General features: G+C 41.1%; 4 protein-coding genes across 12 annotated transcripts; 2 read left to right on the top strand and 2 right to left on the bottom strand.

Annotated features, from left to right (window-relative positions):
• Positions 1-23,761: 23,761 nt before the first annotated feature.
• STK11IP (serine/threonine kinase 11 interacting protein) lies at positions 23,762-57,363 on the bottom strand. Of its 8 annotated transcripts, none has more exons than XM_083379904.1 (25): positions 56,844-57,363; positions 56,630-56,693; positions 54,123-54,325; positions 49,264-49,338; positions 48,438-48,533; positions 46,981-47,088; positions 46,448-46,519; positions 42,933-43,062; positions 42,708-42,811; positions 42,185-42,274; positions 40,143-40,184; positions 39,647-39,817; positions 39,135-39,216; positions 38,700-39,038; positions 34,941-35,134; positions 33,362-33,472; positions 32,696-32,867; positions 30,711-31,136; positions 29,628-29,740; positions 29,444-29,541; positions 26,460-26,689; positions 25,565-25,649; positions 25,303-25,388; positions 24,947-25,176; positions 23,762-24,636 (listed from the first exon to the last, which is right to left on the bottom strand). In XM_083379904.1, the coding sequence occupies exons 2-25, from the start codon at positions 56,691-56,693 to the stop codon at positions 24,496-24,498; spliced, it is 3,462 nt and encodes a 1,153-aa protein (XP_083236030.1). In that variant the 5' UTR covers positions 56,844-57,363; the 3' UTR covers positions 23,762-24,495. The 8 variants fall into 8 exon arrangements, 5 of the variants coding, with proteins under 5 accessions (XP_083236030.1, XP_083236029.1, XP_083236032.1 ...); XM_083379903.1 differs by having other exon boundaries at positions 57,144-57,363; XM_083379906.1 differs by having other exon boundaries at positions 26,460-26,638; positions 56,630-57,363.
• A 5,198-nt stretch (positions 57,364-62,561) lies between these two features.
• On the top strand, positions 62,562-112,458 carry SLC4A3 (solute carrier family 4 member 3). The gene is made up of 23 exons (XM_083349756.1): positions 62,562-62,640; positions 67,830-67,982; positions 71,013-71,169; positions 82,491-82,816; positions 83,604-83,761; positions 86,432-86,643; positions 93,276-93,427; positions 94,908-95,088; positions 95,605-95,740; positions 96,330-96,510; positions 97,370-97,469; positions 98,442-98,626; positions 100,118-100,334; positions 100,622-100,849; positions 105,054-105,202; positions 106,172-106,366; positions 106,586-106,792; positions 107,383-107,472; positions 108,967-109,133; positions 109,534-109,787; positions 110,452-110,621; positions 111,088-111,261; positions 111,448-112,458. Exons 2-23 carry the CDS (start codon positions 67,929-67,931, stop codon positions 111,523-111,525), a joined length of 3,771 nt encoding a protein of 1,256 aa, XP_083205882.1. The 5' UTR covers positions 62,562-62,640; positions 67,830-67,928; the 3' UTR covers positions 111,526-112,458.
• Positions 112,459-150,956: 38,498 nt separating this feature from the next.
• LOC310631852 (unconventional myosin-X-like) lies at positions 150,957-267,192 on the top strand. Its single transcript, XM_083348599.1, has 42 exons — positions 150,957-151,129; positions 186,889-186,987; positions 189,205-189,363; positions 201,252-201,439; positions 201,583-201,717; positions 202,593-202,717; positions 203,084-203,097; positions 204,240-204,324; positions 208,903-209,006; positions 210,637-210,766; positions 211,404-211,522; positions 214,600-214,746; positions 215,470-215,570; positions 215,890-215,956; positions 219,800-219,892; positions 221,782-221,850; positions 222,832-222,914; positions 223,530-223,638; positions 224,153-224,233; positions 224,721-224,845; positions 225,391-225,505; positions 233,529-233,635; positions 237,467-237,763; positions 240,222-240,261; positions 241,563-242,348; positions 243,632-243,758; positions 245,551-245,794; positions 247,079-247,174; positions 248,638-248,731; positions 250,022-250,077; positions 252,683-252,825; positions 254,697-254,891; positions 256,813-256,970; positions 257,500-257,623; positions 258,486-258,783; positions 259,231-259,438; positions 260,058-260,194; positions 260,746-260,869; positions 261,801-262,250; positions 263,829-264,020; positions 265,159-265,268; positions 266,403-267,192. The coding sequence occupies exons 1-42, from the start codon at positions 151,109-151,111 to the stop codon at positions 266,413-266,415; spliced, it is 6,168 nt and encodes a 2,055-aa protein (XP_083204725.1). The 5' UTR covers positions 150,957-151,108; the 3' UTR covers positions 266,416-267,192.
• Positions 267,193-268,357: 1,165 nt separating this feature from the next.
• On the bottom strand, positions 268,358-280,913 carry AIP (AHR interacting HSP90 co-chaperone). Of its 2 annotated transcripts, none has more exons than XM_083348600.1 (6): positions 280,646-280,913; positions 276,707-276,886; positions 274,775-274,963; positions 273,949-274,125; positions 271,912-272,053; positions 268,358-271,733 (listed from the first exon to the last, which is right to left on the bottom strand). In XM_083348600.1, exons 1-6 carry the CDS (start codon positions 280,742-280,744, stop codon positions 271,528-271,530), a joined length of 993 nt encoding a protein of 330 aa, XP_083204726.1. In that variant the 5' UTR covers positions 280,745-280,913; the 3' UTR covers positions 268,358-271,527. The 2 variants fall into 2 exon arrangements, with proteins under 2 accessions (XP_083204726.1, XP_083204727.1); XM_083348601.1 differs by lacking the exon at positions 280,646-280,913 and adding an exon at positions 277,681-277,979.
• Positions 280,914-288,358: the final 7,445 nt, after the last annotated feature.

The following is a 288,358-nucleotide window of genomic DNA, read 5'->3' as shown; positions in this document are numbered from 1 at the left end:
ATAACATGCTCAAGACCGCTTGATTCCTCCATGCCAGACTCTGCCCAGTCAGATTCCAAATCGGTCCGGATCTGAGCGATTTTGTCCACCAGATGATGACTAAACTCCTCAGCCCGTCCCTGTGAGGGATCCTCCCTCGTCTCCTGATTAAGGAGAGAGTGAGTCACCCTAAACAGGGCAGCTGGGCGATTATCTGCGGACGCGATGAGGGCAGCGAAGTAATTAGACTTCGCCGTCCTCATCGCAGCGAGATAAGACCTTGTAAAGGATCTTAGTCGCAATCAGTCAGATTCAGACCGGGTGGACCTCCAACCACTCTCTAGACCCCGTCTCCGACGCTTCATCTCCCGGAGCTCCACAGAAAACCATGGGGCCCAACGGGATCTGTGCCGGGTCTGGGGTCGCAAGGGTACAACACGGTCGAGTGCCTCGGTGGCACCCTTCTTCTTTGAGGCAGCCCCTTGGATACTGGAAGACTGCTACCATGTCACCTCTATTCCTTCTTTTCATTAAAGTAAAGGTTAAGGTTCCCCCGCACATGCGTGCTAGTCGTTTCCAACTCTAGGGGCCAGTGCTCATCTCCATTTCAAAGCCGAAGAGCCAGCGCTTGTCCAAGGACGTCTCCGTGGTCATGTGGCCGACATGACTAGATGCCAAAGGCACATGGAACGCTGTTACCTTCCCACTGTAGTGGTCCCTATTTTTCTACTTGCATTTTTACGTGCTTTCGAACTGCTAGGTTGGCAGAAGCTGGGACGAGTAACAGGCGCTCAGGCGGCACTCGGGATTCGACCCGCCAAACTGCCGACCTTCTGATCGACAAGCTCAGCGTCCTAACCCACTGAGCCACCGCGTCCCTTTTCATTAAAGTAGACATATGCAATTCCTGCAACCGTTCATATGTTTTAGCCTCCAGTCCCCTAATTATCCTTGTTGCTGAAGAGAAAAGGCCCCAGCAAAATGAATGAACTCAATTGCAATGGTGATAAGTGCACTATTGGAACATGAGAAAGACCTCACCTTTTCTAGATCATAGAAGGCAGCCAACATTTATAACCACCTATCTATAAAACAGTAAAACCCAGAAGAGCTGCTGAAGTCATTAATAAACCAACTCACAAGGCTGAAGAGGAAGGTTTTGACTCCCTTCCTGAAAGGAAGAGGGAGTGGGGCATGGCAAGGGGAGATTAGGACAATCCCTGAGAGAGGACATTCCATAAAATATTTATTTAATTGTATTTCTGAAAGTAGTAGCTCTGAAAGAGAACAGTTATACGGAGACATTACCCTGGGGATAGGGTAGCCTTAGCCTAAGAGCTGGTTTGCAAAAGCTGATCATGATTTCTGATGGAGAAACAGGCATAATTTTAATGTTATAGATCATAGATTAATTTGTTTAAGGAAAGGGAAAGATGGTATTTTATAAATTAATATTTGCATGTCTGTGCACTACGTGAAGAAATCCTAAAAGTATTTAAAAAAACCTATTTTTAAATTCAGTCATAATTTTTAGACTTATTTGTGTTTAACTCATCTGCAGCCTTGATCAATCAACAGCAACTAAGAAAATTTCAGCAATTGTTTTTCAGTTTATAGTAAGGTACCATCTCTCTCAGTTATCTGAGGTGGAAGTTATATCACCCAAAGAGAGAGAGAGAGCAAGAAAGAGCACTTTATTTCAAAACGTAATTAAAATATTAATTGCACACACTATCCTAGGCTTGTCAGGGCAGGTTATAATCCATAACAATTAAAACGAAATAAAAATAAACAGCACTAAAAGTTTATATTATAGTCATAATATAAAAAATAAGGAGGCCCCGAATCTAGCTAGCACAGGCCTCCTATTTTGCTCCAGGATATTTTTACCCATTAAGATAACATTTGAGAGATCTTGAGCAGTCATTTGAGCAATCAGTCATTTTAATTGTCATGAGGGGCCATTCTGCCAGAAATCATTGGCTCAACAACTATCAGGGCCAAGAGGTGATATAAGTTGTGGTAAAAAATATCTGGAGGAATGTAACTGCTGTACTGTGTCATTTCAGTTATAAAGAGGAGTAGATGTTCTGCAATCTATCTCTATTATTCATGTCATGATAAGTAAACACAGCCTTCTACACAGTCAGTGCAGAGCCCTCCCAGTTGTATCTCTTCCAGATGGTAAAATGAGGACCCAGGTTGTAGGGGGCAATATGCTGTAAAGCACTATGAAGCGATGTAATAATGCTATTGCTATATGCCTGCATTTTCTAAATGTACTGGAAGATGAAAGCAATATCTGGGTGGGTGGGGAGTGTCATTTGGACAAGATGACTCAGTTTCACTTCCGTCTTGTAAGGCCACCCATTGTATTGTTGGACTGCATGACCTATCATAACCTATTGCAGGCAAACTCACTGCCAGGAGTTTGATCCTGATCAACTCAAGGTTGACTCAAGCTTCCATCCTTCTGAGGTCAGTAAAATGAGAACCAAGGGTGGTGGGGGCAATATGTTGACCCTATAAACCATTTAGAAAGGGCAATATAGCAGGGCTTTTCAACTGGTGGTACGCGTACCACTGGTGGTACGCGAGCACGTGGATGGTGGTACGCAGCATCGTCTTCCTCCCCCCGCCTCCCCCCTGCTCCTTCCTTGCTTACTTGCTGCTGGAAAACATGCTGCTGCAGGAACCTACCAGGCCACACGAAGAGCTCAGGTGCAGAGTGAGGTCCTGCCATCCCCTGGGACTCATTGTGCAGCAACCATGTTGTCCTTCCCCCAAAAGCAAGCGCGAGCCTGAAGGGGACAGAGCCATCCACTCCCTCGGCAGGTAGGTGTTTGCGTCCACTCGCGTCCATCTTCTTTTCCTCCTCCCCCCTCCGCGAGCTTGTGATTCCCCTCATGGCCCTCACATTGCCTCCCTCCCAGGGCTCGAGAGATTTCCCCCTCTCCTCTTCCCGATGCAAAGTGGAAAGCAAAGTGGCCAGACAGTGCGCACCCTCCCTGAGGATTCATCTTGCTGCAGCAGGTGGGAATCGCCCATGTTTGTTTTCCTGATGCGCGCCATGGCAGGCAAAGCCATCAGAATGCAGGTGTAGAGGGAAAAAAGCACCCGACTCCCTCCCCCCCACTGTTGGCAACTCTGTACAGCTGACCCTGACCTCCGCCGACTGGAGCTCATTGGCGGAGGTCGGGGCTGGCCGTACGAAATTGCCAGCTGATCCGTATGGCCAGCCCCGACCTCCGCAAGTGGAAAGCGAGGGAGATTGCCAGGAACGCGAATTGGCCGATCTCGCGCTGCTGCAACCTCCCTCGCTCCGTTTAAGCTTGCCTTGCTGTAAGAGAAAGCAAGCTGAAACGGAGCGAGGAAGATTGCCAGGAACGCGAATCGGCCAATCTTGCTCTGCTGCAATCTCCCTCGCTGAAACCGAGCGAGGGAGATTGCAGCAGTGTGAGATTGGCCGATTCGCGTTCCTGGCAATCTCCCTCGCTCCGTTTCAGCTTGCTTTCTGTAAGAGAAAACCAGGCCGCAGGGCCACCTCCGCGGGTGCTGCTCTAGCGCGGAGAGGGAGAGGCCAGTCCCCATTCAGCCCGCCAGCCCTGGGAGAGCCCTGCGCCAGCGCGTCGCCAGCCGCCAAACCCTGCTTTTGAGCAGGAGCGGCCTTGCCCTATTTGCTGGGAGCAGCCACCCGCCCCACTTTTCGCAAGCCCTGCTATGCCGCCGCCACGTTTCCAACAGCAGGAGGCTCTGGGACGAGGGTCTGTTGAGGGTGAAGGAGTTGGGGCTGCTCCGGCAGGCCGCTTCTGTGGCAGTGGGGCATGCTGGTGCCCTGCGCTGTGCTCCGCTGCGGGGGCTGCCCTGGGAAAGAGCAGCTGGTTGTGAGTTGCAGCGTGCACTTCCCTGAATGCCAGCTCTCCCCCCACCCGGGACTCCGGCCGCGTCTGCAGAAGGCGAGCGGCGCGAAGGGCGCTTTGGTGTGTCTTCCATCCCTCCCGTGTGAAGGGTGCCTTCCTGCCCCACGGTCCACAGCAGCATTGTTGATGTGTGTGGATTGACTGTGAGCGAATACGAGGTGTTTCTGTTGCTGGAATAAAGCTTATTAAATGAGCTAGCAACCTCCAAGTATCATTGATAATCTTCCCCAACTTTCCTCCGGTGCTTCATAAAGAGTTAAGTGGGTGTCAGGTTTCTTGGTAAAAATGGATTTGGAAGGAAGGAAGGAAAGAAATGACAATGGGAGGGAGGGAAGGAGGAAAGGAAAAAGAGGGAGGGAAGGAAGAAAGGAAGGAAGGAAAGAAGGAAGGGACAATCGGAGAGGGAGGGAGAGAGAGAAATAGAGAGAGGGAGAGAAAGAGAGAAATAGAGAGAGGGAGAGAAAGAGAGAGAAAGAGGGAGAGAGAAGGAGAAAGAAATAGGGAGGGAGAAAGGGAGGGAGAGAAATAAAGAGGGAGAGAGAAAGAGAAAGGGAGAGAGAAGGAGAAAGAAATAGGGAGGGAGAAAAAGAGGGAGAGAGAGAAATAAAGAGGGAGAGAAAGAGGGAGAGAGAAATAAAGAGGGAGAGAGAGAGAAGGAGAAAGAAAGGGAGGGAAATAGAGGGAGAGAGAGAAAGAGGGAGAAATAGAGAGAGGGAAAGAGAAAAATAGAGAGGGAGAGAAAGGGAGAGAGAGAGAGAAAGGGAGAGAGGAGAGAGAAAGAAAGAGGGAGGGGGAGAGAGAGGGAGAGAAAGAGAGGGAGAGAAATTAAATTGGTAATATGATTGTTAAGTGAATCTGGTTTCCCCACTAACTTTGCTTGTCAGAAGGTTGCAAAAGGCGATCACATGACCCTGGAACAATGTGACCATCATAAATATGAATCGATTGCCAAGCATCCAAATATAAATCACATGACTCTGGGGATGCTGCAACAGTCATAAGTGTGAAAAATGGTCATAAGTCACTTTTTTCAGTGCCGTCGTACCTTTGAACAGTCACTAAGTGAATTGTAAATCGAGGACTACCTGTACTTTATCATTTTTTTTCCTTTTTTTTTTGGTCAAGTTTTTGACACCTTGCTGGGCGACTGGTGGTACTCGGACATTGCCTTGTCCTAAAAGTGGTACAATGGATGAAAATGTTGAAAACCCCTGCAATATAGCACTATGAAGTGTTATATGAACCCAAGTGCTACTGCTATTCTCTATACCAGGGCTTTTCAACCAGTGGTACACTTATCACTGCTGGCACATTGGCACCTGGCAGGTGGTACACGACCCTGCCCAGCCTAGCCAAGTGTAGTGAGGGAGGGAACGAGCCAAAGTTGCGCAGCGCAGGACTTGCCATGAGGGTCCTCAGGGGCTGCAGAGCTGCTGGGGCAAGACAAAGGCCCCAGGATCGGCACTTCCGGCTCACCCAGAAGAGAAAGGAGGAGGAGGGGGCCGAGACAGGAGAATATACAAAAGGAGGCAGTTTTGGTCCGATAGGAAGAGAAAAAAAAAGATGCAGACTTGGGAGGAGGAAGAGTCAGCTGGAGCTGTACCGAAGGGAAAAGGAGGAGGAGGAGGGGAGAGAGGAGATAAGATAAAACAGGCTGGCCGGGAGCCGATCTACAACTTCTGTGGCAGCCATCCGTGCCAGACACGCGCACAGGTGGCAGCGACAAACAGGCAAGAAACGTAGCAGGGGAGGGGTCCCCCTCCACGAGGAGTGAAGAAAAGCACCATCCCCTGAAGGAGACCAGCAAATAGCCCTTGCTCACTTGACACACCCCGGGGGAGGGGACACCATGAGCGGATGAGTCCATGTTACTTGCGCTAGGCCACCCAGACCCCAGCCTGCCCGGTTTCGGCAGGCAGTGGCACGCTCTACTCACCACACAGAGAGGCTGGGCCAGGCCAGGCGAAGCTGGTAAGAAGCCAAACCTACCTGGATGCGTGCAGAGGAGGCGGTGAGCACCTGGCGCCTCAGGTGACTATTTTGCCCCACAGGCTGACCGCATTCCGAGCACTTCCCTTTTACCCGGGACACCAGGCCCCATGCGGTCTCCGCCTCCTCTGCACACGCCCAGGTGGGTTCGGCTTCTCATCAGCTTCATATAACTATGAATCAGGTGCCAAGCATCCGAATGTAAATCACATGACCCTGGGGATGCAGCAATGGTCATAAGTGTGAAAAATGGTCATAAGTCACTTATGTCAGTGTTGTTGTAACTTTCAACAGTCACTAAGTGAACCGTTGTAAGTTGAGGACTACCTCTATCACTTTTTTCCTTTTTTTTGTCATCAAGTTTTTGACACCTTGCTAGGCGACCGGTGGTACTCAAATATTGCCATATCCTAAAAGTGGTACAATCGGTGAAAAGGTTGAAAAGCCCTGCTGTATACATTCCCAGCCCATCGTCTAAATGTGGACTGTTCCGAGTCAGAATCTGAGGAATTCAAGATGAAAAAGATGGCAGTATAACAACAGTGTCACTAAACCTCTTAATGTTAGCCTAAATAAACTATACATTAAAGGCATAAGGAGGAAACAATAGGGAAGCAAGCCCCCCCCCTCAGCCCTACACACACACAGAAGTATAATCTGCCAGAATTTTCCAATAAAGTTAACTCATAACTCTCTATCCCATTTTATGCTGCTCAGTTTATTACATTGTTTATCTCATTCCTTCTTCAAACAAGAATTGACGGGAGCACCGCATTGTGGTTTAGTTGGGACATGCATCTTTTGATTATCTAGTAGTTGATCTAAGCTATGGAAAGTTACCAGCTCAGACTTGCTAGTTAAAAAGTCAAAATTCAATATTTCTCTATACCCTAAATCTTAAAGACGAAAAAGCATCGAGATCAAAAATTACAAAGGCGTATCTCTAAGAGATAAATAAGACATAGTTTTAATATTTTTATATCCCTTTATTACTTTTCTAAATAGCTCAAGGCAGCAAACATACCTAATAACTCCATCCTCCTCCTATTAAACCCTCTTTAAGTGGGTTGGGCTGAGAGTCACTGGCCCACTTTCATCCCTAAGGTAAGACTAGAATTCACAGTAGAAACTCCTGGTTTCTAGCTTGGTGGCTTTAACCACTAGACCAAACTGTCTAATGTTATCACTGTTCATGTTAGTGATTTGCATATTGTGCTAAACTCTAACATAGTTTGGTATTGACTTGGAGAATTGTGAACTCAGCCATTCTTGTTTGTATATTATAGTTTTTGACTTCGTATTCAGTGTGATCCTATTCTTGAAGGGTGCCCAGCTGTTGTCATTCCCAGCCACCATGGTCAATATTTTTGAGTTTAGAACAGGGGTCCTCAACCCCCGGTCCGTGGACCAGCACCAGACCGCAGCATGGCAGAAACCGGTCCGCACAAACAAGCAAAGCCACACCGGTGGGATGCAGGCAATACATGAAACCACGCCCCCTCCGGTCCATGGAAAAACCTCTCTCCACGGAACCGGTCCCTGGTGCCCAAAAGGTTGGGAACCTCTGGTTTAGAAGGATATCTTGAGGGAGTGAATGCAGCCCAGTAGCTCTAACTACACTAGGAACTGTTGCTTTGTCTCCACTTGCTAATCTAGCAGTCAAACGTCCGTCTACAGGGAGGGTTGATATGGAACCATCTTCTATTGGCTAATCTAGCTTAACACTGACAGTTCTTCAAAGTTTCACAAAGGACTCCGAGTACCACCTCAGCTATAGATGAACAGCCCATCGCACGTAGCTCTTTCCCCAAGGGAAAAATTCTGGATGATCACTAGTTCTAAAGGAGTATCAATAGTTTAATAAAGGTTATCTCTGTAAAGCTTTTATTTATTTATAGTTTATTTGCCATCTATCTCACCATAGGGCTACTCTTAATGGTATTATTGAGTATTATTGGTTCAAGAGCTACTTCAAGAAGACCAAGTGCAGCTTTGCAGAGGGAAGATAGGAGCTTGTCCCTAAAGCATTGGGTATTTCCCACAAGTCTAGTAGATTGCAAAAGACCAGCTGCTGTGGGGCAGGCCTATGCAATATCCTTATAGAATCTAAAAAAAAATCAACTCTTGTAGTTTTACTTCAGCTTTTTGTGAGCCGTGGCTGCAGATCAAGGCAGGCTTTGTTTCTCTAGAATGCAGAAAGTCAGCAAACTGGTCATCTAGCATACTGTGATGTCAATGCTCAGGTCACTTGTGAAGGAACAGATCACACTTTTGCCAGGACTCTTTCTAAGCAGATACGGGGGTGGGGAAATAGTCTTTATTTTCATCTCATTCTGAGGGGATTTAGCTTGAGGAGAAAAAGAGGAACAAAAGAAAGGGATGAAATGTAGGGAGGTGATTGCATCATTCAATATAATCCCAAGTTTGAATAACACAAGTCTATCAATGCCTGTCACATAGTTCGGTTGCAATGCTTTTTTAAAAAAAAAATCCTTGCAAGCAACAAGAATTAAAGTCTCAACAGTTTAACAGTCATAGAATCATAAAAGATAAAAGATAAAAAGCAGTTTGGGGATCACCTGATGAAATCCCTTGAGATTTAGAGACCCCTTTAAGATGCATTGTTGCAGCATGCCCATGATATAGACATCCACATGCACCAAAGAAAAATCCACTGTCTGGAAACAATCTACAGTATTGCATTGTTGTTGTTTTTTATTAAAAAGTTTTACAATACAGTTTTCCTTTAAAGAAACCCCCCTTCCCCCACCCTCCTCCCCCCCTACCTCCCCCCTACCTCCCCCCTACCTCCCCCCCTCCCCCCCTCCCTCCTCGCCCCCCTACCTCCCCCCCTCCCCCCCTCCCCCCCCCCGACTTCCCAGAGCTAAATACAAGGTATATATATATAAAAAAGCAATCATAAACAACCATATACTAGCAATTACAAGTTCTAAAATCCATTACTCTCTAGCTTGTATAGGATAAAACAAGCCTTAGCAATATTAAATATATATAAGAAACTAAAATAGAAAAAAGAAAAAACAAAGCGAAGGAAGACTTATTCGAATGCTACGTAAAACTTCTTAACCCTATACTTGTTCTGGATAAACTCAATCCATTTTCTCCATTCCATAATATAATGTTCTTGCGAATGATCTTTCAAATAGGCCGAAATCTTCGCCATCTCTGCCAGGTCGGAAACCTTTAAAATCCACTCTTGTATAGTCGGCAGTTCCTCTTTCTTCCAATATTGACCTATCAAAAGTCTTGCTGCGGTAACTAAGTTCAACATCAACTTGGAGTCCACAACTGTGGCGTCGACAATTATTCCCAACAAAAAAAATTGTGGGCAAAACTTTATCCTCCGTTTAAAAACCTTCTGCATATTCCACCAGACTTTTATCCAAAAAGCCTTAACCTTTTTACAAGTCCACCATATGTGAAAATATGTTGCATCTTCATCACCGCACCTCCAACATTTAGGCTGATAATTCGGATACATACTTGCAAGCTTTTTAGGATCTAAATGCCATCTATAAAACATTTTGTAAAAATTCTCTCTTAAATTTTGAGCTTGTGTAAATTTTACATTCCTCACCCAAATCTTTTCCCAGGTGTCCATTGTAATAACTTCCTGAATATTTTGGGCCCATTTTATCATGCAATCCTTAACCAGCTCTGTTTCTGAATCGATCTCTATCAATGCAAGATATATCCGTTTAATATGTGCTGGTCCCTGATTTCTAATTTGCTTTATCAAATTTTCATCAGTCATTACAAATCCATTTTTCTGGTCTTCTTTCCACCTGGCCCATAACTGAATATATTGAAACCAAGTTTGAACAACCTTCTCTTCTCGCAAGAAATTATATGATTTCAGGCACCAAACATTCCTTTCCAAGCTTAAAATTTCCTTGTAAGTAGTCTCATCGTGTTTGAAACCAGCATGTATATTTTCTATTGCATGTTTTGGAATTGCCCACAATGGTATCTTGCTGCTTAACTTGTATCTGTACTTCTTCCAAACTCTCAGCAGTGCCTGTCTTAAAATATGCATCCTAAACACAGAATCTACCTTCTTATCATACAACAAATATGCATGCCAGCCAAACAACAAATCATGGCCCTCAAGATTTAATAACCTCGGTTGCGTCAAATTAATCCAATCGCTTATTCCTACTAATGCAGCAGCTTCATAATATAATTTAAGATTAGGCAATTTAAGGCCACCTCTCTCACGAGTATCCTGCATAATCTTAAGTTTAACTCGTGGCTTTTTCCCTGCCCACACAAATTTATTGATACCACGCTGCCATTCCTCCAAATTAGAATCTTTCTTAAGAATTGGTATCATTTGAAATAAGAATAAAAATTTGGGCAGGACATTCATTTTCACTGCTGCAATCCGTCCCAACAAAGACAATTGCAATTTTTCCCAACTCTCCAATTCTTTTTGAATTTTCCCCCATAGTTTTTCATAATTATTTTTATATAGCTTTGTATTAGAGGGCGACAAAGTCACCCCCAAATATTTAACCCTTTTAACAATCTCAAATCCAGTTAATCCTTCTAAGAGAGCCTTCTGTGAAACTGTCATATTTCTAGCCAAAATTTTAGTTTTCTGTATGTTTACTTTAAATCCAGAAACCTTCCCATATTGTGTTATTATCTCCATCAGGTCCACAACAGAGTTCTCTGGCTGGGTCACTGTAACAACCAGATCATCTGCAAATGCTCTCAATCTATAGTCCTGATCTCCGACTTGTATCCCCTTAATTTTATCCGAATTCCGAATCTTAACCAATAATATCTCTAATGTTAACACAAATAACAAGGGCGATAGCGGACACCCTTGCCTTGTGCCCTTCTCAATATTACATGCTGTTGTCAGACTATTGTTAACTATAATTCGGGCAGTTTGTTTTTGATATAATGCCCTAATCCACAGGTCGGCAACCTGCGGCTCCGGAGCCGCATGCGGCTCTTTGAGCCATCTCTTGCGGCTCCCAGCCGCCCGGTGCGCGCGCACCTCTTCCAACGGGCAGTGGTGCGCGCGCACCTCTCCAAATGGAGAGTGGCACCGCCCGTTTGGAGAGGTGCACGCGCACCTCCCCGAATGGGCGGAGGTGCGCGCGCACCTCCCCAAACCTTTGGAGAGGTGCGCGCGTACCTCCGCGCGAATGGGCAGCGGTGCCGCTCTTTGAGGAAGCTGCCGCGGCCCGTCTGTGAAGCTGCCGAAAGCGGCAGCTTAGCAGACGGGCCGCGGCAGCTTCCTGAAAGAGCGGCGCCCCTGCCCATTCCGAGAGGTGCGCGCGCACCTCTCCGAACGACCGGAGGTGCGCGCGTACCTCCGCGCGAATGGGCAGCGGTGCCGCTCTTTCAGGAAGCCCGCCGCGGCCCGTCTGTGAAGCTGCCGAAAGCGGCAGCTTAGCAGACGGGCCGCGGCAGCTTCCGCAAAGAGCGGCGCCCCTGCCCATTCCGAGAGGTGCGCGCGCACCTCTCCGAACGACCGGAGGTGCGCGCGCACCTCCCCAAACCTTTGGGGAGGTGCGCGCGTACCTCCGTGCGAAGGGGCAGCGGCGCCGCTCTTTCAGGAAGCTGCCGCGGGGTGAAGCGGGCTGTCGGGAAAGACATTGCCGCCTCCTCCTCCTCCAGCGGCGACACCTCCGGTCGGGTCCTGGTGGCGGAGGAGGCAGTGGCAGAGGCGGCCGAAGCACCGGCAGCCTTCCTAGCAGCGGCAGAGACAGAGGCGGCGGAGGAGGAGGAGGCGGCGGCTGCAGAGGCAGCTTCCTGGCGGTCTTCTTCCTCTTGGCTTCCTGCCTCTCCGCCCGCGGTGCAAGCTCGGATGTTACGGGGCTGGCCGGCCAGGACTGGGTCGGGCGAGTCGATCACCTCCTCCTCCTCCTTCTCCCGCTCCCTCTCCTCTCCAGGATGACCCTCCTGAATGTCTTTCCCGACAGCCCGCTTCACCCCGCTTGGTTTTGCAACTTGAAAAAGGACGCCTCGCTTGGGGGAGGGAAGGAGGCAAAGGCTCCGGCCGGGCGGCACAGAAACGCTTCCTGAGCCGTGCCGGAGACCGCCGAGAAGGCTTGAAAGCTTGCTGGAATCCCATCGCCCTCTCCCGGGGAATCACCCCGAATCCGAGGCGGGGAGAGGGAAAACGCGGGAGCGGGGAAGGCGAGGCGGAGGGAAGGAAGGCAGGAAGGAGGGCAGGCGGGGGGGGCAGGGCAGGTGAGAGAAGCAGAAAGCAACCAGCCGAGAGAGCAGGTGGCGGCGGCCGTAGGAGTGGTGGCGGCGGCGGCAGCAGCCAAGCGGGAGGAGTCCTGATCCCTCGCTTCTGCCTCCCCCCCAGCCCGGACCCCCTACTCTCCCAGCCTTTTCCCCGGCGTGCACCTCCCCAAACCTCCCCAAACGTCGGCAGGTCTCCCGTTCGCCCGCCGCCCCGCTTTCCTTCCTGAATTTTGCGCTTCCTTACCCAACTCCAAACTCCGCCGGCAGAGGCTCGATCTGCCGTTCTGCAAGCCTCCGCCGCCGGTTAATACCCTGTATTCAGCTCTGGGAAGTGGGAGGGAGGGGGAGTTTGGGGGGAGGGGGAGCTCCACGGTGCAAAAATAAAGCCCTGCCGCTCTTCGCTCTTCGCGTTGCTTGCCCGACTGGCTGTCACGGGACCAGCCCTGCCCCCATCCACCTCCAGTATGGATGGCTCTGCCAAAAGAAAAGCAGCCGAAGCAAGTCTCCCATTGAGAGAATGGGGCGGCGGCGGCTTGCAAAACGGCGGATCCAGCCTCTGCCGGCGGCAGAGGCTCGATCCGCCATTCTGCAAGCTGCAAGCGTGTCTGCCGGCAGAGGCTGGATCCGCCTTTTGCAAGCCTCCGCCGCCCCATTCTCTCAATGGGAGGCTTGCTTCGGCTGCTTTTCTTTTGGCAGAGCCATCCATACTGGAGGTGGATGGGGGCAGGGCTGGTGCACGTTTTGCCTTGTTTTGCGCATGCGCGTGCGTGCATGCACGCGCGTGCACATTTTGCGGCTCCCACTTTTTTGTGTTTGTGACGGAACCGGTTCTGAGTGGCTCTTTGCCTTTTTCCGGTTGCCGACCCCTGCCCTAATCGGTTGTAGAAATTTTTCCCCAAAATCCATTTTGTCTAAAACTTTCAACAAAAATTGCCAATTCAATTGATCAAAAGCCTTTTCAGCATCTAAAAAGATTAGCGCTGCAGAGATCTGGTTGTGCCTTTCCAAAAACTCTAACACATCAACTATATGTCTCACGTTATTTTTCATTTGTCTACCACTAATAAACCCCGTTTGATCCCCGTTTGATCCCCGTATTGCATTGTTGAATGATTCAGCCTGGAATTACGGTTGTAAATTGTGCTAAATGTTAAGTGGGACATCACATGACTACATTCTTTTTACAAAGCAAACACCATGGTCATTAAGTGAACACTACAGTCATTAAATGAATTAAGGTAATTAAGCAAACCTACTGTATCCCATAGGCATTCTTTGCCAGAAACTGGAACTGAACACCAGTTGCTGGTTAAAAAAAAGAAATTGTGGTCATGTGGGATGGTGTCAGAACTTTAGTAGTCTTGGGGAGGTCTGTCAAAACTTTGAATGGTCACTAAGCGACTGATCATAAGTCAAGGACTTGTGTAGCTCTTATAATTAGGAAATTCTTTCTGATCTCTTGATCAAAATCTGCTTCTTTGTGATTTAATGCAATTTTTTTGTCTTTGGGGAACAAGTTTACCTTCTTTCTACATGACAGTCCTTCAGATACCTGAAGACAACCATCATGTCTTCCTGTTCTCTTTTCTAGGCTAAATGTACTTATGCCTCCAACTATTCCTCATAAATATTTCTTTTCAGGCTTTACTTGGTCCCTCTCCACCGGTCATGCTATTTTTTTAAACTTCTTTCCTAAAGTGCATTGGCTAGAATTGAGTACAGTATTCTAGGTATGTTCCAATCAGTGCCCAGGATCAATCGTTTCTTCTGATTCTGGCTATACTTCTGTTGATGCAACCTAGTATGTCTTATAGTCCAGTCCGCATTTTTTCAACTTCTACACTGGAATCTCACAAGAGACTTTGTCTGACTTTTCCCCAAAGTCAAATTATACCACGTCTACCACATTCCCATGATGAACTAAAGTCTAACGTAAGTCTAACAAAAAATGAAAAGGAGATTAAGTGGATTTGATACCGTGTATGATCTGAAAACCCCATGCTGGCTCCTGCCCAGCAATAATTTTTCTTTTTCAAAAACCTTCATAAGCCAATTGCTGGATAATCTGTTTCAAAGTATTGGCTGGTATCAATTTCAAGTTGATTGGTCTATAATTACCCTTTTTTGCTTTGTTTTGGTGCCTTTGAGTCAGTTCCTTAGTACTGCCTGGACTTGTCCCTGCTGTTCCTTGGAAAGATTTTTTAAGTGATTTTCCCTTGCCTCTTTCCTATGGCTATGAGAATGACTGCCCCCAAATCATCCAGCTTGCATTCTGCCTAAGGCCAGGTTAGAATTCATGGTCTCTTGCTTTCTAGCCCAATGTTCTTAGCACTATGCTCTTTTTTTCCTTTAATGTTCAAACATTTGTCTTTTTCTATTCTCTTTCTCTAAAGATGTTGAGAGTTTGGAAAAAAAATAAGAGAAGAGCAACTAAAATGATCAAAGGCCTGGAGACTAAAACATATGAAGAACGGCTGCAGGACTTGGGTTTGGCTAGTCTAAAGAAAAAAAGAAATAGGGGAGACATGATAGCAGTATTCCAGTATCTGAGGGGCTGCCTTAAAGAAGAGGGGGTAAGGTTGTTCACCAGAGCACCAGAGGGAAGGACAAGGAACAATGGTTGGAAACTGATCAAAGAGAGAAGCAACGTGGAATTAAGGAGAAACTTCCTGACAGTGAAAACAATTAACCAGTGGAATAGCTTGCCCCCAGAAATCGTTGGCGCTCCATCACTGGAGATTTTTAAAAAGTGGTTAGACAGTCACTTGTCTGAGATCGTATAGGTTCTCCTGCTTGAGCAGGGGGCTGGACTAGAAGATCTCCAAGGTCCCTTCCAGCTCTATTCTATTCTATTCTATTCTATTCTATTCTATTCTATTCTATTCTATTCTATTCTATTCTATTCTATTCTATTCTATTCTATTCTATTCCTTTAAGACTATGCCCATCCCCCACAATTTTTTTAAAAAAAATCACAGAAAAGGGCTCCAGAATCTCAGCTGTAACCTTCTTCAAAACACTCAGGTATAATTGGTGTGGTCCTGAAGGCTTAAACTCACTCGTACTGTAGTAACTGGCGCTCCCTAATTTTGTTGGCTTTTTTTTTTAATCGTTCTTCTTTATCTCTTATTCTGTTTACATCCAGTTCATAGAAGATAGAAATAAACTTGAACTGAGGAGCATCTCCCCATCTCCCTTCCACCTAATACCATCCTATCATCTTCCCCAAGAGTCCAGTCCTTTTTTTCCTTCTCTGGCTAATAATATTATGCAGTTTTAAATTACTTTTGAACTAAATTTCTTTTTGTGCTTTTTCTTTCTACAAACATTTACTACAAAATGGCATATTTACTTGGTGATTTCAGCCATCTTTCATTTTTCTTATATGTCCCTCTCGTTTATTTTTATTTATATGCCACCTTTATTATTTTTTAAAATAAGACAGCAAACATATCTAACACAAACTCTTAGCTCAGCTGAGAAGCCCCCAATGCATCCACTACTATTTTGGTTTTTTAACTTCACATTATGAAATTGTACTTCCAGGATCTTATGTTCTTTTCTGTAGTCTCTTCAAACCCAAGTTGATGTGGTCATTTTTTTTCAAGGTTCCCAAACTAGGTCTTCCCTATTGGAGAGGATCAGATCTAGAAGAGTTGATTTTGTTGTCTCTACTTCAATCTTCTGGAAATTGAAGCAGTGAAAAGGGCCACTAAGAAATGTTTGAAACCGGCTTCCGGTTTGCCGAGCCAGCCAGCATGGACGTTTGGAGGATGGCTCTCATCTTCCACGTCCAGTTTCGCATTGCTGGGGGGTCCCAAAAGGGCCGAAGAGTCGCCCTGGAGGGGTGACCAGAAATAAGAGGCTTTTGCAGAAACACGGGGGAGCTGCAACCCCCCCGTTAGTGCCTGCATTCCCTTTGTACCGGCGGACGGAAGACTGGCCATAGTAATATATCCCGTTACTAGGCTGCAGACAGCCGAAGTCAAATTTACTATCAGGCAACATTAAAGCAGTGTGGAAGAGATGGGGTAAGATTCCTCTCTTATACCTTAATCTTCTTCTTTTCACCTAAATAAGCTGCTAAGTACCTTCCCCCCCTGTGGAGAGGGAGGGGGGAATCTAACCCTCCCTTCAAACAAGCAGCGAGCAAGCTCAGGGGTGTTTTTTTAAAAAAACATTGAAAAAAGAAAAGAACTTTCAAAGCACTTGGGGGACACCCAGTGGCTAAACCTGAAATTGCAATCTGATTTTCTTTTTTTAAAAAAAATTGAGAAAACATTTAAGAAAAATAAGATAAGATTAACCTTGAACACCAGATGTAAAACTCCACCATGGAAGAACAAATCTATGCTATGTGGGAAATATCCTACCAAACGTATCAGTTCCTTTCTGAAGCTGACGATGAAATAAGAGCTTTTGGAAAACAATTAGAAAGTATCTCGAAGAAACAAACTCAAATTGTGACTACAACCAATATTTTATCGGGACAGAACTTAACATAAGAATCAAATACATTGGCAGAAGAATTAACTACTCAACAAACACAGATTTTCGAAGACAAAAATGAGAAACAGATCGAACAAAATTTATTCAGCCCAGCACAATTATATCAAGAGGCAAAAATAATGAGAAGATTTGGTGTTGTTAACAGACCCCTCAATCCTTCAAAAACAGAGACGAGAGGGCTACTTAAATATGTTACAACAGTACAAGAATGCTTTGATGACCCTGAGGCAAAGAAGCGAAAAATGACATGGCAAAGGAAAAAAGCAAGAATAAGATTGAAGAAATATGGACATACTTAAGAGGCCTGAAATAGATAACTCCAAAATAGATAGTACTTGTACTTGTACTATGAGAGATTGCTTTGATGAGTAGATAAAAATATTGACCAATTAAAAAAACAAAAAACAAAATACAGATGTATGAATACTAACATTGAAATACTGAACTCTTTAAATGAAATGGATTAAGATGTATATATGTTAAGAATGATACAATGTAACTAATATACTTGGATGTACTAACATGAAAGAACGAAGGGCGGTTTATAAAAACAAATAAATAAATAAATAAATAAATGTTGAAACGGAGAAATTTTGGTTAATTTTCAATATGTGGAAATTATAAATGAGAAACAAGACTATTATATTGTCCTCTTCCTCTTCCTCCTCCCTGCAATTGGTATTCTAATGACTACCATTCTCATATTGTACTACTAACTTGTCGATAAGAAAATGAGATAAATAAAAAGTGTATTTACATTACTAGGTATTGGAGAAAATTGTGTAAAGGGAAAGGATGTTTTTTACAAATATGAAAATGAGAAACTTTAAATGTTTAATCTTAATATTAATGTAAAATTAAAGCTGGAAAAATATATAAGGTGTTTTGATATCTTAAAAATGGAATGTTAAAATGTAAAATATACTAAGATATTGATAAATATAAGAAAACTATTAAATGACTGATGGATAGCAATGAGAAGTATGTTAATTTAGATAAGAGATAAAATGTATTAAAGGAAATAAGAGAGAGGGAATATTAGTTACAACTTGGAGATCTGTAATAATATGTATTTGTCTGAAATGGAACTATTGCAACCCAGACACCACGTTGCTTTTTAAAGATATTATTGTAATAGTGTAAAATTAATTAAAAAAATTAAAAAAGAAAAAGAAATGTTTGAAACCATGCAGTTTTAGATGATCTGATTTTTCTAACCAATGAGAAGTCTCTCGTTATTATGTAATCTCTTCCATGAAAGTCCTGAAATCTGTCCCAGAGCAGCGTTATCAAAATCTTCTGCCTGTTTTAGCATTGTACAGCAGGGGTCCCCAACCCCTGGGCCACAGCCCACTACCAGGCTGTGGACTATTCGGAACCAGGCCGCATGAGTGATGGGCCCGTGTGCGCATGTGCAGCTCATTTTGCACGAGCAGTAGACTAGGGTGCACTCCAAGTTGTGCAGGTCAAGCTGTGTGTGTGCCGGCCCACCACTTGCATGGCCCAATTACTCCCCCCCACCCCCAGCAGCTGGGTTGCCAAGCCACAAAGGTTGGGAACCACTGTTGTAAAGTACATGGCAATACCACTCTTGGTTCTGCTCCTCTGTACTCTAATCCAAATGCTCTCAACTGAAGTCTTATATCAGACATGTCAAACACAAGGCCCGAGGGCCAGATCCGGCCCGCGAAGTGGTTTCATGTGGCCCGTGAAGCCATCCTGGAAACAGTGAGGGAACAGACCCCACTGCCTTGGCCCTGGCCCAGAGACCCTCCTTCTGTCAGAGACCCTCAGATCTGTCCCACTCCTGCCCAGGCCCCCATAGGCACCCTTGATGCAAACGATGTAGAGCTGGCCATGCCCACCCAGTAGGCCATACACACTCTAGCCATGCCCACCCAGTAGTCCACGCCCACCCTGGCCATACCCACCCAGCCCCCTGAGGACAACCGCAATGCTGACGCGGCCTTCAATGAAATAGAGCTTGACAACCATGTCTTACATTAAATTCCTGGATCTCCATTCTCTACATCTAGGTGGTTTTTTCATATAAAGCTATTTCTTTCCTTTTGTTGGGCTTATCCTTTAGAATAAATTATATCCTTGCATTCCACTTTGGTTTTAGCAAAGCCTAAAGTTCTGCAAATACAAGTTTTATAAACAAGTATTTAAAGATTGTCAATCTTGCTGCAATATCCTCCACATAGTTTATTTTTATTTATTTATTTTAATTCCATTTATATCCCGCCCTTCTCCGAAGACTCAGGGTGGCTTAAAAACTTAGCAGTAGCCTTCATTCTATGTATATGCCTGCTTATTAGGGCTTTCACACACACACCCAAGCGGCATTATTACAAAGTCAGCTTAATTGCCCCCAACAATCTGGGTCCTCATTTCCCTATAATGCAAAAGCAATTAGCACTTAGACTTATATACCACTTCACAGTGCTATACAGCCTTAAGTGGTTTACAAAGTTCAGCATATTGCCCCCAACCATCTGGGTCTTCATTTTACCAACCTCAGAAAGATGGAAGGCTGAGTCAATCTTGAGCTGGTCAGGATTGTACTGCTGAACTGCAGGCAGTCGACAGAATTAGCCTGCAATTCTGCATTCTAACCACTGTGCCCCACTTCATGGATTACTGCCTTGTCGTGGCGAAGGGGCTTGCATAATTCAATGAAGCTATGAGCTATGCCATGCAGGGCCACCCAAGACGGACAGGTCATAGCAGAGAGTTCTGACAAAACGTGATCCACTAGAGAAGGAAATGGCAACCCACTCCAGTATCTTTGCCATGAAAACCCCATGGAAAGTATCAAAAGGCAAAAAGATATGATGCTGGAAGATGAGCCCCTCAGGTCGGAAAGCGTCCAATATGCTACTGGGAAAGAGCAGAGGGCTAGTACTAGTAGCGCCAGAAAGAATGAAGCAACTGGGCCAAAGCCAAAAGTATGCTGAGCTGTGGATGTATCTGGTGGTGAAAGGAAAGTCCGATGCTGTAAAAAAATTTTCTCCATAGGAACCTGGAATGTAAGATCCATGAATCAAGGCAAGCTGAACGTGGTCAAACAAGAGATGACAAGACTGAACATCGACATCTTAGGAATCAGCGAACTAAAATGGACAGGAATGGGTGAATTTAATTCAGATGACCATCAGGTATATTACTGCAGGCAAGAATCCCTCAGAAGAAATAGAGTACCCTTTATAGTCAATAAAAGAGTAGGAAAAGCAATACCGGGATACAATTCCCAAAATAACAGAATGATCTCCGTTCGAATCCATTCAATATCACAGTAGTCCAAGTCTATGCCCCAACAACCGGTGCTGAAGAGGATGAAATTGACTGGTTCTATGAAGCCCTACAGCACCTTATAGAACTAACACCCAAAAATGATCTCCTTATCATCATGGGGCATTGGACTGCTAAAGTAGGAAGCCAAAAGATAACCGGAATAACAAGCAAGTTTGGCCTTGGAGTACAAAATGAAGCAGGGCACAGGCTGATAGAATTTTGTCAAGAGAATTCCAACAACCCAAGAGACAGCTCTATACATGGACATCACCAGACGGATAACACAGAAATCAGATTGACTGTGTGCTCTGCAGCCAAAGATGGAGAAGCTCTATACAGTCAGTAAAAACAAGACCAGAAGCTGACTGTGGCTTAGACCACGAGCTTCTCGTTGCAAAATTTAGGCTTAAACTGAAGAAAGTAGGGAAAAGCACTAGGCCACTCAGGTATGAATTAAATCATATCCCTGTTGAATATACAGCATATATTCAAATAGATTTAAGGAATTAGATCTGATAGACAGAGTGCCTGAGGAACTATGGACGGAGGTTCACAACATTGTACAAGAAGTAGCAACTAAAACCATCCCAAAGAAAAAGAAATGCAAGAAAGCAAAATGGCTGTCTGAAGAAGCTTTGCAAATAGCTGAGGACAGGAGGGAAGCGAAAGGCAAGGGAGAAAAAGATACACCCAATTGAATGCAGAATTCGAGAGAATAGCTAGAAGAGATAAGAATGCCTTCTTAAATGAACAGTGCAAAGAAATAGAAGAAAACAATAGAATAGGAAGGACTAGAGATTTCTTCAAGAAAATTGGACAGATGAAGGGAACATTTCATGCAAAAATGGGCATGATAAAGGACCAAAATGGCAGGGACCTAACAGAGGCAGAAGAGATTAAGAAGAGGTGGCAAAATTACACAGAACTATACAAGAACGAGCTTAACGTCCCTGATAACCACAATGAGGTGGTCACTGACCTCGAGCCAGACATCCTGGAATGTGAAGTGAACTGGGCCTTAGAAAAGCTGAGCAACAACAAAGCTAGTGGAGGCGACAGTATTCCAGCTGAGCTATTCAAAATCTTAAAAGACGATGCAGTAAAAGTGCTACACTCAATTTGCCAGCAAATTTGGAAAATTCAACAGTGGCCACAGGATTGGAAAAGATCAGTTTACATTCCAATTCCAAAGAAAGGCAGTGCCAAAGAATGTTCAAACTATCGCACCATTGCACTCATTTCACATGCTAGTAAAGTTATGCTTAAAATTCTACAAGCTAGACTCCAGCAGTATGTGGATTGAGAACTACCAGAAGTACAGGCAGGATTTCGAAGAGGCAGAGGAACTAGAGATCAAATTGCCAACATATGCTGGATCATGGAGAAAGCTAGAGAGTTCCAGAAAAACATCTACTTCTGCTTCATTGACTATGCTAAAGCATTTTATTGTGTGGATCACAACAAACTGTGGCAAGTTCTTAAAGAGATGGGAGTACCAGACCATCTTATTTATCTCTTGAGAAACCTATATGCAGGTCAAGAAGCAACAGTGAGAACTGGACACGGAACCACTGATTGGTTCAAAATTGGGAAAGGAGTCTGGCAAGGCTGTATACTGTCACCCTGCCTGTTTAACTTATATGCAGAACACATCATGAGAAAGCCAGGGCTAGATGAATCAAAAGTTGGAATTAAGATTGCAGGAAGAAATATCAAAAACCTAAGATATGCAGATGATACCACTCTAATGGCAGAAAGTGAAGAGTAACTAAACAGCCTCTTGTTACTGGTAAAGAAGGAGAGTGCAAAAGTTGGCTTGAAACTTAACATTAGGAAAACCAAGATCATGGCATCCGGCTCTCTCAATTCCTGGCAAATAGATGGGGAAGAAATGGAGGTAGTGACAGATTTTATTTTCCTGGGCTCCAAGATCACTGCAGATGGGGACTGTAGCCAAGAAATTAAAAGACGCTTGATCCTGGGGAGGAAAGCCATGGCAAATCTAGACAGCACACTAAAAAGCAGAGACATCACCCTGCCAACAAAAGTGTGTATAGTCAAGTCTACGGTCTTCCCAGTTGCAATGTATGGCTGTAAAAGTTGGACCATAAGAAAGGCTGAGCACCATAGGCCTTTGAACTATGGTGCTGGAGAAGACTCCTGCAAGTCCCTTGGACTGCAAGGCGGTTAGTCCTACAGGAGATCAACCCTGGCTGCTCTTTAGAAAGCCAGATCCTGAAATTGAAACTCAAATACTTTGGCCCCCTAATGAGAAGGAAGGACTCACTGGAGAAGAGCCTAATGCTGGGAAAGATTGAGGGCAATAGAAGAAGGGGAGGACAGAGAATGAGGTGGCTGGATGGAGTCACTGAAGCAGTAGGCATGAGCCTAAATGGACTCCAGAAGATGGTAGAGGACAGGAAGGCCTGGAGGAACGTTGTCCATTGGGTCGTGATGGGTCGGACACGACTTCGCAACTAACAACAACCACTGTGCCACCACAGTTGGTGTTCTGATTACTACCGAGTTTCCCTGAAATTAAGGCCTACACCAACAATAAGCCCTAGTTTGATTTTTGGGGTGGGCCTAAGATAAGCCCTATCCCAAAAATAAGCCCTACTTTTGGGGCAAGGCACACATCTAAAAATCAAGCTAGGGTAGAGGTGTGGAGCTGCCCCACTCACCCTGCACCCACTTACCTGGCAGCCAGGCCTCTCCTTGCCAGCCCACTTCTTCTTTTGAGACATCGTCTGCAGCCAGGCCTGTATTTCTCAATCACAGGGCTTTCCAGAAGGCCTGTGCAGCCAAGAACCAAGCTAAGGATTCAATCCATAGCTTGGTTCTGCAAGACCTCAGCAGCCAAGCGCCAAGCTATGGATTGCATCTATAACTCGGTACTCAGCTTCTTAAGCCTTCTGGAAAGGCCTGACTGCAAAATGCAGGCCCGAATGCAGCTGTAGAACTTCGCCCCCATGCGGAGTGGGTCTATCGGTGCCAGAGATGAGGTAAGGCCTACCCCAAAAATAAGATCTGGTGCCTCTTTTGGAGACAAAAAATAAGACCCGATATTATTTTGGGGGAAACTTTTACCAAGACTTAAGAGAGAATAGTACATGTGTTTAGAATCTTACATAATCATTAGAAGAAAAGTAGTAGCATTGTTTCTAAAATGTAAAGCTGGCTATTTCCACATATCTGTGAAAAGCACTGCCGGTAGCCCAGGTTTTTATAAATGCAGGCAGCCTTCAGTTAACAATTCCTCATTTAATAATGGTTAGCAGTTACAGTGGTGATGAAGAAAGAAACTATGCCACCAGATTTTCACAGGACTGTAAAGCAAAAGAAAGCAGAAATAAAATCATATGCAATCATGGTTTCACTTAATGACCAGTTCACTTAATAACCAAGTTTTCAGTCTTAGTTTTGGTTGCTAAACGAGGACTACCTGTTGTAATAGTGCTCTCTCTATATAAACAATCGATTTTATAAAATTATCAAACACTAGATAATATAAACCTTTGTCAGGTACTCCCAGCTAAGATCTTCCAACTTCACAAAGTTCATGAAAAAATAAAGAGTTGTAAGTCTTTTAAAACCTTGGAAATCAGCTCACCTTTGTGGCCCTTTTATTTATGATAATTACTGAAAAATCCTACCCACCACTAACTGGAACATGTAAGTTTACTTACATATGTCTGACAACTAATGTTTTTACTCTTGTCCTTCTCCCCCAGTTTTCTACTTGCTGGCCATTTTTATGGCATCAGTGTCTTCTCAAAATTCAGATATGGCTATTAGCTCCAAAATGTTCATCCAAATCATCTCAGGACAACACAAACAGTTCATAAAAGTACTTTTATTTAACACCACATATAAAAATTTATGTTTAAAATTTATCTTTGTCCTGTCCAGGGAAGGCAATGGCTTCCAGTGACTTTTCCCCTGAGTGAACGAATATCTTTGCATTCCCAGAGACAAAAATATGCAAAAATTCTCAGACCCCCATTCCAATAACCAAGACAACCCAGGAAACAATTCTTCCAGCACAGGGACATGGATTGCAGTCTAAATTCTAGACCAGTTCTGCATAATGAGGCCAAAATAGTCAGATGTGCAGTGAGGGTTCCCAGGCTCATATTTCTGATCCATCACAATCCAGTTCTATGCACAATCCCGAACAATCCAGTTCCTTTGTGTAACTTCCACCATAATCTCCAGCAGCTGCTATCCAACCAAAAGTGACAAGTGCAAGATTAGTCTTGAAGTAACTCTAGAATCTCCTTCAGTACAATAGAAGATATTCTGCCAGATTGGCCTGACTCACCGCTTAGCTCACAAGATAAGACTCATGCACAGTCCACTGAAGACATTTTGTATACATCCAAGGATCTTTGATATGAAGAAAGAGGATGGATGCCTAATACCCAACAGCAGTTTCCAAATATTGTTAAAACTTCCAATGGCAGCAAAAATTTAAAATTGTTATGGGCAACAAAGACTGGAAGGTGACCCAAGAACTATCCTTTTGATCCAAGAGGAACAGTAAAGTTGTAGCTGAGAGTCCTTCAATTCACTCCAGCACTTCTAGTACTGTCTTACGGAAAGCAATTGTAAACATCTCTTCCCAGGGCACACGTAGCCATTCTACCAATTCAGCCAGCAAGTCAGGACATTCTGTGCGCAAATGCCAAGTGCTTTCCACTTTTAAGACCTGCAAAATGAAAAGTGGTGTTCAATTTACTAGGAACGGCCTCCACACTGACCGCAGTTAACAGGTCTCAGTTGGGAGGAAAGATATATTTCTAGATACAAGTTCCATTCCTAACTCAAATGGAGCTAAATTTCCCCAAGACCAGAGGCATAATTTGTCTAGAGCACAGTAAAAGATATGTAGAATTAGAGATAAATTAACCATGCAACAATGCTCATGTTATCTTGACAGCCCTTTTTAATGGTACCCACACCTATAAATTTTTTAATATCCTAGAAGGAAACCTCACACATCAGGTTTTTTTTTTTACCTCATCATAAAGTTGCAGTTTTACATCACAAGGAGAGAAACGGTAAAGTACTACACCACTGAGGCTGCTGATTGGCTCATTTGCTTTCAGCAGGATGCAGTCCTTGGGCTGTTTCTCATCATCACTGCCTGAGCCTGAGGAAGGCCGGATTTGTTGCCACTGATGATCTTCTTCCACCAGGAACATATTACTACGAGTACTCAGCAAAGTCACCGGAAATGCAGAAGATCCTGGAAAAAGAGTTGCTTGGGCCATTTATAAAAGTCCAGTGTACAAGATAGTGCTATATTCTTGTTACAGTTGAAAAAACAATGGAAGGAAGACAGACACACAGATACACACTGCAGTCTTCATACCTTGGATGAGGTATGTCAGTAAGTAGAAGAATGGTCTGGTTGAACCACTCGCAGCTTCTCTTGCAAGATCCTTATCAATTAATGGCCTATGGCACAGGCACAAATCATTATTAATACATCTAATATGTAGTCACCTTCACTTACCATTCCTTGCCTTGATTTGCCTCTTGTATCGACTGAACCACCCACTACATCTCCAAGGCATGCCACATCAATTCTAAGCTTACCTACTTACACATTATAAAAGCAACAAGCTTCTTACCATAATAGGTGCTGTGAGTTCATTTCTACCATGGTGATGTCTGGGACTTTTCTCCTGCTTTTTGTTGGCAATTCTTCCATGAGGTCTGCATGAAGACATTAAAAGAAGCCTTGTTAACCTAAGGTGAATCTTCCAGCAAAAAGGTGGTTGCCTCTGAATTTTAACACTCTATAGATGTCTACTGATGCTAGCACTTAGCAGTAGAGGCTGGGACTGGATTCATGATCACTGAGAAGAAAAGCATTCATTAAATGAAACACCCACATGACTGATTTGCTCAACTACTGCAGTCCTGGCACTCCCGGTTGCAGCCATAAAATGATCTCCTGAGTCATTAAGCAGCTGGAGGGAAAGAACTGACTGCCAAGTTCAGCTCGCCTTCATGTGCAACAGAGGACTGCTTCAGCAGATTGAAGGAACAGAGGTCAGATCTTCAGGACCTGAGCTCTGTTTCTCCACTCCACAAAAGGAGCTTGATTCTTCTCCTCCATGCACAGAAGGGAACTGCTCTGGCAGGCTGCAAGTATGGAACTGTGATCTTCACATTCTGAGCTCTGTTTCTGCACACTGGTGTAGTTCAACTTTCCTTGGTAGGAAGCTCTTTCATTCAGCCCCCAGAGATGAGAGGGAGTCCTTTCAGCAGACAGCACAGCTTGCAAGCTTCCCTGCTTGCTTGCCCATTGATTTCTGGGGAAGCTTGCGGATGACAATCACATGATCACACCTGCTTGGCAACGGGTTGTAAGTGTAGTAAAGCACCCTTTCTGAGGCCATTGTGACTTCAAACAGTTGTTAAACAACCATTCATACAAGCAATCTTCGGACTGATATTTCTGTCTGATAGCAACCAGACAAAAAGCTTAGAGTGTGAACGTAGCCCAGTATCGTTTCTTACATGTCAAACATTGGAGAAATCTTTTGCAGCGGCTCTGGTTGCGAAGCAGCAGTGTATAGGAGACAGAGGGATTCACAAACTCCACATGCAAGCTTTGATGACATAATCCCACCTCTAAGCAAGAGAGGTCAGACAGGAAGTGACAGTCTCCTTTCTTCAGCCAATCTGATGGTTGACCCCTGGCAGATGAACCAAATAACATGTCACCATATAGCAATGTAATGTCCACTCTACCAGGAAAAAAAATAAGAGGATACTTTTTTCGACAGATGATACCAATGAAAAAGATTCACTGCATTTTTATCCGTTTGGGAGGAGAACATATACTTCTGCAACAAACCTTGCGGCCTCTGACCCGGCGCAGATCCCAGCGAGCCCCATGGTTCACCGCGGAGCTCCGGGAGATGAAGCGTCGGAGACGGGGCCTAGAGAGCCGTTGGAGATCCAGTCGATCCGAATCCGACCAATTGCGATTAAGAATCCTCACCAGGTCTTATCTCGCTGCGATAAGGGTGGCAAAATCCAACCACTTTTCCACCCTCATCGCGTCCGCAGATAATCGCCCGGCTGCCTTGTTCAGGGTGACTCGCTCCCTACTGAACCAAGAGGTGAGGGAGGAACCCTTGCAGGGTCGAGCCGAGGAATTCGGTCAATATCTGCTGGATAAAATTGCTCGGATTCGAACCGGCCTGGACTCCAACTGGGCTGAGCTGGAAGAACAAGACATGGACAGTCTTGTCGACGTCATCTGGGAGGAATTTGATCCTGTGACTCCTAAGGAAGTGGACAGGATTATGAGGAGGTTGAGCTCCTCCACATGCTTACTGGACCCGTGCCCTTCCTGGCTGGCTTATGCAGCTCGAGAGGGGACACGAGGCTGGTTCCTGGCGGTCATCTCTGCTTCTCTGAGTGAGGGTCACTTCCCCACCGCCTTGAAGGAGGCGGTGGTGAGACCTCTCCTCAAGAAGCCCACCTTGGACCCATCCTCTTTGAATAACTTTCGTCCAGTCTCCAATCTTCGCTTCCTTGCGAAGGTTGTTGAGAGCGTGGTGGCGCACCAACTTCCTCAGATCCTGGATGAAGCGGTTTATCTAGACCCGTACCAATCGGGCTTCAGGCCGGGCTACAGCACGGAGACGGCATTGGTCGCTCTGATGAATGATCTCTGGAGAGCCCGGGACAGGGGCCATTCCTCTGTCCTAGTCTTATTAGACCTCTCGGCAGCTTTCGATACCATCGACCATGGTATCTTGCTGCGATGCCTCAGTGGACTGGGAGTGGGAGGCACGGTTCTGCGTTGGTTCTCCTCCTTTCTCCAGGGTCGCTCGCAGTCGGTGCTGGCAGGGGGACAGAGGTCGACCCCGAGGCCTCTCGCTTGCGGAGTCCCTCAGGGGTCGGTCCTCTCGCCTCTCCTGTTCAACATCTACATTAAACCGCTGGGTGAGATCATTCGCAGCTTTGGAGTAGGGTACCATCAGTATGCTGATGACACCCAGCTTTTCATCTCAACTCCAAACAACATCAGTGATGCCCTCGACGTGATGTCCCGCTGCCTGAAAGCGGTCCGGGAATGGATGGGGAGGAACAGGCTTCAACTGAACCCGGACAAGACTGAATGGCTGTACGTACCGGCAAGCCAGGATACTCAGAACATCCCATCCCTTAACATCGGGGACAAGTTACTACCCCCTGTTGATAGGGCCCGCAACCTGGGTGTCCTCCTAGACTCGCAGCTCTCCCTGGAAGATCACATAGGAGCTGTGACCAAGGGGGCCTTCTCCCGGGTTCGACTAGTTCGCCAACTACGGCCTTATCTGGACCTGGATGCCTTACGTACAGTCACCCATGCCCTTGTGACCTCTCGCCTAGACTACTGTAACGCTCTCTACATGGGGCTACCCTTGAGATCCACTCGGAAGCTTCAACTGGTGCAAAGTGCAGCGGCACGGACACTCTTGGGAGCCTCCCGATACTCCCATATCACACCTCTCCTCCGTGCGCTGCACTGGCTTCCGGTTGCCTTCCGTGTGAAGTTCAAGGTGCTAACAATGACATACAAAGCCCTACATGGCATGGGTCCGGACTACCTACGGGAGCACCTTCTGCCAATGTCAGCACCCCACCGTCCTGTGCGCTCCCACAGAGAGGGCCTCCTCAGGGTGCCACCGTTCAAGGAATGTCGGCTGGTGGCCCCCAGGGGGAGGGCATTCTCAGTGGGTGCGCCAGCCCTCTGGAACTGCTTGCCAACCGAAATCCGGATGGCCCCCGACCTCCGCACCTTCCGGCGCGACTTAAAAACTTACCTGTTCTAGCAGTCCGGCCTGGCCTGATAGCTCTAATTGGGGTCCCAGTTTGTTTTTACTATTGTTTTCACTATTGTTCAATCTATATACCTACCTTACTCTGTACACCGCCCCGAGTCCCTCGGGAGAAGGGCGGTTTATAAAAACAAATAAATAAATAAATAAATAAATATAACTGAGCTCCTTGTTCTCCCTTCCAAGGTATGTTAAGTGGTGATCAAACTCATAATTTTCTTAGTATGCAGTTTCCTCCGCAGAAAGGCTCATCTGGCATACTTAACATTAAATCTTCAATGCCAATTTTTTTTTGGACAGGCTTTTTGCTATATTTAAACATTAAGATGTTGGGTTTACCTGATTGGAATTTTATCTTGTTTTGAAGACTGCTCTAGTTGTTCTTAAGAATGGAACAGAAAGTAAAAGGGAGAGGAGAGAGAGCTTAGTGATATGGTAACTGTTTGCTATGAATACAAATCCCAGTTCAGCTGCTAGCATCTCCTGCTGAAAGATCTCGGAAACCAAGAGATGGAAAAGTTCTCTTCCCCACAATTACAGTGTCCGATTCCTTATAACAGAGATACAGACAGACTGACTAGTTTTAAGACTGGTAGCTACAGAACTGTCAACCCCCTTCAAAACAAACTTCTCATGCAGATATAGCCCTAAAACAGCACTACTCACCTTATCTCTCCAGTTATCTCCAACACATGAAGTCGGACATCTGAAGCCACCAAGAGGGCCAGGAACTCCCCAGGCCGTCCATTTTTCACAACCGCTACCTAGAAAGAGCATGCTAAAATAATTATACCACAGTAATTCCAGGTATACTCCCAATAGCAGCTTTATGGAGAATTGCTTTTCTTACCTTGAGAAAACATTTGAACTCTTCTGCCTTCTCAAAGATTTCCATATCTAAATGAAGTTTTAGCCTATGGTCCACAGAGAATAAGTCTCGCATGCCTAACATACTGTTGGTAGCTAAGAAAGGAAAACGTTAAGAATTAATGAATTGGATTCAACGGGCTGAGTGATGAATAGTATCATTTAAGCTGACATAGGGCTTTTACGCAACTCCAGAAGTGGAATTTCCCAAGCAGCCACACTGAATTGTGGTCACTTGGAAAATGGCAGCTGCTTTCAGCCACATGACAAAACAACCAATGCTGCTTCTCTAACGCAGTAGGCTCAGACCACGTTAGGAATACAAAACAGGCTGCTTTGTTGCATGGTGCGGCCATCGTTTTCCACACACAAGGCAGATGAATTTGGTTTAAAATTCAAACATGCACTTCTCATTCACGCTTTTTTAAAAATGTAAACTTTTTTTTAAAAAAGTATGAAAACTCCAACAGATTGCAAAAATAAAAATAAAAAATAAAAGCCCAACCTTCATTTTCGTTTGCAGCAATCTGAGAATGATGCAGGCTTTCAGTCAGACGATAGATGTTTAAACAAAACCACACACATGTCCATAGGTGGAAATAGGCCAGAAAATGTTGGTCTTTCAGAATTTTAAGGGGCTGCAGGCATACCTAATTTTCTTTTCTTTTTTTGCTGTTTTATCCCTTCGTTTATCACTATCAATGTATATACAGCTATGATTAAAACTTTAGCAATCCTTTATACCCTATATTGAGCAGCTCTTGGGTGCATATAAGTACAGTAACAACTTACAATCATTAAAGGCATTAAAGGCTTTTAAAATAATAGGCATACAGTGCCTTAACTGCCAGCAGATGGTGCTCTTGTCTTACTGCTGGTGCAAAATAACCATGTATTCACACAGGAATAAAATACTGAGGTTTGCTTGGAGGGAAGTAATTTAACATGTGGATTAAACTGGATCTGAGTAGAGGATCTTGCTTATATCTCTATAATTTCCCATGGCCTTTGGTCTCCCATGACTCCACAGACTTATATCACACATTAGATGTTAGTAGCTACTCACGGGGACTAAGGTTCCACTGCTCCTCATGCTCTGAGCTCAGGGACAGCTGGGAAGAGGAAGGTCCATAATGGTAGCTTCCCATCAAGCTTCCTCCGTTGGTATCTGTGTGGCTGAGGGAGGAATATCGACTCTTGGAGCTCAAATCCCTCCTGGAAGCTTCTGCTCCTTCAGAACTGCGAGAACTGGAATGGGCTGCGCTGCCCTGATCATTACTAAGTTCTTGAATCTGGGTGCTGGAACTGGTTCCTGTTTCGGAATGATTGTCATCACCAATGTAAAATTTTCCAGACTCTGCCTCTTGCTGGCTTTCATTGAAGCAATCCTGAGAAAACACTGGACCACTCGAATGCTTCTCGCATGGTATGATTACCACATGATCACTAGAGCAACCAGGGCAGATCATGGTCTCACCGGAAGCAGCGATATCTGAAGAGACAGGAAAATCATTCTTTTGCATCACCAACTTAGTCCAATAAATCAAACACCAGGTTCTTTCCCAAATCCTCATTCCCCAACCAACCTCAAGAACCAGTTACCCAGCACATTCTGAACTCTGTTTCTAATCTCAAGCTAATTATCTCAAGTGTTTCATAGAGTTTTCACTTTAGCTTTTTACATATAATCCTGAACAAAGAACATTTTTCTCAGTAATCGAACAGAATGTTGGAGTATTTTCCTTCTAAAAGGAATCCATTCAAATATTGCTGAAAGTGAGTATATCAAATAATGCAATTTTACCTCAGAGGGGTTAATAAGCATAAAACAAAACAAAAATCATATTCTTAAATTTTGCTACATTTATTCCATTTATTTTGGATTCCTTCCTTCCTTCCCCCCTTCAAAGTAAAATGACTTAGAATGACTGGCTCAGAGTCATCCAGTGGAATTAATGTAGCTGAGTATGGACCTGGGACCTGAGCTCGGTCACCCCAATCCTGATCTAACACCTCAGATGTTGAAATTTCACTAAGAGTTGACGTATTCATAACATGATACAGAAACAATGCACTAAAAAGCTAAAATTTGGCCTAATATAAGATTTGAAATAGGTCAAAACTTCCAGATCTCTAGGGGATCTAAAAAATGCAGTAGCAAACAAATGTTAATGAGAAATCAGCCCAGCAACTAATTTCAGATCCAAATTAAGATTTGTACGTATCTCTTATTATCTGTCAGACCTCCCATCTCACAAGATAATTTATATTAAAAGATTAACTTTGATTGTAAATAAATGAAAAGATGGCATGCTGCACAGCAAAGCACCAGTTAATTTTATTTCCAAGAATTAATCTGGGGTCAAATGGCCTCATATACTTTCTTAGAAAATAATTATCTAAATAATTATCTCTGTTGTTTGTTTACAGTATGTCTATTTCCCCAGACCTTTGTATACAGAAGACTAATTATTTCCTAATATCTCATTCTTCATATGTAAAGTTAAAGCAGATGACTGTTGAGAATACCATGGACAACCAAGAAAATAAACAAATGAATTACTGAACAAATCAACCCAGAGATTTCACTTGAAACATAAATGACCAAGCTTATTATTTATCCCACTTTTATGAGAAGACCAAGCTCTCTGGAGAAGGCTCTAATGCTAGGAAAAGTGGAGGGAAAGAGAAGAAGAGGACAAGCAGCAGCAAAGTAGATAAGACTCTACTGTTATGGTGGCAATGGGTGTACCACTGGAAGATCCAAAATACCATGTGACAGATCATCATGGAGAAAACCTGTCTGGTTGCTAAGGGCTGACAATGACTTGATGACACAATCAATTTCCCCAGAAAAGTGATAAAGCAGGGATATGGGTGATACAGTATTTTGTTTTATAGTTCACAACACATGTTCAAAATTCTAAGAGAGCTCTCTAGGCTTAAATGCTCGGTGACTGTTGCCATCAGTCACTGACCCCTCACTCCGTTATTCTAACAGCACAGAGAGGAATCATGTTGTAAGATAAAAGATATTAGCCTACACCACACCTTGCTCAGACAAGGCTATGCTCTCTTTTGTAGAGACCTGTCCTTGTAGCTGAAGCATCTGGAACCCAAGGAATTCTTGTTTGCATTTTAGACACTGGAGCTTTGGACCTTCTGCCAAATCTCTGTTCTTCCTATTTTTCTCCAGGGTTGGTGCCAGCACTCTGAGTAAATCCTAGAAAGAGCAGTAAGAACTTGAATAAATGAGAGAAAATAAGTATAATGTTTCATATATGATAACATTTCATAACAGTTGTGAAATAAAGAATGCATACTATTGGAATAGAGGGTAAAGGAAACAAGTATAATACTGCATTAATCACAAAATAAATTCTGGACAGAAAAAAAAGCCTTGTTTACAGAATTGGTTCAATAAAGTGTGAATGGCCATAATTGCCACTGATGGTTTCAAAAAGGATTAGAGATATTCACAGAAGAGACATTCATCAGTCATGACATCGCAGGATGCACAAGGTACGGAAGATGGGAAACTAACTATTAAGAGAAGACTTTTGTCTTCGTTTCCTGTTGTGGACCTCCCATTTGCCCACTCAGAAGAGTTACTGGACTGAAGCAATTACACTTCAATGAAATTCATTAACATTCAAACTGCCCCTTCCTTCCAAACAAATAGGACAACTTTCCATTCTAGAGTGGTTTTGTATTCACCTGCATACGCAACTCTGGATCATCATCCAATACTACATAGCAACGTTTCTGACGCTCCTTGCAGATATAGTTGAAATAGAGGGTAAGAACAGGAAACTCACGCTCCAGGTCCTAGTTCCAAAAAAGAAATAACTTTCCAGTCAGAAGAAAATACAGACTCTAGATCTTTTTTTAAAACTTCACTAAGTATTAGTACGGATATAAGCTACACGAAGTTCAGGGAGCAGTAAAGGGATCAGTGTCACAGCTGCTCACTTTTCCTATATGCCTGACTGCCAGGCAATAACTTATGACTATTATAAATTAAAAGATTTTTGAATTTATAATATACATTTTGCTTCTGCCTGCTTTAATAACGGGTAGCAACTTTAACTCTGCAAGATGATTTTTTTTTTCACAAAATGATTTTGGCCCAGCAAGTTGTATGTATGTGGCCATAGTGGTTGGTAAACTGTGGCTTATGGTTTTTACTTTGTATGTATCAAGTTTTGTTGGTTAGTTAGTTGTGGCTACAAGTGATTTGAGAACCTAGACACTCTATAGAAGAGTCAGTGGTACCACAGTTTCCAAGTAGTACTTACATATTGCCTTTCTGTGATTTAAACAGTGTTTATTATGCCTCGAAGAATGTCCACTTTAAGACACTCAGACAATGCAACCAGCTTATACACAAAGGTATCATCCAAACAACTTACAAGTAATTATCATGGAGACCTCACTGAGATCCTACTACAATGCTGCTTATGGATGATGTTAATTCTGGGCAGACTAAGCTGTACTTGGGCAGATTGCTCCAGCAGAGTAGAAGAATTGTACCGTATGCATTCTAATCATACTCACAATGAATATGTGGGCAACAGAGCAGATCTAACCTATTGCAAATCCAAACACAATCATTTTATGGATGATAAATTGCCGGGGATCAAAGATGTGGCAAGAAGCAACACTAAAAAGAAGGTGGGCAGAGCCCAAACATAAAGGCTTTCTCTACAGATTCCAAATTTCTATAGCCACGTATGCAGAAACTGCCAGATTTAGCTGTGAATTTTCTAGTTTTAGCTTTTTATTTCCTAGTTCTAATGCAATCAATGAAAGGGAGGGAACAAAGCCTTCAAAGCTTTTCTTCAAGGAGACAGCTTTCCTGTCTCCAAATATATTTGGATTCAGTCCTATAGTATATAAGTTACAATGCAAGAGTGAGAAATAAAACAAGACAGCAAATATATACCATTAGCTGAGCACCACTGACTGTAATCTAGAGTGTCTCGGTTCTCAAATCACTTGTAGCCACAACTAACTAAACAACAAAACTTGATTCATAAAAGTTTTGAATAAAAAGCCATAAGCCACAGTTTACCAACCACCATGGACAGATACACACAATTTGCTGGGCCAAAAATCAAACCAAACATAGTACAGGTTAGCTTAGCACATAAACCAGATCTCCAGGTATCCCCAGAATTGAAAATTTATTTATTGAAAATGCATATACAGATCCAGTTAACCATTGAGTAATGACAGACTGGTCTGCATGATAGTCTGCTTATTATAAATCGTGCATGGAAACAGCTGAAATCACCTTTCTTCTCCAGTGCATTTCCGATATCTCTGCTTTCTGAAGACTTTGTAGTTCCAGCCTACGTAAAACCTTGGCTGCTCTCAGCTCCACTTCCATAACATGTTGGGCAGTGACTCGCAGGAAGATCCAATCTGGCTCTGGGTCGCCATCACCTTCTATCTGGCTTACTAGCACAGGCTGGCAAAGATCCACTGCTAAGATAGATATAATTATTAGCTTCCCCAGTTTCCTATTCAGTTTTAGCAGATAAGAATGCCTGAAATCCCAGATTTTTAAAGACTTACCAAAGAAACCACAGCAAAAGCCCTAATAAGCAGGCATATACATAGAATGAAGGCTATTGCTAAGCACATTGATTTGTGCTTAGAGTGTAAGCCGCCCTGAGTCTTCGGAGAAGGGCGGGATATAAATGGGATTAAAATAAATAAAATAAATAAATAAATAAAAACCACAGGGTTCCAAAGACCATGGAAAATGAGACAGCTTTGAAATTTAACAATGATAAAGGATGTCAACAGAGATACTTTTGTGGCAAAAATTCACAATATGATTTTGCTTGTGCTAGAATGCTGGGTTTGGGGTATCAACAAACTAGTTGGAAATTGCATGTCAGAAGAAACTAGACTCCCCGCAACTAATTTCTAGCATAGTTTTAATATCCTCATTTAGTATGACTGAACAAGAGAATTCTTTATAAACAGCAAAGGAGAAATGCAGCTTCACTCATTCTGTAAGCAATATCTCAAACACAAATAAGGTCAAAGGCACAATTTGAGATCTCCTTTTTCAAAAGTGGCATGTAGACACTATCAAAGTACAAAGTTTAACTAGCATTAAGTTTTGCATTTCTCAGTAAGTGTGAATTGCTTGTGGGGGGTGCGGTTGTCCTTCAAAATCCATCAGCAGAGTGATTTGTTGAATGTAGATTTTTTTGATAAGCTCACCGGATTTGACATCCCATGTTCTCTGGCTGTGCAAATTATTTTTAGTTTGTTTGGCATCATTGGAGATGTTGCCAACACAGATGAGGAAAGCAATAAAAGCTCACTTGAAGAACATTCTATTAATAACAGTGGCAGATTCCAGAAATTGAGAGGAACATATTTACACTCTGTAAAGGAACAAAGGACAGAAACCCTCACCTGGTCACAAACTAGCTCCATGATGGTTGTTCAATACTATTTATTTCAATGGGATTGAAACATACTAGACTTCACTAAAATGTGTTTTGTGTCAAATGTTGGATAGTTACAAATTTTACTCTGGCAATCTCAATATTGAATTTTAGCTCTCCTTATTTTTACAGATTAGTTCCTGAATTTTTCATGAAATGACTACATATGTTATTCTGGTAAATGGCTACAAATTCCCAGGCTTACAAGTGAACTATTTTTTTACCCTAAAGGGTCACAGAACTAATTTCTCCAGGAGGATGTGCATAATAAGAACAAGGATATTTTTCAAATGGAGGGCCAAGAATTGGAGAAAGTACCTACTGTATATGTTTTTACAATTCAGCGTGACTACAAATAAAGATGCTAAGAAGCCTAAAAGCCTCTGAAGTTTAGTTTCAGTTGGGGCTGCTTGCCTGCTTAACTTCAATGCTGAATTTTAATTGCTGTGCTTAAGTCTCTCTTCTCTTCCTTTCCCTATTCAGTATCTCTTAATCTACCACAGACATGTCAAACACAAGGCCCGGGGGCCGGATCCGGCCCGTGAAGTGGTTTCATGCGGCCCGCGAAGCCATCCTGGAAACAGTGAGGGAATGGCCCCCACTGCCTTGGCCCTGGCCCAGAGACCCTCCTTCCGCCAGAGACCCTCAGATCTGTCCCACTCCTGCCCAGGCCCCCCTAGGCACCCTTCATGCGAACGATGTAGACCTGGCCACGCCCACCCAGTAGGCCACGCCCACCCTGGCCACACCCACCCGGCCCCCTGAGGGCAACCGCAATGCTGATGCGGCCCTCAATGAAATTGAGCTTGACACCCCTGATCTACCACATTCAGTTTTGCTCCCACTCCCTCTTTTCTTCCCAGTGCAGCAATTTCTTCCCTTCATCCATCACCAGCAGAATATGTGTTACCTGTATGGTTTTGTGCTATGTGTATGTAAGAGAATGGTTGATATACAGAGATAGGAATCAAATAATGTTATTTATAGGCAACTGATTCAGCAGCTATTTACTTAATCGATATCTATTTGTTGCCTTTTTGCTGCTCTTTTCCCTTTTATACACATCAATACAGGCTTTTAAATTTTTTTAGAAGTAACAGTATTATTTCCATTTTGGTTCATGGTTTCTATTTCAAAACTTTTCCTTTCATTTTAAAATAGGAATTATTTAGAAGCAGCCAGTTCTTTTGATATCTAAAATCAAATTTTAATTTCTTTCCCAATAGGACCCAAATATATTAAGCTGCCATGTGCTAGAAACATCAATAGATTCCTAGTTAGAATCAAGAAGTTTCCAAGACTTCCATGTTAACAAATAATAATATTTACAATGAGGAAGTTGAACCAACACAGTTTCATCCCCGTTCCAAATTATTATTGGTTAAGAAAAAAAACCCTATTTATATGCTTTGAAATCAGGAAATCTGATGCTAGGTATTTGTTCTATGAAAATTAGTCATTAACTAAAGCTTGGAAAAATATTTAAGAGGAGTAATATATGCATTGCTTTCAAAATATTTCTCAGTCTAGAAGTCATATTTGGTTTCACTGCATTTACCTGTCCCTATAAACTCAGGGTTTTATAATTTATTTTTAAAAAACTGAATGGGAATATATTCAGTTAAAATGATTGCTGTGCTCTTTGTATCATCCTGAATTTTTAACAAACTCTGAAACTTAGAACCCAGATAATTTTTATCTGTATTAGAGAAACTTTTTACAAAGGCTAATACAACAATTTAGATCCAAAAACGAAGACATTGGCTATATGTGGATAATATACAAATAAACTGGAATACAAAACTGAAATATCATACAAATCAATGGCTTGTATGTTAAGAAATGTTATAATGTTTATTGTTTAAAAACTGATTTAATTCAGTGGGGAAAAAAACATTTTCTGACATATTGGACTCCTCAGCAGTTGGTTAAAAAAGGATGGCTGTCATCTATTTAGGATTTGATTTTGATCTGAGGAAAGTATAATTAGTTTTGTGGAACGTTATTATTACTTATTAAATTTATTGGCTGCCCATTTTACCTCAGGGTAACTCTGGGTGTCTTACAATATTACTTTATTTACTTTGACGATATCCATTAGATATAATCCATAAGGATTAATAATCATCCTTATTAATTAAAGATTTATATTATAGGGAACCAGGTAAATTTAGTTCAATTAAATGTATCAACTCTCAGCCTTTGAGATGACTTTGTAGTGGCAGAGAGGCAAGATCAGAAATATGATTTCCATAGAGTCTAGATTCTATTCACTGTTTTGTTTCCAAGTTACATAATCTTTGTGATAATAACTGAAATGAAATTGAATGGTTTTGTTTGCAATTGTCATTATGTACTGGTTTACAAATTAAATGTTTTTTTAAAACATTTCTCACATACTCACGAGTATGATACAAACACATGCTCATATGAATATATATATTCATACTAATGTAAGTTACTGATATAAGTATGTCGTATGCAGATACACGGGGGTGAGAAAATCCCTATGTGGAAATGTAAACATCTGAAGAGTCTCACTTACCCACAGAAGTGGATAGAGGCCCAGGAGCAGCACTATTTACCTTCCAGTATTTCTTCCTGATCTTTATCTTCTTTAGCTATTGATCTATCCTTTTCTGCTGTCGCTTTGGGACTTTCCACTCCAATTTCACAATCAAGCAGTTCCGGGTCTTTTGCTTCTGCAGCATCAGGAAGATTCTGCTCCTGCGTGGTGCTCTTGTTCTGCTCAGCTGCCCCACCTGAGCTTTCTAGAGAGTTTTCTGTGGGACTGCTAGAGTGGACAGTAGACTTTGTGGGCCCATCTGCTTCCAGGTGTCGTCTATACTGAAGCCAATTTGCTCCAAACCGATCCCGAACGTTGTCCATGCGCTCTATCTCTGCCTGATGTTGTTGAACTATATCTGTGAGAAGATATATGCAACCACTCCAAAATTTGAAAACAGTTTTTGGTGCACATTCTGTCTTACATAAGAGGTCCATAATGATTTCAATCTCACCTTCCGAGAGAGGTTGAGTTCTGTAGTCATGTTCTGTATCGCTGGGCTCAGAAATACTGGCCCTACGAACTTTAATTCTCCCCTGTAACAAAACCAAGTTATAAATAGAACAAATAGAATTGACCCTCTCCTGCTTTTTACTTAACTATTAAATTATACTAATCTCATCGTTATTTATGTCACACCTCTGAAAAGAAAGTAAGGTTTTTAAAAAGCATTTGGCATTCCAGTCCACTATAGGGCTTTCAGCACAAACAGTCACACTTTTATTGATTGGCTTGGCAACATTTCCACAACTTCTAACTTTTTTAAATAATTAAGGATATTGTCGTAATGTTGCATTAGTTACCATGTTAATGTTAGGGTTTATTCAAACAGAGTTGCTCCACCCTTACAACCACGAAACACACAGTAGAAAAGCTCCCAGTGGAGGACAAAGACCTCTTCTATCTTCCTCACCACCACCAATCCTGCCAATTCCAAACGTTGGATATGTAAAATGGCAGAATCACCTTCGTTCTCTTCCGAGATGAGGGCATGGCAGATGTGCTGTCTTTAGGGGACTGGCTATCACTTTGGTCGGCAGCATAGGAACTTTCCAGGGCATTCCGGTTTATCATGATTCTCTCTGAGCCTGAAGGGCAGAGTGGTTGAGCAATGGGACGATTCAGGTTTGAGTGGTGCTGGAAAAAAAAGAAGCACAACAAGCTATAAATGGGTAAGAAGATCTTATCCGAGGCTTCGCCTCCTTTTCTTATTACTAATATTACTTTAGGACAAAATGCCACCTTAACAATTCATAGGAACTACTTTATATTACCACTAAAGTGAGAATCATCTGTCAAAAGGTTTTGCTTGAATAGACAAAAGTATTATTGGTTTCTGCATATTCTGCCATGCTGCAATGAAAACTAAGAATGAAATTACTTCAGATGAAAGGAGATTTTGAATCCAAATTTGCATTGTAATACAAATATGAAAAATAAACATTTATCTATGTCTTCCTACCTGTAAATTGGAGGCAGACAAGGGTTCTTCATCAAGGAGGAACTGATATTACAAAAAATATGTATCAGGAAAAAAAATTACACACATATTTCTTTGTCAAATTTAAACCTATCAGAAAGTTGTATTCTACTTTCCACTTAAAGAATGGTTAAAAATAGGAAATAAAATAGCAAATAAAAATATTTGTCAACACCAATATGTGGAAACTGTATGGTAATCACATAAAAATAAAACACAGGAAGAGAAGTAACATCTTACATTTCTTCTCCTCTACATAGTGCCATATGGGGTTTTAATTACTGTTTTAATTAATTTATTGTACTCGGGCACAATTGTTTAATTTGTTTTTAACTTTTGTATTTTGTATTTTTGGTATTTATTGCCCTGTACACCGCCCTGAGTCCTTCAGGAGAAGGGCGGTATACAAATTAAATTAAATAAATAAATCAAATAAATATAAATCCTATTTTGTCAGCAAGCCCAACTCCTGAATATGCAAAGCAGAATTTGTGCTGTGTTGAGAAGTTACAGTTAACTTCTGAGTTACAGTTCTCAGTTAAATAATATACATTTGATAACCACTCATTCAGTGACCAAAGTTATGACAGTACCGAATGAGGAGGTCCTTATAATTGTGGCCTCGGAACCCCGCAGTCACAGAATTGTGACTCAGGCACTTAGCAGTCAGCTCGCAACTATGGTGCTGCAGCATCCCACAGACCTGTGATCACCATTAGGGACCTTCACTGCCTGCTTCTGATAAGCAAAGTCAGTAGGGAAGGCAGCAAGAGGTTGCAAATGGCAAACATGTGACTGCGGGATACTGCAACCATATGGGATTTACCTAACAAAAGCAACTGGGACTGACAGAACTGCTATTGAAAGTTGGCACCATCATTTATGCTTTATGGCTATGTTACTTAATGACAGAGGTCCCACTTTCAATTATTATTCATAAGGGAGGACTACCTGTAGTAATACAATGATGCGAAATGGTGCTGGTACGGCAATTTTCAGCCTTTTCTTTCTAATGGAAGATTTGGGGTACGCTACCACAATCACTTTGTGGTACCGCAATCACATTGACTTTTGATAGTGTGATCCTGCGGGACTCTGGTCGCAAACAGGCTTCCAATGCCTGCTGCAATTTATCACAAAAACATCTAACCGCTAACAAAGAAATTGTTTACAGAGGAAAATGTAACATCCATTTAAAAGAATTGTAATATATTTTACTTATGAACTATTTCATAATAAACTGCTTTCAGAATAGACATAAATTTTGCTGTCTTATTTTAATCTGCACAAGTTTGTTTTTTCCCATTATCCTGGTCCTTTTTTTTTTTTTTTGGGGTGCCTTCAAGTCAGTGTTGACTCTTGGCGATTGTCTAAATAAGTCCCTGAAATTTTCTTGGCAAGATTCCAAAAGTGCTTCGCCCTGCCCTCCTTCCTAAGAGAGAGTGCTAAGAGAGACTGGTCATCCAGTTGGTTTCATGCCCTAAGGTGGGACTAGAATTTGCAGTCTCCCGGTTTCTCACCTGATCCCTTAACCCAGGGGTCTTCAAACTTGGCCCTTTTGTGACTTGTGGACTTCAACTCCCAGAATTCCTCAGCCAGCATGGCTGGCTGAGGAATTCTGGGACTTGAAGTCCACAAGTCACAAAAGGGCCAAGTTTGAAGACCCCTGCCTTAACCACTACACCAAACTGGCTCTCATCCTGGTCGTAACCTCACTTAATACTTACGTATTTTGCTGTCCTCTGCTGACTATTCACTTTAGTTCACTCTTTTAATTATTCATAAAAAGGCGATTACATTTCTGAATGAACACCTTATGCGTCTAGCTGATACAATTTCATCTTGTGCACTTATTAGCTGCTTTACTCAGCCATACAGCTATGCTGCTTTACTGTAGTACAAATATATAAACCAATTGCTATCTAAACACAGAACTATTAGCAACTGTTTTAAACAGATGAAGCTACTGTGTTTTTTTTTCATACTGTAATTATGGAAACTGACAACACAGGCTGGATACTCACATTGCAGGAAATAGCCCTAGGAGACAAATGCACTAGAGTAGCAAGGCGATGATTTGGATGAAACCATAAAGGATTTCCTTCCAGATGCAACTGAGAGAAGAAAAAAAGAACACTTATATTCACTGCCAGAAACTTGCCCCTCTCACGGCATTTTCCTGGGATTTAAACAATGGTGTGTTTTCATAAAATTGCCGGTTATCTTTCCCCGTATTTCTCAAGGTAGCACGCATAAATATCCTCCCTACCCACATACGGGTTAGGCTAAGAGATGACCACATGCCGCATTTCATGGCAAAACTGAAATCTGAAGCAACATTCTGGGCCCCAATATCTCACTACTACATGCAGTCCCTTTGCTTGCTCACCCAAGAGCGAATTCACCCAACACTGAAATATTACCACCAATTAGTGCTCTGCAATTATTACCGACTAGCCATATTCTCCAGATTCTGTACAGTTTTAAACAGCATTTACTCTAAACCACTGTTACCCCTAATATTCCAGAATAACGGCAAATACTCACTCTTCTCAAGTTATGCAACCAAGCCAATGGTGCTAAGGCAGAGTGTTCCAGCAACAAGTTATAGGCAATGTCTAGGTGCTGAAGATTTGACAGTTGTTCCACACCTGTAGCAATCAGAATAAGTACCATCAGACAAGAAGCCAACTTTTTTTCAGACTGTGCTTCATGTCTCCAAGCTAGCCCAGTATTTTATGAAAGCTTTTAGCCCTTTCACTATATCCTTACCACTAATGTTGGCTAGGTGGTTATACCGGAGAATTAGGGTCATCAGTTTAACCCGACTATGTAGCCCGAGTTCAGGCACCTTAGGCAGGAAATTATATGCCACATTTAAATATTCCAGCTCCATCAGCACCTACAGATAGAAAATGATAAATCTCAGCATTATTCGGTCATATTCTTCTCCATTCTCTTTTTCAAACAAAGTAAATTCTCCTTGAATCAAGCTCAGTTCTTGGCAACCTCGTAACCATGTCATTCTCACAACAATAATAATTTTCCATTGCCTTCTTCTGGCATTTTTTTCTACTTTCCAGTTTAGCCCACTGGTATTTCCTTCTCGGTATAGCCCTGCTGGTATTTCCAATCCAAATGTAAACCCGGGCCCAACCTTGCATAGTATTTGTGAGATCAGTCAAAGGTAGCTACATGCTGCCACCTATCTGGGGCCTCATAAAAACGCATCAAAAGTGTCTCCCATCAGCTAGTCATATCTGATCAAAAGTGTTCGTGAAAGCATAAAAGATTAAAGTCCTTGGCAGGGCGCTTTTTATCTTAAAATAATTAGATACTCTGCCAATGCTGCATATGACCTAACTCTGTTCTTAGCCAACTAGCGCATGACAGCCACATGAGGCTCTTGGAAATAAGAAGGGCAGTAACTACACAGCAAGAAGATGCCGGTAGCCAAGGAAGACTGGCAGTTCTCCCATCTGAAAAGCATTTAGTGCAATTGCTGATTTGTTTGATTATAATCTGCCATTTCTTTATGAGGAGAGATTTTAAACATAGCAATTTAGTGTTTAGGGCAGACCCGCTCATCTGCTGTAACTCTTACAAATAGGAAAGATTGTTTTGCATGAACTGCCCTCAACCCCTAAGATTATTTAGATCATCTTCCCCAATCTGCGCTTTCTTCTGAATGTATTGGACCTCCTTTCCCACGACTGCCAGCCACATGTTATAGCTCATGAGGGGTGGGGTGGAAGAAATGATGCATAGGACAAGAGATGCCTGTCAAGAAAAAATCAGATTAATTCATTAGCAGAAGGCAAAGCATTTTGAATCCCCTCGCTCTTGCAAACAACTTTTATTTATCTAGATCAGGGGTGTCAAACGTGACATGACGTGTCACAACATATCGCGACTTTTTTTCCCATTGCCGGCAATGGGGTGGGCACGGTTTCAACATGACGCAACCGGCCCATGGTCTGGCAGTTTGACACCCCTGATCTAGATGTATAATTGCAACTCCAACTAGGAAAGGTATTTCCATCCTGCCCCTTAAGCCTAGAGATTGCTCGTGTACTTCACCAGATTTCAAAACACTCAACTAACTGGGAATACAGACCAAAAGCAGCTTTCACCAAGAAATGATATGCAAAAAGTAAGTTCAGAATAGCAAGGAGAATGGCAGGAGGCAATTTGACTGCCCCGTTAATCCCCTCAGTCTTTACAGAATCCCAGTGCTAGAGTAACCTGCTAAGTCTCTTGTAGGGAATGCTCTTAAAATTTACCCAGTGGCCTTTTGTTAAGGACAGTTGGATAGTACACAGAACAGAAGGCTAAAGAAACCTGCCTGTTCACTATCTTACCCCATTGTTTTTCTTCAATATAAGAAAGAGAGCATTAGATAAAGACGTAGAGGTAGACCCCACTGACTTACAACCAAACTAGGACTGGAACTTCCACTGCTAAGCAAGGCACTCATTAAAATGAATTGTAACTGATTTCATGATTATTTCTGCAGTGGTCATTAAGCAAATCCCTGCAATTGTTAATGAATCACGTAGTCATTAAGCAAACAGAGGTTCCCCCATTGATTTTCTTTGTCAGAAGCCAGCTGAGAAGGTTGCCAATGGCAATCACATGACCCTGGGATGCTATAACTCTCATAAATACATGCCAGTTGCTAAGGACCCAAATTCTGATTCTGACTGGAGGGATGCTGCAATAGTCATAAGTGCAAGAACCAGCTGAAAGTCACTTTTTTCAGCACCACTGTAACTTCAAACAGCTGCTAAACAAATAGTCATATGTCAAGGACTACCTATAGAATGATGTGCCATTAAGTGCATTGATAATAACGAACTGTTTTCATTCTCAAGAAATCCAGGAATGACAATCCCACTTCATCTTGAATCTAATCAAAATAAATTCAAACCAGGAATTCAGAAACAGTCTTGATCCAAACTTTCCTACAACAGATAAGCTACTAGCCATGCCAGTCTACTTACTTTTTTTAAGGGGCACCTGACTTGCTAATCACTGCTGGAACACTCTGTTGGTCAAGATGCAGCTGTGGCCTTATTTATCAAGGCTTATGGAATTTTCCTGTCTCCAAATACTAACAGCAACATATCTAATTCTGTCAACTGGATTCCATCACCACTTACAAATTCATTCCTCTTCCCCCAGTATCTCCATAGTTCTACATTCAACTGTGATTTAAAGTCTTTGTATAATATTACATTGGAATGGTAGCTTTGACTTTTTTTATTTTCCCTAAAGTATTTATTGTTTCTCCATTTTCTTGCTATAATTAAAAATATTACTTATTACTTGAGCTTAAAATATTGGAAATGACAGTGTAACTACCCACCCCCACTAGAAAGGTGTAAAAAAGTTACTACAAAATTCATAAACAGCTACCTGGTTATTAGCATTCAGGATAATAATTTTAATCTATATAGTTCTAAACATGATCTAGTACAAAAAATTCCCAAGGCATACAATTATCCACTCATAAGTCACAAAAGGTACTAATAATATTAAGGAAAGGCACAGCAAGAAAGCCAATTGTTCCCTGAAATTTGTCTCGTTTCTTGTATTACATTAAATTTGAACATACTTTTAAGTTCCTATTCTTATGGATAACATAAATATTTAACCACTAGATGATGTATCATTATGGAAAAATTAAAAGAGTATCATGGCACAAAGATTTCAAGATGTTATTTACTTGTTCAATATTTTTTAAATGTTATAAACTTGAAATTAAAACTACTATTAAAATGCCTTTTAATTTAAGCAAATGAAAAATAATTAGATTACTAGGATGGCATACCTATAATTAAGTAAAAAATTTAAAATAACCTCCCACCAAAAAAAATTAACTTTAAAAGACAGAAGACAAGAAAGAAGCAAAATGAAAAGGAAATTATTGTGACAGTATATTTTTAGGATGCCAGAATAACTCTGCCTTTGGTATATATTTTACCTATTCAGAACTGTTACAGGAAGGGATATATTATTCCTTATATATTATTGAACTTAATAAGTTGAAAAGATACAAGAAACTTCAAGAACTTCAAAGAGCAGAAACACAGAAAATGGAGCATTAAGTGGAAATAAAATGTCACTGAACATTTCAAGGAAATTTGATGCTTCTTTTGATAGACACAGGTTTTTTTGCCTAAATGGTGAAAAACATCATTCTTAACAGACTGTTGTCATCAGAGTTGTTAATTGTCATAGTTAACTTTAGAAAGGTATCACTGAGCACACTGCCAGATACTTACAGTCAGGTAGTGCTGACAGTCCTGGATGAGATTATGACTAAGATCCAAAGCCTTCAATACATTTAATAATTGCTTAATAGAGAGAAGAAAGAATAAGAGTTTAAAGATTACAAACAGATCAAATCCATAGAACAAGTAGTCCAACAGGCAAGTGGCAAGTTATAGTACAATCATTCAAAAATCTTTCCAATTCCATTGTCTGTGATTGTCAATAGATAAAAAATTGTTAGTGAGACTGCCAGCAGATTGTGGGCTTATTTCTATTACAGTATTCCATTTAAAAAGAACCTGGTGATTTCACCACTTGCTGCACCTTACTTGCACAACAGTTGGTCTAGAAACAAGAAGAGTGTGAGTTCTAGTCCTAATTTAGCCATGAAAAACTGGCTGGGTGACTTTGGGCCAGTCACTCTTTCTCAGCCCAACTCACTCACCAGGTTGTTGTGTGGGAAATAGGAGAAGGAATATTATATGATTGCTGCCTTCAGCTATATATGAAAAAAGGCAGGATTAAAAAAACAACAACCTCATACCAGTGAATCATCCAAGGTTGCAATAGAATTGTAGCTGAAGTTGGCTGTGTGCAATTCCAGCCAAGGAAGTGCAGAACTAAGATCTCCACCACATGCAGAAAGGATCTCCTGTAAATAAAGAAGATGGAAAACATGGTGATAAAATTAGAGTAGCCTAATTTGGTGCCTCTCAGCAACCTGCTTTTAACTTTTTGCTTCAAAACAAAAAAGATATTTCACACTAGGAAGCACTTTAAACATCCATTTCCTTGGTGGGGGGGGGAATGTTGCAACGCTTGAATGTACTAGGTATAATTATAGGCTCCTTACTGTCCATTGGCTTTGACATTCATAAAGAGGGCAGATTGTAAGTAAAAGGATTCCTGATTAAAACAGGGATAGGTAACTATTAATATATTTATATATTATTAATATAAAAACCTTTTTCTAGTCCCAATAATTACATTGCTGAATTTTGATGGCAAACTGCCAAGAAATCACACTGCAATTTGTCATGAGATTTTTGACAGAGGAAAGGCACTTTAATTCATTAACATATCAGAATTCATATGCTCCATAGCAGTATCTTCATGTTATACAATGTATAACATTGTATCTTCATGTTATATAGCTCTCAACAATTGCCACAATTTTGTTTTTACAAAATGTGCTCATGAATCCAGAGTCTTGTAAAACAGCAACCTACCCTCCACAGAATATGTAACGGCACCTTATTAAACTATACACAATATTCATTACAATTACCTTTCCCAAAAGGTATTTAAAAACAAGAATAGGACCCGATCAAGTATAAAAAAGGTAAAGGTTCCCCCGCACATGTGTGCTAGTCGTTTCCAACTCTAGGGGCCAGTGCTCATCTCCGTTTCAAGCGCTTGTCCGAGGACGTCTCCGTGGTCATGTGGCCGGCATGACTAGATGCCAAAGGCGCATGGAACGCTGTTACCTTCCCACCGTAGTGGTCCCCATTTTTCTACTTGCATTTTTTACATGCTTTCGAACTGCTAGGTTGGCAGAAGCTGGGACGAGTAACAGGCGCTCACTCTGTTACGCAGCACTCGGGATTCGACCCGCCAAACTGCCGACCATTTGATCAACAAGCTCAGCGTCCTAACCCACTGAGCCACCGCGTCCCTCCGATCAAGTATAGGAATATACAATTTGTGAGGAAGGTCACTGAGAAAGAAGGAAATGAGAAAGACTTAAGTCAATTTTTTTTTTACTAAAAACTTCTTGTGGGCAAAAAGCTGCCAGGAAGAAGCAATATTATTAAGGCCAAAAAAAAATCTCCCTCTCCTTTCTTCTATGTGAACTTCTGCTTAAAATCATAGTGTTCCATAAAACTCATCAGGAAAATATTAATGCACCTCCTTGTGAGATTCTGTGCAAATGCATGTATTTTGCCAGCCATTCTTTTCCTGATGGTAGAAAAAAGTCCAATATGGAATATCACTACTCACTCCCAGAGAATTCACACATCTGGAACAGGTCAACGCCTCTAGCTGGGAATAAACAAACCTCAGTCCCTGAAGATAGTGCAGAGGAACACATTTCAGCTAAAGGAAACAAAAAGAGAAGAATGAATATAAAAGAATATCCGTTACAGGTTCAATAATCCTATCCCATACATATACATTTGCATAGGGATAAGTATTCTAGACCAGGGATAAGTATTCTAGACCAGCAACCGGTCCACACAAAGCCCCATCTGCAGGAAGCAGACAGCACACAAAACCACACACCGTCCAGTCCATGGAAAAACCTCCTCCATGGAACCAGTCCCTGGTGCCCAAAAGGTTGGGGACCTCTGTTCTAGACAATAGTAAAGAAACTTTCTCTCCAGATGTTACTGAACAACTGCCAACATCCCTCATCCATGCCCCCGATAGATATCAAAAGAGTTTCAGCTTTGTCAATCTCTGGCATAGTAGGATCCTGTTTATTTCATATGTATTTTTCCATCTTGCAAAAATAGAGCTACGGTATGACTACACAATTTTGTGAGCAATTTTGAGCCCTATCTTCCATACTATTGTGTAATTGTTATATCAAATTTAGCAAGACTCTTTTTAGATCATGCAGCAAACTAAAATTAGTTTCAATATTTTGAAGAAACAAAATTCAAATATTTTGAAAAAAAGTCTTAGGTATGAAATATCCCACTATCCAGGTATCTATATATGTTTGGGAGAAGTATTGCTTTACCCAATAGTGCTCCAAGAGATAATACTAAACCAAAACTTACTCTATACTTGAAAGGACTCTGTAGTAGTACTTGAAACTCACCTCTAAACGTCGCAATGATTTAAAGGGAGAAATCTTCACAGCTGCTAGTGGAGAAGAATCAGGAACAAATATCAGCTGAAAGCAAGATAAAGAGTGACACCAGCTATTAGCCAATGTATCCAATAATGCACTTATGTTATCCTCAAGTATGCAGTTCTGCCTCTCATAAAGTTTCATGTGTTCATCCTTACTTCAGCAATTCTGAAAAACCCAGCACATGAAATGATAATTACTAGAAATAACCATGTACTCTATGTAAATATAATGTTACACCCCGAGTAGGTAGTTGCTAGAGTTCCAGTGTTCCAATCTTACATGCTAACCAATAAATACAAAGAGTCCTAAAGCATACACTTTAATTGGGGATTGTTCTGCATCTTGGAGAAGCAACAGTAGCTGATGTGGGAATCTGGGGAAATGGGTTCATTTTCCTCATTTTATTTTCTAATTTTCCACACTAAACCAAATTCAGGAAGACAAAGTTCAGAGTAAAAAGGGATGGAAATGGGATAGCTGTAGATTTTACTTATGATTTATTAATTACTCCTAGAGTTCCAACAAGCAAAACAATGCATTTAAAGTGGTCTTTTATGTAATATTAAACTACTTTATTGTGCCATTCCTCAGTGTTTTTGTCACGAACTCTGACCTCACAATTCATCAGAATAATTTTTACAATTTCTCTTGCATAGGCCAAAACATATATCTTAATTCTACATTCTGTTATGTGAAAGCCAAGCGAGGTCTAACATCTACTATGGATAGCAGGCATATGATACAACCTAGAAGGCCCCCACACCCAATCTACAGGCAAAACAATTGCTATGACAAAGCAAGCTCTGTGAAGAACAAAATGGAGCAAAGATGATTGTTCAAATAGAGATTTCATCTGTAATCTTCTCATGATAAAAGTGATTATAAAGATATAAAGGCTGACTATACACTAATTATTTAGCTAATTTTTTGTCAGAAGAATAGAAGCTTGGAAGAGGGCGGAGGCATGCATCAGGAGCTGTTATCATCACATCAAATGGTATATAGTAATAAATAGACATGAGGGCTTTAGATAATCATCAAAGTATCGATTCCATGACAGAAGGCTAAGATACCATGTTCCCTTCTGCTTTGTTCAGGAGGTTTCATTTTTTCAAATAAGTGAACTCTCTGTAACAATTCAAGCACACATTTACTCAAATGTTCACTATGCAAGCTTGGTGTGTTCTCATAGAGTCATAGACCATTTGTTGTAATGAATAGTTTCAAGATTTTATCTCATTTCTCATTTAAAGGTTAAACTTCAATTCAGATTCTTTAAATAGTAATACAGATAGTCCTCGATTTACAATAGCTCATTTAGTGTCTGTTCAAAGATACAATGGCACTGAAAAAAGTGACTTATGACTGTTTTTCATATGACTGTTGCAGCATCTGCTTGGTCACATGATCAAAATTCAAAATCCAGAGGTTTGGCAACTGTTCATGTTTTTGACATTGGCAGTGTCCCAGAGTCATGTAATCCCCTTTTACGACCTTCTGACAAGCAAAGTCAATGGGGAAGCCAGATTCATTTAACAGCTGTGTTACTAACTTAACAGCTGTGTTACTAACTTAACAAGCTTATGTAATTAAATCTATTTTAATTTATTCTATTTTTATATCATATTTTATGTTGCCCTGTAAACCACCCTGAGTCCTTAGGGAAAAGGGCAGTATAAAAATTTAATTAAATAAAATAAATAAATAAAATAAAATAACTGCAATGATTCACTTAACAACTGTGGCAAGAAAGGGCAAAAAGTGGGGCAAAGCTGTCTTAACAAATGTTTCACTTAGCAACATAAATTTTTGGGCTCAGTTGCGGCCATAGGTTGAGAACTACCTGTACAGTTTTTCAATTAATTTCATACACTAAATTATACAGTGTCGCAGCATAAATATCTCAAAACAGGAAGCATATTTCAATCCATTCCTGTATATAATCCCTGTTCTTGCTAAATGTTTCATGACTATCGAAGCATGAATTTACTAAAAAGATTACAGGTCATTTGCCTACTGGTGCCACAAAGCTTATTTCAATAGAAATAAGATTCTCTTTGACAGGAAACAAAGGCAGAGACTCGTTAGCTTGATTTAGTGACATAGATTTAACCTCCTCACATCCTTAACTTTACTACCCAATAGTTGTGAATTTGCTATCAAGTTAATTGATATACATACTTAGCAATTATATGCATAGTTAGCAATTATAGAGGGGGGGGGAAGTATAACACAGAAGCCCCAAATTTCAAAAGAATAAAATATGGTACCTGCCCAATTTTGATTGGTTGCTTCAGACCTGCTGCCGCTAATGAAGCCTTATATAATCTACGGTACATTCCGATGATGAAGTTTCTTTCCAACTTTGTCTCTCTTCAACACTGTAATAGATTTTACCCCATCCTCCTCCGTCTCTAACTTGAAAATGATTGGGATGGTTTTATACACTTCCTTAGGCAGAATCTCTAACTTTGAAATACCCAAGACCAGGAGATATAACGAACATGGCAAAAAAAAAGGCTAGACTTCAAAATAATATAGTTTCTGTTTTTATTTAGATCTTAAAAATAAAACCTATCACTTTTTATGATTTTTTAAAAAAATCCTCTTTCACACAAGTTATTCCTGATAAAAATTTTTAAAAAAGGAGTCGCATACAAGTCTTGTATTTAATGAATATTAATTCCCCCCCCCCAAGGACTTGTCATTTCCCCTGCTGAAAACAACTGCAGAAAGACGACACATTCCAGATTATACTTAAATATATCTGCAATTTCAGTAAACTGTATACACTCTTCAGTTTAAATCTATGCAGACAGCTGAGATTTATGGAGCAGAGTTGTAATATTTTACTGCTGATGAAGACCTCCACCTTCAATCAGATAACTTGTATTCATTCAGCTTTGTTATATACTATTACATGTCTCTTCGTCTCTTCAGTTATCTTGGGGCTAAATTGCTAAACATTCATGAATACTGATTCCAGCACATCCCAGATCTCCAATCTGCTTTTTGTCTGCTTGAACAGATGGCATGGATATACACTTGCAGCCAAGAGGAAGCTAGTTCCTTTACCAATCGCTCACCACCTCCTCAGTCTTATGCCAACTAGGCCTGGCAGAAACTGCTGTTGCCCACACAATAGTTTCTAGACAACAGAACAGAGAACACTCTAGACATATTGTAATTTCATCAGGAACATCATCAACTTTCATATTTTTGTGTGAAATAAAGCTATTTTTAAAGCAATTACATTATTTTCTGATTAGAGTTACATTGAGCACTATAAAATTCATTTACTTAAGCACTATATACAGTGGAGGATATTCTACATCTATGCTGTTACTAAACAAAACTGCAGAACTATGCATCCAGGAGAATCCTTGTTAGTATAGCTATTTTATATTTGTGTATCAGTTTTTTAAAAAGCAATGCTTGTTTTGCAATAATTTTATTAAAGATTGTGTTATAAAGATAAAACTAATATAACTACATGTATAGAAATACATTTAAAAATTAAAAAGTGCAGAAAAAGAAAAAACGGGTGGAAAAAATAGAAAAATAAATTTCTCCCCCTCATCCTTGACAAGTATAATCCACATTAACAATTTATCACTATAAATACAATCAAACACTTCTACATTCCATACTTTACCCCATTCTCTATAAGACCATCTCTAAAACCTCATCTCTCCATATTAATCAGCAAAAGTCCAGTAAGGGTTATCAGAAATAACCACATAAATATTAAATTATATCTATTACAACTAATTTGAATCATTCCTTTCCATGTAAACAGAGTCTCCCTCATTTCTACTCTTCAAATAATCAAAGTCTAGTAAAAAAACGCCAATTAATCATTAACACAACCACCATCATCCAGTCGCAATAAAATTTAATCGCTTAAAATTGTAACCTATTATTTTGATCTTAATCAGAAAAACCAATTCTGTATACTTTCTTTCTTCTCACAATCTCTGAAATCCTCAAAGTTCTATCATCCATCTTCTCAAACTTTCTTCATTTCTCCTCTCAAAATTCATGTCATCATCATTGTCAAGCCCTATTTGTAATTCCAGTGTGGCAATTCCAGCAAATTTTTAAAACATGTTCCTTAAAAGATCCTATGCAGCATGGTTTTTTTGTAGATCTCTCAAAGCTAGGGCCAGTCAGTAGACTAAATGGACTAATAACCTAATTCACATTAGAAGATTTCATAGATTAATAACTAATTTCTCCCAGCTTTGAATATCCAAGATTAAAGTACAGCCATGAAGATCTTTATACTGCCTGGTTCAATTTACTCTTTACTAACTTGCATTAGGGATCCTTCCCTTTTCCCACAATTTTATTTAGATTTGCAATTTGTAATCCTTCTCAATGCTGGAAGGTGGTATAGAGGTTGTTAAGATTTCATAGTATTTGAAACAAATATCTAATGTAAAAGCATTTTTAAGATGGAACTTCAACAGCACTGATCTAAATTTCTGAGCTGAGAAACATATGGTCCTCTAAATGTGGATGGAGAAAATCTATCAATGTGGTTGCTAGGAGTTGAAAACAATTTGATCGCGCATAATCCATCAATCAAAGATGTTGGTTAACTATAACTTTCAGTTCCCCTCAGCATTGGCAATGTAGGCTAGAGTTGTTGAAAGTTGCAGTTCGGCAACATTTAAAGATCACAGATTCCCCATAATTATGCAGCACATTGGTAACATTCAGTTGTATTAGTGCAACCCAAATATCCCCTCTGCAAGAGGGGATAAGCTTTTCCCCAATGCAGGTATCTAGTGCACAGAATTTCACATTTCAGGACACACCTTCAATGAGAGAGTTTTTTGCAAGACATCAAAGAGAAACTGGGCTTGAAGAATAGCAGATGTTTCAGCAGGGTGTGATGAGAGTGCAATGAAGCCATGATTCTGGTTTCGTGGCAACAGGTACTGCTCAAAAATCTGATTAAGAATCTGAAGTGTGGAAGTGAACAAGGTCAAGGTGCTAGTACCATCCAGAATCAAGTCCCCTGAAGAAAAAGAAGAAATATTAGCATTAACAGATCAATGTATATTCACTGCACGGTATAACTGCATGAAGGAAAGGTCAATGCTATAATATAAAAGTGTCATAATTGCCGCCCTTAATGTAAGGGATGAAGCTAGCAAGGGGGAAACCAGTGGTTGTCAGGCTGGACAGAATTATTATGTAAACACTAATTCTCTAATCTCAGCACTGGGAAGACAGGGATACGTCATCATTGTCTTGAAAAGACAAGAATGATTAAACCCTGGACATACAAAGAAACAGAGAAAGACCACACTTGATTTCTGTGTTTATGTCTTCTACCTCACAAACCATGTTTTATCTTAAGGCTTTTGCTGTAAGCAAATTTCTGGATACTGGGTTATGTCTGCAAAGCAAGATCTACTGCTACACCTGGCCTAAAGTCTTCTATTTAAAGGCACGGGATGCAAACTACTGTAAATCTTACTCTATATACCCCAGAGTGATATATTACATGAAGCATATTCCACTCTCCTGAACTACAATCTCCTTTTATGTTTAAAACATTAAATTCACTACAATGATATGAGGACCTCTCCCAGATTACATAACTAGATAACTGGAAAAGCTGCAATTACGTTTAGTATACATGAGAACAAAATTAACAGAAATGCTTTGCAAAGATGAAACATTTATTCTTCTTTGAGGAATGACACTTGGGGAAGTCTGGAGCCTATACTTCAAAATGTTTTAGAAAACATAAAGGTAAGTACAGTTATACTAAGTTAACTGAAACTGTTTATTGATCGAATCCAGTTTTCAGGATTGGTATCATGCCAAGAATTATAAGCTAACCATAGAAAGTAGTTGGGCATTTTGTGTTTCATTGTGTTGCCCAAACAATACTAACAGAAACAATCTCAATGAAGAATGAACAGAGATGAATAACACATCTCTGAAGAAACTTATTTAACAGAATGCAGGTAGTCCTTGACTTACAACTATTTGTTTAATGATGGCCTGGAATTACAACAGCCTCAGAAAGGGTGCTTTACAGCAAAATGTTGAATCACCATTCCTATGGTCACATGATCACGATCTGGATGCTTGGCAACCTGTGCAAATTTACAATTGGTTACCAAGCACCCCACGATCACATAATTGTCATTTGCAATCTTCTCTGTTAGCTTCCACAGAAAGCCAAGGGAGAAGCCAGCAGGGAAGGTTGCAAGCTGCCGCTGCCTTATCTCAGAGGGCTGGCTGAAAGAGCTGCCTACCAGAGGAGCAGAACTCCTTCAGCACCATGCAGAAATAGACCTCAAATTCTGAAGATTTGAGATTAGCTCTTGCATCCCGCCAGAAGTTCCCTCCTTTGCACGAAGGGGAGCTGAACTCCTTCAGTTAGATGCAGTAATGGCATCCGCTGAAGGATTCTTCCAATGGTGCATGGAAGGGGAACTGAACACTTTCGGCCAGTCCTTAAAACAAGAGGAAACCAAACTCCAAGCAGAAAGTAGTGTGTGGAAGGTAAGGAGCACAGGGTACCTAAGGTGGGCGGCCTGGGAGATCCAGCACAGGCCACACACAAGTATCTCTTCACAGTGGCTGAAAAATCTTGGATTTTGGCAGGATGGATTTTCAGCTTCTAAGAGGCAGTACAGTAAGGAAAATAATACAGAATGCTTCAGCTGGATGGGGAGGCCCCAGGAGGCCTGGCATAGGCCGCCCACACGTGCCTCTCTGCTCAGGAGTTGAAAATCCTGCTTGGATTTAATTAGAGAGGATTTTCAGGTCCTGAGCAGATCCTTCCAGATCTCTCCCACCATCCCTGAGACACCCTACACTCCTTACATGGAACTCTGTCCGCCAACAACCTGCAAGATTTCTTAATGACCACAACCAGGGGTGCTGGATTTGCAGTCATTGAGCAGAGCAATCACATACCTCACTTTGCTCAGTAACCAAGATTCTAGTCCCAACTGAGATTGTAACTCGAGGACAGCCTCTATATGGATAAAACCTAATATATACATTATAGAGTTTGGATTAACTTTGATATCTATTACAAGTACCTGCTGTGAGAAAAACATCACAGAATTTTGGTTAATATACTAGCCATGGCAATTCAATTAATGTTTTCTCCTATATAAAAACTCTGCTGTGCCTGAACCCAGAGCCTCAATATGAAACCATTATTATTATAAGCAGTCAATTCGTAGACACAAGGCAAACCCAAGGATAACCAGATTTACTTCCATTCAGAGTAGAGCTAAGACCATTTTCCAAATATCTCAATGAAAAGTTCTCCACATCATTAGAACCTCACCTGAATCTTGCAGTAACTGTGCTAGACTCTGAAGCATTATTTTTTTGGGCGCAGAGGGTGCCATCTGCAAAGACAGGGGAAAAAAAAGAATTATAATAATTTCTTGGGAACCAAAGTTCAAGCCACATTTAGGTATCTCAAGACATGCTAATTCAAAAGAACTACTTAACCAACACAATGGTGAAAGCAGAGACTGGAGAACCACAATCCCTACCTGAGAAAAGAGTCAATCTCCAGTGAAGAAGCGACTGAAGTAAACCTCTCTGTTCAAAGTCCTAGAACCACCAGGCACAATCTGAAGCTTAAACCCAGGTAGGCTCCAAGGACAAACCCATGCAGTTCTCTAAACCAAATGTTGCAATCCTCACGTGCAGGCGCGTGACAGCGACCACAGTTATCCAACCTCCCTCTCTTTTTGAAGCAAGGGGCAGTACCCTTCTTCCGTTTGACCCTGTCTAATAAACCCTCGGCGGCAGAAGGCCAGAGGAATTTTTTTTTCTTTTTTTTTACCTACCCTAAACAGGCCGCCGAGTACTGTACTGTTCAGAATTACCAGGTTTCCTCCCGCTCTGTGACAGGAAAGGGAAGCCTGGCGCAGGAAAGACAAAGCAACAAGCACATGATACAGGCAACGCCAACCGGCCCGGAGGTAACCATGGTAACGTTCGCGTAGCCTCTCCACCACCAGCTGCAAAAAACCTTAAACTCGCCTTTTGGAAACCGACGCAACCCCACCGTCCATAGAAAACAAGGTAGAGTCCTTCCTGGCTTCCGCATTACCATAGAGCACGGACAAAATTGTAGAGTGTCCTCCGGCTCCGCCTTGCCTTCACACAGTCGCCCAGAGCCTCTCGCCTTAGTTCCTGCTAACGGCGACCTCGGGGCTTTCTGCTTACTTTCCCAATCCACCTTGTAAATTTTCTTAAAGCCATCAGATTGCCTTCCTTTCCGCCGCCCCCCACGCCTTCTGCACCAAAGCTCATAATACTTCAAGGACAAAAATTGCCCTTAAAAATGCCTTCTAATCTCCCCGCCCCCCGGGCATCTGAATAGCAAGCGATGCCCCACTTTGCTGAAACCAGCTTAGTTTCTGGGTGTCTGTATACTTAAGCCTGGGACTGATTTTCACGGTTTAGCCCCCAAATACCTGGCATAAATATATTTTGACAGGTGCAGAGAAGCTGGGAAGAACCAATAAAAGTGAATATATGTAGCTCAGGGTTGAACTGTGGAATCCTTGGCAATGCTTGCAAATAAATGATCAAGTTCAGAGAGCACCAAGGGCTATACAACTTTGGAAGGGGATTTTTAGGGCTTTCTAGAACAGTTAAGTAGGGACTCTTGCATTTCAGACGTCTTGCTTTGCTACATAAATCCAGCGATGATATGGCTGCAACAAAGTCTCAGGTTTCCCTTTTTGAAAATACTGATTTATAACAGCCAATCAAAACTATATTTTGATTTATATTATAAAAATTATCATTTTTATTTATATACATTGTAAACCACAATACTATAATTTTAATATTCATGACCATATTCATCTGTTCCTGTGTACTTCCCATTTTAATTTTGCTATTGTCTTCTGGATGTACAGTATAGATCTGGGTAACCTGTAACTTTTTAGATGATGCAAAACTAGTTTTCATTCACAAACATTGAACATACTGGCCCTCAACATATAGAGAGGGCTACTGGTTCCTTAGCACCATTTGAAAATGGTTGGTATTTAAACAGTTGGAATGTTCAATTGCTTACTTAGAAATTGCTCACTACATATATCAATGCTGTATGAAAACAATTACGTATATTTATTATTCCACTACAAACAGTTTCTATTTAAAACCACTAAATCTATTCACGGTCCATATTATCGAAAATTACAATCACAACATGCAGAGAATAATAAGAGCTGGAGTCCCATATAAATGAGCATAATATAAAGCATTTAGCAAGCTTCAGGAAAAGGGATTAAAAAATGGGAAGAAGAAATAAACCCATTAGCGGATGGAAAATGGATAATTTCTTGGTCCCTGAAGCATTTGGGTGCTCCATGTGATTCTGCACTTAATCTGGAAGCACACTTAGACGTCTGTATTCTCATGATGCCAACAATGCTGAAGAGCTGAGCTAATTTATTCCGAGTCAGTTGGTTTAGTTAGTTGAAACCCACTGGGAAACTAGTGGCTTTCTCTCCTCATTCCTGTCTCCTAAGCTTCAGTTCTCTAAAATAAATTCTAGCTTCACAGCTTTATAAGTTGTCCTTTGCAGCTCAGATAAAAGGAGCAAGGTGAAATTGAGATGCATTTTATCAGAAACAAATGACAGATTTCTGTTCTGCTATGCACTAGCAGTCATGCAAAGCACCAGGCTGTTTTTATTTCTATTTTTTTCTGGTCAGGGTTCCTACAGAACGTGCAGGAGCTCAGGACAAGAAGTTATTTTCATTCCTTGTTGCTAGCATCTCAAGTCAATGACAGTCAGAGATCTCTTCAAATTACTTCTGGGGGCATTATCTCAGACTTCATTTCCACTCTCTATTCTCTCCAAAGTAGTTTGAAAATAACCTGCCAATGATCACTCTCCTGACCTTGAGATGCTGGGATCATAACCAGTGATCCCTCTGCACATGACCAATACCAGTAAAAAAATTATCATTCCATTAGAGCCTCATGCAAAGTAAACTTCTAGAGCAACAATAACAAAATCTCATTCCATTCTAAAAGGAAATGGAGTTAATTTGTCAATCACCAAGAATCAACATTGACTTGAGACAAAAAAAATGCTTTCACAGTGTTTCAAACTATGGTTTCAGACTGTAGTAGTGGAGAAAAAAGAAACAATAAATTCCAAATCATACTTTTTAGGTCAAAGGCAGTGGTGGGATTCAGCCGGTTCACACCAGTTTGGCAGAACTGCTAGCTAATTTTTTGTTGCCCAGGCCCAGAATGGACTTCCAGAAGCGGCATCCACACAGAGAACCGGTTGTTCACATATTTGAATCCCACCCCTGGCCAAAGGAAATTATAGAAAAGGCACTGGACTATCCCACATCTCTTTACTGAATGCAAAGGGAAAGTTTAAAAAAAAAACTCAGGCAGCTGAATGCTCTCCATGTCTTCACATCTCCAGTCAAAAAGAAACAGAAGGCAGACAAGTCCATCTCAATTAGCATATCTGTTAAAGTGGCTGTGATAAGGTTAAAACTCAGGAGGAGTAAAGCATAGTTCCTCCTATGATGAAATGGTATTCTGCAGAGTTTAATAACTATATTAAAAAAAACCTCTGGGATTTACAAAAGTCTTGAATTGCCTTGTGCAGAGATGCCCTCCCAAGAATAATAATAATAATAATAATAATAATAATAATAATAATAATAATAATAATAATAATAATAATAATAATAATAATAATAATAATTTAATTTTTATACCGCCCTTCTCCCAAAGGACTCAGGGCGGTGTACAGGGCAATACAATAAAATACAATATATAAAAATTAAAAGAAATATTAAATACAGTAGCCCAATTAAATAAATTAATACAAAATGTTAAAATACCCCTAAACCCATCAGACCAGGCCGGCTTGTTCAAATAAATATGTTTTTAGGTCACGTCGGAAGGAGCGAAGGTCGGGAGCCATCCGGAGCTCCACCGGTAAACGGTTCCAAAGGTCTGGCACGCCCACAGAGAACGCCCTCCCCCTGGGGGCCACCAGTCGACACTCTTTGACCGACGGCACCCTAAGGAGGCCCTCTCTGTGGGAGCGCACTGGACGAAGGGAAGTTGATGCCGGCAGCAGATGCTCCCGTAAGTAACCCGGACCCATGCCATTTAGGGCTTTATAGGTCGTAACCAGCACCTTGAATCTTACCCGGAGGACAACCGGAAGCCAATGCAGCTCACAGAGTAGAGGTGTTACATGGGAGTATCGGGAAGCCCCCACCACCACTCGCTCCTCCCCATCCAGACCCGGACCGCCTCCAGGCAACGGGACATCACAGAGAGGGCATCACTGGGGTGGTTTGGGGTGGAGATAAAAAGCTGGGTATCATCAGCATATTGATGATACCCAACCCCAAAACCACGAATGATCTCACCCAGCGGCTTCATATAGATGTTGAACAGGAGAGGCGAGAGGACCGACCCCTGAGGCAGTCCACAAACAAGAGGCCTCGAGGCCGACCTCTGCCCTCCTGCCAACACCGACTGCGAACTTCCCAGGAGGTAGGAGGAGAACCACCGTAAAACGGTGCCTCTCACTCCCAACCCCCGAAGACGCCGCATTAAGATACCATGGTCGATGGTATCAAAAGCCGCTGAGAGGTCTAATAGGACTAGGACAGAGGAACAACCCCTGTCCCGAGCCCGCCAGAGATCATTCACCAGTGCGACCAATGCCGTCTCCGTGCTGTACCCGGGCCTGAAGCCCGATTGGTACGGGTCTAGATAATCAGCTTCCTTCAGGAACAGAGGGATCTGCTGCGCCACCACACTCTCAACAACCTTCTCAAGAAAGCGAATGAGAGTGAGTTTGGTGTAGGGGTAAGGTGCTGACCAGGAAACCTCAAGACTGAGTTCTAACCCCTCCTTAGGTGTGAAAGTTGCCTGGGTTACTTTGGGTCAGTCACTCTTTCAGTCCAGCTCGCCTCACAGGACAGTTGTTGTGGGGAAAGAGGAGGAGGAAGGAGTGTGATGTATGTCTGCTGCCTTGAATTACTTATAAAGCAATAAAGGTGGAATATAAACCTAATATATTAATTAAGGAATAAATATAAAAGCAATGACAGAAGTGCCCTTAGAATTTTAATACGTGATTTGCCTCATCTGCTCCTAGAGAGAAATTCTGAGTCTTTGTGTGAAGACTTTTCTTGTTAGATGGTTTATTATGAGGCACCAGCAGTTGCTCCTGTCATTCCTGTTTATATCCTTTTGAGAAAATAGCTGAGAGTCAAATAACCGGCTCTAATTGCCAAGGGGGTAAAACTGCATTAATAATTAGATTTTAGCAAGAAAGACAAAACAAGTCTGCAAGAACGAAGGGTTGATTTGTTATTACAATTGATAATCAAAATACCTCCCTTCCGTAACTTCTAAACTGGCTTCAGTATCGAGTTAAAAGTAGAAGCTGCTTTAAAATGCACACCTATGCAAGGAAATGTTTTTACAATCTATCAACAATATTTTTCTATTGTTTACAGTTACATGTCAGTATAATTCTTTTATTGGTTCTTTTATTTGTAGTATAAATAAAACTGTTGTACATATTTAAATGCCATACATGCATTGTCCAGTAATCATTATTACAACAATCCTGAAAGTACTTTTATCCTTCATGGTACATGGGGGGAGGGGGCAGATTGAGATGTGCAATTAAAGAATTCTTAAGAGAAAGCAACAGTGACTTTGAAAACAGCTTAGCAAGCAGACCACAATGGCTCTCACATATATAAATGCTGTACAGTGAAATACAATGCACACATAGCTATGTGAAACTGCAAGAAGGCATGTAAGTATAAATGAGTGTACATTGTGTTACCCACCCGTAAAGTGCATCGGGTCAGCCCAGCACTATGCTAATTAGGCACAGTGATGCCAATGTCACTGTATCAGAAAAGCTACTTGTGACCCTCCCTCCAACTTCCCTCGCTAGAATAGCCACTTGCTCAGCTGCTGTCTGCTTCTGCAAAAAAAACAGCTAGTGACTCATAGCCTTGCAGCTCACTACCACACAGAATTTCAAATAAAGGAGAGGAGCAGCCAATGTGCAGCTCGTCTCTAAGCAGAGCCAGTAGCAGTGGATGGCTGCCTGCAGTAGAAAGGGAAAGCTGCTGCACTGAAGAGGAGGAGGTGTCTTAGCACAGCCTGCCACCCTACCTGAGCAGGGAAATGGACACATGTTGAGCGATCTTCACCAGGAGGAAGGAGGGCAAGAAAAAGGCAGTTGCAGCAGTGGGCATTTTGTGGATCCCTGGCTGGAGGCAAGCCGCTCTCCTTCTCAGCAGCTGCAAGGTACTGTATATCACCTCTTTTCCTCCCCACCCCCATTCCTGCCTCCCTCCCATTCTAATCCAGCATCTCCATTACCCTGATACTACCAGGTGCAAGGCAGAGATTTCCCCCACAGAACAGAGCCCAGGTTTCCATGATAGGATCCATTTAGAAGTCCTTTTCCTTTCGTCCCTGCCTTGTTGTACAAGAGTTTTTGGCCTCCAATCATCAGAGCGTCAAATTCTTTTGGGCAAGAAAAGATATTTCAAGCATCGGCCAGGCTAGTAGATAGCAGGATTTAAGTATGCCGTGCAATTGTTTAGGATATGCAAGAGAGAGAAAAGGGGGGATGAGGCACACATGTGTGCGAGAGCAAGTGTATGTACACTCCCACCTCTCGGCAGCATATGATCCAGTACATTTGGCATGCCAAAGGAAGTGCAAGTAACATCCTGCTCGTTAAGTCTGCAGTCCCCTCAGGAGAACCGGTACAAACGTTAGAGACAAGCAATCACCATCTCGTTATTGCTCATAAGGATTTTATCTGAGGTAAGACTCAGCTCTGGAAACCATTTTCAATGGCAGGGCTCAGTGACAGAAAATGTAGTAACAAAGAATAGACTGTCTTTGAAGAGGTACATTTGTATCTTCCATTCTGCTTATTCAGATTTAGTGGCCAGTGCTTCCATTTCAAAGGGTGTGGCTGTGAGGTGGGTGTGAGCTCTGGTACTGCTCACAGAAGGCAATTCCTATTACTGTAGTAAACCACACATAAAAAATATCTCTCTCTTGTGTCTGTGAATGCTGTACGTCTTCATCTATTTCACATTGGGGTCAGTTCTCAACTTCAGATATACACAATGTGAGATTTTGAGCAATTTTGTCATGTTGCACATTCAGTCCCTCTCCTTTCTTTCCTTTTGGCACCAACAACCTATAATTTGCAAGTGACGTCTGTCTCTAATCAAATCTGTCCTCTTCCTTCTATTGCTTTTCCTTGCTCATTGCAATTGGTCGGAAAAGCCAAAATTATGAACAGTGTTCCTATTACGTTGAGCAGTGGATAAGTACAAAATAAAAATATGTCCAAAATGGTCTGATAAAAAAAATAAAAAATAATAATCTGAATATCAATAAAAAGTATCAATTCATATGAGAGAATGGCAAGACTAATAATGCCTTAAGAATCAGTAGTTATTCTATATTCGTATTCTATAAATGTCTGTAAGTTGCAATAATGGCCCATCAGTAACAGCAATCTAAAAGTGTCTGAATACGTTACATAATGATAATTAACTAGCACATTTATTAATTGTCAAATCAATTATGTAGTAGAAGTACACACATCAGAAACTCCTCAGTGTTTCTTAAGACTGTACCTTAAATTCCTGGCATCTCCTGGTTGGGCTAGAAAAACCCGTGCCTGAAACCGTGCAGGACTGTATTGGTCAATGTTGATAGTATTAACTGCCTCCCCCTTTCCCCAATAGGATAGCCCCTAAATTTCTAAGGATCATTTCCTCAGTTTCTGCTTATCAAGACACAGGAGTTCTTCCAGGTAAAAGAGGTGAAATCCTATTTTAAAAAGAAGTCCCCAGTCACCATCTAAAAATCTTTATTTTGTTAATAAAAACACATCTATGATGCCTGCTTGTCACAGAACCCTTTTGCCTCCTGATCTCACAGCTGTCCGTCTCCTGATTTTTATGCTCTAGGGCTAGGCTGTTATCTCAAGACCATTGAATCTAGGATGGAATTTCCAGAGATCTGTGTACTATTGTTAGTGATACTCTTCTTAGGCTCTTTCAATCTATCCTCTGAATACCTGCAGTTCCACATATCCATCATGGAGGAAATTCCAATGATTAAATTGCTGCCATTTAGAACAGTTACTATATGAACCTTAGACTGTAAGCATGATGAATAATATACTGTTCACGGATCTTTGCCTCCTAATCTTATTGTCACCCATCTTCATCACATTTCCACAAAGTCCAATTCTCTTTAATGTGCTCCATCAGACTTGACTATTCTTGTCTTTGCTTTTTTTGAGCTTGAATTTTTTTGAGCTTCAAATATGTCTCCTTTTTCAAATGTGTGCTTCGCAAAAAATGTTTTAGGATGGCTTGTGGATGCCAATGAAGAAGTCTGAGAATGATTTGAGGCCTGTGTACTCAAGTAGGATAAATCTATGTTATTAGTCATTTAATAAATATAGTTTAGCATGTCTCCAAATGTATGCAATAAAAGCTTCCAAAAATAAAAGAGAGGACATTTTATTTTTATTTTCTACCATTATAAGGTTTTTCCTTTCTCTGCTATGCAGTTGTAAAAGCCTTAGGTTTTAGCATTGCTTGCTGCACTTTAGGGAGCAGCGAATGTGGACATTGAAATGGAAAGGAAACAGGGATAGTTCTTGCATAGTATCTTCAGAATTTTAAGCAAAGGAAGATTTGCCTGAGTTTTTAGAGACCTATTGTCATTCAGAATCGACAGTAACAAACTTTATAAAACTAAATTTGCATAATAGCAAAACTTCATATTTTAAAATATTAGAACTTTTGCAGTGCCTGCACAATACAGTACATGATTTCCTAATCTTATGAGGAACGTTGATGTTAAACTGACGGAGATCTCTAATTTGACCTGTCAGAATACATCATTTGAATTTCAAGATTTGCTGTCTCAGCACATGAGAGATAACATTATCAGCAGGAAATTAGATTATAAGCAGATGTTGGGGATGTGTTTATTTTTGACTAGATGAGTGGTACTACTCTATGTAAAAAAAAGTTCTAGAGTTGTACTTTGAACATTATTATTCAAAATAATATAAGTGGATAGAAGACCAATATTTATTCTTTCAGGGTGCATTGACAAATTAGAATTGGCTGGACAAATTGATTCTTGCTGGAAAAAACAGTTGGTAACTTCTCACATTTGGGAAGTTGGCAGGCTTGAAGATGCTGCTTTTCTGTAGCCACGTCAGTTCTCTAGAATGGCCTTCCGCTAAAGCTTAGACTAATCTAAAACTAATCTTAGAATAATCTGACATTAGGTACCTTGCAGAAACAGCTGAAAACAGCACGTCCAGAGGACATTTGCGACACCTGTTTTTTGGGGGGGAGGGGAGTTTATTTTATATTTTTAAACTTTCTTTTTTAAAACGGAACATGAACGTTGTAGTTGTTTGTGTATTCCTGTAAAAGCACTGAAAGTCCTGTTGGAATATTCTGGTAGAAATGTAATAAATAAATAAATAAATTATGTATGTATGTATGTATGTATGTATGTATGTATGTACGTATGTATGTCTTTAGCTTGGTTCTAAACTGCCCTCCCTTGGATGGCTACTAATATATTCTTCTAAAATGCCAGATTGTAGCGCTTGAAAGATTGTAATATCTGAATGACTTGGATCCCTTGGAGGAGGATATTTCAGAACTGGGGTGCTAACCATTAGTAGTATTATTATTAGATATGCAGGGTCTATAAATGAGATCCCTGTAGCAATCTCTCTAAAGTTTACAAAGCTTCTTTTAGTACTATTTAGTTGGAAATATTTATCACCAGCAGGCTACACTTATTACAAACCTTATTTGGAAGTTTTATAAGTGAATAAAACTAAAAATAGAATGCATTTTTAAACATTAAAGTTAGCTATTGTAATCGCATACAGAAAACTGCCTAGAAAGCTGCATGGTTGTGTTTGTGTGATCATCAGGAACTGAGCTCCACTCAAGAATTTTTACCCTTTAGAGCATTATAATAAATAGTATTGGTCTTCTTGACAATATTTATTACTGCTCAAGGGCAATTTTTCTTGCCCAGGAAAGCTGTTACTGTCTTAATTTAAGCATTTCATAAGATTCTTCATGCAATCCAGGACTTGCATATGTATGTTTTTTAACATTTGCTATATAATAAAGTGTTGCTTTTAAATAAGCTGATTGCATGGCCTTTTTCAGCAATTTAAAATTCAAAACGTATATATACTCAAAACGTATATATACTCCCCCTTGAGCTCCAGATGGCCCCGGATCTCCGGTCCTTTCGCCGCGGCCTTAAAACTTTCCTTTTTCATCAGGCTGACCTGGACCGACGACAGGGTTTTTTAAAACATTTTTTTATTTTTAATTGTTTAGTTTAACTTATTTATTGGGGCTGTTTATTTAATTTCTTTTAACTTTTGTATTGTTGTTTTTATTGTTGTTAGCCGCCCTGAGTTCTTCGGGAGATAGGGCAGCATATAAGTCCCAAAAATAAATAAATAAATAAATAATATGATTAAATTTATTTAACACTGTGATTTGTTTATTTGGAAAATCTTTACAATCAGTTTAATGTCCCCATTTGCAACAAACAATTCCATTGCTGTGGTCCAGTTGCAATTTGTTCTAAAGAAACTAATAGATTCTGGTTCTTCTAGAGAAAACTCTCTGAAGTTATTAATTGGCCTTATCCAATCAACCTTTGGAGATATAAAATAAACATTGATCAGCAACTGCTCTTGAAACAGATCATTTAAAAATTAAATCTAACCCATCAGGAAAGGAAAAAAAATACTTTCACAAGTCCTTTTTAAATCAAAGATAAAGAGAGCAGTTCTATATACTGTCCAACTATTTTAAAGAATGATCGGAAAATCCCAAGATGGTATTCAGAAACTCTGTGAGACCCAATGGCTACATAAGGATTACACAAATAGAGAGATTGCTCAACTGTGCCTCTGATTAGCTATAAATGGCTGCCATTTAACTCTTGTATTATTTGTTCTTTGTTTATTCTTTGCCAACATCTGTTGTGGGATCTCACTTTGTTTCACTCCTCAGTCTATTCAGTTAACTCTCAGGATCTTTCAATGGACATTCACTCCCATTCCCCTCATTACTTCATGAAACTGGTGACTATGATGGCACATGACTTTCTGAATTATTAAATTATTGTTGTGCTATTCATTCCTTGTATATCATACTATTTAACCTGTATGCAATCTGAACCAAGTAAGTTGCTGAACTGTGGAGCAATATCCAGGTTTCTTTTCTGAGTGCTTATAATTAATTTAGAACTTGGTGTCATGCATAAGGATGTCACATGATTTTGAATAGTGGCTCTTATTTTCCACTGGCTCTTAATCCTCACAGTTGTAGCTACAGTTTCCTGCCATTTCTCTGATCCCCTTGCCAAGGCTTTATGTCCTCTCTCCACAGGTTATGCCACGCCTCAGACTTATTGGATGCCTGTTAATGAAAGAGAAGGGTTGATACTTGCCCAAACATTGCATGACGGCCCATAGATTGTAAACCAAGATGGCAGCTGAGGATACCGCTTCTTTGGGAGGCATCTTCACTAATGTACAGCAGGTAATTAAAAAAAATGCCTTAATGGTTGATTTTCAAGGATTGCAAAAATGGAAAGAAATGGAAACTGGAAATTAAGAAAAGTTGTTGAAATGCAAGCTAGAATCATTCATATTCTTCCCAGTCCAAGTACTACATTATACTAGTTCATTGCTCCCATAATTAAAAAATACCACTCAGTGTTTTTTCTGTCTTATGGCACTTTAAAGATTTGGAAGTCTTGGGAAATTATTGTGGCATTTTAAAGCCTAAACAGATTTCTTGAGCCATTAGCTTAGTTGCAGAGTTTTTTGAGTCTTTAAAGTGCCATAAGACCTTAAATTGATTTTTCTTGCAACAGATTAACAGTTTACTCTCTGGAAGTCAGTACCAACATTTTGTTTTTTTTCATATTCAGAAGACAGATATTGGCAGTAAACAGCAAAAGGGTGTAATCATCTTCATATCCTGCAATCATCTGCATTCCCCAAAAGTCTTCCTTAAAGAGTGGAGGACTCCCTTAAACAGTGTGATGAGGAGGTTTAAGGGAGAGAAATGTGCAATAGTTAAGGTGCAGTTAAGGTAGTGGAAATCTAGATTCACAATAAAAAAAAGTTCACTAGATAACTTTGGGCCAGTTGCTGTCTCTCAGCCCAATTTATATGGTAGAGTTACAGAAAGGATAAAATTGGGGAGAGAGTGATAGGTATTCCGCTTTGAGTATATTAAGAAATTATGAAATATAAATCTAATAGTAGTCCAATAGAGTGGACATCAGTCTGACTTTGGGTCATTCTTCTCATTCTACGTTGTTTAGGAAATACACTTGACCTCAGGCTTTCAGACACTACAGATAGCTGCAGGAAAGAGAAGGACACTTGCTTTTTCTAAATTTACATTCGTGTACTTTTTGTGGCATTTCATAAACTGGAAAGGTTTATTTCTGTGAACAAACAATTTCATATAATTAGCTGCATTGTATAAAATTCTACACTCTGTCTCCTTACTACTGTTTTATAGTAAAATAGTGGCATTGTGTACAAAGAAGTTGGGAGAAAATGGTTATCATGCTATATAATATTGATCTGTTACTAATATGGCAATAATCTACAATTTAATTCAAGTCAATAACAGCAAACTACTTGGAAGGGTAGGTCAATCTGCAATTATGTTATCCTCTTGTTATGCTTACAAAATTCCCCCAAGTGAACAGGTAATGGAATGTATTTTGTGATACATAGTTCAAGAATGGATCTTACATATTTTTGACATAGAAATTTTGAATTTAAAAAACATACTTCTGGAAGAAATAACTGACCTTTGTTTCACTTTTAGTCCCCATGTGAAATCCTCTAAATGAAACATTAAGATATAATTTATGACATTTGGAATCTCTAGCTCTATGGGCTTTCTGTAATTTTCCATAAAAAAGAAATTTGATGCTGTATCAGCCCTGCGCCGTACACCAAAAGCAAATTGACTATTTACTGATAGGCTGCTTCAAAAGCCATCAGATATACTATTACAGAGCAGTGTTGAATGTCTAAAATAATGGGTTGAGGGGTTGAAATCTGTATGTCCTTACCTACAATCATGTTATTTCTAGGGTATACCTACTCAGTTTGCTCTAAAATATCCTTAATATCCTATCATCATTTATACATAATAGAAATTAGTTTTGTCACTAGAAATGTATTCCAGGCTGAACCTAGAATTTAATTTAAATTAACAGAGAATTCCTGGTATAGTAAACATAAACAAATCTATAACAGCATCTAATAAGCTTTCACAAATAACGCTCCAGTTCATTAAATGTCACCAAAAAATTATGCCATAATACAAGTGTTACTCTTTGAAATGTTACAGAATTCTATGTTTACTTTTATGGCAAGAAATTAATCCAGCTTCATCCATGGAAATTATCTCTAATTAAAACTTGCTGCAATTGCCTTGCCTTTGTGGCAATGATGCAGAAACTCACCTGTCCGGGCAACAGGAGGGCTGTGAAGGTCTTTCTCTAAAGCTAAATATTTCTAGCTAAGACCTGTTTTGCTTTCTCTGATTCAGCAAAGATCTGCCATCACTGGGCCTACTGTGTTTCCATAGTAACCGAAGAGTCCACAACAGCTTGGCACCAGCATTTCAGGCTAAATTGACAGGAATGTTTTTTTACCAGTGGCTGGAGCTAAAGATCTGAAAGAGCCCAAACTGAGAGAGCTCCCAGGATTAAACTTTCATGATTGTTACTTCCTGTCCTCTTTTCAGTTTATACCCTTGGGGCCGGGGGTGTGAGGAAATTATAGAAACAACTACAAAGAGGGAGAATTTGGGGTAGAGCAGAAGATAAGCTTTAACCTCTGGGCCCACTGCCAAAGACTTGGAAAGGAATCAGAGAAGATGGAGAAAAACACCTCGGGCCTTAGAAGGACTTGTAGGCAGCCACTGGGATGCCCCCAATTAATGTAATGTGGAGTACAGTAAACTACATTGTATATATTCTGCTTCTAGTTGTATATTCCAGGGTCAAACCACATGTCCTTGACCTGTGCTATCCCAGCCTGCTTCCCTGATGAGGTGGAAGATCCCAGGCTCTCCCTCTTTCTGGAATGGGAGGGGGATGGGAAGGAACTTGACAGTTTAAATATCAGATTTACATCTATTCATCCTGAAGAGACTGGAGAATGAGTATGTGGAAGGAAGGTCTGGAACTGATAAACCCAGGCACAGTCTACTTGCTTTTACAATATTTGGATATTTGGACAGACATCCTAGCATCCAGCTGTGCTAGATTCCTAATCTGGGGATGAAGGAAAACCAGGTTAGAACACTCAAATTAAGGGTTCAAGTTTGAAATTGGGGTTGGGATCAACAATCCCTCACTGTCCTCCCAGTTCTACTGTTTTGAGGCTGTACAATGGGGACATATGATTGAGGGCTCTCTTTGGGAAAAGCAGGCAAAGAGAAGTGATCTGTGCTTTCGATGCCTCCCTGGAATAAGGGATTGTATTGAGACATTTCTTTGTTTTGCTGATGATATTGTTGACTAATGTGCAGGATGGTGGGGATGGTGCGGCAGCCTTTCCTGGCACGGAGGATGAGGAGGAGTTGGACAAGACCTTGGGTGTTGAACGGTTTGGAGACCTGATCAGCAAGTCTGCATTACGAGACCAGGAAAAGCAAGGCCGCAGCTACTCTGAGACCGACTTTGAATGTAGGTAAATCTTGTAAGCTGGTCCTACCTTAAGTCTTCAGGTAGGAACAGTATTTAGTAATGTGAAGGCCTTTGCCCAAATGCATCTTATATGCTATAATTAATAAATAATAATTAGGTCACCCCACCACAGATTGCTATATTCTTCTAAATAATGTATAATGGAATGTAGCATACAGTGTACCCAACCTGATTAAGCTAAAACATTTAACATTTAAACAAATGTTAAACTTTGAAAATAGAAGAAACTGGTGTTAAGAATCTGAGAATGTAGAACTCTGATGCTGAAACAGATGTCTACACGTTTTAGTTATGTGACAAATCCTAAATATTGGCAATGAAATCTGATTACAAGAAAAGAAGGGTTTTAGAATATAAATTTCATTTGTCATTTAAAATACTATTATTATTTTATTAAACAATAATGGTACAAAACATTTTTTTTGTGGTCTGGTCTGCATTTTAGACCTTCCTATCTCACAATTGGCTTTTTTTTTTTTTGAGACAGACAAGCGTACCTATAATTATATTTATAGGAGACATGACCTTGGAACAACTAGAGTGCCCATAAAAGCTGAAAAATACTATGAGTTTGAGGGGATTTTTTTACATTATGTTTAGTTTTATCCTGATCCCAAGGTTGATTTTAAATTAGTTTAAAATAATCAATTATGTAAAAAAAATCAATTTGGAACACATTTGATTCTAGAAATGTTAGTGCTAGAAAAAAGGAAGATCTGTTTTCATTTCCATCCTGTTTATCTTATTGCCACAGACATATGCGTAGGCTGCTAATGCATACAGAACTCCGGATCTATTGAAGGCTAGCATTTAGTTGTGTAATCTCCATCAACCTGAATCGCACAGTTTGATTAGAATAAACCTTGCAACTATTTAAACTATTTAACACAAAGCTCTTTTTTCCTCCCCTAAATCTTGCAACATGGATATATTGGAATGAAACTATTGATTTCTACTTTTGCTTCTCTAAAGCTGAACCAGAATTTCTTCCTTACTACAGTGTTCCCATGGACTTACCATGGATCATCAGAATTAGAAAATAGTCACTTTGGTTTAATTTTTACAGTATTAAAGTAGTAATGGCAGAATTAAAAAAATTGTCAAGAAAAAAAAAACCTGCAAAGAGGAAGTGAAAGCATCCATATGTGTAAATATCTGAAAATAAAGAAAAAGATCAATAGTGAGGGAACAATTCCTAAAAGGAAAAGGTAGGAAGTGGGAAATGCCATGTTTAGGCAGAGGCCAGTCAACAAATCTTGTCTTCCCTGCATGGATATTAAGGCTGGAAGGAAAAAAAATGATCAGTCAGGATATGCAATGGCTATCATTTGGACTGAGTGCTAATGTGGTTTCATTGCCAAGCCACTTCAGTTCAGAATGGTCAACTTAGCAACAGCAGGTTAAGCTGCCATGCAGGAACAGTTTAACTTGCCATCTGGAATTAACCTTAATTCCAAGCACAAATGATTGCTAATATATATACAGAAAAATTAAGCAAACCAAGATCATGGCATCCGGCCCTCTCAATTCCTGGCAGATGGGGAAGAAATGGAGGTAGTGACAGATTTTATTTTCCTGGGCTCCAAAATCACCGCAGACGGGGACTGCAGCCAAGAAATTAAAAGACACTTGCTCCTGGGGAGGAAAGCCATGGCAAATCTAGACAGCACGCTAAAAAGCAGAGACATCACCCTGCCAACAAAAGTGTGTATAGTCAAGGCTACGGTCTTCCTAGTTGCAATGGATGGCTGTGAAAGTTGGACCATAAGAAAGGCTGAGCGCCAAAGAATTGAGGCCTTTGAACTCTGGTGCTGGAGAAGACTCCTGCGAGTCCCTTGGACTGCAAGGCGATCAAACCGGTCAGTCCTAGAGGAGATCAACCCTGACTGCTCTTTAGAAGGCCAGATCCTGAAGTTGAAACTTAAATACTTTGGCCACCTAATGAGAAGGAAGAACTCACTGGAGAAGAGCCTAATGCTGGGAAAGGTTGAGGGCAAGAGAAGAAGGGGACGACAGAGAATGAGGTGGCTGGATGGAGTCACTGAAGCAGTAGGCGTGAGCTTAAATGGACTCCAGAAGATGGTAGAGGACAGGAAGGCCTGGAGGAACATTGTCCATGGGGTCGTGATGGGTTGGACACGACTTCGCAAATAACAACAACTACTGCTAAGCTTGTAAGCCGCCCTGAGTCTTCGGAGAAGGGCGGGATATAAATGGAATTAAAATAAATAAAATAAATAAACATGAGGAAAAGTGGTTTTAAAAACATATATTCATGAGAGATTGGCATGTATTTATCCTATCAAAATCCTCCCTACCTAATTAACCAAATCGTTCTTTGTGATGTAGCCAACTTACTTTAATTTGGTGCTGTTCAGATTGCTTATCCTGCAAAGGATTATGCTAATGGGATGACTGGAAAGTCTGGAAGCATCAGATAGGGAAACAATACATAGTTCTGTACTTTGTCACATTGTTGCACTTACTGTGCTTTTATCTTCCTTCCAGTTAAATTTTATTAATATTATAAGGCTGATTATTGCATGTCAAAATTCTATGTCTCCAAATAAAAAAATTATCTATGACTTTTATTTATTAAAAAAAAAAATAGCCCTTATCCATGCTATCATTGTCAGGTTCTAGAGCTGATGGGATACTTTCACTGTTACTAAGCTGCAAAGTGTGTCCTTGAAATCTGATGAGCAAGTTTTTATGATTTCTGAATCATCTGATCCTTTTCCTAAAGGAATTAGAAGGAATAGCCATTACTGAAAAGTGACGGACTTCTTTTGCATTCATTTTTGACTGACTTTTTAAATCTCTTCAAGATGATTGTGATATATTAGGAATGGCAATAATTTCAAGACTTGAATCCCTAAAGAGACTTCTTTTAAATATACATGTATTCTGCCTTTCCCCCAGAAGCTCCTCAAAGAGTGTGCATAATTCTTCCTCTTCCAGGCAGTCTCCAGAAATAATTTCAGTAGTCTGCCACTAATCAAATTGAATCTTCTGACACATATGAATCAGCTCAAATGGGAATTTTTTTAGCTTTCTGCCAGGAGCTTTTTTTAAGTCGAACTCCAGAAATAATAGAAGAGAAGGTACTTGGATCTTCCTAATCAAAGCCCAGAAATACAATACTTAACCTTGGGAAGATCCTGTGAACTCAAGTTATAGATATGTAGTTCTGTAGTCTTACACACAAGGAAACTTTTAATAAGAATTTTCATTTAGAACCAGATAACCAAATCTGGATTTTAAAAAAGAAATGTGTTTGGGAAAGGACAAAACAGGAATCTCCCATGCGGAATTCCAAATAACTGAATATTTTAAGTCTAACTAAAGCTTGTCATATTTCACCTGTCTGAGCAAAATCTACTTGGATATTGTTTATCCTGTCCTTATGATTTTCTTCTGCTTTAGAGCAATATTTTTATAGTTTCTTCTTTTTATTTTTGAGGTAATAATATTTTGATTTTTATCTCACCTTTTTGCACAGAAATCACTTTATTACTTTTTCTATTATCATTTCATCCTTTCTTTTATCCTTCTCATGTTCCTTGACAATTCAACAACCTTATATTTTAAAATAAATACCTACAAGATATTTACATCCTCAGTAAGCAGAAAAGAGTGAAGAATAGTAAATGGAAGACTATAGTTATCATAAAATATGTCTTTATTTTTCCTTTGGAACTTAGAAATTGAGAGCACATATTTTTCCATTGTCTTTGGAAAAAATTAGTAGAGGACTGGTGAAAAATCGGCATACAAATCGTAACTCCTGAAGGCTGATTTAAATTAACACTTTACATTTTACAATCTTTATAAAGCTATCATGTTTGTGTATCACTTTTAAACTAAAAATTTCACTACCAACTTTTTTAGACATAAAAAATTGCCACAGTGATACTGCAATCATCACTCATATCCACTTACCCCTCAACTTCTTTTATAAGGCAGGTTGTGGAAGAGTCACGCCCACATATGGTGTGTGTAATGTTTCCAAGAATGCAGCCACGTTTTTGGATATACAAATTGAAACTACTGTATATTGTTTAATTTTAAGAGATCCACTGAATATGTATCTACAAAACATCTAAGTTCATATAATCACATATATACTATCATGTTTTTCCTTTTAACATGAGCAATTTATTTATTTATTTATTTATTTATTTATTTATTTTATTTGTATACCACCCTTCTCCCGAAGGACTCAGGGCGGTGAACAGGGCAATACATATTAAAAAACAAGATACAAAAATTAAAAACGATTAAACAAAATGCCCATGAATAAGTTAAAACACATTAAAAATAGGTTAAAACAGATTAATAAAACCCAACCCCATCCCATCAGGCCAGGCCAGCTTGTTCGAAAAGGTAGGTTTTGAGATCACGCCAGAAGGAGCGGACGTCAGGCGCCATCTGGAGCTCGACCGGAAGTTGGTTCCATAAATCCGGCGCGCCCACAGAGAACGCCCTTCCCCTGGGGGTCACCAGTCGACATTCTTTGACCGGTGGCACCCTGAGGAGGCCCTCTCTGTGGGAGCGTACTGGGCGGAGGGAACTTGACGCCGGCCACAGGTGCTCCCCAAGGTATTCCGGACCCATGCCATGTAGGGCTTTGTAGGTCATTACCAACACCTTGAATCTCACCCGAAAGACAACTGGAAGCCAATGCAGCTCGCGGAGCAGTTTCCCGACACATGGGAGTGTCGGGAAACTCTGTACACCGCCCCGAGTCCCTCGGGAGAAGGGCGGTTTATAAAAACTAATAAATAAATAAATAATAAATAAACACAACTCTCGCGGCTGCATTCTGTACCAGCTGGAGCCTCTGAGTGGTCTTCAAGGGTAGCCCCATGTAGAGAGCGTTGCAGTAGTCCAGACGAGAGGTCACGAGGGCGTGAGTGACCGTACGTAAGGCATCCCGGTCTAGATAGGGCCGCAACTGGTGCACCAGGCGGACCTGGGCGAAGGCCCCCCCTAGTCACAGCTACTATATGGTCTTCTAAAGAAAGCTGTGAATCTAGGAGGACTCCCAAGTTGCGAGCCCTATCTACGGGGGGTAATAACTCACCCCCCCATAGAGAGAGATGGGATATCATTGTATAGACTCCAGAAGAGGAATAAGAAATATTAAGACAAAGCAATTAAAGCCATGAAATAAGAAAATGAGTTTACCAGAATACAATTCACTATATTCTCCATATCTCATTAATAGTTTTTATTAGAACTTGAATATTAGCATTTTTTAGAAAAAAGGTTAATGATACAATCTCAGCAAGTTCCCTGCTTTCAAATGAGACTCATATAATAATTAGAACAACAAGTCACTTGTTAGCTTCCTTCTGATTTTCCTATGAACAAAAGTAGAAACTGCTCTTTTTTGTGAAACTTGGTCACCTACATCTGTTCCCTGTTTTGATAGCAATCATTCCAGGCAGCAGAAGAAGAAACTCCTACATGTTGCTTTATATATTGCATTTAAACTTCTCTCCATTTTTGAGGATTCAATCAACTCCCTCCAACCACAATTTTCATCATCTTTATGCCCCTTTCAACTCATTGACTTTGCCTGCATATATTTGTTTTGCAATTTGATCCTCATTCATTTTCTAAGTCCAAACCACCTCAACATACTTATGTAGAAATTACTCATTCATAGTATTCAATCCACATTCATCACTCATTTATTCTTGACAATCTCTTCTAGTTTTGCTGCACTTCCTTTTTAAAATATTCCCACTGTTTTGCTTAATCTGATGTTTCAACTAACCATTCAACTTTCACTTCCAATCAAAAGAAAAATAGAAGTTTGTCTGAGCAAAATGAACAAAATCTTGCTATTACACAAAGCCATTTTTGCTTCTTTTAACATTCAATTATCACAGCAGACCAGATACTATCTAATACCTTTTCATTTGCATGTCTTATCATTTCATTGTGAATTTCCATATTTAATAAGCATTTTATGAAATATTCTTTCTCGGGGATGCGGTGGCTCAGTGGGTAAGACGCTGAGCTTGTCAGCTGGAAGCACCATGGCCTGGATGATTAAGAATCTCCATAGACATCAACTACAAATGACCACATAAATTCATATACACAATTAAACCATCATATGCATTCCTTGTAAATTTATCTATAAATACATTAAAATCAAGGGACCTATGCATCCTTTCCATTCTCCTTGCTTATTTATTGTGCCATTCTCTCTAAGCATTCCATTTTGAGAAAGCTGATTCCTGTAATAAGGACACTAGCAGCTGTCTCCAGAATTGTTTCTAGGTGCAGCCTCGTCTCTTTCTCAAAAACTTCACAAAAAACAAACTGACTACTTTGAATTTCCTATATAGAGTTTTCTGTTTAGAACTAACTGCTTTCAATTGCCTATTTAGAATTTTAATGGAACCTCACTGGAATTCTTGTGTTTTACTTTATCATTCTTCCTAATAGACTTCGCTGATCAAATCTTAGAATGATATGTGAGTTGGATGAACATTTTCCAATCCAGTATATACTTTCTGTAAATCAACAACATGCTTAAACATTCTTCCTTATATTAATATATTTCTCAGAGTCTTACTGAAGTTCAAATATCTGGTCTTTATTCCTTGTCCCTAGCATAAAGTCACATTTCTCAAATTTTGCTCATTAACACTCTTTCATACCTTTCAGTAAGAATTCCATCTAACACCTTCCCAGGCCCACATAACAAATGAATTCCTTATATCTTTTTATGTATATAGATGAACAATAATGTCATTCTTCCATCCAAAGACACAAATGCAATCTTCATACACATTTAATAGTCATCCAACTATTCTATAAGCAAAGCACATCCACATTTAATATTTCTCCAGTTATACGATCTGCACATTTAACATGTTTCAACCTTGCTACAGCTTTCTTAGGGTGAAACATTGAAAGACTGTAACATTTATGGCATCTGTTTCAGTCCCAATCCTTGACGTATTATTAGCATTCCAATGCAGATCTCTAAAATACTTGTTCTAGCACAGACATGTCAAACACAAGGCCTGGGGGCCAGATCCGGCCCGTGAAGTGGTTTCATGCGGCCTGCGAAGCCATCCTGGAAACAGTGAGGGAACGGTCCCCACTGCCTTGGCTCTGGCCCAGAGACCCTCCTTCTGCCAGAGATCCTCAGATCTGTCCCACTCCTGCCCAGGCCCCCATAGGCACCCTTGATGTGAACGATGTAGAGCTGGCCATGCCCACCCAGTAAGCCATACGCACTCTAGCCATGCCCACCCAGTAGGCCATGCCCACGCAGGCCATACCCACCCGGCCCCCTGAGGGCAACTGCAATGCTGATGCGGCCCTCAATGAAATTGAGTTTGACACCCCTGTGATAAAGGGATGTTCAATTGGACTAGCTTTATTTTTTTTAAAGCAATGCTCCTCTTATCATTGTGTTTCACACTCCCTTGAAAACCAAGGGCACAGACAATGGTATCTAGCACATAGGAAGAGATGCTGCCTAGGGAATAATCAGAGAAGGACAGCATAGCAGGCCGCAAGACAGGACAAGAGGCTCAGAAGGAAACCTCCTTAATTTCTCAGGCAGTAAAGGAGATGGCAGCAGGACAGTACTATCAGACTTGCAAGTTTCTGTTAATGCAGCTTTACCATAAAGTAGAATAAGCACATCTGGCTGTGATTCCCGTCGGGTCTACTTGGGTAAAGCTGACATCAATCTTGCAAGAAAAGGGTTTCTTCATTTCAAGTACACTGTTAAACATAAACATATAAACATTTTTATATATTGCAAAGGAATGTATACATAAAGAAAACCATAGCCAATGTGATTATGAGGGCAGACTGAGAGAATTTGTGAGGGATACGAAGAAGGTAAAAGTGAATGTGGAGTTGACCATTTTTGGTAGTGTTAAGAGTGGAATTTGGGGAAAAATGGAAATGAAAAAAAAAAGAAAAGACGTGAAAGAAGCTACAGTAAAAATAAAATGACTGCTGGTAGAAAAAGTCTGATTCTAATGTGGAAAAATACTGAATGGTAGTTCAATATCCCAACAGAATTAATGAATATAAGGAAAGAGGATAGGAAAGCTGCTTGGAGCAAAAGCAAGGTAAAAATCCTATGTCAGATCACTGAAATATTATGCTAATGAGAAGTGTACAAAAAGACAGTTGGTATAAGATGAAGTAAAAAAAAGCTGTAGATGAGTAAACATGTTAAATAATATGATTGCTGCAAAAAATGTAGAGGGAAATTTTGATTTAGCAGATCTTAATATAACAACTTTGGAGGCAAATGATGAAATGTCTGTGATGATTAATTATTATACACATAAAGACATTATGCAAATAACATAAACTGCCACCATGAGTAATTGCATATTTAATGGACATTTGTAGATAACGGAGACATTGCCAATCAATAAACATGTAAAAAGGAGGTTTTATTGCACAGTGGTACCTTGGTACTCAGTTGCTTTGAAATTCATCAAATTTGGTACTCAATGCACTTTGATGTGAAAATTTTGTCCTGGTACTCAATGAACAAGCTAGAAGTTATCAGTATTAGCTGCCTTGTGATTCACTGTATTATTCCTTCGGGGAAAAATCAGTTTGGTATTCATCATTTTTGGTACTCATCCTGCCTCCCAGACTCAATTAATGATGAGTACCAAGGTATCACTATATTTGCAAGGAATGTACTCAAAAGCACCATCAAACAATTAAAATTAAATAAGACAGAGAAAGTGTACAGTGATTTTTGATGAAAATTATAAAAATATTTTGGTAGTATATGTAGAGAACTACAATGAATAGAATCAAAAATAAAAATGATCTAATTATTTGGGAGGAAACTGAAATGCTAGAACAGGGGTGTCAAACTCAATTTCATTGAGGGCCGCATTAGCATTGGGTGGGCATGGCCAGCTCTACATCGTTGGCATCAAGGGTGCCTATGGGGCCCTGGGCAGGAGCGTGACAGATCTGAGGGTCTCTGGCAGAAGGAGGGTCTCTGGGCCAGGGCCAAGGCAGTGGGGGCCGTTCCCTCACTGTTTCCAGGATGGCTTCGTGGGCCACATGAAACCACTTCGCGGGCCGGATCTGGCCCCCGGGCCTTGTGTTTGACATGTCTGCTTTATCAGGATAAGCAAGATTATTCAGTTCCTCATGCCTGCAGATAGTTGTCAAGTATTGATGTGTCCACAATAGCAAACCAGTAGAAAATTTCTTTTCAAACCACCACCATTTACATGGAATTTCCTCAGAATAAGCTGTGAGAACCCTTGCCTTTCTTATTATTAGTTTACCTAGCTTAGGAAGGGAGACCTTTGGGTAGTGGGATGAAACTACGTGAGAATCCGTACCCAAACCACTTCACCTCCTCTGTATTTTAATAGTTACATTAGCTGCTACTCGTAGAATTAAGATGTCCAATGAGATGTTCTCTATAATTTTTTTGTATGCCAAGCAACTTCCAAATTCTTGTCCCATTCATGGAATTCTTCAGAGATTTCAGATAACACTTTCACCTACACTAGCTCCTTCTCTGTTTACCCACTGCTGCTTTTTAATACAAGGTTCACAATTATGTGCTAAGAAGAAAAAGATGGAAAAGCTGCACAGTAACTTTTTAAATAGTAGCAAAATAATTCTGTCTGAAAACTCGTATTACTGTTCCTGGATTTATTTATTCCCCCCCCCCACTCAAATTTTATCTGTTTCTTTATATAATATTGTTCCATGTTTTTTACATACAGTATTCATCTTTGCTTTAGCAAAAGTGTAGACTGCCATCTAGAGTCATATGTTGGTAAGGCTGTCCATGTTTTCTGTCCCAAACTCTTGACTTATCATAGAGTTCTAATCATAGGGCTGGAAAGGACCTTGGAGGTCTTCTATTTAATTCAATCCCTTGTCTAAAGCAGGAGTCTTTATAACCATGTCAGACAAATAGTTGTTCCAATCTTTTCTTGAAAACCTCCAACGATGGAGCACCCACAACTCTAAGCAGCAAGCTGTTTCATTGATTAATTATTCTCACTATCAGCAAATTCTTCCTTATTTCCAGATTGAATCTCCCTTTGATAAGCTTCATCCACTACTTCTTTTCTTGCCCTCAGGGGTTATGGAGAATAAATCAACACCCTCTTCCATATGACAGTCTTCCAATTGCTATCATGTCTCCCCTGAGCCTTCTCTTCATTAGGCTAAACCTACCTAGCTCCCTTAGCTGTTCATCATATCATTTAACCTCCAGACCCCTTATCATCTATTTTTTTTCTTCTCTTTCTAGGGCTTCAACATCTTTTTTGTATCATAGTGACCAGAAGGCCTCACTAGTAAAGTACAGAGTGGTGCTATCACTTCCCATGATTTTGATACTATTTCTCTATTGATGCAGCCTAGAACTGTGTTGGCTTTTTTGAGTGACATGGCTTAAATCTTAAAATGAAAAATAGATTTAGGAATATTTAATGATTGACATATGTGAGAGACACAACAAGCTTCCTAGTGCAATAGGAATTATAGATTATAGAACTATATTATTTTCAGCTAATAGGTTACCTTAATAAGATTGTCAGTTCTATATATTTACATGTAAGACTTATTGGCTTGGGAAAGGCTAAACTCCAAGAGTTATTTGATTCAAATACCAAATCAAAACAAAAATTTAACATTTGATTTCATGTTCAAATTGCTTTCCATCAAATATATATTATATTGCCCATGTGGATACACTGCCAAATAGCACATTGACTTGTAAGATCCATTTTCCCAATCATTATATTAAAGAGAAATATGGACATTTTTATCTTTCAATATCTTCCAGATGAATTTTGGATTTTAGGCAAATATCCAATACAATGTGCAGCTTTGTGATTTATGATCTGGTAAGCTTATTTCAGAAAGCTTAAAACCAGGTTGATTTGTTGGTACATTCATATTGCAAGAGAATATATTTTTATACAAATCTGAGAACAGCAAATGTATTTTTATTACTGATCAATCAGTCAATCAATCAATCAATCAATCCATAAACAATTCTTCGAGTCTTACTGGCTGAAAAATACAATAAAAATAAATACATATTATTCTAGCATATTGTAAACAATACATATTTTTCTAGTGGTACTATTAAAATTCCAGGAGGGACAAGAAGAACATAAATTCAAACTAGATGGATATATTTCCTATGTCTTTTTTTCTATTTTTCTCTTCGTTTTTTAAGCTTTGTAGAAAGCTTTTTCTTCTCTCTCCAGAATACAATCCCTTCCACTGTTTCTCTTCCACAGTCCATCGCCAAACATCCCACCACATCCATCACCCCTTGTCAACCCACCTGCCTCCACCCCCGAAGACCCAGAAGAGACGTCTTCATTCCAATAGGAAAAAGAAAAAAAAGAAAAAGGCAAGGAAAATGTCCATGCCTCCCTCCAATGTCACTCCAACCATCCAGGAGGAAGAAGAGGAGGAGGAGGAGGAAGAAGAAGAAGAAGCAGAATCTGAAGGGGAAGAGGTTCTGGAGAAGGAAATCTCAGCTGGGTCTGACCTTGAATCCTCTCCGAAAGAGAGGTCTTTGGGCACTTTAACAGCAGGACTGACTGAAAGAAGTGTTGAGGTGAGAGACTTCCATGAGCCATAGCAATAAGCACTTAAACTTATATGCCGCTTTCCCAGTGCCTTCCAGCACTCTGTAAGTGGTTTACAGAGTCAGCATATTCCTCCCAGCAATCTGGATCCTCATTTTACTGACCTCAGAAGGATGGAAGGCTGAATCAACCTTTAGCTGGTGAGAATTGAACTGCAGGCAATCCATACTGCAAGTGGAGTTTGGGGCTTGGAGGTTCATGCACAAGAATTAGGTATAGTGGAAAGAAGGTTTAAAGAGTTCCCATATCCCACGTACCGTACAAGAGGGATTGGGTATTTTGTGTTTGGTATGTGTGTGTGTGTGTGTGTCATATGTCAAAGATAGGGGTCTCTATAGCACAATGTCCCAGATATGCTTTTCAAAAGGCAACTGGGCTTCCTTGATTTTTTTTTCTTTAAAAACATTTCCCTTCTCCTCCAAGAAGCTTCTTCAGTTCAGAAAAACATCTTGGATGAGAAGCAAAATGCTTTCAAAGAAAAAAAACCCCAAGAAAGTCCAATTGCTTTTGAAAAGTACCTTTGGAACAACCATGACCCGGATGATTGAGAATCTCCATAGACATTTATAGCACAATGTTAGTATGAAACTGTTGACTGATAAAAAGCAAAAAATAAAAATGGGATCATCTCTGTTTCCCCCCCCCCAGTGTTAAAAGTTCATTGTTCCTTATTTTTTCTCAGTTTTAACCAAAGCAAGAGGAAAGTTAATTTTCTGAATGTTGTGTCATTTTAACCCTTTGCACTGCTTCTTTCAGTTTACCATTGGACCGGAGGAGCCTGAGGAAGAAGAGGAGGAACCTCATGGCACCCAACGCACTTTGTCATTTCACGTGGCTGAGAAACACAGTCATCTCTCCCCAATCCCATGTTTCTCTAGCCTGCTGCCGGAAAAAGGCCCCACTTTTTCTAATAGGTGAGAGGGGGTGATATTTTCTGTTTTGGAATTCACATAGATTGGAAACATACAGGACAAAGTAGTAACATGCCTTTCCAATTCAGGTTCAGGAATTCACTGTGAGAGTGTAAATGGGATAAACTTAATTTCAGAAAAAGCTCATGCGGGTTTAATTTTAATATGTGTCTTCCATTCTAGAATGTGTAAAGAAGAATGCATATTTTTTTCATTATTAAGGAAATAGTGTAATGTAGGCAGCATAGAACAGTGTGAACCTCTTTTCCTCCCTGCACCAGGATGATAGAAAGAGGGCCAAAAGAAGGAAAATGTCATCCTCCTTCCATTTGCAAAATGCAAAGGTACCTTAAGTTCTGGTACCTCAGTAGTTCATCTGCAAAAGTCTCTTCCTTCCAAGGCATGCTATCAGATTCCAGATCTCCATGACATAAACTAATACTAGTATATTTCTTTTAAAAAATATTTATAGTATATTAAGACACACAGCTTACAAGTATGTATTACGGTATTAGGCTTCAAAAAAAGAAGTAGGAGTCAAAAAACCAGATGCAAATAAAGAAACAACGGGTAGGTCCATCCAAAAGAAAATGAAGCCTTTTGGGGGAAAAACTAGGCAACTTGCTTTGAGCACATGCAAAACAAAATCAATCCTAATATAAATCTGATTACTTCTACCTCTAGAAACATGGGTTATGTTATATTGTATCTGGAGTCCTGGAAGATGCAATTGTACAACCTGAAATGTGTTTAAATTCCATTCTTTCCTTCCCAATACTTAGTTGCTTCTCCTGGGGAGATTATAAAACAAGCCTCCAGCAAACTCCTCAATGGCTATTTAACTTCAAGGAAACTTGTGTTTTCCTCAGGGATTTAAGCACTTAGCTCTTTAGGCTTTCTTATTATAGGTAGAAGAGATTGTTTTAAGGCAACTTTTGTGTGTAGAGAACCACTTTGGTGTAATGGTTCAGATATTAGGCTAGAAACAAAGCAATCGTGAGGTATAGTCCAGTCTTAGGCACAAAACTAGCTGAGTGTCATGGGCCAGTCACTGTCTCTTGGCCTAGGAAACAGGCAGCGGCAAACCACTTCTGAAATCTTGCCAAGAGAACCGCAGGGATTTGTCCAGGTAGTCACCAGTTGCAAAAAAAAAAAAGTAATTGCATTCTGGTGTAGGAGAAATCTCTAGAAGCTTGCATTGCTAGAGATGGCCTTTACATTTATACACAGGGAGTCTTGGGTTCAAATATTTACTTGCAAACGTAAACAATGAGGAATATAGGTAGTCCTTGTATTACAATAGCAATGACATCATGTGACTACATCCCTTAGCAGTGACAATCCTGACAATACAGGAGGTTGTCATAACCCCAGGACTATATGGATCATTAAGCGGGAAGAGGCAAGAAAGCTAGCAGGTGAGAGCTGTGGATGAGAACTTCACGACTTGCAATCTTTTGCTGGTTTTCTCATTGACTTTGTTGGAAGCTGAGAGGGATCATTGGAAATCGTGATCATGTGATTGGGGCTCACTTTGATGTCATAAGCATGAGCCAGGCACCAAACACTATCGCAGATCGCGATCACCTAGCTGTGGGGTCACTGCAGCAGCCAGAACTCCTAGGATTGATTATGAAGTCCCCCTCATTTAAGGGACTGTCACTAAATGCATGGTTGGAAACTAAGACTACCTGTACAATTTCTAGAAGAGAACATTATGTCAACCCACAAAACCTACTGCCTTTAGGACCACTGTAATGCCTCTTGCTTGCCTACAGTATGGGAGTGGGAAGTGGGGAGATTTGGGGAACCACAGGTGCTCCTTATCAACTTGAGAGCCGAAGCCCTTGAAGAGTTATTTTGGCCAACTGAAGTTTCTTCTTGCAACAGTTATTGGAAAATATATTAGACAATGTGACCTGAACTGTCAAGAGAGAGTTTAATTATCTGCTTCCCACCATTTTCTCAGAGCTAGCTTCTCTTTTATCTTACTAAGTAAGATAAAGTTTACATTAGAGAATGCAATGTCTCTGGTGTTTTGCATTGTTGGGTTTTTTTGCCGGAACTTGATACATTAAAGATGTCACAGCCATCAAAGCTGTCATAGCAAGATCTATCCACTGAAGAAAAAGCTTTTGAAGATTCAACTTTTCAGTTAGGAAATATTGTACTTCAGATAAAAGCATTAAGAAACCTGAGAGTTGTCCCTTAGTTGAGAAATTCTCTAGGACAGAGCTTAGATTATTCACAACCTAAGATTTTTACAGTTCTCAACCTGATTTCAAACACTTTCTGCAGACATTTAGTTTACACCTATGGACTGAACTAATCTATGGTTTTCCTCGCAGTCTGCTACTTCAGAAAGAGAAAAAAGAGGATGTTGAAAAGAGAAAGTGGGCGGGAAAGAGAAAAAGGTTGTCAGAAAGAGAAAGTGGGTTGGACCACCCAATTTGGTTTCTGGCACCACTTACTACCTGCTTTGTTTTAAGTGGAATTGGCATGGTGCCTTCCGAGTGCAACTTAAGAGAGTACAGGTTAAAAGAAAATCCAAAGCAACTCTTTAATCTTGTTCAAATTTCCTAACTCTGGAATTACATTCTGTCTTCTAGGAACAAGTTCTCACTTTCAATTATTATTTCTCTGCCATCATTGTTCTCTTTCTTGCCTCCACAGCTTTCCTGAATACAGAGATAATGTATGTCGGGGATGGGATAAACGCAGACCATGGAGTCAGGTGCCAAGTGGGCAGCGGTCAAACTATGATCTGAAGGAGAGGGTGTGCATTGGCAGCATGACTGCAATAGAGAATGCCACGTATCAGCGAATCCCCACTGATGAAGCTGAAGCTCAGATGTTGGCTTCTGCTGACCTTGATGACATGAAAAGTGAGATTCAACTTTGACCCTTGATTCTGTCCCTAATAATGGTGATGGTTGCAGCGCCTATATGCTGGGATTTACCTTGAGTGCAGCACTGGGTGAATATGGGAAGCCCATAAAAACATCAGTGTAACTATTCTTCTGCATTAAAAATAAGCAACTGGATTGTGTAATATTTCTAATAATGACAGAATAATGTATATAGATGTTTAATGCTCAGGATATTCATTTGCTATACTTTGGTATATTTGTAGTCTGAAAGAGATTACGGTTTTGAATATAACACCATATAATAGCCATTATATTAATGGCCATGCAACGTAATATAATCCTGGTTTGCTTTTGTTCTGTATTTAGGTAAATTGCGTTCCAATTCTATTTACCTTATTTATTAATATTCTTCTAGATTCAGGATATTTAATATTTAACTTCTAAGAAAATATACAGGAAAGGAACGTAGATAGAGAATAATTGTTACTTAGTTTCTCTTTCTACATAAGTTATGATTTTGTAAAGTTCTACTTGTATTTTGTCTGATCTTCCTTTTTATTAAGATAAAAAAATTCTAAGCAGTTCCTTACATTCTAGCATTTACTTTGCTCCCTGAAGTTAATTTATATAATTCTGACTTCCATACATTCATCCAAAAACATAGCGAGCAATATATTTCTTTCAAAAGTTACCACTATGCTTTCAGTTCCAAGAAATAATGTTACCGGTATTTTAGTACTAAGCTAGCTATAATGTACATGAGTCTACAATGAGATGTAAATACATGATTTTTAACTCATAAGATATTTTGACTTGAGAAGCTTTAATTAGTTATGCCTAAAAACAGCTTTTCAGGAATATGCAGGAGATTTTTCTTGTTATGTTACCAATCTCACATGTGATGTAGGAAGAAAGGGAGGGAGGGAGGGACAGCAAAACTGGTGAAATATTTTTTTTTATTATTTAAGCACTGAGGATACTCCAAAATCTTATAAATCCTACAAGATGTTATAAATCATTCTACTTAAAGATGATTCCCTAGGCTTTTCTTTTGTTGTTGTTGTTGTTGTTAGTTGCGAAGTCGTGTCCGACCCATCGCGACCCTATGGACAATGTTCCTCCAGGCTTTCCTGTCCTCTACCATCTTCTGGAGTCCATTTAAGCTCACGCCTACTGCTTCAGTGACTCCATCCAGCCACCTCATTCTCTGTCGTCCCCTTCTTCTATTGCCCTCGATCTTTCCCAGCATTAGGCTCTTCTCCAGTGAGTCCTTCCTTCTCATCAGGTGGCCAAAGTATTTGAGTTTTAGCTGCAGGATCTGGCCTTCTAAAGAGCAGTCAGGGTTGATCTCCTCTAGGACTGACCGGTTTGATCGCCTTGCAGTCCAAGGGACTCGCAGGAGTCTTCTCCAGCACCAGAGTTCAAAGGCCTCAATTCTTTTGCGCTCAGCCTTTCTTATGGTCCAACTTTCACTGCCATACATTGCAACTGGGAAGACCATAGCCTTGACTATACGCACTTTTGTTGACAGGGTGATGTCTCTGCTTTTTAGTGTGCTGTCTAGATTTGCCATGGCTTTCCTCCCGAGGAGCAAGCGTCTTTTAATTTCTTGACTACAGTCCCCATCTGCAGTGATCTTGGAGCCCAGGAAAATAAAATCTGTCACTACCTCCATTTCTTCCCCATCTATTTGCCAGGAATTGAGAGGGCCAGATGCCATGATCTTGGTTTTCTTAATGTTTAGTTTCAACCCAACTTTTGCACTCTCCTTCTTCACTCGCAACAAGAGACTCTTCAGTTCCTCTTCACTTTCTGCCATTAGAGTGGTATCATCTGCATATCTTAGGTTGTTGATATTTTTTCTTTACTGGACAGAAAATCCTCAAGTACTATACATATCTTGCTTTCCAAATTTGACCAGACTAACTGCAATCCAATAATTTTATTCTCGATATCCTGTGCTACTACTCATCCATAGTTTACTGGATGGTATTCAGTTCTCATATGCTAAGGCTAACCTAGAATCTTCCGTGCTGAACCTTTAAGATTTTGCTTTCTCCTTTTTAACCTAAAGTTATATTCACCGTTTTGCTCTTGGAGAATTATGTTTTTCCATTTCTGGAGGGAGTAGCCAAATCTGAGTAGGAATCTGTATCAAATGCAATATCTGTCATGGTCTCGAATCCTACAACGTTTCAGAGTGTCTAGAACTGAAATGTCATCTATTTACTGCTATGATCTGCACCTTCCCTGCCCCTCCCGAAAGCTGAGTTCTCTCATTCTCTCAGTGCAAAAACATAGAAGGGACGTCATGGAAATGCAGTTTGGGGCCTCAGGACATAAAGATGTCAATAGGCTAGTTTCCAAGCTTCGGTAGAAAGAGACAATAAAAGCATGTGAAAGGGTGCCACAAAGGAAAACAGCATAGCAGCAAATCATATTCTGGATTTCCTTGCTGGCTTTGGTAGTATGCAAAGATATATTTCCACTTGGATTCTAAACAAGTAGCCAGAATTTTGGTGCTAGTCGTTTCACTAGATGGTCAGTAGTAGTATTCTTAATCAAATTCTATCCAAAAAGTCCTGGACACTGGATGTTGTGCTACCTGAAAAATTTCAGAGAAGAGGAACTCATCTCCTACCTAAATCCTACTTTTTGTGATTTTTCATCTTCTAAAGAATGTAACAATGGCCATTCCAAACGGAAAGGAGACAATAAAGGACACTGGAATAGGAGACAGACCAGAAATAGAGATAGCTGTATGTGCCTATAATTCAGTAGATTATGATGACTTTGAGGAGTTTGCTCTCAACTTCGAAGACTATGATTTATGGGAGGCTATTCAGAACCACTTGGGTTGTCCTGGTCTGGAGCCAATTCGTAAGTACTGCATTTGTGCTAGGATTCACGTGTACAGGTATACTACGTATGTGCATCCTTCCACATATTTACTCTCAACTTCAAGTAGACTTATTTTTTTCCATTAGATAATCAGATTTAAAATATAACAAACTTCATTTATTTTGAACATATTTTATCACTGTATGCAGTATATCTTATCACTGTCTGACAATTGTATATTTCAAAATTCTTTTTTCTATTACTAGAAATTATTTTAATTATTCTTTTCCCATTTAAAGTTATTTTTTATTTTCTTAACTTTATCTTATCCCAAAAGTTTATTTCTCTGTTGTTCTAGAGGCTACTTGTTCAAATATTTTGGAAATGAGAAGCTGAAGGCATTTAACTATAACCTGTATTTCCTCATTCATGTGTCAGACATACACATGCATGAACAATTGCAACTCTTTATTCCTCAGTTTGATACCTGTAATTTATTTTCCCAACAACATCCACCATCCACTCATCCACCCACTCCACACACAGATATTGTACATTCTGAGCTGTGACATGCTTTTCTTATTGAAGTTAGATAAACTACTCATAAACATACATTCATATGTTGAAAGACCATCAGAAGTTGCTACCAGCATTGAGCATGTTAACTGGTTAAATATGCTGACAATGGGAATGGAGAGTGCTTAGATTTGTCAAAAAAACCAATAACACCTCCTTTAGGAACTAAAATATTTCATTTTGATCTCTCTGTCTCTCTGTCTCTGTCTCTGTCTCTCTCTCTCTATATATATATATATATATATATGTATATATGTATATGTATGTATATATATGTATATATATATGTGTATATATATGTGTGTATATATATATATAAAACAAAGTATCTGAGGCATGTTATACACAGCCACAGAGTACTAGTTAATCTGGGGCAGGATTTAATCCAGTGTCTCAAAAGCAACTATTAGCCCAACTGAAAAATATAAGCAATATACAACAACCTGTATCTTTCCTGTTAAAAATCTCTGCACTAAAACAAATTGCACTGGTGTAGATATGTGAAACTGATAAAAAAAATTAGCATTATGACACAAGATGATTATATCCTCTTCCTGAAATATGGGTTCCACAACAGTTTTGACTACTAAAACGTTAGATTTATTTTAGATTACATTTTTGTAATCTAATCTAATGAGTACTACCCATCTTCTTAAGGAGGTACTATGACTTGAAAAGGTCACAAAATAGGTGAAACGCATGTATCAATTGGATACAACTGATGTATTCTAAAAGTAGATAAAGTAGATAATAGGACTTGCATCCACAGAAATTACCTCACATATGCAGCACCCATTCATTCATTCATTCATTCGTTTCTTCATTCTACCAGTCAACTATGAAATCTCCAATTAAAATGATGAGCGTCATGTATAATTGTACATAACACATTGTAGCACTTGCTCTAATTAGCTTCAGTGCTTTATCACTGATGAATAGTTTTTGTTTTTTATCATATGTAACAGAAAATGAGAAAGACTGGGATTTAACTTGCAACAAGCTCAAATTGGTGGTTCAGTAGGCTGCAAGCCATCTGAGATTTCTAATGTTTCAAGGAGAAAAATAGAACTCCCAAGAATTGTCTTTGCCTGTACCACCCATTTAATTCATCTTTATCAGTAGTCATTATTCTCACTTTATGCTGGAGGTAACAACTCTCCTACACTTTGTTCATTGCAGCATTTATAGCCAGTGCTTTTGTACTCAAAGGTTGCTTTTGCCATTATGAAACACATTAACTTTTAATGAGGTACCAAACAAAAGACTAGCCCTTGTAAGATTATGCCTTTGGCAGCTTATATTCATAAATGGAAATGGTGCAAAGAAGAAGGGACCTAAAATTACTTGCTTATTTAGATTCTAAAGAGCCCTATATTTAAAAGGCAATCCGTTCATCAATTTAGATGACTCTGGCTCTTCAAAGATTTTTCTCCATTTCCCTGTAAGTAATGTTCAATAAAGAAATTACATTGGATTAACAATCAGCATTGGTTGAAGTGTTTGCTGTGAGGAGAACTACAGCACTGTTATGCAATGTAACATAATTAAGAATGTTACACTAAGACTACAGAAAACAAAAGAGGGATAAAGTGGAAAATTGATGAATATAATAAAGTGTGTGGAGTACAGTGAGTTCCCTTTATATTGTGAATAACTTGAAGGTACACTCTCCAGATGTCTACTTTATTAGAAATTTCTTATTTAAAGAACCAGAGGTTCACCTGAAAAAGATCTTCCCCAAAGGGCCCACTCATATCTGTGTTACATAGTCATCTGCAAAAAAAAGTTCTTATTTACCCAGACATTTTAATTTTACAGGATTTTTATCCATGCTTTAATATTATTGATTTAACATATAACTAGTTATATGCCATAACAATATTGTTATAGAACAGAACAGAATAGAATAACAGAGTTGGAAAGGAATTGGGAGGTCTTATAATCCAACCCCCTCTTCAGGCTGGAAACCTTATACCATTTCAGACAAATGGTTGTCCAATCTCTTCTTAAAAACTTTCAGGCAAGTTGTTCCACTGGTTAATTGTTCTAACTGTCAGGAGGTTTTTCCTTAGTTCTAGGTTGCTTCTCTTCTTGTTTAGTTTCCATCCATTGCTTCTTGTCCTGCTTTCAGGTGCTTTGGAGAATAGCTTGATTCCCTCTTCTTTGTGGCAACCCTTCAGATATTGGAACACGGCTTTTCTTCATTAAACCAGACATACCCAACTCCAGCAACCGTTCCTTATATGTTTTAGCCTCCAGTCCCCTGATCATCTTTGTTGCTCTTCTTTGCACTCTTTCTAGAGTCTCAACATCTTTTTTACATTGTGGTGACCAAAACTGGATGCAGTATTCCATGTGTGGCCTCATCAAGGCATTATAAAGTGGTATTAGCACTTTACGTGATCGTATTAGCACTTCACATGATCGTGATTATGATGATACATATATTATAAAAACTCTTTTCCTCAGTCCCATAGATGAGGCTCCAAGGTTTACGCAAGATAATGCTCTAGCCTTAGATTTTCCTGTTGTCTTTGTAGCACCCAGCAAAACAGCAAAGGAATAGAGGTTCTGCTATGCTTCAGGGAACACATGGCAATTCTTATACATAGCACTTTTTAAATAGTGTTTTGCCAAACACTTGTAATTGCACCTCTTTGTATTGGGAAATAATTTTGAAAAATGAGCTTTTGTTGGATTCCTGTATTGCAATATCAATTTCTTTAAATGAACATCAAATGCTCATCATAATGTTTTGCATATCGAAAATCTCCAAATTCAGCTCTCAACAATGTTAGTCTGGGTGGGAAGATTCTACTGAGCATATTGCTAAACAGTGTAGGAGGGTACTGGGTAAAATGAACTGATGGATTTTTTTCAGATTTAGCTCTAAAAAAAGTAATATTTTGTGACTCATAAAAATAAGTAATATATCTTTATATATTTTTATAATTTAGTCTGCATTCAATAGTTACCCGGTGCCAGTGCTAGGAAACAGATTTCTTTTGAGTTTTTATTATGCATTACAAAAGCTACATATTTCTATATCAATGCATTCCTGGGAAATGGAGCATTTAAAATGGAAACTGCATTTTGTGAGCCCTGAGTTTTATACTCATTAACAAAGATTTGTGTTTCTGTGGAGCACTTATGGCATTCATGTAGCTTTCATCATAGAAGGACATTTGTGTTTTATGTACCCATAAAATACTAAACTGCTGTTATTCCAGGCCACCGTTTTGAAGATAATCCAGGAGTTAGGAGACATCTAGTTAAGAAGCCATCCCGGAGCCAAATCAACAGGTCCAGCAAAACATCTTTGTCCTCACAATCTTTCAAGAAAAAGAAGAAAAAAAAGAAACTTGACCGAAAACCACATGAGGTACCATAATGGTGTTTCCTTTTGAATGTATAGCACCAGTACCTTCATGCATTGTTCAGTTCATTGCTTGCTGGTAAATAATTTTTGAATAAGAGCAGGGATAATAGAGATGATAAGATTGGTCTCTAGGAATTAGTGTAAGCCTAGTAACCAAGGTTATTGCTTTAGGATATAGACAGGTAGTCCCAGTCTAATTTTTGCTATTTGGTTCTTCAGTAATAAAAGAAGACCATGTTCAGGAAGGGAAAATGGCCTGGGAAATTACAGTTATAAATTGGAAATGTACAACCTGGAGTCGAAGAGCCAAGAATGACTCCAGAAAGTATCCCTCAAAGTGATTTGAAAATTACAATATTATATGTGAAGAGAGAATTATTAAATGCATACTTAGAGGATTGTAATACAGTATCAGCTTTATTTAATTTTAATTAGCAATAGATATAACTGTTGTAGAATCAAATTTAGTTTTTTATTCTAGCCTCATCCTCTAATTTTTGGAATGCAACTCTCCAACACACTATTGGAAGAGATTATATATTCCTTTTACAGACTATTTAGGATTTGAATCTAGCCTACCTTATGCATATTCTCAGTACATATTACTTATTTATATATTTAACACATTTATAAGGCCACCTATCTCACACATGATTCTGGATGGCGATGGCTTAACATTTAAAACAGAATAAAAACAAAGCCAATAATTAAAAACAAGTACTATAAAATAGCAAAGACGAACTATCACAGCATCCCACAGTCAAGAAACTGGCTCACCCAGACTATTGGGGCCTCAGGTTTGACAGCAAGTTTTTAATGCCTTAGGAATGGCCAGAAGAATCAGGGCAAGCCTATTCTTGGGAGGAAGATGTTCCAAAGGACAAGTGCCATGGCAGAAAAAATCCTCTTCCTGGCTTCCGCCAGATGGCACTGTCTTGTGGTTGGGACTTGGAGATGCCTCTCCTGCCAGATCTAATAGGATGGGTAGACTCCACTGGGGACAGTAGCTCTTATAATTAACCTAGCTTCAAACCATGAAGGGTTTTAAAGCTACCTGCCAGCACACTGAATTGCACCCAGGAGCATCCTGGTAGTCAGTGCAACTTGCAAAGCAGAGATGTCCCATAAATGCCCACACTGGCACATTTTAAGGCAGCTGAAGCTTCCAAATACTCTTCAAAGGTAGCCTGGCCCCATATAGAGTGCATTGCAGTTATCCATTCAGGAGGTGGCTAAGATCTGAGTGACTGAACTGGCATGAGGACATAGGCAATAACTCTCATTTCCTCTTGAATTATACTTTGGATGCTGTTAAGCATGTGTCATTTACAGAATTTCTGGTATTATCAGGGCAGAGCTAAAGGGCACTCACTACCTCTTCCCTGCAGCATCCTTATAATGGCAGTTAGGGATGCCATTCTTATAAACTAATAGCAGAAAACAGGGTAGTGTCCTGGAGTTTAACTGTCTTGCTTTTCCTTAGGTTTTTGTGGAGCTGAATGAATTAGTAGTGGACAAAAACCAGGACATGCACTGGAAGGAGACGGCACGTTGGATCAAATTCGAGGAGGATGTAGAAGAGGATACGGCACGCTGGGGAAAACCTCACGTTGCCTCACTCTCTTTTCGCAGCCTTTTAGAGCTCAGGAAGACTATTGCCCATGGTGAGTAACTCTGATGAAGTTAGGATTTGGCTTGAAACATGTATTGTTGCCTCTTAGGCAGGAATACACTAAAGGAAGATATTTTACTTAAGCCGAAGGAGAGAATTTTTAGGATTGAAATAAACTTATTCATAAAAAGGAGAAAATAATCAGTGGTTGTAGTCATTATCAACCTAGTCCTATGGCAGAATGTAACATAAAGTATAATTATGGAACAAGAAAAGGACACTAAATCATTAAATGTATTAATGATAGATTAAACCATTAAATGTTGGCTTTGCTTTTATTTTTATTTTTCGCAAGATATATACATTTGTATGAGTGGATAATACTTCTCAAAGCCTTTAACTGCATATTTTGCAGATCTGCTGCTAACTTAGTAAGAATTTGGTATTTTTGCCTGAAGGAAAAAAAATAGAATAAAAGGAGACAATCTGCTTGAGAAAATTTTTCACTGTGAAATAATTCCCATGCCCTTCCATTATTGGTTTTGTGTTTTGCTTTTTGTTATCTCAGGAGCTGTTTTGTTGGACCTGGAGCAAACAACATTACCAGGCATTGCTCATCTGGTGGTTGAAACTATGATAATCTCAGATCAGATCAAGGCTGAAGACAGAGCCAATGTCCTGAGGGCCCTGCTGCTCAAGCATAGGTAGGTGGTCTGATGTAAAATGGTGAATCTAAACATACAGTTAATTGGAATTGTGGATAAAGATATAATATTTATTTTTATTTATTTTATTTTTATTACATTTATATCCCGCCCTTCTCCGAAGACTCAGGGCGGCTTACAAACTTAGCAGTAATAGAGGAGGAAGAACTACTAAAGTATAAGTAACTGTGACACAGTACAAAAATTTAGATCCTAAAGATTAAGCAAGGTCTTGGGGATGATAAGACACAGTCGAAGACAAGAAGATAACTTTTTGGTGATTCCTTAAAGAAGTTATTGAAGAGAGGATGTACAGATGTGCTGGCTAGCCTGAAACTGGAAAAATATCACACGTAAGAAGTTCTAGCAAATCTACATACATGCAGGAAAACCAGAAATTTATAATACATTGGGGAGCTGGAAGGTAGATGAGCAGAGATTTGCTTCTTATGGATACAGCAAGAGTGAACAATGGTTTTTCTTCACTTCAGTCAGGTTTTAGGACAGCTATTTGAAGAGCAACTGTTTAGCCAGAGAAATTAGGCCACATTTTTTTTTAGCTTCTTTGATATCCGTATTATTTCCTCAGCCACCCCAATGATGAGAAGGAGGCGTTCTTCCCCCGGAACCATTCCAATTCCAGCCTGAATTCTGTAGTGGGAAATCATCATCTCAATCACAATCACACAATTGACACTTGCGTGCCATTGATGGGAGAAGAGAGGATTGAGATGACAGAACCACACATCCATGACCCTGAGTACAGAGAGGTGAGTTTAAAAAAGGATATGTCAACCCTTCAAGTTAGACCAGGCTAAGTTACCTAAGTCATAGAGGCTAATACTATTTTTATTACAAGTAGTAAATTCATTACAAAGATTGTCTGAATGTGTTTCCCCTGTTCATCCCTTTATCCTATTGAGAACTAAGAGGGGTCTTGTATGAGATATTTTCTCAGCTTAATGTTTCAGACTCGCACTCAGATTTCTTTTATTTGACCGTATCTTGGTAGTGGCTCTTCCTCCTGTTTCTCAAGGTTACTCTTTCTGCCCATTACAGGATCAGATTGAATTGATCTGTAATTTACTAATTTAAATTAAAACTAATTTACAGTGGCGTGTAAGTTCAAGAAAAGTAAGTATATGAATTATGAACTGGTATGTGTGCACTGAAAACAAACAAACAAAACAGTTTTTAAAAAGCTTGTATCAAATAAAACCTGGATTTTACCACTAGTGTGAAATTGTGCATATTTCAGGGCCTTCCATAATTTATTCTGCTTCTGCTAGTCATGGAGACGGAATAAGAAGATGTTGGAGAAATGACTTAATCAAGAATATGAGTATATGGAGAAAGTAGGTCATTAAATTAAAGAAAGTAATTAGTATAATATAATGGTCCTGAGAATAAATTAAATTGATATATTAATTAATTAACAAATCCATGAATGTGTAAGGGGGATATAATGGAACAGTCTTTAACTTACCTTAAATAAACATGTAGAAAAGTAAGGGGTTAAAGTCTGTACCTTGTAGGGCCTTAGTAACTAGATTGTAGCTTATACATTTCACAAAGTCAAGGGCTACTCTAGCCACCACCAGCTAATTTGGATATTTCCTGTTGGGACAGAAAAACATGCACCTTCACAGCACTGAGGGACATCGTGGCAAATACATCAAATTGATGGAGAAGATTCCTGATGATGCTGAGGCCACCGTAGTGCTTGTTGGTAAGGAATCCTACATCAAAGTGCAGTACAAAGATTTTGAGAAAGGCTCATGGAATTAGGGGAGCTGTAGCATTTCCAATTATGTATATGCTGTTATATTTTGGTTTTATTCTATTCTGGGATGTGTATAACCTGTTCAGAGCCAGGCAATATTGGCGCAGTACATAAATATACACCAATAAAATAAAATAGAACAGTCTTGTACATTACCAGTACAGAGGCCAATAAGTAGCACTTTGTTCATATTAAAGTAACTAAACAAAAGGAGGGAAAGACAGTACATAAAAGAAACCACAATCATTTACTGACAGTAGTAGCAGCATTACCACTGGCTTACTGCATAAGATATAGAAACAGGACCCCTGCTAGGAAGCTAAGCATAGTCCCACCATTTCCATGCCTGACCAAAAGCATCATGGTTAGAGCCAGAATACAAGCATTATCGATCTCTCTATGTGTGTGTTTTCTTAACTGCTGTGGCTCAGCTTGTGTTCCATTGATATAGTAAGACTTTGGCTAGTTATCTATTAACTATGAGATCATTCTGAAATCTTAGCTTCTCAACCTGAAATTCTTAACTGAGAAAAACTAAGATTGACATAGGTTCTGTTCCTTCTTGGTTACCTTTATTTATGGAGTGGGGGGGGCAATGAAATTTCTGAATTGGCTTCATTACATTTGTTTTTGGATGAAAATAGATTTGCACACTGATGAAGATTATTATTTTTAAATTCAATCTTGATATATCTTTCACAAAAAAAATAGGACACAGTAACTTCCAGCTCTGAACTTGAGCTGCTTCTATTAGTCACAAATGTTGTATTAACAGCAATTGAAGCAGTAAGGTATCACTAAATGTAACATGAATCTGTCTATGCTGAACGCTTTCTGCCTAGACTTCCCTATCTGGGACATACTTGTAAATTCTACACTGATCTAATATCTCTGGTTTTATTCTTCATCTCCTCATAGGTTGTGTTGAATTTCTTGAACAACCATCAATGGCTTTTGTCCGTTTAAATGAAGCTGTGTTCCTGGAATCAGTTCTGGAAGTTCCGATTCCTGTTCGTTTCATCTTTGTTTTGCTCGGGCCAAGTCAGTCTAATGTGGATTACCATGAGATTGGACGTTCAATCTCTACTCTCATGTCAGACAAGGTAAAGAACTGGCTTTTCGTTCAGGCTCAAGCTCAAGCATAAATGGAGATGTTGGTCACATGAAAGGGTGTATGGAGTGACATAAACTACATGTCAAGGGCAAAAGTGAAGAGAATGGAAGAACAAAAAATGTCCTACATGTTAGATTTCAGAAAACAACAACGATACATTCTATATTAACCTCCCTACCTTTTCCAAGTTAAACTTACCTGGAGATTTTGATGGCCTTGATTTTGGACAGAGATTTTGATAGCATTAATTTTTGATGAAATTTATTTTCCAAAAAAAAGCTGGCTTAGAGCTGCAGCTATATTTTAGTTTCTACTTTCCTACTCAATTGTAAGTTTTGTGTGAAAATTATCCTTCCAAATATTCACAAGGTTCTAACAGGAGAAGTTGAAAAGTAAACTATAGTGACAAGAAGTATATTTCACCCCATTTCCTGTCTGGCCTGTTGAGCAATTGATCCAGCATTTTTATAGCATCTGTTGTGCATGAACTCTGTCCTCCTATTTGCCTTCAGCAATGTTTTTCATGTGGATGAATCTTTTAGTAATAATTTATCCACACTTCTGTTTAATGTAATTAAAGTGTAGTAGTGAAAAGGGAGTAATTCTTAAATCCCAGGATCACTGTCTCAGTTCTCTCCTACCAGTATTAAAATTTCTAAAAGTTTTTTTCTACCTGCTCAAAATGTTGCTCATTAATTCTGAAGTAGCCTGCTTTATTTGATGTAAAGGTACTACCAAACTGACCACAACAGTTTTACAGTTTTTCTAAATGTTTAACCTTATATAAAAATCTCACTGTATTTATGAGAGAATAGATGTTCTATCTGTTTTAAAACAAAGAAAAAATTACTGCCTCCCTCTCCCACCCCATGATTTAAAACAGAGCGCTTAAATTTTTTTAAGATAAACCAGAAAAATTAAACTACCACATAACAAGAACATGCTTAGCAACTGAATATGAACCTTATTAGGTTAATACTGTGTGAAAGGACTGTTAAAACAGAGATGAGAAATCAGTATCATCCTAGACATTGCAGAGCTGTAATTCCTAACATTCCTTGTTATTGATAAATTGACTGGGGCTGCTGGAGACTAGAGTTCAGCAACAACTGGGAGATCACGTATTTTACCTCAGCGCCAAATGATGTTTTAGTGTCAATACATGAATTGTCCACTGATTGGAATCAAGATTATATTGAATTGCTTGTGCGCTGAAGTTAAAGACTATAGAAGAACTTTAATAATATTTTAAACAAATGCATGTGTATGCATAGGCATACATGCACAAACACACATTTTCCCCAAAAGACAAAATGGGAACAAAATGTCAATTAAAGGCAACTGTACTGTTCCACTGAAAATGAACTGAGGGCTATATCTTGAGCTGGGGACTACACTACCCACTGGTAATATTAGGGTGGGCAGAAGCAGGTATAAAGATGTTATCTGTGTCTCACCATATTTTCCCATTGGTTTATAGCATTTCCATGAAGCCGCTTACCTGGCAGATGACCGCCAAGATCTGCTTAATGCCATCAATGAGTTCCTAGACTGCAGCATTGTCATTCCTCCATCAGAAGTAGAAGGGAAAGATTTGCTCAGATCAATTGCCACCTTCCAGAAAGTGCTGCTGAAGAAGAGAAGAGAGCGGGAGCAGAAGAAGTCCCTCAAAGAAACAAACTTTCAGGAATCTAAAGGTCTCTTCTGCCTTTGCCTATTGTATCTAATTCCTCTGATTCATACTGTGGCTAGAATAGAATGGGTGAGATATGACATACTCTTGACCTGTCAGTAACACTATTAAAAATTGATGCAGTAACAAAGTAGATGTTGAAGGCAGACTTTGTGGCAAATAGTAGAAATAAATAAAAGAAAATTTGATGCGAGCACCTGTCTGACTACATACAGTAGGATATTAGTGTGGAAAGGTGTCTTGCTTCAGCGCCTCTGACCAATTCCCTGCTCTTCTATTTTTGCCTTCCAGAGCTATGTGAGGTGAAAGCTGAAGAAGAAGAAGAGGGCGAGGAGGAGGAGGATGACCCTCTGAAGCGCACCGGCATTTTCTTTGGTGGTTTGGTGCGGGACATAAAGCGCAGGTACCCCAAGTATCTGAGTGACCTCAGAGATGCCCTGCACAGCCAGTGCCTCGCAGCCGTGCTATTCATCTACTTCGCTGCTCTCTCTCCTGCCATCACCTTTGGGGGACTGCTAGGTAACAAGTCCGCCCTCCTTTTTCCTCATCTCCCACTTCCCCACACATTTTCTGCTCAAGCTGGTTCCTGTATTTCTGTGCTACCCAAGATGTTGAGCAGGAGGTTAACATTTTGCTTCTATTAGCTGAGTGACTGGGATTGGTTCATGTGTCTGTGGTAGTCTAGTGGACAGGCTCCATTTGGCTCTTGCTGCATTCAGATGAGCTTGGCTTTGATCTCTTTCACCCCTGCCTGGCTCTAGGGCTTTCTAGTCTACTGCATGTCTCATCTTCTATGGCAACCACAAAAACTCTATCCCTCCTTATGTTGCTACAATGGGATTTTCATTAGCAAACAACCTAGGAGTCCAAACTGGAAAAGGATAAGGGCAGCAAACAAGAGAAGTCAATTTCAATCTCTTCTTATACACAAATGAAGGAGAATTGGAATAGTGATCAAGGTGTAGAGGCCAAGGAATACATATATGTAATCCAGTTTAATGTTACCCTGAGATAAGATGGGCAGCCAATAATTTTATAAACAAACAAACAAACAAACAAACAGATAAATAAGTAAATTTTAACAATCATAAAATTTCTGTAAACAAATTATTCCTCTGGCAAGAACATTTTTGTTGGAATGGAGAATGGGGAAGAGATTAAAAAAGGGCAACAAAATGGAAAACAGAGTTATGTGTAGCCCTTTAGAGTACTGGCTTTAACCATCTCCCCCTGCTTAAGTCCCTCCATGGACATACACTATCTACAGATTATTCCCAAAAGAATGGGGCTGTTGAAAGAAAAAAGGTTATCCACCTCTGATTAAAGAATTTAAAGGTAGGTACCACTGCACTGAGTTCACCTGGAAGTAGATAGGCAATCACCGTAGTTTGTTCACCGTATGATTTTGTCTGGCTGAATAAGTTCAAAATCTGACAGTCAAGTTGTCATATATTTAAGAACCTTTACCTTTTATATATATGTGTGTGTGTGTGTGTGTGTGTGTGTGTGTGTGTATGTATATATATATGTTAAATGTTTCTTAAGTATTTAGAATGCACTTGCTTTAGTTCCCAAACAGGGGACAAATCTTATTTCCTGTTTCAGCCTAACCCAAGGCCATCTACAGGCAGTAGCCACAGCAGTGGCAGCTCATATTTGTGTAATTTTTTTTTTGGCTTGCTATTCTTTGTTAGCAAGGCAAAAAAAATTACACACACGCACGCACACACACACACACATATATATTGATTTTTTTACAATAACAATCTTTAGTGCTTAATAAACAATGTGTTGTCTGAGTTCATAAATTTAACAACAATCAATAATAGTTAATTTCTATGATTTCATAATCAACATAACTAAAATACCTTTCCTTGATCCTCTCTTCTTCCAATAATATTCTCCTTTTATCAACATTGAACAAATATAGTTCTTAATACTTTCAATACATGCAAAGTTGAATATAAACATTTTTCTAGTATTTGTACAAATAACAGTAACATCAGTATGTAGCACCTTTTCAAATCAGCTTATTTTACAGTTGCATTTGCAAAAGGTCATCTTATATAATAGGTACTGTTTTCAGAATTTTTATTTAAGCTTAATTTCCCCTCCATATTCAAAACATTTCTTGTTAATTATAATTTTCACAAAATTGATTACATTTAAATATCTAAAATGTTTCATACATTTAAATCATCCCAATATTTTTTCTTTTCCCATATTGTAAAGAAATACTATATACTACTTATAAATCACATCTCTCTTATTGTAAAACCCATTCATATCTAAAATTTAACTATTTTTTTAACCATATTCAAACAAGTGTTTGGTCATATAGTACTCCATCTAGATGTTCAAATCATGTCTCTTGAGTCTGGCTCTCACCTATTCTTATTCAAGCTTAATTTCCCCTCAGTATTCAAAACATTACTTGTCAGTTATAATTTTTTCCAAGTCGATTACATTAGAATGTCCAAAACATTTCATTCATCTAAATCATCCCATTATTTTTACATTTCCCATATCACAAAAAAATTATACTACATATAAATCACATCTATCTTGCTATAGAACCCATTCATATCCAAAATGTAACTATTCTTTTAACCATATTCAAACAAGTGTTTAATCATGTAGTACTCCATCTGGTAGGTCAAATCATGTCTCCTGACTCTGGCTCTCGCCTTCATCTTTTGCCAAGGTTCTTCCTGTATTTTTATAAGTGTTGTTAAAGATGGGAAAGACAAATTGAGTGAAGCACTTTTGAGGTGGAATTTTGCCCATTTATAAAAGCTTCCACTTTCCTTCCCCTCAATTTCTCTTTTCATTTTTTGTCTCCCAAACTCTAGTGGTTCTCCTGACAGCTTAATAGTCCATTTTGTCAAATCTTCATCCTCAGCTTTGTTTTGAAATCCTGAAAAATAGAATGTCTTTTCGTTTCTGATATTATAGCAGAATCCTGCAGATTTTTCTTGGTCTGTGTTACTGTGATTTTCTTTGTAGCTTCCATCTTTAATTTGCTTTCCTCTGGTTTTTGTTCTGTTCTCTGATTTATTTGTTCATTCTTTGTCATCATTTTCTGAGAGTTTTTTAATTGAGCTTAGGTCAAAGATGTGCTCATTTATGTCATCAAAATTATTTTTAATCCCATCAGGATTTGAGACAATTGTCTTTCAAATTAATTGCAACATAGCATGCATTTCCGCCTGGAAAATATTTGTCTAGTCTTGAAGTACTACTCTTGCAGATATCTCATATTCCAGACTGGAGTTTTTAGAAAAGAATATTGAGTGTGGTTTCCTGCCACTACTGTGTATGCAACCTCCATTTTTATCAACCCAACCAGTCCTAAGTTCCAAACACCATAGTCTTATATAGTTCTTATCTTTATGAACAGTCCAAAATGTTCAATCACTTAAAACAATCCAATAGTTTCCCCCTAGAAAGATAGCCAAAAATTAAGGTTTTTCTTTCTATGCAGATGATTCTTAAACTCAGATATCACAGCTTAGTAAGTCTTTATAATCCAAGAAGGTCAGCCATTTTTATAACAATTGTATATCTCATTCTGTGAAAGATAGCCTAATATATTTTCTTTCCTCTGTTCCCAGCTGTTCTCTGTTTAGCTGAGAGTCACTGTGGATCAAAGGAACAAGTTGTGCTCTATTTCTGTGTTTCTTGCCAATTTCTGAGGCAGGGCAACTGCAGTTCTATCCTCTGATTCATCACTAGATGTCAGTAGCTGTTTATTTTCTAACCTCCAAAATGGAAAAAAAAATATTTTCTTATAATTTCATCAATATTCTTTCAAATGGAAAATCTTGACAATTTCCATAGTTTTCAGTTTTATCCAGATTGTAACTTTACATAATCCATTTCAATGTATTTCTGTCCCCCGTAAAAATTAAATCGCTCCTTCCTTCTATGGAAGAGTGGGGTTATAGTCCCCTTCCTTCTCACTTTCGGAGGATTTTTTGCTTCTTGGGGATCTTTTCCAGGAAATCAGTTTCAAAATAAAGAAGAGAAGATCAATGTTCCAAACACGCTGTTCACTGTTGTTCTTAGTTGGTGCTTTTGGACTTCGGATGCTGGTAGCTTGGGCTAGACACCGGAGTGTACCTAGCCTTTCTCCTGTCGGGTTGGAGGGCTTCCCCTATACTGGATTCACAGATGACCACTGTAAAATCACAGTTACTCATAAGTAACTAGTTGTTTTTAGTCCTCTTCAGAGCCAGTAGAGATCTTTCTGGGACAGATTGAATATCAGTTGTTTGGCCATGAGAATTATGCACGGATAGGTTCATATATTGCATTAAGCCATAACATTGTTTATTTGGTTTGGCTTTTATATGAGTCTAACCATTCGGGTTTGTTAGCCATTAATCATAACATAGTATAGAGACCCAGGCAACAATAGATTATTCAACAAGTTGTGCTTAAATAAATCAGACTTAGTGTGATATAAGAACCTAGCCAGAGGAGTGTGTGTTTCTCTGTGTGTGTCCATTTTCGGATGCAATTGTAGACCGTATATAATCTATTCCAGAATGCAGGTGTAATAGTAGAATAGATACGTATGGAAGGACTCATTAGCAGTGGCAACTGAGAGAAAAATATTTTTTTTCTTTAAACCCCAGATGTGGGGGGGGGGGGAAACTGTACGGATATTTATATCTGCAACATTGCAGTGTATCCTAAAGACATTGTTTTCTTTTTACAGGTGAGAAAACAGATGGTCTCATGGGTGTTTCCGAACTGATTATCTCCACATCAGTAGTGGGCATGCTCTTTTCACTTCTAAGTGCACAGCCACTCCTTGTCATTGGTTTCTCAGGGCCCCTGCTGGTCTTTGAAGAAGCTTTTTACAAGGTATGTAAAAATAATGCTGTTAAACTACTGAACAGATAAGACGTATGAGAAATGATTTGTATGAAGTGTTTCTCAAGTATGCTGAAACCATTTTTACTATCTCGTTAAAGTTAGCTACAAATGAGGATGTTTCTACTTCACAACATATAACAGTCATACTACACAAAGACCTGATCTTTTCTGCCGGCATGTTTTTATGAAGCTATTATGCTGCTCAAGTAACATCTAGATTTGGCCTGTTTAAGGCTAGTGATGGTTCATATTGTAAAAAAAAAAAGTTTACTACTCTCCACAAATGGATCCAATAGTTATCAATTGTTGTGTATTCATACTTTTAGCAAATTGTGCTCATGATAAGAGTACTGGTCTTCAATTAACTATTTAAGATAAATGCATTGCCTTAGCTAAGATGGCAGTGTGTTGCTTTATAATGGTGTATGGCAGTAGTTTATATATTTATTCAATTTTTGTAGCCACACAACTTAATCAACGATCAACCTGGCTGTTTTTGCTGCTGCTGCTGCTGCTTTGAATGTTTTCTATCTGTGCCTGCAAGAATTTTGCACTCAGAGGGTCTCTCTCTTCAGCGGGCTTAGCAATCATATGGGTAGCATTCTATATATTGTATTAAACAGGGAAGGAGGTTGGGTAATTAATCTGCAATTCTATCTCAAAGCAGCCTGGTAAGGCTTAATGGAATAAGACAGTGGATATTGGGAAATAGGTTAGTAACCCACTATGGGTTTTTTGAAACTTCCTCCATATACAAATTAGAGTTCATACTGTCTCCATTGCAATCTTATGCAGTGTTTTGATAAACTTCAATTATTGTTGTCTTCTTGAAACAATAGATACCTGCAAGATCATATTATGGGGACTTGTTGAGAATAGACTAAGAAACTATACAGGGTGAGAAGACAGATTTAGGTGATGTCTCTAAGCTCCCAATTTTTATTTATTTATTTCCAGTTTTGTCAGAGCCAGAACATCGAGTATTTGACAGGTCGGGTGTGGATTGGCTTCTGGCTCATTGTCTTCATTGTTATTATTGTGGCTGCTGAAGGCAGCTTCTTAGTGCGCTACATTACACCCTTCACCCAGGAGATTTTTGCCTTCCTCATCTCCCTCATCTTCATTTATGAAACATTCTACAAGCTGTACAAGGTAAGCTTTCTCCAAAGAGTTTGTGATTAGCTGCTTATATCAGCTGTTGTATTCAGTTTAAAATAACTGGTAGGCATGTGGTTCTTTACTAATTTTGATCTGTTTTTACTAACCCCTGTCATGCTAAACCTAAATAAAAGGTTTTAACAGCTACAGTTTCTGTGGCTGAAATGAGTGATATAATAATAAATGCCTTTCTTCCTTATGCTGTGTTCCCAGATATTTGCAGAACATCCTTTGCTGCGATTCTATCCAGCAAATCTTCAAAGAAATTTGAATTCTAGCATATTACCTGCCGATTCTACAGTCCTTGATATCCGAATGCAACCCAACACAGCCCTTCTATCCCTCATCCTCATGTTGGGGACCTTTTTCATTGCCTTTTTTATGCGCAAATTTAAGAACAGCCGTTTTTTGGGAGGAAAGGTAAACCTAAGATCTGGTTCCAAGTAAAAATGTATTGTGGCTTTTCTCCCATGCAACTCTTTCAGTGGATTTATTTGTATTTTTCATTCTAATTCCCAATGAAATTAGGATTCCCAAAAGTAATAAATGAAGTAGTCTTTCTGAGTCCTTGTGTCATTTCTTAATAGATAGCTTGGCCAAAATCATAGCCGTGGAATCAAAAGGCATTTCCTCTTCCTCCTGCAATGCTCAATTTTAATCTGTCTCTATAGAAATTTGGGTATTCAACTTCCACTATATTTTAAAAGTGAAAATGCTCCTGAGTTGTTGTAAATCTGGAGAGTGTTCAAAGTAAATAACCTTGAACCTGGCCAAGTAAGTTCTATGGAACTGGCAACGCAGAGATAAAAAGACATAAAGTATTAAAGATATATCCATTATCCTTCAGAAAGTGTATTATTGCCCCATCAATGTGCTTTTGCTTAGAATCACCCTTCTATGTCATATGGGGCATTTCTTCAGAAGTTGGGAAAATTGGGTTCAGAAGGTAGATTTGATCTCCCAACAATATCTCCAATTTGTCATTTTTATCTCCCATATTTGTTCTATAGGCCCGGCGAATCATTGGAGATTTTGGAATCCCTATTTCCATACTTGTCATGGTTCTGGTAGACTATACTATTACTGATACGTATACACAGGTTGGTGTTGCATGTCTGAAATATTCACCATCTCATGGGAACTATAATACATTGATTTTTCTAAGCATGTGGAGTTAATCTTTTTGCTTTTTAATTTTTTTATTAGTTTATAATATATAATACAACAGAGCAAAAGAAAATAGTAGGAAAATAGGGGAGGAAAAAGGGAAAGGAAAAGTGCAGGGCAAGGAGAAAAAAGAAGGAAAACGCATTGACTTCTGGCTTCCTTTGGTGCCGTAGAATAAGATAGTAACATCAAACATCAACTTTTTCTTTCACATAATAATATTATAAAGTAGCCATTTCTATAACAACAAACCTATTAATCAGTAAAACCCAAAATCAAAGTTTCATTTTTCCCCCCACAAAGTCCAGAAGCAGTTTCCAAGTAGAAACAAAAGTACGGGTAATTGTATTTTTTTTTCTTTAATCAAAGCAGTCAGTTTGGCCATCTCTGCTAACTCCATCAACTTTTGTAACCATTCATCCATTTAGAGTTAATCTTGTGTGTGCAGAACTCTGAATTTATGCCTTTTAATCAGCATTCAGTTCAGAAGGCTGCCATGCAGAAAATAAAGGGTGTCCCAGGCATATTGTGTGATGTATTGATCAGCTGACCTCTGCTTCAATGGGAGGTTTTGTTAAAATGTGGAGTCATCTAAGGACAAACAACTACTTGTTTGTCTGGGCTTCTGAATAGCACCAAATGCTATGTTATAGTATGAACCTGGAGAGTTAGGATATTTGTGATTGTAGAAGCAGGTACATCTTTAGTGCAGTTAAAAGCTAAAATTCCCATCTAGATTTCATAGTTATAGCAAAATGTATCAAGCTAGGATTAAACATACAGAACCAATTTAAGGCTAAAAACTATACATACAGAAATATTATCTATTGAGATGACTTAGGAAAACTTTGGAATTAAGCCATGTAAAATTGCTTTTCATCCCAGTTGACTTCTGTTATGAAGATAGGCAGTTAAAAGATGCACATACATGGTAACACAGGTCAGGCTAGGGTTTATTAAGAACTAAAAATCTGTCAACTTTGCAAATGAGCCTGGCTGCAGCCATTTTTTCCCCTCGTTTGAAGTTGCCACATGGAACGGAGGGAGGTGCTTCGTTAGTCCAAATAATCTTCTGTCCCATGGGAACCAAGGTCATCGGCTACTCCTGGGATTAGGGACTGGACGTTGCATTAAAAAGCCCGCCAAATTAGTATATTGAGGAACGCAGTTGATAGCATAGTTTTGTGGGTGGGACATTAAACTTTATAAATGAGAAATTGTTACTTGTGCATTCAGCCTTGGTTTTAGTTTTGACCGTGCCGATACTTTGTAACTAATAAACATGTTCCTTGAGGGATTTTCAAGCCTCAAGAGTTCTGCTTTGTCTCTTGTCAGTCAGAACCATGAGACTGTGTGTATACATATGTGCTATTATCTTATCCCAATTTTAACATTTAGTGTGCTGATATGTTATATTCTCCTTACAGAAGTTGAATGTGCCCTCAGTGCTGTCAGTTACGGCCCCAGATAAACGGGGCTGGTTCATCCATCCCTTAGGAAGCCAGCAGATCTTTCCCCTCTGGATGATGTTTGCTTCTGCCATTCCTGCACTACTGGTCTTCATCCTTATCTTTATGGAAACCCAGATCACCACGTAAGTGCCAGACCTTTATGTTATAGATTAGGTTACTCATATTTATCATCCTATGAGTCCTAAGTAAATGCCAAAGTTCACTGGAAATGGTGAGGAAGTCAGAATTAAGGCAATGAGGATTTTAAATATTCTTACTGTCCATATTGCACAAGAATGTTCCCATCTGCTTCCAATAACTACTATGTGCATGTCACACAGGAAGCTTTATCTGCACTATAGAACTTAATTGCTGGCTCTGCTTTTTCATTTATTACCAACGTGCCCCATCTCTTTCCCAACTAAAAAAAAGCTGTTGCAAAACATTTTAAACCATGACATCTTTATATTTCCCTTAGTAAAGCAAAGATGTGTTAGGATGTCCTTGAAACTCACACATGTTCTGTTGCCATCTTTTTTGTAGTCTGATTGTCAGCAAGAAGGAACGGAAACTGTTGAAGGGATCAGGCTTCCATCTTGATTTGCTGCTTATTGGGACAATGGGAGGACTTTGTGCCCTTTTGGGATTGCCTTGGCTCACAGCTGCCACTGTCCGTTCCATTACTCATGTCAATGCCCTTACTGTAATGAGCAAGGCCATAGCTCCTGGTGAGAAGCCAAAAATCAAGGAAGTGAAAGAACAACGTGTGACAGGAATGCTCATCGCTGGCCTTGTTGGTGAGGTCCTCTCAGAGGAATATGTCTTTGTGATGATTATGTTCATTTGATGAAATTAGATTAATCTGCCTGGCCAGCATCATCTGTTTAATGATTCTATTTAATACATACTTTAGTTGGGTTGGAGGTTTGAATAGATGATTTTCTCAGAATCATAGAAACAATAAAATCAGCATATCTTCTGCCTTCCAAACTATGAATATGTATACAGTGGTACTTCGGTACTCATCCTTAATTGGCTCCAGGAGACACTAAAAAGAATGAGTACCAAACTAACCATGTGACTTACCACGTGACACTTCATTTCAGCTGGGAAGGACTTTCTATCTGTCCCTTTTCCTATGTTGGCAACCTTCCCAGCATGGTCGACTTTCTGTCTGTCCTTTGCAGCTGCCCCCTACTTCCTTTTGCAGTGTGTCAAGTACTAAAACAAACGCTGAGTACCAGGACAACATTTTCACATCAAAATGCATTGAGTACCAAATTTGATGAGTTTTGAAGTAGTCAAGTACTGAGGTACCACTGTATCTGTATATCTCTGCCAGCTCCATTCTTCTGAATTCCTTGGAAAGTTACGTGTGCCATTTTAGACATTGTCTTATATTCTCACTATAGTTACACTGGTATCTTGGAAAGAAAATTGAACATTCTGTGCTATTTGCAGGTCTCTCCATTGCCATGGGAAGTATTCTTCGTCAGATTCCATTGGCTGTGCTGTTCGGCGTTTTTCTGTATATGGGTGTGACATCTTTGACTGGCATTCAGTTATATGAACGGCTCCTTCTTATCTTCATGCCATCCAAGCATCACCCTGATCACGTTTATGTTATCAAGGTAGTATCCCTTCAGGGAAATTGGGAAAGTAAAGAATGAATCATTGGATGGCAAGGTGAACAATGTTTGCAGGTGGAAGTAGTGAATGGAGATTGGGATGGCATTACAAGAACAATGGTATTTTATTAAGAATATAGTCTGTGTGTTTTAATAATAGTTACTATCTGATGTTCCTGTACTTTTCTTCCCTGAGAGTCACTGGGACTCAAGCACCCTATATTATTTATTATTATTATTATTATTATTATTATTATTATTATTATTATTATTATTATTATTGTCATCCAGATGTTCACACTAGATTTGGCATTTTTATCCATCTATCGAGTCCTTCCCAGGGATATGGAATAGGCAGATGTTGATATTTCATGATATTATTATTTCCAAGATCCATTTTTTTTTTATCAACCTTCTTTTGTTGTTGCTTTTGTGCACAAGATTTCTTTAACACCTTTTTCTCCTTCAGGTGAAGACTTGGCGAATGAATCTCTTCACATGCATCCAACTAGCCTGCATTGTATTGCTTTGGGTGGTAAAATCCACTGTGGCATCATTGGCTTTCCCATTTGTCCTGATCATGACAGTTCCTCTACGGCGATACCTGTTGCCACGTTTCTTCCATGAAAGAGAACTGAAAGCGGTAAGATGCTAAGAGAACTAATCTTTATTTGACCATTGTCCACGTTTACTTTTGTCAAATGGATAATATGCTTTATAAAGTATGCCGCACAAGTACCACTTGAAGAGGAAGAACAAGCAATTTAATGTTTGCCTTCCTCACTGCATTACAATGGATACTTATTCCTCTTTTCCCTCTCACTTGCAGCTAGACTCAGAGGATGCAGAGCCAAACTTCGATGAAGATGGGCGTGATGAATACAATGAACTTCACATGCCAGTATGAGCAGGCTGCTAGATGGCCACTGGTTCTTTCCTGGCATTGTGGGATAAGCTGTTCTCCTCGTGCTGTTCCTGGAGTGGCTTTTGAACTGATCATAGGTCTAGTCCAATTGGCAGCTGAGTCACAACCCTCCCAGAAGCCCCAGACCACAAGAGAACTTGGGCAAGCAGAGCAAGAGGAGTTGCTGCCTTCTTATGGACAGACACAGAATATAATTCCAGCCACTAGCACCCATGCTCCTTCTGAACAGACCTTGTGGTAGTGCTGTGCCATATATTGACCTGAATACATAGACACCTTAGCCAGTTGTTATTAGTCTCCTGTCTAGAGAAGATTAAACTGTTTTGCAGTTGGAAAAATATCAGCAGGTTAACAAAGGAAGAGGCAAGTAAACCTTCTCGAATGTTAAGGGCAATGCTTTTCTTTCAGAATTAAATTTTCTGGGGTGGTAGCAGGAAATGGAAGAATAGCTGGTGTTTATTTATTGAACTTTAGACATTTAGTCTCATGACTGTTTAAGAGAGCGTGCTTCATCTACTCTTCTGCATGATATCCTTGCCTGGGATTTCATGTTTATGGGAACCTTTGATCCTTTCCTTTTGAGGAATGGCAATAAGGATTGTTGGAGACCACAAATTGCAGTGTGTACCAGCAAGGTTTTCAGTACCGTGATGTGCTCAGCAAGTGGAATGTGGTATTTGTGCAATATTCATGGGCACTAGGAAGGAAGTCCATTTACACAGGGAAGGAAGAAGTGCAGGTAAAAATTTGATGGTGCAGGCTGGATACCAGGAACAAACTGACTAATGATGGAGTGAAAAATTGAATGATGGATATGGTTCTAAGTGAGATCATTCCCCCAAATTTTACACTATTCTCATGCTGTTCTTCTCCCCTCTTGCAAAGAAAGTAAAACATGCAACCAGACAACTAGGAATTTCAGAAGCTAAAGCTGAAACCTAATCTAGTTAATTATCAGATCCACCAAGCCTATTTGTTATATTCAGTCACTTCCTTTCCACTTAGTAGTCTTCCATGCTTTACCTTCATTGCTCCTCTTGCTTTGTTCTTTAGTCTCTCCATGGTCATTGCACTACTCATTTTAGTATTTCTTTAAGCAGCCCTAGCTGGGTCAACAGAGTCACTTCTCCAGAAAAGCTACTGATGGCTGGGCCCTGACAATTAATGAATAAGATATCTCTGAGGGAGAGCTAAAATATTCTGCATTTGTAGTTTTTAAGCGCTGTATTGTACAAGCTTTCTATAGGGATAAAGGATTGTCTTCATTTGCCTTTTGCTATGTCAAAGCAATAGTTTCTAGCTCCTGGATTTTACCTGACCCTAAAACCTTCTGCCTTTTTCTCAGGCCCATATCACCCTTGTATCTCCCACTGACAACTGCCTAGTTTTCTTTTAATTTAGTCCTGCTACTTTCTTCTACAGTTGCCATATAAAGATCAGATTTTGTGACAAAGCTAAACTGCATGGAAGATGCTTTGGCTTTGTTCACTAAATTTGAACTTTTAGAATCTGAAAAGCCTGCTCCCTTTTCAGTTGCATTCATTCAGTCATGTACATTGCATTTGTGCTTGATTCATAGGCCAAACATATACCCAAACACCATGCAGCACAAGTTCAGTGCAAGATTCCAGCAGTGCTATCCTACTTGGATCATTAAACAGGGAATCTAGGGAACTGTGAAGTCCTGTTCCATCAATCTGTTGTATGTAAGTGGAATAAAAGATATACACAAAAGGTCAACCCTGACTTGCCTCTAGTGAGGCAGCAAACCATATGACATAAGAATTTGGTTCATGGCACCACTCTGCTCCACTGCCTCTCTCTGTTACTAAAATGGAGGCTGTCCCTACCCACCTACCTCAGGGGTTACCTATTGAGGGCTGGATTGTCATGAGGCCATATATATATTCCTCTATTCATTCCCAGCTGGCTGCCAGCCTACCCCACCCACAGACAGTGACCTCCATTGTGCCCTGTGTAGCAAATCTGAACTGTCGGGGCAGAGACCCCAATACAACTCCTCTGAATGTAATAGGAAGGATATGGCTGCACCAATAAATCTTTCACTGGTATGTTTTGCCTGGTTCCTTTTATATGCTCCTGAAATGGAAAATCCAGCAAAAAAAGCCCCATTCAAGTAGAATCAGGGCTTTTTTGTCATAGAATGCTCAGAATAGAGTTCCGGCACCTTTTTTGGATGGAACCTTGTAGGGTAGGCAAGGCGGGTTGTATGACGTGTGAGTTCCAGCATCTTTTTCTTTTACAAAAAAAGCACTGAGTAGAATCAAACACAAGGATTCAACTAAAGTTTTCCCTTCTAACTGTCATACATTTGCGTGCATTCTGAGTTGCCTTTTCTTTAGATTATTATTAGCAAGGCTGTTCTTGCGTTCCTTAAGCCTCGGTCCAGGTTATAAATAAATGAAAGATGTTCCTGTTTCTGACACCAGATCTGAATAATCTACACTGACTGTTATTGCCTCTCAGATGTTTCAGCCAGACACCTGTCCTTGGCTTGCCAGCAGAAATCTCAGAAACACAGAATTCAAATTCTTGATTTTATGTAGGCATAGCATATGTTCTGCTTCCCTCACCAAAGAAGTTATGCCTGTCCATTAATTTCTTTCATTAAACTGTACTCAAGGTTTCATTAAAATGTACTCCAGTTTAGGATCAAAGAAAGGACAAATGCACAACTCCATAAAACAAAGTAACATTATCTATCTATCTATCTATCAATGACATAGTTGGCATTACAGAAACCTGGTGGGACGAAACCCATGAATGGAATGGACTGATGGATGAATACAAATTGTTCAAAAGAAACAGGTCTACAAAAAGAGGAGGGGGAGTTGCACTGTATGTAAAAGAACACTACATATCTACAGAAATGCACATGATCCAAGATAAAATCTCCAGAATATACAGTATATGGGTCAATATAAAAGAGAAAAAAAGTGACATTACCATAGGTGTATATTACAGGCCACCCAACCAATCAGAAAAAATAGATGAACTCTTTGCCAACCAGCTAACAAATGTATGTAGGAAGCATACCACAGTAGCAATGGGAGACTTCAACCATCCAGATGTCAACTAGGAGACAAATTCTGCAGCAAGCAGATGATCAGACAGATTCCTAACCAATCTAGCCTACAACTTTGTCATCCAAAAGGTGGAGGAGAGAACTAGATGTAAAGCCATACTGGACTTAATTCTAACTAATAGAGAAGAAGTGATAGAGTTGAAGTTGCCAGAACCTTGGGTGAAAGTGACCACATCATACTGGAATTTAATATAATGCAAACACTAGCAACAGAAAACAATCCAACCAGTGTCTTGAACTTCAAAAGAGGTGACTTTAACAAACTCAGAGAGAACCTAGGAAAGATCCCATGGATGAAAATCCTAAAGGGGAAAACAACCCAAGAAGCATGGAAAACTCTGAAAAATGAGATCATAAAAGCCCAGACCAGTACAATACCACTGAAAAGAAAAATAAGAAATTCAAGAAAAAACCAGCATGGCTGCACAAAGATCTCTCTGAAAAACTGAAAGACAAAAAGGAAAAATACAAAAAAATAGAAAGTGGGGTACATAACTAAGGCCAATTATCAACAGACAGCCAGAACATGCAAAGATGAAGTCAGGAAAGCAAAGGCTCAGAACAAGTGAAGACTTGCAACAGAAATCATGGATAATAAAAGTTTCTTCCAACTTGTTAGCAACAAGAAAAAAGTCAAGGAAACTGTAGGTCCACTAAAGAGAGAACATGGGAAGGAAATAACAGGCAACAGGGAGAAAGCAGAGCTGCTTAACTCATACTTTGCATCAGTCTTCACACAAAAAGAAACTATAGCCCAACATACCAAAAAAACCACTGCAAAAGACAAATTAGAAACAAAAATTAAAATAAGCAAAAAAATGGTAAGAGAACGCCTATCCAACTTTGACGAATATAAATCACCGGGGCCTGACAGATTACATCCCAGAGTTCTGAAGGAGCTAGCAGATGTTATCTCAGAACAATTGCACCACATCTTTCAAAATCCTGGAGTACCAGGGAAGTACCTGAGGATTGAAAAAGAGCTGATGTGGTTCCCATCTTCAAGAAAGGCGGGAAAAACAGACCCAGGAAACTACAGACCAATCAGTTTAACATCAATACCTAGAAAGGTCCTAGAAAAGGTCAAAAAAGATCAAAAAACAGATCTGTAAATAACTAGAAGCAAACAAAGTTATAACTAGTAGCCAGCACAGGTTTGTTAAAAACAGATCATGCCAAACCAATCTTATTTCATTCTTTGACAAAGGGACTAAACTAATAGACCAGCAAAATGCTGTGGATGTAGTATACAGTAAGGCATTTGATAAAGTAAACCACAACCTACTCCTTAGTACGCTAAAAAAAGGTGGAATAGACAACATTATCACCAGATGGATCTATAGCTGGCTGACAAACCGTACTCAATGAGTAGTCCTCAATGGCACTACATCCACATGGAGAGAAGTAAGCAGTGGGGTACCACAAGGCTCCGTTTTAGGCCCAGTACTCTTCAATATCTTCATAAACAACTTAGATGAGGGAACTGAAGGGGAACTCATCAAATTTGCAGATGACACTAAACTGGCAGGAGTAGCCAACACCCCAGAAGACAAACTCAGGATCCAAAAAGATCTTGACAAACCTTAACAAAAGGCCTTATCCAACAAAATGAGTTTCAATGTGGAGAAAAGCAAAGTTTTACATTTAGGTAGGAAAAGTCTAAGGTACAAGTACAGATTGGGCAAGTCCTGGCTTAAAAACAGTAACTGTGAGAGGGACCTTGGAGTCCTAATGGACAATCACTTAACCATGAACCAGCAGTGTGCAGCAGCAGCCAAAAAAGCTAATACAATCCTGGGTTGTATAAACAAAGGCATAGAATCAAGATTAAAATCAAAATCATCTAACTCATCCACTGCGATAATCAAGTTCGCAGATGATACAACTGTGGTGGGTCTTATTACAGATGGGGATGAGACAGCATATAGGGCGGAGGTACAAAAACTATCCATATGGTGTAGTAACAACAACTTGCACCTAAACATCGGCAAGACGAAAGAGATGGTGTTAGACTTCCGGAGAAAAAAGGAGGAACCTGCCCCACTTTACATCAGAGAGAACTGTGTAGAGAGAGTTTCCTCCTTTAAATTTCTGGGAGTCTACCTCTGTGAAGATCTGACCTGGAAAGTTAACACAACCCAGGTGGCTAGAAAGGCCCAACAGAGGCTTCACTTTCTCAGGGTCTTGCGGAAGAACAGGGTAGAACAACAGCTAATGACCCTCTTTTACCGGTCTACTATAGAGAGCGTCCTCTCGTATGGTATTGTGGTTTGGTATGCTGGTCTGACAGCCGCGGATAGGAAAGTATTACAGAGGGTAGTGAGCACAGCACAAGACATTGTGGGCTGTTCCCTGACACCACTGGATGACATCGCCAGGGCTCGTTGCCTTGGAAGAGTGAGGAAGATTCTCAGGGATGACTCACACCCTGGACGGTATCTCTTTACTCTCCTACCATCCGGTAGGAGATATAGGAATATAGCCAGCCGTACCAACAGGCTGAAAAATAGCTTTTATCCGTGGGCTTTTAAATGGGACATAATCTTATGCAGAATTGACTTGGGAGGCCGGTGTGTGGTGTAGTTGGTTCACATAGTGTAGTGGGATGGAGGGTTTGTTGTCACTGTGTGTTGGGGGACAGAGCACGGGGGGAGGCTCAGCTAATCTCAATGTACACATGTTGTACTTTGACAATAAAGGTTTATTATTTATTATTATTACACGAGATATTCGTACCACTTTATAAAACCCTAGTAAGATCACATCTGGAATACTGCAGCCAATTTTAGTCACCATATCATAAAAAAGATGTTGAGAGTTTGGAAAAAATTCAGAGAAGAGCAACTAAAATGACCAAATGTCTGGAAACTAAAACATATGAAGAATGGCTGCAGGACTTGGGTTTGCTAGTCTAAAGAAAAGAAGAAATAAGGGAGACATGATAGCAGTGTTCCAGTATCTGAGGGGCTGCCACAAAGAAGAGGGGCTCACATTATTCTCCAAAGCACCAGAGGGTAGGACAAGAAACAGTGGTTGGAAACTGATCAAAGAGAGAAGCAACGTGGAATTAAGGAGAAACTTCCTGACAGTGAGGACAATTAACCAGTGGAACAGCTTGGCCCCAGAAATCATTGGCATTCCATCACTGGAGATTTTTTAAAAGAGGCTAGAGGCTAGACAGTCACTTGTCTGAGATGGTATAGGTTTTCCTGCTTAAGCAGGGGGCTGGACTAGAAGACCTCTAAGGTCCCTTCCAGCTCTATTCTATCTATCTATCTAGCTATCTATCTATCTATCTATCTATCTATCTATCTATCTATCTATCATCTATCTATCTATCTATCTATCTATCTATCTATCTATCTATCTATCTATCTATCTATCTATCTATCTATCTATCTGCCTGCCTGCCTGCCTGCCTGCCTGCCTGCCTGCCTGCCTGCCTGCCTGCCTGCCTGCCTGCCTGCCTGCCTGTCTGTCTGCCTGCCTGCCTGCCTGCCTGCCTGCCTGCCTGCCTGCCTGCCTGCCTGTCTGTCTGTCTGTCTGTCTGTCTGTCTGTCTGTCTGTCTGTCTGTCTATCTATCTATCTATCTATCTATCTATCTATCTATCTATCTATCTATCTATCTATCTATCTATCTATCTATCTATCTATCTTCTCAAGATAGATATAGTATGGGTGCAAAAGCTGCCAACTGTACATACTATATGAATGCTTATAAAATAAGCAAAATTTAGAAGATTGCTCAAGATGAGGAACCAGAAAGGAAAAAAAAATCATTGGGACTTTGTGAAAAAAAACAGACTGGAAAAAAGGGTGAAGTATTGTTCCTGCATTTCAGTATTCCACGTGACCCTTCTAGAAGTGTTTGTCAGGCCCCTGTCTTAATTTTGTTACAGAAAACACTTCCACCTTAAATGAAATCATACTTCTTAATTAAATACATTTCGGCCCAAGTTTTATAGACAAGTTTATTTCAACTACAGTGTGCCCCCCACAAAGCTCCTATTTCTTTTTTTCCTTGGCAAATTTTACTGTTAGGAAAAGCAGCAAACAGTTGTGAAATAGCTTCTAAATTATTAAGAGCAGCGTCAGCTGAGTATCAGTTTTCTATTATTCATTCATTTGATTTTGATCCCGCCTTATATTACTTTTTACAAAGAACTCAAGGCGGCACACATATCTAATGCTCCTTTCTCCTCCTATTTTCTCCGCAACAATTCTGTGAGGAGGGTTGGGCTGAGAGAAGAGAGTGACTGACCAGCTTTCATGTGTAAGGTGTGACTAGAACTCCCAATCTCCTGGTTTCTAGGCCAGCACCTTAACCACTACACCAGTATTCATCCCAGGGAATCTACAGCAAGCCAATATTTCATCAGGAAAAAAAGTGCAGTCACAACACACGCTCTGCCCCTTACTTGTGTGCAACATTACAATGCAAGCATAAAAGGAGTTAATACTTTATAATGCTTTGGTAAGACCACCCTTGGAATGGAATGGGACAACTCACCACAGCCAACTCGCTGCAGCCAATTCACCAAGGGACAATTCACCAAGGGACAATTCACCATGGCCAACTTGCTGCTGGACAGCTCTCTGTGGGACAATTCAATTTAATTATTTAAAATAAATTTAATTTTTTTTAAATTTTTGACATTCACATATTATTCTGTCCCTCCTTTTACATCCTTGCTTTAATGATTCTATTCTATCATTTCTTTGATATTGGTGTAACTCTTGTCCCACAGCGAGTTGGCCATGGTGAGTTGTCCTGTGGCAAGTTGGCTGCAGCAAGATGGCCCTGGCAGGTTGGCTGTGGTAGGTTTGCTGTGATGAATTGTCCTAGGTCCCACTTGGAATACTGCATCCAGCTTTGGACACCATATTATAAATAATATGTTGAGACGCTGGAAAGAGTACAGAGAAGAGCAACAAAGATGATTAGGGGACTGGAGGCTAAAACGTATAAAGAATGGTTGCTGGAATTGGGTAAGTTTATTTTAATGAAAAGAAGGATTAGGGGTGACATGATAGCAGTATTCCAATATCTAAGGCAGGGCTTTTCAACCAGTGGTACGGGTACCACCTGTGGTACATTGGCACCTGGCAGGTGGTATGCGACCATCCTAGGAAAGTGGTAGTGGGGGAGGAGAATGAACCAGTGGTAGCACCGTATAAGCCTGAGCAAGAGATGGCTGGAGCTGCAGGGCTGTTAGGGCACAGCGGAAGCGCCAGGATCAGCGCCAGGCTCCAGCTGCTGAGCCCAGAAGAAGCGCTGATCAGCTGGAATGATGCAGCAACTCCAGGGTCTTGTGATTTACATTCAGATGCTTGGCAACTGATTCATATTTATGACGGTCACAGTGTCCCAGAGTCATGTGAAGTGACCAAAACCTGCTGCAACCACCCAGCAGAGGGGAGGGGGAATCAAAACCAAACACTCCACCACCACCCCACCCCAGCTGCCAATCCTCAACAGAAATGCTCACAACAATGAAAACCTCGGACAGGAGGAAGAGCGCCGCTGGGCGGGCAGGCAGGTGTCTTGCTCGGCTGTGGCCTGGGGGGGGCACTTTTTTCATTGCCGTTGTAACTTTGAACAGTCACTAAGCGAACTGTTGTAAGTCAAGGACTACCTGTACTTTATCACTCTTTTCCTTTTTTTGGGGGGGGGGGTCATCAAGTTTTTGACACCTTGCTAGGCGACTGGTGGTACTCAGATGTTGCCATATCCTAAAAGTGGTACAATGGGTGAAAAAGTTGAAAAGCCCTGATCTAAGGAGCTGCCACAAAGAAGAGGGGGGCAACTATTTTCAAAAGCATAGTACAAGCAGGACAAGAACCAATGAATGGAAACAAATCAAGGAGAGAAGCAACCTAGAACAAAGGAGAAATTTCCTGGCATTAGAACAACTAACCAGTGGAACAACCTGCCTCCACAAGTTGTGAATGCTCTAACATTGTAAGTTTTTAAGAAGAGATTGGACAACATTTGTCTTAAATTAGTGCAATTAGTGCAGGTTCGCATCCCACCAGGCTCAAGGTTGACTCAGCCTTCCATCCTTCCGAGGGAGGTAAAATGAGGACCCAGATTGTTGGGGGCAATTAAGCTGACTTTGTAATAATGCCGCTTGGGGTGTGTGTGTGAAAGCCCTAATAAGCAGGCATATACATAGAATGAAGGCTATTGCTAAGCTTGTAAGCTGCCCTGAGGCTTCGGAGAAGGGCGGGATATAAATGGAATTTTAAAAAATGGTATAGTTTTTCCTGCCTGAGCATGGGGTTGGACTAGAGGAGACGACTTTCAAGGTCCCTTCCAACTCTGTTATTCTATATTTATAGGAGTAGAGTTTACATTGTGATATCACAATGCATGTTTCATCATTTTCCCCCTCCTTGCCTCCCAATTGAGGCAGCATGTGTGAGTTTATAATTTCAAAGCACATCCTATTAAACTTACCTGATGAATTCAATCCTGCCAAGTTAGCCAAAATTATTATTTCCATATTATAGGCAGGAGAGCTGGTAAGACTACAACTCTATGATGGTAGTTTGCTTATACTGTTCAGATGAGATTTGAACTAAGGTGAAATCCTGCCAGTTCCACCCCACTGCACTGGATGGGAAGGAGGATTCCTGCTTAACAAGTGATACTGGATAAAGGACGAAAAGAAATTTGGAATCCACCAATCACTGCTTGAAACTTTCCTGCATTAAATCCATAAATCCTATGGGGATAACACCATTTAGGTCAACATATTTTTCTATTGACTCAAGGATGTGAAGAATGCAAACTCTGGGGTTCTACAAGACAGTATGCAACCCCTGATTTGCTCTCACCTGAGCTAGGAACTTATTGGGTCACCCTTTGTGCAAGGTGCAACAACAGCTTGCATTTATGATGAGAGTGGGGTTCGACAAATTGAAAACTGCAGCAACCTGCTCAGATAAGACAAGTGAGTATTTCTAGGCATTCCAGATGCAGGAGTAAATCCCAGAATACCCTATGCTCCAGATCCAAAAGAGGACAGACAAAGAGTTGAACTTTGTCAGCAATGGGCATCTCTTATTTCAGCTAGGTCAGGAATTTTTTGACTGCCATGACTTTAAGTCATGACTGATTTCGTCAATGCCCATGACTGCTTCTTGTTTAAGATTTGGTTACTTCCAGAACACAGTTTCTGGTTCCTGTTTTCCATTCCTTTGCTCAATCAAAACAGCCTTTTGGTGGATGAAATTCAGTCCTGGGAAAACACTTCCTTAATACCAAGGAAGTGGTCATTTCAACTAGAAAACCAAATCCACAAACTCAGCATACAGAGCGCTCCCAAACCAAGAATAAGGTTCCCCTTGATAAACTCGCTAGTGTAGAATTCCAGGAGAAAAAAAAAGACTTGTCTAACCACAGCAAACCAGTCCTAGTTGTACTCCTTTGATTTAACACAATAGGGCCTTAAAGTCATGCAACTATTCTATACCAATCCGATCAAAGAATGCCGATTGGTGGCCCCCAGGGGGAGAGCGTTCTCTGTGGGCGCGCCAGACCTATGGAACCGCTTGCCGGTTGAGCTCCGGACGGCCCCCGACCTTCGCTCCTTCCGGCGCGACTTAAAAACATATCTATTCGAGCAGTTCTGACCTGGTCTGATGGGTTAGGGTTGGGGTTTTAATATGTTTTAATACTGTTTTAAACTGGGCTAAATATTTAATCGTTTTTTAACTTTTGTATTCCGCTTTTTTATATTTATTGCCCTGTACACCGCCCTGAGTCCTTCCGGAGAAGGGCGGTATAAAAATATAATTAAATAAATAAATAAATAAAAATAAACTGTTTGTAAATTTGAATTACAGGTAGTCTCGACTTACAGCCATTTGTTTAATGACGGTTCACAGTTACAATTGTAGTGAAAAAAGTGGCTTATGACCATTTTTCACACCTGCAGCCATGGATCATCCCCATGGTCATGTGATCAAAATTCGATCACTTGGCAACTCGTTTGTATTTATGATGGATGCAGCGTCCCAGGGTCATGTGATCACTTTTTGTGACCTTCTGACAAGCAAACTCAAAGGGGAAGCCAGATTCATTTAACAACCATGTTACTAATTTAACAACTGCAGTGATTCACTTAACAACCGCGTCAAGAAAGGTTGCAAAATTGGGCAAAACTCACCTAACAACTGCCTTGCTTAACAACAGAAATTTTGGGCTCAATTGTGCTCGTAAGCTGGAACACCTACCTGTTCCAGCTGAAGTAGCTGAAACAGTAGTTCTTTCCAGAAAATGAGAAACATAGGGCCACTCTCCAATAAGCAAGACTCGATGATAAGATATTTTGGTCAGTAATAATATACACTTTGCCCTATTCCAAAGTACCAAGGATTTCAACAATGAATTAGTACAGGCACTTAAATTATTTTATTAGGGGTGAGAAACATGAGTTGTTATTGAATTATAATTCCTAGCATCTTTCACCATTAGTCTTATTGATTAGACTTTTAAAGATATGGTGTAGCAACTTTATCTACATCCCTGATAAGATAAATCTGCATCAGCTGCAGCTTCCAGACAATCATCAATGGCAGCCCTTAGTAAAACACATTACAATATAGCGTATGAAACTAGGACTGAGGTGATTATATTATGTAATATAAAGATGGGGGAAAGTGAGATGGGGAATTTCCCCTAAAATCAAGTCTACATTAAAGGTATCACTGTAAGCTAGAGCACTTTTCATTCTCAAGGACAAGAACTCAATATATTCAGGCCCACTGAGTTGCAGGAAGTGCATGAATCAATTCTATCGGCTGGCAGGAGATCATGTTGAATTTCTTCCTCGGCTTGCAAAAGCCTCTGGAAGCGTTCCTGCAACTGGAAGGCAAACAAAAATGACATGAATCATTCACATGATAGCAGAATTAAGTAATCCAGAAGAACCCCTTTTGCCTAACAGTCACACCTAACTAAAGGGATTCGTTTCCTCCATTCTTTGACAAAAGATCATTAACACAGTACATTATGAAAAGGCATCTAGCCCCCCCAAAAATATAGTACACTGCCTTTTTAATTTATTCAGGACCCAATTCCTCACAGCTATTGGAAGAACTAGAGCTGCTAGTTCTGTGACCATCCTTGATTAGCCACAACTTATTAACCTAGACTCTTACTGTATAAATTGGTCGTATAAGGATTGGCCTGACCTCCAACTCTAGTAGCCAATCTCTCTGTAAGATGTTCTTGCGGTACTTCTCCAGCCTAAGCTGCCTCTGTAAGACATTCAGCTCACAGAGATTTCTTTGGTGCTGTGTTTTAGACACATTCCAGTTGCCTTTCTTAAGTTGTTGCTCAAGGGCTTTTAGTTCATTTTTCTTGGCCTCTTGCTGCAGATGCAGATCTGAAATCCTCTGGTTTACCTCCTGAATCTCTGCTTCCAGTGTCCAAGAACGTTCCTCCCGCCACAGCAGGGACAGGAGCTCCCCATAGATCTCCTGAAGCTGATTCCTTTCCTGGATAATTGCTGTCTGATACATGTCTCTATTATTATTTTTGTTGTTGTTGGCTTTGGATGGTCGTGAGGTCTTCATACAGTCATGATGGTTTTGAGGTAGTTCAGATTGGCAAAGGGATACACCATGCCAGGGATGGGAGAGGTTGCCTTTCATCACTCTTATGTCACCACACCTCCGGATTAGGATTGGATGTGAATGTTCTGGGTGAGAGCTATGCCTGCTAGCATGGTATTTCACCCACTGCTTAGTAAGTTCAGCAGCTACTAAGCTCTTATGAAAAAGATCTGGGACTAACCTCAAGATCTTCACAAAGGGATGGATGTAAGCAAAGCCCTGCAGATCAAGCAGGCTCTGAGGGTGGAAGGCTTGCTCACAGATTGAGTCCTTTCTCAGGAGCAAGGCCCATTTCCTTCTGAGGGCAAACAACTGCCTGGCTGTACGTGCTATTGACACTGTGGCATGAGGCCTGCATCCTTTCATGAATCCCAAAGGCCACCCATCCAGCGAGTCATCATTAACATACAGGTTCTCACACAAAGGAAACACAACTTTGGCATCAAACTCTTCTTTCAAAGAACTTAGGTAGCTCACATAAGAGACAAACCAAGAAATGTAGCTGGCGATGTCAGATTTATTCCCACTAATTGTAATTCTCACAATGTCCTGTCCGTTACATTCCTTGCACTCCACAAGCTTTTGCAGCTGCTCAAGACTGTGAATCTCTACTACACCATCATCTTCACAGAGCAGTAGCAACAATACATTGTAAAGAGTGTGAATGTCAAAAGCCTGCTGACAACATTTTATGTGCTTCTCAAAGGCCTGGATCTCCTCTTGAAGACTGGTATACAGGGCTTCCACAGGTGCCATAGGCCACCTGAGAAAGGAGAAAGGGAAATTGTTGAGGGAAAAAAAGTCACTGGGCAAGGTTTAATTGCATACCCACAAAAACCCATGTTTTCTCTTGAATAATTGGGATAGCTCCCCCCACATAAAAATATCCTCCTCAAAACAAAATAACAAAGAATCTTATACATGTTTAAAAATCAGACAATGTATATACAGTATTGGATACATTTTCATAAACTAGATAGATAAAATATTATCCCAAAAAAAGGAAATATATTTTGACAAGAAGCAAAAATCCCAAAAGTGTTGTTTGTGAAATTCACTGCTAAATATTTTTCTCTATACCAACATTTTGCATCCTTCCCACTACTCTTCATACATGCACATATGAACAACTTAGTTCAATATTGCATACATCTGATGTATTTACAGGAATAACTTAACCAAATTACTTTTCTAAACATTGTAATCTAAAGGCTATCCTCTGACTCTTAAATTTACAAGAAAAGTGCACTTACTTTTCTTTTATGTTCCACCTTAATCTCTGAAGTTCAGACCTTATCACCTCAGGCTGCAGTGCCCATCTATTGAAAAGAGAAGCTGGTTACATTTTATTGAGCAGAGGGAGAGAGATAAACAATTTTTGCCATGGACACAGCATGTTGGAACTTGCTTGTAGGGCTCACTGCCAGGAGAGAAACTTAGTTGTATTATGATCCATCAACAATGGAGAACAAATTTCCAACGGACAGAAACTCAATCTCACTACCAAGAAAGAATTAGGAAGGGTAGAAATTCTAACTCTACTAGATATCAAGGAAGACAAGACTCCTTTAGTCCTCACATTTGGACAGAAAAAGGAGTTGCAACTTAACCTGAACCTGATAAAATTTCAACTGAGTTCACATAATATACTAAGTCAAACGGTCCATCTCTGAAGCATTGTTTTATTGTCCCTAATAGCATACATGACCCTGGGTGGAGAAAAGGAGACTTACTCCATCTCTTCATCATTTGATTTTGGAATACAATTATAGGAAAAAAAATATTTCTTACGTGCTGGAGTTTGGAATTGAATTAGAAAGTCTAAAGACAACTATTAGAACAGGAGATGGAACTAGAAAAGCACTGATTTCACCTGAAAGGGTTTGGGTTTTGTCTTCTCTTGACAAACTGGTTACATCAAATGATACTTGTTTGGAAAATATTTAAAAATCACTAATGAATGCAAGATAAAAATGTTGTTAAATGAGGTAAATACAAGAAAAATGCACTGCGCCCTTCTGAAAAGATAAATTCACGGGAAGCATATGGAGCCTGGATACACAACTGCTCCTAGATACCCTCAATTTACAGAGCTTAGAGGTACTCTGATGCTCTGAAACAAGAGGTTTTGAGAGTAAGGGCTACTCTGTACACATCTACTCTGTACACATCCTCTAAATAAGCTGGCTAAGATAATTTTAGCAGTGGTGTTGCAGAATCCAGAACAATGGATCCTGGGAGAAATCAACCCCCATGCTAAGTGTCAACTTCTGCAACGAACCTAGCTGATGCCATCTTTGTTGTTTGTTCTCAGTTGCCACGTAAAGAGAGGGGGGGATCAGGTTGCTTTTATTTTTCTTAGACTACACATAGAACGATCTCGAGGGAACCAAGGTCGTTCTCATCAGACCCTGAAGGCGGAGAGAAAAACTGTCAAGAAGACCATCAAATGCACTTATTGGATAATGTGATCAGTAGCATAATAAAAGGGAAGGAATTTCTACATTTAATTACTTTGAATCTCTGGCAGAAAGTTTAGAGTTGGTTTCACTTATGACAGTGCCAATATTATGTATCCAACAAATAAGTTCTTTGAGGAGTTCCCAAGCCTCAGAGTTCTACATTATTCAGTTTCATTAGTCAGAACCTTGACACTAAGATTGGATTGGATTCATGGGATCCATAACAACATGGAGAGAGCCAGTTTGGTATTTTGGGTAAGGCATCAGGCTAGGAACTGGGAGATTATAAGGTCTAGTCCTGCCTTAGGCACAAAGCCAGCTGGATGGCCATAGGCCAGTCACTTCTCTCTGCCTTAGAAAGTAGGCAATGGCAACCCACGTCTGAAAAACCTTGTTGCCCTATCTATGTTTCTGGGTAAAATGCATGGGAAAATCCTATTGGAGGAAAATTCCACTTAGGGTAAGGGTTAGGTCAACATGAACTCAGAGAGCAAAATGGACATCACCAACAAATTCAGAGTGCTTGGGTATGGTTAGGAGGGCACTGACTTTTCTAGCCTGCCCTATATGTGTTTCCTGCTAAAATACATGGGAAAATCCCATTGGAGGAAAATTTCACTTAGGGTTAGGGTTAGGTCACCATGAACTCAGAGAGCAAAATGGACATCACCAACAAATTCGGAGTGCTTGGGTATGGTTAGGAGGGCACTGACTTTTTTAGCCTGCCCTATCTATGTTTCCTGGTAAAATACATGGAAAAATCCCATTGGAGGAAAATTCCACTTAGGGTTAGGGCAGGGGTAGGCAACCTCAGCACTTTTATGACTCATGGACTTCAACTCCCAGAATTCCTGAGTCAGCATAGCTGACTCAGTGAACCTGTAGAGTAAAATGGACATTGCCAACAAATTCCGAATGCTTGAGTGTGGTTAGGAGGACACTGACTTTTCTAGGCTGCCCTATCTATTTTTCTTGGTAAATGTCAGGGCCCAGTTGAAACCTCATCCCAAGAATGTAGAACTCATGGAAGCAATTTCTTGCCAAAGGATCTTTTATTATGAGAAGTTTATAGCAGGCATACTAGACAGGTTTCCTGCTCAAATAGATAGGTAAAAGTGTCCCAAGCAAAACCCCACCCCATAGTTCATCGGGTCAGTTCAAATGGCCCAATCCCCAAGTGTTAGGTTCCTCTTGGGAAAAGGGAGATAACATCTGGACGTCTCTGGTTGTAGCTGCAATTTTTAGGTTGCTCTTTGCACTTTCTCCTGGAAGCACAGAGATAAACCAGTTGCCAAAGGTTGCATTCCATTCTTTCCCTCCCTCTGCTAGCTGACATTAAAGGATGGGAAAATTCACAGAAGAGATCTGCAGGAGCTTGTCTAGTGAGTTGCTAAGAATCGGACATGATTGAATGCAAGTAAAAAAAAAACAGTTGAGGATGTCCTGATTTGCCCTCCATCTGCACACAAAGCAAATAATATCCTTGGCTGTTGCAATGTTTTTTATTGTGATAAAAATAATCATATTTGGATGGATTTATTGTGGGAATTGGGCTCATAACATTCAACCAGTCTTTCACTTCAAGAATGGAGAATCACTTGAGAAAGTCTGCCTAGAGCCTTATGGAATCTAATGGATTCCTGGAAAAATTTTCTGCATGGTTAAAGTTGGTGATTTTGTTGAGACCACAGCTATTTACTAGAAAGGTATGATGAGATGGCTGAGGAGACAATCACTCTTAAGAATCTTCTACAGCTTTGCATATTCTGTATTGCACTCTAGTTCTCAAAGGAATTGTGGATGATTACAACTGGCTAAAGAATTAATGATGGAGAACTTATCACAAACATAACTGAATGCACATTAGGAAACACAACTATGCCTACAGCTTAGCAGCACGGGGGCTGGGGAAATGATATTTGCAAATTACAATGCATTTTAGCTCAGGGGTTGCAAACTACTCTTCCCTAATCAAAGCACTCAAGCTTTTATCAGTCTGTTATGTGACAAATTTGTTCAACATTTCAGTTATAAAATTATTTGTCTGTGAAGATCTAAAAGGTAGATTTCAAAAGAGTCTGAACTATGTGTCCAAGACACAGCCATTAATACTGATTCCTCCAAACAGTAGCATTGGGAAATACCCTACGTAGACCTTTCCATATGGTCAAATCATGAGGAAAGCTAAATGGCCGTTAGCACCACAAAAGTTTCAGCACAGAAACAATAAAGGGTAGGCAAAACATGAGCAGGAGCAGGAAGTGGTCTGAAAGGTGGAGTCTTCATATCTGTATTTCATCTAGGCCTAGCAAGCCTCAGGAGGCAACCACCCACTTAATGGCTAGAAACAACCAATAGAGCATCTAAAGCAGGGGTGTCAAACTCAATTTCATTGAGGGCCGCATCAGCATTGCGGTTGCCCTCAAGGGGCCGGGTGGGTATGGCCAGGGTGGGCGTAGCCTACTGGGTGGGCGTGGCTAGAGTGCATATGGCCTACTGGGTGGGCATGGCCAGCTCTACATCATTCGCATCAAGGGTGCCTATGGGGGACAGGAGTGGGACAGATCTGGGGGTCTCTGGCAGAAGGAGGGTCTCTGGGCCAGGGCCAAGGCAGTGGGGGCCGTTCCCTCACTGTTTCCAGGATGGCTTCGCGGGCTGCATGAAACCACTTTGCGGGCCGGATCCGGCCCCCGGGCCTTGTGTTTGACATGTCTGATCTAAAGAGTGAGCCAAAGGAGTCTGGGGACAGTGTTCTTGGAGGAGCATTCCTCCTCATTAATTTTGTATGAGTATATTCACTACCCAAAGTGACAATGCTTTGGGTAGTGAATATACTCATACAAGTAACATGATCAAAGTACTCAAAGTAAGTGAGGCGTTGTCTGCTTGTGTTTTGTGGGATCCATTTGAGTTATTGTTCAGTTGACAACAGCTTGCTGCAAAACCATCTGCCCTCTGATTGGAGATCCATCGGTACTTTCTACAGTTCTCTAAAATACTCAGCAGACAAGCTGATGGAATTCTTTGCAGACCAATAAATGTTCTCAAATATATGGTAACAAATTCATAGACTCTGGAGGGAGAGGAAGACTGCAAGATTTTTTTACTCTCCTAAATTTTGCTTTCTCTTTTTGCCTTTATGAACACACGGGAGCGGTTGAGCTGTAAACCTAACAGAAAGGGCATGCAACATGCTTGTGCAAAAAAAAAAAGCCGATTCCTAATGCTCTCAGGCAGTTGGTGCTATTCTTTGTGCCGATCTATTGGGGCTGCATTGTCAGTTCTCTCCGTGAGCCCCAGATCTGACAAAGAACGCATTTGGGAGTGAGGACGGATAAGAATAGCAAGAACAAAGGAAATAGGAGATATAAGAAATGCTAGGCACATAGGGTAGAAAGTTATTTTTGCTCTGTGATGCTGAATCTGTCCATGCTCTCCTTAAATAAACAGGATGCTTCTTCTTTTTTTTCTATGCCTGGATAATTTGAGAGAAAGTGTCTTTTTGCAGCCTGGGGCTGACTTGTATTGGGGAAGGAGAGCTGACACATTGCATTAAGCTATGGTTTGATTAAATGTGGCTTATATAGTGAGCCACAACAGACTCTATTCACCCCAGCAACTAAACATAAGCCAAAATGATGAATCACAGTGACTGAATTTGCACAACACATTGAACTGAAACTAAACAAATAATACATAATGCTTTAGTGCAATGTATGAATGCTGTTACTACTTATTGCATTTTATTGTACAAACCCAACATCCTGTGCTTCCCTCCAGAGAGCAGCAAAGAGCTAGCCAGGGCATTAAAAGCTAAGAAGGTGGCATAGCAAAAAAGAAGGAAGGGAATCAAGAGATAATTGTGTGAGACAAAATTGTGCTTCATGTGCCAAAATTGACCTGTAGTGCCCTTCCTGAGCAGGAAATGATGCAAGTGGCACAGGGAAATGAAGGGTTAAATTATGAACGAAAGGGCTGCAATTTAGGTCAGAAATAATTAGTGCAGGACTTGTAGAAATATAAAAGCTTTTTGGATTAAAATTTGGTGGAACATTCAAAAGATTTTTAAGAGAAAGATAAAGTTTTCCCCGCAATTGTTTTTATTGGGCATTGTTGTAGATTGTGATGTTAAAGAAACTAACTTGATGTTGAACATGATAACGGCAGCACGGTTACTGGTGGGACAATATTGGAAGAAGGATAGTTTGCCCACTGTAGAAGAATGGGTGTTTAAAGTTTCGAATCTTGCAGAAATGTCTAATATTTCTGCTTATCTGAAGGATCATTCACAGGAAAGATATATTTCAGTTTGGAGGAGATGGATAAATTATATTCAAAACAAATATGGAACTAAAAAGTACCATTTAGCTTATGAGTAGATTTTAGTGGGATATTGTTATTGGTACGTTGTTGGTAGTTATGTTAAAAGAGAGTTAAAGCGCATTATGAATTTGGTTAATTGTATATTATGCATAATTTTTATTTAGAATATGATTATTGTAACTATAATCCTGTATTTAGCTCTGGGAAGTGTGGGGGGAAGTGGGTGGGTTTGGGGTGGGAGGGATTTGGGGATATATTGTAAAATTTTGTTTTTGTAAAACTCTTTAATAAAAAAAAGAAATAATTAGTGCTATCTTTGTTGTTATAAGAGAGTATGATAGGATGTCTCCATAAGCTGGTTATTACTGCATATTATGATTTAGTAAATTGAATTGCCATAATAGCCAAAGCAGAAATGAATTGGGAAAAATTGTGAACATTCTAAATGAATGTGTTCCTGGGGAAAAATATGGTGCTATTAGTTAATTAGAAGGATGTCTGGTAGTTATCTGCATAGAAAAAGATATGAATATGAATGAATGAACCTTTATTGTCAAAGTACAACCATGTATACATTGAGATTGGCTGAGCCTGCCTTTGTGCCCCCCCACAACTCAGTGACAACAAACCCTCCATCTTGTTACACCATGTGAGCTAATTGCACAACACACCGGCCTCACAAGTCAGTCACACATACAATTATAAAATTATTTCCCGTTCAAGACCCTAACTGCCCATGGATAAAAGCTGTTCTTCAGCCTGTTGGTACGGCTGGCTATACTCCTGTATCTCCTACCCAATGGTAGGAGAGTAAAGAGATACCGACCAGGGTGTGAGTCGTCCCTAAGAATTTTCCTCACTCTTCCAAGGCAGCGAGCCCTGGCGATGTCATCCAGTGGTGTCAGGGGACAGCCCACATTGTCTTGTGCTGTGCTCATGGTTATTTATTTGCAATAAGCATGCCTAGTAGGGAATATTGGGGGGAAAGAAGTGGAAGAAAAGGAGAGGAATTATAAAAAAAACTAGAGTGAAAGTCAAATGACTGCATTCTGTATGGAAAAAAAAACACACCAGATGATAGATGAATTTTGCTCCCAACAGAATGAAAAGGGCCATTAAAGAAAGAGAATTACGAAACTCTTGGAATACAGCGAAAATAAATATGTGGAGTTATACCAATGTAATGGGAACAATGAAAGAGGATGCTTGAAGGAATGAGGAAAAGAGGCTATGGATGAGGAAGCAATGGATATAAGGGAATGACAGTTGCAAAAATAATAAGAGAAAGCTACTGTATAATATGCACCTAAAGAGGGACGAATAGTTGTAGAATGTTAAAAGAGACCAAGGACCAAGGACTGGTTAAAATTAAAGAGGCCTGAGAAAATGTAAAGGTCTGATGAGGATGCAGGACATGGGTTTGTTGGTGGGTATGAAGAGGGCCAAACAAGGGCCCCCTGGCAGACAGAAAGGGATTAAAAATGAATGTTATGAATTTATTTAGGATGAAATTGAAGAGTAGAACTGCTAATAGTATTTTAAAATGGCATTTATAAGTTGAAGACGGGAACCACAACCAACGTTGTGCATATTATTACTCAGGGGAGAATGATGAAAAGGAAGTCCTAATGTTATAAGAATACAGGAAAAAACAGATATGATGGAAACAAACCATATATGAGAACATATGATACATTTACTATTTATTATCATGTGCTTTAATGCTGAACAGAGATGGAACTAATGCATGGCGTTTTCTTGCTCAATTAATATATTTATAGATGAACACATAAGTAATGGTTTTAGTAACCATAATGATGTGTAGGATGGGAATGTGAAAAGATGAATTTTTTATGTAGATAGTGGCTTGTGGTTGGCAAGAACCAAAATAATGTCCAGCAAATGTTAGATATAATGTAGAGCAGAGGTCTTCAAACCTGGCCCTTTTATGACTTGTGGACTTCAACTCCCAGAATTCCTCAGCCAGGCACGCTGGCTGAGGAATTCCAGGAGTTGGTCCACAAGTCATAAAAGGGCCAAGTTTGAAGACCCCTGCTGTAGAGAGTGATACAATGTTGAATACTGGCACTGGAGAATCATGTGACAAAGATCAAGGGAGTGGTGATTGACAGAGAAGATGGAGTGAACAATGGCAAATTATATGTCCAGCAAATGGTGAAAAATTAGAGCAGGTGACTGAATTTGTTCAGAAACATTCTTGGAAGAATATTTACTAAAGATGAAAAAACAGATGGGGAATTTTGAGGTGTGCAGATGGAAAGCTGAGAGAAAGGTAGTAAATAGTAAGTAGTTTGTTGTGGAAAGGAAACAGGACTGTACATAAGACCGTGCCTCTGCTGCTTTTTTATATGGGGTGAGAGCCGGCTATATCAGAAGGCATATAAAAACAAATTGAATGCAGTGAGAACAGGGTACTTTACAAGCATAATAAAGCAAAAAGATTCAAGAATAAATGAGTGATGAACATGACCTGAACACAAAAAGAGTTTCCTCATATAGCATGAATGAGGATTGAATTGCAAAATAAATATAGGAAGGAAGGGTGAATGACTTGAGCGGAAAACTGATTGGATGGAGTTGGGAAAATGTTGAAAAAAAGAGAGGTAAGAAGTTTAAAAACAAAAAGTAATGCATGGGTCAGTTTATGGATAGGTACAATTAATAGTGTTGTGTAAACTAGACTTTGCTGTATGGTATTTCTTTTCCTTTTTTTTAATCTCATGCCTTTAATTTCTCTGTTCTTGCTATTTTTAAGCTACTTGTGTTTGGTATTTTGTCTCTCTTTTTTGCTCCTTTTTATAGTTCTGCATAAAGTTGCTTAACAAGGCAACACGAGCAACAAGCAACACAAGCAACTCACCATGGCGAAAGTGGAAAACTCAAGGAGTTTGACATCACACACCCGGAGAGATGGGCATCCTACATTTCCTGTGTCGAAAATTACCTCCGCCCCAACCAAGTCGGTAAAGACGGGCTGAAGGCCGCGACTCTCCTCTGCATGTGCGGCCCCGCCACCTTCGACATTGCCGAGAACCTGGTCACCCCGAAGCCACTCGAGTCCGTCACCTACGCGGACTTGAAAAAGAAGCTCTGAGACCATTTTGAGCCTAAATTATCTGTCATAGCGTGGAGGCACGCTTTTGAGCAGCGGGAGCAACAGCCCGGTGAGACTGCTACAGAATTCATTGCCGCTCTTCATCAAGCATCCCGACTCTGCAGTTTCATGGATTTAGAGGAGAGATTAAGAGACCACTTAGTTTGTGGCCTCTGGAATCAAGAGCTCCAACAAAAACTGTTTGCCAAACAGACTCTCTTGCTACAGGAGACCTTGAAGGAGGTCATGATGGTCAAAGCTGCCAGAGGGCCCGTTAAAGCGCCGCGGCCTTCCAAAAGCACTTCAAGCACTGAAGCCGTCCACCACAAGGTTGCTGAATGGATGGAAGACACCAACTCAGACTACGAAGTTGACAAGCTACAGAAACACCAGGAGAAGGGACTGCGGCCAACTGAGAAGGCAGTTCTGTTCCTTAGATGCATGGGCTGCGGAGGCTGCCATCAACGTGCGGAATGCCGATTCCAAACAGCCATGTGCCGAGCCTGCAGCAAACCAGGCCACATTGCCACCCTCTGCTGAGGTCACTAGAGGGATTATCCACAGGAAGACCCAGTCAGGAGAGGTACTGGGGCCCCAGGGCAATACCGAGTAGGGTTCTGCTCCAGCCAGAGGAGTGTGTTCTGCACGGGTGCCCATCGCCCCCTTAAACAGAAGCTTTGACTTCAGGTCAAGCTTCAGGGAGTTCCATGCAAAATGGAACTGGACACAGGCTCAGCCATGTCCATCATCTCCATTCAGGCACATTTGCAACCGCAGCAACAGATGGGTCAAACTTCGGCCATCTAATCTACTGCTCACAGACTTTCAAAACTCCTGAGTGGTGGTCAAGGGCGAAGCCACACTTCTGGTGAATTTCAAGGGGTTTGTAGGCCTACTAAATGTTGTAGTGGTAGAAGGCCAACACACGAGCCTCATAGGGCTCGATTGGTTTGATGCATTGGGCATTCAAGTAACCGGCATTCACCAAACACAGGCGGCAGACTTGTCTTCAGTCTTCCAAGAGTTCGCAGATGTTTTCAGTTCAAGCCTAGGGGAGTACAAGGGTTCTCCGATAGCCTTCAAGCTTGATCCCCTGGTAACACCAATACAAGTCAAGCCTTGAGTGCCTTTCTCTTTAAAACCCAAAATCGACGCAAAACTGGACAAGCTAGTCAGTCAGGGGGTACTACAGCCCATAAACAGTGGGGTGTGGGAGACCCCGATAGTAACGCCACTTAAGGCCAATGGAGAAGTACGCATATGTGCTGACTATAAGTGTACCATTAACCGGGCACTTCAACAGCACGCATACCCAGTGCCAGTTGTCAGCCATATTTTGGCGTCATTGCAAGGAGGCCGTGTTTTCGCCAAATCAGATTTGGCACAGGCTTACCAACAGCTGCCGGTGGACAAGGCCATGGCAGCCGCTCAAACCATTATCACCCATCGGGGGCCTTCAAGGTCAAGTGCCTATAGTTTGGGATGAGTATAGCCCCAGGGATTTTCCAGGGAGTCATGGAGCACACACTTAAGGGCATTCCTGGGGTCTGCCCCTACTTCTATGATGTTCTCATAGCCGGTGAATCTGTAGAGGTCATGGCTGAACGGCTTAGAGCCATCCTTCAGCGGTTCCGCACAGCAGAACCTAAATTAAAAAAAGAAAAGTGCAAGATTGGGGTAGAGTCAACTGACTTCCTTGGGTTCTGCATCGATGCCAATGGCATTCATCCAGTGGACTCAAAGCTGAAAGCGATTCATCAGGCCCCAAATTTGAAGTCCAAAGGAGAGCTTCAAGCCTTCTTGGGCCTTCTTAATTTTTATCATGCATTCCTCCCACATAAGGCCGCAGTGGCAGAGCTGTTACACCGGCTCTTAGACAAAAAGGCTCAGTGGCAGTGGACCAGTGTCCACAAAAGGAGTTTCCAGGCAGTCAAATCACTGCTGTCCTCGAACTCTGTACTCACTCATTTTAATGAGAAGCTGCCAGTCTGCATCACGTGTGATGCATCACCATATGTGGTTGGGGCTGTGTGGAGCCATTTGTCAGCTGATGGGAAACAGTCTCCCATCGCCTACTATTCTAGGACCCTGTCATCTGCAGAGTGCAATTACGCATAGATTGACAAGGAGGCCTTGGCCATTGTGGCCGGAGTTAAAAAGTTCCATGACTATTTGTATGGCCACCACTTCACAGTCTTTATGGACCACAAGCCACTTCTAAGGTTGTTCTCTACGAACAAACAGACACCTCAGATTCTGTCTCCTCGAATGCTGAGGTGGTCTATATTCCTTTCAGCCTACAGCTACAGTCTGATTCACAAAGCAGGCAAAGAAATGGGCCATGCAGACTGCCTTAGCTGCTTAGCAGATTGCCCCTGCCTCACGTGGAGCCAGATCCAGATCCAGCTGCACGCATCCTGGCTATTCAGGATTTGCCAGAGTCTCCTCTCCATGCTGGAGACATAGCTTCTGAGACAGCAGCTGACAAAATGCTTAGCCGCATGTTAAATTGGGTACACACTGGATGGTTGGACAAAAGTCCAGGGCCAAAATTTCAGAGTTTCTTCATGAGGAAAGATGAGCTTTCAGCTCATAAAGGGTGCATTCTTTGGGAAAGTAGGGTCATAGTCCCCAGCTCTTTAAGTCCCAGAGTTCTTGAGTCTCTGCATGAAGGCCATCTGGGAATAATCCAGATGAAAGCACTGGCGAGGAGCTACCCTTGGTGGCCAGGGCTAGATAAAGCTATCAAGGCCCAAGTACATGGTTGTTACATGTGCCAACAATCCAGGCCGGAGATGCCACAGGCCCCTGTCCACTGATGGGAGGACACTCACACACCATGGTCAAGAACCCACATTGATTTTGCCAGGCCCTTTCAGGGACAGCTGTTTTTAATAGTGGTCGATAGCCACTCTAAATGGTTAGAGGTTGCACCAGTGCCCACTTTGATTACTGCCAGGACCATCCAGGAACTGCGCAGAATACTTGCAACACATGGGCTTCCAGACATCTTAGTCTCAGACAATGGGGCTCAGTCCACCACTTCAGAATTCCAAGCCTTCCTCAGGGCAAATCTCATAAGGCATGCCACATCGGCTCCTTTTCACCTGGCATCGAACGGTCAACCAGAACGCATGGTTTGCACCACCAAGGAATCCCTGAAACGGATTGTCACATGGGATTGGCACCACAGACTGGCCGATTTCCTACTCTGTCAGCACACAATGCCTTGCACTGCCATGGGCAGGAGCCCAGCTGAGCTCTGATAGAATCGATGCTTGATCACTAAACTGGACAGGCTACACCCTGACAGAGTTGCCTCAGACACTGCACAGCCAAAGGCACCAAGAAGCTTACAAGTGGGTGACCGGGTTTGGACCTGGAATTACAGGCAAGGGGCTTTGTGGGTGGCAGCAGTGGTTGTTAAGATGTCAGGACCACTCTCCTACGAGGTGTCCTGGAAGATGGGCAAGTCCTTCGCTGGCACATGGACCAGCTGCGTCAGCGGCTAGGGGATCAGTTGCTGGCTCAGAACTCCCAAGAGGGCTGAACTCAGGGCCCGCAGGACAGTGGTCCAACAGAGCAGCTTGCACGCTCCGATAGAACTCTTGCTCAAGGAGACGGGGGGATGGCTGTGGAAGAGTCTCCTCTGGACACACAAACTGTATCTGCTGATCAGGACAGGCAAACTGTGCTAAGAGACAGCCCTGCAGACTTTGCTGCACAATTGGACTTTGGTTTGGGCTGACTAAATATCTGCAAGATTATGTCAAACAATTGAGAGTTTGAATTATCTAGGGGGAAGGGGTGTAATGTATTGGCCATAATTGTTTTAAATCACTTGCTTAATGTCTGATCACTTGCTTAATGTCTGACCTAGATTTCTCTGTTATGTAACAGTTGCTGTTTCTGAAAGCCAGACTTGCTGTCTCCAGGCTGATGATTAGGTTTGGGGCAGGAAACTGTTACTTTAAACCTATTGGTCGCTGACTAGACACTATCTGTATAAATAGCTGTGCAGCAGTCATTAGGGCTGCTTCTGTTCTGAGTTAATAAACTTGTTTGCTGTTTCAACACTTTGTCTCACTTAATGCCTAAAGAACCAAAGATATAACAAGCATGATGGGTATAAATATGATAGTAACAGCCAGTTTCCGAAGTGATATTTCTAAGGTGTAATTCCAAGAGGCACCAGTGAGGAACTTCAAAAGGCACTTTGTCTATTACCTGAGTGGGCATATTGATTATTACCACATTTCCCACCCACCCCCACCCTTCTGCCCTGTCAGATTCATGTGCCTTAAGAGCTTTGCAACAGAGAATTTCTATCACAGCATCATCTATGCCGGAAATCACTATATAAAGACTATCAATCGGCAAGAGTAGTCTGAAAGCCACAGAAACCTTGACAGTCCTCAATATCAAGAACCTTGATCAGGACTGTGTTTAAGGTCTGGGCACCAACTTCTGGAGGAGATCTCTCAAAAGAATATCTTCCCTGGTTTCATGAGCATTTTTAATTTAAAAATCTAATTGGGAAGCTAAATGTTATCAAGCAAAGAACTAGCCACAAACACACACACACAAACCTTTATTCCAAGAATACCTCTAGACCTTTCAGCTATAGAAGGCTGTAACCCAGGGTTTTCTTTACATGCTTTGTAACTGGACATACCCAAATGGCAGCCATTTTGTGACTGTACCCACAATATGGTCTCAAAATTGTCTGGTAAGTAATTTAAAAAGATAGGGGTTTTCTGGCACAGGATAACCAACAAGTTCCTAGACTCCAGCCATTGATGCCCCCAAAGCAGTATATGACAGGAAATTGGTGTGATAATAAGAAGACAGTAATTCCAATAACACATCCTAAACATCTAACATACCCTGAAATATCTACTGAAATCCAGAATCAATGGTTCCCTCTAAAAATTACCCTGTGGCAAGCGGTAGTTTTGCTAGCTTATGCGGCCCGGGAGGGGACACGAGGCTGGTTCCACACAGTAAGGTGCTGGTGATGACCTATAAAGCCCTAAATGGCTTGGGTCCGGGATATCTGAGGGAACACCTGCTGCCGGCATCAAGTTCCCTTCGTCCTGTGTGCTCCCACAGGGAGGGCCTTCTCAGGGTGCCACCGGTAAGAGATTGCCGGCGGGTAACACCCAGGGATAGGGCCTTCTCAGTGGGGGCGCCTGCCCTTTGGAACCAGCTGCCAGTGGAGCTGAGGACTGCCCCCGACCTCCGTTCATTCCGCCGGGGCCTGAAGACCTGGCTCTTCGAGCTCTCTGGCCCAGGCTGAGGATTAATCTTATTTTAACTGGGGTTTTATTTATGCAGGGACAAATATAATTTTTTTTAAATTTGTTTTTAACTTTTGTATCTTGGTTTTTTAATCACCCTGAGTCCTTCGGGAAAGGGTGGTATATAAATGTAATAATAATAATATTAATATTAATATTAATAATAATAATAATAATAATAATAATAATAATAATAATAATAATAATAATAATAATAATAATAATTGTCCTCACTTGTTTTCAACTTGTGGCCATATTTTTTTTTAAATCAGGATACCATCATCTGGCAGCTTTGCCTGGGATAGAAATATCCTTCCCCTCCCTCATTGTGAGAGCAGGTGTTACCTTTCCCAGTGTGATCCTGTAAAAGCTCTCCTACCCCTACATCTCATTCCTCTGGAGCAATGGCACAGCTGGTGCACGAACAGGGTCCTCCTCTCTGGGGAAGAAGATGCAATTTCTATAAAAGCAACAATGAAGAAGATAGAAGGAAGTGGTGGGAATAATTCCAGAAAAGGTCACACGGTGAGAACCACAAAAAAGAGCTGAGGGCTCTCCTCTCACATGCACTTGCCATCCTAGATCTCTGACCGAGCATGGCTGCACATGCATAGCATCACCGGAACACACACAGAAATTCCTGTGTCTGCTAAATATTGTTATGCCTCAGAACAAAACGTTCAGTACCAGCTGGATAAAAATCACAATCACTGCCAGTTTAAATACATGTTTAAAAACAGCACCCAATAGGGCATGTTATTGGTTGCTAAACGTGTGTGATAGTATGCACAAGAAATATTTTCTGGCATTAAACATGCTGCCAACTCATTAGGGCTCTGATTCCACAGTACAGTCAAGTTAATAAAATATATTTTAGTCCTAAAAGTATGGCTACTCTGTGATATTTTGATGTGTATAACCAATACTTTGCTTACAACCCTGCATGCAAAGAGCTAACTTGATTTGTCCAGTGCTCTAACATAACAACGGCAGAGCAGAACCAAAGGCATTTGTCCCACGCAGAAGAAAATATTTAATGCTGGAGAACCGCAATTCCACGCGTTGCTAGGCCTGGTAAGATCAAAACCTAAACCCAAAGGAAATGCAATCCACTCTTATGCATCATTAACATGTAGGCTAGACAATCTCCTGATTAGTTGAGGAGGAGGGAGGAAAATACATCACCAGAGGAAAAGACAAATTAGCAGGAATAGCTACTTCATTACCATTTACATTATGACATAGGGAGGTTGGTCCATGCACAATCTGATCCCGTTTAGGAGAACAGGTAATTGATTCTTATATCAAAGTATTGAAGTAGAATTCATGGATGTGAATTCTGAGGAGTTGGAAACTATGAAGAAACCATAGCATAAACAGGAAGAAATATCTCCAAAATTCACTACACTAGGCAATATCTTCACTGGATTCAAACAAAATATCACAGAACAGTGAGAGTTTATGGATTATTAATTTTTTTTAGTATTTTGCTGACAGTTTGGTCAGTCCTAATATAGATTTTATCTGGCTATGAGTTTTTAAGATTTCTTTTTCTGCCGGATCAGTATGACTCTAATTGTTTTCTATGGGAGAATCATGGTAATAAAAATTTGAAGTATGATTTCAAAACCATGCATATTGCTGGGTGTAAACTTTCCCTAATAGTTTGACCTAGCTCACAGAGGTTTTTTTTGAAGATAAAATGGGAGGGGAAATGAGATATTTGGATAAAAGACAGATATAAAAACCAACAATCCCACAAGTTAAAGTATACGACCAGTTGAATATGAAAATCAACAATATACAATGAAAAATGAAAAGAGAATCATATATTTTGCCACAATTTCTATCATTGTGTATAGTAAAGCTGAATCAACACTGTTAGGATTAGAATGCAATCTAGCTAGAAGCAAAACCTTCCAGATTTAGTACTCTAGGTAGAGTTGGAAAGATTTCTGCCTGGAATCACAGAGAATGCTCAACTAGACTACAGTAGAGAACCAAGAGGTCTGTGACTCAGTGAAAGGCACTTCCTATATTCTTATACTAATCCTTTTTATCAAAAATGATAAGGAAAAGCAAACAGAAATCTGATAATTATGTTGCACAATCAGTGCAAGACTAAGGAATGGAATAAACAATGGGCCCGAAGCAAACATTCTGGGGTTATGCCCTTCCAAATATGGAATACAAATGCACCATGAGTAACACAGAAGTCACCCACAGAAAATTGTTTCCACTTGTACTTTGAAAACTGGTATCTGACTCATGCGGTGTCTTCAACTGGAAAACCTAAATACCTGGGCAACTGGGTTAGCCTCTGTATATATACCCTGTGCTTCCTGAATCCTTTAATAGAAATTGAAAACAGCCAGAGTTGGGGGAGAGGAGAAATAGGTGCAGTCCTGTGATCAGAAAATTGTATTTGGACTGCAAAGCCCACAAACGCTTCGGAAGTGCCCCAGACTAATTCCCTTTTTCCCTTCCCCCACTTCTCTGACATCAGAAGGGGTTGCAACAGGAAGACAGGAAATAGATGCTCACAAGGCCCTTTGATGTGCTGATGGGTTTGTGTCAGTGACCAGGCATCTTCAGCCAGCTGCCAGTTCCAGGCAGACAGGATGGCTCCCTTCCAACCAAGGAAGAGTGTCCTAGATACCAATCGCCTATTTATCATTCAGAAGGCATGATAAGAAGCATTCTAGAAAAGAGAAGGATGAAGGAAGAACGCTTCCTGTTCTAACAACTTAGCTCAGGGTCCCAGCTCTACCATAAGCCCAACTTTTAACTCCTTCCAAGACTGCTTCAATATGCTCAATATCATATCTTAGGTTGAAATTCAGGTTGTCTCCCGTCAGCAGTCCTGTGGTATCTCAGAGCAACCTCTGTGTGCAAAACCTACCTTTTGAGCAAAGGTAGTCCTTGACTTACAACCATTTGTTGAGTGACTGTTTGAAGTTACATTGGCACTGAAGAAACTGACATAGGATTGTTTTTCACACCTATGAGCATTGCAGCATCCCCATGGTCCCATGATCAAAATTGAGACATTTGGCAACTGGCTTACATTTATGATGGTTGCAGTGTCCCTGAGTCATGTGATCCCCTTTTGTGACCTTCTGACAAGCAAGGTCGATGGGAAAGTCAGATTCACTTAACTTTTGTGTGATTTGACTTAACCACTGCTGTGGTTCACTTAACAACTGCGGCAAGAAAGTTTGTAAAATGGGGCAAAACTGACTTAATTGTTTTGCTTCGCTACAGAAGGTTTGGGCTCAGTTGTCATAAGTCAAGGACCATCTGTATCTCTGAGGAATAGTTTTTTGATTCCCATGCTTTCCCATCCCTGTTTTGCAATTGCATAAGATAATTATGCAACTGCAAAAATCACATAAACTTGGAAGAAAGGAAGTTTTTACTCATGAAATTCTTGCCCCCTTTCCATTCTTCCATTATTTCTCTGTGTCAAACATTAAACTATGAGCCACATGGGGCATATTGTCTGTGAAGCATTACTCAAAGGAATCATTCAATAACTATGACCATAACCTTGGCAACAATAGTAATATTTTCTGTCTTGCTTTCACAATGGAAGAATGATTAACAATGATGTTGTCGATTCCTGAACGTTTCTTTGCTACAGGGGCTGCCACAAAGAAGAGGGAGCCAAGCTATTCTCCAAAGCGCATGAAGGCAGGACAAGAAGCAACGGATGGAAACTAGTCAAGGAGAGAAGCAACCTAGAACTAAGGAGAAATTTCCTGACAGTTAGAACAATTAATCAGTGGAACAACCTGCCTCCAGAAGCTGTGAATGCTCCAACACTGGAGGTTTTTAAGAAGAGACTGGACAGCCATTTGCCTGAAATGGTATAGGGTTTCCTCCCTGAGCAGGGGGTTGGACTTGATGACCTCCAAGGTCCCTTCCAACTTTATTTATTTATTTATTTATTTATTTTATTGAGATTTCTATACCGCCCTTCTCCCTAAGGGACTCAGGGCGGTTCACAGGGCATATATAAATAGCAGTACAAAAATTAAAAGAAAATTAAACCAATGCCCAATTAAAATACAACAATGATAAAATAATAAAAACCAATAAAAAAAACCCATATACCCCTATCAGGCCAGACCAGCTAATTCAAATAAATGGGTCTTCAACCCACGACGGAAGGATCGAAGGTCCGATGCCGTCCGGAGCTCAACCGGCAGTTGGTTCCATAATGCCGGAGCACCCACAGAGAAGGCCCTCCCCCTGGGGGCCACCAGTCGACATTTATCATCATCATCAACAACAACAACAACATTTATTTTATTTTATTGTATTTTACTATTTTATTAATTTATTATATTTATTGGTGTATATGAATTAAAAGATCCCATCCTGGTCTAAAGGATGGTTTAAGAAGTGGATTAAACTAAAGAGTTTAATTATTTCAGGTCAACTTGTCATGTCCCTGACTAGAAGCTGCTGCTTGGCTATTGCAGCCAAATTGTAATCTTCACTGCTGCCTCATTTCTGTGGCTTTGTGGCTGCCTTTCAGGAAAGGAAATGGGAATTGCCTCATCAACAATACCCCAAACCTCCAATTGCATTGAAAGCCACACCTCTTCTCCACTGCTATTTTAGTGTCTCTGTCAGATTGTCTTTGGCTTACCTCTCACATGCCCTGGCTGAGGGCTGATTGGCAAAAGGAGAGAGAAGGAAATTCTATTTCTTTTTCTGGTCTGTAACATACCATGTTGTTATGACTAACCCAATGTTTCTCCACCGGGCTGGGGAATGCTGAGAGTTGAAGTCCACACAGCTTAAAATTGCCAAGATTGAGTAACCCTGAAGTAACCCATCTGCAGTCGCAACATGACTAGGTTTTGAGCAGAAGAAGCAGAAGCAAAAGAGGTTGGCTCAAAGGAAGGGAGAAAGGAAGGTGCAAGACATTTTTATTCAATACCCAAGAGACTGTATGTAGCTCAGAGTTGAAATGTGGACTCCTTGATGGTCTCTGAGTTTGATTGTTTGCTTGCAGAAATTTTTATTATCTGACCAGGTGGTATCATCAGTGCACTGATGATGATACCTAGATGATATTACCAATGAAGCATCTGCAAGCAAGCACCCAAACTCAGAGGGCACCAATGTTCCTCTAGTAACTTGGCAATCTCATTTCCCGGCTTTGGGGGGGGGGAACCCTCTCCAGAACTGCAGAGCCCACCAGAATTATTCCTGACTTATGCAACTGCACCATGGTGTTTTTTTGTTTTTTCTTTTGAAAAGGAAGATTAAATCCCAAGGCAGCATCTCTACTGTTGGTCTCAGGGTATGAGTACCGCTCTGTACTTCAAAGACCGTATCATGTTTATTTTTTATGGACCATAGCTGGAGAACTGTTTGGGACATATTGCTTCCAGAATTAGCATGCCCTTGAACCTTTCCAAAATCAAAGCAAACCTAGTCTGAGCATGGCCAAATAGTCCTGTTTCAATGAAAGAGTTGATATCCATTTATTAACTAATTATCTATCTATTTAGGATGGCCTTGCCTTTTGGAAGGCTAGCTTCTCTTCAAAAGCCTGCTTGTTCTATCTCCAATTTAAGGAAGATGCAAACCTACAAAAACCTTGGAATTAACTATGATGCAGATGAAGCAAATGCACTTAAACAAATTACAATCTTCCACGATATTAGATATTATTTAAATAAAGATATAATTATTTTAAAATTTGTTTCTACACCTATTAACTAAATATTGTCCATCAGAATTTTTTTTCCTGATATATTTTCATTCCTCCCCCCATCCGTCCACCAGCCATATAAACACAGTCATTGAGCACAACATTAAATATGCAGGTTCTTGTCCACTCCTAGAGAAAGACATTCCATTGGATCACACAGCTTGCTCAACAGAATACGGTTTCTTAAGTCTAAAGTTGGGTTTTTAAGCAAAGGGTTTTTAGATCTTCCCATTGCTGTTGACCTTGAGAACTACTGTAGTTTTATTCTGCAGTTGTTTTAATGCTTTGGGGATTTTTGCTTGCTTTATTCTTTATTCACATACATTATGATTTATACAGTATATTATGTTACCCTGATTTGGAAGTATACCAAATAATATTGGATCATTGATCTACTTTGCAGAGCATTTAAATAGCCCTGTCCTCTTATGCAACTTCTTGTTTTAATAATCTCTTGGTAATATATTTTGGTTTCTTGATAATATATGTTTGTCTTCTACATGCACTTTAGATGTTCTAGCTGATGTCTTCCTCAATCTCTTGGGGATCATAAACCCCTTTCAGACAACACAAATAGTCAAGGCTTTTTGAGAGGAAGCTGTTCTTCAGTTCTTCCTTTGTGAAAGAGTTAGTAATATCCTAAGTGCTACTTGAGCCATCCTGATAGTTTGTTAGTTCTTTTATTTATTTTTGGATGCTTATACTGTAACCCATTTCAATCAAAGCAGAGGTTTCTGTCAGTCATGAGGCAAGTTAATTTGGGGGCACTCATATATAATCTTTTTGTCTAAGATTTTATAATCTTTGCAGTTATGCTAGGATTACTCAAGGAACTACTGTAGTCATTGGCTATAAATACCTCATCAGCTTTAGCACTATGTAATTATAAAAACATTAGAGCTTTTGCATTTTACAATACAGTCTTTTACAAGAGTCTAGCTAACGTTTGTACAACATGAAGGTAAGGAAGGGGGGAGAAGTTATAGGTGAAGGAGTTGTGGTTTTAATCCTCAAAGAGAAAGAAAATTATCAAATTTCTGGTTTGATTGACGTAATATATAGAAGGGGCTTCATTTCTGTTAAATATGAGAAGATAATGTAACCAAAGAGAGAACCATATGTGCACTGTAACCACAGTGCAAAAGCTTCTCAGCTTTTATATTCATGCACACATTATATACTTATACACAATTTTTTTCATCATTAAAACATATAAAAATTAACTGGAGGGGTAGTAATTCTTGACAGTGGGCTGCAATTCAAGAAAAATTATGCTTAGATAATAAACTTATATACCAAATAAATATAAATAATATGATTATGCTTATATAAATAAATAATAGTGAAGTGCTGCATGTTTCCATGAAAATTATGCTCTGGCCCAGTTTAGTCTAGATCAGAATTCCTTCCATGATATGTATCTTTCATGTTAATTTTTTGACTAAAATAGAGATAGCTGCTGACTTTGTCCAATTCACAATTTTCAGTTTTATTGGCCTTCCCACAATAGACTTGCAAGTAAATACAGGTACAGTAGTTCACGACTCACAACCATAAGTTTAGCACAATGTTCAAAGTTACAACAGTACTGAAAAAAGTGACTTATGACCTATGACTTACAGTCCTCAAACTGTCACAGCATCCCCAGACCTGAGGTAAAGTTCATGTGTTTATGGCAATTGCAGCATCCCAGGGTCACGTGATTGCCATTTGAGACCTTCCCAGCCAGCTTCCAACAAGCAAAGTCAGTGGAGGAAACTAGATTTGCTTAACGACCATGTGGTTAACTTAATCACATGGTCGTGAATTCACTCAACAACCATGGCAAAAAAAGGATGGAAAACTGGGCACGATTCACTTAACAACCACCTTGGTTAGCAACAGAAATTCTGATCCCAATTGTGGTCATATGTCGAGGACTATTTGTACCACTAAAATAAAGAGTACTTACTTATAGTAAATATGGACAGTTCTGTGCACAAAAACATCATATGGAGGTGGATTGAAACTAGATGAGTAAGCATCAAGAAAGTCAGTTTGCTGATGTGACAAGAGTGCCGGGCTAGAAATTGGGATATCATGAGTTCAAGTTCTCCCTTAGACAACATGAAAGCTGATCAGATTTGGGGCCTGTAGCTCTTAACCTAAGCTACCTCACAGGGTTGTAACTGTAGGAAGGTTTGAAAAAGGAACATTATCTGCTTTAGTTGACCAAAAATAAAGATAATATAGAAATCTAAGGAATACATGAAATCATATTGTCAGCCTTTTTCTCTATCATATTTCTACTTGTTACCTTGTAGCTGAATAATTTTTCCAGCACCTGTACAGATATTGCAGATGTTTGACAAGTAGTCCTTGCTGCAGCTGAGTGTGTGGTTAATAATAATAATAAAGTTTGAAGGGACCTTGGAGGTCTTCTAGTCCAACTCCCTGCTCAGGCAGGAAACCCTATACTAGGGGTAGGCAACCTTGGCTCTTTTATGACTTGTGGACTTCGACTCCCAGAATTCCAATATTGGAGCATTCACAGCTTCTGGAGGCAGGTTGTTCCACTGATTAATTGTTCTAACTGTCAGGAAATTTCTCCTTAGTTCTAGGTTGCTTCTCTGTTTGGTTAGTTTCCATCCATTGCTTCTTGTCTTGCCTTCAGGTGCTTTGGAGAATAGCTTGACTCCCTCTAGACAACATCACCACCAGATGGATCTGTAGCTGGCTAACACACCATACCCAACGGGTAGTACTCAATGGCACTACATCCATATGGAGAGAAGTAAGCAGTGGGGTACCACAAGGCTCCGTTTTAGGCCAAGTACTCTTCAAAATCTTCAGACGAGGGAATTGAAGGGGAATTCATCAAATTTGCAGATGACACCAAACTGACAGGAGTAGCCAAAACCCCAGAAGACAAACTCAGGATCCAAAAAGATCTTGACAAACTTGAACAATGGGCCCTATCCAACAAAATGAGTTTCAATGTGGAGAAAAGCAAAGTCTTACATTTAGGTAGAAAAAAAATCAAAGGTACAAGTACAGATTGGGCAAGACCTGACTTAAAAACAGTAACTGTGAGAGGGACCTTGGAGTCCTAGTGGACAGTCACTTGACTATGAGCCAGCAGTGTGCAGCAGCCACCAAAAAAGCTAATACAATTGTGGGTTGTATAAACAGAGGCATTACCGCTTTATAAAACCCTAGTAAGACCACACCTGGAATACTGCAGCCAATTTTGGTCACCATATCACAAAAAAGATGTTGAGCAGGGGTGTCAAACTGTCAGCCCATGGGTCATACAGAAGCTGCGCCCTCCCCACTGCCGGGAATGGCAAAATCGTCCCGATACGTTGCGCGATGTCACGTGATGTGCAAGTTTGACATGTCTGATGTAGAGTGTTTGGAAAAAATTCAGAGAAAAATTCAGAGCAGCTAAGATGATCAAAGGCCTGGGGACTAAAACATACAAGGAACGGTTACTGGACTTGCGTTTGGCTAGTCTAAAGAAAAGAAGAAATAGGGAAGACATGATAGCAGTGTTATAGTATCTGAGGGGCTGCCACAGGGCAAAGGGGGCCAAGTTGTTCACCAAAGCACCAGAGGGAAGGACGAGAACCAATGGTTGGAAACTGATCAAAGAAAGAAGCAACCTGGAACTAAGGAAAAACTTCCTGACAGTGATCTTGAGTCTGTCCCTCTGTTAATGCAGCCTAGCATTGTGTTGGCTTTTTGGGGTTGATTTGGGTTGATTCCTTTCATACCTCTGCATGGCATTATTGTTGCAATTTGCAGTTTTGATAAATTGTCATCCTTTGTACTATTAATCCTCTAACTGTGTTATGTTCTCATTTATTTCATGTGAGGTAGTCTTTTATTTGCTAAAACAAACATTAAATTACGTGGCACAGATTTATTGTGAGATTGGCATACTTTTTCACAAACTAAAAGCCAATTTATGAGATACCTAATGATCTCCACTTAAGATATAAATGGATCACACAAAGATTCCAGGATATTTAGTTTGTAATTCTATATAGTTACCAGGAGTAAGCTCCATTACAACACTAATCAATTAGTTGCCAGTTTTAGAGAAATGCCACTTATTCACTTACCTATTGGAAGAAAATTGCTCTTATCATTGCAATGGCATAACTTGATTCTTGCTGGCATAATGCAACTTTTATCCATAAGTAATGGACACTAACTCTCATTATCTATAGCTTCAATCGATGGACGTATAAATTATTGGATGATGAAATTTGTTTTCCCATTCTTCTGCTGGATGCCAGACTAGAATAAAAAGCCTAATAGTTTCCTCATTACTGGAATTTGAGAACAGTAGGTACCTAAATGTATTTTAAATACTGTAATGATTAAAGCTGCTCTCCAGATTTTGAAACCTTTTCATTTTAATAGCAGTATTTTTAACTAGATTGCAACTGGAAGATCTAACTGAGGTTATTTCATTCTTGCTGGAGAGAAAAGGAAACGCTTGACAATGCTTTCTCTTGCCACTCCAAGTATTTTTTTTGCTTTTAATGCTTTTTCACTCTTATGAAAACTTAAGCAGATGAATAATACATTATTTAAAACTCTTTTTAAAGTATTAATTTTTAAATTGGGAGAGCATTATAATACAGGCACATATCAAACATCTATAAACGTGATGTGTTTCCACTCTCTCTAATTAATCACTGGTTCTATTTTATCCTCTTCGGGATCCCTTCTTTTATAAACGATAGTCTTGAGTTAATAACATTGTCTGTTCCTGTGGCTTTCACTACTTCCCCAAGGCGTCTAGCCACAATAGAACTCTGCAAATTTATAGTTTATTATTATTAAAGCTTGTGTGAAATACGCCAACCCTAAAACAGCATACAATCAACAGCAGACACAACAGCTGCAGGTGGGGTATTCAAACCAAAACCCAATTAGAGTATTTCCCCCGCCTCCAGTCGCGTCTGTATTTTAACCACAACAACATATTTCTTTTAAATAAAATCCTTGGAAAAGAGGCGATTTTGTATTCAAGTCAATAATACAACACGCAGCCACAGAGAAGCGCCTTTAGTGAAAGGATGGTTAGTTTAGTTAGTTTAGTGAAAGGAGATTGCGTATTTTTAATGCCAGGGCTTTTTTTCTCATTGAACGCTCAGAACGGAATTCCGGCACCTTTTTTGGATGGAACCTTGTAGGTTAGGCAAGGCGGGTTGTATGACACGTGTGAGTTCCGGCACCTTTTTCTTTTACCAAAAAAAAAAAAAAAGCCACTGGTTATTACAATTCGATTTGCACCGGCGAAACATCGAGGGATAACAAAAAAAGTTCAAAAGTTGCGAGGTCCTCAGCCTTCTGATCTCGACGCCCTGGAACGAATACAGCGCAGGGCCCGGACACAGTGCTTCTGAGCATGTACAGAGTGCTTTAGGATTAGAAAGAAGGGGCTGCTTTTTCTTCGTCCGGCTCTAAATTCTCGGAACCCCGGAGCTCGATCTTCAGCGAACCTCGGCGCGCTCCCTCGGCCGCGCCTTGAGGTGGGAAGAAGGCGAAGAAGGGACCACAGGCCGGCGTTCTCGCTGGAGAGAGAGAGAGAGAGAGAGAGAGAGAGAGAGAGAGAGAGAGAGAGAGAGAGACAGACCCCACCCAAAGGCTCTCCCGCCGTCCAATCAGACGCGGCTAAAGGCGGAGTCGGAACTGGGACCGGCCACTCGCTTGGCCCCGCTTGCGGGATGTCGGAGCTGCCTCTGAGCGCGCCCGGTCGGCTTTAGGAGGTTTTCTCGTTGTTGCTCCAGACCGGCTGAAGCCCTGCCAAGCGGACGCCCATGCGATAGAATCGCGCCTGCTTTTCGGCTCGGCGGGAAAGCCTCTCCTCCTCCTCCTCTTCCTCCCGGCAAGCGCCTCCAAAGCAGATGGACCCTCAGCTGCAGGAGGTAAGAGCGCGCCGGGGGTGGGGTGGGGGGAGTCTTGACTGCTGTCTCGCCATCTCCGAGCCGTTCAGTCTCTGGGCGCTGAGATTTTTCCTCTTCCTCGCCCTTTTTTTTTTCCGGGGAGGGGGTCTGGCGGAGAAAAGGCCCGAGTTCTCTTTTGACCCGGCCAGAGGTGGCTTTGCTAAGCCAAGGAGAGAGGGGCCGTTCTCCTGCCGGACTTTGATGCCCTCCCACCCCCGACAGCCTGCTGGATTCGATCGCACCTCAAGGGCTGAGTAAAGGTGGCCAAGGAGTCCAGGTTGGCGTCCCAGGCTGGTACGGGGGGGGGGGCTTCTTCCATTTGAGACGGAGGTCTGCCAGCTGACATTGTCAGGGGGGGGGCAGTCGACTTTGCCTATCGGAGATGGAGAATAGGCGCCTTGCTTTCACCTCCCTTCTTTGGCCGACGTGTCCCGGTTCCTTTGCACCCTAGGCAGAAGGAGACATCAGTCTGCCTTTGGGAAGAAAAAGGAAATCAGCCCAGAGCCCCGTTGCAGAAGAGGGAAGAACAACACGTAGTCAAAGAGTATAGCTGGGTTGTGCTGCCAGCCCTTAAAAGAAAGGCTAAAAGGACCTTCCCTTCCCAAGGCAATCTAAATAGCTTGGATGACAATTGCCAAACATCCCTGATAGCAGTGACCAATTGAGGCTGATAGATCAGGGGTTGGAAAAGACTGCTGCAAAAGCTGAACACTTGGATTACAAATGATGCCTGATTACATGTACATATATCAGGACTATAGCAGAAAACTGCTCGCTCTGGTTGAAGAGAGTAATGAAATTCTATGCTGGCAGGTCTAGGCCTAAAGAGTGGACTAGTATAATGTGTGAATCCTATGTGTGAATCATTTAGCCGAAGAAGTCACAGCTTCCGCCTAGGGCTTAACTCTAGGAGGGATTGAAAGGCATTTTATTGCCACAGTTAACCATCAGTATACAATTTGCTTCAGGCTAGAGCCTTTCTCCCTTCTGCCAGTATGCTTAGCCTGCTTTTAATAGGGAACATGCTTCTCTAGTTATGACAAAGATGGCTTTGAACCTTGAGTTGCTTGCTGGTACTTCCTGGCGACTTCATGGTCCTTTCCTGCATCTGTGCATGTTGGCTGATTTTACTGTGCAGATTTTTGCCTTTTGCTAGGTATGTAAAAGCTGCATCTACTTCTGTGTATGGAGGAGGCAAAAAAGAACCAGCCAGCAAGAGTAATTCCTTGATTCAAAGTGACTGTTGCACACTCATCTTTCCTTCTTCCGCAATTAGTGACTTTCAATTTTATGCCAGAGACCTTACCCATTTTAAAGATGTGTGGACTTCAAATCCCAAAATTCCCCAGCCAGCATGTGGAAGTTTATACATATTAAAATGGCCAGGGTTGGAAAACACTGTTCTCCGGCATCCTTGGAACCATGGAAGCCATGCCACAAACTGTTTTGTGCTTTTTAGACTTATTTCTGTGGCTTCTGAACTAAGATGTTTGGCCAGGCACCCTTGAGTACAGGCTAAAGTTGCCTTCCTCAGTCTGATGACTTTAGTTCTGATGGAAATGGTAACCTCAGAGTTGGGGGGCCAAGGTTTACCAGGATTGGGAAAGGCTAGATGCTTCTACTGCTGTGCAGCTTCTTAATTGGCTTCATGCTCCATGTATCCTGATGCTCATTTAACTTTTGTGGTCTGCCTGAAGCCATTTTCTCCAAAGCTTTGACTTGGTTGATTAATTCAATCTACATATTCCCAAAGCTGCAGCCAAGTGCTTAACTTATACAACAAGGTCTATCTGTAGGACTTCTTTGTGTCTCTTGATCCTAGCCCCAAAGCTGTCCACAGTAAAACAAAGAGTTGGTGGTAACCTTGTTGTGATTATGAGGCAGGATAGTGCAGTCTTTGTTTATTGGCGTTCACCTTCCACGGAACAATAGTAGGTCCCTGGGCAATATAATAAATGTATAAATGTAGTTCTTTCTTCTTCCACGAAAAGGAAGGGGCCCAGCTGCTTTATCCAAGCCAGATGACTTTCTAAGGGAAGAGCTGATGGGTTTGGAGGCCTCTTTGGTCTTTGGTTCCTCTTGATTAATCCTGAGGGGTTCCCATCTTGGTTCCTTTCTCAGCCATTAAGCTAAGTGTATGAGCTGCCTGTGCATTAGTGGAACAGGAGCAGATAATGAGTTTAAGAGGTTACTTTTTGTCCAGTCTCTCTTGGTTTACTTTATCCAAGCATCTGCTTGATTTTATGGAGTCTACCTCCCCAACCTCACCCAACAGGCTGTGTCTGTTGTTGCCTCCCCCAGATTCTCTTCCTGAAAAATGTAATTAGGAGCTGCTATATTCTTTTAACTGATTAACCTAATCTGTGCAGGTCATCTGGTGCCTGACTGTAATTGTAGGAAGACTTGATTTGCACGAGAGCATCTTCACCCTGGCTTCTTTTTCAATAGCTACCATAGCTACTTGGGAAAAGGTTGGAAATACTGATTGGTAATAGCAGGAGCAGCCCAGCCTCACAACTGGCTTCTACTGTTTTATATCCAAGATAAGTTTTTTTTAACCTTGATAGTTAATGAATACAGGTAGTCCTCAACTTACGACCACAATTGAGTCCAAAATTTATGTTGCTAGGTGAGACGTTTGTTAACTGAGTTTTGCCCCATTTTACAACCTTTCTTGCCACAGTTGTCAAGTGAATCAGTGCAGTTGTTAAGTTAGTATAACCTGGTTGTTAAGTGAATCTGGCTTCCCCATTGGCTTTCCTTGTCAGAAGGTTGCAAAAGGTGATCGCATGACCCAGGGACACTGCAACAGTCATAAATATTGCAAGTATCCTAATTTTGATCATGTGACCATGGGGATGCTGCAACGGTTGCAAGTGTGAAAAACAGTCATAAGTCATTTTTATCAGTGCAGTTGTAACTTTGAACAGTCACTAAATGAACTGTTGCAAGTTGAGGACTATCTGTATATCCTTTTCCTTCTCTCTTTGTCTATGTGGAACAGACCCTAGCTATTTTACACATTCAGTGACTGAACCAGGACTTTCTTGTAACCTACACACTTGATTTTTGTGACAGCTTCTTTCTTTGGATTAACTCCTGATTGAGAAGTGTAGGGTCCAATAGGTGGAATATCTGAAAGGAAGCAGCAGTCTAGGTCAAATCGGCAAGAGTATCTGCTGCATATCTTTTAGCCTGATGCATTTTGCTATGCCAAAGAGCAGTAGATTTCATTTCTCTACTCTGATCTTCCCTGCTCTGTGCCTCAGCTGGTCCCTGGAGTGCCAGAGTATCATATGTGAGGCTATACTGTATATCATTTTGCCATGTCTTTCATCTCATTGTAAGGCATGATGATGGCCACCAATTTATACCTTTTAAAAAGGGAGGGGCAAATGTACTGAATCCAGAATATTAATGTATGAAGTACATGATTGCTGGTTGAGTGTAGAAAGGCATCCTGGGCATTATGATTTTTATTGTTAAACCTTTATTATTTTATATTTCTTAGCTTAGTCATTTTGCTACTGTACAACATATTATCGGACTAAATCCTAGCATAAATCAAGACAGGTAACCAATGGCTTAACTTGGTACGTTTTAAATAAATGGCATTTTTATTGAATAAAAAGCCCAAATTGCCAACAGAAATACCTATAAAAAACCCCATATAAACAAAAACAATAATGGAAAATTTAAACAGAAGGAAAAACTAAGGCCAATAAGAAGCAAAGTATAAGAGACAAAGAAAATCACCGTCTAAAATCAATTGTATTTTTAAAAATTAATATGGCCAACCATTAACAAACATTCTTTAATTTGTAGAGTTTACTATGGTGCTGAAGATCAAGGGATGAAATGGCAAATCTTTCGAGGGATGGAGGTTCCAAAGTCTTTTGTGTTCAGTGGCTGAAAAGAGTCCATTCCATATCTTCCCTTGCAGCTAAGCCTCAGCTAAGATTGCAGAGAACAGATAGATTCAAAAAGGGAAGGTTGGGGTTAATAATATAAGTTCCAATGAGAACATTTATAGGGTGGTAAGATAAGCATAGGCACGCAGTGGCTCAGTGGGTTAGGACGCTGAGCTTGTCGATCAGAAGGTCAGCAGTTTGGCAGGTCGAATCCCGAGTGCCACATAACAGAGTGAGCGCCTGTTACTCGTCCCAGCTTCTGCCAACCTAGCAGTTCGAAAGCATGTAAAAATGCAAGTAGAAAAATAGGGACCACTACGGTAGGAAGGTAACAGTGTTCTGTGCGCCTTTGGCATCTAGTCATGCCGGCCACATGACCATGGAGACGTCCTCAGACAAACGCTGACTCTTCGGCTTTGAAACTGAGATGAGCACCGGCCCCTAGAGTCGGAAACGACTAGCACGCATGTGCGGGGGAACCTTTACCTTTACCTTTTTTTAAGATAAGCATGTTGTAATGAATGGGCAGAATAGAACCAACGGATGTTGCATTCTGATTAAAATTGGACTGGGAATGATAAGACCAGATTTAAGTCCCACCTGACCATAGAACTCAGTGGGTGACTTTGGGCCAGTTATGATCAATTGGGTATAGCAGAGAGTAGCATCTAGCCAACTATGGTTTAACATCAAAAGGCAAAGCAAGGTTGAATCTAGTTAGTACTTGGAGAAGAGACTGAAGGTTAGACAAGAAAGTCAAAAAAGCATCCAGGAATGGCAAGCTACTTCCATATTGTTAAAAAAAATCACTCTGAATTGAGTTTGACTTGAAATAATCTTCACATTTTACATTTATTTTCTAGCAACCCGAGTTTTCTCACAGTCATTGATATGAAAATAACATTAGAGGAGAATAACCCCCAGCCCGTGTGGGTATCCTTTAAACTCTCATAGTCAAAACAAGTATAATGGATTAATCAGAAATACACTTGGTGTAGTGGCTAAGATATTGTACCAGGCTAGAAATTGGGAGACCATGAGTTCTAATCCAGCCTTAGGAACAAAACCAAGTGGGTGACCTTGGGCCACTCATCCCTCTGGACATGGAGCTATTCTAGTTATTCCACTGTTAGTTGGCTCTTCTTTTATTGCTCAGCATTGTGGTGATGGTGGCAGTTATTGTTATTGCAGAATGCATCCTTGGCTTCAAGTAGCAGATCATTGCTGTGTTTAAAAACATTGCATAAAAACAAGCTCATTCATTTGAAAGGGCATCCCTATGGGGAGTAGTGGCACCGTGCCCATTGTGCCAGCTTCTTGATTACCTCAGCGTATGCTGCAGGCAGGCTGCCCTGCTCTCGGGGGACTCTTGCCAGCGGTCTTGGGCAATTCCAGGTTGAAATTGAGAACAAATTTTAGAAAGCTCTTCTATTTTATTTGTGTATTTTTTTTAGCTCTCTTTAGAAGCTACATAGTCTGCAGGGACCAAGGGGTGAAATTGAGCTTTGGCTTCTTGCTAGATGTGGCCAATCCCACTCAACCAGAGAGAAGTGGCGTGTGGGGAGGAAGGGAGTTTTAATTCTAGGGAAGGCAAACATTTGCTTATATTAAGAACAATAACTCCCCTAGAGAAAGAAAGTGAAAGAGAGAGAGAATGAGTGAGAGGCAAGTGGGAAAAGCGAATGGGAGGTCCAAGGGAACTGGACCAATGATTTTGCTTTGTCTCCTGTAATCAAGAAGTGAGTGAAACAGCCTCTTGGTTTTTTTATGTCGTTGTTTTTGGGAGATAAACAGAGATGTTTGAGTCAAGCTCTGAGAAATGCCTTTCTCTAGACTAGTTGCATCTGCAGCAGACTCCTAGTTTCCTTTCCAGTGGGTAACCCTAGGGCTGATGGTTGCCCTGGCAAGCATAATTTTTTCCATGTCAATCCTTTTTGTTAGGTTATAATGTAAAATACAAAATACAAAAGCAAATAATAGGAAAAATAGGGGAGGGAAAACGAAAGAGAAAAGTGTAGAGAAGAAGGGAAAAAGAAAGAAAAGGCATTGACTTGCAACTCCCTTTGGTGCGGTAGAATAAGAAGTAACATCGAACCTCAACTTTTTACTTTTACGTAATAGTGTAAAAGAGCCATTTCTATAACAACAGATCTATCTAATCCGTAAAACCCCAAACCAAAGTTTCATTTATTTATTTTTCCACCTCAAGCACAAAGTCCAGAAGCGGTTTCCAAGTAGAAACAAAAGTACTTGTGTTTTTTTCTTTTATCAAAGCAATCAATTTAGCCATCTCTGCTAACTCCCTCATCCATTGTGGGGATTGAAGCATCCTTCCATTTTTGTGCATAAAGTAATCTTCTGCAAGCATAATCTTTTCCATGGCTTCTTAACTTCAAGCAAATCTTCCTGCATAAGGATTGCATATCGTGATGCTAATATTTCTGCCTTTTCTGTGATATGCTGCATTGTCTGATAGCTTTCAGGAAACTGAGCAAGTGAGGAATAGGGCTTTGGTAATACTACATATGTATGTACAGTATATATATATATATATATATATATATATATATACATATATATATATATATATATATATATATATGGGTGGCTCAGTGGGTTAGGACACTGAGCTTGTCGATCAGAAGGTCGGCAGTTTGGCGGGTCGAATCCCGAGTGCCGTGTGGCAGAGTGAGCGCCTGTTACTCGTCCCAGCTTCTGCCAACCTAGCAGTTCGAAAGCACGTAAAAATGCAAGTAGAAAAATAGGGACCACTGCGGTGGGAAGGTAACAGCGTTCCGTGCACCTTTGGCGTCTAGTCATGCCGGCCACATGACCACAGAGTCGTCCTCGGACAAGCGCTGGCTCTTCGGCTTTGAAACGGAGATGAGCACTGGCCCCTAGAGTCGGAAACGACTAGCATGCATGTGCGAGGGAACCTTTACCTTTACCTTTACCTTTAGGGGTGGCCCTAGCAGGCGCAGAGTCTCAGTCAAACCAAATTGAAGATTGCTGTCATTTAGGGTGAAAGTTCATTCTCTGAGCGTGTGGGTTGGTTTCTGAATGTTTCATTACGAGGCTAGGTAATATCTTCAGCATTTAAACTCCAGTGAAGATATTACCCAGCCTGGCAACGAAACGTTCGGAAACCAATCCACACGCTCGGAGAATGAGCCTTCACCCTCATCCTACACCCAAGCTACAGATATTTGCCACTATTGCTGTCATTTTTAGGAACCAGGTTTATTGTGCTTGGATTTGTCTGCTCTCCCAGTGGTTTGAGCCCTGCTGAACTGACTTCCTTTATGTGCAGTCTGAAGAATGAATGGTGGCCTATTTTCAAAGATTTGGTTTTTGGGTGGAAGACAATGGAGTCTCAGGCATCCTTTCTCTTGACTCATTTAGTTCATAATGCTGCCATTCTAGGGTGATCTGTAAAGTTCCATGTAAAGAGCTGGAAGATGATGTTTACAAATGGTGGTCCATAATTGGTCAGGTAAATTACGAATTGCCCTGCCAGATATGGAAGTGGTTATGGTCTGTGTGAAAATCTATTGTTACCATAGTCTCTGGATTCTGCAGGATGTGAGTGACTTAGCTGATGAATCCAAATGATAATAAATAGGTTGTTTTTTCTAACAACTGACTCAGGTAGACTGTGATCTGCACCCATTGTCTTTGTAGTTGTATACCACTGTTTCACAATGAGACCTGGTTCTCTCATCCCATTTATTGCATTGTTTAAGATAGTCTTCATTAAGAGAAAAGAGAGTGGCCGGTCTAAGTTCTCCCAAGTAACTTTCCAAATGAGGGCAGTCTGGGCAAATCGGAAAGAATTTCAGCTACATACAAGACAGGGAAGCATTGGAATGGAGAAGCAAGATAAATTTCTGATGGAGAAAGTTGTAATCAGTATCTGATCAGACTGCATAAATATTATATTTCTAGCCCCTTCATGGATTACTGCCTTGTCGTGGCGAAAGGGCTTGCGTAATTCAATGAAGCTATGAGCTATGCCGTGCAGGGCCAACCAAGACGGACAGGTCATAGCAGAGAGTTCTGACAAAACGTGATCCACTGGAGAAGGAAATGGCAACCCACTCCAGTATCTTTGCCATGAAAACCCTATGGACAGTACCAAAAGGCAAAACGATATGACGCTGGAAGATGAGCCCCTCAGGTTGGAAGGCGTCCAATATGCTACTGGGGAAGAGCAGAGGGCTAGTACTAGTAGCGCCAGAAAGAATGAAGCGACTGGGCCAAAGCCGAAAGGACGCTCAGCTGTGGATGTGTCTGGTGGTGAAAGGAAAGTCCGATGCTGTAAAGATTTTGTCTCCATAGGAACCTGGAATGTAAGATCCATGAATCAAGGCAAGCTGGACGTGGTCAAACAAGAGATGACAAGACTGAACATTGACATCTTAGGTATCAGCGAACTAAAATGGACAGGAATAGGTGAATTTAATTCAGATGACCATCAGGTATACTACTGCGGGCAAGAATCCCTCAGAAGAAATGGAGTAGCCTTCATAGTCAATAAAAGAGTAGGAAAAGCAATACTGGGATACAATCCTCAAAATGACAGAATGATCTCAGTTCGAATCCAAGGCAAACCATTCAATATCACAGTAGTCCAAGTCTATGCCCCAACCACCAGTGCTCAAGAGGATGAAATTGACCAGTTCTATGAAGTCCTACAGCACCTTATAGAACTAACACCAAAAACTGATGTTCTTATCATCATGGGGGATTGGAATGCTAAAGTAGGAAGCCAAAAGATAACTGGAATAACAGGCAAGTTTGGCCTTGGAGTGCAAAATGAAGCAGGGCACAGGCTGATAGAATTCTGTCAAGAGAATACGATGGTCATAGCAAACACTCTTTTCCAACAACCCAAGAGACGGCTCTACACATGGACATCACCAGATGGTCAACACAGAAATCAGATTGACTATATGCTCTGCAGCCAAAGATGGAGAAGCTCTATACAGTCAGTAAAAACAAGACCAGGAGCTGACTGTGGCTCAGACCATGAGCTTCTCCTTGCAAAGTTTAGGCTTAAACTGAAGAAAGTAGGGAAAAGCACTAGGCCACTCAGGTATGAATTAAATCATATCCCTGTTGAATATACAGTAGAGGTGACAAATAGATTTAAGGAATTAGATCTGATAGACAGAGTGCCTGAAGAACTATGGACAGAGGTTCGCGACAGGTAGCAACAGGTAGCAACAGGTAGCAACAGGTTCGCGACAGGTACAACAGGTAGCAACCAAAACCATCCCAAAGAAAAAGAAATGCAAGAAAGCAAAATGGCTGTCTGAGGAAGCTTTGCAAATAGCTGAGGAAAGGAGGGAAGCAAAAGGCAAGGGAGAAAAAGAAAGATATGCCCAATTGAATGCAGAATTCCAGAAAATAGCTAGAAGAGATAAGAATGCCTTCTTAAATGAACAGTGCAAAGAAATAGAAGAAAACAATAGAATAGGGAGGACCAGAGATCTTTTCAAGAAAATTGGAGAAATGAAGGGAACGTTTAATGCAAAAATGGGCATGATAAAGGACCAAAATGGCAGGGACCTAACAGAAGCAGAAGAGATTAAGAAGAGGTGGCAAAATTACACAGAAGAACTATACAAGAATGAGCTTAACGTCCCTGATAATCACAATGAGGTTGTCACTGACCTCGAGCCAGACATCCTAGAATGTGAAGTGAAGTGGGCCTTAGAAAAGCTGAGCAACAACAAAGCTAGTGGAGGTGACAGTATTCCAGCTGAGCTATTCAAAATCTTAAAAGACAATGCAGTAAAAGTGCTACACTCAATTTGCCAGCAAAAATGGAAAACTCAACAGTGGCCACAGGATTGGAAAAGATCAGTTTACATTCCAATTCCAAAGAAAGGCAGTGCCAAAGAATGTTCAAACTATCGCACCATTGCACTCATTTCTCATGCTAGTAAAGTCATGCTTAAAATCCTACAAGCTAGACTTCAGCAGTATGTGGATCGAGAACTACCAGAAGTGCAGGCAGGATTTCGAAGAGGCAGAGGAACTAGAGATCAAATTGCCAACATACGCTGGATCATGGAGAAAGCTAGGGAGTTCCAGAAAAACATCTACTTCTGCTTCATTGACTATGCTAAAGCCTTTGATTGTGTGGATCATAACAAACTGTGGCAAGTTCTTAAAGAGATGGGAGTACCAGACCATCTTATTTGTCTCTTGAGAAACCTATATGTGGGTCAAGAAGCAACAGTGAGAACTGGACACAGAACCACTGATTGGTTCAAAATTGGGAAAGGAGTCCGGCAAGGCTGTATACTGTCGCCCTGCCTATTTAACTTATATGCAGAGCACATCATGAGAAAGGCAGGGCTAGATGAATCAAAAGTTGGAATTAAGATTGCCGGAAGAAATATCAACAACCTAAGATACGCAGATGATACCACTCTAATGGCAGAAAGTGAAGAAGAACTAAAGAGCCTCTTGTTGCAGGTGAAGAAGGAGAGTGCAAAACTTGGGTTGAAACTTAACATTAAGAAAACCAAGATCATGGCATCTGGCCCTCTCAATTCCTGGCAAATAGATGGGGAAGAAATGGAGGTAGTGACAGATTTTATTTTCCTGGGCTCCAAGATCACTGCAGATGGGGACTGTAGCCAAGAAATTAAAAGACGCTTGCTCCTGGGGAGGAAAGCCATGGCAAATCTAGACAGCACACTAAAAAGCAGAGACATCACCCTGTCAACAAAATTGCGTATAGTCAAGGCTATGGTCTTCCCAGTTGCAATGTATGGCAGTGAAAGTTGGACCATAAGAAAGGCTGAGTGCCAAAGAATTGAGGCCTTTGAACTGTGGTGCTGGAGAAGACTCCTGCGAGTCCCTTGGATTGCAAGGCGATCAAACCGGTCAGTCCTAGAGGAGATCAATCCTGACTGCTCTTTAGAAGGCCAGATCCTGAAGCTAAAACTCAAATACTTTGGCCACCTAATGAGAAGGAAGGACTCACTGGAGAAGAGCATAATGCTGGGAAAGATCGAGGGCAATAGAAGAAGGGGACGACAGAGAATGAGGTGGCTGGATGGAGTCACTGAAGCAGTAGGCGTGAGCTTAAATGGACTCCAGAAGATGGTAGAGGACAGGAAGGCCTGGAGGAATGTTGTCCATAGGGTTGCGATGGGTCGGACACGACTTTGCAGCTAACAACAACAACAGCCCTCTCTCTCCCCAGTACCCATTTTTGACCCACACCCTATCTTGGGTGGTAGGGATGGTTGTTGTTTTTCTCACAGAGGGTTGGAGTCTAATCGTTTCCTGGTAACTTTAAATATCCAAAGATTTAATTTAATTTAATTTAATTTAATTTAATTTAATTGGATTTATATACCGCCCTTTCCCGAAGGACTCAGGGCAGTTTACAGGGTAATTTAAAACAAGAAATACAAAAGTTAAAAACAATTAAAAATAATTACAACAGTCCCTGAAAAAAGTAAAAAAAAACCAATTAAAATTAAAATTAAAATTCTCAGCCTGGGCCAGAGAGCTCGAAGAGCCAGGTCTTCAGGTCCCGGCAGAATGAACGGAGTTCAGGAGCAGTCCTAAGCTCCACGGGCAGCTGGTTCCAGAGGGCAGGCGCACCCACTGAGAAGGCCCTCCCCCTGGGTGTTACCGGCCGGCAATCTTTTACCGGCGGCACTCTGAGAAGACCCTCCCTGTGGGAGCGCACTGGACGAAGGAAACTTGATTCTGGCAGCAGGTGTTCCCTCAGATATCCCAGACCCAAGCCATTTAGGGCTTTATACGTCATCACCAGCAACTTGAATCTCACTTGGAGGGCAACCGGAAGCCAATGCAGCTCACGGAGTAGAGGTGTTACATGGGAGTATCGGGAACCCCCCATCACAACTCGCACGGCCGTATTCTGCACCAGCTGAAGCCTCCGAGTGGTCCTCAAGGGCAGCCCCATGTAGAGAGCGTTGCAGTAGTCTAAATAGGAGGTCACGAGTGCATGAGTGACTGTGCATAGGGCATCTCGGTCCAGGTAGGGTCGCAACTGGCGCACCAGGCGAACCTGGGCAAAACCCCCCTGGTCACAGCTCCTATATGGTCTTCCAAAATTGAGCCGGGAGTCAAGGAGGACGCCCAAGTTGCGAGCCCTATCAACGGGGGGTAACACCTCACCCCCCATCGTTAAAGGTGGAATGGTCTGGTTAACCCGAGATGCCGATATGCACAGCCACTCAGTCTTGGCAGGATTGAGATGAAGCCTGTTTCTCCCCATCCAGACCTGGACCGCCTCCAGGCAACGGGACATCACGGCGAGGGCATCGCTAGGTTGGTTCGGGGTGGAAAGAAAAAGTTGGGTATCATCAGCGTACTGATGATACCCCACCCCGAAACCACGAATGATCTCACCCAGCGCCTTCATGTAGATGTTGAACAGGAGGGGCGAGAGAACCGACCCCTGAGGAACTCCACAAACAAGAGGCCTTGGGGTGGATCTCTGCCCTCCCGTCAACACCGACTGCGAGCGGCCCAGGAGATAGGAGGAGAACCACCGTAAAACGGTGGCTCCCACTCCCAATCCCCTGAGACGCCGCAGTAGGATACCATGGTTGATGGTATCAAAAGCCGCTGAGAGATCTAATAGGACTAGGACAGAGGAACAACCCCTGTCCCGAGCCCTCCAGAGATCATTCACCAGCGCGACCAATGCCGTCTCCGTGCTGTGTCCAGGCCTGAAACCCGATTGGTATGGGTCCAGATAATCAGTTTCCTCCAGGAACAGAGGAAGCTGATGCGCCACCACACTCTCAACAACCTTCGCCAAAAAGCAAAGGTTGGAGACTGGACGATAATTATTTAAAACAGCCGGGTCCAGGGCAGGCTTTTTGAGGAGGGGGTCTCACCATCGCCTCCTTCAAGGCGGCGGGGAAGACACCCTCCTTCAAAGAAGCAGTTATTACTGCCTGGAACCAGCCTCGTGTCTCCTCCCGGGCCGCATAAACCAGCCAGGAGGGGCACGGATCCAACAAACAGGTGGTGGAGCTCAGCCTCCTCATGATTCTGTCCACATCATCAGGGGAAACAGGATCGAACTCAGTCCAGATAACATGCTCAAGACCGTCCGATTCCTCCACGTCAGACTCCGTCCAGTCAGAGTCCAAGCCGGCCCGGATCTAAGCGATTTTGTCCGTCAGATGATGACTAAACTCCTCGGCCCGTCCCTGTAAGGGATCCTCCCTCACCTCCTTGTTGAGGAGGGAGCGAGTCACCCTAAACAGGGCGGCCGGGCGATTATCTGCGGACGCGATGAGGGCAGTGAAGTAGTTAGACTTCGCCGTCCTCATCGCCACAGGATAAGACCTTATAAAGGTTCTTAGCTGCAATCAGTCAGATTCAGATCGGCTGGACCTCCAACCGCTCTCTAGACCCCATCTGCCAGTTGAACTTGATCAACCTAGGGACCTCCAGTCTTAATCCAATAGTAACTATCAACTCCTTATGTTTATGGTTTTAGACCTTTAAGGATATTTAAAAGCCTACATATTTATTCTAAAAAGATGTTGGATTTAGTAGGCTATGAAAATGCAGCCCATTAAGATTCATTTATTAACCTTCTTTAAACAGCCTGGCTTACAGTGATGTGATACAATCACACCCTGGGAGAAATAACTTAAACTTCCAAGGGTAAAAATTGCTTATATAACTGCAGATGCTTCTATGGGTTGATGTCCTTTTTGGATGCAGTCATGTACAGAACGGTATTGTTCATCTGCAATGTTATATCTCTCTTGTCACCAAATACAGAAAAATAATCAGACATTGTCTCACATGCAAATTGTCTTCATCTGAGTCAGTTAATTTGTTCAGTGATGAGCTTACAGCCGATGAAGTAAACCAACCATTACAAATTCCTAGACACCATCTTTTTGTGTGTGTGTGTGTACAATGAGCCATTATAAACACACTTAACTATTTGGAAATAGATGTCTAACAAAGAAAAAAGAATCACTTCAAAAATGCAATGTAAAAATCTGGGAAATCATCTATTTGAAGTATATAAGTGAAGCATTATTACAGACATGTCAAACACAAGGCCTGGGGGCCGGATCCGGCCCGCGAAGTGGTTTCATGCGGCCCGTGAAGCCATCCTGGAAACAGTGAGGGAACGGCCCCCCACTGCCTTGGCCCTGGCCCAGAGACCCTCCTTCTGCCAGAGACCCTCAGATCTGTCCCACTCCTGCCCAGGCCCCCACAGGCACCCTTGATGCGAACGATGTGGAGCTGGCCACGCCCACCCAGTAGGCCATATGCACTCTAGCCACGCCCACCCAGTAGGCCATGCCCATCCTGGCCATACCCACGCGGCCCCCTGAGGGCAACCACCATGTTGATGCGGCCCTCAATGAAATTGAGTTTGACACCCCTGCATTATTACATGCACTATTTTCTGGGTACAGCTCTAAAGACAAATGTCGCATAGTTTAGATTTGCCCATGACAGAGTGCCCTAGTGCTGCTAATATCATGGGATAAAAGCTAAAGCATCCTATTTTAACACAGGCTTAGAAATTCTGGTGTATAACAACTTGGATATACACAAATGGCACTTTAGTTTAGAGAATAATTAATTAATAACTAGAAATTATAGGCAGCCCTTATTTAATGATCAAAATTGGGATTGGCAACTTGGTTATTAAGCAAAGCTGTCACTAGTATTCCTGGCCACATTTTCAGAAGTGGTTTGCTGTTGTCTCCTTCCTAGGGCTGATAAACACTGGCCCAAAATCACCCAGTTGGCTCTGTGCCCGAGGCAGGATTAGAACTGTAATTTCTCTGCTTCTAGTCCAGAAACTTAGCTACTTAGCCACAAGACCAAACTGGCACTCTCTGCCCCAAGTCCTTATTAAAATTAGTGGTCAGCCTAGAATCTAATTCCATCTTTCCAGTTCCATTCCCATCCCAATATTAGCTTTTTCCATCTTTCTTATTACGTCTATATTCCTGCCTTTTATTCAGAAGATAATAATAATAATAATAATAATAATAATAATAATAATAATAATAATAATAATAATAATAATAATAATAATAATAATAATAATAATAATTTTATTTGTATACCGCCCTTCTCCCAAAGGACTCAGGGCGGTGAACAGGGCAATAGTGCTTCCTCCTATTTTTTCTCTACCCCACCACAACTCTGTGTGATGAATTGGATTGAGATGGAAAGTCACTCAGTAAGTGTCCCTGGTTTAATATGGACTAGAATCTGAGTTCCCTAGCTAGCCCAATATCTTAATCACACATAATTCTTTTTATTTTACATTTTATAAGAATCACCGTTTGGATTTCATCAAGGTTGTTTTTGAATTGTAATCATGTCTTGTTCTAGTGTTTGACAATCCCTGGGATTGAAAGATGAATGAACTTTTTTTTATTTTCAGATGAGAGACAAACCAGGAACCTATTAAGTTGGCTTGATTTTTAGCTGTTCCATTTGCTGGAACAAATCACAAAACTCGGTTGAGGGATGGAATAACAGAAAGGATAGTGTGATGTTAAAATAACCAACACAAATCTGACAACAGACATTTATACCATTCAAACATGTTCCCTCCAGTTTTGATAACATAACTGTTTTGATCTATGGGGGATGAAAAAGGGAAGCAATTCAAAATTTACTTAATCTTCAGTAGGCCATATTGGCACATCTCCATACTATGAGCTCACAGTAGCTCAAAAATGTTACTCCCTATGGCAATTTATCTGAATCCTTGTTTCCTTACTAAATTGCGCCCTGTTAATAAGTATTAATGTATGGTTTGTTATGAAAATAACAGCTAAACAGTATAGTAACATAAACTTTATTTTATTGTATGTGAAGCATCCGAGATTGTCTTTGTGTTTTGATGAAAAGTTGAATACAGATGACTCTTGCCCAAGGTGATTCTTATATAAGACAATAGACACTGTTTCCTGGAGTTTCCCATGTATACCTTTTAATTATATTAAAAGATCAAGCCAAACAAGCTAGCCATTAAATTGCAAAAAAAAAAAGACCTTAAAGTTATCAGTTAACTCCATGAAAGCATGCCAAATTAAGATTGACCAGGGATAAAAAATCATTGATGTTTCTTAAATCCTACTCAGTATAATTTCTCTTTAATACTCTAGTAGTAATTGTTTTAGACATTCTTTCACTTATTGCAATCAAAAGCTAGCATTTAAACCTTGATTCTAAGTGGTATTCATAACTTGAGAGTTACTGTATCTGTCTGTTGTCTTATGTAAGAATCACCTTACTATGAGCTCACAGTAGCTCAAAAATGTGTTACTCCCTATGGCGTAACATATTTTTATGTTGATAGGATTTTTTAGGATTTTTTCCTGATCTGCTTTCCTGTAATTTCTACCTATTGTTTATAAACTTGACATCTGGAGTAATAGAGATAAATTCTGCTTCATCTTCTATATAACGACATACTGTATGTAAATTTCTTCTTAAAATATGATGCCAAGGAATGAATACACTACTCCAAAAATGGCCTAACAAATCAGAATAGAATTTTATTTTCAGTGATTGGACATAATAGTTATTTTAATACCATCCAACACCACACAAGCTTATTTTTGCTAAGTTTATGATCCACTAAAATACTTACAGTAGATCTCTCCTGAATGTCCTGCTTTCAAGTAACATTACCCTCATTCTATCTTGTATATCATTTTTTTAAATTTGTTTTTAATACTAAAAACAAGAGTTTGCATTCTAGTGCACTAGTTTGGGCATGATGTTCAAAGTTGTTAAGATTTCTTTTGAAAGTAGATTTGACTTGGGAAGCATGCATTTTTTGTGTCACCTGATTTTTGTGTCACCAGATGATTTAATAAGTAGCCTCTTTATAGCCTTATTCAGTTATATTTTAAAACCACTGAATAGTACAGGACACAAGACAGAGTCCTGCAGCATCCACTGGAGTCCTTCCTCCTGGTCATGACAGAGCAATTGTTGAAAATGACTGCTTTACTAGCTGCTGATTTATCTAAAAATACCAGGCACCAGTCCTTATTTTGCTCTTAATTTAGATATGCATTATTAGAGTCAAGATATAATATTCCCATATTCTACAAGAGTTCTCCTGGAATAAAAGAAATAAAATAGTCTGGCACTATTTGCTTAATCACTTAATCTGTTTGAAAATCTTACCTAACACTTTTTAGAGTACTTAAGAATTGAGCATTCTGGTTACCTTGCCCCACCCCCACCCCGATGCCATATTTATTTTAATGCCAGTTGCTACATTCATAGCTTATGAATATTTAAAGCAACTAAATGTTTTTTTTTACTCTCTACGTGAGTCAGGATTCTACTTTATCAAGGTTACATGGAAAGTAAGATTGCTTCAGGGCAGCTGGAAACCTGTAAGTGTCTGCAGCAACACACACAAATTTGATTGACTTTGGCAAGGAATGGAAGATATTCAGAGTTGAATGCTTTTGGATGGATAACAGTGTCTTAATGGGACTGCTGATAACAATTGGAGACAGGAATAAAATTCAAAATGACATTAATAATAACAGGGTGGAATTTAGCAGACAAATGCAAATTAAATGCTCAGGTATAGGACAGAGGATAATTAGCTTGCAGCAGTACTCGTGAAAAAGAATTTGGAATAGTAGTTAATTAAATTGCAACATAAGCCAGCAGGTTGCGTCAACAAAGTTATAGTGTCCAAATTATAGAAAAGAATAATTTGTATTTCTTTGTTTGTTTATTCTACCTTGACTAGCAAATCCGATTCTGGCCACCATACCTAAAAAGGATTCAGACAAGCTGGCAGGAAGAGAGGAGAGGAAAGTTGATCAAGGGAGTAAAACAGGGGACTTGACAGAATACTGCCAAAATCTAAAAGACACACAGAAGAAGGCCATGACCATTGCAGGATTAATTGCAGGAAGACAGATTCCAATTGAATTTCATAAATACATAAAGAAATAAATTATGAAATCATTTACTTCATAAATATATAAAAAAATCCTGAAAGTTAACCAGAGATTTTAAGGGCTTCTGTTCATTGGCTAAGATTCCTTAATTTGTTTTCTTACACTATGCAGATGGTTGAGTTTGATAACTTAAAATGATCCCCGTGATTCTCTAAAATTGCACTTACATGCTGCTAGAAACCATGAGCTTGGGAAAATCGTTAGCATTTTTTTCTATATTCGTACCACACTCCTGAACTACAATAGCTATTTCTATTCTAGTTCAGATACATTTTTTACAAGTACGACCAATGTTTTAAGACAAGGAATCAACAATCTGAAATGGGCAGAAGTAATCCTCAAGGGATCTGATTGAAACCCATTAGCACTTCTTTGCTTGCCTGCTAATAATAGGAGAAATAGTGCCAATGATGAGTAAATATACAGAGATATACACATATCCATCAGATAATTTTTGGAGGGTTGAGCAACGTTAAAAAGCACAGAAAGGGCTGAAAAATAGTATGCCAAAGAAATTAAAGGCAAGAAATAAGGAAATGTAGCTAAATTTAGGTAACACTAATACCGTTTACTACATCTTCATATCTTTATATTGCTGTAAACTATCCTTGTTTCCACTGCTTCTAGTTAGATATTGCTTTCTTTAGACTTTCCATCTCTCTTTGAGGATTGCATCAACTTTCTCCAACCACAAGTTTTTCTGCCTTTCCCTTAATCATGAACCGGTCACTCATCCTTCGTTTATTTGTTTTATAATTCAGTCCACATTCATATTCTGTATATCAGGACTTTTCAACCAGTGGTACGGGTACCACCTGTGGTATATTGGCACCAAGCAGGTGGTACGTGACCATCCTAGAAAAGTGGTAGCAGGGGAGGGGAATGAGCTGAACCGGTGGTAGCACCGCACAAGCCTGATCAAGAGATGGCTGGAGCTGCAGGGCTCAGCAGAAGCGCCAGGATCAATGCTCCTTCGGGACTGTCAGGGCTCAGCGGAAGTGCCAGGATCAGCGCCAGGCTCCAGCTGGAGCTCGGCACTGATCCTGGCACTTTTGCTGAGCCCAGAAGAAGCACCGATCAGCTGGAATGTTGCAGCATCTCCAGGGTCTTGTGATTTACATTCAGATGCTTGGCAACTGATTCATATTTATGACGGTCACAGTGTCCCAGGGTCATGTGAAGTGACCAAAACCTGCTGCAATCACCTAGCAGACGGAGGGAATAAAAACCAACCCTCCCACCCCACCCCCACTGCCAATCCTTAACAGAAATGCTCACAACAATGAAAACTTCGGACAGGAGGAAGAGCGCTGCCAGTGTGCAGGCAGGTGTCTTGCTCAGCTGTGGCTTGGGGGGCACTTTTTTCAGTGCCATTATAACTTCGAACAGTCACTAAGCGAACTGTTGTAAGTCGATGACTACCTGTACTTCATCACTTTTTTCCTTTTTTTTTTTTTGGTCATCAAGTTTTTGACACCTTGCTAGGCGACTGGTGGTACTCGGATGTTGCCATATCCTAAAAGTGGTACAATGGGTAAAAAGGTTGAAAAGCCCTGCTCTATCTGACAAAACCAACACAATGTATTTCTTTCATATTAGTCACTACCTTTCGAATTCAAACTACATCACCCATTGATTCTTGGCCCTACTTGTTGTACAATGGACAATTAGTATTACCACTTCATTCAATTAACTTTTATATTTCTCTTGATGTACCAATCTCTCACTTCCTTATAACAAAGATAATTGAAGCACACTTTTATACACAGCCACTTTTGTTTTTTTTCAACAGGATTCTTCATTAGAGTATATATTAACCACTCTTTGATATTAGCATTTGCATATCTTAAAATGTCTCCATCTGTTTTCCCATCATCCATAAACATTCTACCAAGATACCCAAATTAATCTAGTTTCTCATCATTTATGTGCAACTTGCAATTATCTTCATATTCCCTATCAAACATAATGATATTGGTATTTAACATAATATTCAGATCCATATTACTTATTACCTTATATCATCTCTGCAATAGTCAATGCAAATTATTTAGGCTCTCAGCCAACAATATGACATTGTCTCCATGCAAAAGTACATAAATGTTCATATCCATAACTGTCAGCCCCTGTAAAGTAGATCAGACCAGGGAATTGACTCTCCAGGAAGGGTAACGCTACAGATAGTCCTTCACTTACAACCACAAATAGGCCTGGAATCTCAGTTGTTTAGCATGTTGATTCTTAAGAAAGGTGCCACATGACCTCTTTGCTCAACAACCAAAATCTCAGCTCTCCCAGTTACAGTCATTACAGCTAGCAATAAAGCAAAGGTAAAGGAGTACCTGTGGATTTTATTCCACTAGCTGTAGCTGACTTGGGTGTGTGTGTGTGTGTGTGTGTGCTCATCTCTATTTTTTAGGCTGTTGAGCCAGAGCTGTTAGAAGACATCTCCATGGTCATCTGGCCAGCATAACACCATGCCACAGCGCAGAGTGTGTGGCAAAACACAGAACACTGTTAGCTTCCCACCAAATAAGGTAACAGCTTGCAGAGACGATTGTAAATGGCAATCACATGATCACGGGGCACTTGGCAACCAGTCATAAATGCAAGCAGCATATCTCCAGAATCACCACAAGTATTTTTTTATATAGGTAGCCCTCGATTTACAACCATACTAGAGCCCAAAATTTTTGTTGCTAAGCAAGACAGTTGTTAAGTGAGTTTTGCCCCATTATATGATCTTTCTTGCCACAGTTGTTAAGTGAATCCCTGCAGCTGTTAAGTTAGTAATATGGTTGTTAAGTGAATCTGGCTTCCCCATTGACTTTGCTTGTCAGAAGGTCACAAAAGGGGATCACACGACCCCGGGACACTGCGACCATCATAAATTTGAGTCAGTTGCCAGATGTAGGAGTTTTGATCATGTGACTGTGGGGATGCTGCAACGGTTGTAAGTGTGAAAAACATTCATTAGTCTCTTTTTTCAGTGCCATTGCACCTTTGAATGGTCACTAAATGAACTGTGGTAAGTCAAGGACTATTTGTACTTTGATCTCTTCTGTGCCAATCTCTTTTTGTAAGGCCCTCCCTGGAAATTGCCACGCCCTGGGTGTTTAAAAAGCAGCTTGGTTGCTGAGTGATAATGGGGATAAATGGCAGGATTCCTGGCAGAAGGTCACATTGGTGGGCAGTATTGTAAACTGTGTGTCAGTAGCAACATCTCAAATGTAGCACTGGCAGAAGAGGCAGACACTGGCTTCAGCACTCAAGCATGGTGGTGGTAAGCATAAGAGCTGGGCAGAGGAAATCAGTGGTGTAACTGGAATGTTGGTGTTGGAGGGATTTGCTGTGGAGAACATTGGAGGCTGGGCCAGGACATCGTAGCTGGCAACATAGGAGTATCGGCAGACATTGAAGACTAAACCAGAGTGCTGCAGCTGGCTGTGTGTTGCAGAGGCACTGGTGTAGCTGAGGAGCCAGCAGGAGCAAGATTAAGGAAACACTACTAAAAATGTAATAAAGACCATGACTCACGGTTATTTAAGGAGACCTTGGGAAGAGATGGTCTGATGGAAGGAGGCCTCTGGTGCTGATGCCCAGGCTTCACCAATGCACAACATCTATTTATTTATTTATTTATTTATTTATTTATTTATTTATTTATTTATTTATTTATTTATATTTATTTTATTACATTTATATACCGCCCTTTCCCGAAGGACTCAGGGCGGTTTACAGGGTGATTAAAAAACCAAGATACAAAAGTTAAAAACAAATTTAAAAAAAATTATATTTGTCCCTGCATAAATAAAACCCCAGTTAAAATTAAGATTAATCCTCAGCCTGGGCCAGAGAGCTCGAAGAGCCAGGTCTTCAGGTCCCGGCGGAATGAACGGAGGTCGGAGGCAGTCCTCAGCTCCACTGGCAGCTGGTTCCAAAGGGCAGGCGCCCCCACTGAGAAGGCCCTATCCCTGGGTGTCGTCCGCCGGCAATCTCTTACCGGTGGCACCCTGAGAAGACCCCCCCTGTGGGAGCGCACTGGACGAAGGGAACTTGATGCCGGCAGCAGGTGTTCCCTCAGATATCCCGGACCCAAGCCATTTAGGGCTTTATAGGTCATCACCAGCACCTTGAATCTCACCCGGAGGGCAACATATTGGCAAGATATTTGGAGACCCAGAAGACTGTCATTTTCCCATTGAAGCTCATGGCTCTGACTGTAACTGAAAGAGATGGAAAGGATGCAGCACCAGATCTGAAGAAGCAATCCAGAAAAAAAGAGGGCTGCTGAAATCTCCAATATTTCCATCCCATAGCAACCCCAAGAACAAGTGCCCAAGAAATTAAAAGGGTTGCAATAGAATACCAGCTGTGTACACAGGTGCCCTTGGGCTAGACTCTGAAGGCAGGATGAAATGGACTAATATTAGAAAGGATTGAGCTAAGGTAGAATATAGTATAAGATCAAAACTAAGATACATTCTAGGACAGGAAAGAGAATTATAAGGAGAAGGTCTAGTGTTCTAGGCACAGGTATGGGTTGAATATATTTACCCAAACAAAAGAGGTTGGAACCTCACAGTTGTATTAACGTATTTATTCTGATGAAATGATTGCAGTAAAAAGCCCCGGTTACAGGAATTGTGTGATCTTTTACCATTCCTCAAATCAAACCTAAAAGAGGAGCATGAGAGTTCCTTGTTTTACCCTCAGCGTTGAACCATTTGCTAAACATTCCATTTGTTCTCCATGCACTTTAATTCTATTATATTCTGTGCTTAACACAGCCAGGAGTGGACCTTCATGCTTATAGCAAGCAATAGCACTTAAACATATACTGCTTCACAGTGCTTTACAGCCCTCTCTAAGCAGTTTACAGAGCCAATATATTGATCTCAACAATCTGAGTCCTCATTTTACTGACCTCGGAAGGATAGTAAGCTGAGTCAATCTTGGGCTGGTGAGAATCGAATCCCTGGCAGTGAGCAGAATTATCCTGCAATACTGCCTTCTAACCACTGCACCACCAAAGTTCATTGATGCTTGTGAAACATTCCATAATTAAGCCTATTCATTTTAACATATACTTTATCTAAACCAGTAAACATGACACAAATATTCTTTCATTTATACATTTTTCAATGAGTGAAAATCTGGTCTTGCGCATGCCCACCCCAGCATAAAGGACACATTGCATTTTTCAAATTTACTCATTATCTCTTATGCTCTGCCAATACCTTTGCCAAGTAATTTCGACAAATTAACCCCAGTGTACTAGTTGTATTCATCACTGTTATCTTTCCCTTTGTGAAGGAAAGCAATAACATTTTCCAGTTGTCAGGCACAGATATAGCCTTCACATGTACGTCAGTCATCCATTTATTTCACTGTTCTTAGAGTAAAGCAAAAGACTCTTGTGGTTTACAGCATTTCCATTAAAACAATAAAAGCAGCACATCACCATCAGTAAATGAAACCCAACTCCCACTATCCTTTAATAGCAGCTTTATATGAGTTAAAGGTAAAGGTTAAAGTTCCCCCGCATATGCGTGCTAGTCGTTTCCGACTCTAGGGGCCGGTGCTCATCTCCTTTTCAAAGCTGAAGAGCCAGCACTTGTCCGAGGACGTCTCCGTGGTCATGTGGCCGGCATGACTAGACGCCAGAGGCGCACGGAACGCTGTTACCTTCCCACCGTAGTGGTCCGTTTTTCTACTTACATTTTTACATGCTTTCGAACTGCTAGGTTGGCAGAAGCTGGGACGAGTAACAGGCGCTCAATCTGTTACGCGGCACTCGGGATTCGACCCATCAAACTGCCAACCTTCTTATCGACAAGCTCAGCGTCCTAACCCACTGAGCCACCGTGTCCCTTATATGACTTAAGAGCCTTACAAAAAAGCTCAGCATTTGTCACCTTCCCATGACAAAGGAGAGGGCACCATATGCATTACCAGGAATAAGGAATTCCATCGTTCAACATATCACTAACCTCTGCCTGCAAATCTCTGAAAAACTCATTCTTGCATTCTTTCCTATCAGTTTCATCCAAAATAACTTAATCATTTTTACCCTTTTATTCCATTTATTCTGCTGGAGGCTTGTTCTGCACCGATTTCTAATTATTATTATTTTTATTCCAGTCAGCATTGTTCTGGGTTTACTTCGCCTTTTGCAATATTAAACATGCCTTACTCTCTTTGATGGCATAATTTGGAAGTCTCTTTTTCTCTATATAAATATATTATACCTCATCTTCATTTTTTTGTACCAATCATTCTGTTATGTGCATTTTTCTTACCCATAGCCTTTTACATTCATTCACATCAATTTTTCATATTATCTTTACCAGAATGACACACACTTCTGTGGTACTACTTATTTTCTATTCTCTTCCAAGCAGCCTTCACATCTTGTTATGTCTACTTTCCCTCCACTGCTTGAGAGATTAATCTGTTTTCCCATACTTTTTTGTATGGAATTGGGATATTCTGTTCTGGTAGTCTTTCTGTCTTCCAATACATTTTATTACAGTGTTAGTACAGCCTCTTCCTGTAGCCCCTCTACTTTTTAAATTTTCCCTTTTCTTCCATATCCATCTCTCTCCTCCCTTGTTGGAGCCACTACCAGAAGTGGTCTATCCCACATTCAGAACCTCTCATCATTTTTGCACCCCTTAACTTGTATGGTCTCTTCCTGCAGTCATTCTTTCACTCTAGTTTCTTTTTTTATTTAGAAAATTTATATGGTCGCCTGACTCACTTTCAGTGACTCTGGACAGCTGATAAGGATAAAACCACAATACAAAAACCAATAATCCCCCACCTTCTGGTGACAACAATCAGATGGGCTCCATATCATTATGGAGTCCCCAGGCTCATTGGCAAAACCAAGGCCTTGCAAAGGAGTGTCACAGTGGAGGCCGATCTTATCTCTGCAGCGATGATGTTCCATAGGGAGGGAAGACATGCATTACAGAGAAGACCTTTCTTCTTGGTCCTGCTAGATGGACTTCCTTAGGGGACTTTTCTTCTGTGTCCATCATTTCCCAAGCTCCACTCTTAATGCTACAAAAATTGGTTTTTCTCCCATTTAGAAACTCCCAATATTTTTGCATTCAACAATTTGCAAATGTTCCAGGTGTGGATGGTTGTTCTATGATAGATTAGCATACCAGTAAATACTCGTCCCAGCTTCTGCCAACCTAGCAGTTCGAAAGCACGTAAAAATGCAAGTTGAAAAATAGGGACCACTACGGTGGGAAGGTAACAGCGTTCTGTGCACCTTTGGCGTCTAGTCATGCCAGCCACATGACCACGGAGACGTCCTCGGACAAGCACTGGCTCTTCAGCTTTGAAACGGAGATGAGCACAGGCCCCTAGAGTTGGAAACGACTAGCACGCATGTGCGGGGGAACCTTTACCTTTACTTTAAAGAAATGTAGGAAAGGGTTAGCCAAGTCTTGTTCTATAAACAAAAGATGGCTTGTATTAGCATATGTTTAGAAAAGTATTCAGTACTAACTATTTTAGATAAAAACAAGGAATAGAACCATTGAATGTCTTTTCTGATACAGAAGCAAATGTATATAGCAAAACTTTTTGAATAACTCGTGATAAAATAATTGGCCCTCCTGAATAAAGTTTAGGGAGACAGAACTTAACAGTTTGGTAGGTAAAATTGGGGTGGTGAATTCACTTATTGGATCTTCAACTGATCAGGAAAATAAAAATCTAGGAGAGTTTTCTTCCCAGATCTCTGAAATCTGAGAGAGTTTGATATAAATTGAAGTTAGGGGAGAACAACATGTTTTAAATATGAACTGTTTTAAACATGTTTGGGGTGTGAATCAGACAGTTCCAAATATTTGGGAAGTGTTTTAGGCATTGGGCTTCATGCTCAAACACAGGCAGCCCATTTTGACCTCAAAACAGAGCATTTTGAATCTTTGAACAAAGTCGAGGTCTTTGCATATCGGCATTCACATACAATTGTGGCTATATTTTATTCTTAATTAATGCCGTTTATATCTTAGTTAAGAATGAAGGAGTGGCAAAAAAATGTATTCACAGTTGTTGCCAGGCATGGTTTTAAAATCCTAGAGTGAATAACTGGCCATGTGAAGTCTAGTATTTTGGTAAAGGAAGCCTTTGATCAAAATAGAAACAGATTAAATATACATCTGTATAGGTTCTCAATCACTATCCCTGCTGTTCAATCTTCAATTTCGCAAATTCCTTTTACTGTTTGGTAGCCTTGCAAGTGATATTCCTTCAAATATCAATTGCCTATGTTTTTCATATCTTGAGAAAACTGCAGTGACTAACATGATGGCACACAGCTGAAGTTCACTAATGTTTTCTACAAATAAAGGTGTTACAGGTAGTCCTTGACCTACGACCACAATTGATCCCAAAAATTCCATTGCTATGTGAGACAGTTAAGTGAATTTTGCCCCATTTTACGACCTTTCTTGCCACAGTTGGTAAGTGAATCACTGCAGTTGTTAAGTTACTGTAGTAACAGGGTTGTTGAGTGAATCTGGCTTCTCCATTGACTTTGCTTGTCAAAAGGTTGCAAAAGGTGATTACATGACCTCAGGACACTGCAACCACCATAAATATGAGTCAGTTGCCAAGTGTCTGAATTTTGATCACATGACCCTGGGGATGTGCAAAATTGTAAGTGTGAAAAATTGTCATGTCACTTTTTTTAATGCTGTTGTAACTTCAAATGATCACTAAATGAATGGTTGTAAGTAAAAAAACTATCTGTAACTAATAGATCATATATGTATATATACATTGTACTCAAGCAGGCTTAACATGTGTTAGAAAACCTTAAAAAAGCAAACAGTTGAACTTTTCTTTTGTGGAAGAACTTGCATTGTTATCCTGCTTTCTTTACCTCATCAACGCTCACTGTATCTAGATTAGTTATGTGGACAGTGTAAGTTGAGGTAAATTAAATGATAAGGATTTCTGAACCATCTCTAGTACAGTCTGTTCCTAGAGCTCAGCTCTGGTATTAGGTTCTTTGACTGAAAACAGATTATGGTTAAGGGGGAAGCTATGTTATCTAATTTAAGATCAGTGAGTTAATTGCCATTAAGTCAGGCCTGACTCCTGATAATTGTGTTGACAAATATACCAACAAGAGTTGTTCTCAATGACAATCAGTAATCCTTTCAAGGACTTTCTTGTGAGTACCTTGATTGTGTCAATATTCCTTATTCATTCTTTTCCTTTTTCTATTGCTTCTGCTTTTGCAGACTCATTAAAAATATTCCCCATTGTATAACATGCCCAAATTCTATGAGTTTCTAGTTATTTATCATCCAGATTTCATATCATCCATGACTGATGGATTTGTTCTTATTACAGTCCGTGTAAATGTATTTTGGATGATGTCAAAACTACAGTATTTTAAAGACAGTGAATATTTTTAACTTGGATATAAGTTGATTATAGGAGTGCCAGAATACTGATATTTACTTTCAGATGACAAAGTAATATGACCTGAATATGTTAGTGTTTCAACTTTCAGCTGTCAACTCTTCTGGTCCTGCCATTCACTGTGCACTTTACATGGATATGGAGATTCACTTGTCTCATTCCATTTCCTATTCTGAATGACTGTTTCTCCAAATTCAGCTCTTACAATTGCTTCCTCATTGTAATGACTCCTCAGAAGAGTAATTAGATGTTTTTGGCACACTATTAGCTTTGATATATTCCACATTCTGCCATGGTCTCTACAATCAAGGGTCTAGCTGTAAAGACAAGCAAACCACCTCCTTTAATTATCTTGCTCTGCTCATTATCCATCATACATTAACTACCTCATCTTTCCGTCTCTGTCTTTTCTGAAATCTGTTTTCTCATTTCCACGAGTGTGTCTGTTCTTTGTAAGATGCTAAATAAAACTTTGTTTGCTTGAGGAGATTATGGAATGGTTTGATACTTACACATTCTCTAGTACACATTTTTCTTTCATGGTACTACTGTACACCAATCTTTTTTGTTTCCTAATCCACATATTTTTGTTTCATATTTATTTTTAGATTCATATTCTACTTTTCCTTCAGTTGAAGATGGTGTATATAATACTCCTCCCATTTCCCCTACAGAAATAACTGTGAGGTACATTGGGGTGAGAATGAGTGACTGGTCCAAAGTCAGACAAGTAGTTCTAGTCCAACATCTTGATGATCACATCACACTGACTCAAACATTTGTTAGCATAAAGTTGCCATTACTGTTCTTTATCTTGCTGCTTTAAACATTTCTGTAGACATTTTATGTACAATGTGCCTTTACATTGAGAGTTGGTATATCTATTTTGTTGAATACTATATGTTGCCTACAAATGCTTCTATTATTCCATAAACCCATTCGTAATAAGTCTCACATAGCCTTTCCATCTTCATTTAACTTTCTGCATCAGAAGTTGTTCCGACTAGATTGATTTCTTCAATTTCATACCACATAGTCAATTTGATTCTTACACTGGCCGTTCAGTAATATTTACCGTAGTTGTATAGTTGTGTTTATGTTGCTTGAAGGAGACACTAGCAATGAGCAAAAGCTCTGTTAATGTTTCCTGCTTTATTGTGTTGACCCACTTCAAATATTCCTGCAATTTGAGGTTCCCCTGTTTCTCCAACTTTTGTATCCTAATTGTTCATTGATACTACGAAGTTCTAGGTGTTGGGTTTTAGCATCTCTTGCAATCTGCCATGCAATTATTCAGTATCTTTTCACCATTCTGTCTAATAAATTTGGCTGTCTTCATTTTGGCTCAGTAGCTCAGTGATACAGCCACCATGCTTTGAATATCAGAGGACTCAGGATCTTTCGGATTTCTTAGCTTAGGCTGAAAAATCTCCTGCTTGAAAACTTGGAAAGCCTGTCAATTTGATATCATTGGGTGAGATGGGCCATTAGTTAGATAAAGGTAAAGGTTTCCCCTGTCTGGTCATGTCCAATTCTAGGATGCGGTGCTCATCTCCGTTTCTTAGCCGAGGGAGCCAGTGTCCGAAGACTTTTCCGTGGTCATGTGGTCAGCATGACTGACTATACACTGAAAATGCTGTTACATTCCCATGAAGTAGTACCTATTTATCTACTAGCATTTGCATCTTTTCAAACTGCTAGGTGGCAAGGAACTGGGGCAAGAACATGAGCTCAGCCTGTCATGTGCTACTTGCGTGTAAGTTTATGGACAACGGTTTTATTTTAGTTTTATGGGCACTAACCCAATGCAATATACTGTAATTACAGTAATGCTCCACATAACAGCAAGCAGCATTTGTTCTTTAACTTCTATTAAGCTACTGAGTAAGCTATGTTTATATAGAAAACCAGATCAGGAGAGATCCTTTGTGTAAGCAGATTAAATGAACACATATGAAAAGAGATCTCCTAAGATCTTTTTGCTCCATCTGATCTCATTGCCTTGATGGATTGAGTGGGATCTTGTTAAACGTTGCTAACTTTGAGTAACCATGCAGTATATAGTTTAACTCTGTGCTACCTGTTTTTTGCAAGTGACCTCAGTCTTTCTATTTGAGAGGTAAAGATGCAGCTGCTGTGGCTGAAGCCCTTCTAACTTAGTGAAGCAGGACGCTAGAAATTACATTCAACTAAAGACATTGCTTGACTTCTGTTCCTGAGGGTAACATGTCTCTAGACAAATCTTACTCCATGACCTTGTCAGAATTTGCAAGATAAGCACAACTAGGAGGAATGCATCTCTGTGCTGCAGAGAAGACCTCCAAGATAGGAAGGGCCATGACAGCTGGTTCATTTTGAAATGCAGCCGTTCATTACAGCTGACTTTTCATTTACATGTAATTTCTCTGTTACTTACAGACAGGGCAGCTCCTCTGTTTCATATTATCAGCTCTTTACTGCAGGCATGGTATCTTATTCCTATTTTTATTTTGAAGTCATCCCATTATTTTTGTTACAGAGTGGGAAATTTGTGCTTAAAAATGTTGCCCTTCTGATTGCTCTGCTATGCAAAACTGGTCAGATTGGGCACCAGCTGAGAAGATCATTTTGTTGATACATCCTATTGCCATATAAACATACGGTAATTGTCGACCAGTAACATTTACTCTGATCTTATGCTCAAGAATGAGCACATTATGTTTCTAATATGGCATCAGTCAAGTGCAAAAGAGAGGTACAGGTAATCTTCACTTAATGACCCCAGTTGGGACTGGCAGCTGTGCAGTTAAACAAGCCACCAGTAAGTGGGAAATCATTTGGCTGTGATTGTGCATTCCAGTTGGAAAGAGACAAGAATATTGCCTCGGTTTCACATCTTCAGCTTTGCTTTGCTTTGCTTTCTAACACACACACACGGAATGCTCCAGTGCCTGCTTACTGTCTAGAGTGGGGAAAATGGGAGGACCACAAATTAGAAAAGATTCATGGTTGATCAACAGACCAAACAGCAAAATGTTGTTGGGTTGTTGGTTTTTTTTTGAAACATTGGAAACCTTAAATGGACTTCTTACTGAAAGAAGAAAAAATGAAATGATTTATGAATTTGAAGATTAAGAAAGATATCAATTAAAGGAGGAGATGAGGAGATCTGAGAAGTATTTAAGAGAGTGGTGGAGGGACAACAAAGAGTATAATTATTTGTTGAAAAAAGAGGTCAGAAGTCATTTTTATATTTATTGATTTTGGTTTTCTCTCTTTTTTGTGTATGTGTACATTTTCTTTTCTTCTGATTTGTCTTTATATGATTTTTAAAAATAAATATGAATTTTAGAAAAGAAAAACAAGAGAAAAGAATGCAAACATTAGAAGGCACTCTGTAAAAGTACAGATCAATTCCCCTTCTCCAGCTTGTTGATTACCAGATTGATCAGATCCATCACCAGTCGTCTCTTAATTGGTATGTTTAAGAGCACTTGGGTGGGGAAAACTGAATTCTTTAATATCTTTTTTTTGACAAAATCAGGAATGTGAATGTGATAACAGTCACAAACAGAGTGATGAGTAAGCTCTGTCCTTAATCATGAATTTAGAACCTCTTAAGAATTACCTGTTCCTGCTTCCTTAACAAGAAACCAATCTGGTACCAGTTTTTTACCATAAGCATTATTTGTAGTGCTGTGTTCTAAATACAAATACATTTCATCTCAAAACAGTGCAGTCCCTGATAGTGACACTGTCCTTATTTGATGGTGGGCCAGATTTATTTAAAATGCTGGTTTGTTAGTATTTCAAATCTTTCTGGTACATAATGACCAACTGCATCTGCTTGGTTCCCCCTGCAGATGGAAGCAACCCCAATCCATATCCCAAAAGGCTTATATGTCTAGTCCAGGGGTAGGCAACCTTGGCTCTTTTATGACTCGTGGACTTCAACTCCCAGAATTCCTGAGCCAATTGGCTCAGGAATTCTGGGAGTTGAAGTCAATGAGTCATAAAAGAGCCATGGTTGCCTACCCCTGGACTAGTCTATGACCTCCCACCTCTCCTTTTAATGTCAGTATTAGAAACCAGCATTTGTAGCTGACTTTTGGATTCTGGCTTCTAAGAGAAGCACTAAGTCAGAAGCCAGATTTAAACTTAACATTAAGCATCCTGTGACTTCTACATTCCTGCCACTCTTATACAGGGAAAAACTAAGTAGAAACAATTGAGAAGTCTGCCCTGGCACACTTGCTGCTTCCTCACATGCCCGAATTCTCAGCAACTTATTGCAGTATTTTGTGTGAACACTATCCAGTGTGCAATATACATTAATCTGTGACACTCATTTATAGCTCTAGAATTAGGAAAAGCGCTTGAGACAGCCATGCCAGCATATTTTTCAAAAAGTAACTTTGAGTGTTAAAGTGTAAAAGTAACTTGAGTGTTAATAAAACGTATTGTGATACTTGTATCTCAGTAATTCATAGAAAACTGTCTGTTTGCATAGCAAATGAGTAAGAACTGCATATCTACATATAACATTAAGTCTGTAGTCCTTACTTTTAGAGATTTGGGTCTGTCTCTCTCTCTCTCTCTCTCTCTCTCTCTCTCTCTCTCTCTCTCTCCCACTTTCAATTGAGCTTCTGAAACTCACCTACCTGATCCATTCATCACATGGCTTCCTAAAATTACCTTCCAATTATTTTTCTTTGAATGTTTCTGAATATTACTACTGCATTTATCTGAGAGCTAAAATGGTAGTTTTTCTCCAAAATATTTTGATTTCAAAGTGGGAAGGTTGCCTTAAATTTACTGAGGATGCAGTAGTGATATTTTCCCTTACCTAGTCTTATTTTTGCAGGTGGTGCCTTTCTAAATTTAGGATATTCTTACTGTACTTTTGCTAAGATAGAACAATAAAGAGTATTCTGCAGCTTCAAGAAAACTTTTCATTCTAAGACAGAGCGTACAAGTTGAAATTTTGAACAGCACTTTTGGCTGTCTCACAGAAGATCCGAAAGCAAATAGTTCATAATGTAAGATTAGCCGCTAGCAGAAGAAAAGCACATTATTGCTCAAGAAGTATCAATGAAAGTTCACACGCATGTTCTATTTGATCTCCCCTTTCATGAAAACCATTATTGACCCCCCACCACCCATTCTGCCTCTTTCTTGAGATCAGATAACCTCTTTCCTCTTGTGCTTTGAGTGGATGTTCTTCCACCTGCTGCATCTCACATCTGCTTCCATTAGCTAATTTCTGTTTATATGTATCTATTACTTATTTATGGCCCTCTGGATCAATCAAAATATGCATTTGATGAAACTTGATTCAACCCTTATCTGGAAGTTATGGCTTCTCCCACTCCCTACCATATTGTAGCTATTTAATGTAACTACTACTACAATAGTAGTAGTAGTAGTAGTAGTAGTAGTAAGCTACCTAATAAGTAAGTTACTTAAATTACTAAAAGTTTTGTAATATAGCCAAGGTAGAATCCTGATTCTTGATCATTTGTGGGCACCCGATACAGGAGGACTTTATAAATACAGGAGGTATTTATAAAAATGAGTATCTAAAGCAGCAAAGTTAAGACTGATCAGAATAGGAAGTCAAGTTGTTCTTGATAAAATCTATGCCTGATAATGGCTGATATGGCTAATATTTTTTTTTTACCATAGAAAGATTAGCTCAAAGACCACATACTTCAAAAAGTCCTATAGTTTATCATTCACTGGGGAAAAACCTAATATTCACCCGTTCATTTATCTAGTGGATTTTTTTTTAGCTTGCCATGTGCACAAAGGACTCAGAGAGGTCAGGGATAAACTATAACAAACAAAAATTACATTTTAGCTCTGAGTCAGTGTTCTGTGATCTTTTAGCATTTTGTAAGACTATGAGATGACTTCATAGGAATTGCCTTTGTTGCATCTTGTCAGTAGCTCTTTGGTGATAAGTATCAATCACTATGGAGAGGCATAAAGCAGGCAGGGGTCATGGCAATGATTGCTTAGTGGTATCCTGGTTCTCAACCAGTCCCTCTTCTCCCCTGCTGCAGTTTTTCCTATCAATCCTTTCTCTATTGATTTCCTATCAAATGGGGGGAAAACTTATGAAAATCTCTTGTAGCAATGGTACAGAGCTAGCCATGATTTTAACATTTATATGGACCACAGAGGGCACAAAATGGCCTCCCTTGAGCCTCCATTTGAAAAATTTCCACAAAAATCTTCAAATAGATCAGGCTTTTCTGATAACAAAAGTTGGGTCATTGTGAGCAAAGAAGTAGATAGAGGCACAGAGAGGCTGCTAAAGCTTTTTCCCCAAATGCCACTTCTCCGTTCCAGGCTTGTTATTGCAAAACTGTTAAAACTACTAAGCATTCAACTGTCCCAATTCATTTTCTTAAAAGTGGTTTGTGCTTAGCCCTTGGGTAAAACAAACGTTTACTGCTACTGTGGCTTTAGTTATGCCTCCTCCCCCAAAAGAATAGCAATACACTTATGTGTACACACACACACACACACACACACACACACACACGGCTGGGTTGACTGAAAAAGATTTGTTTTTCTCAGGAGTAAAAAACAGATTTCAATACATGCCCCTTTTTATAGGAAAGAGGTCTTGCAGCCCCTTCTCTCCCTGTTTATTTCAGGCACTTTTTAGAAGCACTTGAGTTCCTCTCAGTTTCATCCTACTCATAGGACAAGAGACCTCCACTCTCTGGTATCTGTTATGTAAATTGGCTGTCCTGTCCTTTTGTCCTCCTCCATTTGATCAGTTTGAACTTTTATCCTAGCCAAGTTGGACCCTTTGTTTGTGTGAGGAATTATTGTGAGCTGAGGGTTCAGGATGGGTCCAGCAATAACTTCCGAGATTATCACAAAACATTTTTCTAGTTACTACAGCATTGCCAATTTTTGATGGTACTTAATCTCCATGTAAGAAAAATCAGGATTGTGTGTAAAATGGTTAAAAATGAATTGCATTTGAATCACGCTTTCCTCTAAGGACATGAGAGGATAATTTCAGCTGTCTTTATGTTAGGAAACATAAAATAGCATTTTTAGTCTCATAAGACTTGATGAAGTGAGTTAGAGGGAAATGGTATACACTACAGTTTAAAAATTGATTGAAACTTGAGCCTGGGAATCTCACATTTAGGGCTAACACAAATGAGCAAAATCTAGGCAGAATCTTGGGGTGTTGAAAATGGGTGGAAACCATTTTCTAAATCCAGTTCCATACTACAGAGTGGTGGGATTCAAATACGTGAACAACTGGTTCTCTGTGTGGATGGCTGCTTCTGGAAGTCCATTCTGGGCCTGGGCAACAAAAAATTAGCTACCTGTTCTGCCGAAGTGGTGCAAACTGGCTGAATCCCACCACTGATACTACGTATCAAGATACTGTGATTCTTACACAAAGGCTGCTTTTGCTTGTTTATTCTAATGGTCTGGTGACAGCTTTTGGCACAATTCAGTAATGTCTTTGAATGTGGGGCAAGGCTGGGAGACTAAGTCTTATATGTGCCTGAGAGGAATGGGAAAATGTTAACTACTGTATTGAAATAAAGGCAAAGTGAAGTTTTGTGCCATCCACAGTGTTTGCAATGTAACTGCTTGAAAAGAAATTTAAGAATGAAGAATGTGGATTCTTTTCTACCAGTCTAAACTGCATCAGGCAGACTGAATAGTTTATCATTGCAGGATAATGTTGGGGATCCATGCAGACTATAGAAATTTGAGATATTTTAACCCTGGTAGGCAACAGTGTTCAGCTGTCATATATATGGTGAGGTGTTACCAGTTCCAGCAGTCGCTATAACAAAGTTTGCACACGCACGCACGCGCACACACACACACACAATATGCACATACCAGTCTGTTTGTAGACAGATGGGGACTTGAATGGGATAGAATTTTCTGTCACAGTGCTAAACATAAAGTCTTCTGAGAGGGACTATAATGATTGCCATCCTGAGTGCCAGTCCAGCCAGCTTTCCTATGAAAGCAGTTTAAGTAAAAAAGACAAAAGTGAAAGGATCAGTCATCTATAATTGTTGATCTTAATTCTTATAGGCATATATACTACCTTATTTACAAGATGAAGGGAAGACTGCCCCTTTGTGGTGGCCATCTACATGTTTTATTCATATGCACACTTGAAGTATTTCTGGATATGATATATTTTTGCAGTTGATTGGCAAAGAAAGGAAACAATAGCAAGTGTGATCATTAAATGTGTGTGTGCATGTGTATGTATGTATATGTATATACACACGCATACATATATATCATATTTCTGAACTACCCATCTCCCTTGGATGTACAAATGTAGACAGATGAAGACTATATGGTTGAAGTCTCTTGTGATTGATTTCAGGGAACACGTGTGTGGCTGCAGGAACTGGATTATATGCGGCCCTGCACTCTTGGATCCTGTGCTAATGGCTCCATGCTCTTCGCTTCAGACTATGGTGAGGTAAGTGAAATTTAAGACTTTAATGAACCACTAAGAAAGTACTCTTGGATAATTCCCTTGCCCATTTGAGCTAATATTTAAAAAAAAATACATTGGGAGACTCAACTGATACTGGTATAGAAATAGTATTAAGTAAATAAATAAATAAATACCTCCTAACATGCACCGCCTAGGATGGCCAAGTGTTGAGTAATGTCATCTTGCCTGAACAGGCATATTTTTCTTAAGACTTTGCTCCCCATTCTCACTTGCAAATTGATTCTTCTGAATTGCTATTAAACTCTTTGACCCTGAAACAAAGCACACAAGTTCTCAGTAAAGACGGCAACACACCTTAGCCAACTGGGGCAGGCTCTTGAAGCGTTCAAGCCATTCACAATAGTTCTGCAGTTCTGCAGCTGGCCAGGTTTGAAATTGGAGATAATTCTGCATTAATACCTTGAATTGGTCATTTTCTCTAGGCAAATGCTTGCTCTTCTGAATCTCTCTGATGTAGTGGGAAGGGAGGCCTGCATTTTTCCTGCGTATATAAGATAAGATGACCTAATGCAGATCAGTTATTTTTTAATGTGACCTAATTGCCATTACAGCATCTCAACGAGGCTTGCTAAAAGAGCAGTAGAAAGATGGATATGCTTTCAGTGTATATTTTTTTATGTTAGCAATTTACTAGTACAGAATCAAAGATGGAGATGCAGGAGTTTGATACAGTGTTCCTGTGGCAACTGACAATCCATTACAATATTTACATTTTTGAAGCATGAACCAAGAGCAGAACAGTCTGTAGGGATCCAAACTTTTCTACACTGGACTCTTCAGCTGTGTGTAAACCAGTGATAAGGAAGCCAGTTTAAGAAACATGTTTCCACATTTCAACCCTTCCCTCTGTTTTTCCACCACGCAGACAGGTTAGTGTTTTATCTGGATCACATTAACCATGATTGGTGAAGTCCCCCACCTTTTTTTTACCATTCCTGGACTGATAAAAAAAGAGAGAAATCCTATCAAGCTCTGTGAAGTGGTATATAAGTCTAAGGGCTAAGGCCTATTTTCCTGTCCTAAGGCCTAGAAAGTATTTTTTTGAAAATGGCCAGAGGACAGTTAACCAATGACTGGAACAGAGAGGGTGATCCTGCCAAGTACCGTATATAGTAGCCAGTTCCAGTGTAGTTGGGGCACAATAGAAGAACTGCTGATTGGAATCAGCAGGAGTAAAAAAAAATACTTTTGTTGTATAGCAGAAAATAATGGACATAGATTGCCTTTCCTAGTGGGCTTGATGTGGGTGACAGAAAATGCCATATGTTGCTATCCTTAAGAATTTGTCAGTGGCCTTTATTCACAGTGGGTCAAGAAAATTAATTCTTACTCATTACTGAATAGATTATTATAAAATGTTCTGTATAGGGCTACCCTTGTGCTTGTGCAACAAGCACAAAATGGACTAGCAGGATTCTTTTGCAGAGGTGTTCAGCATCAAAAGCTCCATTTCCTATTCCATTACTTTAAAAAGTTTAGTTGATAGGAATATGAGACAGGATTTTGACTGCAGCAGTGTCTGGCTTATGGAGTTTTCCCCCCAAAGAAATTGTACTTGCTCCATCCCTGATAGTTTTAAGTGGTTGGTACTGTGGTGTTTTTTGTCTTTAAATGGTAGTGTACTCAGTGCTTTTTTTGTAAAAGAAAAAGGTGCCGGAACTCACACATGTCATACAACCCGCCTTGCCTATCCTACAAGGTTCCATCCAAAAAAGGTGCCCGAACTCCGTTCTGAGTGTTCTATGAGAAAAAAAGCCCTGAGTGTACTGATGCCTGCATTCTTCATTCTCTCTGACTTCTAAATTTGAACTTGATTATTTTTTAATATTACTCTAGTGATTTTCTTAATTTTGATTGCTTGGAAGTTCTTTTTAGGGGTACCATATGAAAGGTTTGCTTAAAGGATGTGGGAGTAGAAGAAATTGAATCTTTGCAAGCATGCATGTGATTACTAATTGACCTACCCTGCTCTTGATGTACAAATTTAACACAGGTCCTTTACTATCACATCTAATTCAGCAGATGGCAATCATCCAGGACAGGGGCAGGCAACCTTGTCTCTTTTATGACTCATGGACTTCAACTCCACAAGTCATAAAAGAGACAAGGTTGCCTACCCCTGATCCAGAACATATGGTCATTTTGCATCTCTCAATGCAATCTTTCCTTTCCCACTAGGTGTTCTGCTATCCATGGGCCTCTCTGCCCAAAGAAAAAATTCTGCCAATGCATCGGTCAAGTGTAGAAGGTGTGGAGGACATGTCCATGCTGGGAGACCTGCATGAGGCTGCCATATTGCTCAATTTGCACCAGCGCTACAAGCAGAACCACATCTATGTGAGTGAACAAATTAGACTGGTGCCCTGCTAATCTCTCTAACGAAGTGCTAAACAACATCCTCAAAAGAGAAGTTACCTGCATGGCTGTATCCTCATCCTATGATAGGTTGACTTGACATCCAGGTGTGCAGGAGCCATAACTCTCTGAAGTGTGCTTCAATGCTTTGATGTCTTTGGGTCATGAGCACAGAAGCTTGGGTTAGAGACCTCTGAGAATATTTGGACAGCTTCTTAGTAAAACTGGGCCATGACAATCTGTTAGATAGAATCAAATACCAGAATGGATTGGTGGCAGATACATTACATTTTTGAATACTGTATCTACCCAAGTTTAAAAAAAATTCAGCCTGCATGTAAGTTGAAACACAAACATAAATGTTCATATCCATGCTAGATTTCAGCCTTCTTTCCCAACTTTAGTTTTCTATTTGCAAAGAGAAAGAAAGTGCTTTTACATAACATACCCCTTTCCTGAATTCCTAGGGATGACACCCATAGTGCAATCTAAAGAGTCTGCCATCTAATTCCTTCTTTTGGCGTTAAACATCCAATTCCTACCTATTTCAGTAAATATGGATGGAAGACGAGGAGCAGGTAAATTCTGGGTCAAGATGGCTGCGAAATTATCTGGGAGCGCAAGGAAGGGGATGAGGCATATTCCCTTATCTTCTTACCTGTGCACAAGCGTTCTTAAATTCTGATGTTGAAATGTAGATCTTAAGTTAGAGGTCCCGACGGGACGGGGTCGGGGGAGGTGGCTGCTGGCGCTGGGAATGTGGGGGTGGGGCATCGAATCCCCACGGCGATAGGGTATGGCAGCAGGTGTTTGCGCGGAGGGCCATATCAACATCTGGGATCGCGCCCCCGCTATCTCCGAGCGGTGGCGCGCTCCGACCCTCCGGTTAGCACCCTCCTACCCGGGGATGAGGGTGATCAGGCCCCTGAGCTCAGGTTGGTCTATTTTAACGCTAGATCCGTAGTTAACAAAGCTCCCCTCATCCGTGACCTGATCGAGGAGGAATGTGCGGATCTAGCGTGCATCACGGAAACTTGGTTGGGTTCGGAGGGAGGGGTGCCTCTCACCGAGTTATGCCCGCCAGGTTTCCGGGTGCTGCACCAGCCACGGGCTCAGGGCAGGGGTGGTGGGGTGGCAGTGGTTATTCGGGAGACTTTGTGTCCTCGGGAGGCCACCATTGTCCAGATGGCCGGGAGTGAATCCCTCCTCTTGAGATGTGGTCCTCGGGTTCAGCTGGGCTTGTTGCTCACATACCTGGCGCCCAGCTGTGTGGCAACAGCCCTGCCTGAGCTGCTCGACACCCTCTCAGGGTTGGCGGTGGAGTTCCCCAGGCTTATAGTCCTGGGTGACTTCAACCTGCCATCACTGGGGGGGTCGTCGGAGTTAGCTCGGGAGTTCATGGCTTCCATGACAGCCATGGGCCTGACCCAGGTTATTGAGGGCCCTACTCACGAGGGGGATCATACTCTCGACCTGGTGTTCCTGTCTGGACAATGGTTGGATGATCTGGGAGGGGGTTCTCCGTCCATCACCCCTCTGTCATGGTCAGATCATTACCTCCTGAGGCTGGTTTTCCGTCATGCCATCCCCCGCCGCTGGGCGGCGGAACCGACCAGGTGGTTCCGCCCCAGGCGCCTAATGGACCCGGACCGGTTCCAGAGGGCGCTTGGGCCGATACCTATCACCCTTACCCACAGCCCAGTCGATGCTCTGGTGGAGGCCTGGGAAACGGCTGCCACCAGGGCACTCGACTGTGTTGTACCCATGCGACCTCTGACTCGGCGCAGATCCCGTTGGGCTCCATGGTTCTCTGTGGAGCTCCGGGAGATGAAGCGTCGGAGACGAGGTCTAGAGAGCGGTTGGAGATCCAGCCGATCCGAACCCGACCGATTGCAGTTAAGAACCTTCATAAGGTCTTATCTTGCGGCGATAAGGACGGCGAAGTCTAACTACTTTGCCGCCCTTATCGCGTCCGCAGATAATCGCCCGGCCGCCCTGTTTAGGGTGACTCGCTCCCTCCTTAACCAGGAGGTGAGGGAGGATCCCTTGCAGGGACGAGCCGAGGAGTTTAGTCATCATCTGACGGACAAAATCGCTCGGATCCGGACCGGCTTGGACTCTGACTGGGCAGAGTCTGATGTGGAGGAATCAGGCGGTCTTGAGCACGTTATCTGGACTGAGTTCGACCCTGTTTCCCCTGATGATGTGGACAGGATCATGGGGAGACTGAGCTCCACCACCTGTTTGTTGGATCCGTGCCCCTCCTGGCTAGCTTATGCGGCTCGGGAGGGAACACGAGGCTGGTTCCATGCAGTAATAACTGCTTCTTTGAAGGAGGGTGTCTTCCCTGCCGCCTTGAAGGAGGCGGTGGTGAGACCCCTCCTCAAGAAGCCTGCTTTGGACCCGGCTGTTTTAAACAACTATCGTCCAGTCTCCAACCTTCGCTTCCTGGCGAAGGTTGTTGAGAGTGTGGTGGCGCATCAGCTCCCTCTGTTCCTGGAGGAAACTGATTATCTGGACCCGTACCAATCGGGCTTCAGGCCTGGACACAGCACGGAGACGGCATTGGTCGCGCTGGTGAATGATCTCTGGAGGGCTAGGGACAGGGGTTGCTCCTCTGTCCTGGTCCTATTAGACCTCTCAGCGGCTTTCGATACCATCGACCATGGTATCCTGCTGCGGCGTCTCAGGGGGCTGGGAGTGGGAGGCACCGTTTTACGGTGGTTCTCCTCCTACCTCCGGGGCCGCTCGCAGTCGGTGTTGACAGGAGGGCAGAGATCCGCCCCGAGGTCTCTCATTTGTGGAGTCCCTCAGGGGTCGGTTCTCTCGCCCCTCCTGTTCAACATCTACATGAAGCCGCTGGGCGAGATCATTCGTGGTTTTGGGGTGGGGTATCACCAGTACGCTGATGATACCCAACTTTTTCTTTCCACCCCGAACCAACCCAGTGATGCCCTCTCCGTGATGTCCCGGTGCCTGGAGGCGGTCCAGGTCTGGATGGGGAGAAACAGGCTTCGTCTCAATCCCGCCAAGACTGAGTGGCTGTGCATATCGGCGTCTCGGGTTAACCAAGTTATTCCACCTCTAACGATGGGGGGTGAGGTGTTACCCCCCGTTGATAGGGCTCGCAACTTGGGCGTCCTCCTGGATTCACGGCTCAATTTTGAAGATCACATAGGAGCCGTGACCAGGGGGGCTTTTGCACGGGTTCGCCTGGTGCGCCAGTTGCGCCCCTATCTGGACCGAGACGCCCTACGCACAGTCACTCATGCGCTTGTGACCTCCCGTCTGGACTACTGCAACGCTCTCTACATGGGGCTGCCCTTGAAGACCACTCGGAGGCTTCAACTGGTGCAGAATGCGGCCGCGCGAGTTGTAATGGGGGTTTCCCGATACTCCCATGTAACACCTCTACTCCGCGAGCTGCATTGGCTTCCGGTTGCCCTCCGGGTGAAATTCAAGGTGCTGGTTATCACCTATAAAGCCCTACATGGCCTGGGTCCGGGTTATTTGAGGGAACACCTGCTGCCGGCATCAAACGCCCTTCGCCCAGTGCGCTCCCACAGGGAGGGTCTGCTCAGGGTTCCGCCGGTGAGAGATTGCCGGCGGGTGACACCCAGGGATAGGGCCTTCTCGGTGGGAGCGCCTGCCCTCTGGAACCAGCTGCCGGTAGAGCTGAGGACTGCTCCTGACCTCCGATCATTCCGCCGGGGCCTGAAGACCTGGCTCTTTGAGCTCTCGGGCCCAGGCTGAGGAGAAAATTTTAACTGGGGTTTTAATCTACAGGGTGAATTTAATGCTTTTTTAATTGGTTTTAACTTTTGTATGTTTCGATTTTAATTCCCTGTAAACCGCCCTGAGTCCTCAGGGAAAGGGCGGTATACAAATGCAAATATTAAATTAAATTAAATTAAATTAAGTCTGTTGCATCGCAACGGTTACTAAGGCAACAAGGACTGAAGGCATTTTATATTCCACTAAATGATCAATTAAATGACCTGTTTTCTGGGAAGCATCTTCTTTTTGAGCAAGCAAAGGACTTGCAAATAATGCTTTATGCTGTCTAGTGTTAACCTGTTTGTTTTTTACCATTTGCACCCAGCTTACAATTGGACTTTCACTCACCTCTAAGCAAAAGTTCTTTACAGTCCAGAGCTCATAATCCACCGGCTTTTAAAGCTTTGATTTATCTGCTGCTCTGTTCTTTTTCCTTTCCCTTTCCCTCAGAAAGGGAATGAGAATAACAATATTTACATCATGCTCTTTTCAGATTCAGAACCTCCACATGCATTGTCTAAGGGCCAGATAGAATTACAGAGGTGAATCTGCATCCATTTCTTGTGTGTTGCATTTTGTGTGTGTAATATCTGATGCCAGCTGCTCTACACATAATGAGATGAGATCACTACATTGCTCATTTCCTTGGCCCTGCCAGGCAGTGCTATGAAGGGGGGCGGGGGGGGGGCACTGCACAATTTATTGCTTTTGTTAGTAGGAAGAAAGATGGCAGCAGTTCTAGGTGTCTTTAAAAAAATAACATTTAGCAATCCTGTAATACTTGGAATCAGCCAGAGTGAATATTTATGCAAAAGGTTTTTTTGTTTTAAAAAGCCAGAGGAAACATTATAGGGGTTTTTGTTGGTTTTTATGTTTTGTTTTTGGGTAAAGGCAAATCCAAATCTTCCCTTAGGGGAAAGAAACTGCAAAAAAATTAACAGATTTTTTTTTAAATAGTTTTTATTTACTATTAGTCATTTCTTTAAGGGAAAAAATTACAAGAAGTATGAAAAATCGTGTAACTGCGCACTTCTTGAATACATTGTGCTTGCATTTCCTAAGGTGGAACAGTTTATTAGTTCAAAAAACCACCACTGTAGTGGAAAATCATTGGTGATCAGCCAGTCTTGCTTAAGGGGGAATTTCTTTCTAAACAGTTCCAGGTGTTTAGTCATCTTGGGGACCAGAGGTTGCTAGAAGAATAATGTATGAACTAGTCGTGGGTGACATTAAAAGGAACAAGCTTTTTAGGTGTTTAATAAGATTAGCAAAATCATAAATGTTGCAGGTCTGATTAAAAAAAAAACACTCCAAAGATCTTGGAGGGTTGAAACTTCTCATATTTATTGATAACTCAGAAGCATTCCAATTTTTGTACACAGCTGAGCAGGTTTGGAATTAGAGAAGTCTACTATAGTGTTTGCGATGGTTGGCATGCCTAATAAAAAAAAATCACCCAGCGCTACCTACCTGCCATTCCCTCTGTCTTTTTTGTTGAGGAAGGAAAATGTCCCTTTTTTTAAATGAACTTGGACACACTTCCAAACAAAGCAGAATCATAGCTTTCATCATCATCCTACTTTACACAGTGCTTTTGAGCCTTCCTAGATATCTATAAGCTTTCTTGAGAAACAAAAAATACTACTTTTGTTTTCCTGACCATTGAAAAAAAAATACAACGATACCGTAATTCAGAATAGAAGAGAGCATCTGGTAACCCTGGACTGAGTCATAGGGAACAACTGCATCAGTTACTTAAGCCACATTGGAGTTTGACCACGTTCATATTTGCCGCAGCAACTACATTTTGAAGGCATCCTTAACATGTCCCCAACATTCCAGATAAAGCAACTGGACTATTAGAGTGTCTTATCTCTTAAATAGTATCATGTAGAGCAAGAAAATAAAGTAATGGGATATTAGAACTCACTACCTGATTCTTAAAACATTTATAGGCATGAGGCTTTCATTCTTTGCTGTGACTATGGAGGTAACGGGGAAAGGTTTTCCTCCTCAATCGTGTCTGACTCTAGGGTTGGTGTTCATTTCCGTTTCCTAGTCAGGGAAGCCAGAGTTGTCCAAAGATGCTTCTGTGATCTTGTGGCCAGCATGACTATATGCCAAGGCACACAGAACGCTGTTACCTTCCCATCAAAGTGGTACCTATTTATCTACTTGCATTTGCATGCTTTTGGACTGCAAGGTAGGCAGGAGCTGGGAGCTGGCAAGAATGGGAGCTCACCCTGTCACATGGTGCTTGGGTCTGAGCAAACCCAGTGTCTTAACCACTAGGCCACCACACACCCCTGAGACTATGGAGACACACATACACTATTTTCCTCTTAACATTTTCTGTCTAATGCCCCATTTTCAGTTCCAGTGGATTCTGCTTCTGAGGAAGTAGGATGAGATCCTAAAAATAGAAGATGTGTCCTGTTTCACCTTTCATGAAACATTCAGTAAAAAACATGTATGATAGCAGTAGTCCTTAAGAAGTAATTCTTGGCTTCTAAGGTTTATTCTGCAGATTTGTACAAACTATATTTTTATCTATTAAAGAAGACATTTTGGTCTTCATCCTGAATTTGGCTAATGAGTTCATATTGTATTCTGGTCTTTACGATACTTTAGATATATCTATTGCCTTAGATTGTGCAGACTTTAATAGCTTCCTCCAACAAAGTATTTTTAGAAACCTTTAATGTACCCTCTTACATTCCTTTTTTTAATGAGCTGACAAGGCTTCATCCTTTAACATTTTACTCAAGATATTGTTTCCACTTACACCCATTGATTTCTCCCCTGTCAATGATGGAATCTCCATTCTCAGATAATAGCTTTTGATGTATTTTTTTTTAAAAAGCCCAAATACCTCCTGGTCAAAAGCTCACCACTGAATCCATGCTGGTTCTATAGATCAAGCTACATATTATGCAGAAGGTGTTCAATTTGCTCAACTCTCATCAGAATCTCAATGTATTTTCCCACTATGGGGCATAGCTGAACAGAAGTGGTAATTTCCATGTTAAAAACTGCCTGGGAGAAATAATGAAACATGTTCATTATCATGATCCCCCCATAGTACCATTACAAGAAGATAAAGGCTAGGGGAGCATCTAAAATTCGTCCTAGTAGTTCTCCATCTCTGGGAGAGCTTAATCAAGGATTCTGTTCGAACACTGTTTGCTTGCCTCTGCAAAACAACTGAGAAGGGTATTTGTAGCGTAGGGAGTGCCCTGCTGCAGTTTTTAAGCTCAAGCAGACTTTTTCTTAAAAATGCTAATTGAATAAGAGAGACTTTTATTATGATTTATTGTGCATATCATGTTCTTAATTCGGGAATCCCAGAGCACTTTTAGAAGAACACTTTTGAATGTTTCAGATTTAATGAAGTTAGCATAACTTAAAGAAAAATATCATGGATCTCAAGTACTTAGGCCATAGTTATGACTGCTGTCATGGAGTCCGAAGATAGTTTAGTTTAATAGGGAAAGTTGCCACTCATGACTTGGTCATAGGATGAATGCATGAGGCTGATTGTGGACTGTGTTCCTTTCATGTCCTGTTCTGCTCCCTGTTAAGATCTTTAATTTAAAATTATATTTCAGTGGAAAAAGTGTGCTGAATAACATGAGAATATCTTTTCAAGTGGTAAAGAGGAGTGCCATGCTAGTTGAGGGAAGATGAAAGTTGCAGTCACATGTATTTTGAGTGTAGTATATTAAGAAAGGTTGTATGGAAAAATATTAAAATACACTTGTAATAACTACTAGCTTTGTTGCAGTTACATTTTTAATACCATAAGCAAACAAGAGAGTGAATCATTGTTTTCATTACTTGATATTCTGTAAGTCTGAAGAAGGCTTTCTATTTATTCTTTATTGGCTTCTCTTTTTTTTCTTAATAATCCAAATCTTTATTATTCTTCTTGATTGGGGTGCCTGACTTCTGGATACTTCACTATTCTTTATGTAACACGAAAGAGGCAACTAGGGTACAGTCTAATTGCATAATTACCCATAGTTCTGCCAACTATATTAAGAAATGTGGTAACAGAATATGGGAAATTTTATAACTTAAGCTGCGCTGGTAGAACCTCTAGTTAGAAAACTGTGGAACATAAAACTGTGGAAAGATGATATAGTAGCATGGGTGCCAATTTCTCTTGGTTCCTGAAGAATTAATTGGAGGTCACATACAGTAATACACCAGGCTTTGGGTGAGTTGATTGCTGGGTGGCAAGGCCTGTTCACACCTATACACGTATGTGTACACAGAAACACACTTGTCCATCTGGTTCTTTTCTACATTTATTGGGACCCTGAGAGATGGCTGGGCACGGGTACGGGCCTCCGACGTAAACCTAACAAGAGGTCCCTGGCTTGTTTTTTGTCGAAATTTTTTCGGGGGCTAGGGAGGAGGGAGGGTTTTTCTTTTGGTTGTTTGGACGAGGGGGGCAGTCCAACAACCTCTGTTCAGGCCAGTGCCGAGGGGGATCGTGGGGGGGAGGAGCGGGGGTCGGTCGCTTCTGGGGCTCCAGGGCCAGTCGTGGGACTACCCATTCCCACGACGATAGGGAATGGCAGCAGGTGTAGGAACAGAGGGCCGTATCGATCTCAGGGAAGGCCTCTCCGCTGCTTACAAGCGGTGAGGCACTCCGACCCTCTGGTTCCGCCCCGAGGTCCCGGGAGTGAGGATGTGCAGCCTCCTGAGCTCCGACTGGTGTACTTGAATGCCAGGTCGGTCGTTAACAAAGCTCCTCTCGTCCATGACTTGGTCGAGCGTGAGCAGGCGGACCTGGCCTGCATCACGGAAACTTGGTTGGGCCCAGAGGGCGGCATTCCTCTGGTTGATCTTTGCCCACCAGGTTTCCGGGTGCTGCAGCAGCCTCGGGCTCAGGGTAGGGGTGGGGGAGTGGCTGTTGTTATGAGGGAGACCTTGTGTCCACGGGAGGCCATCGTTCCCCAGATAGTCGGGTGTGAGTCTCTCTTTTTGAGATGCGGCCCTGGTGTGCAGTTGGGCTTGCTGCTGGTGTACCTTTCGCCTAGTCACGCAGCAGCAGCCCTGCCTGAGCTTCTCGATGTCCTCTCTGGGTTGGTGATTGAGTTCCCGAAACTTATAGTTTTGGGGGACTTCAATCTACCATCTCTGGGAGGATCATCCGAGTTGGCTCTGGAGTTCATGGCTTCCATGACGGCCATGGACCTGACGCAAGTAATTTTGGGACCGACTCATGAGGGAGGCCACACCCTTGACTTAGTTTTCTTATCTGGACGGTGGTTAGATGATCTTGGTGGGGGCTCCCCAATTGTTATGCCCCTGTCATGGACCGATCATCATCTCCTGCGGCTGGTCTTCCGTTTTGCCACCCCCCGCCGTGGGTGTGTGGAACCTATCAAATGGTACCGCCCCAGACGCTTAATGGATCCCCAGAGGTTCCAGGCGGCGCTGGGGTCCCCACCTGCCTCCCTTGCTCACAGCTCGGCAGATACCTTAGTGGAAGCCGGGGAAAGGGCAGCCACTGAGGCTCTTGACCGAGTTGTACCCCTGCGGCCCCTGACCCGGTGCAGATCCCGTCGAGCCCCATGGTTTTCCGTGGAGCTCCGGGAGATGAAGCGTCGGAGACGGGGCCTAGAGAGCGGTTGGAGATCCAGCCGATCCGAATCCGATCGATTGCGACTAAGAACCTATACTAGGTCTTATCTCACTGCGATAAGGGAGGCGAGGTCTAACCACTTCGCCGCCCTTATCGCGTCCACAGATAATCGCCCGGCAGCCCTGTTTAGGGTGACTCGCTCCCTCCTGAATCAGGAGGTGAGGGAGGACCCCTTGCAGGGTCGTGCCGAGGAGTTTAACCAGCATCTGTCGGACAAAATCGCTCGGATTCGGACCGGTCTGGACTCTGACTGGGCAGAGTCTGTCGAGCAGGACACGGGTGGTCTTGTCGATATCACCTGGGAGGAGTTTGATTCTGTGACTCCGGAGGAAGTGGACAGGATCATGGGGAGGCTGAGCACCACCACATGTTTATTGGACCCGTGCCCTTCCTGGCTGGTTTATGCAGCCCGGGAGAGGACACGTAGCTGGTTCCAGGCAGTTATATCGGCCTCTTTGAGTGAGGGTAGCTTCCCCGCCGTCTTGAAAGAGGCGGTGGTGAGGCCTCTCCTCAAGAAGCCTGCCTTGGACCCAGCTATATTGAACAACTTTCGTCCTGTCTCCAACCTTCGCTTTCTTGCGAAGGTTGTTGAGAGTGTGGTGGCACACCAGCTCCCTCTGGTCCTGGATGAAGCGGATTATCTAGACCCGTGCCAATCGGGTTTCAGGCCCGGGTACAGCACGGAGACGGCATTGGTCGCGCTGGTGAATGATCTCTGGAGGGCTCGGGACAGGGGGCATTCCACTGTTCTGGTCCTATTAGACCTCTCAGCGGCTTTCGATACCATCGACCATGGTATCTTGCTGCGGCGTCTCCGGGGGTTGGGAGTGGGAGGCACAGTTTTGCAGTGGTTCTCCTCCTATCTCCGGGGACGCTCGCAGTCGGTGTTGGCAGGGGGGCAGAGGTCGACCGCGAGGTCTCTCATTTGTGGAGTTCCTCAGGGGTCGGTCCTCTCGCCTCTCCTGTTCAACATCTATATGAAACCGCTGGGTGAGATCATTCGTGGTTTTGGAGTTGGGTATCATCAGTATGCTGATGATACCCAGCTTTTCTTTTCGACCCCAAACCACCCCAGTGATGCCCTCACCGTGATGTCCCGTTGCCTGGAGGTGGTTCGGGTCTGGATGGGGAGGAACAGACTTCAACTCAACCCCGACAAGACCGAGTGGCTTTGCATACCTTCATCCCGGGTTTATTCGGACATTCCACCTCTCGTTATGGGGGGAGAATTATTACCCCCCGTAGATAGGGCTCGCAACTTGGGAGTCCTCCTAGATTCATGGCTCACCCTGGAAGACCATATAGGAGCTGTGACTAGGGGGGCTTTCGCCCAGGTTCGCCTGGTGCGCCAGTTGCGGCCCTATCTAAGCCGGGATGATCTATACACGGTCACTCACGCGCTCGTGACCTCACGACTAGACTACTGCAACGCTCTCTACATGGGGCTGCCCTTGAGGACCACCCGGAAGCTCCAACTGGCACAGAATGCAGCCGCGAGAGTTGTGTTGGGAGTTTCCCGATACTCCCATGTCACACCTCTGCTCCGTGAGCTGCATTGGCTGCCAGTTGTCTTCCGGGTGAGATTCAAGGTATTAGTTATGGTATTTAAAGCCCTACATGGCAGGGGGCCGGAGTACCTTAGGGAACACCTGCTGCCGGCGTCAACTTCCCTTCGCCCTGTGCGTTCCCACAGAGAGGGACTCCTCAGGGTGCCACCGGTCAGAGAATGTAGACTGGTGGCCCCCAGGGGGAGATCTTTCTCTGTGGGCGCTCCGGAGCTATGGAACCAGTTACCTGTTGAGCTCCGGACGGCGCTGGATCTTCGCTCCTTTCGCCGCGATCTGAAAACATACCTGTTCGAACAAGCCGGCCTGGCCTGAGGGTGGGATTGCTGGGGTTTTTATTATCATTTTATTGGGGGTTTTATTAATGTATTTATTGTTTTTATGGGCATGTATTTAATAACTTTTTAATTTTTGTAACTTTATGTTTTATTCTTGCCCTGTACACCACCCTGAGTCCTTCGGGAGAAGGGCGGTATAGAAATATTAATAAACTAAAAACTAAACTACACCAGAGTTACCACTTGTATTAAGTATTCAGGTAAGGTTTTTCTTTAATCTCAAACAACCCCTCTCCCTCTACAGCTTTTGTGATAAAGGTTGCTGGATCCTACCATTAAATAACAATGGGAAATGCAAGTGAGATCTCCCATTCAGGATTTACTTGCAGTAGACCAATCTAAGATCTATTTTCCCAGAGCAAAACAAAGGCAGAAACTTTAACGTTTTCCCTCCCTTCCAATGCCTCCACGTTCTTTGAAACTAGCATTCAGCTACCTTGTTAATTTCACAAAACACACTTCCTTCCAAATTATCAGTTTTTAAGAAAACATAAAAACACTGAATTGCTTTGCCTTCCTTCCCTTCCCTTTCAGACAAGCATCGGTTCTATCTTGGTTTCTGTGAATCCCTACAAACCCATTGCTGGGCTGTACGATGCATCCGCCGTTGACTTGTATCGACAGCACTGCCTGGGGGAGCTGCCCCCTCACATTTTTGCCACCGCCAGTGAGTGCTACAGCTGCCTCTGGAGGCGACATGACAGCCAATGCATTCTGATCAGGTGAGAGAAGTAATGAGGCCACAAGCTGCTGGCTCCTTCCCAATTTGTCCCACTTCTGGTACTGAAAGATGGGTGAAAACGTCAGACTCATTCTTGCCATTATGAATTCCTTGATTTGCTTGTCTTGGGCTGTCTATTAACAGTGGAGAAAGTGGAGCAGGAAAGACAGAGAGTACCAAGTTGCTGCTAAAGTTTCTGTCAGCCATGAGCCAGTTCTCGTTGGGTAGCTCTGCTTTGGAGAAGACAGCCCACGTGGAGGAAGCTATCCTGGAGAGCAGGTAAAAGGAGCTTCCTATGTGTGGGCGGGCAACAGGGAGATTGTTTCTGAAGAGCCACATCATGAGAATGAAGACATTTGACATCCTCAGTATCAGGGGCATACACTCCAGTGGTACAGCTTTTATTCCTCCCTTTTGTGTGCTCTGTTGCACAGGAGCTCTGGGAAAGAGCCTTGGTGGAGCAGTGGGCTAATGCCTCCTTAAGTAACACCAGCTGCCTGCAATTAAGTGCAGGTTCGCATCCCACCAGGCTCAAGGTTGACTCAGCCTTCCATCCTTCCGAGGTAGGTAAAATGAGGACCCAGATTGTTGGGGGCAATTAAGCTGACTTTGTAATAATGCCGCTTGGGGTGTGTGTGAAAGCCCTGATAAGCAGGCATATACATAGAATGAAGGCTACTGCTAAGCTTGTAAGCCGCCCTGAGTCTTCGGAGAAGGGCGGGATATAAATGGAATTAAAATAATAAAAAAGGCAAGTTTCTTATTTCCTGCGATAGCGTTGCAGCCAGTAGGGAGATTCCTTTGGGGAAATTGTCCCAGGGACTTGAAACACCAAACAAGCCACTTTAAAAACAAGAACGTTTCTGCCCTAAGAAAGGATGTACAATGTGTAAAATTAAGAATATTTGCATGCTCTTTCTGCTTCTGTTAGTTATAGGACCCGTAAGGAACATGGCACACAAATTTTATCATGCAGTTTTGAGGTTATCATTACAGTTTTCAAAACTAAAAACTTTCTTTTAGCAGAAGTTTTGTCAACATCTAAATGGTCTCTATATCATACAACCAGGCTTGTATTGTTGAAAAATGTATTCTGTGTAAACGTATCTAATATTTCTGCCAAACAAATCTAATTTTCCTTGTTTTCACTAAAGCCCAGTCCTGGAAGCTTTTGGAAATGCCAAGACAGTCTATAACAACAATTCTAGCCGCTTTGGCAAATTCATCCAGCTACATTTTTCCCAGCATGGACATATCCAGGGAGGGAGGGTCACAGACTGTATCCTTAACTTGAATGGCAGCTCTTCAGATATTGCTCACCTCTAGTTTAAAAAAAAGAATGGAACCAATAAATCATCTGTGCAGTTAATTTATAGCTGGCAGTGATGAGGTAGCCTTCTGAAAAATCCATAAATGAGGGCAGAGAGATTACACTATAAATGCTTTTTATGCAACTCTCCCAGCTCTCCATCAATTGCTTTATTCTTTTTCAAAGTTCAGCGAAGTTTAACTCCTTAGATTTAGGAAACAAACACCTCTTATGTTTAGGTGCAATAATATTCACTTCCAAGATTATTTGCCAGCTATCAGAGAATATGTTTGTAAGAGAGCCTTAATGACATTTATTTCTTAACTTCTTGCTCAGATTTACTGGAGAAGGTAAGTGAAGTTTGTTCTCTTTAGTTTTCCCAACACTCCTCTTGATATGAATGATGCAGAAGCAGCCAGGGGATGATATCGAATCTAGGCACCACTAAGTATTCGCAGCAAAACTAGGTTATGCCCCTGGCAATTGGCAAATGTCGTATTTAGCTTCATTTCTAATTAGTTCTTTATCATCTCAGAAACAAGCTTTAGAGCATGCTTCTCTTTTCCAACTTCTCTGTTGTATTAATGATGCCCAGTGTGTACAGCTACGCCCTGCTTTGATTCAGGCATTCCTCATTTCCAGTGCATTTTATTTTAGGACTCAAAAAGTCACAGGAAAGTTTTCTGGAAGGAAGCCTATGAGAGTCTAAAATGCTTCTCCTTCTGCTTGCAGTCAGGCAGGCAGAGACTAATGACTAAATCAGTGTTTCTCAACTTTCTCAACAACTAAGATGCCTGTTTAACTCCCAGAATTCTCCAGCAAGCAAATTGGCTGGGGAATTCTAGGTGTTGGAGCCATATATCTTAAAGTTGCTAAGGTTGCAAAATGCTGATCTAGATGAAACAAGCAAAGAGGCAACATGAACACATTCACCGAAACAAACCAACCTGCTTTACAGCCGCTGTTGTGTAGGTACAACCGTAGGAAAATTTTGATGAAAGGTAGTGCAAGTTTTCATTCTTTACCAAAGATGCAAAAATTTGTTTACTTTTAATGAAGCACCTAGTTTGATACACAACGGGGAAGGAATGGGCATTAAGAATAACAGACCATGATTGTGATGTGGAATTTAGATAAGATAACCTTTGTTGTCATTTTTTTTTACTGTGGGTACAACGGCACACATCAAAAATGAAATTTAGTTTGCCTGCTCTCAAAAGTGAACACATACATGACACACAGCTAGCATACTATATACAACATATGTATAGACCCACACCCTTACTCCTTCCTGCATGGATATCTGCCCATTTAAATGAAGAAAATGTGGACACCATTCAGGATTTTTGTGTATTGGTGGTAAAGTAAAAAGGCTGTGAACCCAACTTGCTTCATTTTCCTCAAAACACCCAAAGTTGGTGCATATAAATATTGGGAGTGTTACTCATGTGTATTGAGTTTATGCTAACTGCTTTCTGTTTTCCTTTTACAGAACAGAGTGGTTCACCAGAACCCAGGAGAACGTAATTATCATATCTTCTATGCATTATTAGCTGGTGTCAGCGGGGATCAAAGAGGTAATAGTATTTCCCAAAGGTGCTGATTGCTATGCAGTGGATGCAATTTAAAGTGGTGGTGCTAACCAATAATCCCAAATGACTTGGTGCAAATGATCTACAGATTCACATTCTCCCACTGCAACCAGCACAATTCTATTTGGAAGAAACCATTGGGGAATGGGGGTGGCAAGGTTCAGTGGTGCTGCTTTTGAATGACAGTATTGGTCTTTTGGAACAGCCTCCCAGTGGCTATTCAGTTGACTCTCACTGTAATTGCCTTCTGGAAATATTTCAAAACTGAGAAGTTTTTTAGGGCTTTGGGGCCATTATTCTTATTTATAACCAGTGTAGGGATTACAGCATTGATGTAATCTGTTCCTATTGGCAAGTGCCAGTTACCATATGAGCCACTGTACCCTGAACCAACTGCAGCTTCCAAATAGTCTTTATGTAGCACATGTTGCAGTAGTCTAAATCGGGTCCCCAACCCCCAGTCCATGGACCAGTACCGGGCTGCGGGATGCCAGCAACCAGTCCGCACAAACAAGCGAAGCACCATCTGTGGGATGCCCGCAGTCTCTGGTCCATGAAAAAATCGTTCTTCATGGAACCGGTCCCTGGTGCCCAAAAGGTTGGGGACCTTTAGTCTAGATAGCTGCTGACAAGACTGTGAATCAATGAAGTAAGGTCCTTCCATTCCAAGAAGAACAACAATAGTTGCACCATGACCTATAAGTGCTATTCTAGCAGGAGCAGTAAGTCCCAGAAGGAACCCCCCCCTCAGGTTATAGACTTGTTTCCTCAGATATAGCCTAATGAACTACCTCTGGAGCAGACAGACAATCTTGATAAACAGTAACTCTATGTCAATCTTCCTAGTGGCGAATTCAACATTAAAGAAACTCCATGGCCTTGAGGTGCCATATGAGATCATTTTTTATTGAATACACATCCCGTCACTGAAGAAGTAAAATCAACTATAAGTTTCCCGTGCAAAGTTCTGGTTAGTTACCAATAGCTTTTCCTAACCCCCACTCACCATGTATTCACGTTGGGCAATCACATTCTTTATGTTTGTTAAGGGAACGATCCACTTCTCTGCCAGACACCTGCTTTGGATGACTTTGGTTCTCACAGTCCATGAACGGCTTCCTGAAACTCCTGTTTCTTTCCCAGATTCCCCCTCCCCCTGTTTCTGTGACAAGTTGAGCAGCTATAGAGATTAGCAAGCATCTTAGCAGTTCAACCTTGACACTCTATCTTGCTCGAGGATAAGAGAGGAAAGAAGTCCAACCTTTGTGGCACCCTACAAGAGAATATCTACCAGGCCAATTTCTCCTTCCCTGTTGCTAGTCACTAGAATCAGGCACTGGGGGAAGGGGAAAAGCAGAACCATCCAATCCTCAACTCCCATAGGCAATCCAGAAGAAAACTATGGCCGATGGTATCAAAGGTCATTGAGAGGTTCAAAAGACTGGGTGCGCTATTCTCATCCAGGTCCTGACAAAAGTAACCCATTAGTGAAACCCATATTGTCTCCATTCCATGTTCCAAGCTTGAAGCCTGACTCAAAAGCATCCACGTAATCTATTTCCTTTGGAGTGCACCACAGTTGACTCCTGACCCCCATATCATCAACCTTTGGCGAAAAGGGAAGTATGGAGGCCAAGTAATGTTCTAACAGCTCTGGATCCAGAGAGGACCTCACCTTAGTTAGGAGGGGCTGCACCACAGTCCCTACAAGGTCAGCAACATCATTCCCTCCTACAGTGAGACATTAACAATTTCCTGGATTCAGAAAGTTACCTGTCCACAATTTGCACAAAGGAGCAAGGAGAGGCATAGATCTAGTCCACCAGTGACAGAATGTTCTAGAGAGCATCCTATCCCCCTTTAGGTAAAGGTTCCCCCGCACATGCGTGCTAGTCGTTTCCGACTCTAGGGGCCGGTGCTCGTCTCCGTTTCAAAGCCGAAGAGCCAGCGCTTGTCCGAGGATGTCTCCATGGTCATGTGGCTGGCATGACTAGACGCCAAAGGCGCACGGAACGCTGTTACCTTCCCACCGCAGTGGTCGCTATTTTTCTACTTGCCTTTTTACGTGCTTTCGAACTGCTAGGTGGGCAGAAGCTGGGACGAGTAACAGGCGCTCACTCTGTTACGCGGCACTCGGGATTCGACCTGCCAAACTGGCGACCTTCTGATTGACAAGCTCAGCGTCCTAACCCACTGAGCCTTTATCCAAGGTCAAAGGAATTCCATGTCTCTAAGCAAGATGATGATCTCATCACCATTCTGGACCGTGTCTATGTAATTCATTCTTCTTGCAGGTGAAATGAAAGCAAGGGAGCCTCAAACTTGTCAATCCAGCTTCTATTTTAAGTTTTGCACGATACCTGAGAGGCTACGAGGGCTGGTGATAGTATTGCATCTGATTATATTTCCCATCTTAACTCTCTTCTAAACAGTGGTGCAGTTCCAAGTTCCAGTGGTGAGATGGGATTACTCCTCCACTGGTTGCATTACAGTATACCAAAACTGAGCAATGACCAAAGTTCTCAAAATATCCCCATGTCACTCATTTTCTGTCCATTGACCTAGGTCCTAGGACATGCCATTCCAAGCAGCTATTACTAGACAGAATATGTTTAGGTATGCAAATCAAGGGACCAGACAAGATACTGTTACTAGCCAGCAAGACGTCACAGATTGGCTGAATGTTTTCTGCATTCTGCTATTGGCTAGGAAAGGCAGAACTGATTGGCTACCAGTTCTCTGTGAATCCTATAGAGTCATAGACTCACCAATGTATAATCAGGTCTGATTATAGCATCTTGATGTCAGCAAATATAGCAACTAAGATCAATGCTTGCTTGGTTTTTAAGTGGAATTAGAAAAATAGAGAAGGTTGATTCCCCCCCCCCAGAATTCCCTTCTTTTCCTGAAAAAGATGGAATGAGTCTGTCAGCTACAGTAATCTGCTATATCTTCTCAGTTACCTTTTTCTCCTATTGCTTTGCTTTGTCTTCATAAATATGTTCAGATAAATGTATCTGAAAGCCGGTTTCCATCTTAATATGCTATATTAACCATAGCTGTAGATTTATAGGAAAAACAATATGTTGCTTCGGTAACAGGAAAATGTTATTAGGATTATTTGTGGATTTACATTAAAATTCATTTGCCTATTTAAGCTGATCTCAAGAGTTCATGATCAAGGCTCATGTCCCAGCATTATTTATGGATATCCCTCAAGCACATGTCAAATATAGGATACTGTGGAAAGCAAACTGAAATTAGTATTATAATATGCAATGATGGGGGGAAAAATTGGAAAAAGATCTGATTCTTCCCCTGGTCAGCCTCTGATGGAGATTCTACTGACAGAATAATCAGGAAGGCATTGCAGATTTGCAACTGTATTTTTTAGCATGCCAATAAGTAGGTTTAGAGGTTTTTTCCAATTAAGTGCTTGGAAAATATTGTAGCCTATGAGATAGAGGTTAGTTTAGATGGTGTTCTCACCTGGAAGGTAAACGTGTCGTTCTTAAGGGAAGGCAGCTTCACCAAGTCACATTTTGAGCAACTGCAGCAAGAATAGATGCATAATTCCTTTATCTACCACAGGGGTGTCAATCTCAATTTCATTGAGGGCCGCATCAGCATTGCGGTTGTCCTCAGGGGGCTGGGTGGGTGTGGCCAGGGTGGGCGTGGCCTACTGGCTGGGTGCGGCTAGAGTGCGTATGGCCTACTGGGTGGGCGTGGCCAGCTCTACATCGTTGGCATCAAGGGTGCCTATGGGGGCCTGGGCAGGAGTGGGACAGATCTGAGGGTCTCTGGGCCAGGGCCAAGGCAGTGGGGGCCGTTCCCTCACTGTTTCCAGGATGGCTTCGCGGGCCGCATGAAACCACTTCGCGGGCCGCATCCGGCCCCCGGGGCCTTGTGTTTGACATGTCTGATCTACCACAAAGACTTTTCACTCAAAATTCATCCCCTTCCCAGATGAATTTACCAGCCCGGGGGAAAAAAATGTACATTCAAACTGAAGATGCTGTCCTCCCAAGGCTGGTATTCATTAAAAGAAACCAAAGAAAGCTATTTGTCTCACTTTCATGCATGTATATGTAACAATGCTTTCCCCATAAGCAGAATCTTATCAACTCTTTCTTTTGCTCAGAGGAACACCTTAACTGATGGACTGATTTTATGCCATCAAATTGGTGTTGACTTTTAGCGACCGTATAAGTGTATTTTCCCCAGGAGTGGAACACCTGACCATCCTCTCTTCTCTACATCAGTTTTATTTCCCTGCAGGCAAGATATTTATTTCAGCAGTGCTTTAACATGCACGGCTAACCAGTCTACTGTTTTGTGTGTTTTGTTTCATCCTTCAGGGTTAAACTGGGAATGTTAATATGTGCCAGTTTGGGGATCAGAATATATATATATTTTTTAAAAAGCAAGCTGCTTAATGTTTGCCTTTGCCTCATGTTTGCTGGTCTCCTTTCTGTATCTCCATTACCTTTGCATCTCTTCTCTGCCTTTCCGCTCTGGTCCTTAATTGTTCTATTTCTCCTTCTGGGAGCTGCTTTTCTACAGAAGGTCTCCACTTGCTGGAACCCAAGAACTATCGTTACCTCAGCCAGTCTGGCTGTACAATCAACGAGGACCTGGATGACCAAGACATGTTTAGCAAGGTTATGGTGAGTCTCTTCATTGACTCTGGGCAAAGTTTGATGGATGGATTTCTCTGCCCCCACTTTAAAAAAAAAAAAAGGACCAGTTACGTCTTTTCATGAAGACAGATTGTTTGGGGGGAGCAAAATGCCCACAGGCCAAGAGGGTTTTGCATTCTTGAATGTGGTGCCTGATAATGATGTGCTTTGTTTAATGACAATTAAGAGTCTATTTAGACTGAAGTAATGTAATTTGAAGACAAAGCTCATCTTCCCACCAGTATTTTGTCTTTCTGTTTCTTGAATGCCTGCTTTATCATGCCTGTTCCTTTTACTTGGGGGAAATATCTAAGGGAATCATTTAGTCTGCAAAAATCTGGATACTATTTTTCAAGGTGGGGAAAGTGAGATAAAATAATCAGGCATTTATTATTTATAGAGTGCTTTAAAAGCAAAGTCCTGCATAGATGCTGAATATCAAAAGTAGGGAATGGAATAGGGACAAGAAACAGGCATACAAACGGAGGGATTCGGAGGAGATTATTCTAATCAAATGCCTCAAAAAAATAAGTGGATCTTATTACAGTTCCCTTGCAGATCTAAAAACCATTAAGTATGAATCTTCCACTTAATAAGATGCAGTTATGATCAGTTTCTATTGTAATTATTATTCCTGTAGAAGCTCAAGTATTATCTCCAGAAAAAAATCAGGAACACTGGAATCCCAAAATTTGAAGCCATACCATTGCTAGTGTTGTGTGTTGTTGTTTTTTTTAAAAAAATTAGCTGAATAAATTGAGATCAGATTGTAATATTTATGGAGCAGCATGACATATTTATTGATTGACTGTTTGCTACCTATGTAACTGAAAAATGTTGAGAATCAGTTTAAGAAAAAAAGGAGAACAAAAGGATAAAGTTTCGAGGGATATTTTTTCTCCCTTTTCCTTTATTCTAAGGATAATTTCAAATGTATATTCTGACAGTTTGTTGCTAAGGATTAAGAATTATTCAAGGAAGCAAGTTGTACATTGACTGTACTACTGCATCAATTACTATTTGGCCATAATACTTGGAAATCAATTGGTACCCCTATATACCATGAGGATTATATTATAACTTATCTTTGCTCTTTACAATAAATATAAAAGTTGCAATAAGAATTTAGGAACATGTGAATAATACTTATATTATTTCAATAATACTTATTGAAATATTAAGATTCCATTCCACACAATTGAGAGTTACATAGCATATTCCTTAAACCTCTTGAAAGTAAATTTAACTACATACTGTAGTGCTCCTTCCTACTAAGTGCATTTGGCTATCTAACTTTATAACGTCATTACAGAGAATGTACAAAGAACTTCTTTATAGAGGATGCATAGATATACAGAGAACTTTCTTTATACATTATGGAGAAGATGAATGTATTAGCTTAGCTTTTGAATTATCATCTGAGACCAAAGTAAGAGCCGTTATTCCAGCAAGGCTTTTATTGTGATTTCTCCTTTATGGATTTTTTTTCCAGTGCTACTTTGCATAATCTTTTTAAATATAATAGTGTCAGGTAACTGGAAGAGTACTAGTAGCTATCTGTACAGAAACACCTGGCTTCTTGAAGCTATCATAATGATTCTGAATGTGGTTTGAACAGACTGCATTTGAAGTTATGGGATTCAGTTCTGAAGAGATCAGAGACATCTTCAAACTTATATCTGGCATTCTACAACTTGGAAACATTGAGTTCATGACTGCTGGAGGAGCTCAGATTACCACAAAAACTGGTACGTGATGCTTATTGTGAATGAATCCTCACCTGGAATCTGCTCTTCCCTTATAATTTTGGTGCATAGCAATAATTAAGCAAGTAGACTATTATGGCTTTTTTGTATTTTTCTGCATTGCTAACAGGTAAATGAATTCCCAGGAATGCAGCTATTTTCCAGTGTAACACAATTTAAAAGAACAAACTACTTGGTTTATGAAAGGGTATATGTATGTATCTTGCCTTTGTGATGTTGCCTAACCAATCTGTTAAATGTGCTTCCCTGTCTCTGTAGACCAATGTTCTTTTTTCATTTAGTTGCTTAGCAAATGAATAGGGTATTTTAGCACCTAGGTGGAAAAGAAGGGTTTGTCTTTAAGACTTTACATTACTGGGAGAAACTTTCTTCCCTTCTGGAGTGCCAAGTAACCGTATTCTGGGTTTTCCTCCTTGAGGAACAACAATCTCTCAATGATGTTTTGGGAGAGTAAATATTTCAGAGCTGTTGTCACATACTAATAAAGTCTTCTTAGCATAAGATCTTCACCGTTGTTGCTTAGTTTCCACTTTGTGAAGACATTTGTGTAATTTATGCTTACTATCAGAAAGAGAAGTAACATCTCTTATTGTCAGTTCTCAATTGTCCTGTCTCCTAGTGCTGCATAATGTCAGTGAGCTGCTTGGCTTGGACACCTTTCAGCTGTCTGAAGTACTTACTCAAAGATCCATGTTTCTACGAGGGGAAGAAATTAGCTCTCCCCTCACTGTGGAACAGGTGAGTTAGTAATTAGCTGCTTTGCAGTTCATATTTGTTATGAAGGTATATTGGCAGCATTCCTGTCAGTATTAAAGGGAAACGCCACGAGGAATCCCTTGATATGATGATATATTACTTATTCTCAGAAGAGAAGGATTCCTGGAATATTCTTAGTGCTTCCCGAATTAAGAATAAGCCTGGGTAATAAAGGCAGGTATTGGAATGGAGGAAATAATGGGTTAATCAGCTTTGTTAAGAGGACCATTGCCATGGATGTTGTGCAATGTAAGGGAGGAAATGTGGAACAACACTTATGAAAAAATTAATAGATGGATTTTACAGAACTCACTCTTGCAAACTGCACTAGTAAAAACTCTTTTTATAGGATGCAACCTATTTATACTAGAAAAAAAATTCTGCTTAGGTATTGGCTGAGAATCAGTATGGATATGGTATGATGCATCTTTCTCATCATTGGCCTTATTCTAAAGCAACAGGACCCCAATAATATTGCTTGCTTTCATCTAGCTGGTAAAAGCTTCCTATTAATATACAGCATGGCAATGTTGGACATGGACCACTGTCTTGTGGCTCTAATATTTGTGAGGTTCCAGGTTGCATGAAATAAATGGAGATTTTATTTTGCACGTGTTGTAAATTGTAAAAAAAAAGTCCAAAATACTTCATTAGGAAGTCAGAGAATTCTTTTAAGGTTTGAATGAGCTCTAGCTCTTTACCTGAGGATGAAAATCAAGAGCTTCTTGAGTCAAGCTTGACTTCTGGTGGATTTATAAACATGTCCACGTAGTTTGCTTGACAGAAATATGGAAATATTTAATCATTGCCTTCTGGAGTATTTTTTCATTTTCTCAGTCTAGCCACTTACTCACACTTAGCTCCTTAAAATGGACTAATTGCATTGAAAAACTAAGACTCCAAAAATGCCAAAGTCTAGCTTCAGTGCTCGTATGGAACATGAATATGAGCAAGAGGGTGTCATGCATAACTCTTCCCATCATTGACTCATACAAAAAGAGGAAGCTGGGGATCGTAATAGTAAAGGTAACCTTCCCTCGCTGATTAGGCTTCCTGCTTCTAAATGCCCCTTTTCTTTCTCCAGGGACAGCAGTCAGCTGTTGTCAAATAGTCAGCTTCCATTGTACTCAAAGTTCATTACCATTCCAAACTTTGACATTTGGAGTATGTCAAGCAGAAGGAGCTAAGTAAACTCAATGAAGGCTTTGACAGAATGCCTATGGCTGTCAGTCTCTGCTGCCCCTGCTTGTGTCACACTGCTGGGTGTGGAAAGACAGGCACTAATCTGAAAGATGTAACTGAGATGTTAAATGACTATGCAGTCTGACCACTACTTCATTAAAAGAATTGGCTGAGGCCTTAAATATATGTTAGGATGAATATGTAGCTCTCCTGACCTGGTCCCCCATATACCTTCAATAATGTTTAGTTAGAAACATGTCAAATAATTTGGCCCAATTCTTCCTTTACTTTCATATATTGGAACCAATGAATTGGAAGGAGTAGAGGGAAGCTCTTAAAGGCATCATACTTCTTTTTTCCATTTTGTTTAACATTCTATAATAGTATAGTAAGTATATATTGCTTCCCATATGACATTTAGACTTCAGAATAGTTGTGATGTGTTTCTTAATTATGACTTCCTGTGAAAAAGGGTCCTAGGATCCTTTAGGTTTGGGGACAAAAAAAATTATGGATATCTTCAGCCTCTTTCACACACATAGACAATAGTGACAGATGTTTGAGCTATCTAGATTAGAACTTAGTTCTCACAAATAATGGCTTAAGAAGTAATTATGAAGTCTTACATGAACAAATAGCAACAGAGGGGTGAGCAACTGAGTAGCATATTTGGGAAAGGTTCTGTTCCTGAAAGCTTTGTGTGTTAGGGAGAAAACTAGCCTATTCTTCTAAATGTATAGATTTTTCAATTAAAAATAGATACCCAAAGACCTCAGTTTGAGGGGTCTTTGGTGCTCTCTGAGTTTGCTTGTTTTCTTGCAGACTAGGTAATATCAGTGCTGGTCTAGCACTGATGATGTTACCTAGATTGGGTAATGAAACATCTGCAAGAAAATAAGCAAGCTCAGAGAGCACCAAGGACCCCTCATGTCAACCCTGAGCTACAAATATTCTCCTTTATTAGAGTTCAGTTTGTAGTACTTTAATCTAACTCAGACATGTCAAACACAAGGCCCGGGGGCCAGATCTGGCCCACTAAGTGGTTTCATGTGGCCCGCAAAGACATCCTGGAAACAGTGAGGGAATGGCCCCCACTGCCTTGGCCCTGGCCCAGAGACCCTCCTCCTGCCAGAGACCCTCAGATCTGTCCCACTCCTGCCCAGGCCCCCATAGGCACCCTTGATGTGAACAATGTAGAGCTGGCCATGCCCAACCAGTAGGCCATACGCACTCTAGCCATGCCCACCCAGTAGGCCACGCCCACCCAGGCCATACCCACCCGGCCCCCTGAGGGCAACCGCAATGCTGATGCGGCCCTCAATGAAATTGAGTTTGACACCCCTGATCTAACTGGTCTTCGTTGGAATGAGAAGGCTTGATTGGTGAGAAGCAGTTCATTTTGAGGCGTGTGGGCACTAGGTTTTTCAGTCTTTCCTCCTAACAATTCATTTCCTAGTAATCATGTTCAGATCCTGAAGTCTTTCTGGTTATGTCTATCTACTTCATGAGGCACCTAATAATATGCCACATTCAGTTGTCTCAAAAGATGGCAGTACTAACCTTGTCTGGCTTGGAAGCTAAGCAGGCTTTGCTCTGCTTAGTGGCTGGATGGGAGACCAGCAGGAATTAGTAGGGCTGTAGACAAGACTGGGAAGTTGCAATTGAAGAAACATCTTAGAAGAAAGCCATGACAAATTACTCCTGTATTTTGCCAAGACTGCTTAATAGACATATCCATTAAATCACTCTGAGTTCAGCTTGGTTCTTGTAAAACATTACTATTTTTTTACTAGTTCTTTTTCAAGTGATGTAACTCATTTTTCATCATGCATGACTATGGTAAGTGCTAAGATGTCTTCTTCCCTATTTGCTCCTAGGCTACTGACTCCAGAGACTCTCTTGCCATGGCCCTTTATTCACAGTGCTTCTCATGGATCATTGGAAAAATTAACTCAAAGATCAAAGGGAAAGAAAATTTTAAATCTGTGGGAATCTTGGATATCTTTGGTTTTGAGAATTTCCAGGTCAGAAATTAATCTGTTGTAGATTGTAGCATGGACACAGATAGTAGCAATGCATGTAAAAAAATAAGATGATATCTGGAGATGGGGAGGGGATGGTGGCAGTTGACACAGGGAGGATGAGCAGCAAGATAAGGTCCTTAAGATAAGGTCCTTCCAGAACTTGGATAATGAGGAGGGTTTTTTGGTCTATGACTGTATAAATTGTGGGATGTATAACGGGAGTGATTCATAAGAGCATGAATATTTATCCCAGCCTTCCTATAGATATGTTGGGACTACAAATGCTAGTTGTCACTAATATAGCCATAGTTACATGATGGCTTGGGTTTAATAGGTGTTGAAATCCCAATAAATCTGGAAGACGGAAGGTTATTATACATAGTCTGTTATAATAGAAGTCTCTTGGGTATATATGCACATGTGCATGCATGTTGCCTTAAGCACACATAGGAGTTTGGTGTTTGTTTGGGGTTTTTTTGTCTTCCTCAAGCCTTACTACAGCCTTTGTTTTCTATCTTACATTCTATGTTTTGTGAAGTTTTGTGCCAAGACTTGCATCAGTTGACATTCTAGGAGGGCACAGGCTGATAAAAACAGGTCTAAGCACATCCTCCACCCCATCCTTGTTTCCCCAGTTCTTCGCGGTCTTTGAGGGAAATAGGATTTTCCCCAGCCCAGAGCAAGATGAAAGGAATTAATATTGGTTTCTTTTTTCATGGACAGGTAAATCGTTTTGAACAGTTTAACATTAACTATGCAAATGAGAAGCTCCAAGAGTACTTCAACAAGCATATCTTCTCCCTGGAGCAGCTTGAGTACAACAGGTAGAAAAATGAGACTGTCAGACATTGGGGATATTTCTTATGTTCATTTCTCATTCTGGCGATTAGGAGAACCCTTGCTTTCAGCTAGAGGATGAGAAAGCTGATTAAAGGAGGAAGAGTGTTTGGTCCCAATACCTTGGGAAAGAGTATTAAGAAAATGGTACAGTATTACCCATTTCTTCACTGACTGGAAGTTTTACATACATTGATGCTTCTTTCTTCCTTCGTTTTTCTCTTTCTTCTGTAACTGCAGTGATTTGTGCTTTTAACCATTCTCTGCAAATGAGTGTTTAATTGGCTTTGTATTTTTCTTTGGCAGAGAGGGAATAATCTGGGAAGCCATTGATTGGATGGATAATGCAGAATGCTTAGATCTTATTGAGAAGGTAGGTCCTTCTCAATAGGTAGGGTGGGTAAGGATGGAAGGATCACCAAGTCTTAATGTCTAAATTATGCTTTAGCCTTGAACTGGAATAAAAGGACACATTTCTGTTAAGGACATCCATAGGCCACAAGATTTGGTTCAGACTCCAAATTGATAATTTATAAAATGGTCCACTTCATCTGACTCTAGTTGGGAGTTGACCAAATCAACTTGAACTATTTAGTTTTTTAATTTTTTTTAAAAAAGAGGCCAACCCAAGGACCTTGGTGGCACAGTGGTTAGAATGCAATATTACAGGCTAACTCTGCCCACTGCCAGGAGTTCAATCCTGACCGGCTCAAGGTTGATTCAACCTTCCATCCTTCCGAGGTCGGTAAAATGAGGACCCAGATTGCTGGGAGGAATATGCTGACTCTGTAAACCACTTACAGAGGGCTGTAAAGCACTGGGAAGCGGTATATAAGTCTAAGTGCTATTGCTACAATTATTTTAATTTATTGATGAAATAATATAATAATAATATTAAGCCTTGTCAGAGGATAAGGCTTGCCAAATTAAATATATATTTGGGAAGTGAAGTGATTCATGCACTAATCACCTCCTGCTTTGACCACTGCAACATGCTGTAGATGGGACTACCCCTGAAAGGTACATTTGGTCCAGAATGCACTTGTTTGAGCAGTTAGGGATGTTCCTCACTTTGCCCACCAAATATCTTTGCTTTGGAAGCTGCATTGTTTACCAGAGGCTTTCCAGGTGCAGTTCAAGTATTGGTTGTCATCTACAAAGTATCACATGACTTACAGCCTACTTAACTATAGGATTAACTTTCTCCTTTCTGGCCAATTGATAAAGTGTGACAGAGTTTGTAAGCTCCAAGTCCTACCTGTAAGGCATTATTACCTTATGAAACCTAGGAAACACACCTTCTGTGTAGCTGTACCTGTCCTGTAGAACATGATCTCCTCTTAGATTCAAATGGCCCCGACTTTTGGGCCTTATATAAATTGCAAAAACCTGGCTCTTACAACAAGTTGGGGGTAAGATGTAATGATTTATTCCCTGGTGATTATCATGTTAATTTAAAATGTTTGAGCTGGTTATTTAATATTATTATTTGTTACTTCTGTTTTCTATGATTATTCTTACCCTAATATGTGAGCCATTTAGCACTACTTTAATGAGCGGGGTGGTCAATAAATAAACAAACAAATAATCAAATGAACAAATAAATAACTAAAGCAAGTAAGAGTAGTGAGATATTGTAATACTTTAATTTTGGTAATACATCTTGCTTTCCTCACATGTCCAACCCAATTTTGAAACCTTAAATAAATGTTGTAATCATTGAGTAAACTAATGTTCGCTATTGGCACAGTTTTGCCAAAAAATGGAAATAAATACTGGTTTTTGGCAAAACCATTGTAAAATGTGGTCATATGACCACCACCCCCAACCATCAGAAATTTGAATCTGGGTTGTAAGTACACCCAGAGAAGTCCATTGTAATTTTGAACAATGCTAAGTGATTGGTTGTAAGTTGAGGACTTACGTATATATGCATAGCATATTACAGTCTTGCGTTCTTGAGGGTCCTAGATAGATTGCTTTCACTTTCATTTTTAATATGTGATTTGTTTACTACCTCTCCCTTACAAGTGAATCTCTGTTCCAGGCAGCTAATGAAAATCAGAAGGTTGTTGGCTATATTCCCTATATTTTTTAAAACATCACATTATCTCTCCTTTTGGAAAAAATGGTTTGGTGACCAATGAAAATATAGTTTCCCCTGTCAAATATTTATAAAATCAGATGAACTTGAAATATATTTGTAATTCCAGACTGTTTTTTTGTCTTTTTCTGTGGCTTTTTTTTTTGGAGTTGTATTGCTTTTCCTTTCCCCCCCCCTTCTTCTTAAAATGGAATGAGCACCACAACAAAATATTTAAATTCAGCTGAGAGGATTAGAAATGTTAATACTTAAAACAATTAAATTGCATTTATATATTTGTTGCAAAACAGCAGGAAACAATAAGCTCTCACCTATTCTCTCTCTCTCTCTCTCTCTCTCTCTCTCTCTCTCTCTCTCTCTCTCTCTCTCTCACACACACACACACACACACACACACACACACACACACACACACACGACTCACGGAAGACCCAGAAGATTGGGGGCATTTTGGCTAACAGCCTAAGCAATAAGTGTATTCCAAAGCCTTACTTGGCCTTTGAGTGGCATGCCATAAGCCAAAAAGAGAGCCAGTTTGCTGCAGTGCTTCAGGTGTTGGGCTAGAATTTGAATAGAGATTGTTGAGAATATTCGTAGTGCAGGTTGTAGGTTTGGCAGGGGTCCGAAGACCTAGAATTTGAGTTCTAGGTCTTCCTTAACATGAAAACTGGCTGGTTGACTTTGTGCTAGTGACTCTTTTAGCCCAATCATCAAAGAGTTGCTGTGGAGAGTTGCTGTGGAGTTGAAAATAGGCAATAATATTAAGTATGTTCACTGACTTGAGTTATGTATATTTAAAGGTGGGGAAGAAGTAGAGGAGGAGGAGGCCTAAAGTAACCAAATTAAATTTAGAAGCTGATCTTTGCAATGACATTTTTAGTAACAAGTTTCCTGAGTTACTAAGATAGATGGGCACGCAAAAGGCATTGCCTCTAGATAACAGCAGCTTGAAAATCATTAATAAAAAAAGGTTTGCAGAAACTTTGCCTATTCGTTTTTGCTCTTCAGATTTGGAATGATCATTTGGGCATATTTTGGGTAAATATGCTTTCTTATCTCTCAACAAACGTAGCAAAGCTATTTCTTCTTTGAAAAGAGAAAAGTAAAAAACCAAGCAGAGGAGAAGCATGGAGCTGGTTTCAGAATGGTCCTTTGGGATATCAACATTTTGGAATTCCAGCATTGGTGGAATGATGAAATGCAGTTATGCAAATGTTCGTGACTGGGTGTTTAGGAGAGGGAGTGGAACAAGAAATAAGCCTCAAATGCTTATGTCAGCCGAGTGCTCAAATCTATAAAATGGAAGTACGTTTCAGGGTTTGCTGTTCTGTTTTGGGTGTTTCTGCCAAAGTGAAACATCCCCATTAAGAGAAAACACAAATGGAGAGAAAATAAAGCACACGTTGATGACAGAAAGATGATGAGGTCATCTGAATGCTCCATAAAATAACCATAATGAGCATTGCACATTGAAACATCAATCGAATCTTTATAAAAAAAAAAGACCGTAAACTCTTTATGGACTTTTTGCTGAAAATGTATAAAGATGAACTGGTGATTTCAGAATTTATTTATTCAAAAGATCTTTTTATGGGAAGAAGGGAACAATGACCTCTTAGAAGGGTGAAGATGGCATTCATTCTGTTTGTAACTACCACATAGAAATTTGGAAGTAACTTCTTTAGATAGTTTTTCCTCTTTTGTTACCTTTCACTTTTTCTTTTCTTACCTTTTGTTTCCTGTTTCTGTAGTTTTTTAAAAAAAAATTAAATTAAATCTTAAAATGAAAATTACATTTAAAAAATGAAAAATATATATTTGAAACAACGTGGATAAAACTTGGATTGTTACTTTCTTATGGCTACTCCTTACTCCCTGCATGGTAAGAGTGCTTGGTCAAATGCAATACAACTGTGAAAATATGGTTTTTAGCCAACTATTTTTAGCCAATTTTAAACTCTTTTAGAATTAAGATTTGACTACAGTACCCAGAATGATCCATTTTAGTGTATCTATCTTGCTCTTCTAAAGCTCTAGTACCCCTTTGGCTTAGCAATCCACTATGTCGTTTGTGGTAAAGGGTCTACCTTTCTCCTTGTAATGTGATTGCAGAAACTTGGCTTGCTGGCGTTAGTTAACGAGGAGAGTAGATTCCCCAAAGGCACAGACAGCACCCTCTTGGAAAAACTGCACAACCAGCATGGGGTAAGTAGGCATGCATACACACCACTGCATTTTTCAGCTGCTTAGTTTGGGCTCAGTCATTTCAAGAACTGAGATAAACACTGGAGGGAGGGAGGGAGGGAGGGAGGGAGGGAGGGAGGGAGGAAGGAAGGAAGGAAGGAAGGAAGGAAGGAAGGAAGGAAGGAAGGAAGGAAGGAAGGAAGGAAGGAAGGAAGGATCAGACCAGAGTTTCTTGAAAGGTAAGGTTTAATAGAAAGGCAACTCAAGCTCTGCTGTCCAATGGGATGAACAAAATAAGAGAAATATTAAGGAGGAAACATTTATTTAATTACATTGGACTCATTCAGAGCTATAAAACTTCAAAACCAGATCTGGAATTGGCCTTAGGAAAAACATGTCACTAGAATTATCTCTGTGACTGGCATCAGCAAGTAGCCTGTCCTCTGCATTTTGAAGCAGCTTACTCTTTATAAATAGCTACAAAGTTAGAGTGTATTGCACTAATATAACCTAGGTATTATAGTGTATGTTGAACAGGAACCAGTTCTGTATCTTCATTCCATGTATCTGATGAACAGAGAAGAGATAGGCAGTTCAGGCCTGGCTTGGAAAGCTATTTTGGCTCACTGGCTGGACACCTTGTGAAGGGACGCTTGATCTTTTGTGATGAGGCCAGAGTTGCTTCTCCTCAGAGGCTGCCCACTGATAACATATAAATCTGCAAACTTTCACTGACTGTTTGCTTGTTTCATTAGAAAAATGAAAATCAGGCAAAAAGCCCTACTTCAGAGCACTTGCCAGGGAGGAGATAAGAGTATTCTGAAGGGTATAGTCCAGGGGTAGGCAACCTTGGCTCTTTTATGACTCGTGGACTTCAACTCCCAGAATTCCTGAGGGGAAAGGGAGAGGTTTCCAAGCTGAGCCATGCTGGCTCAGGAATTTTGGGAGTTGAAGTCCACGAGTCATAAAAGAGCCAAGGTTGCCTACCCTTGGTATAGTCTCAAAGTTCAGAAAATGTCACTCATACTGTAATTAATGGAAAGAGAAACCCTCCAGGTATATAATATACTTAATTTCAACATTTTAAACTTTCTTCCCTTTCAACTTGGCTGTTTTTGGCTTCACTCATAATCAGAACTATGTGGATTTTTAAAAAGGGTGCAGGAGGAGAAATCAAGCAGAACCTGAACTTCACATTTCATCTTTTCTGTTTTCCTTGGCTGGAATTCTACACTAGCTCTGTCATATGATAAAAAGGTTGCTCAGGCGATAAAGCTCAATTAGCTCTTTTCAGAGCAAAGCAAACAGAGTTCTCTCTTAAGCAAATGACCCTGAGAAATGAAAAGCAGCTAAGATGCAGTGGGTGGAAGTTAAAATTAGGTTAATAATTCAGGCAAGGATAGATTTCCTTGTTTGGTTTATTTTATTAAGGGTAAAATTTAAAAGACTTGAAGTGGACTTTACAAAGAACATGTTCTGAGGAATTGAGAAGGGAATGCCTATCCAATTAGATGGAAAATGGATGAACAGTTTATAGGGAAACAAGCATTTATCTAGAACATGCTGGTTGGGGGAATTCTGGGAAATGAAGTCCACATATCTTAAAATTGCAAGGTTGTAAAACGCTGATCCAGAAAGATCCATCCCGGCTCCTCAGAATGTGAATTCTGCTACCAGAGACCTTTGCCATGTTTCTTCCTTCAGTGATCTATTTTTGGCTAAATTGTCATGGTAACTAGAGGCATTCTCCTTCAGTAAAATGGCATACTCCGTGCCTAGATAAGTGGCCCTGCACCATTTCTGCAATGTGCTGCTGTTTGCAGGTTGTGGTGTTGCGAAGTTTTTGGTTAGAAAATGTTTCTTTGGGTGCATCTGTGATAACAAATGTACTTCCCCCACTTTTGTTTCAGAACAACCAATATTACATGAAGCCTCGAGTGACAGATTTCCATTTTGGGATACAACATTATGCTGGAGAAGTAGGTACATTTTAGCTTTATAGCTGAGAGGAAGCTGGCAGTATTCAAGATTTTTTGAACAATAAGGTCTTAGCCTGCAATTCCAAGTAGGCATTTTTATGGTTGCAGTGGGCAAAAAGCCAGAGTGTCTCAGATTTCTTTAATTTGAACTAATAATAGGCTTATTGAGGGCTAGAGTGCATATTAGTGTTGCTGTAGCTTAGAAGCTCTTACACACTCTGGTGTTCGGGGCTTATACGCCTGCCCTTCATATCTTCATTAACTGTTGAAGATGACATACGGTCCAACAATGTGCAAGCTACATGCCCTGCTTTGAGACTGTGTAATCTAGGCAGCCCTTCCTGATCTGGCATCTGTGCTGACTAGATGATTGTGGGTATCAAAGTCCAATGCATCTGGATGGCACCAGGTTGGGGAGCATAGCCGTAATGAGTACTTCAAGCCACAGGTTCTTTATTCTGGAAGAAGTGGCTTTTGGGTATTGCACACCTGGGCAGGTTCTGTGATGAGGTTTTGGCCATTAGTGCCTGAAAATAGGCCATGGTCAATACAGGGCAGCTTGTCAAACAACTGGTGAGCTATGGAATTATTTACCTGCAAATGTTTATTTTGCTTTTCCTTTGAGGAAGCATGTTGGCACGCATCATCTTCCCTACCTGCCCCCATATTTATTTTCCCTTTACAATTTATTGAGGTGGGCTGGACTAAGAAGCAACAAGTGGTTCAGAGTACCATCGTGAGCCTAATGGCTGAGTTGGGATTTGAATCTGGTTCTCCTTAGTCCCAATCTTGCTCTCTGTGTTGGTTCGGCTACTGCAGCTGAATGAGATTAAAAAGATCTCCATTTGCTTTGATAGTCTTTTGGACAGCTAAATGAATCGTTCAGCCATTTTTTCTTGTCATGTCTTATTTGCTCAAAAAAAGGGGGGGCGTCCACGCATGGCAAATTTGGTTATTTGTGTCTAAAATTGTTACCTATAGGTCCTCTACGATGTGAGAGGCTTTCTGGAAAAAAATAGAGATACCTTTCGAGATGACATTTTAAACATGCTGAAGGATAGCAGGTAAAGAAGTTAAAGCCATTTACAGTGCAACAGAATTAAGTTGCTAATGCTAATGTTTTGCTTTGTTTTGCATGGGGCAGGGGTTGGCAACCTTGGCTCTTTTATGACTCGTGGACTTCAACTCCCAGAATTCCTGAGCCAGCATGGCTCAGCATGGAAGCCTCTCTCTTTCTCCTCAGCATGGCTGGCTCAGGAATTCTGGGAGTTGAAGTCCACGAGTCATAAAAGAGCCAAGGTTGCCTACCCCTGGCATAGGGAGAGCCACTCCTTGAGTGCTCAATAATGTAGCTGGAATGGGATGTGGGCACAGGTTTCTAGCAGTCACTTGGGCCATTTTAGTAGGCTGGGTACCTTGGACCTCCGGAACCTCTTCATACTTCCTGGAGGGCTAGCTCTCCTATGGATGATCAGATGTCTCTGCTTGTCTTGGTGCTTATCTACCCTTAAGTTCTAGCATTTCACAAAGACGTTCTTGATTCGTATATTATCACTAGGGAAGAAGGATCCATTTCCTGGTTTAAGACAGCAGAAGCAGAGCAGCATGTGAGCTCCTGGTTTAGAAGTTAGTGCTCCATGGCGTCTTTTCCTTTCTCTTATATTTCTCTTTCCACGCAGGCTGGATTTCATCTATGACCTCTTTGAAAGAGTTTCTAGCTGCAACAGTGAAGACACTCTGAAGTTGGGAACTCAGAGGCGCAGACCAACTGTCAGCTCCCAGTTTAGGGTAGGAGCAGGAGGCCCATGAATGTGCATGCGAAAGCGCTTGTAGAAACATCTCAGTAGATATGTTTTTGTTTCTTCAAATCCAGTAAATCAAAGAGGTGCACCGCCAAGGTAGATGAGGATTCAGATTGTAGGCCTGCACCTTCTATGCTTCAGGCTCCGCTTTTTCATTTTGTTTTTTTAAGCTGCAAAAACTTTAAAGGATTGCGAAAGGAGATGTGATAAGCCAGTGAATGCAATGCAATCCTTCTTCTGTAGACATCACAAAAGATGTTTCAGTATTTTGCAATTGTGCTTCTATAGCAGTTTCATCACGCTTTTCATGGCTGAGCATCGGCTGTAGGAAATATTGGACCATGTGACAGCTAATGCTCAGTAGATTTGTTTTCATCTTCTCATTTTATTTTTTTTTAACATCAGAATTGTAAATGTGTCCAAGGCACTGGAGAATGATAGCAAATCTGGTCCTGAGAATGAATTTCTCCAGAGAAGTAACATCTGCTGCTCTTTTCCAGGACTCCTTACATTCCTTAATGGCTACTCTCAGCACTTGCAACCCACTCTTCATTCGCTGCATCAAACCAAACCTGGAAAAGGTGACGCTCTGGAGGTGGGGAATGCCGGATGAACAGGGAAGGGAGGAGGGAGATTCACCATGATTTTCAATGGCAGCTGAGTTGAAGCTTTGCTGACCGGAAAGGGTGTCTCTCCTTGTCTGAGGGATTCTGGATTCCTAGAAGGAAGAAGTTTGTGTCCAGGATTAGCACAATAGATACAGAAGGAAAGGGCAGTTTCTAAAAGAGCTGCTGTATGCAACACAAATACTCTTTTAATGCCTTTCCTCTCGTAATACATTGGGAGATAAATCTTGCATTTAAAAATTTTCCTTAAGCCTAGTGACTGTTTTGTATATCTAATTCATCTCCTCTGTGTGCGCTTGTGTGTGCATTGTACATGTATGTGCATGCAGAACTAATTAATTGAGATGCCAAGAATGACTTTTGCCATCCACCTGTCACACAAGCAAATGACCTAAGCTGCCATCTCTCACATTTGGTTGGTTTATTCTTGACCGTTCTTTAGGCTCCAAATCTCTTCAGCCCAGATGTTGTGTTGAAACAGCTGCGATACTCAGGTATGCTAGAGACAGTGAAGATTCGGAGAGCTGGCTTTCCCGTGCGGCGTCTTTGTCAAGATTTCCTCTGCAGGTAGAGACAGCGCATTTCCTAGGAATGGGGCGGTTGCAGAGAAATCAAATATAATTGTTTAGATTAATGACTGGCTTCTATGGAAGAGGAAGCTTAAGAAAACCACTTCTGTCCCATGGGTTTCAGCAAACCTATCTCTTTTTCTTCCCTAAAGCCAGTTAATGATCACATGCACTATTATACTCTTCTTATCTGTTCAGAGGCATTTATGTACAGTATCTATTTTTAATTAAAGTATGGAAAATAATTAAACATCCTTTCCTTCCCCACCTCCCTGAAAACCATACTGAATTTATTATTCTGCAACCAGGTTAAATTTCATTTTATATGTGTAATGCTTTGCAGCATTAAGAATTATTGCAGTTCCTCTTCCCAGATGCCACTTGTATTGTTTGGAAAAGTTAATGGAGTTAGTTAAAAAACCTCTTGTTCTACCACAACTCTGAAGCAAAAACTAGTATAGGAGAGCCGCTAATTGCATCTAATGCTAGGATTTATTGATTTGCACCTGTTTCTGATTAAGAGCACTTGTTTGGTTATTGCAGATACAAAATGCTTTTGAAGAATTGGAGCAGCCCGGACAGTGCAAAAAACACATGTGCAAACTTTTTGCAGATGTATGACAACACAGAGAGAGAATGGAAGCTGGGGAAAACCAAGGTAAAATCTATTTCCCCAAAAAGGTAAATTGGGAAATGCTGCATAATAATACTGTCCACAGTTACCTACATGTATGATGATTATTAGTTTTAGAAATTTGACCTAGCTGGGCTGTGGACCTGCTGAGTCTCACGTGTTTTCCATCACAGAAATCTGAATATATCTTCATTTCTTTCTCCCAGCAAGCCTCTTGAGAAGGATAACAAGCACCCTGCTGTTCTGCTCAAGAGTGCATTGGCATGGGGTCCCTGGGTATGATTGCTTAGCTGATAACACTGTATAGAGCAGAGATAGGCAACCTTGGCTCTTTTATGACTCATGGACTTCAACTCCCAGAATTCCTGAGCCAGCATAACTCAGGAATTCTGGGAGTTGAAGTCCATGAGTTATAAAAGAGCCAAGGTTGCCTACCCCTGGTATAAAGCGTAAAGTATTATATATTAAAAAATCATTAAAAATCATTAGTTCAGGGACAGTGTGTAGAGGCTGTTTTAACCCATTACTCCTCTAGTCCTGCATGTTATAGCCTCTTGATTCCCATCTGTTCTCTTCCTATCTTGTTCCCCCCCCCCATCCTGTCATATAAGTCAGCAAGCACTTAAATTTATTAAACATCCACAGAGAATGAACTAAATGGGTCCAACAATGCACTGGAGCACCAATTTTTCCCAGATTTTGCTCTTTTTCAAAATCAGTTGACTCTTACATCATTTCTAGTGAAATTCATTCTCTGCTGAATGTTGATTAAGGTCAGGAAGGATATTGAAGTGCCTATGTTTGTATTTAAACTGATACTTCCGTTCCTCAGCTAAGCGCAAAAAAGATTTTTGGGGAGTTTTTTTTAATAAGAATGTTACAATTAAAAAAGTTAAATGCAAACTAAAAGAAAAAGAAAAAAGTGCAGAAAAGAGAAGTTTGGGGAAATGACTCCAAATATTTCAGTCATTACTGAACAGTATAAACAGTATAAATATCTAGAAATAGTATTTTATTCATTCACTCATTCAATTTGGAGGCTGCCTGACTTTCAGACAAGTCCAGGCAGCTGGCATCTCAAAAACAAGAAATAATAAAGTAGAGAACAAATATGTGTATATCCAGGAAGAACACAACACTACCAAAATCTAACAAAAAGAACCACCAGGGGCTCATAAACTTCCCAATCCTCAGGCCTTGGAGCAAAGCCAGTTTTTTAAAGAGTTGTGGAATGACTGCAACGTATTTAATAAAACATTATTTGGAGAGTGGACACAAAGTACAGTGATAAAATGCAACTAAGACAATGCGGTCAATTAGGAAATTTTACAAAAAGGATGTAGATTACTAGATGCAATAGCAAGAGTTTTCTGTTTGGAGCAGAAATCTGGAAAGTAGGGGGTAGAATGCCCATAATCATAAGATTTTTTTTTAAAAAAAATATCATACAAAATCAATTCAGTTTGTGGAAGACAAGCAGCCTTCCATGGGAAGCTATAGTAAGAGCTTACCATGGATGGCTTCCTTGTCTTCCACGAACTGAATTGGTCTTATCTCAAGGTAAAGTTCGTATCAATAGGGTCCTGGTTAGGTTTTGCAAAGGTATCTCTTTAGGTAAAAGGTAAAGGTTCCCCCGCACATGTGTGGTAGTTGTTTCCAACTCTAGGGGCCGGTGCTCATCTCCATTTCAAAGCCGAAGAGCCAGCGCTTGTCCGAGGACTTCTCCGTGGTCATGTGGCCGGCATGACTAGACGCCAAAGACGCACGGAACGCTGTTACCTTCCCACCGTAGTGGTCCCTATTTTTCTACTTGCATTTTTACATGCTTTCGAACTGCTAGGTTGGCAGAAGCTGGGATGAGTAACAGGCGCTCACTCTGTTACGCGGCACTCGGGATTCGACCCGCCAAACGGCCGACCATCTGATCGACAAGCTCAGCGTCCTAACCCACTGAACCACCACGTCTCTTTAGAAGAGTCTAAATTAACAGTTAGGGAAATGCTTGGATTTCTTAATCCAAGAGAAGGATTGGAAATCTGCCATATATATGAATTGTTGGATAAATGTTCACTGTTAGTCCACCTATTCCTTTGTCATCTAAGGAGCTAGGAAAGTTGGTTTCAGCCCAGTTAAAATTAAGACAAATGCTTTCTATTATTAATCAGTATAGCAACCCTTGGCTATATATGTTTAATAAATAAATAAAATCAGAACTAAAATTTGGAGCTTTGTTCCAGTTGTAGCAACTATAGAATTGTGGGCAACTGTAAAATTGGGCATTGGTGAAATGTGTTTTTTGATTCTTAATCTTAAAAAAATAATAATCAGACTGAATAAATAAGCCAGAAATTTAATGAGCAATGCCTGCTGAGTTTCAGTACATTCGTTGTTATTTGGAGTAATACACTAGTATTGAATGGAAATAAAGAATAATATGCTATTTTTCAGGGTCACTATACAGAACTTCCTCTCTATTAAGGATGTGCAGAACCTTCAGTGTATATAGATCATTCTGGGCCTGGTACTGTCAAGTTCAGGTGGTCCATAACTAGACCAACATATACTTGTTGCATGTTTTATCTGGATATGGAACATCTATGTTTGGTCCAGACTCAGATCCAGTCATAGGTGTTTCAGGTCTAAATACTGAGGGTGCTGAAAAGCCGGCAGTGATAGGCAGGGGAAAACACTCTGGGGAGATTGGCAGAAGAAGGAGGAGATGAATGGTTGGACTGTGCTGTGCATGACATGAAGTATAGCAAAGGAAGTGGAATGAAAGCCCTGAGATGATTGGTAGAGGGACTAGTTGATTGGGCAAGTTGGAGTCTGCTGCATTTGGAATCTATTGTAGGAGAGAAGAAAGGGAAAGGAAGACAGTGGGACAATCGTTTTGCGGGCTGGTACACAAGTCATCGAGAAGAGGATTGGGGGGGGGGAGCTTTGACCTACTTGTCCCTCAGATCTGCCCAAAACCTGTCTTGCTTAAAACCCAGAAAAAGAAGTTCCTGATTTTGGTTTAGGTGGACTAAGAATCTTTTGTGGCTAAACACCAAAGCCATAATTGTATGTCATGTGTGGAACATATAGAACAAGGCACTTTTCATCCATTTTATGCACAGCTCTATGCTGCATGTCTACCAGTGATCATGTCACAGAAGAAATAGAACGCTGACTATTAAAATTAGGACAAAGGCCAGTTAAGTGCAATTAAGAATTCCTGCATCACTTTCTTTATTCCACCCAACTAAGGCCTCTCCTACCTACAAAAGCCCTGTGCCAGGTTTGCCCCAACATTTTCTTTAAGACTATTTTAGATGTTCTAAATCAGGGGTCTTCAAACTCAGCCCTTTTATGACTCATGGACTTCAACTCCCAGAATTCCTCAGCCAGGCACACTAGTTGAGGAATTCTGGGAGTTGAAGTCCATGAGTCATAAAAGGGCCGAGTTTGAAGACCCCTGTTCTAAATCAATAAACCACTGAGGAGCCCAATTCTGTAGCTTTAATTCTGTAATTAAAGAAGTAGCTCTGCAATAGCCTGTGGTCCATAGGGCAGGGAGTATTCCTTCATTAAAGACCTTCTAGTGTGATCCAAGGGGCTGCCAGATTTTACCAGTGCAAGTAACCTTTAACACCCCCCCCCAGTTGCCAAAATCCAGAAGAAACTGTAAAGCAATTGGATCAGAATAATCCAGGACATTTGGGGCTATTATAATTTGTTTCTATGCTTTTTCTTTTAGTATTACATTGTATTTTTCTTGGGAGTAGGCAGAGTTATAGTATGTTCTGCAGATGGGACTGCCTGGAGCAAACTGGAGAGAGAAGAAACCTTAGGCATCAAAGTAAAAAGGAAATGGCTATCTTTCTGCTTGGTGAACACTTGAAGTTAATAAATCAACCTTAGAGCCATTAAAAGAGCAGGCTCTAAGTGACCGATCCATGGACAACTAGCCTTTGATCTCCCCAGGAACAATAGGACTTTCTCTTCTGTACACATGTTCACTCTTCATTTTGCTGGACCATCTGAAAAGGACTGACTGTCTCAGTGTCCTGTATTAGTACAAAACAAACTAAGCCCTTTTTTGCAGTTCTAAAGTCCAACTTTATAAGCTTCTCTTTGCAGAATGAACAAGAGGAGGAACTGTAGGATGATCGAAAGATTGCTTTTCTTTCTACTGAATGCTTTGTTCCATTATCTGAAGTTATAAGATAGAAGCAACTGTGCCCAATTTTAAGAAAGATATTGGCAGGTAGATAAGGCAGCCATATTGATGGCCAGACAGTGACAGTTTACTCAATAAGGCTCAGTGATTACACAAAAATAGATGCAAAATTTCAGCACACACAACAGTCGTCTTCTTCTTCTTCTTCTTCTTCTTCTTCTTCTTCTTCTTCTTCTTCTTCTTCTTCTTCTTCTTCTTCTTCTTCTTTTTTGAGTAACATAAAGTTGACAAAGAAGTAAAAAAGCTTTGGATTGGAAAAAAACCAGGTAGATTAAACTTAAGCTGCAAACTCTTTTTGGTAGCAAAATATTTTTCCAATCCATTTGGATTGGAACAGCATATTTGTACTGTTTACTTTTGTGCTATTGGGATAGAGAAACATCTTTGATGTCGGTTTGATGGGATGTGACTATGATACCTTCTAGGATTCAAGATGCCTGTAACATTTTTTAAACCTATTTGATTGATACTGGGCTGGCTCTCATGACCCCTTTCACTAGGTCAGGAGTAGGCAACCTCGGCTCTTTTATGACTCATGGACTTCAACTATGCTTACTCAGGAATTCTAGAAGTTGAAGTCCATGAGTCATAAAAGAGCCGAGGTTGCCTACCCCTGCACTAGGTGAAGCACTTGTACGGCTTGGGCAGAGAACAGATGAGGGAAAGGAATGTGAGTTGTCTGGGGTTTCCTTCTTAAGGCTGTAGCTTTGACCACTCGATACATCAGAGATTGCTCCATCTGAGCACCTTCCAAAACTAACCAACAAGTTCCCAGAATTCACAAACATCATGGCCATCTATAGGTCAGCAAGACTGCCCAAAACTTTGTAGATAGAAGACAGCACTGTTAGCATTATAGAAACATTTTTCACCCCTTTGTACAGCACACATTATATGAGAGGAAACCAAGATTCATTCTATAAGCACAGCAGATTCTTTTCAGCCAATCCTGGCTCTCTGGTAAGAATGCTTACATAATGTATAAGCCCATATTGTTGTTCACATATTACTTCTTTAGATACACTCTTTTTAATAATAAAAAAATCCTATTTGTCTGTATGGTAGTAAGTCTTGTAAAACCCTGTTTTATGTTTTTTGATCCAACAGAATTAAACATTTCCTTAAATAGAAGTAAAAAGTTAATCTGGCTGCATTTCTGCATGCTGCTTACAACATAGGAGTGGGGAAAGGAAGCAGTTGGCAATTGTAGCTCAGGTTGTCTTTTCCTCAGGTTTCTGGAAGAAAAAAAAATGAACGGGACTTAAAAACAGTCCTAAGCTTATCTTGTGAAAGTGGTCCCTTTGTTTTGGCCTAAGGAACGGGCTGTAATTTCCTCAGCATGAGATGGGAGGGAAGCATAGCATTCCCCCTTTGTTTTTGTTTTTTTGAGGTGTTGTGAGATCGCAGGTACCGTTTCCATGTCTAATGAGCCTTCCAGGTGTGCTGTGTTCCGATTCCTGTCTAAGGGGCAATAGGGGACCTTGGGAAGTTATGAGCATATATGACTATGGGTGTTGGCTTCAACATGTGCTGAGCAGGATGGGGAAAGGAGTAGGAAATGCTTCCTGCAGCATGTATTCAAGGGGTATTTCTATACTGAGCAATTGTTTGGGGGAGGAAGGAAAGGGATTAGTGTAAAGAATTGTGGAGCACAGGAAAGGAAGAGGAAGGCAAGACGGCCTTTGTATTTCTCATTAGGAGCAGAGCAGCTGCCAGTTGTGAATGCTGGAGGGTTGAGTTTTTTCAGGGATCAAAAGAAAGTACAACTAATCAGAGAAGCCCTGTTCTGCTTCAATGCCAGCTTTGCCATTCACACTCTGAACTTCTGGTTTTCTTCCTGGATAGATACATCTGCAATTTTCTTTTTCTTATAAAATGAATGCTGCTACGTCAGTGCATAAACAAGATAATGTATCCAACAACTGTGCTTTAACATTTGTTATGTATACACTGTTTGCATTCAAAATTCTTCCTTCCCCACCCCCCCACCCCCGCTGTGGAATATTTTAATTCAGTTTATCCAACTCACCTATGCAATTCAGCGGTGTGGCACTGATACTGGTTTCTCCTAAACTCCCAATACAGCTTTTGGAACAGTATACATGCGACTGTGAGGTTCCCCCCTACCACCATTTTGAAGCAAATTGGGAAATGCAGAATTCTTTCAAAGAGGAGATAAGACATAGTGATAGAATACTCTGGCTATACTCTGGCCGTGCTACTCTTCCTGTTTTAGAGCATTGTCAGAAGATCAACCCAGGTTGCTCTTGAGGGTCTTAAGGGGGTTGGAAAGTCAAGTGCACAGAAATAAGGTCTCAATAAACAGAGTGAGGAATAGAGTCCCATAAAATCACCTCTAAGCTGTGTTGCTGAGATGCCATCGGATACCTCTTTAATTGCTTCTGGAAGAAGAAAATGTGAAATGCAATTGGATTTATAAAATTGAGTTGTGGTGCCTTTACCTTAAGTGAATGTGAAAGATAAGCCATGGAAGTGACCAAAGTAGAGTTCTGGGGGTATGCCATTAAGTCCTTTCATACTTCCTTGGTCCCAGAAGAATGCTACATTCAAAATATCAAGGCCTATCTATCTTTGTCTCTGTGAGTTTATTGCTTAATATACTTGGTTGAGTACATTAAAGTCCATTATAAGGAGCAGATATCAGTGAGTCAATTTAGTCACCAAAAGCAGAGTGGGTGAAGAAACCATTATGGCTTCATGGAACGTGGCCCAATGCCATCTTTTATTCTCTCACATGTTCTAAGATGCTTTTGCATCCTTTGTGGCATTACAAAGAATCCTAGGATTCACTGTTTAGAGACAGTCCATTGCTTCATTATGGATAAAAAAATATTGCTGTTTAAATACCAATACTTCCCCCCCCCACACACACACACAAACACACTTTTCAAATACTTCTATAAACCAGGAATGAGAAGCAGGAGTGGAAAATTAATAAATTACTGTGTTTCCAGGCCCTGCAGTTGGAATTTTAATACCTCATCTTTCGAATATCCACGAAGACGTTTGCAATATAATTCTCTTTATTTATGTCCATTTAAAAATCTGATCTGAAGATGTGTATATAAAACATTGCAACCACCATCTGTTAACGTGCACGTCAAATTAAGCCTGACTCTTGAGGGGATGGATAATTGTAGAAAAAATAATAATAATACAAAGGAATACTCCAGCTCTTTTAAGCAGGCAAGAAAACGAGGGAAAGGCTGGCTTGGAGGAGAAATTATCAGCCAAAGGAAATATGGATGATTGAGTTGTAGTGCGGAAATTGGTTTTGGGCGCCTCTTCTTTCTTTTATTTATTTTTATTATTTTTTTTGAAATGGGATCTTTCACATAACTGAACCAGTTTTTCCCTGTGGTCTTCACTCAGTCTTTAGGTGGTATCCTAAAAGTGCTTTAGGAATTTTAAATGGAAAGCTCCAATTACCTCAGAAAGTTAAAGCTATGTCAGGAAAAGGGTTAAACAAGAGTTGTAAAAGCAGTGCAGCCTTCTCTTCTCCTCCCCTTCCCTTCACCCCCTCCGCCCCAATCCTTGAGCACAGAGCGGGGGCTGGGCTGGCACTCCCTGTTCAACTTTTCCCTTGTCTATCGGTGCTGATTCCCGAAGGGAAGGGCTGGCGGAGCAGCGGGGACGGCTCCGTTGCAGGAGCGCAAAAGAAGCCCTCCGGGTCTGGTTCCTCTGAGCAGGCAGGCAGGCAGGCTGGCTGGCAGGCAGGCTGGCAGGCATGGGATCTGCTGGTGCTGCCTGGGACTTGCTGTTTCCTCTCTTTGTGTTTGGCGAAACTCCTCCCCGGGGTACTAGGTTTTCCTGAAGGAGGTTCTGGAACAAAAGCTGGAAAAGGCCCGGGAAGAAGAGCTGAAGAAGGCGGCCACCATCATCCGAGCCCACGTCCTGGGCTACATGGCAAGGTCAGTGCTTGTATTGCCTGCTTGGCTTGGCTGGCATTGCTGCCTGCCTGCTGCCTCTGCATGTGCTGGATTTTCCTCTCCTCCCGCCCCCCCCCCCACTTTTTTTTCCCCCTCTGCCCTCCCCATTCCTGCTTACTAGTGTTTCTAAGAGGCAAAGTTAAGCCTTTGACTTTCTCCTGTTGCATTTTTCGTCCTCCATGAAGCTGCCCTTAACTAGATCCCTGGCTCTCTAATCTCTGCCATTCATTGTTGCAAGCACAAACTCTGCTTTGATTTAGAACAGCTCAGTATCAAGGCCATAACAGCTCTGCCTGGTTCCTGTTTCTCTCCAGGGGTCTCTTGGTAGAGTTATAAGCAGGGGGGGGGTTATGTTTCATCCCTGCTCTGTGTCTCCTTACCTATGTCTCTATTTTTAACTTACTATCATCTCTTCTTCCATGGTGAGCTGGGCTTTGTCTCAGCTTGTTCTGGCAAATTGCAGTGTACTGCATGCCCTTTGGGATAATCACTTGCATTCATAGGTGCAGCGGTGTTGCTATAAGAAATAGATGGTTATATCTTGCAGGATTGCACCATTGCACATAGAAGTTAGGACTAATTCAGTGTGATTTGTGTAGGCTTGTCTTAAAACTCTTTTTAGACTCCCTTAAGGTTGCGAAGAAAGACTGGAACACCTATGAGCAATGTTGGGTGAAATCCCAGACCCATTGGGCCAGATAAAACTAGGAGAGAGGGAAAATGTATAGAACTAATAAGGATGGCTCCCCCGCCCCCATAACAGAAGAAAAATAGAAGTCTTTAGGTTTTTTTACACCTTTACTTAGTGTGCTATTGCTTGCAATCTATAGGAAATGTACTATCGCAAAATCTATAGGAATATTTTTTTTTGCCAAGCAAACTAAACCAGGAAAGTTGATGAGATCTCACCCCAGGGATAGATAACCTGGTGTGTTTCTGATTTTCCTGCCTAGAGTTAGTACAATCTCTTGCCAATGGCCTTGATTGCTGGAAATGGATTGGAACTGAATAGTTTCCAGTCATGAACAAGGCTCCACCTTTTGTCTAAGCCAACTGAAATTTGAGGGAAGACCATGGAAACTTTGGTTCTGCTGTACTTAAACTAGATGTATCTTTCTGCTAAAGCTATTTTTGCCACTGGGACCACATCTATAATTGTCACACAAAATAACTTTTAAAACATTTGCACACACATATGTATGATACACGTTATTCTACTTGTACAGATAGTTCTTGACTTACAACAGTTCATTTAGTAACTGAAGTTAGAACAGTTACTGAAAAAAGTGACTTATCACCATTTTTCACATTTAAAACCGTTGCAGCATCCCCAGGGTCATGTGATCAAAACTCAGATGCTTGGCAACTGACTCATATTTATGACGGTTGCAATGTCCCGAGGTGATATGATCACCTTTTGCGACCTTCTGACAAGCAAAGTCAATGGGGAAGCCGGGTTCACTTAACCATGTTACTAACTTAAAAAGTGTAGCGATTCACTTAACAGCTGTGGCAAGAAAAATCGTAAAATGGGTCAAAACTCACTTAACAAATGTCTCACTTAGCAACAGAAATTTTGGACTCAGTTGTGGTCGTAAGCCGAGGACTACCTCTACCACTATTTTAGAGAAGCAAAGAACCGCTCTAAGATGGTATCATTAATAAGCAACATATGGTTAATTTTTTAAAAAATATTTTACTTTTTCTGGGTGGTGTAAATGCAAATGGGATTTTCTGCCATGCCATCCCACCTGCCAGTCCACAGCCATGTACCGTAGGTGTGATGTGGCTTCTCTGGCTTCATGGGATTTAAATGTGGTGCTCACTATTACAGCAGAATTTACAGTAAGTGGAATGGGAATAAAGCTGGATTGGGGATGCCGTTAAAGCAGAAAAGCAAGGAATGGGAAGGGCTGCTAAAAGTTTTTGTTTCACAGAGCTGGTATGGAGTAGCTTGGGTATGCACACTTGTGGTGGGGGGAACAGTTAAGGTAGAGAGAGAGAGCATGAACAAGGAAGGTTAAATATTCCTTCCATCCAAGCCCTTCCCATCAGTTTGATATCAGTCTGATTATGGGCCTCCTACTAATATTTATTTGATTTTTATCCTGCCTTTATTACTTTATAAGTAAGTCAAAGTGGCAAACATATCCAACACACCTTCCTCCTCCAGTTTTCTCCACAACAACAACCACCTTGTGAGGTGAGTTGGGCTGAGAGAGAGTGATTGGCACCAGATCACTCAGCAAACTTTCATGGCCAAGGCAAAACTTCGACTGGTGGTCTGGTTTCTAGCTGCATGCTTTAACCACTAAACCAAACCCTGGGGTCTCAGCAGATTTTAAAATTTTACCTTTATATCTTTGATAAGGCCTATTTGGAGGAGAGAAGTGAACCTATTTTTATTGATTGAAGTAGTATTTTAAGGAAGTTTTGATTCTCAGAGTTCTGCATGATACAGTTTTAGGGCTATAGAACACACTTCTACTATTTCCTGGGACCATCTCTGAGGGTTTTTGGGGGTTTTTTTGCAGGGATTTCTCTTGCTAAGGGCACCGGCTTCTTAGTTCCTATAAGTATTCTTGCCCAGGTGATGCTTCTGTTCTACACAAACATTCAGGAATGTAGTGTAAGATCTATTATTTCTCCTACTTCATCGCCATAAAGGTAAAAAAGGTTTCATGCACTCTATTACGAATTCCCAGAAGAGATCCATGCACATTGACCCCCCACTCACATATACACCCATCCCCAGCTCTAGATTTTGAGTTCTGGCAAGGAATATCCATGACAGGATCTGAAGCCAGAACCTGTGATTGTCATTATCTGCAAGTTGGAGGCAAAGGTTTTCCCCTGTCCAGTCGTATTCAACTCATCTCCATTTCTTAGCTGAGGGAGCCAGCATTGTCCAAAGACACTTCCATGGTCATATGGCCAACGTGATTTGAGCCTGAGTTGTCAGCTTTCCACAACTTAGCCATCAAGAAAACTGAATATCTGTAGGACACCTGACCTCACTGCTAAACAGCAAATAAACTTTCCGGCAGATGAAGTCGATCATAGCCTTTTATTTTTATTCTGAAAACTGATTGCTTTCATCCTTTTAAGATGCCAAGCGGGATAACAATCTTTGCTTGTCTTTATGGGAACATCAAGAAACCAGACCGATGTGAGTTAGGAGAAAATAAAGTTGTGAAGTTGACCCTATTTGGAGAGATTTAGAAACTTGAGTTTGGCATAGAGAGAGTTATGTTTTGCATCACCACCACCACCCCCCAATTATTCCATTTGTTGTGCGTAGCAGAAGATCACGTGCAGAAACTAAAAATGAATGGCAGTTTTAAGATGCAGAAACTCCATGGAGTTTGGCAAAGTTTGGGAGAATGGCAAAATAGCTTCTTGGAGCATTGTCTACATGGAGACTTGATTGTGTTGGGTATTCAGATCAGACATCACAGGGCAAAACAGCAGCTAGGGAGACTTTTAATAATAATAATAATAATAATAATAATTTAATTTTTTAATTTTTGAAAGAAGGGTGATTGAAGACCTACCTATTTGAGCAAGCCGGCCTGGCCTGATGGGGGATGTGCTGGGGTTTTTATTGGGGATTTTTATATTATTCTACTGTTTTTAGCTTGGGCTCTTATTTAATTCTTTTTTTAATTTTAATTTTGTATTCTGTATTTTTTATGTGCCCTGTTCACCGCCCTGAGTCCTTCGGGAGAAGGGCGGTATACAAATATAATAAATGAAATGAAATGAAATGATTGCATGGGTGTGACCTCCATATTTATATGCCTTTTGACTCAGGAAGAACTATCGAAGAGTGCTAGCCAGTGTGGTGACCATCCAAAAAAACTACCGTGCTCACTTCTGGAAGAAGTCTCTCTTACGCCTGAAAGCCTCTGCCGTTGTCCTGCAAAAGCACTGGCGTGGGCACCTAGCTCGCAGACTCCACCAAGACCTGCTGGAAGAAAAGCAGAGGCAGCAAGAGGAAGCTGAGGAGCAGAGGCAAGAAGAAGAGAGGACTAGACGGGAGGAGGAAGAAAGGCAATGGCGAGAAGAGAGGGAGCGTAGCAGGAAGCAAGACGAGAAGGAAAAGAAAAGGTACAATCCAGCGTGGCCACATTTCTCAGAGCGATTTACTTACTTATTGAGTTAATTAATTAAAAACGTATTTAAATTTTATTTGTTGCCCTTCTCACCGCAAGGTCACCCCTGGGTGGCTTGTAATGTTAAAAGTAATAAAATCGTAACGTATACAGTCTTAAGAACAATAGAAATAGAACTTATAATTAAAAGATGGGGCAGGGAGTGGGGTGCACGGAGGTTGGGTCTGCTGTTGGTCCATTTCCAGTGTGATGTACCCTCCCCCCCTCCATTGGGGCCCTGAGGCCATCTAGTAGAGCTGGGTCTTCCATCTATCTCTCTTATGGAAGATCAGGAGGATGGGAACAGATCTCACCCCCGGGACGGGGGTGGCAAGATAATAATAATAATAATAATAATTAATAATAATAATAATAATAATTATTATTATTATTATTATTATTATTATTATTATTATTATTATTATTATTATTATTATTATTATTATTATTTTATTTATATACCGCCCTTCTCCTGAAGGACTCAGGGCGGTGAACAGGGCAGATATATAAAAAAATACAAAAATACAAAAGTTAAAAAGAATTAAACATATGCCCAACTAAAAACAGTAAATACATATATTAAAAGTGATAATAAAAACCCAACCCATCCCCCGTCAGGCCAAGCCGGCTTGTTCAAATAAGAGTGTCTTCAGATCGCGACGGAAGGAGCGAAGGTCGGGCGCCATCCGGAGCTCAACCGGCAACCGATTCCATAGCTCAGGGGCATCCACAGAGAAGGACCTCCCCCTGGGGGCCACCAGCCGACATTCTCTGACCGGTGGCACCCTAAGGAGGCCCTCTCTGAGAGAACGCACAGGGCGGAGGGAAGTTGATGCCGGCAGCAGGTGCTCCCTAAGGATTTTAACTGTTAATGTGTATTAATTTATTATGGGCACTGTTTAATTACTTTTTAATAATTTTTAATTTTTGTATCTTGTTTTTATGTATTGCCCTGTTCACCGCCCTGAGTCCTTCGGGAGAAGGGCGGTATACAAATTAAATTAATAAATAAATAATAATAAATACTCCGGACCCAAAAGGCAGGAGTCACCGCGGAGAAATCTTTTCTCCTGGATCCCACCAGCCAGAATTTCTTGACCAACGGGATCCGCAGCATATGCTTCCTTTGCCGCCCGGTTGGGGTGAGCCAGTCCCATTGGGCTGAGATGGTTCTTTTAAGTAATCTGGATTCATGCCATGCAGGACTTTAAAGGTCATAACCAACAAAGCAAACTGGTAGCCAGTGCGGCTTGCAGAGCAGTGGCATAACAAGGGCCACTCTAGGGGTCCCAAGAACTGCCTGCATTCTGCACCAGATGTAACTTTCAAATGCTCTTCAAGGACAGGCCCATGTGGAGTGCATTGCAGTAATCCAAATGTGAGATGACCAGGACTTGAATGACTTGAGTGCAGGACTCCTGATCGAAGAAAGAGCACAACTGGCACGCCACGCAAAGTTGTGCAGTCTCCTAGCCGCAACTGCCACCTGCACACCGGGTCTGTCTGGAGTAGTGCCATCTCATCCAGGACTAAGGATGAACCTTGAAGTTCCTTGCACTCCAAACCGTTTGGTCTTGCCAGGGTTCAGCTGAAGCAGTCCAAAAAAGGCGTTTTGAACTATGGGAGAAATGGAGCTCCATACAAAGAAATCTCTGTATCTGGAATCAAGTTGTTATATGAAACTACTAATAGTATGTGAAATGAATAGATTCCATTTCCAGGTCCAAAGCAAGTTAAGGTTGGTGATCCTGAAGGCAAAGATAAATCAGAGATGGCAAAGCAGCAGCAGCAGCTGCTTTTTTCTGAGCCTGTTTCTCTGCCACGAGATCTATAAAAAATGAACCACATTTGGTTCTCAAAAAATTCAACTTTTCCCAAAGGCTCATCCACCTTTGCTTGCACCTGTCTTTCTCTCCCCTTTATTTTCCCAGATTAATTCCAGAATTGGGAAATAGGTTTAATGGAGTCTTTCTCTTCTATGTCCATCCAGCTGTTCACCTGTCTTAACCTGAGTGCTTTTTCAACTAAATGTTCTTTATGAATGAGTTGTTATTAATGTTTTTTATGATGATGAATTGTTATTCATCATAAGGCAAACCTTATTTCTTTTAAGTTGCCACAGGCAGTCCGTAGCAGTCAGTTTCTACTCTTAAAACCTTTAAGAAAATTCAACCTTCAGAAAACCCAAGCTATTAATTAAATGTGCTGTGATAAATTCTATGGTTTTGAGGGTTTTGTAAGAGCTGTTAACCAAGACATGAATAATAAAGGCAGGCATGCCATTTAAAATTACACGGATTTTCAGTACTAGAAATTGACAGGGTGTGTGATTATCTGTTACTTCTTTGTGAAATTTCTGGCAAATTAGACTGTGTATTTTATTGGATAATCATTTTTATTTTTATTTTGAACAGGAAAAAGGAGCAGTTGGAAGCAGCACTGCAGGTAGCTCAGGTATGTCTTGCTGTTTCTCCAACTTTCTACCTCTTCAGGATCCCCAGCAAAACCCTAAGCCACTTGACTTGTTCTGTTTGTTTTTCTGAGTGCACTGTTAGCTGTGTGCATTTCTCTGAAGTAGCTCTGGGGCACATTTGATTTACAGTTTATCACTCTTAAATCAAAATATATGTGATGCTAAAGTGGAGAGGGAAGTTTAACCTTGTCCTCTTAAAGCCCTTACTTGTCTCAAATCTACATACACCATACCCAAAGCTGCTACCTGACGAGAGAGAGAGAAGCCTCTGAAACTGTAGTGACAATTGATGCTTTCCTTTTGAGCCAACCAGCAACAGAAGGATGTTTTTTTGTTTTTCAAGTCACGCAGAAGATTTCAGGAAATTATCAAAAAATCGATTCCATATTTTAGGACCTGGGTTCTGTGCATTTACACGGAAGTCTAAATCAATGCAACATCTCCGTGGTACACATAGGGAGACCTTTTGCTTTCACCTCTAAAACCCTATGTTCAGAATCTGACTGCTGAAATCTTACAAATAAGATTTTGATTATTTTAAAAAAAATGTTTTAATTTTGAGTGGGATTCTGTATTGGATTAGCACTCCAGATATTCACTGGAGAATTCCAGTGAATCCAGTTTGTTGTCTCTTAATTGGTGGAGCAGTGGGCTAATGCCTCCTTAAGTAACAGCAGCTGCCTGCAATTAGTGCAGGTTCGCGTCCCACCAGGCTCAAGGTTGACTCAGCCTTCCATCCTTCCGAGGTAGGTAAAATGAGGACCCAGATTGTTGGGGGCAATTAAGCTGACTTTGTAATAATGCCGCTTGGGGTGTGTGTGAAAGCCCTAATAAGCAGGCATATACATAGAATGAAGGCTACTGCTAAGCTTGTAAGCCGCCCTGAGTCTTCGGAGAAGGGCGGGATATAAATGTAATAAAAAAAAATTGAGGCTGGCTGAAAGGCATTAAGAAAACATTGATTCCAACCATGGATAGAGCAACAGGCCTCATACAGTAGTTTTCTTTGGCTCACTTTTTTTTTGTAAATACCATACAAATACTAGTGTATCAAAGGAGATACACTACCCGTGATGATCTTTTGAATTACATTCAGCTTAGGGGGATTTAGCGAATTGGTTCCATATTGTATCTTAGAAAAGTTAGAATTTTTAAAAAAGTGAACAGGGGAGCAGTGAAGCACCACTTGGCCCTTATGATAGCTCCTGAATTTTGGGATCTATTGATGACTGTCTAAAACCGATGTATGAAACTTGGTTACTTTCTTGCATTTTCAAATCAGATGGAGGTGCTAAAAACCCAGAAGGAGAACCATCCACTGCAGGAAGAGGAACAGCGTCAAATGGAGGAGATTCTGCGGTTGGAAAGGGAAATTGAGAAGCTGCAGTGGCAACAGAAAGCAGATCATGTCTCCGTTACATGTGAGAATACCAAGAATGAGATGAAGCGGCAACGGGAAGAAGAAATACAGAGGCTGGAGAAAGAAGCATCTAGGGTTGCACAGGAGTTCTTAGAACTTTTAGATTTTGGGAACCTGGACGAAAGCGTGCAAAACCTGGAATGCTCCCTGTCCAATGAAGGAACTCTCAACATTGAATGCAGCCTTGTTGCTCCACTAGCTGAGGAAGAAGAAGATGAAGGTTTTCCCGCTGATGAAGAAGGGCCACCGGTCCCCAGCCCAAGTCTGTTGAACCAGGACAGTAGCACCAGGACCAGTGACAACTATTATTCGGAGGAAGACACATCTCCAAATATGCCAGTGTCTGGGGAGGAAGAGAACAGAGAAAGCGATGCTCTGCTTCCTTCTACTGAGAGAGCTGGAAGCCCTCAGACAGAACATCTGAAAAGCATATACTGGATAGGCTCAGAAGTCATGCAGAATGACCCGGTGGAGGTGGAAGATCCAATTTACAGCTTGCCTCCAGATGTGGAATCGGATTACGACCATGAGGAATACGATGGCATTGTAGATATCAGCAGCACATCAATTGAACCACTGAACAGGGAGGAAGGCCTGCACAATTCTCATAGCAATGGTGTGGACTCCAATCGTGGAAGCTTGGACTCGGTGAGAAACTTTCATAACCATTGCAGTTGAATATTCCTGTTGTTAACCTGTTTCACCTTGCAGAAGTGATAATGTCAATCGTATTTCTTAACTGATATTATTGTCAAATGTAATCCATAAAGTCCAATGAGCAACATTGGCTTCAGTTCCATAATGGAGGAAAGGCAGGACAAAGTTATGTTTTCACATGCTCTCAGAGACACATATATTAATTTGTTCAGTCCAATATATACAGTATATATTGGGAATACATAGATCAGTCCGCGCGTAATCCATGTCAATTTTTATATATTCGGTCACTGGGTTCTTCTATTACAGTTTAATATTTCCCTGTGAGACTGGGCTTGTGTGTGTGCGCTCACACGTCTGTGTATTCAAATGAGGACCATTAATGGTAAAGAATGTCTTCCATTATAAAAATGATAGGAGAAAGTTGATATCAAAATAGTCACACTTCTTTTGAGCTTGGACCAGTGTTCAATGTTGCTTCTAATAATTATTCTGTTGCAAGAGCAGCCTCTGTGTTAAGTTTTTACATAGAGTAGTAACTCGCAACATCAGGTGATGTGTCACAACATATCGTGATTTTTTTTTCTATCGCCAGCAGTGGGATTGGTGCGGTTTTGCCATGATGCATCTGGCCCGCGGGCCAGCAGTTTGACAACCCTGCACTAAATCTCCTTCTAAGTCACTCTCAATATTTATTTTCTTTCACCCATCTCAATATATCCTTGCTTCCTCCTTGCTGGATCCAAATCTGGTTTAATATTCTTGTGGGACAAATAGAAGTTTCAGTGAAGAAAGGAAGTGCTAAATTACTTCACGCTAAATTTCCTTTTCAAATCAATTGCCCTACTATTTTTTTTCTTAACTGTGTTATTAAAAGAGGTCTCCCAAGGCATATAATTCAGGCAGACAATTCTAGACAACAATGTGATATGTTTAAATATAATCCTCTGGTATTTTTCTTCTATACTATTATTTATACATGACTGCCATGATTGATTGATCAATTAATTGATTATGTGCATTAAGTCAGAACTGATTCTGGATGATCGCATAAATAGAATTTCTCCAGGGAGATCAATTTCTATTCCTAATCTGGACCTTCACCGCCAACTTGCTACTAGTCATATTTTTTTCTCATTCATTTTTTAAACGAATTCTTGAAAGAAAGGTCTTGATGCAACTTCCGTACAGCTGTTACTGTACCTAGGAAATCAATTTAACATGTAATAGAAGTGGCATAGTTACCAGATAACAATAATTCATTTTTCTCCTAGTTTCTAGATACCAAAGATGAAGAAGGGGATACTTATATGGACACAGATGAAGAATTCTGTAGCAGCCGGATCACTCTGTTCAATGGATCTGGGCCTGCCTATTTTCACAGCTATCTCTACATGAAGGGTAAAGGGTTTTTTCAGTTCCATGAAGTTAGCAGGTTGTCGGCTTCTGCAATTACTCATCTTAAGTTGATACATTCTTTTTTTCCTCCTCTTTTTGCTGCTTGGTCCTGTATTCATTCTACTTATAAAAGTTGTATCTTTTTAGAGAAGGGGTTTCAAAGAATTCTTTGCTAAAGTTTCAGCATGCCTTGCAGTAATATCAGAATGGCAGTCCCGGTATTTTTTCTAGATCAAATTAAACCTTTGTGAGTAGATAAACTGGGTTTCACATTAGGATGAAGAAGGTACAGATATTTCTTTTGCATACATATATACCCACCCAAAGGGACGTGGTGGCTCAGTGGGTTGGGACGCTGAGCCTGTTGATCAGAAGGTCGGCAGTTTGGCGGGTCGAATCCCGAGTGCCGCGTAGCAGAGCGAGCGCGCCTGTTACTCGTCCCAGCTTCTGCCAACCTAGCAGTTCGAAAGCACATAAAAATACAAGTAGAAAAATAGGGACCGCTACGGTGGGAAGGTAACAGCGTTCCGTGCGCCTTTGGCGTCTAGTCATGCCGGCCACATGACCACGGAGACGTCCTCGGACAAGCGCTGGCTCTTCGGCTTTGAAACGGAGATGAGCACCGGCCCCTAGAGTCGGAAATGACTAGCACGCATGTGCAGGGGAACCTTTACCTTTACTATACCCACCCAGGTATTCTATAAATGACCACAGGCATTTTTCTTCTCTCCTTCCTGCTGCCGCTCTCATCCACCCTACATAGTCTACTGTGGCTATCCTTTCACAGTTTTCCAGTGGCTTTTCTTAAAGTTCAAAAACCATTAGTAGCTAGCTCTATTATTATCAAGTTACTTGGTCAGCAGCCATGGGCACTGATGAGATAATGTTCTGACAGCAAGATAATGCTTCCTACTCCCAATTTAGGTTTATAATTTATTTGCAATGCTTTCATTACTATATTCTCAGTGAATCTAAGACAATCCTCTCCTTTTACATATATGTGTTATTTGCAGCACTCTAGATCTTCAGGATTTCCTAAAAGAGGATATGCTGAGCTTTGTAGGTGGGGAGAATTAAATCCAGATCCTATACTCTTTTTATCACACAACTGGCACATTGGTTTTTGTGAGCCATATTTTTCCAACTGTAGCAAGCTTCTTCTATAACAACCGTATAGTAATGGTTCAAAGTTGCTATTAGCACTAATAGCTGAAAGGCTTTTTCCTCAAAAATAACAGTAATCAATTTTATGAGTCCTTTGTGTTGTAGGAAAAAAAAACAAGGAAACTTGTATACTCTTATTTCCCTTTTCAATAAAATCACAAATAGTACATGTGTAAATAAATTATGGGATATAAGTTTTCATTTTTTTTCTATTGGTAATTGAAGAGAATTGGAAGCTATTCCCGTTGGTTTAGTGTTATGGATGGATCACTCCCTGTTGGCCTGAAGAGTTTTTCACGTCTGTATCCCACTGCAGGAGGTAACTCCTATTCTGATGTCAGTCCCATATGCATATTGATTTTTGTAACTTATTCTTTTTATGGGCTTAGTAATTGTTTTTTTTAATCTTGATTCATTTTCAGCCTCCCAAAATCACAGTAGTGAGGTGAACAGCCATATAAATTGTTTAAATAATTAAGTGGATCTTAACCATACAGGAACTATTTCATTTTTCAGGGTAATCTTACAGGCATGGACAGAAATATGAATATATCAGTGTCTGGTCAGATACAGCTGGAGCAAATGTGGAGAATAGTCTGTGTTTTTCCAACTTGGTTTCTTTCCCTTTCAGGGGGGTTGATGAATCCCTGGAGGCGGCGTTGGTGTGTCCTAAAAAATGAGGCCTTTATGTGGTTCCGAGCCAAACAGGAGGCCTTAAAATCAGGCTGGCTTTATAAGAAAGGAGGAGGCATGTCCACATTATCTCGTCGGAATTGGAAACGGCGCTGGTTTGTCCTGAGAGAAGCCAAACTGATGTATTTTGAAAATGACAGTGAAGAAAAGCTGAAAGGAACCATTGATATCAGGAAAGCAAAGTATGGGCAATGCCATTATGTCTCTCCTTTCAAGGAAAACTAGGCTCGACCATTTAACCCAATTCATTATTTCACTTCTTTGTTCACTGTTGGAAGGCAAAAAGCAAAATTCTCTGCAGCCTGGCTTCCAGAGAAATAATTTCAGGGTCTAAGTCCTAGAATACTTCAATCTTAAGCCCAAATGCTGTGAGAGAAAATTGACATCTCTCTGAAGGGGACATTTTAAACTCTTGAATTCCCATGTTCTTATTCATGCAAAATTCTTCTTCTTGTCTGAAAACTATCTAGTCAATTTGACTCCCGTTTGTCTTTATGATGTCCATTACTTGTAAAGAGAGCTTTTTACCCTCCTGTTCCTTCTAACTTTCCATTAGCTCCATCTTTAATATTAGGCTACTTTCCTACTCCTGTTTTGGATTCTTCTAACCGCTTTGTCTGAAAAATCAGCCTTGGGAGCTACTGAAAACCCCCAAACTGTATCCAAATATAAGGAAATGTTAACTCAGCTCTACACCTGTACCAAAAACAAATGTATTAGCCAGTCATTTTGAGGTGAAAAACATACATAGTAATATGGAGGAAGTGCTAAACTATTGATACCACTAACTGTGGTATCCTTCTGAATTGTCTAGTCTTGGGAGTATAAATTTTTGCAACAGTTTATATCCATAAATGGCGCTGGGATATTACTGTTTACTTATCTCACATATTGCATCTTGTTCCCCAAAGTAGTCAGTAGCTATATGAAACTGCTGGCAGATATCAGGAGTTTTAGAATGGGGCATTATCAGTATTTTGATGATACTAATCTTTACTATTCCTTAATCCAAGGAAGCACTTAGTATACTTCAATATTACCTGCATTTAATAATGGTTAGGTGCATTAGAACAAGCTGAAGTTAAAGCCAGACAAGACAGTGGTGCTGTTGGGGAAATATGACACTGGACCTGGGGACTGAGGTTCAACCTGATTTGCATGTGAACTGTCTTCCCCAGTCTTAGAAAGCTCCTTGATCTTCAGTTGTCATTGGATTTGCCGGTGGCTGCTATAGCAAGAAGCACTTTTAGATCCCTGACTATGAAATGTTTGCTTAATCCACACTGAAGTCTCCTCCGTTGTTCTTTCTTGTATGTTTGACCTTACCAGGAAGGATGACCTGAGCTGCTTCTATAAGACAAGAGGAGCTCCAAGCTTCCTTGATGCCAAACATGCCAAAGAGATGAAGGCTAAATTTTATTGGATAGCTTTGGCAGTCTGGTTCTTAATGCACGGTCTTTTTGCAGGGAAATTGTGGATATTCATGAGAAAGAGAATGCCCTCGATATTGTGACAGGTGATCGGGTTTACCATATAGTGGCGGAGTCACCAGAGGATGCCAGGTATGTGGTAAAACAAAAATTGTGTCGGAGCTGTTTCCTCTACAGGTGCAATTCCTAGAAATACTGACTGTTTTTTCCTTTGTGGAGCTATAAGGTCCACTTTGCAAGCAATTCACAAGCTCCATTGAGCTGGCATATAAAATGTGTAATCACTGCTGAAGTAGCACATGGTTACAGACACTTCCACTTCTATCTGTTGCTATATTATGATTCAAGTGTCCGAAGATTTTTCAGGAGACTTAATATTTGAATATCTGACAGTGAAATATAGTAATAATGTCTGCTTACTATGTAAAACTTACATCATCTTAAGGTACCTACTGTATTGAATCTGCTTGTGCCATATTATAGTTTAAATTGGACAATTTATAGTTTACATTGGGCAATCTATTTAAGGAAGCCAATATATTAACGGCCTTTTTAATCTTTGTGAATTGGATGTTCTATGCCACAGCTTCAGACTGTACTTAAACTGGCCCTCACAATTGGCTTTTTTGTAAGCTGTTTTCCAATCCAGAGTTATAACTGGGCTATAAATATGCAGACATCCTTGTGACTGCAAATATATCCTACATATCTTGTGTCAAACTATGAGAACAGCATATGGTACATTCTACATTGAAAGAATCACATTTAGTCCTTCTAAACATTCTTACACAGCAGAACTGAAAAAGACCTGAACCCAATATCTGGGGGGGGGGGGAAATCACCATCTATCAGTGACAGAGTCATTTATCACATTATCACGTATGTTGTTTTTTTTTGTTCTGACTTAGGTATTATCTAAATCCAGGCAGTTTGTTGGTTAAATCACAATTGGCTATATCTAGCAAACTGATTAATAGCTTGTGATTTATTATGCATTATCACATTCACTAGCCATAATAGAAAGCAAAACCTGATAAATGTGATGGTTGAACTTAGAATAAACTAATACTTTATAAAGGTTCCATAGAACATATAAAAAGGTAAAGATTCCCCCGCACACGCGTGCTAGTCGTTTCCAACTCTAGGGGCCGGTGCTCATCTCCGTTTCAAAGCCGAAGAGCCAATGTTTGTCCGAGGACATCTCTATGGTCATGTGGCCGGCATGACTAGACGCCAAAGGCGCACGGAACGCTGTTACCTTCCCACTGTAGTGGTCCCTATTTTTCTACTTGCATTTTTACATGCTTTCGAACTGCTAGGTTGGCAGAAGCTGGGACGAGTAACAGGCGCTCACTCTGTTATGTGGCACTCGGGATTCGACCCGCCAAACTGCCGACCTTCTGATCGACAAGCTCAGTGTCCTAACCCACTGAGCCACCGCGTCCCCATAGAACATATACACCTAGCTAATAATTGGCTAACTTTGTAGGAAAGATTCAGGGTTGTTATGATCCATCTGCCTGGTAAATTACATAAGCCTGGCATTGCTGGCCATCTAAAATGGATTCTGATTATTTATTATTTTATTTTGATAGTGACTGGTTTAATGTCCTAAGTCATGTGCATAGTGCCACAGAGCAACAGCTGAGAGAAATGCAAGATGAACAAGCCAATCCAAAGAATGCGGTGGTGAGTAACAATTAGGAGAACATCATGCCGGAAAAAGTATGTTGTTTCTCATGAATTCAGTAGTTGATTATGTCTTAGTGATAATAAGGTTGCTGCTGATCAAAGTGGTCTAATTGGCATCTCATAGAATCACCATAGAAGACTCAGTCCAAAACTATAAACTAAAAGTGCTCATTAGTTGATGCACTAAATGCAACAATAGGTACTACAAGCCACCACAAATGGTGTAATATAAATTCTCCAGAAATTGACGATAGATCCTTTTGTGCATTCTCTGCACGTGGAATAGAAGTGTGTTTGCAGGGTCAGTTTGATACTGTGTATGCACAAAGAGGCTAATACCCCATCTTGAGCGGAAACAGAGGTAGATCACATAGTGCTTTAATTCCAATCATTTAAGAACCCAGCTAGCTCCTAATCACCTTGGTCATTACGGGTTCGCTAAAACAAATTGAGAAAGTAAAAGGTAGGAACAGAAAATATGTAGTTTTGCACCAGCTCTGTATTTACTGTTATAATTTTGAAGATCATATAGGAGCCGTGACCAGGGGGGCTTTTTCCCAGGTTCGCCTGGTGCGCCAGTTGCGACCCTATCTGGACCGAGATGCCCTACGCACAGTCACTCGTGACCTCCCGTCTAGACTACTACAACGCTCTCTACATGGGGCTGCCCTTGAGGACCACTCGGAGGCTTCAGCTGGTGCAGAATGCGGCCGTGCGAGTTGTGATGGGGGTTTCCCGATACTCCCATGTAACACCTCTGCTCCGCGAGCTGCATTGGCTTCTGGTTGCCCTCCGGGTGAGATTCAAGGTGCTGGTGACGACCTATAAAGCCCTAAATGGCTTGGGTCCGGGATATCTGAGGGAACACCTGCTGCCAGCATCAAGTTCCCTTCGTCCTGTGCGCTCCCACAGGGAGGGTCTTCTCAGGGTGCCGCCGGTAAAAGACTGTCAGCGGATAACACCCAGGGGAAGGGCCTTCTCTGTGGGTGCGCCTGTCCTCTGGAACCAGCTGCCCATGGAGCTTAGGACTGCCCCCGACCTCCGCACATTCCGCCGGGACCTGAAGACCTGGCTCTTTGAGCTCTCCGGCCCAGGCTGAGAATTTTTAACTGGGGTTTTTAATTCTAGGGATGATTTAATCTTTTTAAATTTGTTTTTAACTTTTGTATTGGTTGTTTTAAATGCCCTGTAAACCGCCCTGAGTCCTTCGGGAAAGGGCGGTATATAAATTTAATAAAATAAAATAAAATAAAATAAATAAAATAAGTTCGTGTTGTTATTTTAAAGGGAACCCTTGATGTTGGGCTTATTGATTCTGTCTGTGCATCTGATAATCCTGACAGGTACGTTTTGTATTTAATCATATTGTGATTGTTTTCTCCTTGGGTTTTTTTCCCTTCTATAATTCTAACATTACTGTAGAATGGCAGCAATGCTATAATAGGGAAATGCATTTAAATTTATGAATCACATACCGGTAGTCCTTGGGTTACAACCACAATTGAGCCCAAATTTTATCTTGCTAAGTGAAACATTTGTTAAGTGAGTTTTGCCCCATTTTATGACTTTTCTTACCACAGTTCTTACGTGGATGATTGCATTTGTTAAGTTAGTAACACAGTTGTTAAGTGAATCTGAATTCCCCATTGATTTTGCTTGTCAGAAGATCACAAAAGCTGATCACATGGCCCCAGGACACTGCAACCGTCATAAATATGAACCAGTGGCCAACTATCTGAATTTTGATCATGTGACCATGGGGATGATGCAGTAGTCGTAAGTGTGAAAAAACAGTCATAAGTCCCTTTTTTCAGTCCCATTGTAACTTTGGTCACTAAATGAACCGTTGTAAGTCGAGGACTACCTGCATTTAAATAAACTATAATTGCAACAAAGAACTGCTTAAATTGTCTTCACCCATTTTAAATATCTTTCCAAGGGACTTGGTGCTTTTTAGTGCATAGTCATCGATGCGAAAACCTACCGCTCACCTCTTAGTAATATTTGTTGCTTTAGGTTACAGTTTTGCTGCTAGAACTGTTTTTGTTCCTCAACAGATTGTTTGGAACAATCTGCATAGTGTGTAATCCCTCAAATGCGTGTGTTTGAGAAGCATAATTGCACAATTCCCCTTCCTTGGGTGGCTCCCTCTTCTGCAGACCAAAATAACATTTTGACCTTCTTTTGAAGGTTTTGCCAATGGGCCTGGGAACCCCCCTAGGGCAGGTGTAGGCAACCTTGGCTCTTTTATGACTCATGGACTTCAACTCCCAGAATTCCTAAGCCAGCCATGTCTTCATTCTTCTGCAATCATCCCATAGTGATCTCTGGAAGGATTGAACTTTAAAGCCCTTCACATATGCAGCTGGGGAGGAGGCTGTTGGAGGAGGAGGGGGAGGAGGGGGAGGTGAAAGTGGTTCACGTTGGTCTATGGCAGGGCTTTTCAACCTTTTCACCCATTGTACCCCTTTTAGGATATGGCAACATCTGAGTACAACCAGTTGCCTAGCTCCAGCCATTTCTCGCTTATGCTTGTGTGGTGCTGCCACCACTTCAGCTCATTCCCCCCCCCGCTACCACTTTTCTGGGATGGTCCCGTACCACCTGCCAGGTGCCAATGTACCACAGGTGGTACCTGTATGACTGGTTGAAAAGCCCTGGTCTATGGTGACAAAAAATTGGTAGCGCCCTTTGAAAAGCAAAATTTGGTACAAATGGTGCTACGGGATTCCTGATTTTTTACATCCTTGAAAAAAGAAACATAAACTCAAGCTCAATAACATCAGCTTAGATTTGGATTTCAGAAAAGGTGTTATTTTACATAATAGTGTTGATTAGAATGATGCAGCTAAATAAACTGAAATGTTTTGATAAAGTAAAGGCATACTTTCTGTAATAGAGGTCTATGTTTAGCCCACAGTTAAACTGTCTGGGCATGGGAGAGTCAATGCAAGTTATCCTGGCCAAGCATGTTGGTCAAGACAATCCCATTTTATCTGATTCTCTGAAAAAAATGTCTAAAAAGTAAGGAATCTGTGTTAGAGAGCGCTTGCTAGGCTTAAGAACATAAAAACTAATGGGCTGGATCAGATGATTGTACTATCTCAACTTCCAGGTTTGTTCCACATAACTCAATGACTGTGGGAACCCAGTAGCAGGACATGAGGTCAATATTAATATTAAGTTCGAACCTTATCTTTCCCAGCTCCTGGTATTTACAACATATATTTCCCCCAATAATGGAGGCAATACTAAACATACTTTTTTTCCCCAAATGACAAGAGGGCAACCTACATTGTGCATGTTTTCTTATTAACTGTTTAGTCTATGGGGAAAATATTCTGCCTTTTTGGACCTTTACAGTTTATTTATTTGTGTAATCATTAGTTTAATGCCTAAAAAAAGGTAAAGGTAAAGGTTCCCCCACACATGCGTGCTAGTCGTTTCCAACTCTAGGGGCCGGTGCTCATCTCCGTTTCAAAGCCGAAGACCCAGCGCTTGTCCGAGGACGTCTCCGTGGTCATGTGGCCGGCATGACTAGACGCCAAAGGCGCACGGAACGCTGTTACCTTCCCGTCGTGGTCCCTATTTTTCTACTTGCATTTTTACGTGCTTTCGAACTGCTAGGTTGGCAGAAGCTGGGACGAGTAACAGGCACTCACTCTGTTACGCGGCACTCGGGATTCGACCCGCCAAACTGCCGACCTTCTGATCGACAAGCTCAGCGTCCTAACCCACTGAGCCACCGCGTCCCTTAGTTTAATGCCTACCAGGTCAGAAACTTTTGTATAGCATGTTTGTGAACGTCATGGTCTCTGCTTTCAGTCCTGGGAAGTAGAGCTGTTCACTTCTCTTGCCAGGAAGTAAATTCTGTAAATGTTAAATAGGTGACTACAGCGAGCTTTCTACGGCAAGGATGAGATGAAGCACCTTCCTTCTACTTTGCAGGCCAAATTCCTTTGTGATCATCACGGCAAATAGAGTCATTCATTGCAACAGTGACATCCCTGAAGAGATGCACCACTGGATCTCTCTCCTACAGAAGCCCAAAGGCGAATCCAGGGTTGACGGACAGGAGTTTATTGTGAGAGGTAAAAAAATAAAAAAATAAAAATGAAGATGCAAAGATGCAGAGATGACCAAGGCAGAAATAATCCGCTAAATCCTAAAGGTGCTTTTCCAAAAGGCGACTGGATTTTCTTGTTTTTTTTCCTTGAAAACATTTCACTTCTCACCCAAGAAGCTTCTTCAGTTTCTCCAGAACTGAAGAAGCTTCTTGGATGAAAAGCAAAAAGATTTTCAAGGGAAAAAACAAAACAAGAAAGTCCAGTTGTCTTTTGGGAAAGCACGTTTGGGACAACCATGACTTGGATGATTGAGAATCTCCATAGACCAGACATGTCAAACACAAGGCCCGGGGGCCAGATCCGGCCCACGAAGTGGTTTCATGTGGCCCGTGAAGCCATCCTGGAAATAGTGAGGGAACGGCCCCCACTGCCTTGGCCCTGGCCCAGAGACCCTCCTTCTGCCAGAGACCCTCAGATCTGTCCCACTCCTGCCCAGGCCCCCATAGGCACCCTTGATGTGAACGATGTAGAGCTGGCCACGCCCACCCAGTAGGCCATACACTGGTCATGCCCACCCACTAGGCCACGCCCACCCAGGCCACACCCACCCGGCCCCCTGAGGGCAACTGCAATGCTGATGCGGCCCTCAATGAAATTGAGTTTGACACCCCTGCCATAGACAATCAGCTAAATCATTTCTTAATGTGAAATGTTGAACTCCAATTCAGAATTCCCAGCCAATATAGGTGCGGGAAGTATAGTTCTTTTCTGGAAGACATCAAAAATAAGAAAGGCTGAAAATAGCAACTATCAATTGAATAATTATCAGGTTTTTGCTTCTTTTATGTCCCGGCAAAGCGGAAAGATGGAACATTCTGCTACCGGTAGTAAAAAGATTCTTTTAGAGTGCCGTTTTCAGCCAGTCACTAGAATAATAACCCAGCTTAATCTCACCTGCAGAGAGAGTAGCGCTGGCAACAGCTGGATACAAAGCTATTAAATTCTGAGCCAGGAATTCATTAGGTGGTCATCTGGCAACCTCCTGAAAAGCTCTGCAGGGGTATTGTGAGCATTGCTTTAAAGATACATGGCAGCTGTATGTATGTTTGTAGAAATAATACTGAACAAAACACGCTAAACTTAATATAAAGCTCCCTCCCCTGGTTGTGTTTGGGTTCTTACTGCTTCTCAGGAAGTCATAGGTGTTTTGTTTTTGTTTGTAATTTTTTTATTATTATTGATAGTTTTTTCATCAGTGATGTTGCTTTGATATTTTGGACTTTTTACCAAAAGAAAGGAATGTGAGATGCTTAGAATCTCTCTGGATTGGAGTTGCATAGAAACTCAAATAAATAAATAAATGTTGCTTAGTTCAAGAAAACGTAGCTTTGGGGGTTGGGCAGTCATATTAATATAAATTCATATAATTAAAATATATGAAAAGTAATTATTCCCCGTGGATTAATAATTTTCCTCTTTCATCACATTAAGAATGATTACTTGGTGGAAACTTTTAGAGAAGACTATATCCCAAACTGTAGGGAAGCCAGCTACAGCTCTGGCAGCATCATATAGTGCAGGGGTCGGCAACCTCGGCTCTTTTATGACTCGTGGACTTCAACTCCCAGAATTCCTGAGCCAGCATAGCTGGCTCAGGAATTCTGGGAGTTGAAGTCCACGAGTCATAAAAGAGCCGAGGTTGCCGACCCCTGATATAGTGCAAGCTTTAGTGCAGTTACTTTAAGTAGAAAGTCAGAAGGTGAAGCCAAAAAGTAAAAGAAGAAGAAGAAGATCTGTGATGCTTCACCACAGCCACATCAGCAGCCAGGAGCAGATGTACTAAAAGAGCACATGTTTTCTGTTGGTGGTTTCATGGATCCTGTATTTTCTGCCAGGGTGGCTACATAAGGAGGTCCAGAGCAACAGCAAGACATTGTCCCTGAAGCTGAAGAAACGCTGGTTTGTACTGACCAGCACTGCCCTGGACTATTACAAGTCTTCAGAACGCACCGCAACCAAGCTTGGCACCCTTGTTCTCAATAGCCTCTGCTCAGTGATTCAGCCCGATGAAAGAATCTTCAAAGAAACTGGTAAGAACTATGTAAGGAAGTTGCAAGTTCTTCTGACACCTGCAAAAATTTTGGAGGACCTTATTGCATTCATTATGTGCAATTATAAATCGTTAGAAATATGTCTGCATTTATAATTGGACATGGGTATAACATGCGGTGGGCAAATGCCTGTATGCTGCATGTAGAGCAGGAATAGGCAAATTTTTATTTTATTTATTTAAAATATTTAAACAATAAAATAAGGTGGGAACGAACATAGTGCATGAAAAATAATATCAGTAAATAGAGAATTTATAGTTATAACGTTTAAGGTTTGTTGATTAAATAATTTAAATATATAAAATTAAACTCATCATCTTCAGAAATAATTGTAAATCATTATAAAATAATCAACATTATTACTTATATTAATGTCACCATTGTTTATCATTATCTAAAATAAGTGCACGTGATCTTATGAAGAAGAAAAACGAAAAATAAATACTAAAAACAAATCCTTGAATAGCAGCATGTCAGAAGGTGCCAATATAGCCAACAAATTTTCTGTGAACAGATTTCACAGATGTTTATGATACAAAGAAACACAACAAAATTAAAAGAATCTATTGTAAAGCAGCTTGATGAGAACGTGGAATTCCACAAATGCAGCAATGAGTGCAATCTCGCCTTTATCAACACCCTCACCCTAAAGTACCTTTTATACTATAAAAGGATACAGTTATTGTCGGAAAAGTATAATTACATTGCAGATATAGTGCATCCAGACTCTAGAAATAGACTAAATCACAGTTTGTTAACATACAGGTAGTCCTCGACTTACGACCACAATTGACCCCAATATTTATGTTGCTAAGTGAGACATTTGTTAAGTGAGTTTTGCCCCATTTTACGACCTTTCTTCCCTCAATTGTTAAGTGAATCACTGCATTTGATAAGCTAGTAACTTGGTTTCCCCATTGACTTTGCTTGTCAGAAGGTTGCAGAAGGGGCACAAATGACCTTGGGACACTGCAACCATAATAAATATGAACTAGTTACCAAGCGTCCGAATTTTGATCACATGATCCTGGGGATGCCCCAAAGGTCATGTGAAAAATGGTCATAATGGTCATTGTAACTTTGAACGTCTCTAAATGAACTGTTGTAAGTCAATGACTACCTGTATATGCTGATAACCATGAGGACAATTTTAGCTCAACATTGGAAAATATATGCCAATAATATCAGACTAGAAAAAGTAAATCTGGAAGACACACAGCACTAGCTAATTTAATAGTATACATCAGAACAGTGGGGGATGTGAGTTCTTTACACTAAAACACACATTCTTACATATTGTATCATTATTTGAATTGGTTCAGGCATACAATTGGTCTTTCTTTTACATAGTCATTCACATTTTAAAAAACGGAACAGTCTTTTACATTTTCCTTGAATGCTGGCTTAGTAGAATGAAGTCCCTTCTCATCCAGTATGAGAGGAAATTAAGTTGCTAGGAGAAACGGTTTGCTCTGCTTCTCACTAACAAGTTGCTTACCTTCCATGCTTGGCTAGAAAAAAAAACAGAACAATATAATTAGATCTTAGCTCTGCATTCATACTTGAGAAGCCCAGACGTTTCTTGAACCAATATTGTGCATCCTGCAGATCTTAATATTTCATTCACTGGTTTCTTGAAGCGAAACAGGTTTCCATGTTCAGTGAGTAATGGAACGGTCCTAATGAAAGAAGTTTTAATTAGCATTCTGATAGCAGAATCAATAGCTTTCAGTGCCCTTTGGCTGCACGTTTAATATTACAGCACACCGCAGTTAAAGAGAACAAATTGCCTTACTGTCTTGACTGAGTAGCTCCTCTTCCCATCTTCTCCCTTGCCTTGCTTATTATTTACTGCTCTGAAATAGTGACACACTCATCTTGGTTGTCTTTGTGCCAGCAGGTTATTGGAACATCATTGTGCATGGCAGAAAGCATTCATACCACCTCTACACCAAGTTGTTGAATGAAGCCATGCGCTGGGCCTCTGCCATCCAAGGAGTCATTGACAGCAAAGTTCCCATTGAAACACCCACACAGCAACTTATTTCTGACATTAAGGTAAGTTCCTCCGAGGCTTAGCTGAGCTCTACTCAGAAGCCATAGTTGAGTCTCCTTCTGGATATGAACACAACTCCGGGTCCTGAACCGCCTTTCTTGTTTTTAATCACAAATGCACTTTTTAATGTATGGATCTTTTTTTATTCCCAACCCCATCACTAAATCAGAGACATTTGATAATAATATATAGCTACATATATATGCATTTTTCACCACAAACCTTGCCTACAGTAGTAGAGTCCTCATGGTGTGTTATGTACCACATAATAAAGGCTGCATCGGGGGCCTTATATCATTAGTACATCATACATGTCATACATAGACGATTGCTGGTTCAACTAATGATAAACGTAATTAAAAGTAATGACCTTCCAATATTAACAATATTTTCTCTGGAAAAATGTATTGTGATTGGACCAATGGGGGGCTGGCTTTTGGTACACCCTGTATATTTGGAGGAAAAAGGTGAAGCCGTTGGAAACATCTCTGCCACTCCTTCTCTCTCCCTGCCCCCTACTGTTTACCTCAGGAAAATAATACAAATTCTGAAGTGGTAGAACAAATCTACCGAAGGAATCCCATCCTGAGATACACCCAGCATCCCTTGCACTCACCACTGCTGCCACTGCCTTACGGAGATGTTGGGATCAACAGTAAGTAACTATGGCTTTGAGGTTTGAGGAACCAAGTCAGAAGGTGCAAAAGAAACAGTTGTCAAAATGTAGCTGGTAGACAGGGCAAAGTTATGGAGTATCATGTCTCATATTGAGAAGACTGTAAAAATGAACAGTGCAGTCCTATGGATATTTGATTTAAAAAGCAAAATCCACTGATTTTGGTGGGACAAATTCATAAGGAGGCATAAGGAAAAAAAACCAATGATTTAGTAGCTGTTTGTCCTGGATGGAGCACCTTTGTCCTCACAACGATAAAAAATCATTAATAAGCAATTAATAATAGTAATAACATTTAAACTATATCTCACCCAGACAGAGGAGAGCCCTCGTGAATTATGCTGATAATTTGGTTCCCTTTTCCAAGCTGAATAAAATCAGTTTTATTATATTTCTTATTGCATCAGTTATCTTCTTAGCTCAGGTGGTCTTTTTTCTGCTTTTCATAGCAAAATAGAATCTAGTGCCTTTCCAGATGGAAAAGAGAAGGTGGTGGAGAATCCAACATTGTTCTAGGAAAGAGACTACGCACATTACTCTGTGTGACTGCAGTGCAAGGGTAGAGCCCCCTTCCCTCATCTACCACTGTCCAGAAGTGATAAATTTCATCTATCGTAGCCCAATAACCCCTTGTGGTTTTAGACATCTGGTGGATACCAATTCAGAGAAGGCTAGAACAGACATTAGTACTGTATTTTGCAACCCCCTGAGGGACCTATATGTAATTTTCATAAGCTTATTGTATTTAAACCTAAAACTGCCTGACAAACAGTTCCAAAGGAGGTACTATACTGATTGTCCTCTCCCTTGCCTTGTTCTTGTGGTTCTTCTCCCCTTACAGTGCAGCAAGAGAAGGGCTACAGCAGTCTTCAGGATGAAGCCATGAAGATCTTCAACTCCCTTCAGGAGATTGAGTCAGTGTCTGACCCTATCCCCATTATCCAGGGCATCCTTCAGACCTGCCATGATCTCAGGGGCCTCCGCGATGAAGTCTATTGCCAGCTGATCAAGCAAACCAATCACGTGCCACAGCCCAACAGCCCTGGTAATCTTCATCACTGGCAGCTCATGACCTGCATGAGCTGTACCTTCCTCCCCAGCAGGGGAATCCTGCGTTACCTCAAGTTTCATCTCAGAAGGTGAGAGGTATTCTATGCACACTAATGCTTATTGCCCCCCCCCCCCCGGTGTAGATCACAGCTGAAAGTTAAAACTAGATCAGATGCTGGGAGAGATTCTGATCCGTGCTTTTATGCCCTGTATATTGTTAAAAAAAGAGAAACCCCTCAAAATGCGGTTTGTTTTCATTGCCTCGAACACTCTTACGTAGTTCTCCTCTTCCCCCCCCCCCCCGATGCTTTAAAAATGAAAATGTAAAATACTAGTCCTGTAGTCAGAAAACTAAATGCCCTCTGGAGGGAGATGCAGAAATTAGTACAATTTCTTTAAATCAAATGACAGCCACCTTGTAGGTGATAAGTAACTTACGGCCTTTGAATGAGTTTGGCCTCTCTCCTGCCGTGATGCCCAGGGTTTTGGATCAACGTGGCTTATAGGGCACTCTACCTCTTCTTTTCTCATCCCAGAGTAAAAGATCTCTTTGTGGGCACGGAAGTAGACCGGTATTCTCAGTTCATCACTGATTCACTGAAGAGAACTAAGAGCAGAGAATTTGTCCCCTCCCAGGAGGAAATACAAGCACTTATCGCTCGGCAGGAAATGACCACTACTGTCTATTGCCACGGAGGAGGTTCCTGTCAGATCACCATCAATTCTCACACCAGTGCAGGGGAGGTAAGATAGAAGAAGCTTTTGGAAAGTTGGGCTGCCTAGGAACTCTGTAATTGCTGTCTCTTCACTGACTGATCCAAGAAAGGATTAAAACATTGGAAAGGAGGCTCTGTCTTCCCTCCCCATGTACAGGCCAGTCCCTTAGAAACTCTTGTCTCAAAATGTACATCCTTTGTCCAATCTGTTTGCATTTTTTTATTTATTTTAATCCCATTTATATCCCTCCCTTCTCCAAAGACTCAGGGTGGCTTACAATCTAAAGCACAAATCAAATGTGCTTAGCAATAGCCTTCATTCTATGTATATGCCTGCTTATTAGGGCTTTCACACACACACCCCCAAGCGGCATTATTACAAGTCAGCTTAATTGCCCCCAACAATCTGGGTCCTCATTTTACCTACCTCGGAAGGATGGAAGGCTGAGTCAACCTTGAGCCTGGTGGGACTCGAACCTGCACTAATTGCAGGCAGCTGGTGTTACTTAAGGAGGCATTAGCCCACTGCTCCACCAAGGCTCTTTGTAGCCTTTCCCAATCACGTCTTATAGCCTGGTTCCGTTTTTGAACAATGATAGAATAACTAGGTCGGCCTCAATTTTCCTGCCTTCTCTCTCTACTTTCAGGTCGTAGAGAAGCTGATCCGAGGGCTGGCCATGGAAGACAGCCGGAATATGTTTGCCCTCTTTGAGCGCAACAGGCATGTAGATAAAGCCATTGAGAGCCGAGTGATTGTAGCAGATGTTTTGGCCAAGTTTGAGAGGTAGGAAAAATCTTGGACTTATACTTGGACTTCAAGTGTGTAAGACATAGCTGTAAAGTTGAGTGTCCATAGTGTGAAAATACTCATACAAATTATTCAGGCCCTCTATTTTAGTCTTTTGTTTCTTGCTAAGAATTTAGTCTTCGCTTCTTTCTAAGAAAGCTGTGGCTCATTTGCAATACCATGCTTCATATATCTAAATCTGTACTCACAGTTATACACGTGTCCTGAAAAATGGAGGATAAAGTGTTTTTAAGCTCCTTCTGTTTCTTGTCTTCCCCCACGCACACACCAGATATGGGCCTTATGCTACCCCATTAGCTATAATGCCTGAAGTCACTTGCCACAAGCAGCATTAGCATCTAACGACTGCTTTGTCCCCTACTCATGCTACTATTTGCAGTGATATAAAAATGGTGGTGGTGTACCATGGGCTGAGTTCTTCTAAACGTTGTGGAAAAAGTTGCAAGAAATGGTTTTCAGTAACACTCCTGTGACATCTTAAGTCTTCTTCTTGGTCTATGACCCAAACTCTCCTCCTATGTATCTAGACTTGCTGGATCCATGGAAGAGGATGTGGATGGCCATTGGCAGCTGTATTTTAAACTGTATTGTTTTCTTGATGTTGAAAATGTTCCCAAGGAGGGAGTGGAATTTGCCTTTATGTTTGAGCAGGTAAGCCTTCTATGACACAGACTAAGCAGCTTGATTCATGCAACTTAATTGGGTCAAGGATGGATGTAGCATGTTAGCAAATGGTGAAATTTAATCAGCAGTGGGATTCGGAGAGGTTTCATTTTAGCCCAAGGAGCTTGTTTTAGGTGAAACTATCTTCACCTTGTCAACAGTGACAAGCAAATGCCCAAACTTAATCAACAATGGGCAGCTCTTAAAGCACATCCATTATTCCTTGACCAAAAAAAATGGAGCTATCAGGAGGCTGAAAAACATGTCTCTATTTCAGTACCAAGTTCAGTACCAAGAGCTTGAGGAGATGTTCAACATCGGAACACATCTCCTCAAGCTATTTCTGCCTTCTGTGCAGCCAGTGGGAAAGGGGGCAATGAAGAGATGAAGGCTTGCTTGCATTCCATTGGTGGGAAGGCTACAAAAAAACAAGACAGAACTGGAAAGCGTAGATGGGAATTCCATATTCCCTAAAACGGGAGTCCTTGGTGCAGTTAGTGAGAGTATGTGCTGCCAGGAGCATTGTCCACGACTGGATTAGGAGCTGACTGGGCCAAAGGTTTTACATCAACAGATCAGGTGGTTGGTGTTCAGATGGATCAGACTGAGATGAAAAGAATTAGCGTGCTTTGGCACATTGCTGCGAACAAACCAAATATGATCTACTTTACCTGAGAAAACAAGACATGAATTATAATATTGTAATTATGATAAGATGGAATTCCAAAGTCAGGAGAGCCTCTGTGCTGTTGAACATCGTAATAGCTGCAAGCCCACATTTTGCACATTTTAGTAGTAGTAGTAGTAGTGAGATATATGTCCTGAAATGTGATACTATTTACTGTACTATACCGTACGGCACGGCACTATAAAACAAATATAAAAGGCTGGGAATAACTGTTACTTCTGACTTTAACAGGCTCATGAAAGTCTCATTGACGGCCATTTCCCCGGCCCAGAGGAGACCCTGCAACATTTGGCATCGCTGAGACTGCAGTATCTTTATGGGGACTATTCCAAAATCTCCTGGTTCCTCGATGGCGTCTATCCAGTGAACCGGCTGAAGTCAAAAATTCTGCAGTCAATGAAAAGTAGCGGTTCCAGCAGCCAGGTTCTGGAGAGAAGGCGGACTAGCTTCCTGGAGGGCACTCTGAAGCGTGGCTTCAAGGCAGGCTCGGTGAAGAAGCAAAAAGTGGAAGAGGAACAGATGGCAGAGATGTGGGTGAAAGAAGAACTCTCAGCAGCTCGGGCCAGCATCACCGAAAAGTGGAACAAACTGCAGGGGTTGCTACAGCAACAGGCCATGGTGGCTTACATGGCAGTCATGAAGGAATGGTCAGGTTATGGCTCCACCCTCTTCGACGTTGAGGTAAGAGAGACATGGAAGCAGGCGTGGGGTAAAGGACTGCGATGCACATCAGCAGCACTATCTCTGTGCATACCTCCACCCGTAGCCCAAGTGTCCTCCTGATGTTTTGTGTTCCCCCCCCCACCGACAATCTGTTAACTGGTTTTGGTGTGTATGTGAAATATTGGCCTCTACCCACCTGACATCTTCTAGCTCTGGGTCCCATTTGGAGAAACAATCCAAGGAAGGAAACATAGCATGAAACAAAGGTTTTGCCTTTTTTCAGTATTCCCAGCTGCCAAGGAAGGAAGGAAAGGAGGGACAAGGTAAAGAAAAAAACTGGGATGGCAATAAGAAAAAGAAGGAAGCTGGGGGTGAACATACAGTGTGCATGTTGGGTGATTCTAGATTTATATTGCATTGTGAGATTCAGATAACACCTTTTGTATTTAGGGTCATAGGGAAGTTATTTGATTTCTGGAATCACCTGTTCATCTTTGTTTTCTGACTGGATGTGCCCACTATGAAAGTCACTTTGTGATGTGGCATTCACACATGGCTACTTTTTTGTCATGTGCCCAGGATATTTTTCTAAAAATTCCGACTATGCCCCTTTGCTCAAAATGTCCGTAGATAATTCTTGCACCTAACGGCTTCTGAAGTATCTCTTATGCATGTTATTTCAGCATCTTTTATTTTTTTAAAAAGCTTACATTTTTGTGTTATCCCTGTTAAGAACAGTACCTGTTCTTCAATAACTTGCTGAAGAGCTTGCGCAACATAGAAGTTAAGAACTCAATAGAACAGTGGAGAGTTCCAGATTCAAATTTTCACTTCGCTGCACTAAGCTGGGATTTTAACAGGGATGGGTTTTTTCACAATTCATTGCTTCAGTTACAATAGTGGCTCTTCATAATATCATTTCTGAACATGGACACTTCCGATGTTCTGTCTGGATAAAGGACTATTTTTGTTGGGACAGGAAAGTGTGTTGAGTCCAGTTGCTAGAGTTGGGCACTAGATGGTGTACAGAACATACAGACCTGAACTAGTAACTTGGTGTGTGTGTGTGTGTGTGTGTGTGTGTGTGTGTGTGTGTGTCTGAAAGAGATCCTCAAAGGATAGATTTGTACTTGCCAAACATTTTTTTTCAAGTTCCATCTTCCTTCCTTTTCCAGAGTGTCCGTTGCTCCTTTCCCAATTGATCCCACACATTTAATAACTCTTAAAGCGACATCAATGGCTAGAAACCCTCAGCGCAAAGTGTAGAACAAGCTAAGGCCTAGATAATTTCATCTCCCAAAACAATTGGCTCTCTTTTTTCTTTCCTTTTTTTTGGTAGGTGGAGAAGTCCTTGTATTAAAGGACAGCATATTTCTGAGTAAATAAGCTGTTTTAATTTAATACTTTTCACCTGGTGTTTTGAGAAACATTTGCAAAAAGCCCTAGTAGTAAAAGACTAGTGGTCGGAGGGGGCCTGAGGCTGGGAAAAGATCTGTTTATTCATCATGTGTGCTTCCTGCCAGTTTTGACCAAATGCAGCTTCCTCGGTTATGCCATCCCTGTTTGCTAACACATCTTGGTTTTTTTTTCCTATAGTGCAAAGAAGGGGGCTTTCCAAATGACCTCTGGCTCAGTGTCAATACAGAGAATGTATCCCTATACAAACGGGGGGAGCCAAAGCCTCTGGAAACTTTCCAGTATGAGCAGATTATCTTCTTTGGAGCTCCCCAGCCCAACACCTTCAAGCTAACTGTGGATGAAAGAGAGATGTACTTTGAAACCCCCCAGGTACATTTTAGGGGATTCTTGTCTCAAGAATTCAAGCAGGTCAAGACTGACTCTTCTGAGACAGGATGGGGTTAGACCAGGGGTTCTCAAACATTTTGCTCACAGGACCCTCTGACGTTTTTAAAAATGATTGAAAAAAGGATTCTAGTCCAATACGCCATTCAATATATGTACTAGGTATTAAAGCTGAGAAATATAAGAATATTTGACTTTGCAGGCTTCCTCAAGGGTTTCAGTGACCCCCAGGAGTCTTCAGATCACCTTTTAAGATCTACCAGGCTAGAAAAAGTATAAGGTAGAGAAGCTGATTATATAACTTTAATTGGAAAGTTAGTTGGCTAGTAAGAATATCAAGCAATCGCCTCATAGATCAAGCTTGCCTTCTGCTATTTGCTCTACATTCAGAGCAGGAAACAAGCTACGACCTAATATATCTCTGGTAATCTTGGGTAGATCAGCAAGGGCTTCTGAATTTTTTAGCAGTAGCAAGAAAAATAATCTTTTAAAACTGCCATAGTTAGCTTTCTCTGAATACTTTTTTCTTGTAGGAGAAGGAGGAATTCTTTTTCTAAGATGATAACAATACGAATGAATTTTTAATCAAGTTATACTTCAAGTTCTCAAGCTCTAAAATGGGCATTTTAAGCATTTACTAAAATGCTTGAAGAAAGGTAGAATTTTAATAAAATAATGACGTAAAAACTGTTTAGCAAGTGTCAGAGCTTTAATTGATTTAGCCATTCTAATGCTTCCATATGTACACTGATTTTATCTCCTGTTATTTCCAGCCAGATAAATTGTTATATATGCTTATTGGAAATTATAGATGCTACAGATCAGTACATATCTGGGGAATCTTAAATTGCGTATTGAAGACTTATATTTCAGTCACAATATAGCAGACCTGTCAAACACGTGACGTCACGCAACGTATCGGGACGGTTTTGCCATTGCCGGCAATGGGGTGGGCGCAGCTTGAAAGATGATGCATCTGGCCCGCAGGCCGGCAGTTTGACACCCCTGCAATATAGCATTGTTGATTTGTAAAATACATCTTCAACTTGTCTTGGAGGCTGAGATAGCACAGTGATTTTGTAGTTTACTGAAGGGTTTTGATAATTCTCTTTTATTTTATTAGGTGGGAGAAATAATTAAAATCATGAAGGCTTACATCAACATGATTGTGAAGAAATGCTGTAGCATCAGATCAGCCACCAGCTTGGACAGCCATGCGAGTATCTGGATGAGGTGATTGGATTTGCAGAGTTAATTATGCTGCTTTAGAAGGACATGTGCTGTGACTCAGCCAAATTTGTAGCAGATTCATTTTGTAAGAAAACATTATTCCATAATTCTCCTTCCAGCATCTTGCCTGACAGAACATCCAGATCTTTCATAATTAAAATCAGAAACTCACAGGCCAGATCCCAAGGCAGTTTTATGTGAATTTTCCGAGCCCGCTCTTATGGGTCAGATCTTACCGCAAGGACAAAGCAAGAGCCATCTTTGCTTGAAAGATCATCATGTGAAAACCTTTTCTGCAATAAAAGCAGCAGGAGAGTTGCTAAGCTAATATCAGCAAGAATTCCGCATCTGAGAGATTGTAAGCTCTTCATTGGGTAGAGCATGTGTGATTTCTCAGGAATGAGCTGCTACATCTCAACAGCCTTCATCTTTCCAAGACTTACTATCACCAGTGGCTTCAAACAATGATTTCAGCTTCCAAATCAATTATCAGTACTACGTCTATAGATTGGGGACTCTACTTCAACTCTACTTGGGAGATCAGCTGTCAGAAGGCTGCATGTAAAGACATGGCATTGTTCCTTCTTGAAGTCCTTCATAATTTTTCACGCTGCATGTTTGGGGAAGTGCCACTTAGCATAAAAACATTTATCTGGGTTCATTCAGAGGATAAATTCACTTGTATGCTGGAGTTCTCTCTTCCTTGGCAAGGAGTTTGGACTTTGCAGTATTTTTTTTTTAATCTTTTGTTTTTCTGCACTGCCATCATATATAAGCAGTGGGAAAAATTGGTGGCAAGATGGGATAGAAAGAATAGATTTCTTCTCTGATCTTAGCCTGGGTGCATTCTCATCTGTTCCGATGCATCCTAGATATGTTGATGAAATCATAACTGAATACAACTGAAGGGTGCCAGGCTGGACAAAGATATTCGGAGCCTAAGATTAAATGTGATTTGTGTAGAAAATAACACATAGGCTCACTTGCACCGAAAATATTTTTGAAAACCCTTAAAGAAAATACTGCGATAAAATGCTGCGAATTCCTTACTAAGAAAAAAGAGGCTCTGAACCCTTGATACTGTTTGTGCAAAATAAACAGGTTTATCTTTACATCTAATTTATCTGGGTTTGGTAGCAACAAGAAATAGAAGAAATTAGGGACATGATAAAGCTCCTGCCTCATGAAAATCTGCTCTCGGTGCTGCCCAGAGGCTTTAGATGAGGACTCCTCCCCCAGCCCCTTTCTACCGGCTATGGCAGCTGGGACTAAAGAAGAATCAAAATATCCGAGAGCACAGGGTTCCCAATGTAAGTATTCTTCCACAATTTATAATTGAGACGTTCAGGCTCTTGAATTGTGTGCCCCTGCCCAATCCTGAATTTACATTATTTTCAGTCATAGTACAAACGTTTGCCACTACTAAGCAACATCTCCCAGACTGGGCCGTTTCCTGATGCGTGAACTTCAGCTCTTGGGAGTTCCCCAGGCTGAGGAATGCTGAACTAGGGATGTCTTGTCTACCACCTTCCGGAAATTTTTCATGCTTCATGTTTAGGGAAATGCCACTTAACAGGAAAAAAAAAACATTTATCCAGTTCATTCAGAGGATAAGGTTACATCTTATATCCGTGCTGCAGAATGTCCAGCCCGCCAAGAACCGAAAGGAAATGGACCTCCGCAAAGGATTTCCCAAGCAGTGACCTTCCATTCCCTCCTGCGTCTGGGATTGCAAATGAGGATCATGACTAGATGAACAAAATTTCTAGGTCTCGATGACCACAATTGCCATCTTTTCTATTCTCTGCCATAATGGAGGAACAATTAGAGACACCCCCAAATATTTGGTGCATGTAATGTGATTAACATTGGTCAGGCTGGGATCTAAACATCACAATTCGCCTCTCTATAGACCAGGGGTAGGCAACCTCGGCTCTTTTAGGACTCATGGACTTCAACTCCCAGAATTCCTCAGTCAGCATAGCTGACTGAGGAATTCTGGGAGTTGAAGTCCATGAGTCCTAAAAGAGCCGAGGTTGCCTACCCCTGCTATAGACATTGCCTTAATATGTCAGGCTGAGTCCCATTCAGTGGCCCTCTCTTGTTTCTTTTGAGTTTCTGAAAGTGGAACCGAAGAGACTGGTAGAAGCGTCACGTGACCTTATTTTTTGTCTAGGTTGGGCAGGCTTCCTCTCAACCAAGTGCCCCCCCCCCAAAAAAAAAACAGATCCAAGAATTTCCAGTCACCGCAGCTGGCGTGTTGTACATTGGGGCGTGACAATTAGTTTTCACACATGGAGGGCACTACTTGAAGGAAGCCTGGACTTCAGTCTCCACAATACATTCTTCAGCTCCCTTGAACCTGCAAAATGCCACTGCACCGATATATCCTGGCTCATGGGTTGCTGCAGGCAGCTAAAACCCAATTGGGAATGTAACAGACATTAATTGTATTGCAGATTTATTTCTGCACTTCTTTAATTTGTAACTGGCTTTACAAAATGGAGGTTTAATAAATTATTGATTGCATAATTATTTTCCTTTAGTTTTTGTTTTTGTTTGCAGACTTGGTTTGAAGCAATTAAACACCTCATTTCTTGTGATTTTGTCCCCCCCATATAACTGCTTTTTCACACACTTAAAGATACTCTGAAACATTTATTACAGCTAATTCTAATTTGATAGGAAAAAATGCTTTGTGATAAGGATTTGACTGAGGATATTAAAGAAACTCTCTCTGGGCCATGTTTTCATAATTTAAAAAAATCACTTCCTAGGAAGCAGAATTTGCACACACTTCCTTAAAATGTTATATTTACGTTGATTTACCGTATGGCTTGCTAAACCCCATCTAAACTCCTGAATAGATCAGCCTTATGTGACCCGGCCGCATCCTATGATTTCTAATTCATTTTTTTTAAAATACCTTTTTGTAAGTTCTTAGACCATTATGCTCTTCTCAATGGCAGGCTGAAAGCAAAATAGATAAAACAGGCCCTTAGATGAGCAAAATTTCAGGCTTCTATTTCCACTAACATTTTTGTACAGTACTCTAAACTGTAATCCATTAAATCATAGTAATGAATGGCAAGGCTGGAAGAACAATGAAGTGTGTGCACCTCATGATGTTTTTTTACACCTCCTTTGCTCTCATTCAGACCCTGGCTAAACTGAAAGGGGAACAAGTTCACAAGCCATGCAAGGCACAAGAAAATGCACCGGGCAGTATAGATGTGTAGATAACCCTGTATTAGACTTCTAATTTGGTTGCCTCTCATTTTCCCTGAAAGACAGCTGTTGAATCAGGGATGCGCAGACAGAAAGATAGGCCTGTGGAAGAGGAAAGTGCCTTTGCTAACGGCAAGACTATCAAGCAAGACAAATTAGTTTATTAAGGGGAAAGCTACTGTAACGTCCTATTAAAGCCACACCTTAAAGAAGCCACACAGATAATATCCGAGCGAAAAATACTCTTTTTAATTTGAACTGTGGTACATGTTGCCTTCTGCCAGCATGTGGAGGCTTTGCATCACAAAACACTTCAGTAATGGGTTCTCATTTCCATTACTGGCCATCCCTATGGTGCTGAAGACGCATCCATAAATTTCATCATCGTTTATCATTACCAGGCAACTCTGGTTTAGAAGCTATCCAAGCATATTTTTAGTCTACAAGAGCTCACAAAAAAAGGCACAGCAAATAGCAGCCAAGAACTAACACCTGGGGAGCAGCTCTAGCTATACAAATGCACAGCTTTACCAACATTTGGGAAATACACAAGGAAACCAGGTATATTTTCTTCCAAGGAGTCATGGATTAGATTGAGATTAGTTTTATTTGAACTCCGGGGGGGGGGGGTTGTTCTCTTGAAACAAAAAGTAAATCATGAACTCCCCTGCAATTTAGCGAGAGAAATATACAAAGACTAGATCTAATTCACGGCCCTTAAAAAGGTGACGAACAATTTTAGAAGTAAAATTAGTGAACAGTCAGCTACAGGTCTATAGCTAATCGGGAGAGGTTCACAGGCGACTTTGGCAATAGAAATTTTGAGGAGGCAGAATGGAAGGAAACATCCCGGTCATATCCCCAGTAGGAAACAATTCTCAGTCTCATCCACCACAGGAAAGGAAAAAAAAAAACAAATACTCTCCTGCTCTGCATAGCTCAGCTTCTTCCTTTAGGTCCTCTGGCTGTGCTTCCCAAAGGCAGACCAAACTCAGCTAGAAAGCTCCCAATTATGGAAAGCTGCGCTCACCGGATGTGTCCCTTGTTCTGGTCTTATTAAGGAACATTTTCCGCCCTGTGTCCTGGCTGCAATCGATAGATAGACGCACACAGAAACACATGGATACAAACACACTAATCAGGTCCTTGATCCTAGATTGGAAAGCTGCCAAGAAAGTTTTTGAGGTGTTGAAAGATTCTTCCCCCCCCCCAAGCAGCAAAACAAATAACAACTATTCTCCATTACTTGGGAATGGGGAGTGGATTGGGAAGCCTAGCTCCTAGGAGGGACCTTCACTCTTGGACACTACACCATTAAAAACAAGACAAGTCAATAGCGCTCCAGTTTGGAGTGGTGAGGATTTTCTTGTCTAAACCCAGCAAGGTAATCCTCATACAATTCCCGCAACACACAGCACACCCTGGAGAAACTCTCGAGCTACGGAGTTTTCCTTCTGGAGGGAGGCATCGACAACGGTTTCACAGCCCAAGCTGAGGCTGGTCTCTGTAAAAAGGGGGCGGCGGGGGAAACAGCTCAGGACTGCAGACCCGTCTCCTCCCTGCTCCGCTCAAGAACAAAACTCAGGATGGGCAGATTTTGAACAAGGAGTGGCTGCCGAACCTAAGCCCAGGGACTGCTTTGCCAGTAACTGCTACTAATGGAGAAAAGTTGGCATTCCAAGAAGTGACGATTTTATGGCGGAGATTTCTAAAGCAGTCAGAAGCTATTGAGAGGGTGGAGTACAGTGCACAAGACAAGGTAACCCTTGTTGTCATTTTTTTACTGTGGGCACACTGGCACACATTAAAATGACATTCTGTTGCTTGCTCTCCAAAGTGTACACAGACATAAGTGTAGACTACTCCCGATACATAGCTGAGATAGGCCAGCTAGCATCACCTTTGCTCCTATGGCTTCTACAGGAGAGAAGGAAGGAAAAATGTCACCCTATTTTAATTAGGGAGCCACACCCAACAGGTGTCTCTTTTCCTACATATCAAACCCAAGTAGCACTGAGTGGCAACTCAAAAGTCCCTTGGCAGGCAAACTGCAGCAGCTCCACCAACCCAAGGCTGGAAGGCAACAATACACATCTCTTCAACTCAAGACTCGACCAGCCCGGGATTCTTTCCCCAAGGGTGGGCTGAGGAGTTTGCCAGCACAGCCACGTCACTACAGCAGACATGAGCTCCAGCCTTTTCTCTCAGACATGCTCTGCTTTCCCCTTCTTAACCTGCACCAGAGACGCTCACTATGCTTCTTGGTTAGAAAGGAAAGTGTGTGTGTGTGTGTGTGGGGGGGAGATTACTGAGTATAATCCTATATATTCAAGTAGTAGCAAAGACTGGGGGGGGGGGAAAGGATGCCTAACTGAGACTGTGTATGTGCATGATACTAAAGAGAGAGAGCAGGGATGATATTCAAGAGCCCCTCGCCTCTCAGATTTGTCATTACTGGCATCCCCTTTTCTCTTGCCCACATCTCGGATGTTGGAAGTCTCTGCTGTTTCTAGAGATCAGATGCTCCTAAGGCCAGCCTTTTCACTAGCAGCTGAAAGGAGATTTGGAGATGGAAAAGAAGCCTCAATTCAAAGCAAAACCTTCAGCCAGAGCTTTTGCCAGCCCTTTCGTAAGACATCAGCCCAAGAAAATAAGTTTCCTTCCTTGTGCTCAGATGACCAAAAGGCACCATGTGTGGTGAAACAGGAGAATAAAATCAATTACAGGAGAAAGGTAGGCTCCCAACATAAATGGCAGGATACATTTCTGGGCATGCCTTCCACCTTGCTTTGGCTTGGAGAATCCGAAATGCTTTCTTGCCGTATCTAACCCTGGCAGTAGCAAATAGTGCTCTTGGCATGGAGAGTACAGACTTGGTTGGCAAGAAAAGCTGGCTCCCTCCAAGATTGATGTGGAGGGTGGGGATAAGCCTGACAAGGAGCCACATACCACATTTACACAACTTCTCCCTGGACAGGCTCAGATATAAAGCCAGAGCTGTCCTGAGCGAGAGCAGCAGCAGCAGGTCCAAGGACTACTGGGAAAAGATGCCTTTGAAACGGATCTTATCCTCGTCATCTTTCGCACGCAGGCGGGCCTCCAAGCTGCGCAGCTCCCGGGTTACCACTGGGGTCAGCGATGGATCCAACTGCAACACTTTGGCAAAATCGGCCTGAGCCTCAGCTGCGTTCCAGACGGCTGCATGAGCCTTGGCCCTCTTGAAATAGGCTTTGACGTTATCTGTGGGGGAAGTGGCCATTTGAATAAGCCAGGCAGGATCCATGGCCTGACGACGACCCCTGAAGGCCTGCTCTGGTTTCAGCCTTGATGTTTCTCCTCCCCATTAGCCAGCCACATTGTAGACTTTTCTACCCTTCAAGCCCACCGTGGCTCTTCAGTAGCTCACAAGCCACCTTACCTTCATACTTGTTCAGAATAGAAGAGCAGTGATCCAGCACTTCATAGTACTCCTCATTCAGCAGCTTACACTGACAATAATTCAACAATAAAGGAGTGATCTGTTGGTCCAGCTGGATCCAGTCCGGAGATCCTGGCTGCTCCTATGGCATGGGACAAGAGAAAGGGCACAAAGCATGGGTCAGTTGTAGAAATGTCTGTCTACAGGCCAGAACCCCTGTGGGCTGGCCTGGGACAGCCTTTCTTGTGGTGGCAGCAAGATCAAATCCACATGCAGCCAACGGAAGAGATAACTTGCCTCGGCCAACTTGCTGCAGGACAACTCACCATGGCCAACTCAGCACGGGACAATTCACTGAGGGAGAATTCAGCAATTCAATTTAATTATTTAAAATAATTTTTAAAAATATTCAAACTTTTTTTCATTCACATCCCATTTTGTCCTTCTTTTGGCACCCTTTCTTTAATGAAGCTTAGGACTGCCCCTGACCTCCGTTCATTCCGCCGGGACCTGAAGACCTGGCTCTTCGAGCTCTCTGGCCCAGGCTGAGAATTTTTTTAAACTTTAACTGGGGTTTTTATTTTTTCTCAGGGAATGATGTAATCTTTTTAAATTGTTTTTAGCTTTTGTATTGATTTTTTAAAAAATATCCTGTAAACCGCCCTGAGTCCTTCAGGAAAGGGCGGTATCTAAATCTAAATCTAAATCTAAATCTAAATCTAAATCTAAATCTAAATCTAAATGTAAATCAATCAATCAATCAATGATTCTATTCCATTATTTCTTCTATATTAGTGCAACTCTTGTCCCGTGGCAAGTTGTCCTGTGGCGAGTTGGCCATGTCGAGTTATTTTGTAGCAAATGGGCGACGGTGCGTTATCACAGACTCTGCGGCCAAGTCCTTAGGAAAATGTAAAAGATGGCAAATAGGAGAGAGAACATGAATCTTTTCCACACAAAACTGCCTATCTTTCTCTAACAAGGACTACATCGTACCTTGAGATGGAATGGCAAAGAAAATTTCAGGTGCCAATTTCAACAGGGAAAATGTAGGCAAGGGAGGAGGAAAAAAACACACTGCAGATTTCATGTCACACACCAGTCTGCTAGCATCGTGTTAATTCTGACTTGGGAGCCTTTTTATGTGCGTGTTCTGATGAAGAGAGAAATTCTGCATATCTTGACAAATTATGTTACAGAAGCCATTCTGGCTGCTTGTCAGATCCTGTCATGGAGCTGCACGAGTGAAGACAAATGCTATCGCTTTGATATTATTATTCGGAGCATACACTCCCTCTCTCTAACTGGAACTGGGCCAGGAGTGCTCCAGAGTAGCTGAGCAAAAATGGTTCCAATGGTTTAGCAGGGAACCTCCTTAGTGTGTGTGAGTATGCACAAACTGGGACAGGTGCAGAAGCATGTAGGTACCTTGTTTCAGATGAGGGCACACCTGGAATTTGGAGAATACTGTATGTGATAAATACTGTACATGCATTCACAACAAGGCTGTCAGGGGAAAATTTTCTGGAAGCAAATCCATTTAGGTGCCCAGGAATTAGCAAATTATCTACAATCCCAAGGGGTCTTTGTTGGGCCCAAAGGTCTTGTTGCCTGACAATATGAAATATTGAAATATCTGCAGAATACCAGTTTCCTTTGCATTTTTTAAATTGAACAATCTTTATAAATTTAGGTAGGATAGAGCACTTGGTGGACCCCAAACAATACACCTGAAGGCAAAGCACTACCCGCACTCCTGTTTTAGGCACAATAAAACCAATGTTTGAATAACTAGGAACCCATTGCCTGAACAGAAGAAATCTCATTCACAGACTATTCAATCAAGGGCAAAGATTGTTCTGGCCAGGCCAAGCTTTAGCTAGTTATGAAAATGACCTAACTACATTTCTACCTGCACAATGGAACGAGTTAGGAGTTCTGCTTAATCTAGGGTGGAAATCCCTCACCGATTTGGCATTTGCTGCCCTGAATGTTATACGAGCGAAACAGCCCCCGGGGAAGCACACCATCAGTCACCTTCATTTGCAGGTTCTTAAGGCAAGCAATTGCATCATAGTACTTGGCAGCCGCCTCTTGTACTTTGCCATCCTTGAAGAGCTCATTGCCCTCATGGTGGATCAGGGGCACAGCCTTCATCTTCTCCTCGTCTGACATAGCCCATGGATCCTGTCGGTATGTGCCAGGCCTTTCCACCTGTTGCAGCACAAGGCAACAAGCATGGTTAGATCACGGTGCTAGAGAAAGCAGGCCCGCAAGAACCAGCCTGCTTTTGTCACCCCAGGCTCTAAGGTGTTGGAAGAGAATCAGTGCAATGGATTGGGAAAGGCACTGGACTGGCATTAGGGAGACCTGGATTTAAGGGCATTTTCAGCCACAGAAACTCCCTGGGTAACCTCTGACCTTCCTAATCTATCCCCCAAGGAAATTACTGTAGGGAAAAATGGCATGCGGAGGTGCTGCGCACGCTGCCTTGAGCTCCTGGAGAAAGGAGAGAGATGTACTGTATGTAACAAATGAGTAAAATAATTGAAAAGGTGTCTCAAAGCTGAACAAGTTGACACAGGATAAGAGGGAAAAGAAGGACTTGCATTACTTCAAACAGCCTCAGTAGGAGAGCAAAAAGCATGCTGTCTTTCCCCTTAAAATAAGACCCATTAAAATGATGGTAGAAATCTCCATGTATTTGTGCCGGGAAAAATTCATTCCCAACTTCTATCTGAAGGCATCTATCTTCTCCTTGATTTGTGGAAATAAGTAAGCAAGAGAATCCCAAACATATGAAGCCCAATTGCCCTTCTTAATCTGTCTAGCCCAGAGGACCTCACCTTTCCTTCCCCCTCACCTTGAGCACTTCAAAGGCAAAGATGAGGGGCTGGGGGTTCTGCTGGAGCTCGTCAAGGTCTGGGTAACCCAGCGAATGATGCTCGTGCATCTGGGCAATGCCACAGCAATGTCGTTGTCCCTCCAGAGGATCTTTCCCAGCTGCGATGTTCCTCAGGCTCTTGGACACCATTGGATATAAGACCACATGCTGGAGAAGCAGGAGAAGGGGAGAAAAATGGCCCAGTCAAGAGGGACTAAATGTATTTCCCCAATTAGGAAAAATGAGCGACGTCTACTTGTTATAAAAGAAGGAAACCTAGCATTCCTTTACTCATGCCAGAGTCAATACTAGTTCAAGGTCCCTTTATGAGCCACAACAGAAGAATTTGGCAAGGGCCTTTTTCCTACTTCTGGAAAAGTAGATTTCAGCACTAGGCAAAATGATCTCCAAGTCTCTCTCTCAACCTCACATTGTAAGTACAATTTTTAATTAAATCTTTTAAACAGGAAAATAAAAGCTAACACAAACTAATGGATAGTAATAAAAGACAAAGAAATAAGAAAAGGCAAAAACGTGCAAGAAAAGGGGGGAGGAAGTAAAATAAGAAAGAAAAAAAAGATACATTTTGATATTCTTCACAGCGGTTATAAGTACAAATATATTTTGACCTGTCTCTGAAGTTACATCTTGTTACTCGTCTTTCTATAATCTATCCTGTCTTAATCATCACGATGTCACAAGTTATTTTTTTCATTTTTATGCTAAGTCAGTAATAAAAATAGAAACGTCTTTTCTCACATCAAAGTTAACTATCCATTTTAGCAAGATCTGTTAACTTCACCAACCGTTCCTCCCTAATACTGTGTTTCCCCAAAAATAAGACCTGGTCTTATTTTGTTTTTCCCTCCAAAAGCATTAGGTTTTATTTTGTCTCACCTCACGGCAGTGGCACCACTGACAACCCCGTCCAGCAGGAGCCCGTTTGTCCACCACTGGCCCACTTCTTCTGCAGCCATTCACCGCCGCTCGCACGCATTGCTCCCAGCTTCCGTGTCGCCAACAGAGGACTTCAGGAAAGACCTCTGCTGGTGAAACGGAGGCAGGGCAACATTTGCATCAACCCCTGGCTCCATTCTCAGCTGCAGAGGCCTTTCCTGAAGGCCTCTGGCTCCTGCTGGACGAAGCTGTTGGTGCCGCCATGAGGCGAGGCAGGTGTCAGGGCACGGGAGGTCTAGCTACAAAGGGCCTGAGGTAAGCGGGTGAGGGCCATGTGGGGCAGCTCCACCCCCTCCCTCCCCTGCCTCGCCATACCTCGTGGTGGTGGCATCACAAACAACCAGACAGAATTGCAGGCTAGGGCTTATTTTGGGGAGGTAGGGCTTATATTAAAGGTAAAGGTTCCCCCGCACATGTGTGCTAGTCGTTTCCAACTCTAGGGGCCGGTGCTCATCTCCATTTCAAAGCCGAAGAGCCAGCACTTGTCCAAGGACGTCTCTGTGGTCATGTGGCCGGCATGACTAGACGCCAAAGGCGCACAGAGCGCTGTTACCTTCCCACTGTAGTGGTCCCTATTTTTCTACTTGCATTTTTACATGCTTTCGAACTGCTAGGATGGCAGAAGCTGGGACGAGTAACAGGCACTCACTCTGTTATGCGGCACTCAGGATTCGACCCGCCAAACTGCCGACCTTCTAATCGACAAGCTCAGTGTCCTAACCCACTGGCCTACACATAAAAATCAAGATAGGGTTTATTTTCGGGATAGATCTGATTTTCGGGGAAACGTAGGTAGTGTCACATCTTTCTACCTCTGAATACAGTAATCTCACTGCTGTGATCGTACGTTGAAATGATATTCCAGGGTGATGTGTTTTTTTAACTCCAACCTTACATTCTAGGATTGTATGAATTCTTTGCCAGATTATCCCTCAAAACAGGCATGAGAAATACCTTTGTGTCACACAAGAATTCAGCCACCTCTCCCTCCTGCATGCTGTGTAAGATGGTTTCCCAGACAGGCAACTTGAATTTCTTGCCGAAGATCAGCTCCATAGGTTTGTCCCGGGCATGACTATCATCTAATACTTTCTGATCTGAACTGCAAAGCATTGTGCGATAGTGGAAAGTAACCTAAAGAGAATCAGAAGCAGATTAACAGAGTAGGTCACCTCACTGATCTACCAGAATAGACTGCAGGTAGTCCCTGAGTTATGACCATTTGCTTAACAACCATTTGAAATTATGACAGACCTGCCCAGAGCTATTTACAAACCATTTTCTAAGTTATGATGGTCATGTGATCGCATTTTGGGTACTTGACAACTGGCTTACCTTTATAGCTATTTACCACGTCCCATGGACATGTGAAAATTTGCAAGTTTTTTTTGCTGGTTTCTGGCATTTTTTTTTTCTGGCAAAAAATGCCCATTGCGGAAAAAAGGGTTCACTAAATGACTACAATGCTTCCTTAATGACCATGGCAGTCACTTAACAACCCCCGTTGTAAATGCCTTGATTTACAACCATAATTCTAGGCTCAATTAGAGATATTAAGTCAAGGACTACCTGTATGTCAGATACTTTAACTCATTTGCAGTATGGAGTTCAATGATGTCATCTTAATATAACATTGTCCACATCAGAAAGACACAGATCATTTAGCAAAGGTGAAAACATTATTGGGATTGTGCAATGCTTTAGCTCCAAAGCTGCAAAAATATTTTAGAGCATGCATAATTTTGCAATACCTTTCAGCCAACACCTTCTTAAGGAATCTTTAACTTCTCCTGAATTCCTCCAATAGCCTTCAAGGATATATACACTGGTAAGTTACTGAGGCAGTGTATACCCACTCCAAAGCACCATTACAACCTGTTTTAACTCAAATGTGCAGTTTTCTTTGATCACATGGCTACTGTACTAACCTTGGAAAAGAGGTGGCTTCTTTAAGGAAGTGGCTACAGGTATGGCATGCATACCCACATCTGTTCCAACTTTGGAACCATAAAACAGCATTTCCTGAAAAGCAACTAACAGTGATTTTTAAAAGGACTGATGTACCACTATGAAGAAATGGATTGCTGAAGTGGCTCAGCACAAACTAGCCAAGTGGCACACAAGCATACATGTCAAATGGAAAGCAGCCCAGCTGGCTGACTGGGCTGCCATCTTGCACCTCTGGAGTTGAAAAACACTATCTCAAATGTGGGGCAAGAAAACTCAGTGAGGGTCACCTTCCCAACAGCCAATGACATTGATTTCTACCCTCTGAAAATCCTAACACTGGGGCAAACCTAGGCCGCTATGTGACAAAAAATAGTTCAAATCATTATGTTAAGGCAGACATGTCAAACACAAGGCCCGGGGGCCGGATCCGGCCCACGAAGTGGTTTCATGTGGCCCCCGAAGCCATCCTGGAAACAGTGAGGGAACGGCCCCCACTGCCTTGGCCCTGGCCCAGAGACCCTCCTCCTGCCAGAGACCCTCAGATCTGTCCCACTCCTGCCCAGGCCCCCATAGGCACCCTCGATGCGAACGATGTAGAGCTGGCCACGCCCACCCAGTAGGCCATATGCACTCTAGCCACGCCCACCCAGTAGGCCACACCCACCCTGGCCACACCCACCCGGCCCCCTGAGGGCAACTGCAATGCTGATGCGGCCCTCAATGAAATTGAGTTTGACACCCCTGTGTTAAGGGGACAGCTCCATGCAGTTTTCCCCAAACTGATTCTAATTTTTAGGTTAGAGTTTGAAGACAGTTAGCTTGGATTTCAGCTACTTACATGTGCATGCAAAGAAGAAACTAAATGGAAGCTAATGTGCATCTTGAGATTAACAACAAAAAAACTCCCCAAAAGTAAAGCTGCTTTTGAATTGAGGTTGATCCTTGGTGGCTACAGCCATCATTTTCTTGGACCTGTGACAAAACTGGCCTGCTGCTAATTTTTTTTCAGATTTGTTTTCCTTTTTACTTGCCAATTTGATTTAGGGCAGTATTTTTCAACCTTGGCATTTTGAAGGTGTGAACCTCAACTCCCAGAATTCCCCAACCAGCAAAGGTGGCTGAAGAATTCTGGGCATTGAAGTCCACACATCTTCAAGCTACCAACGTTGAGAAATACTAGAACAGAGGTCCCCAACCTCTTGGGTACCAGGGACCGGTTTCTGCAGACCAGAGGGGGTGTGGTTTTGTGTGCTGCCTACATCCCGCGAATGGGGCTTTGCTTGTTTGTGCAGACCGGTTTCTGGCATGCCGTGGCCTGATACTGGTCCAGGGCCCCTGGTCTAGAGTTCTGATCCTTTCTCTGGGTCTTTTGTCCTAACAGTAAGCAAGCCATATTGTTATGACTCAGGGCCAGCCGGTGGGTCCGGCAGCCGGTTCAGATGTATCGGATGACTCAGATGAGGGGGAGGAGGAGGGTGTGGAAGACGAACCGGCTGATGATGGCTTGGAGGCTTTGCAGAGCCCTCAGCCGGGGACCTCTTCTCAGCTGCGTGAGCCCGATAGTGCGGAGGATGATGACCCACAGCTGGCCCTGTTCAAGGACGCCCGACGCAGGAGGCAGTCGAGCAGGAACAAACAAAGAAAGGCTGTGGGACTCCTCGGGAGGAGGCACAGGGAGACCACGCCCTGAACTCTAAATAAAAGGAGTGTTTGGGGAGGGGCTGGTTGCTGAAAGCAACCCTTCCGCTTGAGGATTCAAGTTCCTGTGTTTTTGTTTCTTGTTCTGTTAATTGACTAATAAATCTTGGCAGACGCTTTTCAGCCTTGGACGCTCTCCAGTCTCTTCTGTTTGAATAGGGGTTTGCCTTACTACAAGGCCGGAAGAGGGCTGGTTCAGAACACATATGAAGCTTACCAACCAAACCCAGTCAAGCTCAGCCAAATGTCATCTCCTCTGAAAATTTCTCCTAAATTCAGCAGTGGCAGCTTTCTAGTGCCAGACCAGCTGTGACATTTCTAATTTTGTAAAAACTAGCTAACGCCAGCCGGCAGCGCCATTGGTCACGGATGTTGGAATTGTCCAGCAACATTGAGAGGGCTGCCGACTCTCCATTTCTAGCTACAGAAGGTGATCTCCCTTGCTAAACCCAGATTTCCCCAATTTGGTATCCTATTTGTTGTTGTTAGTTGCGAAGTCGTGTCCGACCCATCGCGACTCTATGGACAACGTTCCTCCAGGCCTTCCTGTCCTCTACCATCTTCTGGAGTCCATTTAAGCTCACGCCTACTGCTTCAGTGACTCCATCCAGCCACCTCATTCTCTGTCGTCCCCTTCTTCTCTTGCCCTCAATCTTTCCCAGCATTAGGCTCTTCTCCAGTGAGTCCTTCCTTCTCATTAGGTGGCCAAAGTACTTGAGTTTTAGCTTCAGGATCTGGCCTTCTAAAGAGCAGTCAGGGTTGATCTCCTCTAGGACTGACCGGTTTGATCACCTTGCAGTCCAAGGGACTCGCAAGAGTCTTCTCCAGCACCATAGTTCAAAGGCATCAATTCTTTGGCGCTCAGCCTTTCTTATGGTCCAGCTTTCCCTGCCATACATTGCAAGGTATCCTATTAAATGGGGTGAATTACTATTCTCGCTAACCACCAGCTATTCTCGCTAATGACACTGAGAGCTGATCAGATTTATCCGTATACAAAGTGGGAACGACAGCAACCTATTTACGTAGACAGAAACCAGAGCAGGAGCAAACGAATGAATGAAGGCAAACGGGCATCGTTCCATTTCGCTCACGCGGCTTCCCGTCTCCGCTCGCCCAGATCTACAACCCCATCGCGCATGGGCATTTTATCCAAATCGTGCCTTTCTATTAGCGCATGCGCGCTTCTCCGCCCGGTTCCGTTATTTCCCGAGAGAATCGCGCACGATCTTTTTTTTTTTTCACCTTGGTACCGTCTTGGTAATCAGGCGCCGGTCCCCGGCCTTCCTGCACCAACCGCTTCTGGATCCCATCCGCCCGGAGCTGCGCGATCTTGTCCGCCATGATGGCTTTTCGCCCGAGTCGGCTTCCAAGTCTTCCGTGTGCTTTGGGATTGCCGAACTTCGCTCGTCTTCTTCCGGATGCGCTCGTCTTTTTCCGTATCCGGTCTCGGACACATCCGTTAGCTGTCGGAAATTTTCGGAAAGACTCGGGCGGAGCGTTTGATCTGACCCAAAGAGGTAGTTTCCGCTGGGAAGAGAAATCTCTACTAAGCAGGGAGCTGGGGGGGGGGGGCGGCGGCGGCGGCGGCGTTACTATTATTCAACGCTAAATAATATAGATTAGGCTTTCCACATCCTGAGGTTAGCTGAGCCTCATGCCCATTTTCACTCTCCCCGCCAGCCAAGTCTGTCGGCTCTGGAGTCCAGTTCCCTTGTGGGCGACGCTCGTGGAGCTTGGTGAGACGAGCTCCGAGCAGGAGTCGGAATGTTCGTAGACGTGCAAGCCTGGGCTCCAGCGAGCAGATCCCGGATGGTGGGGTTGGCTTATGACTTCGATGATCATCTTGTTGTTGTTGTTAGCTGCGAAGTCGTGTCCGACCCATCGCGACCCTATGGACAACGTTCCTCCAGGCCTTCCTGTCCTCTACCATCTTCTGGAGTCCATTTAAGCTCACGCCTACTGCTTCAGTGACTCCATCCAGCCACCTCATTCTCTGTCGTCCCCTTCTTCTATTGCCCTCGATCTTTCCCAGCGTTAGGCTCTTCTCCAGTGAGTCCTTCCTTCTCATTAAGTGGCCAAAGTATTTGAGTTTTAGCTTCAGGATCTGACCTTCTAAACAGCAGTGAGGATTGATCTCCTCTAGGACTGACCAGTTTAAATGCCTTGCAGTCCAAGGGACTCGCAGGAGTCTTCTCCAGCACCATAGTTCAAAGGCCTCAATTCTTTGGCGCTCAGCCTTTCTTATGGTCCAACTTTCACTGCCATACATTGCAACTGGGAAGACCATAGCCTTGACTATACGCACTTTTGTTGGCAGGGTGATGTCTCTGCTTTTTAGGGTGCTGTCTAGATTTGCCATGGCTTTCCTCCCCAGGAGCAAGCGTCTTTTAATTTCTTGGCTACAGTCCCCATCTGCAGTGATCTTGGAGCCCAGGAAAATAAAATCTGTCACTACCTCCATTTCTTCCCCATCTATTTGCCAGGAATTGAGAGGGCCGGATGCCATGATCATCTTAGTCACCCCCTACCGATGCCGGAGATCTGAAGCAGCGGCAACCCTGCCTGTACCCAAGTCAAGCCTTCAGCAAGGGGGAGCCCGTCCTCCTCCCCCTCGTTTTCCTTCCCAAAGCGATCTGCTCTACTGCCCCGTCAGCCAGATTGGGGGCATCCTTAAGGATGCAGTACTGTGAAGGATGCCGTCCTGTTTTTTTTTCTTTCTCTCCTTAACGAGATTGTGGAAAAGAGAGAAAACAGGAAAAGCGCTGTTTCGAACCTGCCCTTTTCTGAGCTTCCTTCAACAACGACACTGAGCTTATCTGAGTCCTTCGGGAGAAGGGCGTATACAAATAAAATTATTATTATTATCTGTTTGATTGATGGCTTCTGTAGCTTTCGTCCTGTTTTTCAAGTTCTCCAAGATCACCATGGACATATGTAGAACCACAGGTCAGAACGTCAAAACATGCCCTTCTCTAGTTGACGGTATCTCTTTACTCACCTACCATCGGGTAGGAGATATAGGAGTATAGCCCAGGGGTAGGCAACCTCGGCTCTTTTATGACTCATGGACTTCAACTCCCAGAAATTCTGGGAGGAATTCTGGGAGTTGAAGTCCATGAGTCATAAAAGAGCCGAGGTTGCCTACCCCTGGTATAGCTAGCCGCACCAACAGGCTGAAAAACAGCTTTTATCCGTGGGCTGTTAGGCTTTTGAATGAGAAAGAACTTTTGTGAATTTTATGCAGAATTGACTTGGGAGGCCTGTGTGTGGTGTAGTTGGTTCACATGGTGTAGTAAGATGGAGGGTTTGTTGTCACCCTGTGTTGTGGGGTGGGAGCACAAAGGGAGGCTCAGCTAATCTCACTGTACACATAGTTGTACTTTGACAATAAAGGTTCATTTCATTTCATTTCATGAGTAATACAAATTCACTGGAAGAGAAAAACACATTTGTAAATAGTTGATGCGTTTCATAAAAATGAAGGAGAAAATACATGTTTAAATAGATATTAATAAAAAATGCATGGATAAACTCAAGTGTTTTTGAACTCTTTCCTGAAAGACCCAGAAAATGTAATGCTTGTTCCTTTGTTGTCTGAAGATCTTTTTTCTCTTCATGTTTTAAATGATTTTGGACACACTTACCTGGTAGTAAGACTGTTTGCACTTCAAGGAATTGTTTTGAGTGAATACATAGGTTTGTGACTTTAAGGGGAAAAAAAGTGAATTCTGAGCTTCCCTTAGGCCAGGGGTCGGCAACCTCGGCTCTTTTATGACTCGTGGACTTCAACTCCCAGAATTCCTGAGCCAGTATAGCTCAGGAATTCTGGGAGTTGAAGTCCATGAGTCATAAAAGAGCCGAGGTTGCCGACCCCTGCCTTAGGCATATGAGCCGGCTGGGTGATTTTGAGTCAGTCCATCTCAGCCCAACTCACCTGATTTTTTTGGGGGGGAGGAAAATGGAAGGAAGGAAAATTAAGCATGCTTGCTGCCATGAGTTACATACAAAAAAGGCAGGATAAAAATATAATAATTCCATGTTGTGTGTTGTAATGCAAATAATAATTCAATAAACCTAGCAATCGTATGTAACAATTATAATGCATCTAATTTTTCTAAGGAGTGTATATTGAAAGGTGAGAGAGTTCCTACCTACAGGCTCCCTGGCTTATAGAAAGAATTCTTAAAAGAATAAGAGCCAGAAAGTGAAAAGCAGCAAATTTATAAAGTCAAATTCAAAAATGGAATTAAATTCATTAAATTAAGTGCACTGTGTTGTTTTTGTCATCTTGATCATCAAGCTTTCCAGACTGCCCATACTGGTTTGGTTTTTTTAGTCTTCTGAGGGGAAAAAAAGCTGTTACCTCATGACTAAACAGTGTAGAGAATTCTTCCAAAACCTCCTTTGTCTCTTCAAGGTAGACCAGTGTACTTTTTCAAGGCTATAATTTTGCTTACACATCTGGCAAGATAAATAATGGGGCATGCAGTAGTGGGCAGAATTACATAGGGAAGGAGAAAAGTTTTGGTTTGGATGTTGCTGGAGGAATAGTCTCCTTTCCTCACTGAAACGTAGCAGTTTTGACTGACTGAAACAGCATTTGAAAACAAGGCCACCTTTTTAACATTCAACATTTTAAATGTTTCTTCCTCTGTAGAAATACAGTGAATCAAAGGAAGCAACGCAAGGAGTAAAGCATCCACAGTAATGCTATTTCTCTCTTCTTTACTCTGATGACGAGAGCAATTATTAGCAGTTCATTCTGGAGTTTTAGGTCAGTAAGCACAGAAATTGATTTCTAACCTTTTTCCAGCAAGTGGACTTTGTCACTTGCTGCAGGTCCTATTTTTGCAGTTGCCAGTATTTGCCTTTTTAAGTGCCAAGTCCATTTCTAATATGAGTTTACTTGTTCTTCTTGTTCGTACAGGGAAAGTAACTTCACTCCCAATGCTTATACCAAAGATGAAAAACCATATTTCATCAAATGATTTTCAACAGACTTAACATGGGAAAAAATCCTGTTTCTGTATTTTTTTTTAACCCATGAAGTCTATTAGTTCTTCATCGTCTTCTCTACCTATGAATATTGGATTGACCCTGCCAGTTAATACGGTTTTTTAAAATTTTGAATGCTTATGCATTAGTCCATTTTACCTTCAACAAGAGATTAAGTAAGCCTTCCTCACTTCCATCTATTCAGTTGGTATCATAACAATCCATGAAGGGAAATATCAATAATAGCATATAACAATGATTAAAGATTATTATAGAAGAATATATGAGTCTTTGTAATTCCAAACAGTAACAAATGATATTGATGTAATTTCATTCCCTTCCCCCCCCCCCCCAGCATTATTAAAAACATCACATTGTTCAGTTTTAACTTGGTATGGAACACTGCTAAAAAGTGAATTTTAAAAAATCAATCAATATTTTAATCTTAAATTCCACCAATACATAGATATAATTAAGGAAAAACGCATGGGAATAGGTGTTGACAACATATTTAAATAATTTAATAAACTCTTTTCAACATAAAAAAATTCTAACATAAATTAAATGGAAATTAGTAAATTTCAGAGAGCAACTGTATCAGATCTTATTTGGAAAAACAAATCCAAACAAGTTGAATGAGCTGAGAATTAAGGACATTCTTGTGCTGCTGTTAGATTTTGGACTTATCTTGTACCTTTGAAATACATTTTGACAATGGATATTTTATTCAATGTTATAATGTATAAAATAAGGAGTTTTACATATACTCATTAGTTGGCTCCTAAAGAAAATTCATGCTGTTTACCTTTTTCAGTCTTAGAATTGTTTTAGTTCTATTTTCTTGTTTCTTACTGTCCTGATATTTTAGTGTTTTGTATTTTTCTTCTTGATCATTCCAGACTTTATTTTCTCCTTTCCTTAGCTGGTTTTTAAAATTATTCACAGTAACAGCTGGTATAACAGGGATAAGTTATCTCAAATTGCAGTGAGACATTTTTGCATGGGTTCAAGTCTCAGGGTGCTGATCTACCTTTTATAGTGCAAAAAGGTAGTTCCAGAGAAATTCTTAGTTTTTCCCTTTCCACAGGATGCCAGTTATGTCCATTTATTTGTGTTGGGAAGTCAATTGAAATAATAGAATCACAGATTTGAAACTTTTTTTATACCAGTAGCAACAGTATCTGCTAGAATACTGGCCCATTATAGATAAAGGACTGTGGTTTGTGATAGATTAGTATAAAACGTTAAATCTGTGCAGGTTTAACTTGCTGGAGTTCATACTAGCAGGTTAAATGGGAAGAGTTTTAGCTGCACTGAATTAAGCTTTGCATTTTAATTGGCTGAAAAATCTATTGAACTTGAAGCATCTTGCAAATTTGATCTGTAGTTCCAAGAAAGTATTATCAAGTTGGTGCAGTTTTATTTCTAAAGATTTATAGGTTGGCATTCATGGCCTTTAATTAATTGCATTTTATTTATACTTTGCTTTAGATCTTATTTGTATCAGAATGTTAGCTGGAACAGCAGCATATCACTTTGTTCTTATGCGTACAGACACGCACACGTCTCTTTATACTAGCTTTATATTTAAACATGCATAATGACATGAGGCTTGTTTTCTGTTTCAGTATCAAGAGCTCTCCCCTACCTATTGGGGACTTTCCAGACATGGATCTAGAATGACCATTTTATTCTTGGCTCTGGAAGAACAAGAGTAGAGAAAGTTTCAGGATCTGCCAGAATTCCAGACCTCATTTTTATTTTTATTTTTATTATTTTTATTACATTTATATCCCGCCCTTCTCCGAAGACTCAGAGCGGCTTACAAGCTTAGCAGTAGCCTTCATTCTATGTATATGCCTGCTTGTTAGGGCTTTCACACACACCCCAAGCGGCATTATTACAAAGTCAGCATAGAGAATTGGTGCTTTTTGTGCTGTAGAAGTGGCTTCTCCTGCAAACGTGTTTTTTTCTAGTGTTTCATACAGAATTCAGGAAAAAAGTAATTACTCTTTTCTGTACATAGCAAGCTATTACGGCAGAATTATTCAGGTATTAATTTTATTTTACTTTATGTTTGTTGGGAATAAAACAAGTTAAAATTTAAGATTTAAGGTGCTGGTTCTTACCTATAAAGCCCTACATGGCTTAGGCCCGGGATATTTGCAGGACTGTCTGCTGCCAGGAACGACCTTCCATCGCCCGGTGCGCTCACACAGGGAGGGCCTCCTCTGGGTGCCGTCGGCTAGACAATGTCAGCTGGCGACCTCCAGGGGGAGGGCCTTCTCTGTGGGGGCACCTGCCCTGTGGAATCAGCTTCCCCTTGAGCTCCGGATGGCCCCGGATCTCCGGTCCTTTCGTCGCGACCACAAAACATTTCTTTTTCATCAGGCTGACCTGGACTGACGATAGGGGTTTTTTAAAAAAATGTTTTTAATATTTTATCACTGGGGCTTGTTAGTTTAATCTTTTTAAAAAATATTTGTATTGTATTTTATTGTTGTTAGCCGCCCTGAGTCCTTCGGGAGATAGGATGGCATATAAGTCCCAATAATAAATAAATAAATAAAATGTTTCAGGTATTAACTAAATGGATTTTACCTAAATGACGTTTTTTATATGGCCAACAGATATTGTGAATTAATGGATTTGGAACCCATGCGAAGCCTTTCTCACAATGAATGATGCCTTAATATGTCTTCTTAGCCTGCTTACCTGCTTTAACTATTCATAACCTAGAGGATTATTTAGGGAAGACTGAAGAAAATCAACTAGGTTTAATCATTATTTCAGAATGAAAACAAATTGCATGTATGACTACTACAAGAAAATAAGTATATTATAAAAAAAACTAGTCCCAAGTATCTCTTTAAAAAGGCCTAATTATGTTTTGGGAAGGAGGAAATTTCAAAATTAATTTAACTGTAGACGTACAATGGGTTATTTAAAGGTTAATTTGAACACCTGAGTAAAGAAATGTGTCTCAGTTTCCCCGAGGGAATTGATCTCAAGTCATCAGCTTCTAGCTGCCCCTCCAAGATCATCTTTATTATATGAAGAACTCTGGGGGCATACAAGGAGATTTGGGCTATTGAAAAAGAGATACAGTTCTCTGAGCATTTCAGATTTTATGGCCCGCATGTACCATTTGAACATCCACTTGTGCTAGTTTATGGTATTCACTCTGTCCTTGTTTCAAGATTTCAAGTGTGTATTTCTTTCGGGAATTTTACATTCTGTGAATCTTCAGCGTAGGTTCAAAGGAAGGTTTGCAGCTCATTAATATTAAAGTGTTTCAACAAGAGAGGAATGCCTATAATTGAATCCACGTTCTATTTCACTACATCCCCAATTCCAACCAAGTCCTAATCTCCCTATAACCAGTAGCTAAGGAGGATTGTGGAGGTTCAATGACATACCTTTTTTTTTTTTTGCTAATTTGATTTGTAGGTCTGTGAGATTGGCAGAAAGGGGTCGAGCGGCATCCCTTGGGCTGCAAACCGAGATGCCCACTAAAACTGACCTCGATGCTCTGCTTCATTCAAAACTGGGGCGGCTGTCATTTAAAGTCGGCTTGGTGCTTTTCCATAGCTTTGCGAGGGGCAGGGGATAAAAAGGAGAAGGAAATAAAACAGGGGAGGGGGATTTCTACCCAATGAATGTTGTCTGGTTGCAAAACCATAAGGGTGCCTCTTAACTCCCAGCGCTTCAAGTAGTTCCTGCTTCGAATGTGGGCTGAAAGGCTGACCATGCGGGATGGGATGGAGAATAAATAAGAGGATGCACTCTTGATGCAGAACTACCATTAAGCTGCAGTACTTGAAAGCAGAATAAAACTATTAAAACTATTATAGCTACACTACACATGGAGCAGCATCTACTCAGAGATCAGGATGGCCCCAACCTTTTCAGCCTTTCCTAAGGTATTAAAGACTAGGATGTTCCCTCAGGCACTTCAAT

The sequence above is a fragment of the Vipera ursinii genome (assembly GCF_947247035.1).
Source record: "Vipera ursinii genome assembly, chromosome: 1".
NCBI classification, from domain to species: Eukaryota; Metazoa; Chordata; class Lepidosauria; order Squamata; family Viperidae; genus Vipera; species Vipera ursinii.
This window is presented reverse-complemented; position numbering and strand designations above follow the sequence as displayed.

Bases quoted from the DNA above. Each gene is read 5' to 3' on its own strand.
- STK11IP (XM_083379904.1), bottom strand. From the start codon at position 56,693: ATGGCACCCTCTGCGCCCAAAAAAATAATGCTTCAGAGTCTAGCACAG. The intron at 47,089-48,437 runs GTGAGTAGTGAT...CTTTATTTACAG, and splicing joins GATGTGTGAATTCTCTGGGA to GAGATCCTTTCTGCATGTGG. The intron at 35,135-38,699 runs GTAAATAGTGCT...TATCTATCTTAG, and splicing joins TCAGGAAGAAATACTGGAAG to CAGTGGATCTTTGCCAGCCT.
- SLC4A3 (XM_083349756.1), top strand. From the start codon at position 67,929: ATGGCAGCTGAGGATACCGCTTCTTTGGGAGGCATCTTCACTAATGTA. The intron at 82,817-83,603 runs GTGAGAGACTTC...TGCTTCTTTCAG, and splicing joins TGACTGAAAGAAGTGTTGAG to TTTACCATTGGACCGGAGGA. The intron at 93,428-94,907 runs GTACCATAATGG...GCTTTTCCTTAG, and splicing joins TTGACCGAAAACCACATGAG to GTTTTTGTGGAGCTGAATGA.
- LOC310631852 (XM_083348599.1), top strand. From the start codon at position 151,109: ATGGACCCTCAGCTGCAGGAG. The intron at 186,988-189,204 runs GTAAGTGAAATT...CTTTCCCACTAG, and splicing joins TCGCTTCAGACTATGGTGAG to GTGTTCTGCTATCCATGGGC. The intron at 252,826-254,696 runs GTAAAAAAATAA...ATTTTCTGCCAG, and splicing joins ACAGGAGTTTATTGTGAGAG to GGTGGCTACATAAGGAGGTC.
- AIP (XM_083348600.1), bottom strand. From the start codon at position 280,744: ATGGCGGACAAGATCGCGCAGCTCCGGGCGGATGGGATCCAGAAGCGG. The intron at 276,887-280,645 runs GTGAAAAAAAAA...GATTCTCTTTAG, and splicing joins ATTACCAAGACGGTACCAAG to GTTACTTTCCACTATCGCAC. The intron at 274,126-274,774 runs GTGAGGGGGAAG...GTGCTGCAACAG, and splicing joins TTGCCTTTGAAGTGCTCAAG to GTGGAAAGGCCTGGCACATA.